The 288,358-nt window shown below is 40.5% G+C and overlaps 4 protein-coding genes, 1 non-coding gene and 1 pseudogene across 6 annotated transcripts in view; 2 read left to right on the top strand and 4 right to left on the bottom strand.

Moving 5' to 3' along the window:
- Window positions 1-30,246: 30,246 nt before the first annotated feature.
- LOC127184476 (U6 spliceosomal RNA) lies at window positions 30,247-30,354 on the bottom strand. The gene has a single exon (XR_007830121.1). It is a non-coding gene; the product is annotated as a U6 spliceosomal RNA (small nuclear RNA).
- Window positions 30,355-54,142: 23,788 nt separating this feature from the next.
- On the bottom strand, window positions 54,143-179,124 carry Bmp5 (bone morphogenetic protein 5). Its single transcript, XM_051140299.1, has 7 exons — window positions 177,905-179,124; window positions 120,461-120,653; window positions 109,415-109,563; window positions 81,786-81,980; window positions 65,796-65,872; window positions 59,165-59,275; window positions 54,143-54,840 (listed from the first exon to the last, which is right to left on the bottom strand). Exons 1-7 carry the CDS (start codon window positions 178,395-178,397, stop codon window positions 54,691-54,693), a joined length of 1,368 nt encoding a protein of 455 aa, XP_050996256.1. The 5' UTR covers window positions 178,398-179,124; the 3' UTR covers window positions 54,143-54,690.
- Window positions 179,125-211,732: 32,608 nt separating this feature from the next.
- LOC127184449 (phosphatidylinositol N-acetylglucosaminyltransferase subunit P-like) lies at window positions 211,733-213,986 on the bottom strand. Its single transcript, XM_051140832.1, has 2 exons — window positions 213,941-213,986; window positions 211,733-212,316 (listed from the first exon to the last, which is right to left on the bottom strand). The coding sequence occupies exons 1-2, from the start codon at window positions 213,984-213,986 to the stop codon at window positions 211,733-211,735; spliced, it is 630 nt and encodes a 209-aa protein (XP_050996789.1).
- An 18,399-nt stretch (window positions 213,987-232,385) lies between these two features.
- On the top strand, window positions 232,386-232,507 carry LOC127184523 (uncharacterized; annotated as a pseudogene).
- A 5,098-nt stretch (window positions 232,508-237,605) lies between these two features.
- On the top strand, window positions 237,606-274,945 carry Scg3 (secretogranin III). Its single transcript, XM_051140516.1, has 12 exons — window positions 237,606-237,835; window positions 238,439-238,491; window positions 239,100-239,145; window positions 239,245-239,460; window positions 244,581-244,723; window positions 245,823-245,972; window positions 250,605-250,782; window positions 254,618-254,734; window positions 257,338-257,421; window positions 259,675-259,812; window positions 268,647-268,727; window positions 274,452-274,945. The coding sequence occupies exons 1-12, from the start codon at window positions 237,745-237,747 to the stop codon at window positions 274,568-274,570; spliced, it is 1,416 nt and encodes a 471-aa protein (XP_050996473.1). The 5' UTR covers window positions 237,606-237,744; the 3' UTR covers window positions 274,571-274,945.
- Window positions 274,946-280,129: 5,184 nt separating this feature from the next.
- Lysmd2 (LysM domain containing 2) overlaps window positions 280,130-288,358 on the bottom strand; it is a 13,343-nt gene continuing 5,114 nt past the window's right edge. For both annotated transcript variants that reach the window (XM_051140511.1, XM_051140512.1), the window contains exons 2-3: window positions 281,962-282,290; window positions 280,130-280,621 (exon numbers count right to left, since the gene is read on the bottom strand). In XM_051140511.1, the coding sequence (XP_050996468.1) occupies window positions 280,579-280,621; window positions 281,962-282,290 (372 nt within the window). In that variant the 3' untranslated portion in view covers window positions 280,130-280,578. The remainder of the gene's footprint in view (window positions 280,622-281,961; window positions 282,291-288,358) is intronic.

Raw genomic sequence — 288,358 nt, 5'->3', positions numbered from 1 at the left:
CTTCCAAGCATGGCATCTTCATTCACAGGAGCCATGACTACCTGAACAAGATCTTCATAAGACTGGACGTGTCAATATTCTGTCATGAATGGGGTGGGGGTGAGGGTTGGTGGGTGGTCTACTAGACCTCACCTGACCTGAGATTTACAGACAGTTAATTATTGTCAGGGTAGGGGAAACTTTTTTCAGTGATGTAGCCACTGATAATTTACCCATGCTCCCATAAGTAGCCCATTCCCCTCTCCCATGCTCACTTAAAGGACCCTCACTATATTCAATCTGTCACAGAAAAAAACACGGCAGTAAGAGGACTTGGCAGAAGATGTCCATCAGAAGTAGACTGTAGACAACAGAGGGAAGGAAAGGTTCATATTATCAAAATGCTTTACGTATGTATCTGAAAATGTCACAATGAACTCCATTATTATGTGGCTATTGAGGTCCCATAGAGCACTGAAATATTACAGGCTATTGTCAGTGCTCTGGCTAATCCTGCAGAACTCGAGGTTAACACCCTATCACTGAAAAGATGATATACTTAAGTCATAGAGCACAAAGAAACCAAGCTCTTGCAAGACGCCTCATTCCTTTCAGATAGTTCTCCAAGTGCTAGAAAATGCGATACATGCTACTGGAGGAGAAAATTAATCATCAGTGCTATCCAACTGTTAACTTTAGAGCTGCAGTGGGGACCTTGGCTCGCTGGTGCAGTACTAGTACAAATGCCATACCTGACTGGATGTAAGGCCTGTTCTGCAAGACAGAAATTCACATTTGGCAACATTTTTAGGGCCAAGCACTTATGGCGAGGCAGATCATAGGCTTTAGGGGAGAACTTACGACTGTTATTCAGCTAAATATCCACAGTGTTAAGTTGACTTCTAATGACTCATCTTTATACCCAGAGATTAGCACAGCTCCCAGTTTCATCAAAGAAGCATCAAACTACTAATTGTAAAGAACAAAGAAAGAAAATTAAAAGCAGGAAGAGGGGAAGACCAAGGCACATACATAATGGCCAGGCCATTGGAATAACAGCAAAATTTTCAGGGGGATATTGTTAAGCTACTGTTGGACCCCCTACTAAGGCAGTCCTTTATGACCTAAAAGCCCTGAGGAAAGGAAGGATTCCCTTTGTCAGCCGTCCCCCTCCCCCTTTCTCTGCCTGATCTTAGGGAAATCACAGGCTCAACTTCCTTTCTCCCAGTAGAACTTATTCAACCAGCACCTGATGTTTCTGGCATCCCTATGCCAATGAACTATCTTGGTTCCTTAGCCCTTTAGCCAATGACGTTCACCCACCCTGGAAAGCCCCACCCCCTCCCCCAAACTTCTATATATTCCCTTCATCCCTGTTGATCTGCCTCCCTGCAGCAGATCCCTGAAGGTCACTTCTGTCAACCTCACAGTCCTCCGAGGCCCTGCCCCTGCTTCTGCCCCCTTTGTCCTCGGGGACTGATGACCATGATCTCCTGGGGCCAGAGAGAGCCACAAAGTATGAAAGACCAAAAATGTCAGCTCAGACTGCTATATCTAGAAACATAATTAGTCATAACCAAGGGAGAATGGGATATTTTTTCCATGATAAAAACAGATTTAAGCCAGGTCTGTAGAGGATACTGGAAGGAATACAGAGGTCTAAAAAGAAAGTTAAGCACACTAAAGAAGACACAGGAACAAATAACTCCATAACAATGAGTCAAGAGTCCTAATAAAACACTAAAAAGCAACAAAATGACAGAAATTAATGTTTATTATTTCACAATAGCATTTAATATCAGTGATATCAACTCCTCAATAAAGAGGCACAAACTAACAGATTGGACCAGAATACAGAATCCATCTTTTTTGGTGTCCTCAAGAAACACATTTCATGTCTTAAAATGAAGTTGCTGTTATGAAATACCATGACCAAAAGCAACTTGGAGAAGAAAGGGTTTGTTCAAAGGTCTAATATCCAAAATATATAAAGAACTCAGGAAATTAAACACCACCAAATCAAGCAACCCAATTGAGAAATGGGGGCTTGGAACTAAACAGAGAATTCTCAACAGAGGAATATCAAATGGCTGAGAAACACTTAAAGAAATGCTCAACCTCCTTAGTCCTCAGGGAAATGCAAATCAAAACAACTCTGAAATTCCATCTTACACCCATCAGAATGGCTAAGATCAAAAATTCAAGCGACACCACGTGCTGACGAGGATGTGGGGAGAGAGGAACACTCCTTTGTTGCTGGTGGGAATGCAAACTAGTACAGCCACTTTGGAAATCTATCTGGTGCTATCTCAGAAAAATGGAAATAGGGTTTCCTCAAGACCCAGCTATTCCCCTCCTTGGAATATACCCAGAAGATGCTCCAGCACACAACAAGAAAATTTGCTCAACCATGTTCATAGCAGCCTTATTCATAATAGCCAGAACATGGAAACAGCCTAAGTGTCCCTCAGTAGAAGAATGGATAAAGAAACTGTGGTACATATACACTATGGAATACTACTCAACTATTAAAAACAAAGAATTCCCGAAATTTGTGGACATATGGATTGAGCTAGAAATGATCATAATGAGTGAGTTAGCTCAGAAGCAGAAAGACTCAAATGCTATATACATTTCCATATTATAGTCCACCACGGAAGGAAGCCAGAGCAGAAACCTGGAGGCAGAAGCAGATGCAGAGCCCATGGGCAAGTGCTGCTCATTGGCTTGCTCTCATGGCTTCCTCAGTCTGCTTTCCAAGGTTTTCCCTACTCTAATAGCCTGAGAACTTCCATGTTAGTCACTAATTAGAAACTGCCCAATGGGCTTGTCTACAGCCAGATCTTACTGTGGAATTTTCTCAATTGAGTTTGCCTCACCTCAAACGACGCTAGCATGTATCAAGTTGATGTAAAAACTAGCTGGCTCTCCTCACAACTTAAGATGGGATTTTTTTGTCATAGTGTAAAAAGAATAAAAGATATATTCAAAGTAAATGGAACAAATAATCAGGCATGTATAGCTAGTCTAATATTTGCATAATAGGTTTTAAACCAACTCCAATTAGAAGAGATAAGGAAGGATATGCCAGACTCATTAAAGGAAAAATTCAACAACAGGATATTGCAACCATAAACATTCTGTGCACCAAATACTCAGTTTTATAAAATAAACAATATTATACCTAAAATCGTAGATTAACCCCAGTATAGTGGCAGTGAGTTACTTCAAAACCCCACCCTCACCAATAGTGGGGGAAAACTGGGCAAAGAATCTCTGGAGCTAAGTGAAATCGTGTACCCAAAAGACATCAACAGAGCATTTGACCCAGGCATTAAATAATTCTCATTCTTCTACAAAATGGAGGTGAGGGACACAAAGCAAGCCTCAACAAATAGAAACTGAGGTCACATCTTGCACTGTATCTGATCACCATCAATTTAAGCTGGATATCAGCCATTAAGAAACAGTCAGAGAGCTCACAAACTCATGGAAGCTAAACAACACAGTACAGAGCCAAAAATCTGATGAAGGAGGAAGTCAAAGAAGAAATTTAATTCTTAGACTTGAATGAAACACAACACGGCAAAATAGATTGGACACAAGGAAAACAGTCATAAGAGGAAAATATACAGCAGTGTGTGTCTACATTTAAAAAAATAAATAGGTCTCAAACTGAGACTTTAGAAAAACAAGAACAGTAGACTCCAAATTAAGTAGATGGGAAGAGATGATCAACATTAGAGCTGAGATGAATGAACTAAATATGAAAACACTACCAAACGAATGAATGAAGCAAAAAGTCGGCACTTTGAACATATCAAAGAATTGATAAACTTTAGCTAAACTAGCCAAAAAAGAAAGAGGCGATCCAAATTTATAAAAATTAGAGATGAAAAGGGAAACATCACAACAGACACTGAAGAAATTCAGAGAACTGTAAGAACTTTAAATACCCATATTTCACCGAACCAGGAATATCTAAAGGAAATAGATGAGTTTCTAGATAAATGCATTCAACTAAATTCAAATCATGATGAAGTAACTAATTTAAGGAGACCCATAATACCCAGTAAGAAAGAAGACATCATTAAAAATCTCCCAAGTTTAAAAATAAATTAAAAACAGGCCCAAATGGATCCAGTGCAGAATTCTACCAGACTTCCAAAGAAGAGTTAACACTAACATTCCTCAAACTTTTCTTCAAAATCAAAAAGAAAGAAATATTTCCAAATTCCCTTCCTGTAGTCTGCACTGCCTAGATGCCAAAAATAGACAAAGAACCAATATTTTTTAAATGACAGAAGAAAATGATAGGCTAATATCTATGATAAATATACATGTCAAAAAAATCAGTATTTATGCTCAATGTGCATCATGAACACAGACAAAGATGCAGAGATGGCAGGTTGTTATCCAAGTCAGCCGCTGTATAGTCCTGACACTAGAGAGCTACAGCAAAGCTTCTTCAGCCCTCTTCCCACTTCTTCGTAAGAAACGGCACTGTGAAAAACAGTGTGGTGAATCAAATGCAGACCTCCAAGTTCTCAAGGCTCCTGCCAGCCTGTGAGTGGTCAGCTCATTAAACAGTGTTGTATTGTGGAAGTGCTGACAGCAACTGTGGTATCCAAATGTCTCCTCTTTCCTCACTCCTTCTCCATAGCTAATTGCCAGGCACTTCCTTCACATTAGGGAAACTCAGAGCTGTCAGTTCAGGGACAGCACAGGCTGTAATGTTGAACACAATCTTCGTGGTGCTTAAAAAATTAGCTTGCACAGGTTCTTTCAAAAATCCTTGAAATTCTGCTCACTGGATGTTTGGATATATGCAGTTTCCATATAAGAGCCAACAGCAAGAACTTGGATTTAGAATGAAAGAAATTACTTTCTTAACACAGGCAATCTAGACACAATTCAAACTGCTTACCTTTGAGGAATTTAAATATAACGAGATGGTTACCATATGTGGGGGAATACTCCTGCTTTGGGATTTAGTTGGCATTTAGGCTCTGTTTATTTCATAAAGTTAGACGAGAGAGTGGTTAGCTTATGATCATAGCGGCACAAGGCGGTGATATCAGACTCGGTATCCAAGTGAAATAAATTTCAAATCATTTCTGTTTCAAGGTTTTCTCAAGCCTCAGTGATTGGAAAGTTAAAAAAATATAACTTTATGAATATTTCTTATTTGATAATCTTTACATTCTGAGGACAATTAAAAAAGATAAACTTACTCTATAATTAGTGAACTCTAATAAAATGAGCCAGAAAAGTTCAACATCTTCTTGTCTGAAAGAGGTGTAGTAAGAATCAAGAATTCACAAGTTGAACAAAGAAGTGAATTTTCATTTTTCCCTTTTATTAAGCCTAGGTTCTTTTCTCATACAATATAATTTAAGCACATTTTCCCCTCCCTCTACTTCTCTGTTCTTCCCCACCATTTGAAGTTGAGAACTGCTCTTGCAAGACCTGTGAAGAGCTGTGTTAGAATTTTGATAGGGATTGTACTGAATCTGTAGATTGCTTTCAGTAGGATGGCTCTTTTTGTTTTCCTTATAATGGTAACAGCTGATCAAACCATATAGACTTCTGTTGTAGAAGATAGAAGAAACAAAAGATAAATTTAGATAAGTACTACTTTGCAATCATGAGGACCTAAGTTCAATCTCCTTCATCCCATATTTTTAAAAAATTAAAAGAAAGCTATACATTCCATCACATTCCTATAATCTTGGGACTGAGAAGGCAGAGACAAGAGGATCCCTGGGACTTGCTAACCAGTCTGGGTGAATCTGTGAGTTCCAGGAGTTCCAGGTTCAGGAAGACCCTATCTAACAAATAAGGTGATGAGTAATTGAGAAATGAAACTCATATACACATGTACACACACACACACACACACACACACACACACACACACACACACGAGAGAGAGAGAGACAGAGAGAGAAAGTCAGAGACAGAGACAAAGAGACAGAGAGACAGAGAGAGACAGAGAGAGAGAATGCTTTATATTTCTCATTGGGAATTCCACTAAAGTAATTCTTAAAGTTGTCCTTAAATATGTTACAAAATATGATAATGCCTGCTTTAAGCCTATGACTGTCATGAAATGCTCACATAAAGAGGTAATTATCTTGACAAATCACTTTCCAATCTACTTGCAGTTCAATTTTATAATCCACTGAGACGACTAATGGTTAGAGATTCCACTAAAGTAATCCTGCAATTAAAGCTGGCCTTAGGGGAATTGCAGAATATTAAAATTCCTGTCTTAGGCCTATTGCTGTCGTGAAATGATCAAATCAAAAGGTATTTATCTCTACAAATAACTTACTCAAATCTATCTGGGGTTTAATTTTGTAGCCCACTGAGGATAACTGTGAAATAAAACAACATATAAACAATAATATTGACATAGACATTTCTTTTCAAAGGCTACCACATTCATTTCACTTAACTTTGACATTTATCAATAAGGTAATTATAAAAAGACATCGCATTTTATATACTGTGGCTACTTCACCTCTTCCGTCTCTTAAATGGAAAGGTTTGACATTAGTCTCTGCATATGGCGGTGCCATTAATGTTATATAGTTATACAGTTGTACATGTTTGAGACTAGACTATTCCCACAGTATGATGGTGACGCCAGGCATGCAGCTACGGAATCTAATAACTAGGTAGCTACAATAGTGAAGGATTATTAATTCCTCCACACCAGGGCACTTGCTCTCGGATTGCCAGTACTTTAAGAAAGTCGAGCTACGTATGAGGTAATATGCAGTAAGGATATAAGTATTTATCACTACCCACATGTTTACTGTTGTGAGTTCATTACAAATCTATATTTGCTTCTATCACATTAATTAAAATAGAATATTGCTTGAAGGATTTTTATTAAGAGCACATAATTTAGACTTTCTGTGCAGCAAAACAAATAACAAGGAAATGGGGCAAAGGGAAATACGTAGATTCACTTTTTAAAGTTACTGGCAAATTGGTTTATGTTCTTAAAAATCCTATCAATAAATACTGACATAATATGACATAATGAATAATAAAAAATAAATATGTGTGATAATAAAACTACATGAAAGTTGACAGGTATGATGTCTGAGAAATACTATATGCTAGGTGGCAATGAGAAAGACAAAGAAAAGCCATGAAGAGACATGGGCTGTCTCTCTGTGTGTGATATTACCTATTTAGTAATGAGTTCAACAAAAATACAGTTTTATATCATTTACAAAAAGATTTTAACTACCAAGTTTCCTGCTGTCACTGGACTGAACATAAGCTGAGAAATAACACAAGGGTTCTATATTAATTTTAGCAGAATTATCTTTGTTAATCACTTAGAAAATACGTAGGAGTTGAGGATGAGGAGAAAAGAGTGGGAACAGACAAACTGTGTCAGTGACAGTTTTTACACTTTTGTGTGTAGTTACTCCCATTAACTTTACTGCGCTCCCCACTGCCACAAGCTTTACTGAATTCCAAGGCCAATGGTTTTCTCTTTTACTAGAACAAGCATGGGATTAAGATGGTGTCTTGTTAACAATCAGGTTTCAGTTTAGGAGGTGTGAACTCTGAGGAGATGCTGCTGTTGCTGCTGCTGCTGCTGCTGCTGCTGATTATCGTGGTGATGATGATGATGATGACGATGATGGTGGTGGTGGTGGTGGTCACAGTGATGACGATAATGATCAGAGACAACATTTTGAGTCCCACCAATCCATAAAGTCCACATTAGTTTAACTGAAAGTCTTAAAATACCATCTTTTTCTGTCCCACAAAAGACTGTAATGAAAAAGTGATATTTTTTGTCCTGTCTAAACTTCTCTAAGGAGCATGTACTGCCAAAGATTAAAGTGTCTATCCCAAGCATATGATATCATCACCATGACTTATGCCAGAATAGAATTATGTTGTAGCAAGCTGGAGTCACATGTTATCTTCAAGATGGACAGGGTGTTTTCTAACTTAAGGAAATACAGATTTTAAAGTACTCCCTTGCAAGTTTCTTAATTTCTTTAATATCATGTGGAACCTTTCCCTGCTCATCTACAATTTTCTTTAAATAGTTTCTTCTTCCGTTAACTGGGCTAAGGTTCTGTCAACCTTGCTCATCTTTTCAAAGAGCCAGCTCTTAGAGTTGTTGATTATTTTTTTTTTTTTTAGTTGTTGTTATTGTTTCTTTTTCATTAAATCCTGATCTAATTTTTGTTGTTTCATCTAATTTATTGGATTTGGATTTGGTTTGTTATTAGCTTTACAAATTCTTGAGTTTCATCCTTAAAACCATTTATTTGTGCTCAGTCTATTTAACTTAGGCACTTAGAATTAAGTGACAGGACTCATATTAATGTGTCCCAGCGTTTAATTTTAATTTTATTAGTTTATTCAGATTACAACTCCATTGTTATTCCATCACTTGTATCCTCCTGTTCCTCCCTCCCTCCTGCTTTTACCCTATTCCCCTTCCCTAGGTCTAAGACCGAGGGGGACCTCCTCCCTCACTATATGGTCATAGGCTATCAAGTCTCACCTTGGTAGCCTGCTATTTCTTTCTTTGAGTGCCGTCCGGCCTCCCCACCAAGGGGGGGTGGTCAAATATAGGGCACCAGAGTTCATGTCAGAGTCAGTTCCCACTCTCCACATAACTGTGGAGAATGTCCTGTCCATTGGCTAGATCAGAGTAGGGGTTTGATATTTACTACTTGTATTGTCCTTGGTTAGTGCAACAGTTTGAGCAGACCACCCTGGGCCCCGATGCATGTGTCAAGATGTTCTCCTTATAGGTTTCTAGGACCCTCTGGGTCCTTTTATTTCCCCCATCTCCTATATTTCTCTTACCTAGAGTCTCAGTAGGATGTTCTCACATCTATCCCAATCTCCTCATAAGTGAAGACTTTTGTGGGACATGTCTTTTGGGCTAGTGCCCAATTATAAGTAAGTATATAGCATGTGAGTCTTTCTGCTTCTGGGTTAACTCACTCAGTATGATCATTTCTAGTTCCATCCATTTGTCCACAAATTTTGGGATTTCCTTATTTTTAATAGCTGAGTAGTATTCCATAGTATAAATGTACCACAATTTCTTTATCCATTCTTCAACTGAGGGACACTTAAGTCATTTCCAGGTTCTGGCTATTATGAATAAGGTTGCTATGAACATGGTTGAGCATATGCCCTTGTTGTGTGGTGGAGCATTTTCTGAGTATATTCCAAGGAATGGAATAGCTGGGTCTTGAGGAAGCCCTATTCCCAGTTTTATGAGAAAATGCCAGATAGATTTCCAAAGTAGTTGTACAAGTTTTCATTCCCACCAGCAATGAAGGAGTGTTCCTCTTTCTCCACATCCTCGCCAGCATGTGATGTCACTTCAATTTTTGATCTTAGCCATTCTGATGGGTGTAAGATGGAATCTCAGAGTTGTTTTGATTTACATTTTTCTGATGACTAAAGATGTTGAGCATTTCTTTAAGTATTTCTCAGCAATTTGATATTCCTCTGTTGGGAATTTTCTTTTTAATTCTGAGCCCCATTTCTTAATTGAGTTATTGGGTTTGTTGGTATTTGCTTTCTTGAGTTCTTTATATATTTTGGATATTAGACCTTTGTCAAATATACGGTTGGTGAAGATCATTTCCCAGTCTGTGGGCTGTCACTGTGTTCTGTTGACAATGTCTCCTGCCTTACAGAAGCTTCTCAGCCTCATGAGGTCCCATTTATTAATTGTTGACTTTAAGGCCTGGGCTGTTGGTGTTCTGTTCAGGAAGTTGTCTCCTGTGCCAATGTGTTCCAGGCTCTTCCCCACTTTTTCTTCTAACTGATTTAGTGTCTCTGGTTTTATGTTGAGGTCTTTAATCCACTTGGACTTGAGTTTTATGCATGGTGACAAATATGGGTCTAATTACTTTTTCTACATGTAGACATCCAGTTAGATGAGCACCATTTGTTGAAGATGTTATCCTTTTCCACTGAATAGATTTGGCTTGCTTTGTCAAAAATCAAGTGACTATATGTGTGTGGATTGATTTCTGGGTCTTCGATTGGATTCCATTGATCAACCAGCCTATTGCTGTGCCAGTACCATGCTGTTTTAATTACTGTTGCTCTATAGTACAGCTTGAGATCAGGTATAGGGATTCCTCCTGAGGATCTTTTATTGTACAGGATTGTATTAGCTATCCTGGGTTTTTTGTTTTTCCATATGAAGTTGAGAATTGATCTTTCAATGTCTTTAAATTTTTGTGTAGGTATTTTGATAGGGATTGCATTGAATCTGTAAGTTGCTTTTGTTAAGATGGCCATTTTTACTGTGTTAATTCTCCTGATCCATGATCAAGGGAGATCTTTCCATCTTCTGATGTCATCTTCAATCTCTTTCTTGAGATTTGAAGTTTTTTTTCAAACAAGTCCTTTACTTGCTTGGTTAGAGTTACTCCTAGATATTTTATATTGCTTGTTTTTATCGTGAAGGGTGTAGTTTTCATAATTTCTTTCACTGCATGTTTGTCACTTGTATATAGGTAGGCTACTGGGTTTTTTTAGTTAATTTTGTATCCACTCAATTTTCTGAAAGTGTTTATCAGCTGTAGGAGTTCTCTATTGGAATTTTGGGGGTCACTATCATATTATCTGCAAATAGTGATCCTTTGACTACCTCCTTTCTGGTGTGGATCCCCTTGATCTCCTTTTGTTGTCTTATTGCTCTGACTAGAACTTCAAGAACTATATTGAAGAGACATGGAGAAAGTGGGCAGCCTTGCCTGGTCCCTGATTTTAGAGGAATTTCCTTAAGTAGCTCTCCACTTAATTTGATGTTGGCTATTGCTTGCTGTATATAAGCTTTATTGTGTTTAGGTATGTTCCCTGTATTCCCAGTCTCTCCAAAACTTTAAACATGAGTGGGTGTTGGATTTTGTCAAATGCTTTTTCTGCATCTAAGGGATAATCATATGTTTTTTTCTTTCAGTTTGTTTATATGGTGGATTACATTGATGGATTTCCGTATGTTAAACCATCCCTGCATGTCTGGAATGAAGCCTACTTGGTCATGATGAATGATATCTTTGATGTGTTCTTGTGTTCGTTTTGTGAGTATTTTATTGAGTATTTTTGCATCCATGTTCATAAGAGAAATTGGTCTAAATTTCTCTTTTTTTGTTCGGTCTTTGTGGGATTTAATTATCAATGTGACTGTGGCTTCATAGAATGAATTTGGTAATGTTCCATTCATTTCTATCTTTTGGAGTAGCTTAAAGAGTATTGGTATTAGCTCTTCTTTGAAGGTCTGGTAGAATTCTGCGCCGAAACCATCTGGCCCTGGACTTTTTTTGGTTGGGAGACTATCAATGATTGCTTCTATTTCTATAGGATTAATAGGACTATTTAATTTGTTTCTCTAATCTTGATTCAATTTTGGCAAGTGGAATCAATCAAGAAAATTGTCTATTTCCTTTATATTTTCAATTTTTGTGGCATATAAGCCCTTGAAGTAGGATCTTATGATTCTTTGTATTTCTTCAATGTCTGTTGTTATGTCTCCCTTTTCATTTCTGATTTTGTTGATTTGGATAGTGTCTCTCTGCCTTTTAGTTAGTTTGGCTAACTGGTTGTCTATCTTGTTAATTTTCTCAAAGAATCAGCTCCTGGTTTTGCTGATTCCTTGAATTGTTCTCTTTATTTCTAATTTATTGACTTCAGCCTTGAGTTTGATTTTTTTCCAGACATCTATTCCTCTTGGGTGTTTCTGCTTCTTTTTTTCTAGGGCTTCCAGATGTGTCATTAAGTTGCTTATGTGGGATGTTTTTAATTTCTTTATAAAGGCACTTAGTGCTATGAATTTTCCTCTTAGTGCTGCTTTCAGAGTGTGCCACAAATTTGGGTATGTTGTTCCTTCATTTTCACTAAATTTCAACAAGTCCTAAATTTCTTTCTTTATTTCTTCCCTGACCCAGGTATCATTTAGTAGAGAACTGTTTAGTTTCCATGTGTGTGTAGGCTTTTTGTTATTTCTGTTGTTGTTGAAGTCTAGCCTTAGACCATGGTGATCTGATAGGATACAAGATATTATTTCAATCTTCTTGTATCTGTTGAAGCTTGCTTTGTTACCTACTATGTGATCAAGTTTGGAGAAGGTTCCATGGGATGCTGAGAAAAAGGTATAATCCTTTGTGTTTGAGTGAAAAGTTCTGTAGATATCTGATAGATCCATTTGATTCGTGGTGTTGGTTAGTGTTGTTATTTCTTGGCTTAGTTATTGTTTCAATGACCTATCCTTCAGTGAACGTGGGTATGGAAGTCTCCCACTATTAATGTGTGGTGATCGATGTGTGGTTTAAGCTTTTTTAATAGTTATTTTACAAATGTGGGTGCCCTTATATTTGGAGCATAGATGTTCAGAATTGTGATGTCATCTTGGTTGATTTTTCCTTTGATGAGTATGAAATGTCCTTTCTCATCCCTTTTGATCAATTTTGGTTGAAAGTTTATTTTATTAGATTTTAAAATGGCTACACCAGCTTGCTTCTAGTGACCATTTGCTTGGAATATTTATCCAGCCTTTTACCTTGAGGTAACATCTGTCCCTGTGGGTGAGATATGTTTCTTGAATGCACAGGAATGTTGGATCTTGTTTATGCATCCATTCAGTTAGTCTGTATCTTTTTATTGGAGAGCTGAGACCATTGATGTTGAGAGATATTAACAAGTGACTGTTAAGTCCCTTAATTTTTGATGTTGGTTACAATATAGAGTTTGTGTGGTTGTGTTTTTGTGATGATGTAGTTATCTATTTCCTGTGTAGTTTTGGTTATGGCTTGTCCCTTTGGGGTAGAGTTTTCCATCTAGTAACTACTGTAAAGCCGGATTTGTGGAAAGGAACTGTTTGAATTTGTTTTTGTCATGGAATGTTTTGTTTTCTCAATAAATGGTTATTGATAGTTTCACTGGGTATAGTAATCTGGCCTGGCATCTGTGGTCTCTTAGGATTTGCAGGACCTGTGTCCAGGCCCTTTTGGCTTTTATGGTCTCTGCTGAGAATTCAGGTCTAATTCTGATAGGTTTGCCATTGTATGTTTCTTTGCCTTTTTCTCTTGCTCATTTTAATATTTTTCTTTGTTCTGTATATTTTTTGTTTTCATTATTATGTGTTGGGAAGATTTTCTTTTCTGGTCTATTCTATTTGGGGTTCTGTAGGCCTCTTGTATGTTTATATGCATCTCCTTCTTTAACGTGGGCTAAATAGAGAACCCCCCCCCTTTTTTTGAAAATTTCATACACAAGGACATTGTATTTACATAATTTCCAACTCTCTCCACATCCAGATCTTTCTGTATCCTTAACTCCCTCTTGGATTCATGGCTTCTTCTTCTTCTTTACTTAAGGTTATATATGCACTGCTGTGTCCATTTAGTGTTGCTCATATATGTGTGTACACTGACAGCTTGGGATTAGCTAATCCATCAGGGGGAGCATTTCTGGTAAAGACTGATTCTTTTTCTCTCAGCAGCCATTCTTGACGGTAAGACCTTGTGTGGCTTTCCACACAATGTTGATATCTATTGGCGTTGTCATTATGTCTGTTTTATGTAGAGGACCCTATTGATGAGATTTCATGGGTGTAGCTTTCCTGTCATAGATAGAAGATGCTATCTCACAGCAGATGTGTTGGTCCTCTGACTCTTAAAATCTTTCTGACCCTTCTTTTGTAATGTTCCCTTGGATAACAGAGTTGTATTGTCAATGTATGAATGGGGCTGGGTACCCAACAGTTAGATTTTTTTTTTTTTTTTTTTTTGCCTTTTGACTAGTTCTGAGTTTCTGTAATGGTCTCCATCAGCTACAAAAAGAAGCTCCTTTGATAAGAAGTGAGAGCTACACTGATCCATAGGTATAGAGATAAGTATCTACAATGCAGTTAGAAAAGTAGTAGCTGTAGGATCTTCTCCAGGGTCATTACTTTACCAGCTATGGGTAGTTGGCTAGATTTATAGTGCCAGGTATATATTGCTTCTTATTTAGCAGGTCTAAATTGAAATTAAACACATGCACCCCATTGCAACTAGACTACCTACCCCAAGGTATAAGTACTACTATTTTACTCTTGAGGATGTCTTTCCATGCTGGTCTTTACAGTAGTTTGTACATTACACCTGGGTAACTATTGATGATGGATTTACACCTAGGTAACTATCAATGGCTTTACACATGGGTAACTGTTGATGGATTTACACCTGGGTAACTATTGATGGATTTTCTCCCTCTGCAGTTTGTATTACACTTTCAGATACTATGATAGCCACTCCTCAGCGTGGAGGCTCCCAGGTCAGTTCTACCTCAATTCCATGTCCTGTGTCTGAAGTGAGCACTGTCTTCAGCAATAGAGTCTTATGTTCAAGTTCTGGGAGTCAGCTAATGGCCACAGTCACAGCCTGTATTACTTTGTGAATCTCTTAAACACCTCTGACCAATATTCAAAGAGGAGTTTCCCTTATGATACCTGATACTGAGTTTTGTTGTTTGTTTGTTTGTTGTTGTTGTTTTTAGAATGTCTCTGGCTCATGTGGGGAACATTGTCAAACCAACTATTGTAACTTTGCTCAAACTATTTGCATATGTAACAAATACAACAATACATCACTTACATAATTTAAGTAAACATAAAATAACATGTTTCTCTGTGGCTCCTTCAAAATAATAATACTAAAGGTGTTTGAAAACAATATTTATATTGAAAATAGATTTTTAATACAATATATTCTAATTATAGTTTCCTCTACTCCAACTCTTCCCAGATCCTTTCTGCTTCCCTACCTGCCCAAATCCTGTCTTTTTCTCTCATTCATTAGGGTACAAACAGGCATCTAAAGTAAATAGATAATGATGATGATGATGATGATGATGATGATGATGATGATGATGGCAAACAAAATGTGATAACAAATAAACAAAAACAGAGGAAAAAGAGCTAACAAACAAACAAAAAAAAGCTCAAGAAACATATATGGACACAGTCACACACACAGAAATCCCATAAAACACAGAACAGGAAACAACAATGTATATAGGACCTATAAAAGGAAAAAAGTAGAAAAGCCCTGACAAAGCATTTTGAGATAACTTCCAAAGTGCCACTAAATTTGTTTTGTTTTAGACTTCTACAACTAAGCATGAGACCGAGACCTGTCCTTTAATATAGGTTGCACTCCAGCTGAGACTCCATTGAAGAAAATTATTTTTCATTTGTGGGTGGTTATCAATTGAATACAGCTTGTGAGTCAGGCATGGGGCCCTGTGTCCACTTCCACTCTCAGCGCCAGGACCCCATCAGACTCAGACCTGTGCAGGCCCTGTGCATGCTGCCACAGTCTCTATGAGTTCGTATGAAAACAAGATATTTTTAAGGAGTGACACTAAGGACTGGATCCTTACTGTCGTGTGCTCATATTATCAGATAAAAGAGAGTCATAATTGGAAGGCATTGGTAACATTGAACAGGCCTTAAGGCTATGAAGTGTTGAGAGTGCTCATGGGGAGGAACAGGCCACAGGAATGCAAACCATCCACAAAGCCAAGAGCAGAGCTAGCAGGTGGCTTTACCCATTCATCTGATGTCAACACACTTATGCTCAGGTTCTTAACATCTGGAAAGACCCATTAATGCTTTTAATTAAGTAGACGACAGATCATGCAGTGTTCCTTCATATAAGCAAACCACAGTAACAGAAGAAAAAGTATTGCCTATATTCTAAGAGTCACTCTCATTTTACATAAATAAATACCATCATTTTAGTTACATTGTATGGAGGTTTCACTTTCAGATTTTCCATACATCATTTCAGTATTTTATGAAAAAATATTTCTTTGACTTTTTGATGATTGACCAAATTTTCATAAAGAGAAAAATGTTCTTAGCTCTCTTATGATTAAAATTTTATACTTTAAAAATATTTCTACTATAAAGAGTGTGTAGAAAAAAATCATTACATGTTATCTCAAAATAAGTTTTGAAAGATTAACCTATTAAAGTAGAAAGTCTGAGTGTAGAAAGGCTCTTCTCTATGTCTCAAACTTAAAAGCAAACCATATATATGTGAAATATATGTTAAGGCCACACATACACATAAACATCCACACATGTATTGAAATTTTCAGGTCATACCAGACAAGTCACTACCAGAAACAACTTTTGACTACAACTCTTTCAAAACCTTCCAAGTGTGAAATTATAAGACTCATAATGTGTAGTGATTCTTTACATTACATTCCCAGCTTAAGTGGGAAACACTTAGAAAGTTTATTAGAATTATACTACACTGCACTAGGTTTCCACACCACATTCCAAATGCTCCCCAATCCCTGCTGTCTCCCTCTCCACCCCCACCAGTTAATCCCCCCACTCCCACCCCTAGTCCATCCCTAAAATCTATTCTATTTCCCCATCCCAGGAAGACCTTCTTAAATCCCCCCTTGACCTCTACCTTACCTCTCTGGGTCTATGAATTATAGTTTGATTATCATTTATTCAATAGGTAATATCCACTTATACATGGATACATGCCATATTTATCTTTCTGGATCTTGGTTACCTCACTCAGGATTTTTTTTTCTAGTTCCATCCATTTGCCTATAAATTTCATGATATCATTTTTTAAAATAGCTGAGTGACACTCCACTGTATAAATGTACCACATTTCATTTATTTTTCCCTTGGGGGACATCTATGTTGTTTCCAATTTCTGGGTAGTATAAATAAAGCAGCAATGAACATTGTTGAGCAAGTGTTCCCATGGTAGGGGGGCATATGCCCCAGAGTGGAACAGCTTGATCTTGAGGGAAATGGATTCCCAACTCCCTGAATAGCTGCCATATTGATTTCCAAGGTGGCTGTAGAAGTTTGCGCTCCCACCAGCAGTGAAGGAGTGGTCCCATTTCTTCACATCCTCCCCAGCATGAGCTGTCACTTGTGTTATTCCTCTTAGCCGTTCTGACAGGTGTAGGATGGAGTCTCAAAAGTAATTTTGATTTGCATTTTCCTGGTGGCTAAGGATGCTGAACATTTCTTTAAGTGTTTTCCAGCCATTTGAGATTCCTCTGTTTTTTTTTAAAATTTTTTTTTATTAATTTATTCTTGTTACATCTCAATGGTTATCACATCCTGTGTATCCTCCCATTCTTCCCTCCCCCCCCCCCCCCCATTTTCCCCTTATTCCCCTCCCCTATGACTGTTCCTGAGGGGGACCTCCTCCCCCTGTATATTCTCATAGGGTATCAAGTCTCTTCTTGGCTACCTGCTGTCCTTCCTCTGAGTGCCACCAGGTCTCCCCCTCCAGGGGACATGGTCAGATGTGAGGCACCAGAGTACGTGAGAAAAGTCATAGGTGATATTCCTCTGTTTAGATTCTCTATTTATATATATATACCCCAATCCATTTAATTGGATTATTTGGTTTTTGCTATCTAGTTTCTTGAATTCTTTATATGGTTTGGATATTAGCCCTCTGCCAGATGTGTAGTTTGTAAAAATCTTTTCCTAGTCTGTAAGTTGCTGTTTTGTCTGAACGACAATGCCCTTTATTGTGCGGCAAATTTTCAGTTTCATGAGGCCCCATTTGTTAACTGTTAAACTTAGTGCCTGTGCTATTGATGCTCTGTTCAGAAAGTTGTCTCCTGTGCCAAATGTGTTCAGTGGTAACCCCTACATTTCCTTTGTCATAGTTACCATATCTGGTTTTCTATTGAGGTCTTTGATCCACTTGGACTTGAGTTTTGGGCTGGCTGGGAAGTATAGATCAGTTTGCATTCTTCTACATGCAGACATCCAGTTTGATCAGGACCACTTGTCAAAGAGGCTGTCTTTTTTTTTCCCCCAAGTGTGTATTTCTGGCTTCTATTGGTATTACTCATAGATCAGTGCCTTATGTGGCCATCACCAGAGAGGCTTCCTTTGGCAGCAGATGAGAACAGACACAGAGATCCACAGCCAAACATAATTACCCAGAACAGAATAAGACACACTGTACATTTCTATAACTGTATTCATGTGTGTTTCTGGGTATGTGCGGTGTGTGCACATGTATGTGTAGAGGTATGTGGAGGCCAGAGGAGAACATGAAGGCTCCTGCTCTACCATCCTTGCATGATTTCTTTCCACTGAAAGTGTAGTGAAACTGGTGACCATCAACTCTCCATTATCCTCTTATTTTTTTCTTCTTACTCCCGGGACTAAGGTTACACATGCGTGCATGACATAGCCTCCGGGGATTTAAACTCAGGCCCTTAGACTTACACAGGAAAAGCTCCTACTTTATTGCTCCACCTCCCCAACCCTGTACATTATTTTTTAAATTTTGTAATAGAGAATATCTGCATAAATGCTAGGTGATAAAAGAGTGAGCATACAATTCGTCTTTCAAAGCATAGTACATGCATGTGTCTGTGTGTGTTAATGTGTGGGGTGTTGTGCATGTACACAATGTCAAGGACAGCCTAGAAGGAAACATGGTCAGTGTGTATATCTCTAAATGTTTGGCTAACCTGATAATATTTAGAAGGAGTAGTTCTGCTTCCCCACCGGAAACTAGAATGTTTAGCTAGTATTAAGACACGCATGATATATACTCACTTATAAGTGGGTATTGGCCGAACATAGATGTCCTCTGAGAGTCCTCACTCAGCAGGAGATCAGGACAGATGATGGGACTCACTGATGGACTCCAGGTGAGAGTGGTATGAAAGAATGGGGAGATGGAAGGACCCCGAAGATTCAGGAATGCCACAAGGAGACCATCAAGGCTGGCGGATCAGGACCCAGGGGAGCCTGCACAAGCTGGTGCACCAACCAAGGACAATGCATACAGTAAACCTAGGCAGCTCATTTGCCACAGTTGTGTGGAGAGCGGGGACTGCCTCTGACACGAACTCTGGTGCCCCCTATTTGACCACTTCCCCTTGCTGGGGAGGCCCGAGGAGTACACAGAGGAAGAGGAAGCAAGCTATCCAGATAAGATCTGATAGGCTGTGGTCACATGGTGGGGGAGGAGGTCTGCTTCTGTCAGAGGTCTAGGGGAGGCAAATAGAGTGAAAGAGGGAGAAAGGGTGGGAACAGGAAGATACAAGTGAGAGGATAACAAGCAAGATGTAATCTGAATAAATTATAATAAAAAAGAAGAGAGAAAGAAGTTAGCATAGAAGAAACAGTGGTAGAAAATCAAAATTAGAAAAGGGAATATTGGCAACATGTAGAGATCTGGACTCAGAGAGGATAAATGTAGCTTCAAACTGTCCTCTCAGCACTCTGGCTGAGCATATAAAAACTGGCCTCACACTTTGATATTTGTTTGTCTTGTTCTCCTTTTCCCCACCTAGACTTAAACTAGGTTTTGCTCACTTAACTCAAAGAGTGGTGTAAACAGATTTAAATAACTCTCCTCTAGATTACATTGTCCTTAACACACACAATTTGTCTCAATTTTACCTCATCTTCTTATTGTAGATTTTTAAATCAGACTGAATGGGTAGAAGTCTTACTGGCTGCTATTACAGTTAAGGCGACCATACTATCAGACGTTGTCTATTAAGTCCAGCAGGTTAATTACCAAGAGTTCAAGGTATGGCAATGTGTGGTGTATCCATTCTTTCTGACCTCTAGTCCTGAGTTTTGGAAGTTAAGTTGCTGGATCTTAACATTCAGAAGTAATGATATCTATACTTTTTTTAAATCTATTTTTGGAGCCAGTATTATTTCCTTCACACTAAATAAACTATCAAATGTATTTGATATGTAAAAGTTTCTTTTCAAATCTACAAAATCTTCTCTATCTACCTCTGCTGTCCAGCTATGTCTCAAGATATTTTCTTGTTACTATGGCTAAAAAAAATAGCAGATGTTGTCTGTAGAGATCAGGCATTCTGCTCAACAGTCTATAAAACACAACACTCACGTGCCTCTCTTCTCCATGACAAGGAAAGATAAAACCGCCCAGCACCAACTGTCCATAGAGCGTGATGGAGAAACCTGCAAATGACACAAGCTTTCCCAGTCGTCACTGCCTGCAGCTGCTCATCCTTTATCCTGAGACAGAGTGGAGACATGAATTCTGAGTTTTGGTTCACGTGTTTCTTATGTGGATGCTCTGTTTATGATGTCTTAAAACACAGGCTCCACAGATGTGCTACAATACAGCTAATTAAACTGCAGCCTTCTTGATTCAAAGTGCATCTCACTGTTACCACCTCCAAAGCTGTAACAAAGTAAGCTTAATTGTTCTGTCCCATTAGTTTAAAAAAAAAAAAAGATAGGTTGTAGGATATGCATATCACAATTTTTCATAAATTAGCACATTGGCTATGTCCATTTGAACATAATTTTACTCTGTATCTTAAGTAGCATTGGACATTTCTAGTCTGTAACACCTATAAACCTGGGTATGAGGTTAACATTTCATTGTTATTTTCTAACTATTTTTACGGCTTATAGAATAATGGAAATTTATCAATATTTTACTATCATTCTGGTTCTTCTTTGACAGCTTGCCCTTTCAATGCTTCATCTATTTCTCTACTAATTCATTTTCTTACGTGTTTCTTTGCTGAGTTATGGGAAACTTCATAATTTTCTAGAACTTAGATATTTTTGCTTTGTGTATTATAGTATATGATAAAATTTATCATAAATACAATTATATTAATTGAAAACTATTTCTTAAAAGTTTCTTGACTTCATGGGAGCATAGTGATCAAGCATTACACTCGGTCATCTATTTCTCTTTAGTAAGTATTTTAATTATAATAGCCAACTTAAACAAGTGTACATTAAGGAAATGATCAATTATTTATTTTGCCTTTAAATTCCTATCAAAATGCTGTTCTGTGATAAATTGTAGTAGTCATTGATCATTTCTATGCCATTTTGAGTGATAGTATGTCAAGACAACTGCAACTGATACAGTTTGCTGATGTTTGCTAAAATTGTATTACATGCTGTGGCAACTCTCATTTATTGATTTATTCGGTAATTTTATTTTTTGCACTCCACCTGATTGACAACTAACAGTTTAAGTACATAGAATACACTAACATATAACATAAACTTATGCTCTGGTGTATAAAGCTAAGTGTACAGAAGGAAGCAAGCAATAAATAAGATAGATATAGACAATACCTGAGCTACCACAAGACCCTATAAAACTCACATAACCGTAGTGTTTCTAGTCTGAAAAAGCTCACTGCACAGAACTAACATATAATGGTGCTTAAAAGACTAGAACTTTCTCATCAAGCCAGACTTTGGAAAGTGATGAAAGCCTGAAACTTGAATCCAATCCTAGGTACAGTCGATATTTTGATCAACCATGCCTGCGTATGAAAACAAAATCAGTCTCTGGACTTGAACTCTAGTGGAGCATCTCGATCGAGTACCTCGATGTGCTGACAGGAAAAATGATCTCAAGAAGAGACATGATAACTCCTCCCCTAACACTCCGGAAAGCCCCAGAGTACCCTGTGTGCCCCTTCCGAGGGCTGTTTCTAATCTGCATCCTTTATGCTAGAACTCTAATGGTAAATATGAATTCTATGGGCAAATTATTAACCCTGAAAAAAAGAGTCAGAAGAATGTCTATCTATAAAGCTTGGCAAGAGTCCAGATGTGTTCAACATCTGAAGTGCGGACAATCTTCTTCTCAGAGCTGTTTGTCCTTAATATGCAGGTCTGTATTAACTCTGAGTCATTACTACATTTAAGGGCTTATAAGTTTTATTACTCGATCTTTCCGTGTGATATTCATGCATCACGTCAAGTCACTCTTGGTCATTTGTTTGGGTTTGTGTCTGTTTTTTATGAGACAAGTTTTCTCTGTGTAGCCTTGGCTGTCCTGGACTCACTTTGTAGACCAGGCTGGTCTTGAACTCACAGAGATCCACCTGCCTCTGCCTCCTGAGTGCTGGGACTAAAGGCGTGCGCCACCACACCCGGCCTGAAGTCAGTCTTAAATGAATAAGGTTACAAAACAAAACAATCTTTCTATCTGTTGATATCGAGAACTAGTTGTACTGAAACCATAGTAAATTTTACCGGAATAACTTTTCCAAAGGCCTTATTTTCATATTCACATAAATACTTAAAGGAGAAATTCGTGGGCAAGTTCTTCCCATAGCTAAGTAGAAGAGTGACAAGTGTCCAGAGGCCACGAATAGTATGAGCAGTTAATGTTGCTTCAGAACAAAACCTACCTCTCAAGTCATCTGATCTCATCGCTTACACATTCTCTGGCACTGGAGTATCTTCAGTTCAAATTTTTTTCCAGACATCTCCAAAATGAAAATGTGAGAGTTTAGAAAAAAAAATGGGAAAATAAATTCATATGTAAACAATGTGTCTGCAGGACTGTTACACAGCTCGACTTATATAATGCAAATAGGTATAATATAATTAGATATTCTTGTGTTCTGAAGATAATGCTTCTGGATTTCAGAAGCTAGGGCTTAGTTTAGAATGGTCATGGCGTTTCTGGGTCAAATCCTTAGTATGAGAACTAAAGTTTGAAAAGGGGTGCAGGCTAGGCTGAAATTATCATGCAGGTTGCTAGTGCAAATTTATCTTTCATTTCCCAAAGCATGATGATACTAGAAATGTGTAAAGCCAGGAAAACCAAATAAAAATAAAAATCACCAAGACCAAGAAAAAATTAAAATGAAACCCAAGCGTTTGACTGTATCCTTAGGCCTATTAACTCACACCTACAGAAAACAGCACTGGAACCCTTTGAAGTTGGCTTTACAACAGAGAATTAAGTAGGAGTTACCCCTCTCTCTGCTCTCTTGCAAGACACAATAGAGGCAACCTTTGCATTTAGAAGAGAAAAAAAAAGGAACTGTCTTATGCTTAAAGTTCTAGGTATAAAACAGAAAAAGTAGCATAATTATACCTGCTATATTTAAATCTCATACGGTGAAAACGAAAATTGGGTAGTAACATTAACTTCAAGAAATTCCAATCTTGTTATTCCATAAACTTGGTTTACACTAACAGTCTTTATACCCACCTAAGTCATAATGAGTATGGTGGATTTATTTATAAACGGTGTTAAACTATTCTTAAAAAACCAAACACCCAAACTCTGGAAGTTTAGTAATTTCTCCCTCTGTTTTTGTTTAGTACCAAATCATCATGATTTCCCATTTATTATAACCAAGGTTAAAAGCTATGAAGCTCTGGACATCTCCATTATAAAAACATATTACTTCATAGCTGTACTAAAAGTTTCCTCAGCCTAGATACTTCCAAAGTCTCTTCTCATCCAAGACTGAATTCTGAACCACTAATGCAGCCATTCTCAAATGCTTGCTTGTTTCCTCACTGTTTCCTCACTCTTTCCGGAATCAGATGCCTTCCTCCAAGCAGTCTCTACCATAAATTCACTAGTGAATGTGCAGAGATTCATTTGCAACTTGGAATTTTTCTTAATTAAAAATTGGGCATAATTTTTCACAGTCCCTATTATTTATGTAAAGAAGTATAATCCCCTGGTGTAGGTGAGTAATGATTCAAGAGGAAGTTTGAAATTAATTTAGTAGTGTAAAGTTTACAGATATTAGTGGCCTACATGTTTAAAAATGTTTACCAAAAGTTTGCCTGAAAATGCCAGTCTTGGCTAGATGTGTCATTTAAACACAGCCTGTGTTGTGGAGACTTTGAACTTTTATCTACCCTTACAGTAAGTCTGAATTTAAAAATCAGATGATGAAAAAAAAAACTATACCAATTAACTTTTTAACCACCTAGGTATCTGTTTGACCTATTTAAAAGTTAAATATAATAACATCTTTTCCCTTCCCTTTCACCACCCAATCATTCCCAGGCTCCCAACCTCATTCCTTAAATTATTCTTCTTTAATATGTATATATGTGTGTATAATGTATGTTTAACTATATGAATAATACTTGATGAGTCTTAGTGTTACTTATGTGTGTATGATTTCAGGGCTGGCCATTTGTTGTTGGAAAACTAACTAAAGAACTCATCCTGGAGAAGAGTAATTCCTCAGTGTCCTGTAATTCTTAGTGTAAAGTATTGCTTCCAGTTCTCTGTCTGTCTGTCTGTCTGTCTGTCTGTCTCTCTCTCTCTCTCTCTCTCTCTCAATCTATCTATCTGTCTGTCTCTCTGTCTCTGTCTCTTTCTCTCTCCCTATTTCTCTATCTCTCTATCTTATATCTCTCCCAACTATGGTTGATAGTTTTGCTGAATACTGCAGTCTAGGTTAGCAGTTATGGTCTGTTAGAATGTGGGCACATTGCTCCAGCGTTTGGATGTGATGTGGGCATATGGACTTCTTTCTTTGATTGTGCATCTTATGTGAGATTCTAACCTATACGAGCTTCATGCCCAGAGACAGACCAGGTAAAGCTCATGCATGAACTACTGGATTGGATCTAGGCTGGAGGCTGGGGGCTGGGAGTGCTCCCTAGCCAGATCTGGCTCAGGAGCTAGGTCAGGCAAATAATTTGGCTTGACTTTAAAAAAAACACTATATATACTATTTTAGGGTGTTTTCTTTTATTTGGAAGGTTGAACATAAACAAGATTTTGACATTTGTAGTGCTTTTAAAAGGAAAGATTAGGTAACAATGACAAGTAACAACATAAAATATGTTAGATTTAAAATAACCTACTATATAAGTTCCAACATGTGGCAGTAGCTTATAATGTTCTATGCTGTTAATGAGCTAGGCATTATCTGTCTGCTTTCTTGTATGCTATTCATACTTTGGCGAACATGTTGCTGTCATCACCACCATTTCATACAAGTAATTGAAACCCAGGAACATCAGACATGTTGTCTTTGACAAATAGAAGTTAAATGGCACATAGAAACTCAGGATTGTGACACATTTGAAGCCATCTCCATAAGGAGGTTCTTTGATGCTCATCATCCTCTTTGAGGTCCTCATTTCTACCACAGACAGAATTCTGCCTAAAGAGGGGCAAGCTTGGATGCAGGCAGAGCCAACAGCCAAACTCTGCCAAGACAGGGTAAGCAAGTCCTCAGTAGTTCCTGCCTCACAAATATGTCTGTCATATATATTGGGTCAGAAGGCTGAAGATGATGCTCCAATGTTATAGAGAGTTTTGGGTGACTGTTCAGGCAGCAAACTGTCTCTGCCATCTTCTCATTTTGGAAGCTGCTCACCTGCACTCCCCGTATACTCAGCTAATTAATTTTATTCTTTCTCAAGCCTCTGATGGGGTTGAAGACCAGATAGTTTAGTGTTATAACTAAGCTTAGTTGTTTAGTGTATAAAATGTTTTTAGGTCTAGATAGATGTTTTAAGTTGATAATGATGAGATATGATAGATATTGATTTACATTCAGAATTTTAGACTCACCAAGATAGGAAAGATGTTTTCTTCAAGGTTGCCAAATATAAATAGCCAAAAGACTAAGAATGTAACATTTATATAATTCCTGATTGTTTCATGGTTCCTTTTGCTGTAGGTAGTTTATTGTATATATGTGTAATAATGTAAATGTATATGTAAAAAATTAAATAAAATATTTAATAAAAAAAAAAGAAAGAAACTCAGAGTTTTGTTCCAGAGTCTGGTACTTCCAAACCATTGTTTCCATTTGTCTCTATTAAAAGTAATGATCCTGAAATATCAATGTAAGAAGAAATTGGCTGAAAAAAAATATGGAGAAAACTGAGGCATGCAATATAGATATATGCACCTTCCTTGTTTGATTTGCATTTTTGAAAAGTATTTCCTTTATGGTTTGAGATTATAATATAGTTATACCATTTTTTTTCCGTTCCCTTTCCTTCCTCAAAACTCTCCTAGATACCTCTCCCTGCTCTCTTTTAAATTCATGGCCTCTTTTTCATTATTTCCCTTTTACACACACACACATGCAAATATATTCCTAACCTTATAAATATGACCTGTTCAGTCTATATAACGTTACTTGTATGTATATTTTTCAGGCTGACCACTTGGTACTGAATAGCCAGTTGGTGTGGCCTTCCCCCTCCCAGCATTTCTTAGTTACTATAGTTCTCTGTGTCTGGTTGAGACTTCCTGGACCACGTGTAGGTGCGAATATAGTTCCTAAACTCATAAACGTGTCCTTGTTCAGTTCTTGCATAGGCAGTCTTGTTGGTGAGACTTTGAGCCTTAGAAATCACATCTTATAAACTCTTGGGTGTTTTTAACCCCGACTCTCCTATTTTATTACTTAAATCATTGCATCAACCTGAGATTTAATTCCCTATATACAAAATGACTTACTTTTCAAGCTTATTGGGAATATTGCATGGACAATGTCTGCCAGGGAATATGAACTCAGTATGGTCGTGTGTGGCAGTGATAGAGGTTGTAATACTCTTGCCAATTGCCCTCCATTCTTTGCCCCTAATTAAAGAACAGATGATCAGAAAGTTCCCAGAATGACCCAGTGACCTGAGATTTAAAAAAAAAAAGAAAACATATATAAAGTCTCTGTGGCCAAGAGAGTGATTAATACATTTTTTTCTGAGAGTATAGAATCTCAACAGTGGGAGGTTAGGGACCATTGTTCCAGATGGAGCTGGACTGGTAGAAAGTATCCAGGTTAAAGGGGCCTGTCCACCATCTGAAGGAGCTCTGTCCTTCTCTTAAGGACAACAGACATTATTGAAGTGTTTTTTAAGCAAAAGGCTATATGTCTGTACCCTCTATATTTTCACCTGGGAGCCATGAAAATGAACATGCATCTAGATTGGTTTTCTACCACTGATTTAGTAGGTTCTACAGTATCTAGGCAACAGCAATTTTTGTCTGGACATAAGAACATGCTGTGGAAGACAAAGAGATGCTTGGTGTAGCTCCTCCCTGTACTTAATAAATTATCATTCCAGGAAATGTGCCTGGCAAGCACTTTTGATTCTCCTGCAACCTCATATCTGTTTAAATCAGCTGTGTCTAGTTGCCATCATCCATGAGCCCTGTTCCCATGAAACACACTCGTGAATTTTTACAAGGTACCATATTGCGCTGGACTCAAGTCAAAGAACCCTTACAAAGGGTCTTTGAAAGAAAGGTTAAAACTAGATTACAGAATGAACAGTGAAGAGACTCTTGTGTGCAAATGTACTCACTACCATGTAAACAATTAGGAGCATTTAAAAAAGTGAAATGGCCTGCTAAATATTTGATATATTTAAATTTTCTTCTGGAAATTTTATTCATTGTATAACTATTTATTGAATTTGCTGAATGCCTGCTCTATGCAGATTTCTATGAGTGACACCAGAAGGGCTAACCTATATTTTTCTAACATAATGTATTGTAGACATTAGCACTAAAATCATCATTTTGTCTTGCTGTGGACCGTTCTGTGTATTTTATGAAGGATTCGTCGTGAGTTATAGCAGGTATATATTGTGAATCACAGCCTTTACACATCATTTAGGGAGCCTAGGTTTACCTATCTAGAAATGAGCGTTATCGTGCTTGCTTTGAGTTGTAGAGGCCGGAGTAGACAATATATAGGAAGCATTCAGGGTAGACTCTAACAATAGGAATCAGAAAACGAAATCCGTATTTGAAAGCAACACTTCCTCTGTCTCCGCTGTTGATCCTCTAGAGGGCTCAGCTCAACATGTCGTTGGACACAGGATTTAGAGGAGCTTTATTAGAAGTAGTGAGAAACATGGATGGAGTAAGCAGCACTTCTTAGAAGTGTGTCCCAAGTGAGAGTTCTCCCATGTGTGGGGAAAAATTGTATATATAGATGAATATCATTGAAAACTTACATACTTAAGATTTCCAGTTAATTTACAATTAGTATAATCCCTTCAAGCATTAGTCTAATCTCACAAGAGGCAGCTCTTAAGATTTTTCGTGTAAAATTATTGAATGGTAAGAGGGTCAACATTTTTTCAGTAATGATAAGGACTCATAGAATGACACACTCTTAAAAATATGATGCAGTTTCCCTAACATTTAGAGTCAGGGCTCGATGCTTGCAAAAAGGGCAAAGATGACTCAAAGGCAGTAGGCTCATTTACTTTTAGCCAATTATAATGACTCTCACATGGAGAATGTTTACACTGCTGCATGACCCACACGCATCAGCACCAAGCTAATGTGCAAGCCGTGACCTAAATGGTAGCTTTGATAAATCACCGCTGTTGTCAGATAGCAAAGTCCACTGCCTCAGCCTTACTTCCTGGAATAACCTCTGATCCTCTCTCGGCAACCGCGAAAATAATTACTGACTTTGGCCAAAGCTGGACGAGTCGTTTCTCCTGAGTAGCTGCGCAGCTGGAGCCAGACGCGCAGATCGCCCTGTACAGCTCCTCGCTGCCCACCCCTCACACCGTGTTTGTCATCCGTTTATCAGAGGCCAAATGTTTGTCTTTGTAAATGTGTGTAAAACGGTCTCAGAATTTCAAACAATAACAGAGCAGGGCCGAGCACACTGCGGTGCGCAGAAAGGAAATCCGCCATCTGTATAAATCAAACAGTGGCAATCACAAAACAAAACAAAACATAAAAGAGAAACGCAAGAGCTGCATGTGTACATACACGTTAGCATAAATTTTCAATATTTAGCCCAAGAGAAAAATAATATTTAAGGAAAATGCCCAACATTTCAGAAAGAAAAAAAAAAAAAAAAGGCAGGCTGCTATTACAAATGAAGATTTGGAGTAGTTTGTAAATGTGTTAATTCACATTTTTGTTAAGTTCTTTTGTTTTCATGTTGTAGCATGATTGTTATTTTTAGAGGAAACAATCCACAGCACAGATATTACATATGAAATGTCATGCCTTTAGTTCACATTTTAAATGTGTTTATTTAAGTAAGAACTTTGATTTGTTCAGTCAACATAATTTAGGAAATTGGGCCCTCAGCGTTGGCCTGGTATTGACGCCTGGGGATTGAGAATAGAAAATAGTCTATAAAACTACCAGCTCAAGTAGAGACTGCTGGATACTACTGAGGAACGGAAGACAGTAAGTTAACAAAGAAGTTCATTTTGGATGATGGTTGCTTCTAAAAAGATGACAAACAAAACAATATGATGATTGAGGGTAGCTGGAATGGACAGGCCACCGTTAAGGGCATTCCTTGACAGAGTCGAACTTGCCCACATCGGTGCTTCCGTTTGTAGCAGTTTATGCTGAGAGTCAGTCACTCCCAGGGAGGCTTAATTTGTCTACACAGACCAAACAGAGGCATGAGAGTTCTGGGTTACAACAGCCTCCTGCCCTCACAGAAGCCAGAGGACAACTAGCTGACAGAAGAACTGAACCCAGGGAAACTGGTCTAACTAAGGCTTCGTAGGCTGTACCAGCAGTTACATTTTCCTTAAGCATATTTCATGTTTCAAGGCATATTTTGAATTCTTTTCTAGAAGGAGTTGTAATCATGGAAATGCTTGAACTCTTTCAATAACTTAAGGAATATGAAAGGAAAATTGGGTAGCCAAGCTTATTTTTTCAATCTTTAACTGACTCCTCCTTAATATATTTATTATATATGGAATGTATATAATATATATATGGGCTGAACATATGTGAAATATTATATATATATATATATAGTGTGTGTATGTGTGTGTGTGTGTGTGTGTGTGTGTGTGTTTCCCAGGCAAGCAATTTTCTGTCTGTGCCCTTAGGCCATTGCTAAAATATAACAAAAGAGGGCTGAAGAGATGGCTCAGCCAATAAGAATACTAGCTGTTTTTGTAGAGGGCGAGAGTTCAGTTCCCAGCACCCACATGTGGCTCACAACCATCCATAACTCCATTTCCAGGGGGATCAAAACCCTTTTCTGACTTTTTCTGGTATCAGGCATTCACATGGTGTACCTACACACATACAGGCAAAACACTCATAAATAATAGCTTTTTCAAAAGAAAAGAAAATATGGATATGATTAAAATACATCATTTGGAATTCTCTAAGAATAAAATATATTTAAATATATAACAAGAGGGAAGTTTTCAGTTTAGAATTGAGAACTGTCAAGAGCCTTGTGAGGCTCACTTTTACATTTGGCTGAGTGGGTCCCTGGATGGGCTATTATGTTCTTTTATTAAATTATTTTATTTTTGTACATATACATTAATATTATTACACATATATACAATAGATTACCTATCGCAAGAAGAACCATGACACAATCAGGAATTATATAAATGTTACATACTTAGTGTTTTGGCTATTTGTATTTGACAACCTTGAAGAAGACATCTTTCCTATCTTGGTGAAAAATATGGAATTGCTTCACAAATTTGCATGTCGTCCTTGCTCAGGGGCCATGCTAATCTTCTCTGTATAGTTCCAATTTTAGTATATGTGCTGCCGAAGTGAGCACAATGGTCTGGTTTTATTCAGGCATCACATGAAAAGGTCCCTATTGCCCATGGTCCCGGTGCTATTAGAGCTTTGCCCAGCTCTTCTTGATGGATATATGACACTCAGGTGACTGGACTGGCTTAAGTTTCAAAACTATGCAGTAATCTCATTTTCTCCTTCAAATAAATAGTATCTTATTAAAGAATTCAATGACAGTGTTTTACCTTTCTTAAATTGAATTAAAATCTGTTGTGTGAGTTGTGAATATTAGAAAAATGAACTAATCCCCACCATACACACACACACACACACACACACACACACACATTATTCCCACTAACTAGGGAAAGGCAAACAAATATCTTGTTTGCTTTATAGATATTAAGAATTTAAAATTCAGACTATTTCCTCTTTTGTTATCTCTTACCATTATTTATTTTGATACAAAATTAAAACCTATGAATGAACCATACATAACCTAAACAAATACCCTATCCAGACCTTAAAACTGTTTTATATGGCACCAGCCAAGGACAATAGAGGCAATAAACTTCAAACCCCTACCCAGATCTAGCCAATGGACAGAACATTCTCCACAGTTGAGTGGAGAGTGGGGTATGACTTTCTCACGTACTCTGGTGCCTCACATTTGACCATGTCCCCTGGAGGGGGAGACCTGGTGGCACTCAGAGGAAAGATAGCAGGCTACTAAGAAGAGACTTGATACCCTATGAGCATATAACAGTCATAGGGGAAGGGAGTAAGGGGAAAATGGGAGGGAGGGAAGAATGGGAGGTTACAAGGGATGGGATAACCATTGAGATATAACAAGAATAAATTAATAAAAAATAAATAAAAATAAACTGTTTTAAATTTTTTCACCTTTTACAAAAGCAGAACACAAAAATCCATTTCACAAACCTCTTAGTGCATGGTGAGTCACTTTGGACACAAATTAGAGTTTCTAAGAAAACAATTGCCTAAGATACAGCAGCTAACGTTATCATCCAGAGTCTTGACCAAGTTCATGATTTCTGCCAGTTATAGAGTTGAAAGACAGCCAGATGGTAGTGACCCATGCCTTTAATCTCAGCATTTGAGAGGTAGAAGCAAAAAGATTTCTCATTTCCAGGACAGCCAGGGCCACACACAGAAACCCTGATATGGAAAACCAAGATAGATAGATAGATAGATAGATAGATAGATAGATAGATAGATAGACAGATGATAGATAGATAGATAGATAGATAGATAGATAGATAGATAGATAGATTCTCAAATAGACAACAGACAGACAGACAAGTAGGTAGATAATAAAAATTAAAAAGGAATTAAAAGTCAGGAAAAGATCTCAAGTGCAGCAGCATGGAGAATGTCAGACACAGTAGACAAAGTCACCCCGGGGAGGCATGCTTCTGTTTGGGCAAGGAAACACACATGCACAGTGAGACAAACACAGAGGACCAGCCATGGTAAAGCAGATGGCAGGAGCAGGCTGGTCTCGTTGGAGCTGGGGACTTGTCTCTTTACCTATGCCTGGACCATTTGAACACAGACAAGAGGCTGATGGTCCCACAGTTTGGAGGTAAATGTGCCCATTTTTGGCCTTGAACTTGTCAGGAAGGTGCACTGGACAGAGCATCAGGCCTTTTTCTTGGATGAAGGGTGTAAGGAAGAAGGCAGAGTTGACTGTCTTTATCATCTGTTTGTGGCTCCTCTCCCTATTTGTCTGCCATCAGGGATCTGAGTAACTCCCTATTCTGCCATAATACTTGTAGACATTTCCTTGCTTTGGTTTTAAAGCTGGGATAATTTAATTTGTCAATCATCATAATTGTTTTCCATTGGTTCCTTATTTTGACAAGGCCCTTGAATGTACCACCAATCAATTGAAATTGTGGATAAACCAAAGCAAAGGGCTACTGTTTTGAGCTTTTTTTTTTTTTTTTTTTTTTTTTTTTTCCAGCCATGTCAGCTTTTGGATTGTTTTGGTTTGGTTTTCCTGTTTTACAGGAAGGCATTTCGGGCAATGAGCTTCTCATATACACAAAACCTGGGTGATGTGGGCTGGGCCCTTCTCATCTTTTCCTCATCTCTGGCTGGGTTAAGTGTGTAAACACAACCTCCTCTCTGGCCGGGTTAAGTGTGTAAACACAAGAACTCTTCAGTTTATCAAGTGACTGAGTGAGTTTACAAGGAAAACCGTAGAGGCATCTTACCCTAAGGAATTCCTAGAGCTCCTAGGCAGAAGGAAGGCATTGTGTATTCAGTTTTCATTGGAAGAAACCATGAACTTGACTCTCACAGCTATGCAGAAGAGTCTAGCTTCTGGCCAACTGCTCCATAAGTTTTGAAAACGCAAAAGGAAACATGAGCTCAATGCACATGAGTTGTATCTGGCTGTAAGTGGGCTTAGATATATAATTTTTTCATTGTCTTATTAATGTCTTCTCAAAAATCAGACTAGTAACAAATACATATGATGCAAACATTTTAAATGCAAAAACATCAGGATAACTGGCTGCAAGTCTGCTTGAATCACATAACTACCTACAGGCCTGCCTGAGCTACATAGCTACTTACAGGCCAGCCTGAGCTACATAGCTACTTACAGACCAGCCTGAGCTACATAACTACCTACAGGCCAGCCTGAGCTACATAACTACCTACAGGCCAGCCTGAGCTACATAGCTACCTACAGGCCAGCCTGAGCTACATAACTACCTACAGACCAGCCTGAGCTACATAACTACCTACAGGCCATCCTGAGCTACATAACTACCTACAGGCCAGCCTGAGTTACATAACTACTTACAGGCCAGCCTGAGCTACATAGCTACTTACAGACCAGCCTGAGCTACATAACTACCTACAGGCCAGCCTGAGCTACATAACTACCTACAGGCCAGCCTGAGCTACATAGTTACTTACAGGCCAGCCTGAGCTACATAACTACTTACAGGCCAGCCTGAGCTACATAACTACTTACAGACCAGCCTGAGCTACATAACTACCTACAGGCCAGCCTGAGCTACATAACTACCTACAGGCCAGCCTGAGCTACATAACTACCTACAGGCCAGCCTGAGCTACATAACTACCTACAGGCCAGCCTGAGCTACATAACTACCTACAGGCCAGCCTGAGCTACATAACTACCTACAGGCCAGCCTGAGCTACATAGCTACCTACAGGCCAGCCTGAGCTACATAACTACTACCTACAGGCCATCCTGAGCTACATAACTACCTACAGGCCATCCTGAGCTACATAACTACCTACAGGCCAACCTGAGCTGCATAACTACTTACAGGCCAGCCTGAGCTACATAACTACTTACAGACCAGCCTGAGCTACATAGCTACCCACAGGCCAGCCTGAGCTACATAACTACTTACAGACCAGCCTGAGCTACACAGCTACCCACAGGCCAGCCTGAGCTACATAACTACTTACAGGCCAGCCTGAGCTATATAACTACTTACAGGCCTGCCTGAGCTACATAGCTACCCACAGGCCAGCCTGAGCTACTTAACTACTTACAGACCAGCCTGAGCTACACAGCTACCCACAGGCCAGCCTGAGCTACATAACTACTTACAGGCCAGCCTGAGCTACATAACTACCTACAGACCAGCCTGAGCTACATAACTACCCACAGGCCAGCCTGAGCTACTTAACTACTTACAGGCCTGCCTGAGCTACATAATTACTTACAGGTCAACTTCGGCTTTTAGTGAAAAGTCATTTCAAATAAATTAGCTATATTTTCTCAAACAAAAAGAAGTGAGAACTTTAAGAAAGCTCCTGTTCATTTCACGTTAAGCCCAGGTAGCATTTGTGATGTAAGAGAACAAACTAATTTGACATGGAAATTCTCAATCTTTTTCCAGTAGATCAATTAGGCAAGAACATTTCCATACTTGAAAGTATTCGTAACTCCTCTATCAGGAAGTTGTTTGGTTTCATTCCTATATTTCACAATGTGTTCCTCTTAACCCTAAGTAGAATACTGAAGTTCATTCTTCCAGCTGAAATGAAAAATAAGCATAGTCATAGGCAAGACTCTAAGGGAAAAAAGATTACAACTGAATGCAATACAAAACACAACCAAGAACACAAACCAGCAAAATATTGACTGTGATCTTCACACACCTTTCAATAATAACTCTAAATATGAATAGCTTCAATTCTCCAATGAAAAGGCACAGACTAGCTGAACGGAGTAAGAGACAAAACCCATCTGTCTTTATCTAAAGGCGAGCTGAACTAGGATGACACCAACAAACACGCCAAAGTGGACACAGAAAAGCTCAGGAGGCCTCAAGCCATGGACCTCCTTGTAAATTCACTCAGGCAACTAAAGTTCTTATGTTCACACACTTAACCCAGCCAGGGAGGAGCAAAAGATGAGAAGGGCCTAACCTGCATCACCCAGGTTAAATCATACCAATTAATCATCCAGTGCCAATCAGCTCTGAAAACACACATATAAATAACATGATATGAACTCAGCAGGTTATAGTTAGGCATATATATTACATATTACATATATTTCTATATAGGAATATATTTCTCTATTATATATATTCATATATATAGGAATATAATATGTTATATATTCCTATATATGAAATATATATATATATAATACTTATACACATTCAAGTAACAATGAAGAAAAAGAGGTCATAAATTTGAAAACGGCTTGAGAGGAAAAAATGGAAAAGAAAGGTGATGTAATCAAGTTAGATTCTCAAAAAAGAAAAAAAGAAAGGAAAGTAGGCAACACATTAAAGTGAAAGAATAGAAAACAGTATCCCATCCAAATGGGCTCAGGAAGCAAGCAAGTGCTGCCATCCTGCTATCTGACAAAATAGACCTTGAGACAGAAGCTAGAAAGAAGGGCACTTCTACTAAACATACGTGCACCTGGCTCTCACCTGCATACACACACAGAGAGGGGGGGAGGGGGGAGAGAGAGAGAGCAAATAAAGGAAAAATTTAGCCACAGGAACAAACTTTCCCACATTGTGCAATAGGAAGGAAAATAAATAGGAAAGGAAGACGAATATGAAAAATTGCGCTTAAAATAGACACACATTTTTAGAAAAGACAATAGAAGAAATTAAAATAAGGACGTAGATCGAAGCATATTCCTTTATTTTAGCCAGCTAACTAAATTGGCTGCGTCAATCCATACATATTCAGATAACCAGCAAATATTTGCATTGCAAAAGGAATCTGAGCAAAAAAATAAATAAAAAATAAAAATAAATCTGAACATTGGTGCTTGGAAACGTTGTTAAATCATGTGTTAGGGTTCGCTAAAGGAACTGATAAAATGAATAGATATCTAATTGTATGTAATCAACATATACTTTGACTATTATACATGTATATACATATAAATATTATTGCACACGTGCACATACACGCACGGTGTATCTCAGTCCACAGGGCTGGGTGTCCCAGAAGTTCCAGTCTGGCACTGGGGGCCTGTGGGACTCCTGGAGAGATGCTCCTCCTTAGTCTATGTCAGAATCCTTAAGTTGTCGCTAACATTGGTGGAGGAAACCGCTTGCGGCAACCGGATGGATGCACCAGCCTGTGGAAGTGAGGGCAAGCCGGTAAAAGCCAAGGTCCCTTCTTCCGTGTCCTTTCCTCTGGGCTGCAGACGGAAGGTGTCACCTTCATATTTAATTTTGCCTTTCTGCTTCAGACAACCCGAGTCAGAAAATCCCTCACAGAGGTAGCCAAAACTTTCATGTTTTAGTTGATTCCAGGTACAGTCAAGTTGACCACCAAGATTTAAGCACCACATGGCCTTCAAGCTAAGGGAAATATTTGTGAAGGAACATTAACAATTCTTATAGACTCTGCATGCCAATACCCTGTCTGATGTGTAGCTGCCAACGTTTTTCTCTCCTCTGTGCTGACCTCTTCACACTGCTGATTGTTCCTACTGCTGTAAACAGCTTTAAAATCTCCTGCAACCCTCTTTGCCAACGATATTATACAAAGAAATAAAAAAAATTTTTTTCAAGAACAAAACCAAATAATCTAAGCAATAGACACATGTAGTAGTTCCCTAAAGAAGAGGTACAAATGGCCAATCGATATTTTAAAAGGCAATGTTCAAAAATCCTTAGACATGTGGCAATTCAAGTAAGTCAGCTGCAGTATGAGTCTGTGAGCCTATGTCATTCATTTAAACTGGAAACCATCAAGAAATAAACCTCAGCAAGTGTTAGTGAGGATGTGTGGGGAAAGACAATGTGCACACTGTGGCTGGGAGTGTAAATTAGTGCTGCTGCTAAGGGAATCAGCAAAAATGTTCCCTCAGAAACTAACAATAGAAATACTGTGTGATCCAGCTCTTCAACTGCCTAGGTTTATTCTTGAATGAATCCAAGTCAGCATTCCAGACGTCCTCAGAAGCTCTTATTTATTTAACACTTTTCACAACAGCCCAAATATAGAACTTGTCCATGTGCCCACTAATGCATGAATGAATGAAGAAATTCGTCCCAACGGGTAAAAGCACTACTGTGCATGCCTGATGACCTGGGTTTGATCCCTGTAACCTGAGATGGAGGAAGATAAATGACTCTTGAGAGCTGCTCTCTGACCTCCACATGTGTGCCTTACACAATGCTACACTCATGTACCTATACAAACACACTGTACACACACTAATATTAAATAAAATTGAAAGTAAGGAAATAAAAGTGTATATACAGAGGCAATGGAGTTTATTCAACCGTAAAGAACATAGTTACATCATTTGCAGGAAAATAGAAAGAACTGAAAATTGTCATTTTATGCAAAAATAACCCAGTGGAATCAAGACTGTATAAAAATGACATGAAAGGTTAAAGGAGATCATTTTCAAAGAGGAGCAGAGGTTGGGGGAGAAAGAGGGAGCAAGGGGTGCTGGATATGACCACAGCACAGGATGCATAGGGTTGGAGAACGTCACAGTGAAACCTGCAAACTGAAAATACATTAATTATGAGAAAGACCACTAAAAACAAATGTGTAAAATTTACTTTAGAAAATGTTTTCATTGTTTAAAAACTTGTGGTAGTTTTAAAAATAAGGTATTTTAAACCTTTGCAGAAAAGGATTGTAAAGTGGATTTTTAACGGAAAACCTAGTAAAGTAGCTTAATATCAAGAGTGTGAGAAACTGTTGGAATTTAGGGAGCTGGGACTTTATGGCTAAATTTCAGTAAAAATATAAAACTCATTAAATACTATTTGTGTCAAGTATACTCATTCTTTTCTTTAAAATTCTTACCAGTTTACAAGTGTTTCAAGGTATATTACCCATTTAAACATATTTACATATTTTGTACACACACACACACACACACACACATATATGTAGTGATGCCTTGCACAATGCTTATGGTCTGCTGTTTACTTGGGTGTCTTATTTATATCATTTACATATAAGTAAAGGTACATATATTCTGCAATCATGATATAAAATAAAAGAACATGATTTTTTTTTAACATTTGGAGACCAATAGTCTAAAATGTATTTCTATCATCATATGAATTAACTTTCCTTCTTGACTTTTAATGATACCTGTGACAAGAGGACCCATCTTAGCCATCAGGTTTACTACACAGTTATTAAAAATCTACAATAATTGTCACAGAAATCTGTATCTGAATATCCCTATAGCTGAGTTAGTTTTTGGTTGGTTGGTTGGTTGGTGGGTTGGTTAGTTTGGTTGATTGAGTGTTTTGCTTGGTTGGTTAATTAGTTGGAATAATTGGTTGGGTTGGTTGGGCAGTTGGTTGATTAGTTGGTTTGGATGGTTGGGTGGGTGGGTAGGTGGGTGGTTTTATTGGTTGGTTGGTTTGATTTCTTGTTAGTGTACATGAATTATAAAATTATAAATTTCATTTTATGTTTCAATATGTGTGTGTGATTTCCTCTCCTATTTCCTGCCACCTTTCTAACATAATATATAATATAATAGTCCAATAATCACTCAGATTTGGTGGAAGTGGAGCAGTGCTTATTCATCCATACCCTTCCCAGGGAGCTACTGGCTGTTGCTTTATGTGTAGTAGCAACAGAGTCATTGTCTTCAGTAATGTATACACTGGTGAGCCCACCAGCCTCCATCGGGTAATTCCACATCCACGGTCAACATACAGCCATGGCTAAACTCAGTAGGACAAAGCTATGATGTGACACGATTGTGGGAAGGAAACTTCTGAAGGAAGGTGTTTGATGGCAAACAGAGTGAGTTGCATACAACATTTCATATAAACAAACCTATACCCATGTTTCCATCTGATTGGAATGGCAATTTCAGTTTATATAGTAATAATCCAGAAATTCTTTGTTTCAATTAAGCTGCTGGAGAATTTCAATAATACGAAAACAAACTCTCTGCTTTAAACTAAGTCAACAGAATTTTTTTTAAGTCAACAGAATTTATAAATCTAAGATAATATTATGTATTGTTTCCGATTGCCATCACAATGCCCACACTTGAACCTATGGATTACATACATCTGGAGAGACTCTTCAGTTCTGAAGAGATGTATTCTTAATACTTTTGGCTTCAAATCTTAGCACAAATTTTATTCTTTAACTTTAAATTTCAATTCTCTCAGTATATTTTCCTAAAGAAAAAAAATATATTCATAACGAGTATATTTTTTTACTTCTGAAGTTCCTCAAAAATAATTCATTGAGAATATAATTCTTAGTGGATAATATCAACATTGAACATAGTTTCACATTCAGAAATTAGCTTCATTCCTTTACATAGCAACTGTAGTGTTATTTCTAAATAATTGTACTAATACGCATTAAGTATTCTAAATAGTAACTATAAGAGACTATTTAAGATGGAGGCATTATGTCACATCTATAGCCCCTGTATTTGGGAGGTTTAGACGGAGATTTTGCCACAGATTGAGGGCAGCCTGGGCTACATACTCAGCCCTTGGTACAGAGTGAAAATCTGTCTCAAAAAGAAAGAAAGATGGTTCAGTTCCATCTTCCTGTCCTACAGGCATCTGGGTAGCCACCCAAATTCCATCTTCAAGATCCCTCAATGAGGCCACAAATAATCTTTGAATTATGACATAGAATCTGCCTACTGCTATTGTACTAACAAAAATGTGAACAGTGCTGGGCAAAACAATTGTCTGCTTTGACTTTCTTCTCTGACAGTTTCCCCTGTAGGCCAAACACATGCCAGCTTCCTCCTTTACCTCTCTATCTATACCCTCTGTCCCTAGCAGAGAGGCTACACAGTCAGGCAGAACTCTGAGAATAATTGTTTGTGATAAATTTTCATAACTGTTGAATATTTGACCTGTCACATTGTTTTTTGCTTTATTTTTAACTATTTTAATTTTTAAAAATCACACATTTTACTATTTACTCTCACATTAAAATGCAAGTTGATGTAGCGTCTTCAAAGAATACTCTTTAACCAGAAGATGCTCCAGCACACAACAAGAAAATTTGCTCAACCATGTTCATAGCAGCCTTATTCATAATAGCCAGAACATGGAAACAGCCTAAGTGTCCATCAGTAGAAGAATGGATAAAGAAACTGTGGTACATATACACTATGGAATACTACTCAGCTATTAAAAACAAGGAATTCCCGAAATTTGTGGATAAATGGATTGAGATAGAAATGATCATAATGAGTGAGTTAACCCAGAAGCAGAAAGACTCAAATGGTATATACTCACTTATATCTGCATACTAGCCCAAGGGGCATGTCCCACGAAAGCCTTCACTTACCAGGAAACTGGGACAGAGGGGAGGACATCCTATTGGGACTCTAGATGAGAGAAGCATGGGAGAATAGCAAAGTAGAAGGATCCAGAGGATCCTAGAAACCTACAAGTAGAACATTATGATAGGCAGATTTGGGCCCAGGGGTCCCGCTCAAACTAAGGCACCAGCCAAGGACAACACAGGCCGTAAACTTTAAACCCCTACCCAGATCTAGCCAATGGTCAGAACATTCTCCACAGTTGAGTGGAGAGTGGGATATGACTTTCTCACGTACTATGGTGCCTCACATTTGACCATGTCCCCTGGAGGGGGAGACCTGGTGGCACTCAGAGGAAGGACAGCAGGCTGCCAAGAAGAGACTTGATACCCTATGAGCATATACAGGGGGAGGTAATCTCCCTCAGGAACAGTCATAGGGGAGGGGAATAATGGGAAAATGGGAGGGAGGGAAGAATGGGAGGATACAAGGGATGGGATAACCATTGAGATGTAACAAGAATAAATTAATTAAAAACATTTTTTAAAAAGGAAATACAAAAAAAGAATACTGTTTAAAACACAAACTTTATTAGTTATTATTCACTTCCTTATCTTCAGATGCCCACATTTGACTGCTATATCCTGATTTTTCATCTTTACTTAAATAGTACACTTTCATACAGTTGTTCTGATGCAGAATGTATCTATTGCTTAACTACCTAAGAAGAGAAGAATTTACCAAAGCCACACTTCATCACCCTCTCCACTTCCGTGCCCTCCTAGTATGATGGTGACCTTGTCAGCTTGTATTTTTTTTTTTCAGGATAACTGCATTAAGCAATCCCATCCCTCATCAGACACAGAAAACCTTTCTTTCACATTGAGACATGGAATATTTGTTCCTCCCCTGATTCTCACAGGCGTTTGGAAACAGCAGAATTGACGCTACTTGACTTCTAAGGGTCGGCAATAAAAGACAAAACAGCTTTCTCAGGATTCTCTTGGGACGCTCATTCCTGGAACGCAGCCATCGTGCTCTGAGGAAACCCAGAGCACAAGGAGAGGTCATGTGTCGATGTTCCAGCCAGCAGATCCAGCTGAGGTCGGAGCTGACAGCCAGGATCGACTGCCAGACATCTGAGGAAGTCTCGGTGATGACTCTAGTGCCAGCCATTGTCTGTCTATAACCACAGGAGAGGCCCAGAGTGGATAGCTGGCTGAGCCCAGCCATTTCTCAGAAGCAGCAGACAGAAGGATGTGTTGTTTAAGGTTGCTAGGTTGAGGGCCAGCGGTAGGTGTATGAACATCTATAGCTGCATTTTGTCCGTATTGTTATATTTTTTTTTTCATTTCAGCGGCGTAACTTTAACTCATGTTTGTAAAATAAAATAAGAATTTATCTTGAACCTCTTTCGTCTTTTAACATCTCCAAGTTTCTAAATAAAGCATGTTTTACAAAGTAGTATTCAGAACTCCAAGAAAGAGTGTCAAAATTCTGCCTCCCTGTTTCATTGATGTCATGAGCAAGCAGTAAGAGTTTTATATATTTGCTGGTTTGATGAAATTTTACATTGCCTTGATGTTAATCATACTAACTCGGCTTTCCCCAGTTTTGATGGCTGGATGAGCTCACTGCTCCAAATTAATATAAGAAGAGGCAAAGGTGCTAGAAAAATACATCTTCTCCACAATTATCTTTTCAAAGCATATGCCAGATATGTGTAAAAAAACAACACAAAATAAGTCTAATTCCACGTTCTGTTACTCTCTATGCATTCATTTTGAATATCTTAGTATATTGAATATTTGATCATAAGAAGAATTTAGTGTGTCATGGGCCTATAAATGAGACTTCACAACAAATAAAGAAGACACGATTAAATCACTAGTATCTTGCACCCAAATCATGTTTCCCACTAAGGTCCTGTATACCCTCGCATCAGATGACTATAACAACAAATGTCTTTAGTCAGCTACCCTTGTTGTGACATCTAATGAATTTCTCTTTTTTATGTGCTTATTTATTTATTTGTATGTGTGTCTGTGTCTGTGTGTGTGTGTGTGTGTGTGTGTGTGTGTGTGTGTGTGTATACAAGTGCATGTGTGCATGTGCTACACGCCTGCTGTGGAGATCAAAAGCCAACTTGCAGGAACTGTTTTTCTCTCCCTTAGTGGATGCTGGGGATTGAACTCGGGTCATCAGCCTTGGTGGTAAGCGTCCAGCCCTCTGAGCCATCTGCTGGCCTGTGCCCTCTCCTCACAGTGCCGTTTCTCTTCATCTTTCTTAAGCTAACTTTTTTCGTTGAGGATGCTAAAAGGGAAAATATTCAGAGTAATGAAATGTAAAGGTTTTTACCTTTTGCTAACATTCTTAAAAGTAGTTCGGTGTGGAGTTATACATTTAAAATGTTTTTTAAAAGAAAATAAGATAATTTTCTATTGTCCTAGTATCCACTTTCATCATTGGTCTCAGTGACTCTCTGTTAGTACACAATAATTGTATGAAGCAGTGGGTTTCATGGTGACATTTATATATAAGGAAGCTTGCCACAACACATCTCTCTTCCCCCGGCCCCTGACCTCCTTTCTGTGGTTCTCCTGTCCTGTTCCCATGTCTGTGTATGCGTGGTGGTTTACTATACTTGTTTGTGGCTTGGGGCTTTTAGGGTTTGGGTTCGCTTTGCTTTGCTTTGTTTTGCTTTGCTTTGCTTTATGGCCACACATGAGGGGACATTCTTGGTAGTTGTTTTCTTGGCTCTGGCTAATTTTGCTTAGCCTGGAGATCTATAGTTCCATTCATTTTCCTGCAAGTGCTGTGGGTTTTTTTTTTTTTTTCCTCCTGATGGCTGCGTGATAATCCCTTGTCACATTTTCTTTATCCGTTCATTACTCGGGCTACCGGGCTGATTGCATGACCTAAGAACGGCTGTGACAAATGCCACTGACTCTAGCTGTACAGTGTCTGTACCGTGTGCTGCCTTCAACCCCTCCAGACAAACAACACCAAATGCTTTGCTGAGATCATGTGACAGTTCTAGTCATAGATTATCAAGTAGCTGTGGTACTTTACTTTGTCACTAGCAAGTCATAAAAACTGCTCCAAACACTTGCTGTCTTTTATTTTCATAATATTGTTCTGACTGGATGAGATAGAATACCAGCATAGTCATGGTTTGTGGTCCCCTGATGGCTAAGGATGTTTCTGTGTAAACAATTTCAGCATGCCTAAAGGACTTTGGAATTCTACTTTTTTTGTTTTGTTTTGTTTTGTTTTTGTTTTTACTAAAAAGAATTTGGGTTCATGTGATTCTTGACAAAAGTAGGACACCTCACACAAAAGAAGGACAGCCTCCAGGTCTGTGTTCTGAAGAACACGAGGAACTGTGTGCACCAGAGTTACTCAGGAGAGGGCACACTTGCTTCCCTGCATGTGTGGCAAAGGAAGTGGCTTTTAGAATGCAGATCCCACAAAGAACAACGCAGACCAATAATACTGGTGCGGATGTCATTTGGCATAAATCCCTTGCTTGGTCCTGACTGGGGATGGATTACTACAAGCTGGCACGTGCCGCTTATCCAGCCAGCTGCCACCAGACTTTCCCTATGTGCAAACAACCTGTCTTGCAAAACCATCTCTGAGTATTTTTCCTAATCTCTGCAACCGACTCCACTGCTTTGCTCCAGCTGTGCTGTGGACACTCGTGTCCTGCTGTCCATCTGTTTGGCAACTCACGGTATCTTGCAGCAGGGTTAGGGACATCTCCTTTTATTGCTTAGTTGGCTTCCATAACCTCTTCCCTTGTCTCTGCTGTCAGATGTCGTAGGTCACCACCAGGATCTGCTGAGTTTCTCCTGGGACTGCAGTGTTTGTCTTGAGTTCTGCATCAGGAGGAAGGTCTTTGCTCCCTTCACGAGTGTCATTAGCTACCTTTTCACCCTGATCCATGTACGCCTGGTCCATTGGCAGGATTTGTCTCGTCTTTTGGAGATAATATTTATTCCTTACTATTTGTGTATTTATAAGTAATTTGGGGGAGGGGCTTAGTCATGATTTGTTGTTTACTTATTGAGGTCAAATTTTCATCCTTCTTCTTGAATAAAGCCAGGATTTCTGATGAGAACCTCCCCATGGGGAGTGCATGGGAGGAGCTGGAGAGATTTTTAGCTGGCCACAGTTGTGAGAAATGCTCTAGGATCTCGTGGATAAGGGTGGCAAACGTTAACAAATATCCCGTCCTTCAGAGAACAGACACCTGCGAAAAGTAAGTTGGGCCAAGGTTTGAAGAGTCTCAGAAAAAAAAAAATATCAGAAATATGGAAATTTCCATTAATTCCACATATCACAGTTCAGTTAGTGGATATATTTTTCCACCATATTTTATATTATTTATTTCTACACAAATGTACCTCTGAGAGCATATTTACACAAAGTGTATGGGATTGACCCATAGATATTTCCCCCTAATTGTACATGTCTTGGCTAAATGAGTGGTTTGTTTTAGAGAAGGGAATCGCCAGCGGTCAGTGCCATAATAAGGTGTGGAGGCAAGCAATAACCAAATCAAAGTGAAGCGGTTTCCTGTGTTCCACTAACAAATAAACCTTACCATTTGAAATATTTCTCTTTCTTTTACTATCTTGCGTAAAGGTTTTAATTCACTTTACATCCTTGGCTACTCTCTTTCGAGCTCAAAGCTAATTCTAGAATAGTTCTCCAGACAAGCATTAGGTTGGAGATTAGAGAAATATAACTGCCGCCTTATGGAGAGGAAAAAAAGAGGGTGTGGGTCTCTTTAGACTCAGTTCTTATTAAAGCATCTGTTAATTAGTTAATTGGTTAATTTCTCTGATTATCCCATTTTCCTCTTTATAGTGGTATTACTGATTTTAGAGTTTCCTCCTGGGTTACATTAGAATTGGCTGATTTCATTCCTGCAATCTTTACAAAGATTCTTTGCTCTATTTTCTCCATTGTTCCTACAGCATCTGCTTTTTAGATTTGAAAGTTTGTTTACACTTCTGGTCCGCTGGAAGGTTCTATCTTCTGTTTGTCAATCTGCTGAGGGTTAGTTCCCGTTTTAAGTGGGATCACGATCATTTTAATGAAATTATTGGCAGGAGGCAAAATAAACTTGCAAGTCTCACAAGCTTCCCGGGGTTAATGACAGAACAGACGGTGGCTTTGATAACTATATGGCACACTTTTAGGGTTCACTTGATGAGCTTCGTCATGTTTCTTCATCAAGTTCTGAGACAATAAAAGTGCCCTGCACTTGACTTACTGAGAAGCATTGCTTATTGTGTAAGTTTATTACAATGGTGTGGGCTAGACATGATAGAACTGATTTGGGAAGGAGATGCCAGGACTGGCTGGTGAGATTCCTGAGGGACCAACATCCAACTCTGGAACCTGTGGCTATGTTACTTCATATGCCTGAAAGATCTTACAGCTGTAACTAAATATAAAGCCAGAGCAGAGAGAGGAGAGCGATTCTGGGTTAGTCACATGGGTAACAGACAAGGATAAGAAATCTTATAAAGCAAAGAGGCAGGTGGAAGCGTAAGGGACTATAGCTCTGCTTGTGAAGGTGAAGGGAGGAGGTCAAAGGTCAAAGAACACATACATGCCCAATAAGCTAGATATGCACAGAACAAGAACCACAGAAGTGCCAACATGGATGTTAGGTCAAAATAATTTATTTTTAGGTTGAACTTCCAGTACTGTATGCTAATAATCTTGAGTGGTTTGAAGTCACTGCGTTTATATCAAATGTTATAAAGCAAATAGTCAACTGACCCTATAAGCAAGGGTGCACACTCAAGCAAGGCCCATGAACAAGCTCTGACTAGATCCCACAGGAAAGTCTCAGGGAGCGAGTTCTTCCTCTAGGTTGCCTCTACCTATGGAGACAGACACCAACACACCTGCCAAATGGGTTGCTAGTTTGGTTACTTCTATCTCTTACCTGTGGTAGAGAATAGAACTGTGAAAAACAAATGAGATTGAAGGAATTCTGGGAAAAACACTAGCTTTTATCTGGGCTTCCTTCAGAACTCAGCTGTATGTTCAGAACTCTGGGGAAGTTGAGCCTCTCTAAGGCCCTTGACCTGAGCCTAGGTCTCCAACAACCAACTGAAACCAGCCTCTAGTTCTCTAATTCATTTCTCTTTCTTACAACTAGAGTTGGCTTCGATGGCTCTTATTTGGTGTTTTTTTGGAGGTAGTGACAAATGAGAAGGATCTCTAGGAACTAATTAAAAGGGTAGGCAGACTGTCAGGAAGGCATTTAATGAAAATTAAATAAAAAGTATTATCAAGGCTTGCAAGCTGTTTTCATGTACTAGGGTTGGGGAGTACAAAATTGTTTAAAAGGGCCTGGAGTGGTGGTGCATGCCTTTAATTTTAGCACTCAGTAGGTAGAGGCAGGGGGATCTCTGAGAGTTCTAGGCCAACTTGGTCTAATGAGGAAATTCCAGAATGGCCAGAGAAACACAAGAATCTCTGTCTCAGGAAACAAACAAATAGTTTAAAAGGATTTTATTTTAAAATAGAACTTGCGTGTACGATGCAGTTCGCAGGCCACACTGTGTTCAATAGCCAGGGCTTTTCCAACATTTCTTCCTTCCAACCCTGATTGATATCTTTGACCAAAACTTTGTCCTTTCACACAGACAACTTTATTTCCTAACCAGAACTTAGAAATACATATTGACACTGACTTATGTGTTTTTGACAAACTATGGTGTACATTGCCTTTAAAGCTAGTTGCTGTTGGGTAACTAGTGTAGCTCCTGCACTTGAGCTGGAGGTCCAATAACAGAGAGAAGCCAGTTTAGGTTATACCGAGAGTTCTCGAAATCTAAATAATAAATAGAGTGTCAGTAACATTAAAAACAGGATGATAAGCAATTGAGATGTAATATGAATAAATTAATCAAATATATTTTTAAAAACAGGATGATATGTGTCAAGATGACACTCTACCATTAACATCTTATTTGTTTGGGATTTGCCATGAAGACCAGTTGACCTCAAATTTATCAATCCTCAGGCCTCTGACTGCTACTTGATGGCCTATGGGTGTTTGGCCACACCCAGCTTATTGGTTTGGGGTGAATAAAGTCACTATAGACAATGCCTTATGATCTTGTATATAAAAAACCCATATATCTTAATATTTAAAAGGAATCACAGTATTTATAGGTTTAGTTTTTTTAAAGGACAAACTTTGTTCGGATTTTATTTGTACATGTCAGGGACAAAAAATAGTAATAAACTGCTCATATATAAATACACTCATATATTCTTGCAAAAAACGTTCTTTAATTTACTGAATTTATGTTTCAAGTTGGGTAACCATTTCCTTGAATGCAGTATATATCATGGTTGTTTTACACATGGCTACTAAATCACATTTTCTTTCTTTTTTTATTTAATTCATTACTCAGATTACATCTGAATCGTTCTCCCCTCACTTCTATCCTCCCTCCCTCCTTCCCTCCCTCCCTCCCTCCCTCCCTCCTTCTTTCTAACCAGGTACATCCGTCCTCTCCTAACTGGTCCTTTTTTCCTGTCAGTCTATCAATTCTTGTGAGAAATTGGCTACAAATATGACAGTGAAAAAATAAATTTGATCTTTTTTATGAATCTAACAACTTTTTATTTAAGGTTTTCACTTATAACTATGTTGCATTTTAGGGGTGTGGGTATGTGCGTGTGAGTGCAGACCCCAAAGAGGCCAGAAGGGAAAATCAGATCCTCCTGAAGCGAGGGTTACATGATGCTATAAGCAGCCAAATGGGGATGCTGGGTTTGCATCTTTTTAAAGAGCAAACAATGCTCTTAACCATTGAGCCGTCCCTCCAGCCCCAACTTCATAGTATTAGGCACATTAAAATTTTAAGAGGAGATGATGTGGAAAGCTGTGATGTGATGTCTCTCATTGCCTCAATAAAGAATTTTTAAATTGTAATGTCTTTTATTGCCACAATCAGCCCATATAATGTCCTTTAGTGGACACTGTGCTAACATCAGTGTGCTCCTTTGTGTTATCCTCGTCTTTCCTGTAATTTCGGATTTCAGGCATGTTTCTTTCTAATAGCATGTCGTGAGAATGCTTGTTGAAACAATTATCTAGAATCAAGCAGGGCAGCAATGCTCGCTTCAGTCTGTTTGCATTAAGTGTTACATGACTATCTAGACCCCTTTCCGTTCTGTTTCTGTACGTATTATTTCACCCTTTACACTCGGTTCTGATCTTCCTTTCTCGCTGCACTCGTGCATGCTGGTCGCATCTTATCACGCTGCAAGTGTCTTCCGCACAGGCATAAAATGGATGCCAGGATACTGTAGCCCGAGGCCGACTGTGCGCATTCCTGGTTTCTGCAAATGAAGCGCTCTGCCATGGCTGTACTTGTCCCTTTGTGTAATTTCTTTAACTACTTTGAAAATACAGAAGCAAGTTTAAATACTTACCTCAGAAATACAAAAGGCTAAAAAGTTGTTATCACGTTTTTTATAGAAGGAAAAACAGTCTAATTCTTGTTTATATGGTATATACTGTTTTTCAGGTCTGGTTTTCTGGAAAACTTCACCATGGATTCTGAGAAGACTGAAGATGTCCATTTAGTCATCATTAGATAAACATATACCCACCTTATTGTGGCAGTCTCACTCTGCAGCAAACAAAAAACAACCAAAATCCTTTTAAATTATCAGTATCTCAGCATGTGTGCTCTAAGACAATACTGCCATGAATTCTACCTCATCTCTATCTGAACATGATATAATCGTTCTTTCTTTGTGAGGTTCATCTTTCGGCCATATCCTTTTAGTAATAATTTTCCTTTTAGGTTCCTGCTTTATGTGCCTTGAAAGGTTTTTATACTGCCCAGAGTTCTGAAAGATAATTTTGGCTAAATCCGTAATTCTAAATAACATTTTTTCCCTTAGCAAAAAATCTCAAAGACAGAAATTACATGTTGACTGATTTCCAACGTGAGAATCAAGCTTTGAGTGATGCCCTAATCATTAGTCCAAAGCGCACCTTGAGTTCTCTGAAACAGACACATGGCAGGACTTCCTTTGATACATATGTTCACCCCCGCCCCCGACCCCCGTGAATGGCATTTATCTCCTGTTGTCTAGGAGAAATGTCTGCAGATCTAACTTCTAGTTCATCTAACTCAGCAGCCAGTACATCTAGTAAAATTTCCATTTTTCCCTTCCTGGATCTATCAGCCCATTTAAAATATTTTCATACTTGAGTTTTTGGTTTCCTCAAAGAGCATATAACACTACCCTGTAGCCTTGATAATCCGTCTGGGTTGTACTGCCTCTATTCTCTTGTTGAACCCTTACAGAGCCTCCTGCACTCTGTTCTAGCTGTGAACTTGGCCTGTTTTTAGTGGGTGTTCCTCAAGGCATGGGATGGCACAGCAGTCCTCAGACACAATTTCCATGTTCTTTCCCCCCAGTGACTTTTCAAATTTGCTAAACTTCACGGGTTTTATTTCTGGTCATTTGTTCACATGAGTATCCCAGAATGCTGTTTTCCTCTCACCATGCAGAGACAGGACAAATCTCCTTGCTGTCTGACTCCGCTTGATTTCCGGGTTTATGTAGCAGTCTCTGCTATGGTCCCTTACACTGCATCGGTAGAAGGATTTGTTCCTGCCTGTAAGGCTTGGTGCCTGAAACCAGAGCTCTCGGCCACAGCAGACACTCCATCCACTCTTACTCTGGATGTATTCCTTGCTTTCAACAAGCTATTTCATTTGTTTACAGCCTTAGAATGCATTTAGGAGTATGTTTTATAGATCAGTGCCTTGTTCAGCCATCATCAGAGAAATTTCCTCCTGCGGCAGATGACTCACAGTGAGACATTGTGCAGAGACTGAGAGACCCTGGAACACTCAGCCCTAAACAAGATGCTCTGTTAAATCTCTCCCCCTCGGAGCTCGGGGAATCCTGCGGAAGAGGGTGTGGATAGAGTTTTAAGAGCCAGAGGAGATGGACGACACCAAGACAAGAGGACCCTCTAAATCAACACGAACAGTGCTCACAGGGACTCACCGAGACCGAAGCGGCGTGCGCAGAGCCTGCATCAGGTCCTCTGTGTATATATATATATTATAACTTCCAGTTTCGCATTTTTATAATAGGATACCAGGTTGCAGTAATATAAGTCTCAGATTCTCGTGCTTTCTCTTGGGTTCTTTTCCTTCTCTTGGTTTGTCCTGTCCAACGTCAGTGTGATAGTTTTTGTTTGATCTTACTATATTTTAATTTGTTATATTTTAAATGAATGAATAAATAAATAATGGCTAGCCACTAGGGTAAAGGTTAACAATGAACTGTCGTTTATACCTACTGAGGGAAGAAAAATCAGTTTTCTCGAATAAAGTGAAACTGAGAGTAGCTACCATTCTGGGGCAGGCTTTATGCTCAGGAGCAGTTGACCAACATACAATGAACTATACAGATTTGGCGGAGAGGGTTGTTTTGTTTTATATTGTTTTTTGTTGTTGTTGGGCTGTGTGTGTGTGTGTGTGTGCACGCACACACACACACTTTTATTTCATTACAGTTTGGTGGGTTTTTTGTTATCTTTGAGGGGTGTTGTTTTGTTTTGTTTTTTTTCTTGGTTTGAGGAGTTTTGTGGTTGTATTGAATTTGATTTTGGTAACTTTTTTTTAGGGGGGAAAGAACTTGGAATATGATCAAAATGTATTTGAATTTAAAATTGTCTTAAATAAAAAAATATATGTATAAAAGAGTAGGATTTTATATATATATTTAAACATGTGTCTGGAAATGGGTGTTTCAGGATAAGGATCACACTGTAACTTAAGCTACCTTACTGATCTTGTGGCTCAAGTTTTTAAAATTGCTCTTTCACTTTGGGATTCTTGCAGGAAAATAAATACACTCTACAATTTAAATTCTCTATTACTTTATTGCACTCTTCATTAGTAGCCACCATGTGCTGCAAAGACAAAAAGGCAGTTCCCTAAAATACCCAGGCAGCTTCTACTTCAGCAGTGGCAGGGTTATGAGGCACTTAATGTGTTGTTCAACCATCTATCTATCTACCTATCTATTCTCTCTCTCTCCCTCCCTCCCTCCCTTCCTTCCTCTCTCATAAACATATAATTTCCAGATGTGAAGCTATAGTGCATCTATACAGTTGAGTATAAACATAGACTTTTTAGTAAAATTGAAAGTCAAGGAACAAAATTTGATATCGGGTTTTAGTTTTCTGAAATGTTGTGATTTGTGAAGGACTGTTTTAATTTTCCTCTATGAAATCATTGTCTTTCAGATGCCATCGATGAGTATTATGGCGGCCTAGTCTTCTGAGACCACTTGCTCCTTCTGTAACAACCACCTTAGGATAGCCTTGTTTTATCCCTCAGAGAAAAACACTGGCATTGCTTACAATTTTTCATACTTTCTCCTCCATTTTTATCTTCTTCAACTTGATAGAACTCAGATGTACACTTAGCATGTGTATTCTTTATCAGCGGAGGCATCTTCACTCTTAATTTGCAGATTTTTTAGCTTTCCTCCCCTCAGACAGAGTGAACGAGAGAGCGTAAGAGGCCACGTAACTCCAAGACGGAATTTGAATGATAGATTGAGCACGAGGGTGAATGGTTACGAGGTGATTGCCTGTGTTTGGGAATGAGGATTACGTCTGCCCTGAGCAGAACTACAGTGTAAGCTAATTATTCATTGTAAATGTCTTGAGAGTCTACAGTGGCCAGACTGTAGGATTGCCAGGAGGTTCTGGCTCAGATTTGATGATGAGGAGGATGATGATATAGGGAACAGAAGTGATGGCTCTTCAGCTGAAAAATAATTTTGTGTTTTCACTCTGCTTTCTTTAGTTAGATGTAGGATTTTTAGCTTTAGTTTCTTAAACACTTGAGTGTTTACACTTTATGTCTTCTTATTTCCAAACTGGATGAAACCCTTACACAAAGCTGAAGACAGGTAAAGTAGAAACATTTATGAAGTGCACAAAAAAATGCAAGCACACTAACTACTTATAAAGACTTAAATCTATTGAGCACCTAATTTTTGTTTCTTGTAATAAGTAGAATATTACTAAGGTAATATTAAGCACTTATGGCAATTATTTGAGACCATCATGAGTATACCCACATATACTTTTTGGAAGATGCAAAATCAATGCCAGTTAGAGTATTTCTATACATGTTGGCATGTATGTGCTCATGTGTTTTCATGTGCACATGAGTGCACATGTGAGTAAAGGCTAGAAATCAGCTTTGGGTGTCATTCCTGAGGAGATGCCCATGCTGTTGTTTCAGACTGGGTCTTTCCCTGGGTGGGCTGGTTGCCTGGCAACTCCCAGGGATGGTCCATTTCCCCAGCACTCAGGCTACATGTGAGCAGCATCTGGGTGATGCTGGGGACTGAATTCAGGTCCTCTCACTTTCATGGCACTCACTGAGCCATCTCCACCACCCCTCACATCTCCCTTCTTATTTCTCGTTCTATGCAAAGAAGAACAAAATTAGATTTTTTCCACTCTAGTTATTTTGCTATTTTAAATATTTCTTTGTTGTTTGGACAGATTTTTGGAAAGCTGTAAATTGTAGATCAGTGCTTTGTCTACTTAATAGTGAGTTAACTATGAGAAGTGCAAAAAGCTCTTTTCAATTGAAAGCAATTAGTGACCCATGCAATTAAAAAACATTTTAAATCCGATAAATGTTTTAATACAGGATGCACTTACATTTTATATTTTTTAAATAAAGAACTATGCCACACACACAAAAAGAACATCAGGGGCTGGCATCACGAGTTTAATATATTTTAAATGTAAACATACATTCAAGTAGCACATTTAAAAATAATATAATAGATTTCTATTTCTTAATCTCTAGTCGTATCCTCAATGGTACACTATTAACATATTAACTAAAAATATATTACTTAATGTATCCACCCAATATTGTCAATACTGCATTTTCTATACTGTAAACTGTGTTTTAAAACAACATTGTAAAATATCTGAATTACAAACAAGCCTCAATGTTTGGAAATTACTAAGGATACCCTTTTGCTTGAAACCTACAGATGGTGACTTAAAAATGGCACTGTATGAATATTCGACTGTTACAAGCCTCACCAGGGAGCTTACAGGAGCAGTAAGTACATGGTCAACCTAAGGACCCACTCCTCAAACTGTCAGTCAGTGTGTGCTGGAGAAAGACTTAGTAATCAATAACCCCTCCAACAGAGATAAAATAAATTAACATCAGAGAGAAAAGCACGTGCGTGCGCACACACAGACACACACACACACACATACACACACGCACACATACACCACTCCAGAACCTTCCATATCATACTTATTCATGCTTAAAGAAGGTTTTCAAAATCCCTTTGTAAAATCGGGTTTCCGCTGAGCTTATTCTCAAAAACATGAAAAAAAAAATAGCTTTTAGCTGTCTTAAAATTGGCGATTCTGTCAAAGGCATTCTGTGATTTTTTTTTTTTTTCCCCGTTCAGTTTACTGTCAGTGCTTTCACCCTAAGTAAAATTGCCTGCATCCTATCAACTGGCAATGGCCACTATAAAGGGGAGTGAAAGCGAAAAGACTGTGTTGCCATAATCAGTTCTAGCATAATTTATGCACGCAGTGACTCTTTTCTGTAGGGAAGGAAATGGAATACATACACATCTTCCTTTACTTTGGATTAAGTTTTAAACAAACAAACTAACTGAAACAGTGCCGTGGCAGTCATGTCGTAGACAATGGCCGCAGCTGATTATTTGAGGTAAGGTTGTACTGTATTTCTTAGTGTCGGTTTGGAGCCATGGGGACATAAACTCAAGCCTGTTCCTACAGAATTTCCCAGTCTTTCAGCTTCTTGCAAAAAGTACATCTGCAAATCAGAAGCAAGAAGCAACACGCTCCTAGAGTTCCACCAACTCCATTAAAGGGAACAGTTAAAACAATTCTGCAGTCTGTCAGCTTCTGTGTCCGGCCTACCATTTTTTTTTTAAGGTCCAGCTCAGCATTTTACTTTAGCCAAAGAAGAACAAATGGTAAAAGAAAATTTTCATTTAGCCAAGCATTTTTTTTCTAATTTCGGTTGTTAGTTTCTAAAACTTTGTATCTCAATATTCTATTTTAGTTGTCATTGGTATAATATAGGCAAATATACTCATTTCCTTTCAGCAACATTAAAGTTTCAAAGGATTTCTATTTACTATCAGAAAATCATTTATAATAGTATTGGGAAAAAACATTGCCATAGAATTAAACTGGACTCAGCACACCCCATCAAAAGTTAGAGTAGGAATCTATTTCTTTTAAGAGTAGGAATTTATTATGTAACATGGGTACCTTTAAAGTAGATTTTACTGGTAAGGCATCCAAAAGAGAATACATATTTTTAAATAAATAAAAAGCAGATATACATGATATCATACATAGAGAGATGAAATGACCCAGACTGGTTTTAGGAAATTCCCCATTTCCCTGCTTTTTATTGCAGTCATAAACATAATACAGATCTGTTTTGTTATTACCGCAAATACTGAGTGCTAGTGGCAGCCGCACGAACGCACTACCATATTTCTGTACTTTTTCAGAATGACATTGGAGCTATCATCAAAGTAGAGGACAGAGATGGCATTTAGTTTGGTTGGTGCACAGCAAGGCTTGGGAACATGGTCGGGAAACATCAGGTGTACCTGGCAAAGAAAGAAGAAAAGAAAAGAAAAAAAAGTAAACGTCTTCTGGAAAAAATGGAGTAGACATGTTGTTTACAGCTTATATTATGACTCTCTGGCAAGTGCACGTGTCCTTTGACTCTTCCATATCTCACAGATGGCGGGGGCGGGGGCTGGTCAACAGGAAGTGTTCTCAACCAACAGGCACTACGAATCAAACCAGTGGTTCTAAGTGCTGCAGTGCATCAAACAAGGCAAGCTCTGTATGGAATATTCAGAGGGATTTTTCTGATGGAAAAAGCATAAACTTCTCAGTGCCCTGCTTATAACGGACCCGGTATCATCTGTGCACACTTACAAAATTAACAGAGGCTGTGGGCTCAAGTCAGTGAGGACACACTTGGACCTAAATCTGCAGAATATTGTAATAGGGTATTAAATGATACTTCTCAAACGTTAGGCCAACTTTTATTCTTCCATGCTGAAGGGAAGCTAAAAACCACAATGAAACAAAATCTGTACTTGTTTTCCCTGCACTCTGGACCCTTTGCGTCCTATTTGGTTGCCACATGCAGCCATGACATGAGGGTTTGTGCCCAGTCTTATTTTATCTTGTTAGGCCATGTTCGGTGGAGATCCCTAGGAGGCCTGCTCTTTCCTTTCCTTTTCTTTCTTTCTTTTTTTTTTTTTCCCTGTCTTTCTTTTATTTGTAAGAAAAACAGAGGCCAGGTACAGTGGTGAACGTCTACAATCCCAGCTCTCGGGGAGGCAGAGGCAGGCAGATCACTGTGGGTTTGAGGCCACACTGGTCTACAATGCAAGTCCAGGACCGCCAAGGCTACACAGAAAAACTCTGTCTCAAAAAAACAAACCAAACAAACAAGGCAGGAGGAGTTGATCTGGGGGAGAGAAGGGGTGGGGAAGGGTCTGGGAGGAGAGACTGGGAAGAGTGAAGAGAAAAACCTTCAGTGGGGATGTAATATGTAAGGGAAGAATAAGTTGTTGTTTGTTGTTTTAATCTATTACTTGTTTTAGAACAATGATTTCAACTCTTTTTCATAGATTTTTTTTTTAACCAGAATGACTGGAGTTTAACATTATTTTCCTTTCCCTATACACTCCTTAGAAAACTGCCAAAAAGCAAGCTGAAACTGAAGCAAGGGGTCCAGAAAGTTTGCAAATTGAATATCCATTCCCTTAAAAGATTAAAAATGTAGCTATATGGAAAAGTGGAATGCTTAAGTAAAAGCTTGGTACTCATTTGATCGGACTGGAAGTTTGCCTGTAAGTTATAACAACTAAGCTAGAAGCCAGAATATGGTTCCACCGACTCCGGCCCTTCTCCCAAAGGAGTTTATGGGAAGTCCCCTTGATGAGCCTTAAGGGATCTACAAAAAAGCAAAACAGAGCCTTGTAGAGTTTGGCTTCACAGTGTCCTGGCTGAAATGACACAGGAGGCCTGCATGTGAGCTGAAACACAGGACAAATGAGTGATTCCACATAAACTTGAAATTTCCCAAGACCTCACAAAACTAAAAGTTGGAGTGCTTTTGCGGATTTCAGATGCAGTTTATATCCCTCGTCGGTTTTATCTCCCGGAGCCCTCACAGGCATGATTGATAACCCCCAGTTGTCAATGGCCTTGGCAGCCTCAATAAGCAGCCGCTCCAAACAAAATGGGTTGTTCTTGAGTGATTCTTCGAACGTATTAGTCACAAACATGCTCTTCTTTAACAAAAAAAAAAAAAAAAAAAAAAAAAAATCATGCCTGTCTTCTTGTTCCGCATCCTTCGCAGAACAAATGTAAGGACGTTCACAATTCCAGAAACTCTAAAGTCGAACTTGCCCTGCGAACTTGAGATGTGCAGTGGTGTGTCTACTACACCAGGGCAATACACAACACAGAGAACAGCCTTCCACGTTCACCTCAAGACTTCTTTCTGCTTCCTCTTGGACACCACTTCTAGACTGTAGCCATAAGAACTAAAACACTTATTTATATATTTATAAGAAAAAACTAAGTAAATAAGGAAAGGGGATTATTTGACAAAGGCTCTTCTTTCACGCTTAGACTGAAGGAACTCTGACATGCTGGATACAGATCTAAGAAAATAGAATTCATCTTTCTTAGTCACACACCATTATTTTACAAATGCAAACAAAGAAAAAAATCAATAATTTTTTGAGAAATCAAGTAGTGTTATTTTATAAGCCATCTTAGTTAGGGTTTCTATTGCTGTGATAATGCACTGTGACCCAAAGCAACTTGGAGAACACGGAGCAACATTGCTTCCTAACTTACCCCTTGCAGCTTGCTTAGCCTGATATCTGTTAGCACCCAGTACCACCAACCCAAAGGTGGCCCACCCACAAGAAGCTGAGGGCTCCCACATCAATCATCAATCAAGAAAATGCACCCCAGGCTTGGCCACGGGCCCATCTGGTGGGGTCATTTTTCTCATTGAAGGTCCCTCTTCCAAAAGGACTCTAGCTTGTGTCGAGGTGACATAAAACTATCCAACACATAAATTAATCGAAGCTGTTCCTCTCTGCCACTGCATATACAGTGATTATATTGTCCCTTCAAAAGATGAAACAGCAGCATGCCTCTCCATCTGCCAGCAGACGTCTGGGTAGTACCGCATCTCTGCAGAGTCTAGCTGCTCCCCGTTGCTCAAGGATACTAACCGATATTAAGAAGTATTTACGAGGTGAAGGCATATCTGGTTTTAATTCTCCCCAGGGATTTACTTTATGCCGTACATGCTGTCATTAAAGTGGGCTATCTCGCGAAAGGAACATTTTACACGTGGCTGACTAGTAAAATATGTGTCCGCCTCCTCTCTTTTCCTCTCCCTGATTTTATCTCTGAAACCTTGTATAGAATCCATGCTTAGCCACCACACCTGAGCACCTCAGGCCAGGCCGGTCTACAGTCAAAAGTGATCTTAGGTAAGCACCAAGGTATTCAAGTACTTAATGATATCTGTTTTATTTGTACGTTATGCTATTAACGTACGTAACGTAACGTATTTAAACACTGGCTACTCTGTGTCCATCGGCTTTTGAGTTTAACTGGATTAAGGACAAAGGAAAACATTCAAAGTCAAGTACAAATTTGGAGAGTTTGGAGCAGAGGCGCCTAAATAAGCATCCCGCACATGAGAGGGTCATTCTGCCACCAGCAAAACGACTCTACTTCTGTCATCGCTTCATGATTCTAACGCCGTGCCACCTTTTTTTTTTTTTTTTTCCCTCTTAGATACATAACCACGGTTTTCATATTAATCAAGACACTAGTTAGCAACTCTATCACATGATCCTAAGAGACTGCTGTCTTCCGTGGACTACCCCTCTGACCCACGCGTATGTCAGGAGAGGCTGGGCATGCTTGTTAGTTAGATGTAGTATAAATCACAGATCGCTGAGTCAGCATTTCACTATCATGCTGAGGTTACTCGAAATTCAATCATTTCCAAGTACCTGGAAGTATAGAAGAAGAAAGTGGAAAGGCGATTTCCTTTTAAAACAACAAGAGAAGAGGAACTAAGGATAAAGAAAAGATCAATAGAAATTATTCTATTATTTATATACCGTTTTGTTTTGTTTTGTTTTGTTTTTTTGAATTTTTGAGATAGGGTTTCTCTGTATAGTTATGGCTGTTCTGGAACTCGCTCTGTAGACCAGGCTGGCCTCAAACTCATAGTGATCCATCTGCCTCTGCCTTCCTGAATGCTGAGATTACAGGCGTGTGCCGCCGTGCCCCGCTTATATACTATTTTCAATGACTATAGTACCAAAGTATGTTAAGAACTTAAAATAAGTATATCAAAGGCTCCCATATGAAGTTCAGTGCTGCTGCTCTTCAGTGTTTCAGTGTGATGGCTAATGAGTTACCAGTTTAAAACCCCATCTGGCTAATCACTGTGCAGTGATGAAATCTCTGCAGAGTAGTGACTTCATTACTTCAGTTTTCCCGGAGGAATTTGTCCCAATTCTGAAACCAGGATTACTGATTTAAACAAATATGAATTTCTTACTATACCCACAACTGTTACCCCAGCTACAAGTTACCAAGGAATTTAAGAACTTGAGGTTGTAAAAATCAATTGACCCCATATGTACGAGGATATTTCTGGAGACTTGGTACTATACAGCTGGTCTATACATCTGTACGTACACATTGTAGTCATCATCATCATCGTCATTATTGTTGTAGCCTTTTAATACAGTTTGAAATTAGGGGGGAAAAGAACTTGAGGTTGATAATAAAATTTCCTTTAAAGCAACTCTATACTATATTTGTATTATAAACCGTTTTCTATCCCATAAACATAGAACATACCAGAGTCTGGACTATGGCGTGGTTGGTGGCATTCATGTGGGCATTAAGTGGAAAAGAACATTCTCCATCACAATAAAAAGCAGCATACCCTTCTGGTGCTATGATCCAGTCCTGAAATGTACAAAAGCAAGAGAAAGAATATCAGCTAAATGGCATTAAAGACATAATTCTTAAGGAGCACTCCAAGATGTTCTACCTGAGCAAGTTCCCCATCTTAGTCCAACAATTATCCTAAAATTATCCTAAAAGTCCTTTAATTTTTAGTTGAAATTTACAAGAAATTGCCATTTCTAATTTCTCCCAAGAGGTTACTACAAAACATAGCATACATTAATCATTCTGCATTTGAGAATAGAATTGTAATCACAAAATAGAATTCCAAACATTGTTTAAATTGGAAATAATTAATGCTGGGTCGTTCAAGTGAACCAGAAAATGTAGGGGACTTAAGTGCATCTGTGTAATTGACACGAGCAAGTCAAGGACCCAGGGACTCAGAGCCATGGGAACGGCACTAGATAGGATAGATAGGTTCAGAGGAACAGCAAGACCAGCCCTGGGTCAGGCTCAGAGTAAATACAAGGTGTTCCCTGGGATAGGCTACAGGAATGGCAAGGCCTTCTTCCCCTGGTTGAAGTAGGAATGCTGACAACACGTGTAGAAAGTACCATCCGCAGCTTCCCCCTCCAGCCTGAGGCTGCTCCCCTCCAGCCTGAGGCTGCTCCCCTCCAGCCTGAGGCTGCTCCCCTCCAGAGGCCCCTATCAGGCTTAGTCAGCTCTCCTTCACCTTGTTCATCTATATATAATAAGCTCTGGGTTTCCCAGCTGCTGCTGGGGCATCTCCATCTGAGCCCATGACCCACCTGATCCCAGCTTTTCTAGTTATACATCTGTCATTTCTTCATTCCCAGTCACCCTAGTCAGGTCAATACCAAAGCCCTGGAGGCCAAGGCAAGTGGTACCCAATGCGGGTCCTTGACTACAGGGAACTCACATTGGTCATTGGTCAGGCAAGGGAAAACTACAGTGGCATGTGTAAGTGTGCAAAGAAAAGAAAGGGTGAGAGCATTTCTACAAGTCAGGTGTAAGGGTTGGGCAGGATCTAGAGGCAGACAGGACAGTTATATGTTTGTGCCCTGAAGAACATTTTGAGAAACCGTGGAAATAAGGTAAGAACATTACAACTGCATCGATATTTAGACTATATTGAGGAGACATTGCCTAGATACTCACACTGAGGAAAGAGACTATGAGGATACAGTCTTCCAACCCATGGTGGAATTGCAGGGTCTGGGTTGCAACAAGGTTTACAGAGAGGTAAAGTCACTCATTGACAGCACACTTTGTTTAGGGTAAGAAAGAAATCGGGATGGAAAAGCTACAGAATCCAAACCAAATGTCAGAGAAGGAAACATGAGACCTGGCGTCAGGACATAATCTGGCAGTTATATTTCTGATATGCCTGATGACTGGGCCCATGCAGGGAAGTCCAGTCCAAAGAGGAGCCCACTGGTCTGTGTATCCATCCAACAGCTTCGTCACATCCTTCCATGCCTATTTATATTAATGAGTCCTTCTATTTGGGAGAGCACTCCTCTAACCACCTGAAGTCCCAGTGGGCTCCATCACACCATTCAAAATGGGCTATGACTTTACTCATTATCATCACCCTGGGACATTCCTCTTAAAGAGACCTGGAGATCCACCCTGCTGTGGACTGGTACCCACATTAAATATGAAAATAGAGAACTCCTAGAATTTGAGGCCTCCACAATATACAATGGCTCTCATCACCCACCCCACTGAAAAGCTATAGAGCACACAGCGTGATGGGTCCCTGGCTATGCTTTCTGAAGACATTGATTATTAGACACCACACATAAACACAATGTTAATGGTACTAATGTTGTTTAATGGTCCACTAATGGCTCCACAGAAGCAATGATACAGTGTTCGGGCATTCATCCAATCTCCAGCTAGGACCTTGTATAGAAGTGTGGAAATTGGCAGCTGCTGCCAACCGTTCTGATACTACCAGTCGGTCAATTGCTGAACCTCAGTGCACTCAGTGTGGATAAGGGAGGATTTCAGCCCCAAGGTCAGACAGGATTTGATATGTCACAGAGATTACCAACACATATGTGTGACAAAAGTTTTTATAATGAAAGCACATATAATTGGGAATTATAATGAACACACAATAGCACACACAACAGCAATATGATATGGGCCAATTATGTTGGCACAGCCTAGAAATCCAAAAGGCTATTGTCTCCGCTGCTAATATTACAGAAACAATCCTTGATGAGGGTCAAGGTTTCAAGCCTTTTAACTAGGCTCTCGCTTGTTTAAAAAACAACAACAACAACAACAACTTTGCTTGCTGTTTGCATTGGGTACAGTGGTTGTTTCTTCTTCCTCTTTGTCATTCTGATAGTCTGGTATTAAGCACTGCAACAAACCACCTTGGGACTAAAATTGAAGACGCTCTGAACATCTAAGTAATAATAAATGGGGAGATGTGAGGAGCCGATGAAGTCAGGACTGAGTGTGCATTCCTAACACAAGCATGGCCTCCTCAGGGCCCTCAGGGCCTCAGACTCATGGGAATGGCAAGGCCTCGTCCTGGTAGAAGTACAGATGCTGACAGTGTGGGTAGAAGGCGTTAACCGCAGCTCCTTCCTCAAGGCTGACTACAGCCAAGCCTGCTCCCCTACAGAGACTGCACACACATGGAGGTCAGCTAGCAGTCCCCTCCTTTATTCATGCTTCACATGCTAAACATGCAGCATCTCGGCTGTTGGTGCATCCCCATCAGAGCACACAGTCCGTCCAATCCCAGATGTTCTGTGCCCGAGTCTGCCACTTCTTCGTTCTCCTGTTGCCCTAGTCAGGTCAAACCCCAAAGCCATGCAGGCTTCATCAGGGGAAGACGTGGAGAACAGGATTGAGCTGACTGTCTTCGCTGTGTGGTAAGTCGTTCCCAGTGTTAAGAGTCTTGCAAGGTGATGCAGCTTTACTTCATCTGTTTTATCTCCTGTTTTTCTTTTTCATCATTACACTAATCTATAATCTTTTTAGACAAAATGAGTCAGAGCAAATTTTTGTATACTGTACATGAAAATTTCAGGAACTTAAAAGCCATCCCATGGAATAATCACTATGATTTTCCCATCACCAGAGAAACAAAAACAAAAATTATATATGCATATATATAATTAAGTTATTCATAATGAAAGTTTAATCATAAAAGTTGACTTTCTATGCAGCGGAGGACATCATCATCTCAGTGAAGGGTCAGTCTACATACTGGAGGAAAGTCTTTACCAGCTAACAGAGCATTAATATCTAGAATATATGAAGAACCAAAGCAATTAAACATTAAGAAAATAACCCAAAATTTAAAATATGAGAAAAGAATTTTAGTTCTCAAAACATGGCATACAAATACCTAAGAAAGTATTTTTAATATTCAACATTCTTAGCCACCATAATAATGAAAATTAAAACTTTTTTGAAATTTCATCTTATACTAGTCCTAATGCCTAAAGTAAGAACAAATGTAAAACGACAAATGCTGGCATGGATGTGGGGAAAGAGGAACATTTACTCACTGCTGGTGAGAAAGAAAACTGATAGAGTCACTATGGCTATCATCATTGAGGTGCCTCAAAGAGCTTAAAGTAGGATCTACCACATGATTCAGCATAGCACTCTTGGGCATGCACCCAGACAACTCTACATCCTACTACAGAGACGCCTCCTCATCCACACTCACAGAGGTCCTAGTTATGATAACTACAAAATCAAAACTAGATATCCTAGATGTCCAATAACTGAAGAATGGGTAATGAAAAATGTAGTACATTTATATTATTGAATATTATTCTGCTGTTAAGACAAATGAAGTTAACAGACAAATGGATGGGTCTAGAAGCAATCATTATGACTGAGGTAAAGCCAGACCCAGAAAGACATGTATCACAAGTTTTCTCTCATTTATGAATGTTATCTTTGAATCGTCAGGTATGTGTGCTTTATTTGAAATATCCATAGCAATCAGGAAATTACAAGGGGCTGTGGGGAGGAGACTTTAAGAAAAGTGAGATGCAATGCATTGGTATAAAGTGTTAAATGGTGCTAAGGGAACAGAAAAGGTTAAGTTTGAGTGGATGAGGGACTTACAGGGTTAGAGGATAGTATATATAACAATAAATATTTTTTTCTTAAATGTCATATAGGATCATGTCACTGTAGAAGCTCCCTATGAATATGTATATATGCATGCACATACACACAGAGAGAAAGTTTTAAAATGGAGTTACCCCAAACAGTACCCTTACTAAACAACACAGGCTAATAAATAAAAAACCCTAGTCCCATGGATGAGTTGCTTCCTTAAGAGTTGGTATCTAGTGAGATTCCAAGGACCTCCAAACATTACAAGCTCTTGGTTACCTTCCAGAACTTGACATTAAGACCCTACTGTGGATGGTATGTCACCCTTGAGTCACAAAACATGGAGAAGCCTAGTGGAATCACCGTGGATGCTTCATTTCTACTGGTTAGCTTCACAGTGCTAAAAGGTGCTATCCATATTATTGAAGGATAAAAGTAATCATAACCTTACCCACTGTGAACTATACCAGATACAGTGATGACTGGCCTGCCAGGACATGCCCACTGCTGCAATAGTGGTCCCTAATGTCATGGGAACAACCAACCACTTTCCAAGTTGGATATGTCATGCTCCGTAAGATGACACTTATCTGGCACCAATGTTGTGTCCAGAGCCTATGGCTAGAGAGGTCATGGGATAGAGGAGAATCTACTGTTGTTATGCTGCTAAACGGATATAATATTAGCAAACTCCTAATGAGCTGTTATTATATTCACAGACTGATGGACCTCTCTCAATGCTCATCAGAAAAGTCTGTGTCGCAGTAGATGGTGATTAACGCAGAGATCCATACTAGACAAGCTGCAGAGAAGGAAAGAGTATGGAATGATCAGCCCCACATGGGACATTTATACTACGCCCACCTCCTCCCAAAGCTCGGGGAGCATTGTGGAAGTAGGAGCAGAGTGATGTTAAAAGCCAGAGGCTATGGATGACTACAAGGAAACAGTGTCTCTGGACACAGCATGGCAAATACACAATTTGTAATAGTGGTGACAGCATGTACAAGACCCAAAGCCAGACCAAAGCCAGCATGGAGAAGAGAACTGTACATATAATCCCACCTCTAAAACAAGTTACTATTGGAAATTAATAGCTGCCGGGAGAGGAAGAGACAGTTTTCTCTAAGAGTGTAGTCCCCGTAAGCTGGCCATGCTCCACTGAAAGGCACACATAACAAGAATATTTGAGCAGCACAAGTCAGCCTTGGTTTCCTTTTTAAGACACTCAAAGGTGGATGGGTAAGGAAGTGGGATTACCTGGGAAGAGCTGAGGAAGGAGAGTGAATACAAGCAAAATATGTTAGATGAAGTTTTCAAAGAGCTAATAATAAAAACAAAAATCCATAAAAACAAATATGTAGTTCTATCTTGTATTATTTTATATCATTATTTTAATTTTGTGAAGATTATTCTATGAAGGTGGCTCATATACTGAGAATTTGTTGTAACACAATACCAAAAGAAATCTGAAAACTTCATTGTTCTCAGAGCCTTTAAAATTTTTTTTTTTCTAAGTTTCCTCTCTACCTCATTTGTGAAGCATATTAAAGGCAATAATAATATTACGGGTCTTAAGTGAAAAAAAAAATAGTATTCTGTGAAAAACAGCCTTATGATTTAAACTTTATAGTTGGAATTTCTACTTCCTAGACAGAACTATGATTCTGATGTAGCTAATGTAAGTGTTTATACTAATCCGAACAAATCTTTTCTCTTCATATAATTAAATTTTCTGGAGGTGCTGCGAGGGTGACTCAGTGTGTAAGAGTGCTGGCTGGGAAGCCAGTTCCCAGGTGAAACTCTGTGAAATGGGGGCATGTCTGGCATGCTTGCTTCTAACCCCAGGATCTTCTACACTGGGGTGAGAGAGACAGGATGATTATTGGTGTTTACTGGCAGCCAGCAGAGCCCCAAAGACAATGAGTTCCAGACTCAGTAAGAGATAATTATCTCAAAGAGTGCAGTGGGAAGTGATAGGTGAGGACACGTTATAGTCGCTTCTAGCCTGCACACATGCTCAGAGACACTCACGTGCATGTGTGCACAAAAATAAATAAATGCTCATTATATATGATGGCATACACCTATAGTCCCAGTGCATGGGACACACAGGCAGAAGAAGGACTCAAAGCCATCTTGGGCTGCACAGTGAGACTCTGACTCATGCAAAACAAAAGACTTGGGATATTTTAAAGGACGGTATTGTTTTTATCCACTCTTAAATGTGAAGTTGAAGAGTGTTATATTTCCCTAGGTAGTTGTTAAGCCCAGCTCATTATGTTCCGATGAGGAAGGAACAAGAAGGAAATGAAAATGATATGTGTGGGGACGCATTGCTGAATACTCTTTAAAAATGGCTGTTAGATTGACACAATTACTAACAATGACTATGACTTGCCAAGGATTTAAGATAAAACAGAAAAGAAGCCCCCAAGTTGAAGACTCTCACCTGCCATCCCAGGTCCCGGAAGCTTACATAGAGTTCATGCTTCTTGCAGGCTTGCTTTTGTTCGCTGGTATTATAATCTGCAGATTAAAGAAAGAAAAAAAAAATCTCGTGTTTTAAGCAAAGGACTGCCCATTAGGTATAGAAGTATACAATTTCCCTGATGATTTTAAGAATAAGGTTTCTGGAGGAGATTGTATTTGAAGATGTAAAACGTGAGTTTGACTCTTACCTGAGAGTTTTCTCTGTAGACTTTAGATAGCGTGGTTTGATTTATACAATTCTGAAAGGAATGTTATTGCCACCTGTATGTCAGGTGCTGCCATCCTGTGTACTGACTACTGACTATGTCGTAATTCACTAATTCAGGCACACTACTTGGGTACTTCACATAAATATATGGGACGTATTCACACAATATCATTCAAGCATGGATGCTTTCAGAATAGCCACTGACCCTGGAGATTTTATTTAAATAAGTACCAACAATGTAAGACACCCCATTTTGAGTTTCTGCTCGCCACTCAAAGGCACATCCACTTTTAGGCATCTTCATTCGTGGCTAATAGAAGCACCCAGGCAAAAAAAAATCAAACAAGGAGCTCAGGAAACCCACTCCCTTTCCCCCTCCCCCTTTTATTCACATGCCCAATATGCCAGGAAGTCTCCCCCATGACTTTTAAATAGATTTCAAACCCACTTGCTCACTATCTCCACCATTGCTCTGGAACCAAGCCACCATCACTAGCCAGGATTACTGCAGTATCAAAGAGAGGTGTTCTCCCCCTCCTCCCTTTGCACCCCAACAATAAAGTGTCAACTGGGCTTTTATTAGATAAGTTATGCACTTGTCCGAAAGAAGCCCTGCTGTAGTTATGATCTCACCAAAGGTGAAATGTCTGCACAAGAGTTACAGGCGTGGAGTGAGTTGGTCCCGTTACCTCTGTCACTCCTTTATTCCTCCTTAACCTTGTCCTAATCCGTGACAACTACTTCCTGTTACACACGGTTGAGTGTGTACATCATTTAAGGCCCTCACACTTGCTGTAACCATTTCCTGATATTCTCTTGCCTGGATATCAACACAGCTGACTGCTGTGTCCTTTGGTAATGTTTAAGCACCATCTTCTGAAGGGGTCTTCCCTAACTAGTACACTTAATATTTTAAATCTGACCTCAGTAGCCCTCATTTCTCTTAGCTAGTTTAGGTTTGATTTCATGTCTCACTTACACTTTGCGAGATCTTCTGCCATTATTTATACATTACATGCATTATTTATTTTCTATATTTCCCCCTAAAATAAATATTCACCAAGACAGGAAATCTGTTTCACTCTGGTTCATTGATGGATACCAAGTACTAGAAACAGTAATTGATACATGATATGCATTTAATAAATATTTAGAGAATTAATGAGCTTATTTCCTATAGTTTTCCATGAGTAATTTAAAACAGATACATTATTTCTATTATATACTTTGTACTCGTTCAAAATTATTAAAATTTTTACAATTGTTTTAGTAAGTTAAATATAAATGTAAAACTCTAATCTTGCATCTGAAATAAAGTAAAATACTTTAAAAATACAAAACTTTACAGAACATTTTTTTATGCTCTCTCTGGAATTCTCTCACACTTTTTACAAATAATACCCTAAAATATTGTTATTATTTCCAGTGTGAAAGAGGGTAAATGAAAGAGCAATATAATTTACTTCAAAGAAATTTTGTGTTAATATTTCACCTTCCAAGTTAATGATTCAAGTGCTTATGAAAGAGTCTCACACCAGAAACCAAATGGTGACTCTGCTGTCTTTGTAATTATTTCAAGCAACTGTTTATTTGATGTCAGTTAGAAATTGAGAGAGTAGTTAAATTTTGAACACAAGAAGATTTTCCTCTTATGCAATAATTTAATAAACATATGTTAATAATGAAAAATGAAAAAAATTGGTTCTCTTGTTTGCAAGGAAATGTCTACCTTAATCTCAGTAATATACAAAACAATTTTATTCAGACAGTAGACAAGTATATTCTAATAGTAAATATAAAATGAATACACACACACACACACACACACACACACACAAATTAGATTGCTAGATAAAAACTACATGTATGTTTATTAGAATTCCATGTTTGTGAAAAAGAAAATGAATAAAATTTAAATGCCCAAACATCTCATTTCATTAATGTTCCATAAAGACTAAATGATATATATGCATACATATAGCCACATAAAGGTAATGAGCAATTAAATTTATAATGAACTCTTGTTCCAAGAGTCTGATGTCATGGAGAATTGTGCCCAAAAGCTTATTCTGTCAGAAATAAAAATTAATGGGTACTGAGTGAAGTAAATATTTTACACAAATCAGCAATGTCTACAGTTAGGTTCGCTCTAATAGTTGGCAGACCAAGCTGTAGGAAGACAGGCTAAGAAATGTTTATAGCTTTAAAAATATCAAGCGGCAGCCCTTAGGAGAGTAAATAAAATGGACATAAATCTGCAGTTGATGAATATGTCTACAAATGAAGTCATGTGCTCAACCCCAGTCTGCTCACAGATTTCCAGAAACCTGGACCTTCTTCTGTCCTCCTCACCACTTGTATGACTCACCAGACCCTGGATACACTAGGCCAGACCACATGGTGGGAAGGTACATGTGAGCTATCTGTGCTCCCCTTCACAACTCCTCCTAATTCTGATCACCATGAGCTGTCTCTTCCAGATCCCTCTTTCAGACTCAGAAAGGCCCACATGTCCTGTGCAAATGACCAAGCCTGGTGAGGCTGCCTGACCCTATCCTGTCTGTACATTACCTGATTCCAAGACATACACCTACACTCACAAGCAGCCTGATAAGCCCAATCTACATCTTTCCTAACCTTCAGGTTCAGGCCGGCACACCCTAGGCCCCGGCCTATCCTGCTGTGTCCACATCAGATATACAACCAACAGAAGAGCACACGACCAGATCTCATATTAAAATAATACAAGGTGTCGAGATATCATGCCCCCCCAAATCCACCCATCCTATAAACATGTCTTGCAGTGAGGATTACAGAGATGAGCCCCAGGACACAGAACTTAAAAGAATAGTAATGAACTTTATCAAAGAATTTAAGGAAGACACAAGCAAATAGCTGAGTGAAATTATAAAGAATGAACTCAAAGTAAGTAAGGGCCCAAAGGATATACAAGAAAACGCAAGCATATGGCTGAACAAAATGACCAAATTCAATGAAAAGATGGAAGAGTTGACAAGAACCCCAGCTGAAATGAAGTTGTAACGGAAAAACTAAATAACTCTACTAGAAAAACCAAGAGATTATCTAAATAGAATAGATGCAGTAGAAGATAGAACATGGGAATTTGAAGATAAGTAGAGGAACTAGAGCGAACTAGCAGAGAAAGGAACATGTTGGAAATGTGGGATACCATCAAAAGACAAAATCTTCAAAGTATAGATTAGGGAAAATAATCACAGGTCAAAGGCAAAGACCAAGTCTTCGACAAGATCATAGAAGAAAACTTCCATAAAATAAGGAAAAGCATATTCAGAGAGATGTAAGAAACACACGGAACCCAAACTAGGCAAGTCAGAAAAGACACTATGGCAAACCATAGTTATGTCACTAAATACACAGAAAAAAGAAAGGTTCTTGAAAGTTGCAAAAGAAAAAACACAAGTCACACATGGAGAAAAATCCACTGGAATAACAGCTAATTCCTCAACAGAAACTTTGAAACCCAGAAGAACATGAAGCAACGCATTCCAAGCTTTAAAGATCACAACTGTCAACCAAAATTATTATACCTAGCAAAACTATGTGCTAGAGATGAGGGAAAAGAAAAAGCTTTCCATGATCCAAATGGGCTAAGACTTACATCCATCAGACAATTCTAAATAAAATATGGGAATAAGTATGTTGAACTAAAGAAAGAAATAAGCATAACCAAGAGACTTTAGGAACTCCTATGATTACTAAACACAAAGTATGACTAAAACCAGCAAAACAAACAAACAAAAATGACACAGTCAACACATACCTTTCAATAATAACTTTAAATATTAATGGCCTTAACTCTCCAATCAAAAGACAGATGCTATTTGGATGGATTTAAAAAGAAAATTCACCTTTCTCCAAGAAACTCAGCCTTAAAGATAGACATCACCTTAAAGTGAAAAGATGGAAACAAGGATTCCAATAAGATGAGACTAGGAAGCAGGATATTGATCTCCTAATACCCTGACAAAATAGACTTTAAAACTTATCAGAGTAGAGAAACAATGACACTTTATTCTACTTAAGGGCACTACTCAAAAAAACATTGCTATCCTAAATATATGTGCACCAAGCTCTGGTAAACACAAATTTCATTTTTAAAAACAAACTTACTACTAGAACTAAAGAACCAGATTAACATCAAACCATTAATAGTAGGTGACTTTAATATCTCACCATCTCCAATAGAAAGGTCATCTGGACAAAAAATAAAGAGAAACATCATAATTGAATGATATACATCAAATGGACTTAACATGTATGTGCAGAATGTTCCACACAAACACCAATGAATATATGTCTCTTCTGGGCAGGCCATAGAAGTTTCTATAATATAGATCACATTCTGAAACATAAAATAAATATTTAAAAATTCAATGAATTTTTTGAAATAACTCCCTCTATCTATATGACAATAATGTAATAAAACTTAAAATAGACAGCAAACTAGTTAGTCCACAAGCTCATGGAGATTAAAAGCTCGTTTTTGAATGATGAATGAGTCAAAAACAAAATAAAAATAAAAATTTTAAAATTCCTGGAACTAAATGAAATGAAAATACAACACAACAAAACCTCTGGGACACGTGAGATAACAATTAAGATGTAATATGAGTAAATTAATAAAATATATTTTTAAAAAAGAGTTCTAGCATCTATAACTATGAAAAATAAATTTTGGTTCAAAAGAAAAAAAATGGAGCCCAATGATGACATTTTATAGCTTTAAGTACCTACACTTTTTTTTTAAAAAAAATCAGAAAAAGCAAAAAATAAATGACTTAACAATGCAACTCAAGAATATGGAAAAGTAACAAGAGAAACCCAAATCTAGTACACAACAAGAAATAAAAATCAGAGCAGAAATTAAAGAAAGAAAATTAAAGAAACAAAAGAAAATAAGAAAATAATTCAAGAACTCAATGGTTTAAAGAACAGGTTCTTTCAGAAGGAAAAACAAGATGTTTGGTCCAACCCCCCAAAAGAAAGAAAGAGATGATCCAAATTAACACATTCAGAAATAAAAAAAAGTGAAACAACAGGCCCCAAAGAAATTCAGAATATTATACAGGAGTAGATTAAAAACCTGTGCCCCATTAAGTTAGAACCCAAAGACATGAAAAAGTACCTTGATTTACCCGAACCATCCCAGTTAAAACAAGAAGAGATGAACCACCTAAATATGACTTATGAGAAAGCTGAAGCTGTAATAATATTATGGCTTCTGACTTTAAAAGGCTCATATCCAGCAGATTTTCTTTGGATGTTCAGAGAAGATCTACAGGTAGTGCTTATTGAATAATTTTTAAAACAGGAATAGAAGAAGCATTTCCAAACATTCTACAAAGCCAGAACTACTTTAATATCAAACCCAGGCAGATACAATGAAAAAAAAGAAAACTTTAAGTCAATAATTCTGATTAGCATGGACTTAAAAATCTTTAGTAATATGCTTGAAAACCAAATACATCTATATATCCAAAACATAATTCAGTATTACCAAGTTTGCTTTATCCCAAAGATACACTATTGAATCAACATACACCAAAAAATTAAATGTGATAAATCATAAATGTGACTCAAAGACAAAAATTTACTCATGGGGAATTTCAATAGATGCAGTGCTCATGCACACACCCCAATTCACAATAGCCTCAAAGAAAATTAACTATCTAGGAAGAAGCCCAACGAATGAGATGAAAACCCTCTGCAGTGATAACTTTAAATCTCTAAAGAAAGAGATTGAGAAAGACATTAGAAAAGGCAAAGACCTTGCATACTCATAAACTGGTAGAATTAATATGAAAATAAATATGGTTTGGAAAACGAATTACAGATTTGGTGAAATGATGATCAAAATCCCCATCTCATTCGTCACAGATTTAAAAAAAAAAAAAAAAAAAAACTTTACCTAAATTTCTTTTGAAATCGCAAACAACCCCAGATAGCCAAAGCAATCCTGAGCAAAAAGAATAGTGCTGGAGGGGTTACCAAACCAGATTTCAAATCATATTACAGAGCCAGAATAATAAGAACAGCATGAAACTGACACAGAAATGGATGTGCAGAACAATGGAACAAAACAGTAGACCCAAACATAAGTGCACATGACTATAGCCATCTGATATTTGACCAAAAAATGCACACACACACACACACAAAAAAAAAAACCCACTAAAGAAATAAAAAAGACCATCCTCAACAAACGGTGTTGAAACTACTTGATGTTTATATAAAGAAAAGTAAAATTAGACCAGAGTCTATAACCTTGCACATTAACTACTTCCAAATAGATCAAAAACCTCAATGTGAAACCTGAAATGCTATAACCTCTACAAGAAACACAGAGAGTACACTCCAGAATATGGATGTGAGAAAAAAAAAAAAAAAAAAAAAAAAAACCTTCTGAATAAAATTCCATTCACCCAGGAATTAAGGCCAACAATTAACAAAGGGGACCTCGTCAAACTAATATATTTCCACACACCTAAAGAAATAATGACTTGCGGGAAGAGGAATCCTATATAACTTTTGCCAGCTACTCACTTGAAAGTTGGGGCTAATATCCAGAATATTTTTAAAAATCACTCAAAAATCAGAATCAAATAGTGGACTGTGAACAGTCTCAGAAAAATAAAATACAATCGGCTAAGAAATATCTAAAAAGTGCTCTCATCCTTAGCAATTAAAGAAATGCAAGTTAAATGACTTGAGATTTTACGGCACCTCAGTCAGAACGTCAAGTAACAGACAGAACTGGAAATCTTTTGTACTCAATGAGGCAACGCAGACTGAGAAAGACAAATGCTCCGCGTCTCTCTCTTATCTGTGGTTCCTGGCGCCATGGTGTCACGTGCCAGTTTTATAACCTGGAGAAACCAAAGAAAAGGGCACCATGGAGGAAGAGAGCAGGAGAGACTGGAATGGCAGGACACGCATGATGCCGAGGAAGGAAGGGAAGATGACAGGGGACTTATCTGGGGAGTGGTAAGGTGGTCAATACAGAAGGAGTAGGAGAGAGATGGGAAAAATATCACACTAAAGATATTTTAAAAAGCCACACAGAATCATACTATTTTTTAATTTATCCCAAATTACACATAAGGGAGGGGATAACAATCGGGATGTAATATGAATAAATTATAATAAATAAAATATACATTTTTTAAAAAGAAAAAAGAGTGGAGTGTTGGATATCTGTAGCTTTAATAATATTTTCCTGAAATGACCCTTATTTCTACACTATAATTAGTAAACATCCATTCATGTTAGAAAAAAAAAAGAGCCTTAATGTTTATTTTCTGGTTTTCATCTGGTGATGGGCAAAGGGAACAGAAAAATAACATCTGTCTTATATTTGATTTTTTTTCTGTAGCTCTAAATGGATAATTTTGTCACCCTAAACTTGACAGGATTATTTGATATTTGGGATACTATGACTAAATGTGAAGGAAAAGCAAATAAACACCAAATTACACATAATGCATATAATTGTATATGTACATATAGATGTGCAGTTCAAATGGAGTTAAGCCACTTGGACTGCCAATGCTCCTCAATAGCTTTAGACTATCTAATAAGAACTCCAAGAGCCGGGTGTGGTGGCGCACGCCTTTAATCCCAGCACTCGGGAGGCAGAGGCAGGAGGATCGCTGTGAGTTCGAGGCCAGCCTGGTCTACAAAGTGAGTCCAGGATGGCCAAGGCTACACAGAGAAACCCTGTCTCGAAAAACAAAAACAAAAACAAAAACAAACAAAAAAAGAGCCCCAACACCACCCATAAGAAGCCCTCTTTTGACTTGATACCCTATGAGCACATACAAGGGGAGGAGGTCTTCCTCAGTCACAGTCACAGGGGAGGGGAGTTAAGGGGAAAATGGGAGGGAGGGAGGAATGGGAGGATACATGGGATGGGATAACAATTGAGATGTAATATGAATAAATTAATAAAATATATTTTAAAAAAAGAAAGAACCCCTCTTTTGAGTTGTTGGTCAATCCATTTTTGCCTCCCAGAGATGGAAGAAAGTCCTTGCTTCTGATGACACTGCACACACAGGACACGGGACTTGGAGGACCAAGCTGGATATGACCAGAAAGCCACCTCCCTGGAGACTAACTTTCATAGTCCAGGATAGTGCTAAGTAAGCTGCTAATGGCAGAAAGCATCAACAGTCCTCCATAGCTGTGACACTTACAAACCACACAACCAGCAGGACAAGTTATTCTCAAAGGTGCAATAGTGGCACTCATATTGGCAGTGGCCAATAGCTGTCTGATTTGATGAAGGCCCATCCAACAGGAGGAAACCATGCCTGGTACTGAAAACCTAGTCAACTACCGAGGGTTAGTGAGGCCACTGTTATTAAGAGGATACCCTGTGACCACCGGTTTACTAAACTACCTAACTGCGTTCTGAACACTTTCATTATTCATACAGACATGAGTAGTCCCCAAGCTTCACCAAAAAAAAAAAAAAAGTTTCCCTTTGCAGAAGACAAAGACCATTGCAGAAAGTCACAACCTGTCATGATGCAGAGAACAAGCGATCTTGGGAACCCAGTCCAACTGGATAACTCTCCAACACAACTCTTACACTAAAGGCTCAGGAAACATTGCAAAGAAAAAAAAAAAAAAAAAAAAAAAAAAAGAGGGTCACAAAGATTGTAGGACCAGGAAAAAAAAAGATGGACAGGGAATCTACCACGAGATTGTCTCCTAGAAATGACAGGAAATCTCCACCCAGGATACTTCACCTTATTTAGCTGCCTAAGTCAGGCTTGAACAAGGACAACAGCAGGCTAACGTAAAGCAGGAAATCTCTCACAGGCCCTCCACCCTAGACAAACTATTCCAGGTTCTTAAGAGATGCTGAAAGCAGCCATATCTTCCCCCTCAGGATAAGCATTCTTATTGCTTATCCAATACCAAGTGAGCATCCTGAAATCACATACCAGGAGATGTTTGTGTGTGTGTGTAATAACAATTAAAGAACAGGAATACAGAAACTTGAAAGGGAAAGGGAAGGAGATATGGTAGGAGCGGGAGGAAGGAAAGAGAACTAAAAGAAATGATAAACTTACACTTTAATAGGTAAAATATATTGCATTTTTAAATGAAGTAATGATTGAAATTATTAATAAGTTTTGGTGCCACAGTCAACACTACAAAAAGTATTCTAACTTACTTCACACATAATGTAGGTATTATAATAATTTTCTCTAGTTTATTTTTTAATGGGAGTTGCATTGGAAAAATAATGTCAAATGTTGAAAATATTAAGCATTTACGCAAATTTTATGGCCAATGTGAGTTTAATTTAATTTTTTATTTAAAATATCATTCTATTTTAGACTTAAAAAATAATGAAAACACAATAAAACAGGAGGTGGCAAATTTGGGAGAATAAAAACCCTGACATCGATATAAACTTTCAATATTCTGGACACTAACTTTTGAAAAGGCAAACGAAGGGCTGCTATCTGAAGCCATGTCGATGTCCGCGGCCTGTGCAGCTGACGGGGCGCCAGCTGATCTGGGTGGCCAGTGCCATGGTGACGTCATGGTGAGCTGCAGCCAAGAGCCATATGTGGGCCATTGGTCCTACCGCAGCCGGGGTCTGTGTTGATGCCCGTGGTCCCTGTTACCACCAAAGGCCATGTAAGTGTCTGGGGCATGTGCTGTCACTGACATCCGGATGCCTCCAAGGATGGTCTGGGTCAGTGGTCCTACTGCAACCAGGGCTGTGTGTGCCAGAAAATATGCGGAAGCCCTTGACCCGTGCTCCTGCTGACTATAAAGGGCAAGGACGCAACATCAGCTGTGATAACGATAAGCGTAGACACACACCAGAGAGGGAGGGACATGGAAGGCTTCTGTGACAACCCCCACCCCAAGCCCTCCTCAAAAAAGAATAGGAGCCTATGCAGGGACCGATTGAGAAGAACTCTTAGCGAGTGTGATAAGGATGCTGAGGTGTCTCCCTGAAGCAGACTGCTTCTGGCAGGGGAGCAGGAAGAAAATGACTTATTTTTACTTAAGGTGAAGCCCACTGAGAATTTGACCATGCTCCAGTGAGTGTATGGATAACACAAATTGGACTTGTTTTGCTTGTTTCTTTGTTTATTATTATTATCATTATTATTATTATTATTATTATTATTATTATTATTATTACTATGTTTTTTAATTGGGGAGAGGTCACTAGGGAGGGAGATGGACATGAAAGGACTAGGAAATGAGAGTTATTGGGGGTACATGATGTGAAATTTCCAAAGAATCAATAAAAATAAATATATTTTGAAGCTAGACCGGCCTGATTATAAACGGGATGATAACCTACTAAAGTAAGTTAAAAAAAAAAAAAAACTCCATGTATGCATCAACAATGTTTTTATTTAAGACGTTATCATAGGTAGATGATATATAGAAGGCAGATGCCAGGTATAGCTGATATAGCTGAGTGGTAGATAGATGCAGATATCTATATGTAGATGTGAGAGAGACAGACAGACAGACAGACAGACAGAGACAGAGAGACAGACAGGGAGGAGAGAGAGAGATCCAAATTAGAACTTAACATTTAAGTATGACGACAGTTTAAATAAACTAATATGCTGAATTTTTTTTTTCGAAGCAAAGGAGCTTTTTTTAGCTTTCTTTTTTTCTTACTTATTAAATAGAAAAAAAGGGAGTAAGCAATTAGAGTTAGGACCAAAAAAAAAAAAAAAAAAAAATGATTTATTCACAGGAAATGATGAGTGCAGCCTAAGGAGGGTCAAAATAGATTATTCAACAAAGCGAGTTTGATGTATTCTTGAGGGTAATTTTTAAACAACCTGAAAAAGAGAGACAGGCCACTCTAAGTGAATTATCAACTTGAATATATGCAACCCAACCTAGGATTGCTGCTTTCTGTGTGTATAGAGATATTTTCACTTTTATGGGTATAAATTTAAGACACAAAAGAGTAGCCAATAAATTAACAGATACCAGAATGTTTCCTTAATTCTATTTGGCCAAGCATGCCTGTAACCATACGTATGGCATCCACACGATAGAGCAGCTATGCTCGGCCTGCGGGTCACGACCCGTTTCGGGGTCGAACAACCCTTTCACAGTAGTCACTTATCAGACATCCTGCATATCAGGTATTTGCATTGTGATTCATAACAGTGGAAAAATTACAGTTATGAAGTAGCAACAAAATAATATTATGATGGGGGGGGGGCGTCACCAAAACATGAGGAACTGTATGAAAGGGTCCCAGCATTAGGAAGGTTGAGAACCACTGCCTTCGAGGCTATTGACATAAAATTTTATCTAAGAACTTTAGAATCCAACGATGTGATCGACTTCTCTAAACAAAATCTTCCCAAACGTCCCCCATTCACTATTTCTACTTCTGGTCTGACTTTGTTTTCATGCTCACAGACTGAGTAAAATAAGATCAACAATCAGCTAGTGGTCACGTTCAAAACTGCACAACTAGTAAGTAATGGAGTCGGTACTACATAACAGACAAGAAAAAACAAAATGCGCCAATAAAGAAATGGGTCCAGGCCGGCCTTTGCACTGGCAGAGAGCTGTGAGATGAATTTTCTCCCCCTCTCCCAACTGTGTGTATTTTATTCATAGACAACCCTTGTATTCTAGACAAAAATAACAAATGTAAATGCTGTTGTTTTTCAGTTGTGAATTTAAAAGAGCTTTAGTTCAGATCCAGTCTTGTATTTGGACTAATCTTGTTGGTATCCCATGACAACAAGAAAGATGCGAAGGCAAAGAGCGCAGGACTTGAATTCTTGAAAAAAGTCAGCCCCTTCTGTGTGCTCCTACAGCATTCATGCCAGCTTCCTGGGCCTTAGGAAGGAGGTCCTTCCACAGTCAGGTGGGGCAGTTTCTCATGTTCTCTGGTGCCTCACATTTGACCATGTCCCCTGGATGGGGAGACCTGGTGTCACTCAGAGGAAGGACAGCAGGTTACCGAGAAGAGACTTGATACCCTATGAGCATATACAGGGGGAGGTAATCCCCCTCAGTCACAGTCATAGGGGAGTGGAATAAGGGGAAAAGGGGAGGGAGGGAAGAATGGGAGGACACAAGGGATGGGATAACCATTGAGATGTAACAAGAATAAATTAATAATAAAAAATTTTAAAAAAAAGAGAAAGAAATGGGTCCAGGCAATAACATATTGGATGTGCCAGAGTAATAGCTTGGGTAAGGTTTCAAAAACCTTTCACGACTCACAGAATAATCTATTTTAATGTTAACTTCTATACAAATCATATGTTAGAAACATTTTTATGTTGGTAGCATTGCAGGGTTTCCAGTACAGTATTTATTTTAGAGATCTCATCTGGAAATAAGCAGAATATTCATTAAAAAAAATGATGTGATTAGCTACACTAATTCCAGTTTTATTAAAAATGCTGCAACAACATAAAAGAATTGGGCTATTTTTCTAGAAATGTGACTAAGTCACCTTTGAAATACATAAAACATATTGTTTATGGAGTCTTACTGATGACCTATTAATTATATGTTATAAAGCACTCTGGATAGTTTAATTGATTCTAGTCTCTTGTATGGATTGATAGGTTTCGAGAGGCATAGGTTTCCATTGTATACATTACAACGAGGTAATGTTTATTTGGTGTGAGAGTAAGTGCAGAATGTTTGAGTTAGGATTAACTATGTGAGCGAACCACCCTGAGAAGCTACCAAGGCTTTAGGCAGGACCACCGCATGCCCAGAGCCACTTTCAGGGATCCTTAGTACTAAGCATGTGCTAAACGGTTTCCCAGCAGTTCTGGCATGAGCTGGGACTTGGCATTTTTCCTGTTAGCTTTCACAGGCTCTGGATCCTCTGCTGTTTTGAGCACGTCTTGAAACAACATCAAGTTCATGGGTTCTTTGAAAACCTTATCGACCTAAAGCCTTTGTATCCCCAAGAGTGGCTGGCTTAAAACATAGCAAGTGCCTTTTTTCTTTCCTCTATCAGTCAAATTTCAAAAAAAAAAAAAATTCACTGTGTATGGTCAATGAGACACTGTCACTATCTTCCACGGGAGACCTGCTCAACCTCCTTGCCAAAGGAACTGGATGCTTCTACAAGTATTTACTTGAATGAGGACGTTGGTTTTCCAGAAGTAATCAACATGATCATTTGTTTGGTAAGAGTTTGCCGAGCTCCAACTTTGTGTTGGATGCTCTTCTGGCTCTCCCATAGGACTATGAGCAGGACAGGGAACACGGACAAGTCCTAAGCATGAAATCTGATTTTTTTTTCTCCTCCCTCCTTCCCTTTTCTCCCTCCCTCCATTTCTTTTTATCCTCCCTCTTTCCTTCTCTATTCCCTTCCTCCCTCCCCTCTGTTTTTATGTTTCCACAGAGTCTCTGGATGACTCAGGTTGGCTTGGAATTCTGGATTTTCTAGCCTCGGCCTCCTGAGTATTGGGATTATACGAGTGCATCGCCGTGTCCAGTGTAGGAGTCTTCGAATCAGGACAAGTGGGGTAAAATAAAGTGACCCGACCTGGATTTTAATTCTCCTATGCCTTACGCTTTTTCAGACTGCTAATATTTTATGAGATGTATTTTTTAAAACGCTGCAGTTTGTCTATCCTTACTGCCTCAAACCTACCTTCCCTGTGCCTTGGTCAGGGAGCCTTTGCTCCATCAGTTACTATAAAAGCCTGGTTCTATTATGGCATCTACTATTTATATTTGGATAATTTTACATTTTCCCTGGCATTTCAAGTCTCCCAGGTATCAAGTGTTCCGTTTATGTTACCGTTCCCTTTCTTTCATCCCTGCCTTTTAACTCAAATCCTATGAGGCTTTTCCAGTCTCCTTGATTATTACCTATTGAAAGGTTAAGTCTCACAGAAAACCAGCTACTTTCTTATTATCAAAATATGAATGAGCCTCAAAACCATCTACCACATATTTCACAGAGATGCCTGCCAAGGACAAACTTTGCAAAAGGAAACATTGGCCTATATTATAATAATCCTATGCACTAAATGTGTTGGGAAGCTGGGGAAAGGGCTCTTGATTTTTGCTCCATGTGTTTTATTCATCTATGGTTATAGAAGTACATTTGTTACTATGTGGTCAAGAAGAGAAGATAAATGGAGTCAGCCCACCGGGAAAAGGACTTTGATGATTCTGGTTGCTGGAACCTTCTGCCAGAGTAATTACAAGCTTGAATAATAAGGGCATGGCTATCCTTTGTGCTTTCAAGCTTCTGCAAAAAAAAAATTGTTTACTATTCTACTCAATTTTAAAGAACCTCTTTCTTGATGCACAGTGCTACATTGAGATAAAAACATTTTAATCAAACTCAGAAACTTTCTACCTGACTATGTATACTTTTGACAAGCTAGTATTTGCAAAGAAAAAGGAGCCTTAGATTGTATTTCTCCATTTTCATACTCAGAGACTATAGCTTTTGCCAAACTAAATATTTTGTGAGTGTCTTTAACAAAGTAGCATAAAACTACCATTATTCTCCAATAGAACTCTATTTGAAAGCTTCGCTTTATATGTAACATTTAATTCAGTATAATGTAGTACCACATATAATTTTCTCCTGTTGCTTCTGTTTCTAGACATACGAAGCAAACTTCTGTCTGGCATGATTATTAATTTGGCAGCTACACTTCAGGAAAGCGAATGAATCCCACCTTTTGAGAATCCCAAGCTCTAGGAGACTTGTTACTTTGAAGTAACCTTAAAATAAATGAAGATTTAAAAAATAATAGCAAAGGCTATCTGAAAGTATATTCCTAATTTACTGAAATACTGCATGTGAGAATCATGGATGTTCTATGCACCTCCTCATCCCTTGCGCCCAGCAAAGTACTGTACATATGGTGGCTTTAAAGATAGAGCCATAGAAGTCGTATCAATAAGCAATTTTTTTTGTAGGATCAGTAAACCTCCAAATTTATTTTTCATGGATGGAAATAGATTCTTGTAATAATGTAGACACCAATTTTGCCTCATATAAAACGTGCTAGGCTAAGCAAGGTCCTTCTCAGCATACAGTATGCTGTTAAGTCACCGGCAACTGCCTTCTTCCTAATCTGTGATGCCTTCTCTTCTTTCCCAGCCAAAAGGAGATTAAGTTAAAATCAAAGTAGATCTGTGTCAGCTGTACACTTGTAATATTTTGCTGAAAAGTTTTATGTATGCGTGTAACCAGATAGTTCAGCTATCAACCCACCTGATAATTAAGGGAAATACAAGCACACCTGGCTTCTCTGACAGTCTGCCCTGTTCCTATTTTCTAGAAGGAATCTGAGATACACGATGCACACCTAAATAGGAAAGAAAGAACTGTATGCTGAATTCACCTTGCTGACCATCCCTCGGGGAAGTTAGCCTGCAAGCTGTGTCATTTCGTTTGGGCTAGACTTTGTTGACTTAGCCGTTTCATAACTTTATTGCTGCCAGCTTGATTTTAATTTGAATGGAATCTTTCAGCACATGAAGGCCCATCATAGTTATTTTTAAATGAATTACTGAGTGATTCACTGGTGAAACATTCTGGAGATGCTAGAAACATCACTTAGATGATTTAATATACCAAATGAAGGTATATGCAGCTGGCAAATTTATTATGGCAACTTGGCTTGCAACATATGACCCAGTAATTCTCGGAGCACAACCATCACTCTCACTTTCTCTTACCTCCAGCACTGGACACCCGGGAAGGGTCCTGAGGAGAACCGGATTTGTTGCGGTTCTGATTTTTCCGTTTGCCAGCTGCTCTCACGGATCGAAGAAGTACCTCACTTGCTTTGAAGAAGGCCACCATGAACGGCTGTTTTGACTGAGGCCCCTGTCTTCCCACAAGACCAGCAGATTTTACATTGATGCTGCGTCCTAGGACATAATATATAAACATTTACTTTATGAGAAAAGAGATAAAAAATCATGAGGATGAGTTCTGTAGTGCTTTGAAAAGGAGAAAATAATTTAAGCATTATCAGAATGTTTTCTTTGTAGACCAAGATTCTTATAAACCTTGATATTTATGATTAGATAAGTGCTTAGGCGTACTTGTTTAATTGTCTTGTTCTGCCACAGCATAGAACACATAGAGGGACACCAGGCAACATCCCATGCCTGCTCTCATCCACTGACACTTTCTCAGACAGCAAGGAAGGTCATAAACTTGCTTATCCATCAGCCTGGAAATTTCCACATCAAATATAAGTTCCAAAGTCAACTCTGAGCTTTCTGCACTAAAGGCCCCACAAGGTGTCTCTAAGGGATAAAGATTGAACGCATGAAGGGTATTTCTACTTTTTCAGCTAGTTTCAGCCTTTCTCGTGTAAGTCAGTACTGAGAGCCTTTCCCCATTCACTCCTCGCCACACCAGCCACCTTCACAAAGTCGTTTTCTCTACCACTGTAGAGTGCTTCAGGTAATTCCGCGAGACTTTTCCTGAGATTGCAGGTTTGTTGTAAACGCCATTCTCACTATATAATATTTTGAAACAAACATGAAATATTTTAAAACTTTGTATTGATTCTTTGTGAATTTCATTTCACGCACCCCAGTTTCACTCATCTCTCCATCGCTCCATACCTGCCCTCCACCCTCAAAAGAAAACAAAAATAAATAAACAAAAATTAATTAATTAATTAAATTGAACATCTCGAAGTGGGAGCTGCGGTGTGTCACAGTGTGTTACACAGTGTGCCCTTCTGTCCACGCATCTTTACTTGCAAGTGTTCATTGCGATGAATCATTGGTGTAGCTTGAGGCCTCTGGCTTCTGCTACACCGTCAATACTGGATCCTCATCAGGACTCCTCTCAGATATACTGTTGTTGCCCTGTGTCAGAGATGCTGCAGCTTTGGTCCTGCAGGACCAGCCCCTTCACAAGCTCCAGCAGTTCATAAATGACGTAGATGTTGGGATGTGCCAACTCAAAGTCCTGGGTCTGGGCCTGGGTAGTAGCTAAGTTGGGCAGCCTGTCAGCTCTTCCACACCCACACCATCAAGGCCAGCTCTCCCACTTTGCCCAGGTGAGGGACAACAGGCTCTCCTGAGTGACATCAGAGAGCTGGCCCAAAGGCATGAGAGCCACTGAGTTGGCCCTACCCCTGGTCAGCTGTAGCATAAGTTGTGAATGATGTGGGTGCGGAAGAGTTGGTTCTGCTACACACACACACACACACACACACACACACACACACCGAGGCAGCATGGGAGAGACAGCCCTGTCCCTTGCCAGATACAGCACTCAGGAGAGTGCTGGGCAGTGCTGGAGAGCTAGTCCTGGTAACATGGAAATTTCTAAATTCTTCTCCCAGTGAGTTTCCACGAACTGAAAGTTGACTGAGACTTCAGAAGACTCAGATGAAGTCTGGCAACTCTCAATAAACAGAAGAAAGTTCTAAGTGGGTTTATCAACTCTTGCTTCTTTGTACTTTACATCTTAGACCCTTTGTTATTCTGTAGATGTGGCTGCACATCAAAGAAAGAAGGAAAACCCTGTTACAATTGAGGGTGTCCTAGGCTCTAGAAACTGATGTGTTGTAAACTGCCTGTCCCATGGAATAGCAATAATATTTATAATTGTACCAATATGTTGGGAGTACTTCCTGTGAGTATATTGTGTAGGTTTCTAGGTGCTTCCTATGCATTGTTTAATATGATTCCACAAACACTGTAGGAGTTAGTTACTGCTATGTACCTGATTTAATGTAACTGCCACTTTAAATTATATGTTTGTATAATATGTAACTAAATAATGTATGTAATATATGTATGCTTATTATATATTCTATACCTATAGACACAAGAAAACCATTGATTGGTTTCCAGTTCCATGGAAATCACCCAAAAGGGGTGAATTATTTAGTCTTATGCTGTAGCTCTATTTGGAAATGGCTCAGACTTATTGCAGTTACTCGTCTAGAGATGAAGTTACTGATCCTCTAAGAGTAATAAATAACATGGCTTGAAATATGTGCATGATTGACTCTGGCTTACCCCTTGAGAAATGTACATGTTTTCTTAAAATATTTATTCAGCAAAGACTATGAAGCAACCTCCACTACAAGGTCCACTACAAGACCTAACCAGCCATAGAAGAAAGAAAAGGGAAATAAGTCCCTAAAATGGCATCAAAGGCATCCAACAAATAAGCTCCTTCTCTTCGCACAGTGTATTTTGGCAGCATAAACAGTTTGGTGTGCACGTGAATTGTACAGGGAGAGGCTTTCTACCATCAGACAAGAAGAGTGTGTTTCAAGAGTTCACACAGCTGTTGTGAGGGACACAGGGGGTCCTGCACATGTTGCGATGCTAGTTTTCAAAAGAAAGTTTGCGCCGATCCAGGCAACGTGGGTATCCTCAACAAGTGTCCTATAGCAGAGAAAAGTTGTCTACAAGAAGGAAAATGGGCATCTGCGTCACCAGGCCCTGTGCACTCAGTCCTACCAGGAAAAGAACTTACAAATAACCCAAGCAGTAAACCTTAAACAAATAAGCACACAAGTTTCCCTTTCAAATGCAAACTTATGGTGGCCCTGTGCCAAAGTGTATATACTTCTGAGGAAAACTTTGTCATTGGCATGAATGGAAGAGGCAGTTTGATTTGTGGTTAGAGTAGTTTCCATTTTGCTCCCACTGTAACAAATGTATTAATTCAGCTCAGGCTTCCTCCTTCTGGCAGCCCCTGTGCTGTAAAAAGAGAAATTAGAAGTCCCAGCCAAACGCCATGCCTTGAACTGACCCACTTCAATACATAAACACTTTTACAACGTGTTTATTCAGGTGTAGCCCTTGAAATCGGTTTAAGAGTTTCCAGCGACAGAGAGCTCAGCAAAAGAAAAGAAAATGCAAACTGAGAAACTAAACTGCTGTGGGATAGAAAAACTGGCAATCTGTTCTTCATTTTTTTTTCTGCCCTGTTTTGAAATATAACATAAAAAAGTATTTGTTGAAACTTTTACTTTGATATTTTAACGAAGTGTTAATTTAACAGTAGCTAGACCTTACTTGTATACGTTGATGACTGCAGGGACCATTTTTAATATATGATCTTTCTGATTCTGAAACAAGTTACTGTAAAAGCTTCAGTGGAAAAATGGGTTTTCTGTTCATTACAATACACATTTACTTTTATAGATAAATAGACACTTAACTCCAAGTTTCCTTCAGCTTGCAATGTTTCTTTTTTAATTCCAAAGATTCTCCATATTTTTATTTTTAGCTATAGAGAAGTAATATTGCTTTAAAGATTTATATTCAGAAAACTGTAAAGATGTGTGTTACAAATAACAGTTTTCTTGGGATTTGCAAAGGAAGATATTGTAAATGAAGCAAACTATCCCTTCAAATCAATGTGAATTCCCTTTAAAATACCTTTGGTATTACTACATTTCCTTTTGGTATCCTTTTTACTTCAGCAATGAAGTAAAAATTAAGATTTTGTAAATTCACGCTTACTCTATTGCCCTTGGTCTTGGCCTACACTCTAAAAACATTATCTATTTGATCTGCTCCTCTAGACAAAATATACTTACATTGGTTATATTTGGTCAAACCTTTTGAGTTTTGACCAGCTTTTTTCATTCAATTAGAATATATTTCATATAATAAAGATGGTGACACTTTTTAGAAATATGTTTAATCATGTTTCATTGTATGATTAAATGTATAGTATGTGTCAGTTACTGGAAATATGAAATAGATGAAGCCTAAATCATTTTCATTTAGAAAACCTGTGTTTATATATTATCAATGTTCTTCAAAGCTGACTTTGTTTTTTAGCTATTTCCAAGTTAGAAAAATAAATACAGTGACAGAAAAACAGGTTGAATGTATAATGGAAATTACAATGGGATGTGAAATTAGACCATCATTAATATAGGAATGGTAAAGATATTACCCTGAGTCCATAATTAGGCACTTTAGGACTGATATATATCACGACATAGCCAGACCTGAACAGGTTCACTCCCACAGGGACACATTTGAAGGAAGAGGCAGCCTACAGAACAGGAAAAGATCTTACCAATGTCCAAAATATATAAAGAACTCACAAAAGTAGATATCAAGAAAACAAATAACCCAATTTAAAAATGGGATTAAAAAATCTAAACAGAAAATTCTAAAATAGTAAATTAAAATGGCTGAGAAACACTTAAAGAAATGTTTAATATCCTTAGCCATCAAGGAAATGCAAATCAAAACTATTTGAGATTCCATCTTATACCAGACAGAATGACTAAGATTAACAACACAAATGGCAGCTGGTGAGGATGTGGAGTAAGGAAAAAGCCCATCCAATGCTGGTGAGAGTACAAACTGTACAGTGGTGATCACTCAAGAATATGAGAATTGATCTACCTCAAGATTTGGCTATGTTACTCTTGGGAATATACCCAAAGGACGCTTCATCCTACCACAAAGACACTTGCTCAACTGTGTTCATTGCTATTTATAATAGCCAGATATTGGAAGCAAGCTATATGTCCCTCAGCAGATACATGTATAAAGAAAACATGAGCAAGGCATAGTGGCACACACCTTTAATCCCAGCATGCAGGAAGGCAGAGGCAGGCAGATGATTGTGAGTTCAAGGCTAGCCTGGTCTACAAAGTGAGTCCAGGACAGCAAAGGCTACACAGAGAAACCCTGTCTTGAAAGAATTTTTAAAAAGAAAAATGAAAGAAAGAAAATGTAGTACATTTACACAATGGTGTATTACTCAGCCATTTTTTAAATGAAATAATAAAATTTGTAAAATGGATGGAACTAGAAAATATCACCCTGAGTGAGGTAACCCAGAACCAAGACAATTGTGGTATGTATTTGCTTATATGTGAAAATAGCTGCCAAATCAGTGATAACCAAGGTATAAAGTAAGGGACTAAGGGAGACAGATAAATCTCCCTAGGAAAAAAAAATAGAGTAGATAAGCTGTGAATGGATGGGGCAGGGGCTGGAATGGGAGGCTCAAGTGGAGAAGGAAAAGGCAGGTGATGAAGGGAACACAGGGGGAAACAGCTAAAAGTGTGAGGGTGGCACAGAAATCTAATACTGAAGAAGCTTCCTAAAATATACACATATATGAAAGCAATCTAAGTGAAATTACAAAACAATGGGGAGACAGGGCCTTAGCGGAACACCTCTTGCTAGCAAATAACACTCCCAGGACCGAGACTGGGTTCTATCTCGGTTAATTGTTGGCCAATGGGTCCCCCAAACAAGCTTGGCTTTTGCCAGTACTACAGGTTGCTCTCCACAAACTGACAGCAAGGTCCAATTGGTGAAGACAACATACACACAACTCATTGAACATGGAGGATTTGACCTGGTGCCTACATAGAGTCTTTTCACCCCTGTGTTCTAGCTTTTGGGTCCAGAAAGGTACTCTGTACACTGCCAAGGGTGACCCATACACACCAGCCCAGCTACCGATCCTTTGCTCTACAGTGGTGTCCTGACCACAGGAATATGTTAGTGACATGATGGCACAAAGTTGTGGGAGTAGCCAGCCAACATGTGATGTAATTTAAGGCCCTCCCACTACAAGATGGAGCCCATACTCGACACCATTTGGGTGACCAAGAACCTAAGACCAGATAGCTCAGAGACCTAGGGTAAAACCAAAGACTGCCGTTTTAAAAAAGGAGAGGAGAGGACTCCTGATGACTTTCTGCTATGCTCATAGATCAGTGCCTTGCTCAGCCATCATCACAGAAGCTTCCTCCTGTAGCAGGCGGGAACAAACACAGAGACCCACAGCCACACAGGAGAGAGAGAGAGACAGACAGACAGACAGACAGACAGACAGACCGACCGACCAACCTTGGAACACTCAGCCCTAAACAGGATGTCTTCATCGTACCTCTCCCCTCAGGGCTCAGAGATCCCTGCAGAAGAGGGAGCGGAAAGAGTGTAAGAGCCAGAGGGGATGGAGCACACCAAGAAAACAAGGCACTCTGAATCAACATGATCAATTCACAGATGAGCTCACAGAGTCAGAGGCAGCATGCCCAGGGCCTGCACAAGTTGGGGGTCCTAGAGCTGAAAGAAGAAGTGGACACATGCCCCCATCTTTAACCCAGAAGCAATGTTCAATTGATAACCACTGGCAAATAAAAATTTAGTTTCCTCCCAAGGGAGACTCAGTGGGAAAACAAACTACTCTGAAGGGCAGGCCACATGCCCAGCAGTCGATGCCAATGGAAAACAGACTCAATGGCGTCTTTGGAGGCTCCTTGTCTCATAATGTTAAGTCAGAGCTTTTCCTTTTTAATAAAAGAATTTATCTTATTATTTTATTCATATTTTCTCACCTCTCTTTTACACTATAGTATATATTTGCATACACGGTATGGCTTCCAGTTTTTAATGGGATTCCTGGGTGTACAAATGAGTGGGTCTCTACTTCTTATGCCTTCTCTTGGGCTCTCTCCCTTCTGCATGTTGGTTTTGTCACATTCCAATGTGTTAGTTTTTTTTGTCTTATCTTATTTTAGTTTGTTTTATTATTATCCCTTAGATGCCTGTTTGTTTTCTAATGAGAGACAGAAAGGGTGTGGCTCCGGATAGGTGGAAAGACATTGGGAGGAGCAGAGGGAGGGAGCCCATGATCAGCGTGTATTATGTAAGGAGAAGCAGAAGGTGGGGATGGAATGAGCTACTCAGAGCGAGGTACCAAAGACGCTAAGGAAATGACTTTGAGTCTGTAAGTCAGACTGGCTTCTACCTCCACTACTATCATTGCCCCTCTAATCCTAGAAACAAAAGGGAACTACAGCAAGCCTTTTAAACCCAAGTTTGTGTAAAACACTGGAGCTGGTACCATCTTGGAACTTGGTTAACAAGAGTGCCCACAGCAAAATGAGGCCCAGAAGAGTCTTCTGTGTTGGAATCAGCAGAGACTTCGGAGAATGGGCGGGGCTCTCTGGAAGGTTGGCAGGCCAGCAATCAGAAGACCAATGCAAGAGATAATGCTAAACAAGAGGAAAATACCCATGCAAATAGCCATGTCTTCAAGCAACAGACTGGGAAGGGGCAGGGATGCAGAGGGAGGATGCAAACAGAAGGCAAAGAACTTGGTTGCGAGTTGTTCAAGTTCAGCTACACATGTGCTCTCCCACAGGAGTGAGGAGGACTGGGAAAGAAGTGGAGAGGCTTGAGGGCTCTTAGAAGGATGTGGCCGCCTTCCAGGGACCTCTAGGAACCAAGGAATGCTATTTGTGAAGAGTACATTCAGTTGATGTTTAACATAGAAGTACAGCAATTAAATTCTTAAAAGTATAGGAGGCTAGAATCTGGTCCTGGCATTGGTATGGTCTTTTTTTTTTTTTTTTTTTTTTCCTATAGAATTAGAAAATCCACGTCAATCTTTGTGTGCAAAAAGCCATCCTTTTTTCACCTTATATTTGTTGTGGGGGTACAAGGTAAGAAAAAAGAAATTCTTAGTATTTACATGCCCTTTTTTCATTGCTTTATTAATTACAATGTGAGCAAAAATAAAATAAAGGTGTCTTCTAAAAAATAAACAAAACAAAAACAAAAACAAAAACAAAACTATTGCCTTCAAATAAGAATCACCAGAAAAATAAAGGAGACTGAATTCCACTCTACTAAATTTTGTGATAACAGAATGGAGGTTTAAGATTTCAGTTTCTACCATTCTGGCCTCACTGATTTGAATAAGTAATGATGATTTGAATAAATAACGAGTAAAGATCATTATGGCAAATTCACCAAGAATACAACTGAGGCTGTTTCAGATTGACAGTAGCAGAGAAGGTAGAATACTGTGGCAGAAACCTATCCTAAACTTACTGGCTTGTATTTCTAGATGATTCCTCTTTAAAAAAAAAAAAATGAGAAGTCTAAAATCTTTAATTCTTTAAAAACAGGGTTATTAAAGATATTCTTATGAATTGTGCCTGTGTACTGCTGCACGCTTCTAATTCAGGGCTCTCCCTCTCCCTGTCAGGTACGTGATCTCAATTCATTTATTCAAGAATTTATCAGAGTGGGAGTGTTGATATCACTCAAAGATGTTAGCATAAATCCCAAAGTGCTTTCACCCTGCAAACCTGTTGCTGCTGGCCGATCAACCCAGAACACCTGTGATGGAATGTGACCAAAGTAACTTCCCTTTGAAGGAATTCATACAGTGCCCTTTACAGCCGACTCCACAGAAAGCAAACCAATGCCCTGTTTTTTCACAGACGTGTCTACTTGACCTCACACATGTTGAGCCTGTGGTTAAGTTTGATTCTAGTATGCATAAGTCTTGGATTCAGTAACTCTAATATATACATGGATTTTGCCCTTCTTGGAAACATTATTTTAAATGTGTATAGAATTTTCTGCCTAACATATATACTAAATTATGCTCGTATTACATTTTAAGGAATGTAGTCAAGATATAATTCTATCTACTTGAATTCCATACATATTTCAAGTCAGCATAGCCTTAAATTATGAATCTTCTAATCTAGCTATAGATTTCAACTTTGATGAAACTATGCATCGCTTTAGCTATATAGTAGAAATGCAAACTTATTTCCAGAAATAAGCATGCAACCTTCTACTATTCCAAACATAATTTTACATGGCTGCTCAAATTAAGGTGTTTTACACTGACTCATAAAAATCAAACACAAGCAAAGAAAGCTTAGATTTTTTTTAACGGTTGAAAGATAAGTGGTATTTTGAAATTTTTTGAACTTTAGAACACAAGATAAGATTTTATTTTAATAATTCTTCATATGAATTCTCAATTATGGTCAATGTTTAAAGATTGAAGGTAATGGTTTTTCCTGGGACCCAGGGTTGTCATCTTTACAGTGACATTTAAAGGAGCAATGTTAAACTAACCATTTGCTTTATATTTTATACCTTTATAATTTATATTTTTAAATATGTTGAAAACAAAAGATGGAATGAGTAGACCAATATGCCTAAACAACTGTAGAGCTCTGACTGACAAATTAACGTAAAGTGACACTTTAGAGGGGCTGGTGAAACAAGTTTGTAAAGATTCCTTCCTGTGTTACCGTGAAGACCAGAGTTAGGATGCTCTCCGCACCTCTTTAACAAGCAGGACACCTGACAAATGCTTGTAACTCCACACCTGAGGAAGCTGGTACCCTCTTTTGCCCTCTTTGCACACACCTATGCGGGTGCGCATGCGCGCCACACACACACACACACACACACACATTCTCTCTCTCTCTCTCTCTCTCTCTCTCTCTCTCTCTCTCTCTCTCTCTCTCTCTCTTCCTCTCTCTCTCTCTCTCTCTCTCTCTCTCTCTCTCTCTCTCTCTCTCTCTCTCTCTCTCTCTCTCTCTCTCTCTCTCTCTCTCTCTCTCTCTCTCGGAAAAAGTGCTCGTGAATTTGAAAAGAAGAAAATGGCATGGGAAAGTTTGCAGGGAGGGATGACCAAGACCCGCACATCTTTGGGATTGACCTGGCAAAGAGGAAACGACAGATGAGCCTACAAAAGAGCTGGAGGTGGGTGGACGTACACTCCGATGAAGATGCACCAGCTTCCGGTAACCCCTGCATTCCTTATATACAGCTAGACAAGGAGGCAGGTTTACCCCACACAGCTGAAGGTGGTGAGCTCGCTAACCTTCGTAGGGGGTCTCTGTGAAGGAGTGGTTTAAGGGAGTCATTTTCCTACACGTACATGGGACATGGAAGCTTCTGGTAGTACTCTTTGTGTGAGCAGTGCTCTTCGCACGTGCTGCTTTTAGCCAATCGTCAGTACGTGTACGTGGACTGGTGAAGGCCCTGCCTCCCCCATGAGTCCAGAGCGTTGGTGGGCTTAACGTGGCTTTCCTCATGTCAACAATACTGTCTCACACAGGGAAGGGCATACTCAAGCCTCATGGTCGGAGGGGAAGTTACGTAACTATATTCTAATTCCATTTTTTAACTGAACAATAAATACTTAGAACTCCAGGTAACATAAAGCTTTTAAAGAGGCTTGTTCTCCTCTTCGACCGGGGCATGCTCAGGGGAGAGAAGCCTACAAGGGAAAGAGGCTTCTCAAAGTTTGCTACAGTCTCTCAACACTTCGCAGGGAAGTATCTGGTGCCTTCATTTTGAGATGTGATGGAGGGATGGAGAAAGAAGTTAGTGGGGGGTGGGGGAGCGACACTGGCAAAGCAACTGGGGCGTGGCGAGAACTCTTGAGAACTAAAGCTCAGGAGACCCCAGGAAAGGAAAGGAAGAAAGGCTGAGTGAGACCCACTCCGGAGCGTGCCAGCAGTCTGTGTCCAGTGTGGAAGGTTTTCAGCAAATTCAAATATTTTATAGTCTGGAGGGCAGGACTGAGGTGGTAGAAAAACAAGTCCCCTCCTTCAGCAGGCATCAGCTGGAGTGAAGGGTGGACTACCTCCGGCATGGTAAAACACCCCCCAAAGGCTTTGTGCTTAGCCCCTAGTTTCATCTGATGGAAATATGAATCGCAGACCAAAAATCGCAGCTTATCTTCACGAAAGCTCTTGGTTTTTAATAGCTCTTGTCTTTATATAGCCCCTTTCCCCTGGGGCCCTATGAGCTCTGCAGACATCATTCGTCACATACCCCAGAAAGACTGGCTAGCATTTTGTCTTATAGCCCTCATTTATTTTAAGAAAGCAGAAACAGTCTTCTCACAAAACCATAAGAAGAATGAATTATTTTTCGTCTTCTTTCCAGTTATGTGACTTTTCGTACTAGAAAAGTATTACACTGAGAAAATTCTTTCGGTCAAAAGAATAGGAGATGTAAATAAAGCCATGGTAAACCACAGGCTGGCAGGAATCTATCAAACGCTTTTAAAACCTCTGCAAGCTGGGGTTATCCATACGGAAACGCTCTGAAAATTGAAACTTACTTTCACATGTATCAGCCATGAGATTTGCTTAATACTTGGTGTTGGGTTATGTGGTGACAATGGTCTCAGAAATGCACTCAGAGCAACGATGGTAGAGTTGTGAGTGTCTAAAGAATTAGCATTCCTTTGTATTCACTTATTCAAAACTCTTTATCATAGAGAAAAGCATAGTTCATTAAAGACTGGCCCTGATTTGACCTTAAGTTTACATTCTATGAATGGTCATAAGCTGCTTCTACTACCATGAAAATGGATCAATAAAACATTTTACCACTGGGGAAAGAAAAATAAATGAGGTAATAATAAGTGTCAACCTTTAACTCCCTCACCAGATACTGATTTGAGACATTTCGGGCCAGGTGTAACGGTGCATCCCTGTAATCTAGCATTCACGGTGAGCTGTTCTCAGTTTGAGGCCATCCTGGACTATATATATAGCAGGTGCTTTCTCCAGTGCAAATAAGTAAACGAACAGGAATTTATTTAAAAGCTGTTTCTTTAGTTCCTTATACGTATAAAGTAATGAGATAACAAGCACTTTTCTTAGAAAAAAAGATGCAAACTTCCACTGACAGTTTTCCTGTGCTCAGCCAACCTAGCACTTCCGATACTAAAACAAGAGCAACAGCTGTCCAGTGTTGAAGCCAGGGGTTTTAGCTGTTTCTTTTCAAGCGTGACCATATCTACTCCTCACAAAACAAATAGTCACATCTGTTTTAAAAAATTATTAAAATGGCACTCAAAGAATGGTCATATCTTAAAATAATATTTAAACAATTTATTCTTTGAAATGTCCATACATGTACACAAGGTACCTTGACTACATCTCCCTGCTTCTCCAGAGCCCTCCAACCACCCTTCAGATCCTCTCATCACATCTCCCTTCGAACACCATGCCCTCCTTTTAAACCTGATTATTGGTAATTAATTGTTATATTTTACCCACTGAATTCAATTGGTGGTAACCACATGCACGTGGCTGTATGTCATCCATTTGGGCGTGGGCATCCAACCAGCATCCATACTCCTAAAGTAAAGTGACTCTCCCTGCCCCAGCAGGCACCAACTGTCAATAGCTCCTCAGCTATGGATGAGGAGAAGGGTTAGATTTTAGGACCATTTTCAAGCCTAAAGTAGTATCCTTTCTCATCTTGGTGCTAGGAATTTACTATGGCTGATGTTTTTCTCCCAGGTATCTCTATATAAACACGGGAAGTTTTCTGTGAGATATCATAAAGTCTTACCAACATGTGCACCCAAACGTGAGCTGAACAAGGATGACACTAATGGACATACCTAAGTGAACAGGGAAAGTCGCAGCGGTCTTCTACACAAAGAGCTATAGGCAACAGAGGAAAGCTGGGAATCGGGAAGGTGGGCCTCCCTAGGGAAGAGCACACTAATTTGTTGTCCAGTGCCAATTGGTCAGGCCTGAAAACATACCTACATGTCACAGGGTATTAACTGAGTGGGTTAAATTTACAAATATACATGAATATGCATATAAAGTTATGCATTCAATAACAATTAATGAAAGAAGGGGCCTTGAAGGGGAGTGGAGAAGAGTATATAGAAAGTTTTGGAGGGAAGAAACAAAAGGGTAAGACGTTGTAATTATATATAATATTAAAAGCTTTTGATATTATAAGTTCTTTCCTACTTAGAAATAATTATGCATGAATAGAACAGACTACAATACAGCATAGTTACAAGTATTGGCTAACAAAATGTATCTATAAACAAAAAAACAAAGTTTTTAAAAATCAGAATCATTACTCTATATATGTAATGGTGTTCCTCAGAATACAAGGTTTTCAGATAAGCAGTTCTGCAAGCATGCTGACAAGTAAAAACAGGCTTAGTGACAGAATTTTCTTTTCAACATTTTTGGGTGGGAAAAAAGTTTTGATATGTTGCTTTCCCAAACATAATTTGGCAGTCAAGATCCCAAGATCAGTGACATCATTTTTTCCCTCTCAGCTTGGCTGCTAGGAGGAGGGAAGGTGGGAGCAGGGAAATGTTAGGTTTCAGGTCAACTTTTTGTAAAGAGATAATGAATTTTAGAATCCGCATGTTGGACTACCTTCAGAGTGAATTTGCTTTTCCTGGCTAAGCCACATATTTAGTGATATTTTACAATAACGTGAGGTGGAATTTCCCAAAGACTTGATTCATAAAAGGAAAGAATTGATAAGCAGGACTTCATTGGGATTAAATGATAGATAACTCACAAGTGTGGAGGGAACACTGGCTAGAGGACTACTGTCCGGAATGCATAAAGAACTCTTAAAACTCAACAAGGAAAGAATCTAAGCTAGGAGTGGAGTTGTATACCTTCAGCCCCGCGCTCTGGAGGCCGAAGCAGAGGGATTACAAGTTGGAGAACACCATGAGGTACAACTGAGCTCTCTGTCTCAAAAAGAATGTGAGTGTAGTGTCTCCGCAGACCCTACACCAAAGAGGACATTCAGGCAGCATACGAAGAGGTGCTGACATCCCGTGCCATCAAGATAGGCACACTTTATGAGAACAGCCAATGTCAGAAGAACACTTCCTACTCCACATTTGTGGGAATGAAGAAATGTACAACCACTCTGGGGAAAGTTTGGTAAATCCCTACAAAACACTTTTTTTTTAGTTAATAGGAAGTGAACATAAGCCCTCAGCTAATGCACACACACTCTCACCAAGCTATATCCCTAGCCGATTATTTGTGTTTATTTTATGACAAGGCTTATCTAAGTTATACTAGCCAGTCTTGAGTTTTCCTTAGAGCCCAGGAACACCTTGAACTTACCATCCTAGTCCCTCAGCAGCCTAGATGGCTGTGATCACAGGTCTGTGCCACCAAGTCCATCTCAAAGCTAAACATGCTTTTACATGATGCCACAAACCTTAGCATGGAGTTTAAAACCTATGTCTCCATAAAAACTATTTATGGGTGCCTTATTAAATGTGCCAAGTTGAAGTTGAAAGCAACCATAATGTGTTTCATTAAATGAACAGATAAACAGGTTAAAGTAAATCTGATGATGGAACTATAGTCGGTGACTAAAAAGAAATGAGACGTCAGGCAAAGAGACTACATGGAGAAAACTGAAATACATGGCCCTCAGTGAAATAAGCTAGACCAAAAAGACTATTGACTGCATAATTCTAATTGCATTACATGCTTGAGAAGGCAAACTATGGTGAAATTTAAACGTCAGCAACTGTCCAAAGGCTGAGGAATGAGACATGTATGGGCAAACCACACCCTCTGGGGGCAGAGTAAAATACTCTCTGACAGTAGAATGGCAGGTTCATGCCATTATAAGAAGTCTCAAAAAAAATATTGACAAGCATATTAGGATACTGACATGTCCTGCAAGTTGGGAGTTGTCTGTGATTAAGAAACGTGGCAGCTAGATCCCAAGTGTGGTGGTACATGCCTTTAATCTCAGCACTCTCAGAGACAGAGGCGAGTTCAAGGCCAGCCTGGTCTACATAGTTCCAGGACAGCCAGGGCTATGTAGTGAGACTATCTCAAAAAGGAAAGAAAAGAAACAAACAAACAAACAGGATGTCTATTTGACAAGACAATGGCAGATTGATGACATTATAAAATTTTCTTAAATCCACAGATTACAAACTTAAAAGTGAACCTTAACATGGACTATGGGTAACTATGAATCACTGAATAAACCTAAAAAGTAATAAATGAGCCACAGGGGAAGGGATGCCCAAAAAAAAAAACAAAAAAAACAACAACAAAAAAAACCAACAAAGTCGTGCTGTTTTAGGGGAATGGTAGTAGTAAATTATCTTCTACACTATCTCTTCTCCAGCAGCTGGCACTAGTCTGGGTGTCCAATGCTGGCCATAAATTCTCTTTTATTGAACAGGACTTAAATCTGAAAAGACTGTCATTGGTTACCCCCGAGGCAAAAGTGCCACTACTGCACCATCGTGGATATCTTGCCGGTCCACTCACTCACTTTTGCGGTTCCTAGGCTTTAGAGGCGGGTAGGGCTGTTGGCTTATCTGCTCTGGAAGCTTGCGTAACCTTACTTCTGATACTAGATATTCTGAGACCTAATTCTCAGGAAGCAAGTGTCCACATCGGTTCCAGCTCGGTTTGTCTAAGCTGTTTCTGAAGGATGTGGTGTCTTCAGCAATATAGCTGCCCAAACAAGACCTACACAACAACACCACCAGAAAATATGGCAGCAAAGAGAGGGGAGACTTCACAAGGCCACACTCCTAGATGAGGTCCAGGCATTCAATGGCTACTGAGAAAGAGAAAATCCATTTTCTTCAAGTATGCACCCTGGCAAGTTACCCCATCCCAAGCAGTCAGCCCTATACAAATGTGTGTGTGTGTGTGTGTGTGTGTGTGTGTGTGTAATAATTAATAATTTGGGAGAGGATGAAGGAGGAGTTGTCGTAGGAAAAGGGAGGAGTGGAATGATGTAAAAATAGCACTCATGCATGAAACTCTCTTTTAAAAAATCTTTAAATAAAAAGGAAAATAAGTCAATTAAAAATTATTATTCAACAGCATGAAAATGAGAGAAAGAGGGGCTCATTATCAAATTCATAACAAGTTAAATTTAGCTATATTTAATGTTGGAGTGAATGACTGACAGAAGAAAAATATTTTCTTCTAATTTATAAATTTATTAAATCATGATGTTATAAGAAGCTGAAAGAAATATTGAAGTAGTTTAATTCTGAAAAAGAAAACATGGCAGGAATGCTGTCACTTTGCCGGGGACAAATCATAATTGAACTTTAGGGGAAAAGGTATAAAAACCCAGAGGAAGTTCCCTATAGAGCTTGTATAAAATTTATTACTCTCCTGTCATGGTTATTTTAATGCCATTGTTTCATTAGAAAATTATAAATTGTACATTTTTTTCAGGTTGGACCTTATACAAGACCACCCTAAAGTACAAGACTAGAGATGAAAGGGCCTGGCTCTGAAAATGTTTCAGTCAATGGGCAAGCTTCTTATTGTCCTAGGAGTAAGTATCTTCATTACAGAGTGAAAAAACAAAGATTTTTAAAAGACCTGATTTCAAAAGCTCACCATGATGCTTGCATTAGCGAGCCCCCAGCTCGTGTTAACTTTTCATTCATATCAAACACCCCAAAATATGATTTGAATATTTATTTTAGAGGAATTAAGGGGCTGGAAAGATGCTCCGTGGCTAGCAGTCCTTGCTGACAGACCTGAGGGCCCACACAGTGGACGAGAAAACGGATTCCTGAGAGTTGTCCTCTGACTTCTCTGCTCATGCTGCCCCGACACCTCCCACACAGACAAACTAAAGAAGTAAGTTAACGTAGTAATTTGTAAATGAGCTAAAGGTGCTCCTAGAAGGTAAAATCCTTACTTACTACAAGGATGTGGAATATTAACACAGAAGAACAATTGATGCCAGTAGAAGCTTTGCCCAGAAGGAGAACATATGGAAACATAGATTTATAAAGGAAAAGACATATTTTGATAGAGTGAGCTCAAGAATAAAACATGTATAGTTTATGAAAATCATACTGTATTATTTGGTTGAACAATACATAAATTTAACACTAATCTTCACGTTTATTTACTTTAGTCATGAGAGGTGAGAGGCATACTGAGGCTCTTTTCTTTTGCAGTGGATAGAGGACAGTTGAAGCAAAAACAAGAACTCTGTGTTCCGTGATGCACTCTAAAATGTTACCCCACTTACAAAACCCTTGGAACACAACTCTCCTGGCTTTGAAACGCTGACAAATACTGACTTGAAACCACAGAGGAAATCTCATTTATATTTAGTTTTGAGCGAGGAATCTTGTCATTTTTAACCATGAACATGGGCTTTTCTCAATGAATACTTTTACAAACATTAATACTGAAATTACCAATGCATTTGTGTTCTTTAACTGCCTTTTAAATACCTAAGGCCTTTACTCATACAAAAAAGTGATTGATTGTCAAAAATTAATACGCTGTGAGTAGGCTGTGCTTTAATGCCTTTCGAATGACATAAAAATATGATAGAAACAGAAACCGCTCAAAAATATGGAGCATCTTAGACCGAATTTTGTGGTTTGCTGTGTTAAGGAAAGCTTTCTGAAGATCCTAAGGAGAAAGGGAATATTAAGCTGGTGGGCGTGGTAATGGTTGCCTGGAAACGTTCACGATCACAGATTGTCAATTACAAAATGTCTATGTGGTTTCTTACATGACTACTCGTGTACACTTGGCATTTCTCCTTTACACATGAAAACAAAGCTGTCTGGCCTTTCTTCCTTCCTTTGTCCCCACCAATGTCTCCATCTCAATTTTATGCAAGAAAATGTTTTTGAGTCGTGGGCATGGCGTGGCTTGTGTAAGATGACGGCTGACCACGCGTTGCGTTCTTTCTGTCTACAGCACTTAGGCATGCGTGGTGCTTAAAATGTAAGCATGTGCTCAGGGTGCAGCGGGCTTATTGTTGTCTGGCATGATCTTAGAAAGTTCCTGAGCAGCGGTCTTCTGCAGTGCATCACCTTACGTTGCAACTAAAGATCAAGTAAATGGAAAATACTTACAGTAATACATAGCTCATTCCATTACACAACAATCCCGTGGCTATTCGCTGTCATTTTAAGGCATTCTTTTTTTTTTCTTCTGTTTGGACACTAAAAAAATCACTCATTCATTTCTGGTCTATAAAGAAAACATCCACTTTTTTTTTTTTTACACATTCTACCTCCTTAAGTATTTAAAGATAAACCTTCTTCAACTAATCTCTTCATTTATTCTTGCATGTGCATCCAAAACTCATGCTGTACTTCCCTCCGTGTTAACTGCACAGAGGGCATGTTCATCTAGAACAAAGCATGGCACTGTGCGTTCCTTTTCCACCTGGAATAGTGAGCAAGATGTGTGATTCATGTCAGTTTGGGGATTAAGAGACTCGCTCTTTATTTATATGAAACTAGCAGTCATTTTCATCACCATAAATTTACCAAAAGAGGGTGGCTATAGGGCCTATAAAAAAATGACTTAATTGCTTTCTAAGATAAGATTCAGATAATAGAAAGAAATGCTATTAAATCTTAAAATGTTTTCTAAAATCTTTAAGTGGACATAATTCAATATTTTGAACTTAGATAAAGGATAGTGAGATACTGCATTCAAAACAATGAGGCCAAAAAAGAAAACATCACCCTTGATCTATAATTTCTTCTGCTACTTACTAGCACTGTCAGCTGATATTAGCCAGCTACGCAGATCATCTGACCCTCAAAGCAGATCAATAGTAATTTGGTGACACATTGGATATCTTTGCCTGAAACTTAAATGACAGTCCCAAGAATGCTAAGGAAAATGCAATAGATTTTTCTTAACCGGGCAGTTCCATTTCAAAAGAACAAATTAAGAAGAGGGAGAAAAAAAAAAAAAAAAACAGGTTCGGGGTGTTCAGTTTAGATATATGGTGCATAAGAATCAATGTTTGCAGACTTGCTTATACTTTAGAATGTAAATTTGATAACTTGCACATTGGTTTAAGGTACATGAAACATTAGAAGTCATCGTATATGTTTCTGATTATAAATGTGATACATACCAAAAGTCATCATGAAATTTTTGGAAATTCTGATGTTAACAGATGTTAGGAGATGCAGGACAATGCAATATTAGAGAAATAATTTATTGTTGAGTTAAAATGTCCTGCATATAGTAAGGAAAATATAATATCTTAAATCCCTTAAGGTAATAAAAAGGGCAAATACTAGCCCTTATTAGCATCATTATAATAGTTGTAAAAATCCATAAATTAAAAAATAAAATTCAAAAGGTAAGGAATAGAGAACTGGAGAAGAAAAAAAAAAGCCTGGGGAAATAAAAGTTTTAAAATATTATCTTCAACTTCACTGTCTGAAAAGCAAAAGACTGTTAATTTTAAGTTTTCACAATAATCTTGGTGAAAAGGTGGGGGACAAATTATTTTTACTATTAAAATAGAATAATGAAAACTTCTGTGAGGCAATAAAGACAAAAAAAATAACATCTGGGAAGAAGACAAATGAGCTAGCCTGGGCTACCATCTAAACAGAACCCCCGGTAGTAGCTGCCTTGACTATTGGAGACCCTCTGATGTTTTTCCAACTACTTCGTCATGAATTCTCTTCATTTTATGAAGAGAAAATGTATCCCTGGCTGGGCCTGGAACTTTCTATGTAGGCCAGACTGTCCTCAACCTCTCAGAGGCAAACCAAGAAAACGGACAAAGCAAAGCACCACCTACAGCCACACTCCTAACCTAACTTCATCATGACACTGGTGCTACTTTTCCTCTAGGAACTGGCAATCTCATTGTGAGTTTACCTAAAGACACCTTTAGATAATCTTTTCTACCTCCTTAATGGCAGCTCCTTTCCAATGATAAAGTTATCTCCACCCAATGCAGAACAACAGGCTCTTATCCTGTATGCCCGCTTGTTTCCATCTTACGCGGCTCCACACTTCATTTCACTGTCGTTAGGACCAAAATTGAAAACCTTTCACCGGAGTTAATATTTTAATCTAGAGTGCTGGCTAGTGGGTTTTTTTGTTTTTGTTTTTGGTTTTTTTTTTTTTCAACTTTACACAAGCTAGAGGCCCTTGGGGAAGAGGGAACCTCAAATGAGAGAATCCCCCACCGGAATGGCACGTGGGCAAGCCTATTGGATGACTGATGGCAGGAGGGCCCAGCTCACTGCGGATGGGGCAAGCCCTGGGCCGGTGAGCTTGGATGTAAAATTCATCAGGCTGAGCAAGCTACAAGGAGCAAGTCAGTGAGCAGCACCCCTCCGTGGGCTCTGACCCCTCCTCCGCTGGCCTCCCCTCTGTGATGGACTGTCCTCTGGAACTGTAAACTGAAATAAACCCTTTTCTTGCCCCCCCCCAAGTCGCTTTTGGTCCTGAGGTTTTATCAGAGCAATAGAAATTGGTACCCGGAATGTGGTGTTCCTGTGACAGACCTGACCGGCTGTCGTCGGGGAGGATTATGGAGCGACTTTGGAATTTGGGGCTTGAAAAGCCATTCAGTGCTGTTGATTAATGAGCTGTGGTGGGAACTTAGATAGTTCTGAGAGCCGTGCAGCCGATGGAGGACTAGCTGGTGAAGTTTCAGAGGGGACTTTAACTTCCCTTAAAGATTCGCAGGGCCATTTATATAATATTTTAAATTAAATATCTTATAAAAGTCTCAAAAAAAAAAAAAAAAAAAAAAACTAAAGGTTTCACCACTAAAGTGAAACCTTCGTTTTCCTGGAAATCTTGATACTGGACAGCTGGTGCTGAGAATCATCTGTGGTTAAGAAAAGACCAACATAATTGAGGGCAAATCTTCTGGCAGGTGTTTTCTTGGGGTTAGCTCACCGCACAGAAGCTGTGGTCCGAAGAGTACAGGGCTACAGGATTGAAAGGGTCAGGAGAAGTTGAAGATGGGCACCATGTGGCACGGTCAGTGATGAGAACCCATGAAAGGCTATCTGCGAAGTGCAGTCCAGTCGCATCAAATACTCCAACGTATTGGAGATGCCCGTACCCTGGGATGACCGCCAAAGACAGCAGCAGCCATGGAGTGAGGCCACCCTGTGCCTGTCAGACAAGGTCCGTGTGCTGCAAAATGCAGAGCTGAGAAATGGAGCCCTTTAGGGCCCAGAGGACTATGGGTGGGTCCCGACCTCAACACAGTATTTACACTTGAAAGTGTGGGTTTGCTTTTATTTACTTGCGACTGAACCCTGGTCCTTCCCTCTTGAAAAAAGAAAGTATTTAACTTCTTACTTTATTTTTACAGTAGCCCACAGTTGAGAGATTTTGAGTTTTTCAGAGACTTTGCAATTTTAGAGGGACTTTGGCATTTTAGAGAGAATGACCTTTGAAACTGTTTTGAATCTTTAAATGCTGTGTGACTTTTAAATGTTGGGATAATGTTTTATATAGTAACATTGCTATTAACATACCATCTGGAGGACAAGTGAAAAGGGGAAGGTGGTAGCGGAACAGTTACGTTCTGTGTGAAGTTAACAAGGGTCAGGTGTGCTGGCTAGAGTCATTTAGGAAGCAGGGCCTCGATTGAGAAAACTTCCCCACCACACTGGCCTGCAGGCAAGCCTATGGGGTATCTTCTTGATTGCCGATAGACGTGGGAGGTCCAGTCCATTAGGAGAGGTGCCACTTCCTGGGCAGGTGAACCTGGACCGTATGAGAAAGCAAACTGGAGGAGCCATGAGGAGAAAGCCAGGAAGCAATATCCTCTGTGACCTCTGGCATCAGCTCCTACATACAGGCTCCTGCCCCAATGTCCCTCACTGGTAGACTGTAGTGTGGAATTATAAGCTGAAATAAACCCTTTCCTCCCCAAGTTGTTTTCGGTCACGGCAACAGAAGCCCAAATTAAGACAACCATCTTCTCAATTTCTTCTGATGGGCCCTACATATCTAGGGTCTCTACACTATTCAGTTTTTATCTCCTTTAAATTAATTCATCTATGAGCTGTAGCTAAGTTTCTGTCTTTGACATGAATCAACCACGATGGAATTTAATTTTGATTAACACTCCAGTAGTCTTGTCGTGATTAGGATACAAAATTTAGAGGTGTTGGTGAATCTCCTACTGTAAACCCCAAGTTTCACCTTGACATGATGGATAATAAACCATGACTTTCTTCCAAGACAAATGGACTTTATAGGCTTATTTTTAAAAGAACTTTATATTGTTTGGGAACATTAAACAGTACACTAACTAAGCGACATTTTGATGACTTGAATACAAATGAATCAGAAACACATGGGTTGGATTTGCCTTGACACACAAGCAGGTTTAAATAAAAGAGAAAAAGTCATTGGCAAAATTCAACCTGGGTATTGCCAAATATAAAATGTCTAAAAACAGGGCTTTGAAACCAATTTTATAATGAACCCCAAAATATTATCTTTGTTTTTCCATCCTTAAATTATTCTATAAATTTGTGTTTTTAAAAGAAGGAATTAATTTTCTTGGAAGGTTTAAACACATAAAGTACTAAACAATGGAAAATTACTATGCTGAAGCGTTGGAGGGAGATCCAAGTCTTAAAAATGAGATTAAATTACTATCTAATAAACTATGTACATGTGCGTGTAAAAATTACATATATGTATTAGAAGTGTTCATGCATACATAGTATACCAGAGAATTGTATTTAGAAGACTGAATATCTTAAGTAATAGCTTATCTGATATTTTTAAAAACTGCCTTTTTTTTTTTTACCATAGAGACTATTAGCCATCATGAAAGAATGCTGACAACTTTAAAAATGATTTTGTACAATGCATAAAATAACTTGTCTGGAGTCTCTGGAATTTTCAAGAATAAAAAAAGGAGATATGTTTGAAATGTCTGCCTTGTTTTGTAAAAACAAAAAACAAAAAAACAAAAAAAAAACAAGTAGAGCTCAGAAAATCATCTGTTAAGTATAAAAAAAAAAATCAACAAAATATCCTTAAACTCTCAGGACAGTTCATCTGTCAAACTTCTCAGAAGATAATTTCAGAAACAGACATATTTTCCACAGGTTCTCTGAGTCACAGTGCTGCTCCTCATTTCAATAGCATTTTGATTTCCAAAATATATTTAGACATGTTTTCCAGTTTTCTTTACAGGGAAGGATAAATAAAATTTAATCGTATATCTCGCTGACTTCCTCCTCACTGTGTGACGGAAGCTATTTAAGCCCTTGGCTGTGCTTTGCTCTTGTTGACATGTGGGCTATACAAAGGCTTTATTTGATTTCCAAGATAGTTTTTAAAAGTGTAGTTTATTACATTTTATTCATTTATTTTTGTGTGCACACATACACATATATGGAGGCAGGACTACGCCTACCATGGCACACTCCCAGACACTAGAGGACAGCTTGCAGGCATGACTTCACTCCTTCTACTGTAGCTGCCATGGGGGTTGACGTCAGGTCATCAGGTTTGACATAAGGAGAATTACCCACTAAGCCACTTCACCCTCCCTCAAGACAGTTTTTATTTTTAATGTGCTGTCCTGCATTGGACCAGGCATAGTAGATACAACTGTAAATGAGAGGTACACAATTCCTGACCCATGAAGCTGATATTCATCCAAACACACAATCTCAGATTGTCCCTATGGTTGATTAGAGCAACGACTATAGTTTCCTCTGATCTAGTTGCAAGAGTGTACTGCACTTAACTTAGATTCTGTGTCCTTCCACTGCTCACCCCCTTCTGTTCTCTCTCTTTCCTTCTTTCTTTCCTTCTTTCTTGCTTTCTTTCTTTTTCTGAGACAGGGTTTCTCCATGTAGCTTTGGCTGTCCCAGACTCACTCTGTAGACCAGGCTGGCCTCAAACTCACAGAGATCCTCCTGCCTCTGCCTCAGGAGTGCTGGGATGCCCAGCTTCTGCTCACTTCCTTAATAGCACCTACAGCCATTTTTATGAATGAAAGTTGTTCTACCCAGTTCTAGGCGATCACCTTTCCCCTGAGCGGATCACGCCATTGCCGTTCTGTTCATTTACTAACGTTCTTTCCTCATGCAGGAATAAACTGCCCCGCCAGTTTCCACTGCCTTTCCTCACACCCCCAAACTCTTTCTCCCCCAAAGCTTGGTGTGTAGTGTAAGCCAATCACAGAGTGACTGTTGAGTATGCACAAGCCTAGGACAGTGGCACATTTCTATAATCCCAGCATCCCGGAAGTGCAGCAGGAGGATAAGATGATGAGCATCTCCATGGCCACCTCATATACTTGAGGGCAGCCTGGGATACAAAACAAAGGGTTTTACTTTAAAAGTACCGTCCCAATGCAATATTGCAAGTAAAAGATGGTCTGCTGGCTCTGTTTGAAATAATGTCCTATTTGTCATTTTTTTCTTTACCGGAAAGAACAAATAAAACTTATTTGAGAACACACAGTATCATAGGGAATGAATGAAACCGCAAAGAGCTGAAACATCTGGTTGTTTCTGTTTATAAGAAAATAATGCCATGTGTATATTTGCTATGAGGCTGCATTTAATAAAACTAAAGTATCAGAAAGGTGCTCAATCTCCCAAGGCCATGCCTGTCCCACTTCTGATGGGACCCTAGAAAAGGAGCTACCACATAGATAAGTCTTTGTGACTATTGATCAGAGACAAGAAAGGAAGTTATTATAACTGAAATGAAGTCTTGTCGGGCATGGCAGCGCCTACCTGCAATTTCAGCACTGGAATGTTGAAGCAGGATCGCATGTTTGAAACCAACCTAAACTTCTTTGTGAGACCGTGAGTCAAGCAAGATGGATCTGCTGAGGGCTTGTGCAAAATGCTTCTTAACTGAATATGTCCTGCCATACTTATATTCTGTTTGGAATATTTGCTTCAGACAGAGGCATGTTTCTTTTAAAGACTTGCTTATTTTTATTTTTTGTGTATATGAGTGGTTTGCTTGCATGTAGGTCCATGCACCATATGAATAAAGTGCACATAAGGACCGGAAGAGAGCATCAGATCCCACAAAACTGGAGACACAGACTGTTGTGAGCTGTCATGTGTGTGCTAGCACACTGCTGAGACAGCTCTCCAGGCACCAGGCACAGGCAAAGTTCACCTCAAAGCTGACAAAACATATCTAGTCTGTAAGAGGGGAATTAATATATGATCTAAATCTAGAGAGATCTTTGTTCCCCTCTTTGGCTGGTGTACTATTAAAGGAGAGGACCCAAAGAAATGAGAATCTCAAAAAAACAAAAGCAAAAATCTCTTACTGAAAGAAGAAAGGGCTAAAGCCAGAGAAGGAACCTGTCAGACTACCTTGAAGTGGAGAAGAATGTCATGGAAGGAATTTGCACTGAGACAGTGCTGACAGGTGACCACGCCTAGCGGTCCTGCCTTGTCAAATAGACTTCTTGCCTCTTATTTAATCCTTATCCTCATCTTAAGACCCTGAAGATAGGCGTGAATGGTCAGGGGTTACAGGATATCTTTTGTCCCTTTCTTGTTTTTATTAACTTAAATTTTTTGTTTTAAAGATTATTTGTGCACAAAACACCAGAGAGCCTGGCACATTTGACTATGCTAATATGTCTCACACTTGACTATCCTAATATTCTCCACATTTGACTACTATAGAAACAAAGAAAGCACAAAAAGGTGAAATCCAAACCTAAACTAAATTCTAAAAATTTGAACCATTTGAAAAAGAATTTAGTGCTAATTTATTTTAGGCTCAAAAACGATAAATAATATAACAGTTTTAAAGGCAGAATTACTCATAAAATAGAAGAGAAATAAATTGAGGCTAATTAGAAACCCAATATGTAAAGTTCTTAGGGAGAAAAGAAATCGTCAGTAAAAGAGAAATTAAATTGCATAGCGAAAGAAATAGAAAAGCAATATCAGGGGACCTGGGGGACGGAAGAAGAGCAAAATGTCAGAGAGTGACTGTGCAGGAAGAGGAGGGTGGAAATAGAGGGGGAGCAAACAGGCTGATCGTGTTTCATGGATTTCTTGATTTGTTTAGTTAGACATTTCAGGCGTTTCCCCTGGGAGAACACTGGGATAAGTACACACCACTAATTTAATTTTCCTCCTTTGGGCCACATACCAAGGAAGAAACAATCGACTCCAGCTCCACAATGCTGATTTCCAAGTCCCATTTCTGACCATAAGTGTACAGTAGTCTAAGATTAATCAGGAGGATTATTGGAAACTCATTTAAGTATGTTTCCCCCAGTTTATGTTTATAACGTTTAAATGTGATGATATTCAACAATTTCAAACCCATAAATAGAAAACATTCTGCAATGCAACATAATTAAGTTGCTTACCAAATTTTCAAATTCAGCTTTACAAATGAAGATCTGTGGAAAAGCTTTTTACTTAGGGGCAGAAGAGTCCAAGACTTTATCCAATAACACTTTCAATGAGAACTTGTTTTTTAAGATCAGGATGTGGGGGCACATGAAACATTCACTTGGTTAGCCTTGTGATGTGTCAAACCCATGCCGTAAATACAACCCTTGGCGTCACAGCATTGCTTATGATGTCGCAGACAGGCTGCACACCTGGTTACAGGTGAAACAGGATCACCAGGAAATCTTAGTGCCTTCAGCTCTTACTTCCCTTGAAAGTGATGCCTGACAGACCCTCATTGGGTTGAAGTGTGGAGTCTATTACGGCAGTAGTATAAAACACCAAGGAGAACTGAATGAGTCATGTCCCAGGTGCCGTGTCCCATCCCTGATTCCGGGGAAAAATAAGGGCAGTGAAGCTTCTGACCAATAAGCACTTTAACCAGCCTGCTCTGTGAACCTAGGCATAACTCTAGAAGGATGTAGGGCATGAGATAATAGATACCCACATAGGGTATTTTGAAATATTTTTAAAAATTACAAAACAAACTTACATACTGTTGAATAATTATGGTCTGCACTCCTATCGTGACAAATGTAATTTTGAGCAACCTAAAAGTACAGGTTTGAATCACTGTGTTTGGACTCTGTGATCAAGGGCTGGCAAGGCTCTGACGAAAAAAAAAAATGGCTTAAGCTTCTCTGCTCTGATCTGACTGTGCCAATGTTCTTTCTCTGTAGTCCACAGAGCCTGTTCCATTGGTCTGAAATGTCTGTCCCTACAACTTCTACCACTAATCGTGCCTTCCTTGTCTTCTGGAGCATAGCTCAGTTCCACTCACTCTATTCCTCCCCGACCATAGCAAGCTCAGTCACATCACCATGTGATCATCACTTTGAGCCTCACTCATGGTAAACTTCTAGAAACCATTTCTGCATTTTCTTACTGCCCTTCTGTCTCTGGCACCAAAGTACACAGCACTTAGTAGGTCCTCGGTGAATACCTGTGTGCAGAAGAATAAGAATTTTGTCCCAAAATGAACCCTTCCACAGCTGACATTAGAGTGATTATCTTTGACCAAATATCACAGCGTGTTAACAAATCCCTGATGATGCTTTGTGTGATTTTTCTCATGACCTTCACCCCATCAGTACCTTCTCTCCTTCCTTGTATTACTTACTGTCAGTTCTTTTGTTTCCCTGCCATGTTCAATATACTTTTTTTTAGTCATGTTCAGATAAAAATGTGTGTGTGTGTGTGTGTGTGTCCCCACAACCACAACCAAGCCATAGGTCCCTGGCATTTTTTTTTCATCTTGTTACATTGCAGTAGTGTTGCTAATTTCCACAAGGGACTTAACACCAGGCTGAAAAGCCTCCTGAGAACAGAAGAGGTACCCATGCTTCCCACCCCTACCCAAGTCCAGTCAATTCGTGTAAATATGACTCTGTGAATTGATTTATCAGTGTTTTGTATTATCCTATGTAAGTTGCTGCCTTGTGCATAAGTAATAAAGCTTTTATTAAATAATACAAAAAGCCAGGCATCGAAGCAAAGCCCCACTAGAAACATTCAGGTCAGGACTTACCATCTCCCGTCTCTGCACAGAGCTGTAATCCCAAATTGTTCTGTGGATTAATCACCCAATGGTTGCTGGTCACAGTGATGTCAAAGACTAGCCAACCGACATCCACAGCTTGCGCCTTCCTTGTGTCCAGCAGGAAAAGATCCGCATCCCTGAGGAGGAAGGATTGAAGAATAAGTTGAAGGTTTGAATGAGGACCGTGATTTCTCATATGAAAGTGAAAACATTTTAAAAGCACTTTGAAAGTAACAGGAGTTAATCCAAGAACAAGGAAACGGCTGACTACAACGATGAACAGTGAGACACTTACAGCTCACCTCCCAACCCAAGCCTGGAGCCTGTTAAGACTAACTGAAAGCAATTTCTGTTTTTCTGTTTCTCATTGTCATTTCATGCTAACTTAATGGTCTTAATTTGGTCCCTGGTCATCAGGGTTTCCTTCAACCATCCTCTGTAAGTATATACCCTTAAACAGAAAAAAAAGAAAAAGAATTAAAATGAATTGAGACAGAAACGAAAGTAGCTGTTCCAATTTGGACGAATGCAGACTCTCGGAGGAGCACAGGCAGGGGGTGTGACAGCATCTGTTTTAGGGATAATTGTTTTATACTTTACATTTTTAAAATAATAGTTTATGGGTGGTGACGTCGAGAAGAAGTCAGGAAGTGTACCGTCCATGAAGAGGTAGCTCTCTGAGTGGAGAGACACAGCCCATAGTGGCACGCCTTTGCTTCTCCTGGGTTGAGTGTACAACCCCCTTGGAACAACCATGGCAGCGAGCAGGAATGCCTGTGCACCAGAACAGCCTGAGCAATGTTTTTGTGAATATACTGCAATCTTAATTGTGCTGTTAAGTTTATGAGCATATGTTTGTCAAATTGTAGAGGATGGTTTCACACAGTCTCCCTGCTACCATCAGATTTTGAGGTAAATGTTGCTTGGTCCTGGCATTTCATATTTAAGGTGTCATTTTTCATTGAATTGGGGAATCAGATTGATCAGCTGTAAAACACCGGAATTCCGCCAACATCAAGTTAAAACAAAAGAACAACAACAACAAAAATCCACTAGTATCATTTTTAAAATCAACTTTTCTACTGTTCTGAGTCTTATATAAAAACAAAAGTACAGCTGTACCATATTTGTACTGCGTAGTATCAATTTGTAGGTATCTCAAAAACAGGAAAAATGAATAATTTATACATAGAAATTAATGTTTTAAAAATCAAATATTAAGGAATTTTTAACAAAAATGAAAGTGAAACCTTGTCGATATTTTATGCACTGCTCATTTCTTCTATTGGTCTATACGATTCACTCAATAAACAGAAATGAAAATAAGTGAATATGACAAATCATCTAATTACCATGTATTTTGCTATAAATATTCAAAGTACTGAGCAGAGAAAGGCTGCAGACCCTTTGAAGTTCCATGCAGGGCGTAGTGTGACACGTCACAGGTTTATGATAAGCAGGAAGTCCAACTCAGGGAAGGCTCACACAGTACCACTGGAGTTTTCAACAATGTCATCCAAATCTTTTTCCTTTCCTACCTTGGGAAGGCTATCAGATATATAGAATAAGTAAAAATCTGAGACAATTAGGCATATCCTTAGTTTTGAGCTATTTGATAATGATCTCAACTACTAATCTCTTTAACCAACCTCACTGCTCACTTCTCAAGCAGGAGACACTGTGTCTTGGTAAAGACTCAAGGACTACATAGCTTTCACGATGGCTCTCATTTGAAATATGACATAGTGTCCCAATCGTCTCTTCAAAGCCAATCCATCTAAGCTCTTAAAAAACAATAGATTAAAAAGAGGTAGCATTTTTGTGTGTAGTGTATGTATGTGGGGTGCACACATGTATATACACATGTCCATGTATGTGCGTGTGCATGCATTTTGGAAACTAAAGCTTGACATCACGTACTTCCCTGAGTCACTCTCCACTTTATTTTCTGAGATGGAGTCTACTACTGGGCCTAAAGATCGCCAATTCTAAGAGACCAAACCAGGGTGATCCGGGGATGGCCCTGGCTTTGCCGCCTCAGCACTGAGACTGCAGCTATGCATCCCAGTCCCAGCTTTTTGCTTTTATTTTTAACATGGGTGTGCAGATCTTTAAGCTTATGTGGTAAACACTCTTGTAGGCATACCGTTATCGTGCAGTGTGTAAAGATTCAAACGCTGGCTCTAGGACTTCTGGCCGAGGCGGAATTCCCACTTCCTCTCTCTCCAGTCTCCTCCCCTGGCTGGCAGGAAGTCCAGCCCTATTTTCTCCTCTGTTCAGTGATTGGCTGTTAAGCTGCTTTATTGACACATCAGGGGACTACTGAGAAGCAATGTTTACACGAGAGCGTCTCAGAACCAGGATTGCAACCAGATATGGCATGGGGAGGCACAGAAATCAGCATTTGAATCTTTAAACAAAACACAATATGCCCTCACACTCTTCCGAAAGAAATGTCTCCTCAGAGACCTAAAAAGGGGGAATTTTGGTAGGTTAAATTAACCTACTATCGAAGTAACCATCGAAGCAATATTTCTATTATTTTAAAACTGTAATGCATCACCATTTTATTAAAAAAAAAAAAAAAAAAAAAAACACGTCAAGTTACAAACCTTTCTAACATGCCCGTTAATTGTAATAGCAGATTTTACAGTTTGGGGGAGGTCATACGACAAGACTTGTGCATACCCTAAATGTCTGCATTTCGTGATAAAATTGCAATGCACTAGAAGACAAATCTACAAAGAAGTTTGGTTCCAAAAATCCATATATTCTAGCTCACCTCTGAAGAGTTATAGATATTCAGCTGGTTTCATAGGTACCACCATGCTTCCGTATTCTTGACCAAAACTATCTTATTCTGGTCATTTCTTTTGTTTCTCCTCTCACTTCTTATACAAAAGCCTCCACATTAGCTTCACACAATGGAATTTACTTTAGGATAATTGAATTTATTATCAGTGAACACAGTGGCAGCCGTCCTGTGAATTCACTAGTGCAATTCTATTCATGATCATAACTTAAAATAAACCGTCTATACAAAACTAGGTGTGAACTCCTTCGAAGTATAAAACTTCTCTACCAAAAACTCTTATCACCATGAACAGTAGAAAAGCCTCATCATTTCCTCTGGGCAGTATAAAATGAACCTGTTACCCTACCTCACGGTTATCATTTGACATGTCTTCCTGTACTGGAGACTGAACTTAGGACCTCATGCATGCTAGTCAAGAGCTCTGCCACTATGCCAGTAATTTGACTGAAAGAGAATAAATTCTTGCATTTTTTAAGGTACTGACACTTTTAGTAGTTTGCTATAGCAACTTCAGAAAACCAATACACTAACTTACTTGGAAGATTTCACATGTGAAACAGAGAGTTCGCTCATACAAAATACTGAGAAAAACAGGAAGAAAGAAAGCATGTCTATGAGATCCTTGGACAATGAATCTATCAATAAATGATAGAAAAAATAAATGGAGTCTTAGAAACCTGATTGCAGCTGGTTGAGGAGTGAATGAGAAAGTGAAAATATTGGAAAGAAGAAATAGTGTGTAATTTGGAAAACTAAGTGACAATAGAATCAAGTAGGAGAGGTTTCTGCTAAATAACTACATAATGTTGTCCGTAGAGTGCATTTAAACACATATTCAGAAGACAAAGCATCTACCACGTTAACACAAGACAAACTTGAAAGGACAATAGCCTTTAAATCCAGCATGCACTGTTATCTCTCCATAGAACTATGCTTGGAGTTCAAATACAAAACTTCTTTACGAATCAAATTACTTAACAAGAGATGGGGTAAGCTAATATGCTTACTTTTGATAATAAACTAACAGTTACAGTTACATTTATACAGATTTTATTTGTGTATTCTTTTACCCTTGCAATAAACAGCATCTCCATTTACATTTTTGCTGCATTGTTATATGAAAGATACCGTATGACTGACTTGTGGAGAATATATTTTCTTGCTTACTTTTCAATACAATTGACACACAATTCACATTGATATTTTCCTAAGCAGGGGTGTGAGAATTTTGGGTCATCTGTGTCTTAGTTAGAGTTTCCATTGCAGTGATAAAACACTGTGACCAAAAGAAACTTAGAGAACAAAGTCTATCCTAGCAAAACAACCCTACCAGCAGGAGGCCAAATATTCAAACACAGGATCCTATAAGGGACAACTTATAGTGAAATAGAGCGTGGCCAAGAAAAGCTTGGAGAAACTGACAGGACATTTGCCATTCTACCTCATCTCTACAATGTACAGTGACATCCCCGCATCTCTCAGGCTCTCTAGAATTAAAACTATTTCATCTTCTTTCATGACTTTTTTCCTTTGAATAACATATCATCTAGGAAAATCATAATTCACATACATGCCCATACCATAGTCCATAATGGAAGGAAATCAGGCCAGGAACTCATGATTGGTAACATAATGAGTTACTAAACAAAAAAAAACAACAAAAAAAAAGCTCATATATCTTTTCACAAAAATATCACCATCATAGGATTAAGGAATTAATCTAGCATTGAGCTCATTTACTAAGGATGTCACGATAATAAAGTTTATTTCTGAATTTTGTCTTAAAGTTAAAAGTTTGCTCAGTCCCAAAGGACACATCTACAAAACACTCCCACACCTAAGACCCAGGGAGTATGGAAGAAGTGAGCCTAGAAGGAGTGTAAGAGCCAGAGGAACGCAGAGTTTGCTGTGAGATGGTGTCTCCCTGTGATGCCGGAAGCTACACCCACAGAGTCTCACCAGTGTGACTGCCTAGACATGAGCTAAACAAGAATGACACCAATGGACATGCCAAAGAGGATGGGGCAAAGCCCTCGAGGCCGCAACTCTGCACAGAGAACAGGCAGCTAAGAGATGCGGACAGTGAGAGAAATAGTTTTTCTCAGGAAGAACTCAACAGTTGGTTATCCAATACCAAATAGTCAGTCCTGAAAGCATACATACAAGTAACGTTAGACAGACTGAGTAAATTATATTTAGGAATACATATACACATATACACATGCATACATATGTACATACATGTGCCATGCATACACATATGCATGTAACAACAATGAAAATGCCATGAATTTGAAAAACAGCAGGAGGAGTATATGAGATTGCTTGAAGGGATGAAAGAGAAGGGAAAAATCATATAATCTCATAAAAATGGACAAATTAAAGTTTGGATTGTTTACCGATTGATATGTCTTTAGATGGTCCTTACTATTTCATACAAAAAAAAAACACAGACTCTAAAAATCCTGCCATTGTTCCAAAACATCTGATTCTATTATTTTTCAAATGTTTAGATAAAAAAAATTGTGAGACACAAGACCCAGCTACACCACGCCCAGGCATATACCTGAAACATGTTCTACCACACAAGGACATTTGCTCAACTATGTTCATAGCAGCCATATTCATAATAAAAATAAGGAATCTGGAAACAAACTAGATGTCCCTCAAGCAAAGAATAAAGAAGTTGTGGTGCTTTTACACAATAAAATACAATTCAGCTATTAAAAACTAGGAAATCTTGAAATTTGCTGGCAAATGGATGGAACTTGAAATGATCATGAGGTAACCCAGGCCCAGAAAGACACGCATGGTATATACTCACTTATAAGCCGATATTAGCTACACAACACAGGAGAACCACACTACAATCCACAGACTTAAAGAAGCTGAATAACAAGGACGACCCTAGGGAGAGTGCTTAATTCTCAGTCAGAAGGAAAACCAGAAATGATTAAAGAGAAGGAACAGGAAGGGAGCCTACCATAGACGTCCTCTGAAAGACTCCACCCAGCAGGGCATCAAAAGCAGATGCTGAGACTCACAGCCAAACTCTGGGGTGGAGCACAGGGAGTCTGATGGAAGAGTTTGGGTGATAGAAGGACCTGGAGGGGTCAGGAGCTCCACAAGGAGACCAAGAGAGCCTACAAATCCGGGTGGAAGATGGGGAGCTGTAGAGATTGATGCAGCAACCAAGGACCATGCAGGGTGAGGACCTAGATAGACACTCTGCTCAGATGTAGTAGATAGACACTATGGTCTCCTTGTGGGCCCCATAATATGGAGAGTAGGGGCTACTTATAACATGGACTCTGGTGCCAACTCATGCAATCACTTCCCTCTGATGGGACAGCCTTACCAGGCCACAGAGGCAGAGGATACAGGCAGTCCAGATGAAACCTGATAGGCCGAGGTCAGATGATAGAGGAGGAGGGCTCCCCCTTTTTGAGGACAAGTGAGGGGGTGATGAAGGAGGGAGGATGGGATCAGAAGGCAATGAAGAAGGGGCTACAATCGGGATGTAAGTTGAAGTAATTTTTTTTAAATTAAATCAAAATAAATCATTTTTTTAAATTGTGAGACAGCCAGGCATGGTAGGACATACATTTAATCCCAGCACTCAGGAAGATCTCTACAAAGCAAGTTCCAGGACATCCTAGGCCACATAGACCCTGTCTTTAAAAAAAAAAAAAAAGAAAGAAAAGAAAAATGTAAAATAATAGTATTAACTGAAATTAATGGAAATCACTGTTGAAATAATTTTTGAAGTTAGATTTCTATTAAGAAACTCGATAATTTTGCTTTTAGGAGAGTTTTTAAGTTATGAACAAATTTTTAATATTTGGTAAAGTTTCAAGTGTCAGTGTACTCTATCTTACCCTGCAAAAGAATCATGTTTATGTGACATCCAGTAAGCATACAAAAGTTCTTCCAATTCAATGAGTGAAAAAAGGAAATAAAATTACTTCACAAACAGGCCAATCATTTCCCAAAGACCAGTAAATGAACACTGTGCCCAAAGTGACTTCTCATGAAAATGTGGTGTGTCTTATGGTCCACCTGAGACATACTCAAGGAACATCCAACAGACTTGCTGTTTTCTGAAATAAATCACTCCCACGTTCGGGTTTATAGCTTAACTCTTCTAATGCAGCAGAGCTTCCTAACCTGGGAAATAGGAGCACTTGGCATCAGTCCGTTCTTTGTTGGCTGACGGAGATGCCCTGGCTTTTTAGGTGTAGCAGCATCCACTCTGCAAACTCAGCACAGTCACACACGCGAGGCCGGTGGTATACACACAGATCCCACCAGCATCCCCATCATCTCGACAACCAAAACTACTACCCTCCGACGTTGACAAATGTTCCCTAGGGAGCCCCGTAGCCCGGAATGAGAACCGCTGACATATAATACAGCTTGATCCCTGTCTACCGAGAGCGATGTGAGCTGTGCTTGAGCGCTGTCCTACACTGGCAGAGTCGACTTAGCCTCGTCGGAGCGCCCTTCTCTGTTCTGCTCTTCTCACGAGGCCCAGAAATCTTCCAGTGGAGAGACTGCCAACATACATTTATTTGGGGGAAAATGTCAGAAGAATCCCAGCTCTTAAGGGAGCAGGAATGGGGGAGAGGTGGTGTAAAGGGGAAGTTGACTGTGAACTGAAATGATTATAGCTGAACTAAATACGCCAAGGAGCGGAGGCCGCTAATGACAGCAGGAAGATTAGCCTAAAATGTGTTTTACAGCGGAGTACAGAAACGCATGGCCATAGCAGAGCTTTAGAAAAGGTTGACTCCTAAAAAGGTCATTTTCTCTCTCTCTCTCCCCACCCCCTCTCCCTCTCCCTCTGTTATTTGTGTATGTATGTTTGTGTATGTGTGTAGGTATGTGGGTCTGTAATTTTTAATTCAAATGTAGCACTTCAGTACAGCACGAGGCACACAGTGTCTATGCGCCATCGCTACTTATGTTGGTGTTGATCACTTTGTTTGTATAATATTTTTTTAATTAATGAGATATGTGGGCATTTTAACATTTTAATGTATACTGCAATAAGTTAAAAAGCCACCCCTTCCTCCGCCTATAGGAAGTTCCTCTCCACCCTGAAAGGTAAGCCCCTGCAGCCCTCCCCTGAGGCCTCTCACCCACCCACGTGAAGAACTCATTTCCCTCCGTTCCCGTTTCCACATCACTTAATGCAGACTTACATCATAGCACATTGTATTACCGTTATTAAAGTCTGTGTGAGGCGGGCTCTCTACATCCCATGTCCCCCAGGCTATGAGCTTGTGAGATCTTATTTACTCTGCCTGAGGTCCCCTGTGCTTGCTCAACAAAAGCGTGCGTGTGGCGCTCAGCTGCATGATCTGGAAAGTTTAATAGTGTGGAAACCTCACTTCTCAATAATGTCAATACATGAGGTGTGGATGAAGAGCAAATGCGTTCTATATGGAATTTGGAGTTGTTGGTTTTACATAAAGCGATTAAAATAAATGAAATGATAGAAAAAAGTGTTACCTCCTTAGCAGGAAAAGTAAAGATTTGGGTAGGGACTCAGAATTAAATTGCACACATTTAAATGTGTATAAGCACGAATTGGGGATGTAAGAGATGGTAGGAATAAAATATGTAATGAAAAGGGTTGTAAGTTCCATAGAAGAAACAAGTGCGAACGCAGATGGCATAATGGTTCTGCCCACTTTCCACTGTGATTGTGTAACACTGACAGAGGATTCGTGGACTATCTGATTAATAGATCAGCTGGGGTTTCAAATGTGAAACATGTCCAAACATCAGTCTAAGTTATAGCAAGGATACACACACACACACACACACATGAAGGCAGTACTTAAGGGACAGTGAGGCCCCAAATGAGATAATGCTTACACACTAGTAAATGCACTGAACTAAAGCGTGCAATCTTATAAGGATTTCAATTGCCTCTGAGTTTTACTGCAAATGCTACATTAATACAATTTTGGTGATGAAAGCTTTGAGAGGTGACGTATATTTTGAAAATATAGAGGATACTATTTTCTTTTTCTGCCTCTATTTTAGTTCTTTAAGGAACAGAATGTGGGGGGGGGTAGGGTTGGGGGTTAGATGAGTGTGTTTGTTTGTATATGAGAAACTACAGTAAGTGATTTTAAAGATTTATTTGAATTCTAAAATTATCTTTTGTATTGCAACTCTAACTCTTTTACATGTGATCATACAATATAGAAATGAGGATTTTTAACTTGGTTCTTCTTGGCTTTTCTCTCACAGGATTAAGGTATGGAAAATTCAACAGAATAAATAAAGAAAACATTAATTCTTAATTTTCACTGGAAAAATCCTTCCTAACTTAAGAAATACAAGAGAAACTTATTTTTAAATTCTAATATTTTGATATTAGTCCTTCTAACTGAGGAGCAGTTGGGAATTCAACTTAGCATATGTTTAGCATAAAATTAGTTCCCTCTATCATTCTCTCTCTCTCTTCATATGTGAGGACAAAAAATATCCTGAGCACAAAAAACAATGGATTTGTACTGGTCAGCTTTGCATTATTACAGTGAAATATCTAACATATAAATAGAATAGAGTTTTTCAGACTCGTGATTTTATCAATTCCAGTTCTGATCAAGCGGCCCAATAAATACCTTTGGAGTCTTGGAAGAAGGAACACATCGTGGTAGATTTTTGTGGCTAAACAAACTACCCCTCAGTCATTAGGCACTGCATGAACAAACATGGGGGAAAGGTCCCACATTCTTCTTCAAGGCCATACTCCCAGTTGAATAAGCAGCTCAGGTAAAGCCCCCATCGCCTCTTCAAGCCCTAAAGCATCTAGGGAGCCTCAACAGTTGCCTCCTGAAGATCTCATCTTTAACATAGGGAACTTTAATGGGCATTAAACTTTAAAATCACAACAGAATCTGAGTGAAAGTTGTCTTTTTATTTTGCTCAATATAAAAATTCTATATTTAGATTCAATCAAAATATTCCCAATGAGTAAGGCCAGGCATTATGAGCCTTCCATGGGTTGTCCAACGGCTAATGAAGATATTTGATCTTAATGCTTTTGAGGGTTTTTTTTTTTTAACCTTCACTGAGTATTGTGAGAGACTTTGGGAAACTATTACATTGGAACATCAAGAAAACCTAAACATTAGGGGACTATAAAGAGTTATCAAGGTAAAAAGGGACAGGACACTGAACCTTAAGCATTTACCTCACCAAAGAACTTAGCTTTTCACCCTAAGAAAGGTGTGCTCTTCAATGGAAGCACCTGGCAGATGCAGAGCATCTTGCTATCAGATGTCGCTTGTCCAACCAAGGGAGCTAATCATTGATTAGCGGTGTTGTCCAAATGATGATTTCTGTGTTAGATTAAAGGTCAGAAAACACGTCTAAGGCCCCTCTATAGTTCATACTTGATAGTTCATTTGCATCAATCCATTATCAGTGACATTTTCATACTTTTAATCTTTTGATCTATCATGTATCTTCATAAAGTTCTCAAATACCTTTAGACAGGATATATATTGGTTGTCTGTCAGATTCTAATATAAGTAGAACCACCTTCATTCAAAATATGCACAATTAACTGTATAATACCCCACCCCTTACCTAGCTAACCAGTCTTTCTTTCACTTACAGAATACTATGTTAATTTAAAATTTTTCATACCAAATTTTATGTAGGTAGAATAAAATGTAGAGTTTTCTGGACTGAAAGACAAAATGAGACAAAAGACTAAATGGTGCCGTTTGGCACAGAGATTGATCAATAATAGAAGAATCTGTGAAATATAGGAGGAATTTTCAATTTTTAATAGTTACTCATTCCATTTCATTTTAGACTTATGTTTAAATGTTATTTACGTATATTTGTGTGCTTGCATGCATATGCGTATCAGGCACTAAAGGAAATTCTTCTGAAAAGAGACACAGCTTCCCCGGAGCTGGAGTTAGCAGTGGCTGTAGGCTGCCTGACAGGGGTGCAAGGAACCAAATTACGGTCCTCTACAATATGAAGAGCTCTCAACTACCAAACCATTTCACCAGCTCTTTTTTCTTACATTTCAAGGTTCACTACCTGGTTCAGACTATCCCTTCACCCAAGAAAATATGTTGTAAATTACATAGGCCATCAATGGTTTGTTTTTTGTTTTTTTTTTTTTTAACTAAAATTCAGTCTTTGTTTGCTAGAATAAATAGTTACTATAAAGCTGATACCTATTTGTGTATTCCTTGATGATCTGATATATGCTAATCTTAATTGTTTCATTTTCAAATCGATGGTTGCTCTTGTCCTTATATATCCGGAACTCGGCGGCTGTCACTGCTTCTCCATGGGGAATTTGAGTCAGATCAAACCGGAATTCTTTGTAATGCCTTCTCTGATGAGAAAAGTCCTTGTCTCTTTCAACTGAAAAAAAAAATTAAAGAAGTGAAGAAAGGAAAATGTTAGCTCTTTATAAAATATGGAAGTTAATGTTATAAATTCTCCACCTTTAAAAATGAAAACAAGCAGGATAGTATAAAACTGTGAAAACACTAAAACCACAGACTCATATGTGTTTCCAGCTAAAGGAAATTCCACAAACCAACAGCCTTTCGGTTCAAATGCAGTATAACCGTCTGGTTTTATACAAATTCCTGGATCCTAAATGGAAAGACTATCCAAAAAATGTTTTTAGAAATGGACGTTGTAAAGCGGTTGCCAGTATGAATCAAGTAGCACAGCGTAGGTTCCACACAGGAATTAAAATGGTGCTGCAGAAACCTCCAGAGTTCCAAGCAAAGTCAGCGGTGACTTTTAACCTAGCCACAGAGGAGAGAGAGGAAAAGGACCAAGGGTCTCTAACACAGAGCCTTTACCTGTGGCATTTCTGTAAGCAAATAAGCAGGGTGAGTTTCTTTTTCTGATTTAAAACAAAATTATTTTTCACCCTGATCCATAAAAACAAAATTCACACTTATCATGTGATGCTTCCATTGTGTAATTCTGGGGTGCACACTGGCCTGGTGTTTCAATCAGGCTAAATACACGTACTGAAATGGTGAACCTTCCTTTACAGCAAAAGTGCTCAGAATTTCCTCTTCCAGCTTTATGGAGCATCCAGTAAACAACCTTCATTCTTCTGTGGGGGCAGGGTACCAGAACAGCTCCCTCCACCTGACTGCAATGTATACAAGAAAGATCACATCTGAGGTGACTTCCTCAGATGAGAGTTGCTTGCTTGCTTGCTTGCTTATGTGAATGGAATAGCTTTTCCTCTCTGCTCAGGCACTTTCGTGGATGATCGCTCTGGTGAAGACTAACGTTGGAGGCTTCACTCTCAGCCTCTGTCCTCAGAGAGATGTGGGAAGCCAAGTTCTTCCCTTTAGCTACCTTTCTACCAAATGAAATAAAAGATATCGATCTCCTGAGAACAGTAAAAAAAAATGCTGAAGGATTTAGAACAGTGTATTTCAAATATACTGAAACATGATACGACTTACAGTACTGTCTGACAGGGTCTTTTCCTAGGGGCTCCACAGCATTCCTAATGAGCTGGCTACATAAATAATTTATTTGGGGGCATTTGCTGTTATTCAATGGGCTTAACATGCTCTGTTGATTTTTTTTTTTCAAAAATCTTAATTACTAAGGATAATATGGGATATTGTTGTAAAAAAACAAATCAAAAACTGCTATAATATACAATATCCAAGGCATTTTATAATTACTGTCAACAATAATTTAAAATTTTTCCAATGACTTGTTTCATTGCTAAAATTTTAGTGCAAATGGTTTTTCTTTTTTTAACATACATACAAGTGCTAGACTTATAAACTTAAAATTTTTTGTTAGGGTACAAAAACCTCTTTAGATTAGTTGCCATGATTCCGATGCCACTGTAAGCATTCAGAACTTGGGATCTAAGCTAGAGGGGGTTTACAACTGAAGGAGAGCACAGCCATCCAGGTAGGACACTGAAGGACTGAGGCATCAAGATTCGTGTGTCCCAAAGCCAGATGGGAGACACTTCCGAGGCAATCGTGACATGAGCACACATCATTCCTTGCCTCGATTTCCCAAAAGAGTCTCGTGTTTATTTTCCACCAAGGGGCCGCTGCCCACCTGTACCCCAGCACTGTGATTGGCACCCGTACACTAGAGAAGGAGACTCAGAGCCCTTCCTGTGCTCCGTTCCCGAATGCGGAATTTTGGCTATCACTAACGCCACTTAATGTGACTTAGTGAAGTTTATTCTCTTAAATTTTCATTATCTTACTCCTAACAAAGGCCTATGACCAGAGGAAGGGAGAAGACCATTCTCTAAATGAAGCAAATGAGTCCATTTTAGAATGTGGTTTGAATTCAGAATTTAACCTTCTTCTGTCTAACTTCCCGCCAGCAACCATACAGACGGCTGAGGGTGTTTCCTCGCCTTCTTCTCGTCCACGCTCCTGCCTGAGAGCACGGCAAGTGTAATGACAGAAAACACCAGTTAACTGGGCGGCTAATCACCGAAAGTGCATTTCTGGTTGTTAAACTCGTCACAGTTCTTTTTTTGGGAGAACAAAATTAAGTCATATAATTTTAAATAGCTTAATTTAAATCAATATGTAATCTAAATCAATGGAAGTTAATACCACGCCTTGACAATACTTGAACCCCACCTATATAACACAAATTAATACATTCTGCTGTGTGAAGCCTATAACTTAGAGGTGCTTTTCCTCACTTTTGAACATGAAGGAAGCTAAGAGTGATGAGAAACTGAAAATTTGCCCGTGGTTGCTAGATGCCAGGACCAGACCTGTTGCTTTGAATTATGCACTATTATTTTTTTTCCTATTAGTACAACAATAAAATCTTAAAATAAAATCTTACATTAACAACTCTCATGTCTAAAGAGTTCTTTAAAATGAAGATTGATTTCAGCTTCTTTTGGTGATAAAACTGGAAGTTAAATGAAATAAAGTGTCCTTAAGTCTCTCTGTGTCCTAGTTTCTCTAAATATACTGCTTTTCTGTAGAAAGTCTCCACACTTACCTAAGTAACCCTCTCCCAGGCCTTATGTTAAGTAGTTCCCTACATGATGACATATGCGCACTGGACATTCACAAACATGCTTACTCCATTCTGCAAGGCAATATCCAGTATTCTAAATTATGAGAGCCATTAATCACATTTTATTTAGCAACAATTTGGTAAGCGAAACATAAGTCAAGACTCATACCATAATCCAGAGCTGAGACATGAGCTTTGTAGAATCCAACCTAAAGTTTTCGTCTTCAGACTGCAGATAATTTGTATTTGTGTTATTTAAGCCATGTGCTGTTCTGGAGTCTGGGCAGTTTACCCCTCAAGAAGACAGACTTCCAGCATCTAGTTGGCCTTGTGTTAAGTGTGCCACCGAAAACAAAGCGGAAACTGTGCCTGGTGCCTCATCCTACCTTCTGATCAGAGCAGGGGTGGAAATTCCACGCAACACTGAAGCTGAGGGAAGGAGAAGACTTACCCACGTGGACTTCAGTTCTAAATGACGCCCACAAATGTCCAACATGGTAATTTGGATTTCTGCAAAGAGTAATTCTAGAAAGGTGTCAAATATTAATACCACTAAATTAAAAGTAAGAAGTTGGATACGAACAAGGTGGTAACAGGCATCTGTCTGCCACACGTCACTCTAAATCTTGCAGAAATGGTTAAGACACCAGATGCTACACTTGTACTGTAATTATATTTTGAAATGTAACCGTAGCTTTCAATTTTGCAATAATTGTTACTCTCCAGCTGGATTGCTCTATACCCTTAATTTCTTCATGAGATCCCTTTGAAAGAGAAATTCCAAAAGTAGTTCCTTAATGTGCTGATCGCATGAGCTAAATACAAGGTGTTTCCTCAACCTTTTTCCTTATCATTTTTAATAAAATCTGTTTCCCTGGGTCAAAATGTTTAAACCACTATAGAAATCTATAATCCTATTTTTCTGAAGAAAAAGAGTTCTTTCATGTATATACTCCCCTCCAAAGTTCAGGAAATATTTTTAAAAGGTGTGGACAGAATGTAAGGTCACAACAAAGGGCTAGAACGCTGACTTCTGGGTTGGTGGCTGGTTATAGCAGAAGCAGAGGCAATTGACTAAGTAAGAACACACTTCCAAAAAAAACCAAAGAAGAAGGAGGAGGAGGTGGTGGTGGAGGAGGAGGAGGAGAAGGGGAAGAAGAAGAAGGAGGAGGAGGAGAAGGGGAAGAAGAAGAAGGAGGAGGAGGAGGAGAAGGAGGAGAAGAAGAAGGAGAAGGAGGAGAAGGAGAAGAAGAAGGAGAAGAATGAGAAGGAGAAGAAGAAGAGGAGGAGGAGGAGGAGGAAGAAGAAGAACAACAACAACAACAACACAACTCCCAAGGAGACGTTAAGTTGGAGCTGGGAGGAACTTTGGAAGCTCAATGGTCTACGGCACACGATACTGGGATTTTATAGGCCATTTGCATTGCTGTCTTACGCAGGTTCTGTCTGTTACATCTTGGCTCCTTGGCTGGAATTTAAAGCCTTCTTCTTTGCCAATAGGTGTCTGTCATATGCCAGTTTTGAAGCCTTAACCCAAGGCCTTTCTGGACCTCGCTCTCTGTGCCACTCTTCTGCCTCAATTCTACTTTCTTGGACTTTACTGTATTGACAGTATCCACACTAAGAAGTGTAGACATTTTTCTAGCACCTCGAGGGCACTAATGCATTGCAAAGACTCAATCACTTTGTGCCTTTTCCTCTTCAGGTGACTACCTAATAAATCCATGGATGCCTTGAGAATGTTTCACCCTGGAAGTCACAGAAGCACAAGATCTACACAAAACAGGGTTCTCCATGTCCTGTCACGGTATCTGTAGGGTTTATAGGACCCCTACCACTCCCCAATGCAGCAAATGATGGTTGATGAGAGGAGAAACATTGCTTAATTGGTGAAGCTACTGGTGAGATACCCATGTTCCTGTAAACAAACTCTTACCCATGCTTCTATATGCAACCCCAGCACCCTGATTTGGGGTGAGGGGTGACATGAAAGATGGCTGGAAAGATAGCAGAGTGGTTTAGAGTGTTTGGTGGTTTTGCAGAGTTCAATTCCTACAACCATGTTGAATAGTCACAATTGTCTATATAACTTCAGCTACAAAGCATCCAGCAACATCTTCTGGCCTCTGCAGACACGGCTTCCATCACAAGCTCTCACACAGACACATACATATACATATAAGTAAAAATAAAATAAAGCTTTTGTAAAAAGACATAAAAGTAAGAGAGACGTGAGTGTCAGAGGGTGGATGGAGAGCAGTCAGAGTTGGACAAGGACTAAGGGACGGAATGGGGTAAACAGGCCATGTACATGTATGGAAATGGTGTGTGTATAACATATGTATAACTAACATATAATAATAAAAACATATGGGAATCTCTTAATTAATGGCAATATACATAAAACTAAACTATCAGCATCAAGGGATTTAACCCACTAAAATCAAACTCAGATTTGTCAAAGGGAATTGTAGAACGCACAGCACAGCACTGTGCTTAGTGGAGACCATTTCACTCCCCAAACTTATACACATTATTTCTTTTGTATAAAGCACGGATAAAACAGTAGGGGAAAATGTAACTACTTTTGAAGGTCATTGCATCAGTATATTGAAATATAGCTACAGTTAAAGCACACTGTATCAGTCAGCTTCCCTATGATCACTGTATTGAAAAAGAGAGCACTGCAGCCTTTGTAAATGTCCGTATCTGATGACATATGTCAAAAGCTGGGCAGGGAGCATTTGTCTAAGGACAACATAGTGACTCAACTTTGTAACCCATCCTTTTCCTGTTACCTTACCATTTATGTCACAGGAATGTTCCAAATTTTTTTTTAAAAAAATAGCCAACTCATAGAACAATTGCAGTACACACCTTGTGGCTTCCAATGGATGAGATTATGTAGACATTTCCACACGATAGCCTGAAGGGTTACCGATAAATCCATCAACATAGAATTGCTTATTTGAGCTAATAATTGTTAGTTGTGCTCTTTTAAGAAAAATGCAAAGACTTGTTTTGCTGAGCACACATACACAGACACACACGCACACACTCACACACAATCTGTCAAAAATGTAACAATACATACACAGTCAAGTCTTGGTTTATATATGCACCAAACTCACAAATCTGGGGTAGAGGAACAGAAAGCTTACCTAGCACACCAACACAAAAAAAATGTATTATGTCTAGCTTTAAAGCCAAACATTTAAATGTGGTAATATAAAAGTATATGAGGTAAAAATATGAATCAGGAGCCTCATGTTTCATGATAAAATAAGCTTATAGTACAAGATTGCTTTAAATTATTTTTACATTGTTTTATTTTATTCTATGTCTATGAGTGTTTTATGTGCATGCATTCATATGCATCGTGTGCATGCCTGGGGCTAGTACAGGACAGAAGAGGGAGCTGGATCTCCTAGAACTAAAGTGATGAATGATTGTAAGCCACCTTGTATGTGGGAACAAAACCCAGGCCTGCAGGAGCAACTAGTGCTCTTAACTACTGAGCCATTCTCTGCATACCCCACCAGCACCAGCATCAGTACCAGCATCAGCATCAGCACCAGCATCAGCACCAGCATCAGCCCCAGCACCAACATCAGCATCAACACCAGCATCAGCATTAGCACCAGCATCAGCACCAGCACCAGCATCAGCATCAGCATCAGCATCAGCATCAACATCAACATCAACACCAGCATCAGCATTAGCATCAGCATCAACACCAGCATCAGCATCAGCATCAGCATCAGCACCAGCATCAGCATCAGCACCAGCATCACTCTTTTGAGTCAGGGCTTGCTATGTAGACAAGGTTGGCCTCAATTCACTGAGCTTTGCTTGCCTCTACCTCTTCAGTGCCAAGATTAAGCTACAGACCAAATGGTAGCTCAAAAGTTGTAAGTTGTCAGAATTCTTAACTAAGTTGGAAGCTGTTTTCTGCTAAAGATCCACATGCCAAAGGCATTTGCTGTTGAGATAAATGTATTCTCAAAACGGATACCTTGTTTAATGGTTTCAGCACTGCTGGAAACTGGAAATGCATGCCCCGGTCTAAATATTTTCATGTCTGTAGTAACTGATACTGAATTTAATTGACAGGAGATACTAGTTTATTGATTTATCTGCAGTTTTAGAAAGATACATCCTTGGACAGTCTGTCTTAATCTCCTACTCATGAGCTACACCTGAGAAGACACAACACTATCCAAGAGGACGGCCAGCTGTTGAAAGTGTGGAAGAGAATGTGAGTGCTACCTTCCCTGACTTTCTTAGAAACTCTTCCTTGGTCCACTGAGAAGCATAAACTGAGCCCAGTAAAGACCTACGTACTGGTCAATGGACACATATGTACAGGTTTTTTTCTATGAAGGGACAATCATTCCAAAAGTGTAGCAAACTCTAGGTTCCTGGAGCCCCTGGAGCCTCTTAGCACCACTGTGGTTTGTGACTTCAAGAATTAGCTGTCTCCTGTCAACAGAATGAAGCAACAGCCTACAGACTGCGAAAAGATCTTCACCAACCCTACATCTGACAAAGGTCTACTATCCAAAATATATAAAGAACTCAAGAAATTAAACACCACCAAACCAAATAACCCAATTGCGAAATGGGGCTCAGAACTAAACAGAGAATTCTCAACAGAGGAATATCAAATGGCTGAGAAACACTTAAAGACATGCTCAACCTCCTTAGTCATCAGGGAAATGCAAATCAAAACAACTCTGAGATTCCATCTTACACCCATCAGAATGGCTAAGATCAAAAATTCAAGCAACACCTCAAGCGAGGATGTGGGGGAAAAGGAACACTCCATCATTGCTGGTGGGAATGCAAACTAGTACAGCCACTTTGGAAATCTATCTGGTGCTATATCAGAAAATTGGGAATAGGGCTTCCTCAAGACCCAGCTATTCCACTCCTTGGATTATAGCCAGAAGATGCTCCAGCACACAAGAACATTTGCTCAACCATGTTCATAGGAGCCTTATTCATAATAGCCAGAACACAGAAACAGCCTAAGTGTCCCTCAGTAGAAGAATGGATAAAGAAACTGTGGTACATCTACACTATGGAATACTACTTAGCTATTAAAAACAAGGAATTCCCGAAATTTGTGGACAAATGGATTGAACTAGAAATGATCATAATGAGTGAGTTAACCCAGAAGCAGAAAGAGTCAAATGGTATATACTCACTTATATCTGGACGCTAGCCCAAGTGGCATGTCCCATGAATGTCTTCACTTATCAGGAAAGTGGGACAGAGGAGAGGACATCCTATTGAGACTCTGGGTGAGAGAAGCATGGGAGAATGGAGAAATAGAAGGATCCAGAGGGTCCTAGAAATCTACAAGAAGAACATTATGATGGACGGATCTGGGACCAGGAGTCCTGCTCAACCTATGGCACTAGCCAAGGACAATACATGCAGTAAACTTCGAACCCCTACCCAGATCTACCTGATGGACAGGGCATTCTTCACAGTTGAGTGGAGAGTGGGGTCTGACTTTCACACGAACTCTGGTGCCCCATATTTGACCACATCCCCTGCATGGGGAGGCCTGGTGGCACTCAGAGGAAGGATAGCAGGCTACCAAGAAGAGACTTGATACCCTATGAGCATACACAGGGGGAAGAGGTCCCCCTCAGTCACAGTCATAGGAGAAGGGAGTAAGGAGAAAATGGGAGGGAGAGAGAAATGGGAGGATAGAAGGGATGGGATAACAATTGAGATGTAATATGAATAAATTAATAAAATATATTTTAAAAAAAGAATTAGCTGTCTCCTTAAATACTGCAAGGCACACGATCAGTTAGCATTCATTTATCCTAATTGCTGTACTCTGGCTCATACTACTAAACGTTCATGAATACAAATCAAAATAAATGTAATTATGAAACTGAATGCAAATTAAAATAAATGTAATTTTGAAACTCAAGACATTCAATTAATGATCCAATGTTTTTATGATTTTTTAAAATTAGTAACAGTTTAGAAGCACAAATGATTAATTCTTAAGGAAGGAAATGCTTAACAGTGTCTGGGTTCTAGGGTTATTTAAAATACAATGATGATAGCTATAAACATCTATCATTGTCTCAATGATTAATCATAAACAATAAAAGCAATAAATAAATTAGTAATTGGTTTAATAACAATATTTTTCAGAGTTTTCTTCTTCTCTTATTTGATCCAAAAGAGTAGCAGCTTCATTTTTTTTCCTATAATATAGGCAAAATATAACTTCCTTAACTAAAATTTTAGTTAACTACAAAGCGAAGAGTAGTCTCTGGATTTTATAATTCTTAATTTGGTATTCTTCGCACCAGAGCTCCTAAATTTGTTGTGTTATTGTTGGTTTGGTTTTTGTGTTTTTGACAAGACTGGCCTGAAACTTGTGATCTTCCTGCCTAAGCCTCCTGTGTACACAGCATGTGTACACACACACACACACACACACACACACACACACATGTATGTATGTATGTATGTATGTATGTATCCTGATCACATCAGTTTTACCTAATACAATCTACCTATTCTGAGTCAGGAATTTTCCAAGGCCAACATGCTCAAGCCGTCACTCTCCTCACACTTCCCCCTCCTCTGCATTTAGCCTCTCTCTCCTCTTTGTATCAATTCCCAGAACACAACAGAACCCTGGAAGCACATTTGTCTGTGAACAAAGTTGGTTTGATTTACTCTTTTCAATATATGTAATAGATGAATGACACAGAGACCGGGATATGAGAAAGGACTCATGGTTGTATGGCAGGTGATTTGTGAGAAGGTACCAAGAGGCTGTGTTTTGTTTTGTTTTGTTTTGTTTTGTCTTGTTACAGTGTCTGGCAATGGAACCCAGGTTGGCCTCAAACTTGTGATGATCCTGGCTTAGCCTCCAGACATACATACACATGTGGGCTTCTTCCCTCAACTCAGGACTACTTCCCTTCTGGAAGAAGCGATAATTTTACCACTTACTGTAGTAATTAGAGACATACACTAGAGCTACAGTTGGTAAAGAAATAGTAGCTAACTAACCTGCACTCCCAGCATACTCAAATAATCAAGTTTACTCCTTCTCAAGTCTCTGAGGGAGTTGAAGACCAGGTAGCTTAGTTTTACAATGAATTTTAATTGTTTAGGGGTTAAGATGTTTTTAGATAGGTGTTCTAAGTTGATAATGACAATATGTGATGGAGATTTATTTACATTCAGAAATTTAGATGCACCAAGATAGGAAAGACATTTTCTTCAAGGTTGTCAAATACTAAGAACGTAACATTTATATAATTCCTTCTTGCCATTGGTAATCTACTGTGTGTGTGTGTGTGTATATATATATATATATATATATATATATATATATATATATATATATATATATATATATATATATATATATATATGTACAAAATAATATAATATAAATGTATATGTACAAAAATAAAATAATTAAAAAATGAAATAAAATAAGAAAAAAAGAAACAGTAGCTAAAAATACAATCTACAATGGGATATGATGCATGGTCATTCTTGAGATATGATCAGAGATCTGATTATTAGTCTGTGCTTGAATATGACCATGAGGTGGTCTTTTTTTTTTTTTTTGTTCTTCTCCCTCACTGCTACAGAGAAGTTTTGTCCGTTGCTGTTCTGTGGTTCTGTGTCCACTCACTGGAACCATGCCGGTTCCTCCTAGCAGCTCTAATCCTGAGCTGATAGATCCAAGCTAAGTCCTGAATCTGTGCTACTACCTTCCTCTTTCCCACTCTCCACTCTCATCCTGCTTGTCCTAAAAATAGCCACTGTGTGCAATTCATTTATTCAGTCCTAAAATAATTACTCCTTGTATGTCCTAAAACAAAAGTTTAATAGCTAAGTGTTAGAGTAAACCAGAAAAGAGGCCAGGATGATCAAGAAGAAAGGGCTTTTTTCAAAGTGTTTTTATAATGACAACATGCTGTTTTTCATACCAAGTAGGAGGAAATGGAGACAGAAGAGGAAGAGATGGAGGGTAGGAGGGTAGGAGGGAGGGAGGGCAGGAGGGAGGGAAGGAGAGAGGGAGGAAAGGAAGGAGGGAGGGAGTGAGGGCAGAAGGGAGGGAGGGAAGGAGGGAGGGAGGAAGGGCAGGAAGGAGGGATGGAGGGGGAGAGTTCTTAAAAAAAAGTTCTCTTTCCTCTTATAACTATGTTGCCTCTACCTAGAGCTTAAGAGAATTCTCTGTGATTTCTACATTTGTGCTGTCTTGATATGTTTATTGATTTATAACAATAGTAAATAGTCAATAAAAGTTACTTATTAGAATATTGCTCTTTATGTAGAATAAAGTTTTGTTTAAAAAAACAATGTGGCTGTGGTTTTTAAACTTTGTTATTGCAGAGTGAAAGAAAACTCAGGCTAGAATTCTACCCTAGTAGACACACGGCAATAATATCTACCTAACATCATCTCTAGATACTTCCTGCCTACAAGGTGGACTACTGAGTGGTATGTGTTTTAGTTGCTCTCATGTTGCCCAGAAATATCCAATAAAAGTGCAGTGAAACTTGCTTGCTCCCTAAAGAATAGTCATTGCATTATTTTTAAATGTAGTACAGAATATGGAAAATGCATTTCTTCATGTATTATGAACATTTTCTAAAGGTAATTATTAATTAGAGATTAAAGACATGTATCCACATTCATAGGTTAAATACTTATGTCAATACTAATATTAAAATTAATATAGAATAATACAATAGATAGTACTTTATTAATAACTTTTATATAACTAAAAATGGTTTCATAATAATGAGTGACTATACTTACGCTAAGTAATGGACTGGGATATCAATGTGCAAAAAATTTTGAGAACAACAGGAAGACAAATTTCTTACAGACACCTTTTAATAAATGTTTAGCATTTAGTTCTCATAGTCTCTCTGATGAAAAGACTGTATCCTCTTATAAATTGCCTGTATTTAGAGGTCACCAATATGATCTCATCAAATGCCACAATATTCTAAAATATAAACCAGTCTGTTTTTAACCTACTGAAAGTGATATAATTTGTAGTAAGTCCGTGCAGGAGAAACATCTTCTCTTTAAATCTTGATATCAGTGAGATGATGGTTTAATCCGTATTTAATAGTTGTGATTATCTGACAAACACAGGTCAAGAGATTAGGGAGTTTTCCTCTAAAATTGCTCTGTTAGCTTATCTAATTGGTGATATTGTAATGAGAGGATGGGAACATCGTATGAGTGGATGACAAGAAACCACTGACTTTTCTTGGTAGCCTGCTATCCTTCCTCTGAGTGCCACCAGGTCTCCCCATCCAGGGGACATGGTTTCTTGATACCCTATGAGCATATAAAGGGGGAGGAAGTCCCCCTCAGACACAGTCATAGGGGAAGGGAGTAAGGGGAAAATGGGAGGGAGGGAGGAATGGGAGGATACAAGGGATGGGATAACCATTGAGATGTAATATGAATAAATTAATAAAAAAAGAAAAAAGAAGAAGAAAGTAAATTGAAAAAAAAAGAAAGAAACTGCTGACGTAATGTCGGTGTTTCACTACAAGTTACTACAAAGTCATGAGTCATAAGGCCTCGTCAACATGCTGCTGTAAAAAGTGTGTGTGTGTGTGTGTGTGTGTGTGTGTGTGTGTGTGTGTGTGTGTGTGTGTGAATTCATCCCCCCAACAGCTCTTTCTCAAGTCTGAAATCTACTCTCTTGCCTCCTTTGGTTAAAACTCAGAGATGATCTGCTGGTCATCTTGTGCATGGTGCCCAAGTGAAGTCACACACTATTAACTCGTCAGTAATTATGGTTTGTACACTTTTATTTCTATTATAATAAAGATCTACTACATGACACTTTTACTCTTTGCAGTGCTTATTTGGGGAAAAAAATAAAAACATTCTACTCATGAAAAGAATCCTTGAAAAATAGAAAGTTAACAACTCTATTAAGTGTGTTCAGAAAGCAAGTGTAAGGCAGAGTTTCTACAGCTAAAAGATATCATTTTCTTTAAGATGGGCAAATAAACAACTGCCATTCTCAACTTAGCTGCTTAAATTGTTAAATCTTTCTGATAACATTCCCGGAGTTTACTCAAGCTCCACTTACAATTCAATCTGATATTTCCTTAAAGCACAGTATCCCTTTTCAGTAAAGTTTGCCACATAGAAGAAAGCCACAGACAAGGGTGACCACATCTAAAGTTCACAGGGTAGCAGCCCTGGGGGGCGGGGGAGATTCTAAAGAGATTTCTAGGCACCCTACTTTTAGATAGTGTATTAGCTTAATCAAAGATCCCAGAGAATCAAAATGTCCCTCAGTATACCATGATGGAGGAAGGAAGGTATGAATCCCTGGTGGGAGCCAGAGGAGAAGCTTGTGTCTTGCAGGAAGAGACATTTACATATTTGTCTTGTGTTTCATCTTTTCTATAAAATTCTTAGACTTCTACAGCAGTGCTTCTCAACCTGTGAGTCGCAGCCCCTCTGGGGGTCACATATCACATATCCTGCATATCAGATAGTTACATTATGATTCATAAGGGTAGCAAAATTACAGTTCCAAGGTAGCAACAAAATAAGTTTATGGTTGGGGGGTCACCACAGCACGAGGAACTGTGTTAAAGGGTCCCAGCATCAGGAAGGCTGAGAGCCACTGGGGTACAGAAAAGGCAGGGAGAGATCAGTTTTCACTCTTCGAGCCTTGGCCAAACTGTAGATGGAATCCTGTTTCCTTATCAATTTATTTCCAAAATTATTTTAGGAAGCTGTAGGATTATCAACTTCAGTGCCTTATGGAACCAGAGTGAAAATATAGACCCAATGACTTAGTTTTTATACTTTGTAAAATAAGGAATAAAACTGCATGAATGTGGACTGGGAAGGTGGCTCACCAGTTAAGATGACTCACAACTATCTGTAATAACTCCAGGTCTAGGGGGTCTGACACCCTCTTTAGGCCTCTGTGGGCACCAGCCACATAATACTTATACATATAAAATTGACATAAACAAATCCCTAAGGTATACTCAATAAGGTCATATCACAAATGTACAAATTAGGAGTACCTACATAGGACTTCTGTTCCAGCAAACACGACAAACACTTCAGACAGGAGTAGTCACCTACCCTAGCTCCCACCCCAGAGACTTCCGCCTGGCCTCCTCCTGTACCTTCTGCCTCTACTTCCATCGCCAATCCACAGCGGCCGTTCTACAGATCTATGTGGGCTGTATTAGGGCTCCTTTTTCACGTGTGTGCAGGGGGGAATCCAGACACTGTTAGAGCTCTTCAGTCACCTTGGCTTGAAGTCAGCTGTGTGCATGCCTCAGGAAATAGCATTAGTGCTATTACCTCCCTTCCCTTCAATTTTTGGGGAAATTTCAAATAAACAATGATAGCTTAGGCAGAATTCTTAGGCCATATATTTATTTTCACCTTCCTGCTATGTTGTTACTTAAAATATATGCTAGCCTACTGGTAGGATATTTTGCATTTGGAGAGAAGAAAAGGTTAGTTGAAAGGATGTTTCTTTTATGTTGGAGTAATTAATAAAATTATAAATAATTTATAGATTCATCTGTTATAATCTGTGTTATATGTATTTATAAAGTAGTATATTCTAATAGTGTAAATAGTCTGCCTTACATTCTCATTAGCTGTCCTTTGTACATACAGAAAATACTTAATTCTTCCATGACATATGTATAATATATCCGAATATTTCATAAGATAATTATAACTTTTAAATTATTGAGCACAGTTTATTTAAAATATGTTTTTTTCCACACAGCTCTGAATAGGGCATTTCTATCAAACCCTTCCTGCCTCAGCTCAGGATGATCTCTAAAGATGAATCTCACTAAAGATGAAGTAGCAAGACTGTAAGAGCCAGAGGGGATGAAGAGGACCAGAAAAGGCGAAAGATTTATACGACCTGAAGAGAAGCTGGTCGGTAGTGGCGTACGCCTTTAATCCCAGCACTCAGGAGGCAGAGGCAGATGGATCGCTGTGAGTTCGAGGCCAGCCTGGTCTACAAAGTGACTCCAGGACCAGGACAGCCAAGGACACACAGAGAAACCCTGTCTCGAAGGGAAAAAAAAAAAAGGAAGACCAGAAAAACAAGGCCTTCAAACAAGCGGGCAAAGTGCACGGGCGCTCACAGAGAACGCAGCTGGAACCACGAGCCCTCAGGTTGCTATTTTTATGGAATTCCTGAGTGTAGGAGCAAGTAGGTCTCTGATCTTTTTTGCCTACTCTTGGGGTCGTTATCCTGTCGGGTTGTCTAGCCCAGTCTTGATGTGACGGGTTCTGGGGGGAGGGTTGTTTTGTTTTGCTTTGCTTTGCTTTGCTTTTCAAGACAGGGTTTCTCTGCGTAGCCTTGGCTGTCCTGGAGTCACTTTGTAGACCAGGCTGGCCTCGAACTCACAACGATCCACCAGCCTCTGCCTCCCGAATGCTAGAATTAAAGGCGTGTGCCACCACACCCAGCTGATGTAATGGTTTTTGTTCTATCTTATTATATTTTATTTTGCCATATTTGGTTGTTGTCTCTTAGAGGCCTGTTGTTTTAGCAACAGAGAGGGAATGGATCCAGACGGTGGGGAGGAACTGGTAGGAGTGTGGGAAAGGGCTGTAATAATGATGTAGTATATAAGAAAATAATCTATTCTCAGTAAAGGGGGGGAAGAAAATTAAAATACCAAAAAGCATGGTTTGGTGACATATTCATTTGCTATAACTATTTGCACTTGTAAGTTGGGAGTGGATGTTTACTGTTTCAGTTCTGACATTTAGAAATGAACACTAGGTCAGGTTATGACATGTTTAACACCTCTGATGGCACATTTTTAAAAATTGTGAGTCAAATGAATCACTGCGCCAATATTAAGAGATATTTTCTATAATTGGAGGCAAACTTTAGAACTGTCTAATAAAAATACACCAGTTGTCAGAATCAATAAAACTCCACATGATTGTCTTACAACTTATCAACTGAGACTGCATGCAATATGACCACAGGGGTCCTCACTGCTAACAGGTCACTTTGTTCCATAGACTGGCTCAGGTGGTTTTGGGTTTTTGTTTTTGTTTTCATTTTTGTTTTTGCTGTTGGTGGTGGTGGTGGTAGTGGGGTTTTGTTTTCTTTTGTTTTGTTTTTTGTTGTTGTTGTTTGTGTTGTTGTTGTTGACCTGGTTTCACATTCCAGGCCTTTTTTATGTTGGGATTTAAGGTCAACCAGAAAATACAGAATAAAGTTTGTCTATGAATGATCTCCTTATATATTTAAACTCAATAACCTCAATACGTTCTTGATTCTCACGCCCAACTCCATATTATCAGAAAATACTTTTTCACACTATTATTGTTGAAGTTACATATATTATTCATTATTTAATATTAATCCAAATAATGCATATGTATTGTAACATAAACACTTGAGTCCTCAATAGAACTGATGAGTTTCTTCTGAGCGTTAAGAGAACCTGCTGTCCCTCAGTCACAGTCATAGGGGAGGGAAGTAAAGGAAAATGGGAGGGAGGGAGGAATGGGAGGATACAAGAGATGGGATAACAATTTAGATGTAATATGAATAAATTAATAAAATATATTTTTTTAAAAAGAGAGAGCCTGCTGTATCCATACCACAAATGAGGGAAAGGGAGAAGGGAAGGAAGACAAGGGAGGGAGGGACGGAGTGGGGAAGAACTACAAAACTATTATCTTAGAAGTAAAGAGTGGGGTTTGTTTTTTGGGTTTGTTTGTTTGTTTGTTTTTGAGGTTTTTGGGGGGGTTCTTTTTTTTTTTTTTTTGTTTTTTTTTTTTTTTTTTTTAATTTGTTCACATTACATTCTGACTGTAGTCCCCTCTCTCATCACCTCCGATCCCATCCACCCTTTCCCTCCCTCCCCTAGTCCTCAGAATGGGGAGCCCTCCTCCCCCACCATCTGACCTCAGCCTATCAAGTCTCATCTGTACTACCTGTACCCTCTGCCTCTGTGGCCTGGCAAGGCCAACCTGCCAGAGGAAGTAATCAATGTCGTGGGAGGGGGGCCCCAGAGTCCATGTCCGAAGTAGTCCCTGCTCCCCTCCCTGGCCCCCAAAAAAGAAGTAAAGAATGTTATGACTATCAAGCTCAGTTTTAAAGACTGAAATTTTTTCAGTAAAATGAGATCATGGATCTGGGTGAGAGAAGAGGTGGGGATGAGCTGCAAGGAATAGAGGGGAAGGATTCTGTATTCAGATTATATTGTATGAGAAAAGAAACTATTCTTAATAAAAAGGGGGAAAGAAATAAAATAATCACAAAAGAAGACAATGGGAAATGGCGATTAAAAGACAGGGGGGAATGGTGTTCCAAATTCACAGTTAATAGTGTCTCTGCAGTGAATAATGAGAAAGGAAAATAAAATCACTTGAATCATTGATTTGAAATAATGAATTTCACGAGTAAAAATGTCTGCTGTATGCTTAGCCTATAGGGCACACAGTTCTGAATATTTAGTAATCTGGAGGCAAACAGAAGATCCCACAAGCAGCTAGAAATCAAAACGAAAAACAAACGTATTGGCAGGGGGAAAAAAAATCAAGATAGTTTTAACTATAATCAGATATTCAACCACATTGCCAAATATGAAATAAACTAAAAGTGCTTCTACACATGGATATATAAAAATCATAAAACAATTGTCAATAACTTCCTGGAAATTTAGCGTCACAGGAACAGGAAAGCAAACAGTGACAGAGGCTGTAGTGTTCTCTCTCACTGGAAGCCCAGGGTTAGCTTGCATACGGAGACAACATATGACATTTGGAGAATTATAAAGATAATGAAAACAGTTATTATAAAAATCATGAGTTACGTTCATGAGATATGACGTGAATCACTCATAATCTCATCTCCCATACCACGTTTACTGAGTGAGAGAGCACCTCATTTTTAGAGAGACGTTCCACAACTGATTTTATGGAATCTAAGACCCTATATCAAACTTCTATCAGATTTAGGACAAAGCAAAGCTAATGCCTGTAAGGTGTTTTTTTTTGTTTGTTTGTTTGTTTTTTTTTAAGCTAAAAGACAATTGAATATTGTGGATGGAACAGGGTAAGTGAAAGGACAGAATCTCTTTGATTTTTGGAAAAGCTTAGCTGGGCAAAGCTGACGCATCTTCTGCTCTGCACAGCAATGTGCAAATGGATCGAATGGCAAATACTTAAGTAACTAAATGCATGTTTCTGACCACCTATTGCGTGGGAAGTGTTCACACTGACGTCATTCGAGGAGAGCAGCATTGTCAAGAATACATTCTATGGACACTATTTTTGGGCTACATACTAAGCCACATTGTTTAGGGCTCATGGGAGACTCGGTTCTATTTTTCCATCTCTCTGTGGCTGAGGCTTGGATTCTCTCCAGTTTCCACCAACCCATTTTCTCCCTTCTAGAATGCCATTATAGTTCTTCTTTTTTTTTTTTTTTTTTTTTTTTTTTTTTTCAGGGGGGAAAGCAACAGATAAAGGAAATTTGCAACACTTGAGAATCACATCCATGGCAAGGGACTAAGAAAGAAATTTTCTGTCAGAAACAATTTAGAGGAAGGAGTTACAAACACTTTTCAATTTAAATATAAAACTAGAGTGGGAGATGAACTTGAAGTTAAACAGCCCTAGTTTAGAGCTTTGAAAAAACAGGCATATAATCAATACCACAACGGGTATGTTTTCAATATGTTTTGATTTGGCATAACGAAGTATTGACTTTCTTCTTTCTTAAATATCAAATGAAATTATGACCACATAGATACATACCTAAGCATGAGCTGCATGACTTAATTTCTCCAAGCAAAGCAATGTAATTAACAAGTTGGTGAAATGAAAATACATAAAGGATTAAAACATCCGAAAAATGAACAAATAATTTAATTGTAGGTAGTATTCACCAAGAGTTTTTTGTAAATGCCATACCATAAGTTAAAGACTGCAAATGCATTATTTTAAAAAGTACTATACAGAAAAAAATCAGTTGGCACAGTTTAAATTAATCTCAACAGCTGCCATTACCTTATTTCTAAAATAGCAGTTTGCCTTAAGTATTAAGCAAGTCCTGTAGTATCTATTTGAAACATTTATTGTTTATTTATGTGTGTATGAATATTTTTAAGAAAAAAGTCTGTTCTAAAAGTAAAATTCCTAAAGAAAAGCTTTCCTCCATCACGCTACAGAAGTTTACCCTTGGAAGTAAGCAGCGTCTATCAGCCAACAGCATTATGGAACTTGATAAAGTCTGCTTGAGCTATGGGACAGTAGTAAGAACATCTTTGATTACTGACTTTGTAAATTTCCGGTTGGCAGTTTCTAGGCTGTGGAATGCTTAACGCCTGACCCCTGTCACATAAACATTAATGAAAACAAATGTAAAGGAGATTTCATTGACAAACTGGTATAGTGAAAGCTCTCCAAGACACCACATAAAGGCTTAGGCTTTTTGAAATTTAAAAATAAGCATTTGTGCCTTTATAAAATGCAACCAATTGAGCAAAGAAGACAGAGGCACAGACAGGCTTGGTGCTGCTCAAACTCATCTCTCTTTGGATGCTGTTTCATTAAATGTTGCTTCAAACACCTCTGGGGGATTTTTCAGATCCAGACACTTTCCAAGTCATTTATGGCTTTTGAAACATCCTTTTTGGACCTAGTATTACCCTAGAGAAACGTCTCTAAAATCACAGTGTTGTCGGATGTCTAAGCCACACCTATGCAGCTCATTAAAGCAAGTAAGAAAGAACATAATCCATATTTCTTCCCATTGTGGTTTTGTTTTATAATTTCACCTAATCTCAAGAAAAATGCCATGGCAAAAAGTACGTAAATAAACATAAAATATATTATCAAAATATATTTTAAATCTTCTTCACCTCAGACTGTGGTTGTATTTGGGCTATTTGGGCAGAGAGTAGGAAAACAACACAACAGAAACTGTTGCTCATGTAACTCACAACAAACAGAACAAATGAACACTCCAAACTTCAACCACCTACATGCACACAGACACACAGGCAGGCTCCTTTGGATAGGCAAACTGCACGCTCACTTTGCATGCTGTGGGCACACTAAGGGACACCCACACTTAAGGAACACCCACATAAGTACATGCTGGCACATTTATCTATGCAAAAGCACGTTGCTTCCAGGATTATAAAGAGAACTGAAGAACATATTGTTCAAGTTCATACACTGAAGCTTTTAAATAGAGCTTTTTTTCTTAATGAGACAATTCACTTGGAGATATACCTGAGTTGGAGAACGTCCAGATCTGAAAAATAGCCCAGGAAGTGTTCAAAGCAATATTCAACGAACTGGCATTAAAAGACAGGTGGTTTCAGGTGAAATCAAGCCAGTCCCTGCCCCTGTCTTCCTCAGTGAAGCAAAATAAGCAGTTATTAAGCATACAGTTTGCTTAATTTGATTAATATAAAATGAATACAATCACAGTAGGGAAGTGCCAGTGAAGACAGGGCCTGCCTCTCCTCAGCAGTGTACTGAAAACTCAATCCTGTTCGTACACGTGAGCCCATTCACTCTTCCTTGCTGCTCTAATCCCATTTTGTGACTAGACCAAACACAGCCAAGCTGTATAAACCTATGAGGAGACCTGTACTCTTATCAAACTGGAAGCTGGAATGAACTGATCTTCGATACACATTCTAGTTGAAATCTTTTTCTAAGCATAGGCTTTTTGTATCTCTTGAACGATGCCTGAGACAAAAGAATTTCTAGACAGATATTTAATGTTGGGGTAACACTCCAACAGTGTTCTGAACAGCAAAACCATGCTAGCAATCAGCGAGAGTCCCAGTCTTGGGACTAACACTGGTATTGTCATTCAGGTTAGAGTTTACTATTCTGATCTATGTAATTATAATTTGCACCCCCCACACTGAATATTGGATACTTTTAATATTTTTTTGTCAATCGTATGGTTTTCGAAGCAACAGTTCAATTTTTACTTCTTTATTTTTGGACATCTCATAGAATTAACATACTTTTACTTTTATTTCTTTGTGCATGTGGCATATTGTGTGTGTATTCATATTCACGTGTGTGTGAATGTGTTATGTGTACATGTATGTAGAGGACAGAGGTCAACATCTACTGTGTCCTCAGTTGCTCTCCGCTTTCCATTTTTTGAGAAAGGATCTCTTTATGAACCTGGAGTTCACCTATTCTGCTATGCTGTCTGGCCAGCTAGATCCTGCATCCTCTTGTGTCTGCATCCCTAGTGTAAGATTTCAAGTGGATTCTGATGCTCCTGGCTTGTTACACAGGTCCCTGAGATCAAATTCAGTGCCCCACGCATGTGCAGCAAACATTTTACCAATGAAGTCAACCGCCTACATTTGATTTTCTTTTCTATTTTTTGGCGGGGGGAAGAGGGGGAGCGCAGGAGTTGGTTTGGTTTTTGTTTTGGTTTGTTTGTTTGAGACAGGGTTTCACTGAACAGCCTTGACTATCCTGAAGCTCGATCTGCAGACCAGGCTGGCCTTGAACTCAGAGAGATCTGCCTGCCTCTGTCTCCAAAGTGCTGGGATTAAAGGCGTGTGCCACCACCATTTGATCTATAGTTTATTTTCTTAATGACAATTTATATCCAGAAGTTTTTCACTTTTATAAAGTCCAAGTATTTAACTTTACAATGGTTATTTCATTCTGAGTCACAAGGACAACTTTATGGTTTATTTTAATAGCATGACAGTCTAAGCCTTTCATTTAAGTACAATAATTTGCCTTTAAGTAACATATGCATGCAGTAGAGAGTAGTGGTTCAATTGCATTTCTTTCTCTGTGTGTTTGTCCAGACCTTTCAGAATCATCCGTTGAGAAGAGCTTCTTTGACACATGTACATTTTTTTTTCCTCCTTGAGCCAGTACACGTCTATCAGGTTATTTCAGGACTCTGCTGCTTCATCGCTGTCTTTGTCTATTTCTTATTTTTGTTTCTAACTCTTTCAAGGCTATTTTGGATATTCCAGATCTTACCAAGTAAGATCAGTTCACCAATTTATATATCCTTAAAGCCTTTTAATATTTGTATTTTGATATTGGATCTATAAGTCAACTCAAGGAAGATTACTATCTTAAGGGCTTTGGGCTCTCTAAGTACTAAAGCTGATACACACATTCAATTGGTCAAATCGTTGTTTTTACTATTCTTTATAATTTTTAAAACTTTTATTCTTCCTCTTATTGATTTTATGGACCTTCTTTGAAGACTTTATACATTACTTGTATTATCCAAAACATAAGAGTATTTTACTTCCTTTTTAATCTTTATGCCTTTTATATCTTTTGTGTTGTTTTCGGGCTTGGATAACCAATACAATATTGAGTTGTGTTGTGTTTTTAATAGACTCATATGTTTGACCGCCTGGCCCACAGAGAAGAGCACAATTAGGAGGTGTGGCCTTGTTGGAGTAGGTATCGAGTAGGTGGAGGAAGTATGTCACTGTGAGGAACCACTTTGAGGTTTCCTATGCTCACGCTACACCTAGAGTGGCACACAGTCTCTTTCTGATACCTGTTGGTCAAGGTGTACAACTCTCAGCTCCTTCTCCATCGCCGTGTCTGCTCACATGTCACAATGCTTCTCACCATGATGGTAATGCACTAAACCTCTGGGGCTGTGTGACAGCCCCATCTAAATGTTTTCTCTTATAAGAGTTGTCATGGTCATGGTGTCTCCTCACAGCAATGAAACCCTAACACAGAAGTTGGTATCAGGAACTGAGGTATTGCTGGGGTAGGTATAACCATGCTATTGTTTTGAGAAGCGTGTATTTGAGACTTCAGATTAGGAGAGCAATGGAATGCTTTAAGCTCAACGGGCCATCCTAGTAGTAATGTGAAAGACAGTGGTACTAAGGGTAATCTGAACTGTAGGGGCCTGTCTAAAGAGGTTTCAGAGAAGAATTTTAGTGTGTTGTCTAGAGATCATTCTTGTGGTATTGTGGTGAAGAATGAGGCTGCTCTTTGCCCTTGTCCAGAGTCTGCCTGAGACTAAGGTAAAGAAATTTATATTAATTGTCAAAAGAAATCTCAAAACAGCCAAGTATAGATTCTGTCTGGTGGTTCACTTTTATAAAAAGAGTTTTGATGAGCTGGAGCAAGCTGAGCAAGGAAAAACACAAAATGTATGAATCAAGAAATGAAGGGGCACTAGGAAGTGGAACTGAGCTAAACCCTGTGTTCAAGGAGATAAATACATTTAAGATATTAAATGGAATTCAAGGGGTGGTGATCTCGGGGCAAGATCTCACCCAACTAAGCTTCTATCTTGTGAAAAGGAATTTTTTAAAAGTTTAGGTCCAGACCTGGGTACTTATCTTTACTCCCAGCAATCAGGAAACAGAGGCAAGCAGATCTCTGAGTTCAAGGCCAGCCTGGTCTATAGAGCAAGTTTCAAAACAGCCAAGCTTGGGCAGTGAAGGAAGCCATTGAAAACAGAAAGCAGATAAAAATGTAATTGAACAAGGGGCCCATGTTCCAGCCTCAGCAGCAAGCAACAGAACTTGGCAGCTTTGGCCACATGGTTCTGGCTTTAGAGTCAAGGATAGAAGAAATGGGTTATGAAATCACCCTCCATGACTATGAAATGCTGTGACCATACATGTGACAGGGGTGTTCCTGCATGGAGACCCAGAGAGGCCAATGTGTGAAGCTGTGAAGCCTGGATTGCCTTGGAGACCCCAAGAGGTTTGAAATGCCGGAGCCATGGGATACAAGGAGCTGCTAACAGGGAGTTGAGGCAGACCAAGAGAAAGAAGTGTGTTGCGGTCAACAAAGCTGAAAGGGGCTGGAAATCTGAGGAGCATTTTGATAACAAGACATAGAGACGCAGAGTTGGGAGTTTGCCCAGCTGATTTTTTGGTCTTGCTCTGGTCCTGTATTTCCTCTCTATGATCTCTTCCCTACATTTTGGAATGGTGACATATATCCTGTGCCACTGTATGTTGGATCACAATCTTTTCTTGATTTTGGTTTTATAGGAGAGTCCAGTTAAGATAGTGCATGAATCTCTAAAGAGACTTTGAACTTTGGACTTTTAAACATTGCTGAGACTGTGATAGACTATGGGGACTTTTGAAGCTGGGCTAAATGTATTTTGCACTATGTTTTGGCTACAAGCCTATGGGGGCCAAGGAGTGAGATGTGATGGTTTAAATAGGTATGGCACCCATACACTTATGTGTTTCGATGCTTGACCCATGGGGGGGGGCACTATTAGGAGTGTGACGTTGGTTGGAGTAGGGAGTATTTCCCTGGGGGGGGGGCCACTATAAGATCTATGCTCCAGCTACACCCAATTTGGAACACAGTTTCCTTCTGCTGCCTGTGAATCAAGATGTAGAGCTCTCAGCTCCTTCCCCAGCACCATGCATGTCTGCATGGTGCCGTGCTTCCTGCCATGATGATAATGGACCAAACCTCTGAAACTGTAAGCCAGCCCCAATTCAATGGTGTGTGTGTGTGTGTGTGTGTGTGTGTGTGTGTGTGTGTGTGTGTGTGTGTGTGTACAGTCATGGTGTCTCTTCATAGCAATGGAACCCTAAGGCAAGTAGGCAGTATTCACAGTTAGCCTCATTTTATTTCTCATCTCATATGGAAAATCCCTCAATATAGCATCTGCTTGCTTAATCTTTAGGTATACTATATCTATGGATTATCTGTAAACATTCTTGTGATACTGGTATATTTACTTAACATATTAAAGTTTTAAATTTATTGCTTTTAATTCTGTGTGTGTGTGTGTGTGTGTGTGTGTGTGTGTGTGTGTGTGTGTGTCATGAATAAAGTTGTCATGGAGGCCATAGCATTGTATTCCCCTGGAACTGGAATTACGAGATGTTATGAGCAGCCTGACAGAGGTGCTGGAACTGTATTCTCTGCAAGAGCGATATGCTCTCTTAACCACTGAGCCTTCTCTCCGCCCCCAAAGTCCTCAAGTTTTTATCCATGCCTATGTTACAGTTCATATTTTCTTACTTTGGAGAATCTCCAGTTTCACTCATATAGAATAAATGTGTATTCTGACCATGTTTTGATACTGAAATGCTGGATTGACTTAATTCATTATTTTAAAGAGTCTGTTCACTTCTCGTCTGTTTTTCATCATGTGAGATGAGAAGTCAGCTATCTTTTCAAATCATTGTTTTACTGACTGTAGTGTATCTGTTTTCCTCTGGCTGCTTTCAATAATTTTCTTTATCTATGGTTTTTAACAGCTTAAACTTGATGTGACGAGATATGCCATCTTAGAGTCAATTTCTATTGCTTTGGTTATGACTATGCCACATTTTCTTTCATTTAGTTCGACATTATGAGACTGTCTGTATGTTTGCATTCTTTAAAGGCTGTCAAACTTTGTTCTAGTTGAGAATAAAATGCCTTGTGATTCCTCTCAACTCCCTTATATTTTTTATAATTACAATTTCTTAGGACGAACCTACTTCAGTTCATTGTTAATTCCAGTTAACTAGTTAACTAGACTAACTATCTGGTTGGTCATCTGAAGACACTGCCTTTCTGTGCTCCTGACTGAACATGGAGGAGTCATTAAGATCCCTCCGCAGCTATGGAGGGAGCACACCAGAGCTTCTGGCACATCAGCACCTCAGGTGAGCCCACACAGGCTCATCTTGCACATGAAAAGCCCGTGCTTCCACGTGTTCTTGAGGCATGATCAGTAACCTCTCACCTCAAGTCCTGTTGCTTGACTCTCTGAACCCTTCCGGTACCCACAGTCTAACTGCATCCTCACTTTAGATCCGGTCTCCTTTCATCACGAGGAACCCCTAGCATCCCTCCACATACAAAGGCTAGGGAATGCGCCTCGGCTACGGTGAGTCCTTCCCAGTAAAGATTATAATCCTTAACTAGCTGCCGTAAGATGCTTAAGACAGCTGCCCTCAGTGATGGTTTTGTTGTGTCTGTTACTATTATTTAACACAGGCTCCCACTGTATAGCCCAAGGTGTCAGGAAGCACCAGACTCCTCCATCCTCTGCCTCCTGAGCGCTCGCTCAGTGTGCCATCCTAACACTGAACGCGCAAGTCTAAAAATTAGTTCATCACAGCTGGAAGAGCAGCTCACCCATTTGTATAAATGTTAAACACAAAAGATAAAATACTTTATGCTAACTAGAAGTACTGTTTTTCCACACTCATTCTTTGCTGTAAAACTATAAGGATTGAATTCCTTGCCTATGCCAGGTACAGACTCTTAGCAATAAACACCACTAAATCTAGTCCTGTGCTATGGATAAAAGATTCTTAGGAAAATTTTAAAGCAAAATTTAAAGTACAATGGTGAAAGTGTAGTTAGACCTCCTAATTTGTTTTCCCCAAAGACAAATCAAACAATTTTCAAAGACTTGAGATTAAGCCTATAGTGTAGTGTACTTACTTGCCTGGCATGTGGGAAGCCCGGATTTTGAAGACTAACATCATAAATATAAAAATAAATAAACTAAAAAGAAAAGACAACTTTGCATGCTTCATTATACTGTGTAAGATAGCTGTTTATTTCTTTCCAATGCTGCTAGCTAAAATATTTCATTGAAAGTTTTCATGCATGCATGTGCATTTGTGTGCTTGTGCATGCGTGTGTGTGTGTGTGCGTGTGTGCGTGCGTGTGTGTGTGTGTGTGTGTGTACAGGGAGAGGCCAGAGAACAATCCGTGGTAGGCAATTCTCTTCTTCTCCCCTGCGGGTTCCAGAACTCAAACCCAGGCCGTCATCAGTCCTGAAGGCAGGTGACGTTACTCACATCTTGTTTGCAGCTGAAGATCTGTAGCAAGTGCGTTTCTTTGTTTGTTTACGAGACGATGCCTCATGTGTCGCACGCTCTCTTTGAACTTGAAATGCCGCTGAGAACGACCTCGACCTGCTGATCCTCCTCCCTCCACCAGCTGTGCACCACCACACCAGTTTCCGTGTTGCCGAGGATCAAAGTCAGGACTTCACGCGGGCTGTATAAGCATGCCAACAATTGCTCTGCACCCTCGGCCCCACATAAATGTAGGCTGCTTGGAAGAAGCTTAAATGTTTTTCAGAGTTTCTTTTAAATATTTAAACTTTATAAAACTAAACTAACTACTGGGTAAGTTAGTGAACTTAACCAACTAAACATAACAGTTTCTCTATACTGTCAACCAGACATGAGTCTTCAAATGCTTATGTCAATGTCAATCGTTTGATTGCGCTTGTAATTTTCTTTCTTTTTTTTTTTTTTTTTTTTTTTTTTTTTTTTTTTTTTTTTTTTTGATTAACTTAATTCTCAGAAGCTGATTTCACAAGAATTGGGCTGTCTTCGTTTCTAAAGAGCTAAATGATCAGTAAACACAAGCATTCAGGAAAAAATTAAATTAAGCTAAGGACTATCGTAAGTCCAGTTGCTGTCTAAAGATGATTTGAAAAAACTGATGGATTTGCTATGTAGTATTTGTGTTTTGGTATTTAGCATTTCAACATTAATAACTAAAAGTCAGAATAAACTGTAGCCTAATTTCAACTTTGGAGATGTTTAATCTTGGAATAACTTAACAATTAGGCAATTTATAAAGTGAGATTTTGTGTGATTATTTCATTGAATATTATGGAAGAGCTCTCACTCCCTCTGTACAGTTGAGTCTGACCTTGACTAGGAACACTAGTCTGGAGTAACAGAAACATTTTATCTGGTACGTTATCCTGTCAGATACAACCTTTGACACCCAATGTTTCCTTAATAAACATACAGTGAATAAATTAAAAAGGCTTTTCCCAAGTTATTGAACCGAGAGTGAAATGCAGGGCTGCCTGGCTCCAAACTCTTGCTATACTTTCTTGCAAAACAAAACAAGGTGATGAATTCTCTAAGTAATTTTAAGTTTTAAATAGTTAGGTTCTGTTTTATTTAAAAGGTTTCTTTTTCTTTTTAGAATTTTTTACATATACATTTATATTTTCCACATATATACAATAAACTACTTACAGCAAGAAGAACAATGGCACCATCAGGATTTATATAATTGTTACATCCTTAGTGTTTTGGCTATTTGTATTTAACAGCCTTGAAGAAAACATCTTTCCTATCTTAGTGAGTCTAAAATTCTGAGTGTAAATCAATCTCTATCACATCTTGTCATTATCAACTTAAAACATCTTTCTAGACCGAAAAACATCTTAATCCCTAAGCGACTAAGCTCTATTGTAAAACTAAGCTACCTGGTTTTCAACTCCATCAGAGACTTGAGAAGGAATAATTTGTTATCCATCACTGTTTCTCATGAGAAGGCAGGCTTGGCTGCACGCGCGTCTGTAAACAGCGCATGCACTGAGGGAACAGCTGCCTGTGACTAATTTTATGGATCTACTTTTACGTTTTGGAGGCGTTGCTTCAGATTTAATGTCCTTTTTGCCCACCTTCTAGATAAAATGTCAGATTATTTGTCTTAACACAGAATGGTCATAAAATGGAATTATTCTGTCTTCTGGATTAAGTCATTTCTTCCAGTAAAAAGATTTTAGACTCATAAGAAGGAATCTGAGCTTGGAGACGGCCTACCTGTTGTTACTGGTTGTCCCCTCCACTAACTGTGCAGCTACCATCAGACTCCGTCAATCTCTAGCTCAGTTGGTTAATCAGACGGAAACATTGCCAGCACTAATTTCCTGAGACGTCAGGAAAATATTTTTTAAAAATCCAACACTATTATTATAGGAAAGATGTCATATCATGAAAGTACATGGCTTTATAATTAGACTATGGATCTTTGACACATTTTGATGGCATGTATATGAGCTAGAAGTAATTGCCATTTTAAATTGACTTTTCAGGACCTCATGAGTTTCATAAATCAGAGTATACCAATATTATCCAATGTTGAGATTCCAAAACAGATCTTAGAGAATCATTAAAATTCAACATGTCCTTAGGAAATAAAAAGCCAGTACTTTTGCTTTTATTTCAGTATACATTCTGAAAGCTTCCTTTCCTGGTCTTTTACTCTGATCTCTGTAACTTTCACCATGGTTCTCTTGAATGCTCACAGCAAATGCCCTCAAGACTTTATATAAATGAAACAAAACAACTTAGGTAGACAAAAAGTATTAATGGTGATCAACACCAACCAACAATTTTTCTAAAAGACTTAGATGTTTATCTAAAATATACCCTCTGAAATATTTACCACACTTAATTCAAGTTTATTCCAAAGGCAAAAATGACACCTTGTGTATATATATATATATACACACATAGCTTCAGTTTAATTCTCCTCGTACATGACTGCCAGTTGTATTTATTATTTCCTATACACATGAAACCCCCATAAACAAATTCTATTCTGAAAGTTATTTGCAGCATAGTAAAATTTTAAATCCCCCAGAGGACATTCACCAAATTTTATGGCTAATATCTTTACACTGCACATGCACATAATAAGAAACAGAGCTGTCATATTTAGTTCAACGGACTTTTATAATGAGATTTATACTTTTGCCAAGAAGTCGGAGTTTCACAACAGATACAGCGAAACAATGGAAGACAAACATGAGACGTCATGCATAGTCTAAGGTAGTGTTTGACCATACAATTTACTTGCTATCTCCAAGTAAATGAAACACTCTATAGAAAAACTCATCTAAGTTTAAAATGAGTTTATGGAGCAAATCTTAAAACATTAAAATATGCTATGAACGGTTTGATGGGATAGTCTCATCAGAAAGGAGCTTGTATTGATGGATTGTATCGTGTCAGGTAATTTGCATCAGTCCACTTACTGTGAAATGTCTACTGCTGCTTTCTCGTGGGTTTTATTACGATGCAAAATCTTGAGTAATAGCAGCTGCTGATCTTAATAGTCCTTACAAAGCCATGTGTGTTCATCCCAGTTAATACGAGGTTGGCCTACTGAGAAAATATTGCAGCAGTTCTTTCTAGGGAGCATAGAACAGCAAGAACTGATCCCTTTCCTGCGAGCAACACAACTGTGGTGCTCTGGCCCCCTGCGACATGGAAGTCATGCTCTGCCCCTGTGGACTCGATTTAACAAACTGGCCTGGTTATTCTTCCAGGGAAGCACACTAAATCATTAGGCGGCTATCTCTACTCTTCCCTTGTCAGCTGACACAGAACAAGGCGCCTGGGACAAGGACACCAAGTCCAGTGTCCCCCTGACACTCACCCCCTACCCATCATCTCCTGCTAAGAAAACCAGAAACAGTAGTGCTGTCCCATAAAACAATCTCAAAATTCACAGAGCGTTGGGATTTTATGGGAAAAGCAAGGGATATTTTGAAATACAAGTCTCTCTCAGTGAAGAATTGTCTTGGGCCCCCACACAGCCTTTGAATGTCTAGGCAGATTAAACCTCATAAATATAAATTGCTCATACTTTAGCATTCAATAGCAATGAAGAGGTTTTATGAGAGCTGGCCTGGACGGGCAACAGGAAAAGAAACACCAAAGTGAAGCAAAAGTCTTGTCTCGTGATTTTTACTTACTTTTTCCTCCCTATTTTCAATGAACAATTTAAATTCTGTGTGCTGACGATAACTTAGAAAAGGACATTCAACTATTGGTTTGGTGACTCTTACTTGTGGGTGGTTTATTTTTTATAGACACATGATCCTCACTGTTGCAGATGGCCCTAATTACATCATTAGGAAGAAAATGCCACTCAAAGCAGTTTGGACAAGACAGCAGCCCGGGAGCTTGTGATGGCATTATTTACATCCTCATTTCAGAGACTGCAGTAGCCGCCCATCTCTTCCCACTAGTAGCGGATCACTTCTCTTTTCCCTTATCTCTCTTTCCACTAACTTGCACTCTACACACCAACTGCCAGCCTCTTTCTGTGTCCACGTGCTGATCCAGTGTCTGGGTTACTTGTTTTCATCTCAATTTATAGATTCACATATTTGTGACTACTGGCTCTTTTTTACCATTTTCTTAAACACATGGTAATTGTGCATATTTATGGACATAGCGTGGTGATGTAATACATGGTGTTAACAATAAGCATGATTTTCCCTTTGTGATGAAAACAGGAGATAAGAGCTTATCAAGTGCATTCACACACACACACATGCGCACGCATGCACGCACAATGTCCTTGGTAGAGGTCAGGAATGCTAGGACAGTTTTTCCTGACTCTTTGTTATCTGACTGAGAACTTCTGCCTAGAAGCCACATGTGGCGACAGGGCTGGAACCGCGAGGAGGCACCTAGACGCCTGGTTAGTTCAGTGGCCTCACACATTCATTCCACGCCAAATATCTCACCTCAGCTTCTGCCCTGAATTCTTGAAAAATCTCCCAAAGTTGCAGCACCACAATTTGGTTGTGTGGAGCCCTTGTCTGCAGGAGCTCTGCTTTCATTGTCCCTCCCACCTAAGGTTCCACCTGTGAATCTATGATCAGCTTCTCCCTAACCCTCTACCTGCTGTGGTCTGAGAATTTAACCCTTCAAAGCTGTGAGACAAGAACCCAACACCAGTACCACGCTGTTTCAACTATTGCTCTGTAGTGCAGCTGCGATCGGCTATGGAGATTCCTCTGGAGGATCTTTCATTGTATAGGATTGTTTTTGCTATTCTGGGTTTTTTTTGTTTCTCCATATGAAGTTGAGAATTGAACTTTCAATGTCTTTAAAATATTTTGTAGGTATTTTGATAGGGATTGCATTGAATCTGTAGATTGCTTTTGGTAAGATGGCCATTTTTACTATGTTAATTCTCCCGATCCACGAACAAGGGAGATGCCTCCATCTTCTGATGTCATCTTCAAGCTCTTTCTTCAGAGATTTAAAGTTCTTCCCAAACAAGTCCTTCACTTGCTTAGTTAGAGTTACTCCTGAATAGTTTATATTGCTTGTGGCTATCGTGAAGGGTGTAGTTCTCCTAATTTCTTCCTCTGCGTGTTTGTCATGTGTATATAGGAAAGCTACTGACTTTTTTGAGTTAATTTTGTATCCAGGCAATTTGCTGAAGGTGTTCATCAGCTGTAGGAGTTCTCTGGTGGAATTTTGGGGTATCGAACCCCCTACCCAGATCTAGCCAATGTACAGGACATTCTCCACAGATGAGTGAAGAGTGAGGACTGATTTTCACATGAACTCGGGTGCCCCATATTTGACCATGTCCCCTTGATGAGGAGGCCCAGTGGCACTCAGGGGAAAGACAGCAGGCTACCAAAAAGAGACTTTATACCCTATGATCATATACAGGGACAGAAGGACCCCCTCAGTCACAGTCATAGGGGAGAGAAATAGGGTGAAAGTGGGAGGGAGGGAGGAATGGGAGGATAGAAGGGATGGAATAACAATTGAGATATAATATGAATGAATTAATAAATTAATTAATTAATTTTTTAAAAAAAGAACCCCAACACCATTGCCTAGGGTTGGCTTTGGTGGCCCTTGTGTTTTCTAGGACCTAGTTCCCTACAGTGAGAAAGGCTCCGTCTTTCTCAATTATGTCCCAATATTTCCATGCCACTCCAACATTTGGATGCTTATGTTAGGCAAAATAAAGTCCTTGTATTGACTGTCCATTTTTATATGGCTTCCATTTTTTTTTTTTTACTTTTTTACTTTTGTAAATTAAATTAGTGTGTATGCAAGCATGTGTGTGAGAGAGTGTCTGTGTGCATTTATGCACATGCATGTGGATATGTGTGCCAAGGTACTCACGTGGAGGTCAGAGGGCAACTGTGTGGAATCTGTTCTCTCCTTCCACCATGGGGGTCCCGGGAATGGAACATGGGTTATAAGAGCTTAGCAGAAAGCACCCTTAAGTGCTGAGCCACCTCACCAGCACTATGGTGGGTTTCTAGGGAAATAAATATTGATATTACATCTTAATATCCTAAAAGTGAAACATCACTTCAAAATTCCCCAAGGGATTCCCTGGAAAAATCACAGGTCTCTGTGTTTTTCATCTGGACCACAGCAAGCTCAGAGAGGGCACTGTTACTTACAATCCAGATAATTTGGGTAAGAATATAAATGTTTCTAATGCAGACAGTTAGGATTTTATGAAACTATTTTTTTTAACTTTTTAAGAACTTTTATTTACTTTGTCAAAACGGCTGGTGTATTTACGCTTCCTTGCATGAGGTCAAAGTTTTTCCTTAATCCAGAACCTTCTTTGTGTATACTTCCGCAGCGTTGCCTGTAAAATGCTGTTTGTGGCCCTGTTTCCTGGAAGACCACCCGAATGCAAGAATAAACACCTTGCAAACATCTGGCTGACTCCTAGTTTCTGGTTGACCAATTGCTGTGGCTTTGTTATAATCACTCAATCACCAAAAGAATGCAAATTTGTAAACAAAGCAAAAACACCACAGCCCAGCTACTGCAGCCTATCTCGTGTTTTCACTTAGCAGCAGCACACACAGTTTAGGTGGCTGGCAGACCACTCATAACTCAATACATCCATACAGCTCATGAATCAAATCCCACTCAGCTACCAGAGAGGAAACGGCATCACAAGGAGAAAAGTAGCACTTGTTAATTTGGTTTGCTTCTAAGACATCACTATTGAAAACTGATGCTCTCTGGGGCACTCATGGTTAAGACTCAGAAGCTGGAGCTGGATTCTTCTTAGGGACGATAGGCCATATGACCAATGTTCAGCCATCTTGTCCAAGTCTGCACCTTTAAGTCTCTGTCTTTCCCAGAGCTTACCTTTCACCAGAAACTAGCTGACCCTGTTGTGAGTCAGCAGCTAAAGACAGACAGGGATGGAGCGACCCTGTTGTGAGTCAGCAGCTAAAGACAGATAGGGATGGAACAACCCTGTTGTGAGTCAACAGTTAGACTAAAGCTAGATGAAGACAAAGCAAGATACCCTGTGTGGCAGGACACTATGACCCTGCCTGGAATTCCCTATGTTTTGAGAAAAACCCGCAACTGCGTTGCTATAGCAATATGCTTCCCTGCCTTCTGAATTATAAAAGCTGCTGCCTGACTAATAAAGTTGAGAGCTTGATCAATCAGACTTGCTCTCCTTCCTTGTGTCTTGCAATTCTCAACAGGTGACCTCCCTCCCGAGTTTTAGTCAAACCCCACAGGCCGGGGCAGATTCTCAACCAGGTAGCCTTTTCTCCGTCCTCGACTGATGGTGCACCCCTTTAATCCGAGCACTCTGAAGGCAGAAGAAAGCAAGTCGCTTGAATTTGAGGCCATCAGGTCTACATAGCAAGCTCCAGGACAGCTAGTGCTATACTGACACTCACACATGGCACCATTAGCAGGCCAAAAAATCTGTGGCTAGACAGATCATACGCCTCACGGAGGAAACTGTTACTATTATCTGGCAAATGGACATACTATTAGACTGACTGTTGATGAGGTTAATACCTCTCTCAAACCTCACATTTTCAGGAGATAGTGATTAAAAAATTGACTCCCGACCGGTCAACAAATAGAGAATAAGAGATTGCAGAAGGCTCAGGCCTAAGTGCGACGTCTATAGCGTAACCTCTACTCTAAGGCTCGGGGATTACTGAAGAAACAGGAAAGGAAAGACTGCAGAAGCCGGAGACAGTAGATAACAAAGGAAACAGTGTCTTCAGGACACAGCAGGACATGTGAACCCCTAACCTCTGTAACAGCACGCACAAGCACCTTGCACACTGAAGTCAGACCAACTCTCTCAGTGTGTGACGGAAGTCAGGCCCCAACTCCCACGCGTAATAGAAGAACTATTGGAATCCCACCACCAGCCAAGGAGCTATGGGCAGCTAGCGGGAGAAGGAAGATCAGTTTTCCCTAAGAATGTAGCCACTGGTATGGTTACTTCTTCAATGGTTACTTCTGCCATGGTCCCGTAGACGGCCAAGCATTCAAGAATATATGAATGGCACAAATTAGATTTGATGTGAGAGGGGGAAAAAAACCACAAAGTTATATGGGTAGGAGAGGAGGCATGGATCTGGGAAGGGTTGGGGGAGGGGTAAATATGACTAAAATACATTGTAAAAAATTATCAAAGAGCTAATTGAGAGAGAGAGAGACAGAGAGAGAGAGAGAGAGAGAGAAGAGAAGAGAAGAGAAGAGAAGAGAAGAGAAGAGAAGAGAAGAGAAGAGAGAGAAGAGAGAGAGGGGGCGTTGTATTCTGCTTTCCAATCATTAAACAAAAGATACGTGATTACACCATCTTTTAAGTCCATGTAGACCAGCTGTGAGTCCATTTAAACTGTACCCAAATAGGCAGTAACTGGCAGTAACCGCTTAAACATTTTAGTAGCAAAGTCAATATCACCTGTACATCTATTTCACATCAAACCCAACCATGATCATCAGTGACCTGACTGTATTCTAGATGGTGCCCAGCTGCACGCCCATGCAATAACAACTCATATATTTTAATATACTGATTATCACCACTGTATTTTTCCTCTTCTAGGTTAGATGGTAAACTATTTATCCAGTCAATCTGTATGTATCATGAGCCTACTGAGTGTCAGGCACATGTCTGAGGATTGGGATGACAACAATTATCCTAACGGTATTCACATTCCAGTGTAGAAAACTGCAATCACAGCAGTTAATAGTTGATGAATATACATATTGTGCACTGGTTAGTACCACCCTCTGTATATATGTACATACACACACACACACACACATACAGGGCTATATAAATAGCGGGCACTGCAAGTGAGAGTTCAGATAAAGTGATGAAGAGCTCTCTGAGGTAACGGTAATCTAATCAACTGAGAGTGAGCAACACACGTGGATCTCAGAACACTGCTCAGGTAATGTGAATTGGCAGGCGCACGGGCCCCGCGGAAGGGGAGTGGTTGGCCTTTTGAAGACTCTCTCCATGAGCACACTTGGAGCTGTGATCCGTCAGTGAGTGGAGAGAAAAGATAAGAACATGACCCAGAATCTAGATTACATGCACAACACAGGAAGGAGTTTGGATTTTACGATTTTAATGAAAGGCTTCCATCAAGTGTTCCTAAACCAATTAAATGGTCCAGGACAGGCTTACAGTCTGTATCCACTCCCTGTTGACTTACTGTACCTTCTCTACACACATTTTAAATCATGGGGACAGAAAGTAAGTGAGACTAATCTCCTATCTTTCTTTGAAACCAGAACAGAACTATTGCCATCTACTCTTGACAGCCTCCTGTCAAGAGTATTCAAATTGCATTTCTGGTGAAATATGTCCCCTCTTGAATGTGCAGTTAAACTTTCAGACCTTTCTCTTATGTTATTTTTCAAGGCCTGTTAGGGTTATATGTTTATTTTGAACTGGAGCAAAAGTATGGATTTGTCTTTAAGAGGCATTTCTTCTTTCTGAATGGGTAGGGTTTAAATGCCAGGTGTCACCTAACAGCCTGGATCAAGCGAAGAATCTTTTCATCAAATATGTATTTTTCATTCTTTCTCTAAGAAAGATTATTTCATAGAATCTAATCATATGGTCAGGAGTGGTGGCCCTCCCAGCACTCAGGGAGGCAGAAGCTGGCATATTGCTGTAAATTCCAGGCCAGCCTGATCTACAAAGCAAGTCCAGGACAGCCAGGGCTACACAGAGAAACCCTGCCTTGAAAAATAATAATAATCTAATCATATATATTATTACAAATCACATATGAGTATATTATATAGCACATGATATACTAATATTTAATATAACAAACATAATACTAAAAGAATATGTCTCCATCCCATTTCCTCAATGGTTATATAATACTGGCTTGTCCAAACTACAGGTCCTCAAGGTCAATTTACATTACAGGATTTCCAAAGGTCTAAATGAAAAGATATATGCACAGCCATTATGAATATACAGATTGCATCAGATATCTGAAAAATCATAGTTATTTAAAAAGTTGTTTTAATTTTGTGATAAAAGATACCCTTCCTAGAAGAAACTTCCTGTCTCTTCTTTCTGTATGATCCCAACAGCCAGAGCACCACGTCATGGAATTTTCCCACTGTTTTCCTTACTTTGATATTTCAATGGAATAAGTAAAAGGAAAGCTATTTATCAGCTGTCATTTTGTTTGATTTTCTTTCTTTCTTTCTTTCTTTAGTTTTCCTTTCCCCATCTTAAATAAGTAAACAGGTCTCTGTGCTGTTTCTTTTAGGGGATGGTTGTATTTTATGACAGAAAACAGAAATTACTTATAAGAACAAAACAAACAAAAATCAAACAAACAAAAAAACCCTCTGGCCTGTCTTAGGACAGATTGTACCGTAGACACACAGCAAGAGAGGGAGAGGGAGGAGAGTTACTAATGGTTTTAAGAGAGGCTGGAAGGAGCAGCAAGCTGGGTGCCCACCAGAGGGTCAACTTCTCCATGAAGGTGGGAGGCAGCCCTGGAAGTGCTGTGGAGAGGGGATGTCAACACAGTTGCCACTGGGGCGCCACTGGAGAAAAATGTAGCAGGGCCACTCGGCTTGAGAGGACTCTGCGGGCCTGGGAAACCCAGAGCACCATTATGTGTCCTAGAAAGTTCAGAGGAACAATTAGCCTTCTAAAATGCATTACATCACAACAGTATCTTGAATGCATGACTCTATAGTGGAGTTGAAGAATCCATAATACTCTCAGTAATCTCAAAGAGTGGCTGTAACTCAACCTTCCATGCCTGTCACCAATAACACAAACAAACCAAAAAGCCATGCATTTTTATGTACCAATTACTTAACATTTTAACAATTTAGAATCTTTTTCCATTTATATTTCTTTTTTTGTTTTGTTTTGTTTTGTTTAATTTTTTATTAATTTATTCTTGTTACATCTTAATGGTTATCCCATCCCTTGTATCCTACCATTCTTCCCTCCCTCCCATTTTCCCCTTATTCCCCTCCCCTATGACTGTGACTGAGGGGGATTACCTCCCCCTGTATATGCTCATAGGGTATCAAGTCTCTTCTTGGTAACCTGCTGCCCTTCCTCTGAGTGCCACCAGGTCTCCCCCTCCAGGGGACATGGTCAAATATGAGGCACCAGAGTTCATGTGAAAGTCATACCCCATTCTCTACTCAACTGTGGAGAATGTTCTGTCCATTGGCTAGATCTGGGTAGGGGTTTGAAGTTTACCGCCTGTATTGTCCTTGGCTGGTGCCTTAGTTTGAGCGGGACCCCTGTACCCAAATCTGCCTATCATAATGTTCTACTTGTAGGTTTCTAGGACCCTCTGGATCCTTCTACTTTGCTATTCTCCCTTGCTTCTCTCATCTAGAGTCCCAATAGGATGTCCTCCCCTCTGTCCCAGTTTCCTGGTAAGTGAAGACTTTCATGGGACATGCCCCTTGGGCTAGTGTGCAGATATAAGTGAGTATATATCATTTGACTCTTTCTGTTTCTGGGTTAACTCACTCATTATGATCATTTCTAGCTCAATCCATTTGTCCACAAATTTCGGGAATTCCTTGTTTTTAATAGCTGAGTAGTATTCCATAGTGTATATGTACCACAGTTTCTTTATCTAGTCTTCTACTTTTGGAGTAGCTTGAAGAGTATCGGTATTAGCTCACCCTTGAAGGTCTAGTAGAATTCTGCACTGAAACCATCTGGCCCTGGGCTTTTTTTGGTTGGGAGACTATCGATGATTGCTTCTATTTCTGTAGGGGAAATGGGACTATTTAGCTTGTTTATCTGTTCTTCACTCAACTTTGGCAAGTGAAATTGATCAAGAAAATCGTCCCTTTCCCTTAGATTTTCAAATTTTGTGGCATATATGTCTTCAAAGTAGGATCTTATGATTCTTTGTATTTCTTCAGTGTCTGTTGTTATGTCTCCCTTTTCATTTCTGATTTTGTTGATTTCAATACTGTCTCTCTGCCTTTTAGTTAGTTTGGCTAATGGTCTGTCTATCTTGTTGATTTTCTCAAAGAACCAGCTCTTGGTTTTGTTGATTCTTTGGACTGTTTTCTTAGTTTCTAATTTGTTAATTTCAGCCCTGAGTTTGATTATTTCCAGACGTCCACTCCTTTTGGGTGTTTCTGCTTCTTTTTTTTCCCTAGGGCTTCCAGTTGTGTCGTTAAGATACTTATGTGCAATGTTTCCAATTTCTTTTTAAAGGTCCATTTGTATTTCTAGCTACCTTCACTACATAGAAATGAATCCAACTCAGAAACCATAATATATAAAATCTTGCTGTGTGAATACTAAGTGCTCAGAAAAAAGAAAATGAAATTATAAAAAGAAAGCTTTGCAAAAAATGTGTAGAACTTATATAATACCAAACATAAAGGAACCAATACAGATATTTTAATAACATTCATTTAGTATGGTACAGATGCATCTATATGCCATTTGGAAAAACACTCTGAAAACTGAATAAACAAAATAGAAGGCATTGCATCCCATGGCTAAACTGAAAAGGATGTTGGTTTACTATTCCAAAATCCTACCCTACAATGACATTGTAAGATTTTATAATGCCGGTTAGAATTTACAACAGTTTATTTTAAGATCTGTATAGAGTTTAGTAAATTCCCTGTTCTTATAGTTATGAAATATTCTAATTTCAAAATGAATGTTTTATCAAACACTCTTGTTGTTAAAATGCTTGTTGTTGTTATAGTTCAGAATATGTGCGTGTGTGTCACATGTGCATGAAATAACAATTAGCACCACCAGAAGTAAAAAAGCCACGAATTTGAAGGAAAGGAGGAAGGATTACATGGGAGGGTTGGGAGGAAGGAAAGAGAAGGAAGACAGGTTGCAAACAAATTATATTCTCAAAGGTAAAAAAGAATCTCCTTCCCCCCCACCCCCTCTCTGGCAGTTTTGAGTTTTCTGTATGCCATTACTTTCCTACTAAGATCATAGTAAGTAGAAGGTTAGCCTGTGAGCCTCTCTGCATTGGGCAAGGAGGTCTGTTTTCTCTTGGCAATTTTTAAAAAAAAAATAACATGCGTAATTATATTTACTCTGCTTTTATCGTTATCATGTCAGAAACTCTGGACAATGTCAGTGATGAAACATCCTTTCCAGTAAAAATGAATGTGTGGATACCAGTTCAAAAATTGCCAATTGGAACATTGTTATCATTTTTCTTTTAATAAGCACTGAGTTCTGTGGCAGCTTACTGCACAGCACAGTGACATAACAGATGGTGAAGAATTTAAGTGCAGTTACATCTTTTCATGACAATCATTATGTTGGTCACTGTTTATATCAAATCAGCCAGTAATATAAAGAAGCTTCACACAATTCCAAATAATTATGAAATTATTATCAAATTCTTATTATGAATTTTCTAGTGAAGTTATCTTAGTGGAAGATTTTCAAACGTGAAAACTTGAAAGTCTCTAGAAGCAACTTAAAGAAATAAAACCAGGGACTGGAGAGAGACGATATCACTGTTAAAAGTGCATGCTGCTCCTGCAGACACCCTGAGTTTGGTTCCCAGCACCCACAACATGTAAAAATGGCCATCTTACCAAAACCAATCTGCAGATTCAGTCCAATTCCCATCGAAATTCCAATACAATTTTTCACAGATTGTAAAAGGACAGTTTTCAGCTTCATATGGGGACACTGAAACCCCAGGGTAACTAAAATAACTCTCAATAATGAAACATCTGTTGGAAGTCTCATCATCCCCAATTTCCAGTTGTACTGTGGAGCTACAGTAATAATAACAGCATGGTATTGACACAGAAACAGATACATTGATCAATCAAATCAAATTGAAAATGCAGAGGTAAATCCTATATAGACAATTCTATTTTTTTTTTTTTTATATACAAGCCTGAAATTACACTGGGAAAAAAAAAAGACACCACCTTCATCAAATGGTTAATATCATACTGGATGGCTTCGTGTAGAGAAATGCAAAGAGATCCATACTTATAACCCTGTACAAAACTCAAGTCCAAGAAGATCAAAGACCTCAACATAAAGCCAGATACACTGGACCTGATAGAAAAGACTGTGGGGAATAGCCTTGAACTCATTGGCACAGGAAGACTTTCTGAAAAGAACACCTTTAGCACAGGCACTAAGATCAACAATTAATAAATGGGGCCTCAGGGGACTGAAAATCTACTGCACAGCAAAGGGCACTGTCATTCAGACAAAGCAGCAACCTACTGAATAAGAAAGATTTTACCAACTACACAGCGGATAGAGGTCTGCTACCCAAAATATGTAAAGAATTCAAAGAACTAAATCAATAAAACAAATAACCCAATTAAATAATGGGGTATAAGTATAAACAGAGACTTCCAAAAGAGGAAAACTCAAATGGCTAATAAACACTTAAAGAAATGTTCAAAATCCTGAGTCATCTGGAAAATGCAAATCAAACCTACTTTGAGATTTTCATCCTACACCTGACAGAATGGCTAAGATCAATAAAGCAAATGACAGAGGGCACATGCCGGTAAGGATGTGAAATAAAGGCAACACTCGCCCATTGCTGGTGAGAATGTGACACCGTGGTGACAGCCACCATGACAATGAATGTGATGGTTCCTCAGAAAGATAGGACTAGCTCTACTCCATATCCAGCCATGCCACTCTTGGTCCTGTATGCAAAGGATGCTCCCTCCTACCACAGAGACACTGCTTCTCTATTCATAACAGCCACAAACTGGAAACAACCTAGATATCCCCCAACAGAAGAATGGATGAAGAAAATACAGTATATTTACACAGTGGAGTATTACTCAGCCATTTTGAAAACATGAAATCCACAGGTAAATGGATGGAACTAGAAAAAAAAGTCATCCTGAGTGAGGCAACCCAGAAAGACAAATATGGTATGTGTTCACTTATATGTGGATATTAGCTGTTAAGTCACTAATAAACAAGCTACAATCCATAGAACTACAAAAGTTAGGTATAGAATAGGGGGCTGGTGGGGAGTGGTGGGCAGATAGATTCCCCTAGGAGAGAGAAATAGAATAGATAGTTATGGATAAATGGCAGGAATGGGACCAGGGGGCGGGGGACTGAGATGGAAGGTCAAGTGGACAGGTGGAGAGGGAGATGGGAGCCAAAGAGGGAATACAGGAGGAAACAGCTATAGCTAAGGGCCATTTGAGGACAGTACAAAATCTAATACAGTAGAAGCTTCCTAAAATATACATAAATGTAGGTGACCTAGATGAAGTTGCCAAATAATGGGTGGGGGGGAAGAGGTCAAATTGGACATTTCTTGTCACCAAATCAAACTTCCAGTACTGGGATTGGGTTAGATCTAATTGAATTGTTGGCTAAAAGGATCCCATGGGAACCCCTACGCAACCCAGGCTGTTGCCAAGACTATAGGTTGCTCTCTACAAACAGACAGCAAGACTCCATTGCTGAAGACAACACCTGCACAATTCATTCAACAAAGAGAAGCTGGCCTGGTGCCTATATAGAGTCTTCACCTCTATGTGCTACCATCTTTTGGCACAGGTACATACTCTGCATGCTACCAAAGGTGAAATGTAAACATCAACCCAGCTAAAATCCCTTTGATCTACAAATGACATCTTGCTTAAAGATATGCAAGTACAATGGTGGTACAAAGCTTGAGTGAGTAACCAAGCAATATCTAGTTTGACTTAAGGTCTGTTCCAAGAGATCAAGCCAATACCCAAGAAGGCTTGGGTGACCAAGAAACTGAGACCAGATAGTTCAGGGCCCAAGGACCAAATACCATAGTTCTAAAAAATGAAGTAAACCAGCACAGCAATAAAATGACTCCTAGTGACTTTCTGCTATACTTACACATCAGTGCCTTGCTGAGCCGTCACCACAGAAGCGTCCTCCTGCAGCAGACTGGGAACAAATAAAGAGACCCATGGCAGACACTTCACAATAAGTGAGAGACTTCGGCACACTCAGCCCTAAACAGGATGTCTTCATCAAATCTCTCACCTCAGGGCCCAGAGACCCCTGCAGAAGAGGAAGCAGAAAATAGTGAAAGATCCAGAGGGGACAGAGGACACTAAGAAAACAAGACCCTCTAGATCAACATGATCCCTGCACAGGGCTACAGATGGGATCCTAGACATGAAAGAAGTAGACACACGCCCCCATCCCTAACCCAGAGCTATCTCCAATTGATAATCACTTGCAGAAAAATATTTAGTTTCCCCCAAGGGAGTCTCCGTGAGGAGATGACTACTCTTAAGGGTAGGCTGTATACCCAGCAATAAATGACCAGCAGAAACTAACTCAACAGCATCTAATACTTCCCTCCCTCCCTTTTTTTTTTTAATTTATCTAATTATCTTTCATTTTTATTTATATAAACTTTTCTTCACTCTCTTTACCCTAACTAGTCTTTTGTTTATATATAATGGCTTCCGGTTTGCTGTTTTTATGGGACTCCAGAGTGTGTGAGGGAACGAATCTGTTTCTTGTACCTTCTCTTGGGCTCCTTTTCCTTCTGTTTTCTTGATGTTTTTTTCCTATTCCAATGTTATATATTGCTTTATCTTACTACATTTTATTTAGTTACTTTTATAAAATAATTTTCTTTAAGAAAAATACAAGTTTCCTTGATGGGGGTGAGAACTACACTCATCAGTTGGTCCAAGGATAATGTTCAGGATGTAGCTATGGATGGCACCATTTACTCATCAGTTGGTCCAAGGATAATGTTCAGGATGTAGCTATGGATGGCGCCGTTTAGTAGAGTGATTTGCTTACTAATCAGAATTAAGGGTAATTGGGTAAATTACCTTTATGTATTTCATTCAGCACTTTGTTTTGGAAAATATTTGTATTCCAGAAATATTTTCCTTAGAATATAATTGATTACCCTAAACTTCAGCCTTTACTTAGCAAACTACGTGGGGGACAGAAAAAACAAAACCAGTGTACTCAGCACTTGTACAGCACAGATAATAAGCTAAGTAACCCCAATGTGCGTACTTGTGACATACACTCTACAACTACTGCAAATCAAGAGATCAGCACCAAGTGTATGTACAGTTGTCAGGTTCCGGCCATAATTAGCAGGCGAGACCATGCCTGTCTCTTTCTATCTGAAAAAAGAATTCCCTTGTTTACGGACAGCCATTATCTCATAGCCCTCGGCTTCCACTCCAGCAAGTGTCTCGTGAGAGTCACCAGTCAGTCTGGGTCAGGGAAGCTCAAACACGACTGGGACCTTTAGCTGCAGACCAACTCCTCCTGTGTGGCCCTACAGTGCGGCCCTTCCTGCCTCTAGCTGATTTATTCTGTCCTCTCAATCTCCAGCCAGCCCTCCAAGGCCAGTTCTGACTTCCTAGCTGTTTCCTGCTCTGTCAAATTTACTCCTTGTTCATGCCATGCTTATCTACTACTAAGTAGCGGAATCAACAGCACAGATCAATCATAGTTCTAGCCCCTTTGTAATTGACAAGTTGTATAGCTTGGCACACAGACTGGTACCCTTGGTGGCTACAGAGCAATTGTTTTCTTCTGCCTCATGACCACCTGTTTCCTTCAGGAAGCTACAGCCACATAATCCCTTACTCAAGATTCTAGTTTCTAGGTCCCACTTGAGGAAAAAAAAGAGTACACACACACACACACACACACACACACACACACACACACACACACACGGGTAGATGATAGATAGAAGATAGATAGATAGATAGATAGATAGATAGATAAACAGATGAAATAATTAAAATATTTAAATCTATAATCTGCTGCTATCTTCTTCCACAGTAAGAGTCAACTGTTGGTAAAGAGTAAGACAGTCAGAGAATACTAGTCAATTTTTCTTAACTATAAACTAGTCATTACTATCCAATGTCCAGTAGCGTGGGCAGATCCAGGAAGGTACAAGGAAGATGGCCTTAGGCCAATTCTTAGAACTCTCTTCCATTTCACAAGTTGTGAAATGCATTTCCATTGACTCATTACAAACTGAAACTGTATCAAATTGATGGTATAAAGCAACAAAACAAACACTGAACATAGTTTAGATAACAACAGAAAGCTGGGAAAAGGCTTAATCAAATACAGCTAAACAAGAAACACAGACCCAAAGGCCAAGACACAGACAGATCAAACAACTAACTTTTGAAAATTTAGATGACCTTTGCCCTTCCTTCCTGAGGACAACTCAGATAACTTCTGAGCATTTGAGCTGTGCCTGCCTGGAATGTACAGTTAGCACCCACTGTGAAGTAAATGTAAGCCTGCTAAGATATTTCCCTTAACATGGCTGGAACCTCCCCAGTGCATTCCTGTAGCTCCACAGCTTTCTGATGGAGCCATAGGCTTGCTGCTCCATGGCTCCCCCACTGCTTCTTGTCCCTTTGTGCTAAAAGGCTTCCTTGGGGTCTGTTCAAGGTGACACACTACATAAAAGGGGCTGAGATTTTAAAACTATTTTCCTTATGTACAAGAGGTTAATTCAAGATAGATATTTGAATAACAATACATGTTTTTACAGGTTTGCTACTATCTTTAGTTTCACTTGATTCTGGAATTAAGTTAAATATATGGTCTTAGTCTGTGTTTTAAAAAGTGAATTAAAAGCCAGGAATGGTTATTTTTAATTACTTTGAGGATTCTTATTAAGTATATATTTTCCCACTGAATATATTATAAAATATCAAGAGTCGATATAAATATTATGATCTGAGTTATATATACTTCATGGATAGCCTTTTGGGTAATTTGGAATCAAACTCATATGCTCTCAACCTGTTTTAAATATTACAATCATTTTTGCAACTTAAACAAAATAACAACAAGGTAGCCATTATCTGGGGAAAAAATTAGTACAAACAAATAATGTAACAAAGCCACAGAATTTAAGGCTGAATTCTAAACAGAACAAATTTGCATTAAGGATACAATTGACAATGAGAACTCTCTGAATGAAAACTCATCAACTCAAACTTAATCTGAATTACAGGCAACACTAAAGCCTCCAGGACTCCATGATTATTGGAGAACAGTGACTTTCCTTGTTGAAAGTCAGGAGTTTGTTCACCTAAATTTTCATCATGTGCCTGCCATAAAAATTAAGGATCAAAGAACAAACTGACTTATGAAAATATATGTTAAAAACTGCCTATTGTTTTTCGTTCTTCAAAGGGTCATTAGGAGAAGGTCTGGTTTTTGTTTTGTTTTGGTTTGGTTTTTGGTTTTTGGTTTTTGGTTTTGGTTTTTTTTTTTTTTCAACCAAGCATCTTTCAATTCTGTAACTTCGGCTTGTATTCTCTTTCCCCTTCGTTATAATCTCTCAGCTACACTAAAAAAAAAAAAAAAAAAAAAAAAAAAAAAAAATCACACAGTAGTTCCACGAATCTGAAGACGGTAATGTGAAAAGCGCCTATCAGAGGCTCATCACAGAATCCATGGCTGTGGGGCCTCACCGGGGAGTGCCACAGTAGGTCTCCTGAAAGAGCTTCCATAGCTGACTTCACCAGTGTTGCCTATGGAGCACAGGAGTCCTACTGGCTCCTTTTGTAGTACTGTGCCCAAGCACCTGGCAGCAACAGTGTGTGAGAGGTAGGCTGCTGTAGACTCATGACTTGAGAAGACGCAGTCACAGACGGCTTGAGAGCAGATGGCTTCCTGGTCGCATAGTGTGTGGTAACTCCTTCTGTAGCCCCAACTAGCAAGCAGAGGGACTTTGCTGACTGAGTATCGAGATAATCTTCCTTGGTGTTTGCCCTCAGCAGGATTCTTCCTCCAGTCAAACCTCGGGTCTAAACTATCTACACCCCCAAAACAGCACCAGCCGCAAGGAAGAGAGTACTCAAACACATGAGCGCATGCTCACTCTCCACGTCAAACCATAACAGTTCCACATGAAAGCAGTCGATGAAGCTTGACGCTTCGTTTGGTTTTTATCTGGATAGAGGAAAAGGAACGCGCGTCTTGCAATTTTTTTCCTGATGCATCCACACACCAAAGCCTGGCGGACTGTGAATCTCTGCTAGCCTTAGACTCCTTGGTGTCTGTTCTAGTAGCAGTAACGGGGGGGGGGGGGGGGGGCCATATTCATTGACTGTGTGCTACACAGGCCTGCGGCAACACTTTCTACCAGATCCAAATTACAGTGTTCTCCTGTGATCCTTACTTGAAAGGGTTAAAAACAGTTCCAGTCAAGTGAAATCCTTTGCTCACAGATATGCAGCTTTCCAAATCAAAGCTGGTATATTAGCAGTCTCACAAAGCCCTCACACTTAAACCCTATTGGCAACCAAGGAGAGAATGAAACAGCCCCCCATCCCCTCAACCTCCCCACCCCTGCCCCCCATCAGCTTAGAGTACAGCTAATGAGCTCTAGCTGGCCATTTGATGAGCAATTTTCCCTTCCTCCAGTTTGTTAACATAATTATTTGCACGAAATCAAGTTAAACTGTCTTTTATTGCACATTTAATAATGAAAGAAAATATGAAATTTGGGGCCTGGGCAAATGGCTCAGCATTTAAAAGCATTTGTTGCTCCTGCCTAAGTCTCAGGTTTAGTTCCCAGCACCCACATGGCAGGTAAGAACCCTCCGGAACCCTAGTTGCAGAGGATCTGACCCTCTCCGGTGCTTTCCGGGGGCACCACACGTGCATAGGACACAGACATACGTGCAGGCAGAGCACCTATAAGATAAGATAAAAGTAAAAATTATCTTTTTTAAGAAGGAAAATTTAAGACGTAAAATAATAACACCTTATAAATTTGAAGAAGAACCTGAAAGATGCCAGGAACGAGCACTCTAGCCAGTGTTTCTCGTGATTAAAGGAGAGAGAGGAAGGTGGGTTCAGCCTCAAGCCTCAGGGGTTGGGTTATTTATGAGAAGCAAATGGCTGAAACGCCTGCTGTTCTACTAAATTCTGCTTCTGTGACTCAGAAACTTCTACCTGGGGAGGAGAGTGGAGGTAGCGAGCAAGAAAGGCAGTAACCCCAATTTACCTTACGTTATGTTTTCTTGCAGCATTAATCGTGGAATGTGAGTGCTAGGATATTGTATGACTGCGCTCAGAACCCAAATGCTAACGTACAGACATGAATCACTGTAAAAGAACAGCTTAGGGTAAAGCTTTAGAAGGAAAGTGCGATGCTCTCTGCACTCACCCGTGACTGTTGGCTCTCTAGCATGTCCCATGCTAAATCTGCTGCCTGGGTACCAAAGTCTCTTTTTAATGTCGCTATTTCTCTTTCTTTAGCAGGTTTTTTGTTGTTGTTGTTTTGTTTTGTTTTGTTTTGTTTGGTGGGGAGGGCGGAATTTTACATGTTTGCTTTATCATTTTTAAAAACTCAATTTGTTCTAAAGAAGCTCTCCTGTTGAAAATCAACAATGTATAGACAACTTACAGATCTTCCGCCCCTCACCCGCCCGCGCCCCCAGAATGGGGTGGTTTATTTTCACCAGTTTATTTTCAACTCCTGAAATAATTCTCTCAAGAGAAAATATGATTCCCCCATTTAAAATTCATAAGTTAATTTTTCTTAAATTTCAACATGTATATGAGTAATTTATATTGAAAGTAGAGTAATTCTATAACTCAAAGGACCAAGCATCCAATTATTTGTTTATTCATTTGTGTCCAACATCTTTAGCTTGTACCTCAAGGCTGGCTCTTTTCCACATTTTGCTGCCCTGCCCTCAGCATCACAAGGTTTTCAAGGGCTGTCAATAGGCTCTCTGGCAATCAGCAAGGAGCATGAAAGGAAAACACGGCCAAGAACACAGTCTAGGAATGTGTTGCTTGCTTTCCTTCCCTGCCGGACATCTAAGGACTGCCGAGGTAGCACCTTTGTTCCCAAGGCTACGGTTCCTCTCGAGGTACCTTTGCCATATATCTGTCCTTGAGATTCTGGCAATAATATTTTTAAGATTTCTTTTATTTTTTATGTATGCAGTGTTCTGCCTGCATGCACACCTGCACATCTGAAGAGGGCACCAGATCTCATTGTAGATGGCTGTGAGCCACTATGTGGTTCCTGGGAATTGAACTCAGGACCTTTGGAAGAGCATGCAGTGCTCTTAACCTCTGAGCCATCTCTCCAGCCCTGTGGTAATAATTTTTACCGTGTGCCTAAGAGTGACGAAAAGCCTCAGTTGTGCTGAGCAACTGAACTATCACCTCCATTTTGTTGAGAAGATCTGACTACAACAATGTCAATATTAATCAAATTTTCCTCAAATGATTCAGCTTACAAGTGTTTCCCCTTTCCTTCTGGGACTCTAAACAGACATTGGGGTAAGACAGGGATAAATAGGGTGTGGCTCTCGGTGCTAACCCTGGTAAGCAAACGCCACACTCAGGGCCAGGGCCGTGAGCGTAGACAAGAGGAACCCAAGCCTAGTAGGGCCTTTTCTTTAGTCTCATATTCCTCTGGCACCATCTTTGAATTGCTGGCCATTTTTTAGACAAGGGCTCACAGTCGTTTTGTTTTGTTTTAACTCTTTATTGATTCCTTGTGAGTTTCACATCATGCACACCAGTCCCAACCATCTCTCAGTCCCCTCATATCCGCCCTCCGCCTTTGCAACCTCCCCCTCATAGAAAATAAAAAATAAACAACAAAAAATAAACAAGCAAAACAAAGCATAGGAACATCTCGTCGTGGAAGCTGTAGTGTGTCAGAGTGTGCCCCCACAGTTACACCTTTTGTCCACACATCTTCACTTGCAAACGTTCACTGCATTAAGTCATTGGTCTGGTTGGAGACCTCTGGCTTCTTGCGACACCGTCAATCTCGGAACCTCCGGGTTATCCTGCTGTTGCCCTGTGTCATGGCGATCCAACGGTTCACAGATGTAGATGTTGAGGTGGGCCAACTCAAAGCCCAGGATCTGGGTCTCGGTGGTAGCTGAGCTGAGCAATCTGCTTTCTCTCCTGCATCCGCCATACTGGGGCGAGCTCCCCAGCATTGCTCTGGGTAGGGCCACCCAATGCGGCCATGAGCAGGAAGCAGGATCAGCTCTCCAGCTCTCATGCCCTAGGGCGGCTCACCCGCACCACCTGAGCCAACTCCACCGTGTTCCTTCCCCATCGGGGTCAGCTCCACTGTGTTGCCCAGGCAAGGTATGTGGCCTATTCTTCCAAGTGCTATAGCCAATGACCGGCAGGTATAGCTTTCCTACTCTCATGACCTATGAGGCCGGCAGGTGGAAAGGGGTGAAGTCGGGGGAGGGCATCACCCCCTGGGACGCGCTCAGTTTTGTCTCACACTGGGATTCACAGATTTTTGTGGCCGCTTTTATAAATATGCTACAAATGCTAAACACCAATGCAACCCAAATAACAATCCCAGATGCTTGTCCATGCTTAATGTCTTTTAAACACTGTTCTCAGTAATTTATTTCATTCTTTGACAGCCAGTGACAGAGACAACGCCATGGAGAACCCAACCAGCTTGCTCAAGGCTACACTGCCTGCCAGCTTATACGCCGGATTCCAAACAAGGCATGTACCTCCTCCGTACCATGCACCTCCATGACGGAATCATAGAAAAGACAACACTTAAATTTAATTTACAAATGAATCGGTTAAGAACAGTAACCTGCTATTGACTGATATTCTGGAAGGACTGTTTCCTACACTTCTGTGTAGGCTAAGGACAGTAATAACTGCCAAAGAAACCTGTGCACAGGAAATAACAGCCGCTGGGATTGCCCAGTGATCACGATTAAAGGATTGTGTAAAAGTTACAAACTTTAATGTTTTTCTTGTTCTGAGACATCCAACAGCACCAAATAAAATGCAAATAGACTTTTACAGAGCTTGATCATGAATTTCTTAAGTCATGCACTCACTTGGGTACATATAACATTTACTGGTGTGTGTGTGTGTGTGTGTGTGTGTGTGTGTGTGTGTGTGTGTGTGTGTGTGTGTGTGTGTGCGCGCGCGCGTGCGCGCGCACCACAGTATATGGAGGTCAGGGAACAGTTTAAAAGGGTCACTTCTCTCTTTCTACCACGTGGGTTTCAGGGGTGCAACTCAGCTTCTCAGGCTTGGTGGCAACTGCCAAAGCTTGCATACAATTCTAGAAAGCCTATTCAACATTAACAAGTTAACACTCGGTTTTAGCAACTGATTAAATAAACACAATATCTAAAATATACTTTATTATATTCATTTGTTTCTAAAACACAGAATTGTTTCTTGTATTAAGAGGGCCTTAAGAGGTGGGGAAATAGAAGGATCCAGAGGGTCCTAGAAACCTACAAGAAGAACATCATGATGGGTGGATCGGGGCCCAGGGAGTTCTGCTTAAACTATTGCACTAACCAAGGACAATACAACAGTAAACATTCAACCCCTACACTGATCTAGCCAATGGTTATGTGGAGAGCGGGGGACTGACTTTGACATGCACTCTGGTGCCCCATGTTTGACCACCTCCCCTTGGTGGGGAGGCCTGATGGCACTCTAAGAAAGAATAAGCAGGCTACCAAGATGAGACTTGATAGCCTATGACCATATAGTGGGGGAGGAGGTCACCCTCGGTCATAGACCTAGGGGAGGGAAATAGGGTGAAAGCAGGAGGGAGGGAGGAATGGGAGGATACAAGTGATGGGATGGCAATTGAGTTGTAATCTGAATAAATTACTAATAAAAAAAAGACAGACACATACAAAAAAAGAGGGCCTTTAATACCCCACTGCTTATGAAAAGGAAGATAAAGGATATATTCTGAAGACAAGGACACTCGTTATCTTAGAAATTATAGAATTGTGGGTCCTTACTTTAACTGCCATGATACCTATTTTGAATCCCTCATGGCTTTGGTATCTAAGTATCACATAATATTTATTTAGCTATTTACCTGCTGAGCAAAGAATATAGTATCATTGTTACATTTTTTCAAAAGCACTAAATATTACTCTTAGTAATTTATAAATATCTTTCCCAACATTTTAAATACTTTTCACATTAACAAAGTTTTTCTTTTTTTCTTTTTTTTTTTTTTTCAATGTATCCACAGCTGTTTGAACAACTCTTATACAAATTACAAAGATGACTGCTTGGTTATGTAGATTCCTTTAAGCATTTCTGGGGGTTGGGTGGGGAGGGGCAGATAAACACACCCATCATTATTTTTATCTTACTGTCAAGCCTTGTGAGCTGAACCTTAAACTTCCCAACCAACGTCACAGCGAAATGAAAACAAGACCCTTTCCCCTCCAAATGAACGAGCTGGCTGACCAGGCTAGCTGCTGTGCTTAAAGGATATCTTAGTCACGGGTATTATTTTAAGAGATGAGCAAAAGGGGGGGAAACCCCCACCCCCGCAGCCCGGCTCGTAAAATATGAACTGAAGGTGCAAAGAGGACCTCATAAATACTACTTAGAAGAAGGGATTCATTGTTCCCCTCCAGTGCTGTGAGTGGCTCTTGTGATCTCAGCCCTTGTCTGTTAGGAAAACCTCTTCCTTTGACCTGTGGCTTCTTTTTTTCTCTTTTCTTTTCTTTTCTTCTCTTTTCTTTCCTAAGCCAAGCTACTACATTATTTACTACACATGGTAGCTGGTCTGTGTGTTCTTTCTGCACATATACTGAGACATATACTTTTCTTTTCCCCAAGTCAGTATTTTAACTCAGAAGGATGGTAGGGCTTTTTGTTAGAGTTAATGCGCTTGGGGGTGTTAGATCAGCTGCTGGGGCCAGCATGAGGTAGGATTTCCTAACACGTTTTCCACCTGCACACCTCCAGCACCAGCTTTGAATAACTACCTCACTTAATGCCTTTTTAAAAAGGACTTCTAAAACGGCATTTTATTTCTCCGTCAGCCTTACCTACATCATCTCAATCTAGCCCATTGAGAATTTAATAAGGAAAATGATGTCTTAATGTTGGTGGCATTAGTCTTAAATAAAGGTAAATATAAAGAAAAGACGTAGGGGAATTGAATGCTGGATTCGTTTTATTCAGTGTTGTAGTCTTCCCAGTCTTTTGCTTTGCTTTGAATTCTGTTTCCTTGTAAATTTTAGTCATCTTTAAGAATAGTTAAGTCAAAAACATCAATTAAGTTTTGTCAAAGGGAGCCTCAAATGGAGTAGAAAAGAATGCAGGGAGGGGTGGGGCGTGAGAGAAAGCACTGCAGGGACAGCAGAAGTCCATGGGTTCTAATGCCCTGGGGCGCTCTCCTCCCTGTGGGTGGAGGCTGCAACTGGCACCTCATTGCATTTTCCTTCTCAGCCACTGAGAAAACAGGAGGCTGTACCTGACTTCTCAAACTGGAACTAATTGATTTTCAACTAATATAAGCCGTTAGTTACAAAGAAAGTAAGACCAAAGGCAAAACCCAGGAAGGGTGGGAGCGGTAAAGACAGCATGCCAAGATAGCCTGGGGGCTCCAGAAACCACAAAACTAAAAAGGAGAGAATTAAGTGCTGGAGTCAGGACAGGGGGAGAGGAAAGAGTGGGGAGGTGTAGACGGTGAGGGAGTCAGGAGCTGGAGGCAGTGCTTGGGGCCTTTCCAGCTCCTTCCGCCTATAGGTCCACTCCTTCCTAATCCCCCAGGTACTTGTCTTTAGACTTTTGAAACTAGCTATTTTGTAAGTGACCTTTAAGATATAAAATTTTTTATTAAACTATGTTTATAGTACTCTCCCTCCGGGAGCTGCACCAGCCATTTGGCAATAAAATAGCTTTAACAACCACAATCTAGTTGTCCTGATTATAAATGAGGATGATCACTGGTGACAAAAGAAAAGATTCTCATCCTTAACAATAAGTTCTTTTCCTTCAAACAGAATAATAATAATAATAATAACAATAATAACAACAATAATAATAATAACAACAACAACAACAGCGATTGTTGTATTGCCCAGTATCGGGATTTCTTATTTCAAAGATAATGCAGGGCTATGTGCTACAGTGGTTTCAAGTCATCTGTTCTCTCAACCTATCATTTATACTTTTAAATTTTCTTTCGAATGTGTTTACAGATGTGTTTCTATTACACCTGTTACTAAGCCTGCTGCAGAGACTCCGTGCCACGGTGCCGTCCCTGCACATGTGCATGTACGAGTCCCTCCCCACTGAGCACTTGAATCAGCCAAAAGCAGAAACAACGTCAATGAGAACATAAACATTATATTGTTCCCAATATCAGGAGAGCTTATTGATTTTTAAGAAAAAAGCCTTAATTTAATGTTCCCTGCACTGCTTCCTTTTCATATAACATGTTAAACATGTTATCAATCATGAAAATCTTAAAAGTTACGTCTATATACTTTTATACTTTCACATCAATACATGTTATTAAAATATATCTGAAAAGATTTACAATCAACATATCAATGAGCCAAAAATGACTAATAAACACAAATGTCAATTTTCACTTTCAGAAAAATATATGTAAACAATAAACAACACATATTTCCCATTTTTATGATCTGCTCTAAAATATTTAGTACTGAATAATTTAATTATCATTAAATAATTAGATAAAATTCTTATCCAATTTCAAAATAATTTTAGAAATATGCCCACAGGCATATATTTATGTGACAGGAATTGTACTTAAGTATTAAAGGTATATAATTTAATTGTTCACTTGCATAAACCAAGTAAGCATTTAAGAAAAAGATATAAAAAAACAAAAATTGTCATAAAGATAATTTTCCCCACAAAATTAAGCAGCATCAATTCAGCAAAAAATTTACATGTTATGCAATAATGTGAGAGTAGGAGGTTGGCTTGTAAGTCTCTTACTATAACAAAAACTATATTTGATCAAGTTATTTAGATTTGTTTCTTTAAAGTGAACAAGTTGCTAAAAATAATTTAAAGGTAAAAATAATGAGTCTGTTTCGGTTTAGATGCCTACACAGCATAAGTCCTATCACTTACATTTTATCTTTTACTAAATTTACTCTTTTTCACTTATGAGAACAATACTAATTCACATGAATGTTTAAAAATAAATATTCTATTGGATATGGTTCTGAATCTGGATTAAGTTAAATTAACAATTAGAAGTGTTACAGATGTCACCCACACGTTTACACACCCAGGTGGCTTCCTCCAAACACACCCCCTACTGCTACTAACTGGACTCACTGGAACTTGATCTCCATGACGTGGACATATTTTGAGATGCTGAAGAAGCAAATTCATCTTTAGCTTCGTAACAGTGTAAAACACAGTGCAGGTAATACATCGTGATGAATGTTACATTAAAAGCACTGGATTTTGGTTTTTTTGTTTGGTTTATAATGGCATTATACATCTACCTTTCCACGTATGCTTTGATTTGTTTTATGCTCGGAGGAAACACAGAAGTGAGTTCTACACTAAGTAGTGATTGGCTGTAAAGTTTGGTTATATGAGTTGGCATGTTTTAAGAGTAATAAAATTGTAGCTCAATTTTACTTCAGGACAGCTACAAGAAACTCCTCTGGGGTCAGAATCCACTTTCTAATCATTTCTTATGAGACATTTATTTGGGGGTTATTAATAAAGAAGAGACCATATGGTTTATTATTGAGGAAAACGTCACCAATCACCTGTTTAGCCCTGATCAAAATAAGTTTCTGAAGCTTAAAGCTAATATTATTTCCCTAGAATAAAATAAATAATTGTATGTTGATATGAGTGATGAGCTTATAAAAACAGTTACGTTGTCATACTATGACCAACACCAAAAAATTCTTTAATTTAAAAGAAAAATTATTAGTTAATGGTAAAACAGGGTTCTAGAGATCATTGAATAAATTGTTTTCTGTTTGTTTCTTATTTTATCTGTACTTATAAGAAGAGACATACAATTTCAAAAATCTAATATTTTTTTAAAATAACAAATGCATATTATAAATTGTCAAAAGATTCAGTTTAATGAAATATATTATTAAGGCAGATAAATGACTTCACTATTATTGCATAATCACAAATTCTCTTTTGTCACATTTTAGGTGACCTAAACAAATAACTAACATTGGTCTAATCATTTAGATTTGTTTCTCTAAAGTGAAAAAAACCACTAAAATAATTTAAAAGTTAAAAGTGATGGGTTTTGCTTTATATTTAGACATTTACATGGTATACGTCCATGTAAGATGACTACATCTGAATATAGTGACTTTCGTGGTTTACATTTAGTTATACTGAATGAAAGTTTTCTATGGATATTAATGCACTTGAACGAAAAAGCTGCAAATTAAACGCACTATGAGGACTATTCCCATGACCCTTATCCTAAGAAGAAACAGCCAAACCAATCTGGAATTAAGTTCTATTGGAAAGCTCTCACTGAAACCTGCTAATTATATGCACAAAAGAAAGTGCCAGGAGGATGACCTGCGGAGCACCTGGTGTGCTGTAGACAATGGCTTCTCTAAAGCTCAGAACTAAGAGCTTTGTCCTGGTAACACAAAACCTATGATTTAGCACGCCCCTAACCCTTCATGCCAGGACCACAGCATATTAACAAACATACATTACAAACCTGGCCACGTGTCACCAAGACTGGTTGCTATCTGACTTTTCAAAAAGTATTTCCTTTGAGACAGTATACAAGGATATTTATAAGTAGGTTTAGAGTAAAATATCTTGAAGTCAACCCAGACTGCATTGTAAACTAAAATGTTAAAAGGTTTTTACTTTATAAAGTTCTTGATTCTATAAAGTTTATTAAATTTGTTAGTGAAATTTTAAGTCTTAAAACTAAATTATGTTTAATGTTACTTTCCTTTAAACATCTAAAGATAGCTAATTCATCTTTAGTTTACACTAAATTATTTTTAGTTAAAACAGCCTTTGCAAAGTCATTTTAAGTAGGTAAACTTTTTAATATTCTGGAAATACTGGGTGGTGATCTGCCATTTGAGACTGTCAATATTTAAAACCTACCATGAATCACCAGCACTGAATGAAATATAATTTTAAAAGCTGTTCCCTAATATATTTGCTGATATTCACAGAAATAAATGAAAAAGTTTTTATCTCAAAGAAGAATTTGGTCTAAATATCACAAAAGCAAGTTTTACATGTATCTTGCCTATGTCAAAAATCAACTAGCTATGAGTACATTTTAGTCATTACACGAATGTTAGATTGAAACTTTTTTTCTAAACTATTTTTTCACTGAACTCCCTTGACTGTTATTATTTTCCAGTTTCATTTGATCTTGGTTAATTTTATTTAAAGACCTTTGATTGATTTCTTCCTCTAGATGAGAATTTTGAGTAGATATGAATATGTATTCACATGCTCATTAAATCACTAACCAAAAAAAATTATCTGGAAAGTTACTCCTATTTTCCCACACATGCACACTGTGTTCTTCCTTTCTTCCTTCCTTCCTTTCTTTTTTCCTTTTGCCCAATGCATTGCTATCCTTATCCGTTCCCCCTTTTATAGTGTTGCCTTTTATGCACATCTTTAAATTAAATTTTAATAAGCTCCCAAAGGACCAAATTCTACCCAAACTGTGACTGTTTGACTTTAGCTTTCCGTGTTAAATACATGTGACTCTGTAGCCTAAAGCAAAATCTTGTATCTGTGTAAAAAAAAAAAAGAAAGAAAGAAAGAAAGAAAAGAAACAGGAGCTATGGAGAGGAATTTTATAAAATGAATATATACACATGGCCACCTACCAAGAAGCTACTTCACCACTTAGAAAAACTTCCACTTTATAGTAGCACGGATGAACAAATAAACGAACAACATACCTAAGTTGACAAAGCTCATGACCATGTCAGCGTCATTCAGAAAGTTGGTATCGTGTAGGCTGGCAAGTGGTGGGCTCCGGGTGGTCTGAGGACCCCTGGGGGATAAGTGCATGCGCTGAGCATACCCATTGGGAGAAGCCACAGTGGATGCCTTTCTTGCCTCTTTGGCCTCTCCTGCCAGGGATACCCTCACCAAGTAATCTGACTCCTCAGGGTTTTCTTCACTGGCCATGGCGTTGTAGAGATCCAGCATAAAAAGGGGTGCGGATGATGCTTGCTTTCCAGGTGAAAAGGGCCTGGGTCTGTGAGGCAAACCCAAAATAGAGAGAATTTCCCTCTGGATTTCCCGTCGTTCATGGTTCCGGAGTCTTCTATAAATAAAGCTGGAGTGGACATGGTTGTCTCCCAAGGCTCCCTTTACGTAGCCCACTTGAACCCAGCCGCTCCACAGGAAGCTCGCAAGACCCCTAAGTAAAAACACAGTCCAATGCATTTTTGTACAAAGGCACAAAGTCGGTATTTTTAATCCTTGTCCACTTAAAAAGTAATAATAATCCAGGTTCCTTGGAGGTCCACTTTGGCAGTAGCTGTGAAAACAGATTTACCTATTCTTCATGACAGAGCTATTTCTGAACACAGCACCCTCAGTCCTTTCTTCTCCCGCTTCCAATGTTGGAGAACAAGTCAAGAGTACTTATCACTAAGCAAGCTGCAAGTCAGATCGCTAATTATCCACAGTTGCTGAGAGCGTTTGCCGTGTTGATGTAGCAAAAGCTGGCTAAAATTATTTGATCAAATAGCCTATGCATTCCTATGTGAATTTATGATAATCAGGCCTGTGGTATTTGAACTGACGAAAGCTGGTCTTCTGATAGGACTGCAGCTCCCAATTTCTCTTCTTGCTCTGACTTCTTCCCAATGCTTGAACTCTCTCCAAAACAAATCCTGAGGTCTGAATCACACAGATCTACGCTGATCTGCACCTTGGGGTTGGAATTATGTTTGTCCCGGCAGCCTAGTGATAACTTGAATATCTTTTGTATGGTCTTAGTGTAAACCAAGACCCAAGGTTAGACTGTTCAAGCAAATGTGCTTCCCAGAATTTACTTGAAATCCTCCCTGTAAATCCATTCAATCTCTTCCTCCTTCTTAGAGTTAATTCCACCTCCAGCAGGCACAAATATACCAGCCCTCTTCAAGAGAGATCTAAAGAGAAATGTAAGCACAACCCTGCTGGGAAAGAAGAGGCTTCTCATTGTAATTTGAAACTGGTAAAGCAAAAAGAAGTTAACCCTTTTGCTACCAGAAAAGCCTCCATTTTCGCAATTTTAGAACCATGCGTGTAACAGTCGAGGGTGGTATATGGGGTGCATACGTTCCAGGGAGGAGGAAAGCCAGTTTCTAAGTAGCAGGCTGGAAATTCTGCCACCCTTCCATACAGAAATGTTTTAGGTCTTTTTAGTGGAATGCATTTAATACATTTCTATATTAAGTCTCAGGTTGTAGCAAGTTAACTTGCTAGGTCTGAGTCCCATATTTTGGGTTATTTCTAGCTTTTGAAAGTCATTAAAATTTACCTCTTTTTAAAAAATGAAAGGACAAACTTAAAATTAGAATAAATTTATTGATTCTTAATGACAACCAAGCTATTTTAAGGCAAAAAAAAGTAGACAATGAATCATTAGCAAGTATATTCTACTCTCCCCTCCCAAAAAAAAAGAATTAGATAGCTCCAACTTAATTGTCTATAGAAAAGATTTAAGCAGAAATATATATTTACTCTGATTAAATCAGTAGTTGAAATAAAAATATCTTATATCTAGTACTGTCGGTCTTAACTTTCACATTACAACTGAAATGCAGGCATACTTACAATGAGATGTTTATTACAAAGTGTACTTAGTACTTTGATTGGTTTTAAGTTGTGCAAATAAAGGGCAGTTGTGCTAAAGATGAAATACCTTCCGTAACTACACAAAGGTTGGAAGTGGAATTCCTGACGGTTGATGGGTACAAAGGAGAAGGCGTGCACCTAAGATGCCATACCTAATCTGAGGAAATGAGCGAAGTACGTGTTTATCCTTAATGGTTAATGCCTTTAAAATTTGGAAGTCTGCACTGTTTCTCTGCATGCTATAATTTTCCTCTCAGGCACGCATTTAACCTTAGCGTTTACAGAGCTTTCATTGTCTCGGACAGCATTCCGATAGCTAGGTAAATTGTATCGAGTGAATTCTAGAACTGTGGTGAAATTCTAATGTTTTTTTCCCCCTTTGCCTAGAGGTGTCTAGTTTCTTGTTTAATTTCTTTTAGCATATTTCCTCTGAGTGAATAAAACAGTCATATTTCTTTCTCATGCTCTTCAGTTTGTTGGTGAATGCAAGACACTGAAGGGGCTTCTGACCCTGAGCGCATGCGTCATTTCTCTTGCTCAGATCCACTAGGAAAACTTTACAGTGCAATTGAGTGTTCTCCTCAGTGAACACTCTGCATCATTACTGGATGCCACTGCAGTCAGAGCAGCAGCCCAGATGCTGCTTACAGGGCATCGCTAGAAAACAGACATCTCAAGGAAGGGCAGCCATGCAGACTTGCAGAGACCAGATACCATTACAATAAGCAACAGTTCGAACAGCTAAAATTCCTGAGATTATTTGCTTAGACTTCAAATCAGACAGCAACCTTTGGTCATCAGTACAGATTGAGATCAATTACTCTTGTGGGTTTATAAAAACGTATGAAGCAGGCTATGGAAACCCTCTGTATTTTAAAATATATTTTCAAAGCTGTGAATTTGCTTTATGTCTCAAGAGCATAATGGAATCATACAGTAAAATTTGCTGCACTAAAGGAAGAAACAACTCCTATTATATATTTATTGTTCCCTAAGATACTTGAAAACTAAAGATAAGAATGAGAATGGATATCACAAGTCTCAGAACTGTTTTCCTGAACCATAATTTATAATACCAATCAGTATAATTTTAATGTAATTGCTTACTCGGGCATATATAGCCTTCCATTGTATTGGCAATAAGTTGCTAACAGACTTGGTCAGATTTTAGTATCTGCTCTAACCTACACTTTCCTACTAATAGTCTAGATTTTGCCCACTTTCATTTATTAAAAGATCAATGAGGAGAAAAAAATAAGAAAATAAAATCCTAAGACTAAACAGGAAATGCTAGCTAATGTAGGAAGAGTTAGAATGGTCTTCAATTAAAAGTAAATTGTCCTACCACATCTCAATTCCTGGGTAAATGTGTATCTCATTGTCTGAGCGCAACTTGAAAGATAAAGTGGATTTTGTACCTACAAATTAGAAAGTTTCTGAGTATGTCTTATACAAGGGGTTGAACACACCAGAAAGAAAAAGCAAGGCTAGGGGAAAGACCTGGCTCTTCACAGAATTATTCCTAAAGATCACCAAGAGGTACTTCCACAAAAACCCACTCCTTTTCTTGTTGCTTTGGAACAAAAATAGAGTCCAATGAAGCCTTCTCCATGGGCAACTCTTTTTTTTTTTTTTTTTTTTTTTTTAGTTTCTTTTCTCATTGAAATTTGATGCCTTCCTCTCTGGGTCTTTAGAGCAATCTCACCCAATTTGCCAATTTCGGTTTTCCCAGATTTTCTAAAGAACCCCATTCAGTGGATACTTGAAGCATCTGTAAATCCTTTTTGTTCGAGAACTTTCTTCTTATCTCTCTTAAGCTTTGGTTGCTGCTGTCTTTGATGTAGAAACAAAGCATCTGGAAGAGGTAAAGTTAGTAGGTATCTAGAAGATCATTTAGGCGGCTAGACGCGCAAAGAAGATTCTGGGAAGGCATCTACAGAGTCCACTGTGTCTAGAGGAAGACAGAGCAACTCTGCCAGGTTTTTTAGGGGGCATGAAGAAGGTGTTTGTTTGTTACAGTAACCTGAAAGGGACTGTAGTCATGGGCAGTCTACACTTTATCAAACATCAGCTATTAAGTGAAATCTAGGAAACTGATAATAAAGATAATAAGAAGAAACTGTTGAGATGTTTATTATTGTTGAATAACCAGAGTTATATAAATAGGATTATTCTATATGATGTGCTTCTACAATTGTTTCATATGAGTTCAAAAGAAAACTTGACAGTTATTAATTACAACAGTTACGCCTGGAGAAAATAAAGCAACAGTTAGTCATTTAAAAGTGGACACTCTTAGTGGAACATTAGTTTCACAATTCCTTAACTACTCCATGCCAATTCTGTCAGACAGTGGCCATGACTCAGAGGAAAAGGGCTGTATGAGGAGTTACATCCACATTCAATGAACCCTCTGCTACATTGTTACAGAGAAATTCTATTGAATTAAAGCTGATAACCCTGATAGATGCAGTTAATACCTGTTCCTGTCAACAAATACCTCATTGTTTTGAATAAAAATGGCTTGTTATGGTTAATCTAGGTTGTCAACTTGACAGAATCTGGGATCAGCTGAGAGATGGGCTTTTCTGTGAGTCGGCCAGATATCTTCTGGATCGTTAACTAAGGGGGAAGGCATTTCCCCAGAGTGAGCAGTACCTTCAATGGGCACTCTAGCTATAATGTCCTGTTGCCTATGGTTGGCTTGTTTTCCTTTTTGGTCCATGCATCTACTGCACAGCTGCTGCTACTGCTGCTGCCAGTCTTTCTGGCAACCAAATTCCGGCTTCTTTGGTCTTCCAATGTGCACTGAAGACCAGCAGCTCCCCCAGGAATCAAACCTTCCGTGTCATACGGAAACTGCCGAACAATCCATATGATGGACTGAGTACTGAGTAGGTACTAGGTTGTCCATCTCACCAAAGCGCAGGCTGTCATTGCTGGATAGCCCACCCATATCACATAATCCCATCTAATACCTTGTTGCAATATATGTCCATCCTCTCAGTACCGTTGCTCTAGAGAATTCTGATTAATACAAAGTTTGCCCTGGTGCTGATATTATGGCCCATGTTGCAATGCAAGAAACTCAGGAAATGACCAATTTGTTAACTAGATTTTAGCAATAATGAAAATTGTCTGCAAAATCTCAGCAGAGAGGAGTTCTATAGAATACACCGGGGGGATGGGGGGGTGGAACATAGAGAAAAGCAACAAGCAAGGCATGTAAGTGAGAGCCAAAGTCAAAGCTCTTAAGCTCACACTTTATACTCCTACAGATGGTTGACTCTAACCAATATATTGGACAATTCCAAATTTGTAGGAGTGTGACAGTGGTATGGCTGGCAATCTACCCAATAATTCCAGTTAACAGCAAGATAACCGCCTGAAAAAAAGTAAAATTTATAAATGTCATTATTGATGGCCAAAATGATCCAGTTAGAAGGAAATTTTAAAATTGCATAATGCAAAAGTGCTTTAAATAGATGGCTATAGTTTTTCATAGTATTTTTTGTTATAGTGAATACAAAATGTTTTGTTGTGGGCTGGAGAGATGGCTCAGGGGTTAAAAGTGCATGGTGCTCTTGCAAAGAACCAGGTTTATTTGGTTCCCAATGTTCATGTGGCAGCTGTATCCAACCAGGGCACCCAGCTTCTTCTACTGGCCTCTGTGTGCACCAGGAACACACATGGCACACCTACATACATGCAGGCAAAACACTCCTATACATAAAAATAAATAAATCCTATAAGAACTTCATAGGATTTTCCTCGGAAGCTTTAGGATAAATTTAGAGTCTAAGAAAGTACCCTCAAATATGTCACAGAAAGTGTCCAGTGACAATTTCTAAAATTATATATGTGTCTATAAACATCCACATACATGTACATAAATCACCCACTTTACTTTATTATGTGCTGTATCCTTAGGAAATATAATGAGTAATATGCCTAATATCTAATATTTGAGCTGATAAGACTGAATATAAGAATTACCTTTTGGAGACAAGGAGATACAGTAAGAAATACTAATAATGAGTGATGCAAAGACCAAGGAAGTCACATTTCTTAATAGGGACTCCAACATTAAAGCTTTTAAATGATTAACATGTAATCAAAGTTGAAAACCCCCAATAAATATTCTGGGACAAATAAAAATGACTGTGCATTAACAGAACTATGTGTCAGGGTTATGATAAAGGTTTCTAAATAAGAGTAAGATTCTTTTAATTGTTCATTGATTGTTAATAAGGTTTCATGATATTTAATAAATGTTTATTTTAAGTAAATTTACAATGGTTTTTTTCCAGAAAACTGTTTACACCATCCATATACTGAAGGCTAGCTTATTCTAGACCTGTGACAGAAATAAATATTCTATGCTTTTCCTACATGTCAGTTGCTTCTAAAAAGATTTGTTCCGCTCAAACTATGGCACCAGACAAGGACAATACAGGCCATAAACTTCAAACCCCTACCCAGATCTAGCCAATGGACAGGACATTCTCCACTGTTGAGTACAGAGTGGGGACTGACTTTCACACGTACTCTGGTGCCTCATATTTGACCATGTCCCCTGGATGGGGAGGCCTGGTGGCACTCAGAGGAAGGATAGCAGGCTACCAAGAAGAGACTTGATACCCTATGAGCATATACAGGGGGAGGAGGTCCCCCTCAGTCACAGTCATAGGGGAGGGGTGTAAGGGGAAAATGGGAAGGAGGGAGGAATGGGAGGATACAAGGGATGGGATAACCACTGAGATGTAATATGAATAAATTAATAAAATAAAATTTTAAAAAAGATTTGTTCCGGTACGGAAACTTAAGTTCACAGTCAAAATGCACTTTCCTATTTTAGAAAGCAGGTCTGCACTATGTCGTGACACGGATGTGTATCTATTTTTAATGGCATCAATTTACAACACAATATTCTTTTCTTGATTTGCAGTTCTTCCTTGAGCCATCACGTACATCATAAGGACTCCTCCGCTATATCGCACAAGTCCTTTGGACATCCAGTCATCTGAACTCACAAAAGTAACCCTCGTGCCCGTACTGGAGATGTTCCAGTTTGGAGTGATCAGACTCCCAGTGTTTAGAGAGCCATGTGTGAGCACATTCCTGACACCGTGTGCAAGGCTTCCTCTCAATTTTTCTCTTCACGTTGGATCTCTTCCCCATCTTCACTTTCAAGTTACTTTCTATGTTCCAATCCTATTGTTTCTGTTTTTTACACTTTTCATTTTCTCTCTTTTTGATCTGTTCCTCCATTTACAATAACCTTTATCTCTTTGCCCCTAATTCTGAAAGTCTTATCAGCGCCCCCTCATCTTCTTATCTAGAACTCTCTCTCGAGTGTCACTGGTTTCTTTATCTCTCACCTTTCACCAGCCCTCTTCCCAGGCTGCACCCTGCCCTCCACCGACTTTCTTCTTCCTTCCAGAAATGGTGAATCATCTTATCTACCGCAGTCACACATTCCACAGCACAGCAGGGATGACATTAAGTTGCAATCTGATAGTATATGCCCCAAACTATACTTTTAAGCCGCTTCTCTAGAAATGGAGAGAGATACCGGTGACGGTTTTCAGGTACAAACACAATTCTTTAGAAAAATCACTTTCAAAACACTTTGGACAAAAATTATAATTATCATGAAAGTAATAGCATCATAACAATAAAAATAGTAAAAACCAAAGGAAATAACTCAAATTATTTTATTATAACTGAGGTTTTAGCCAGTGTCACTCTACACTTGGAATAAAGAATAATTATCACCAGGCTGAAGTATAGCATCTTACTTTCAATATGTTTAGTCTTAATTTGTGGTGTATTTGTGTTAATACAGGACTCTGATTTAATACACATTATAATTTCATATGATGTCACATCAATGTCTTTTTAAGTCTTTTTAATATCTTTCCAGAAAGCTTCTCTAGGCATAATGTTTATTAATAGTATGTTTCCTTCCAACCATTTTTAGGGAAACAAAGTTAGCTAAATTGTTTATAATTTCTATTGTCATTCTGGAATTCCTCGTATGGAGATACACTACTTATTTGAATATAATTTTTGGCTGTTGATATTTACCGTTATATGCTGGATATCAAACAGAAAGTTGTATTAACATCAGTAAATTTTACATATTAATTGATAAGATTAAATCAACTGAGACCAAGTCTATGGTTTCATAATTACCTAAAGGCAAATTTGCATGAAAGAAACTTTGTGATCCACGTTCATAAGCTTAACCAACAAGCTCACAAGTATCTTTTAATATGCTTTCTAAATCAAAGAGAACAACTTACTCTAACAAAGATTAGTATGGAAATCTTCAGTAAGCAGAGCATTAACAGAGCAGCCTGAGCTTTGAGGAGCCTTCTGGGTAGCAGTTTCTTTGGTTAGAACCTTAGGTGTCAGTGGGCACTTGGTTCCACAGTTGTGAGGACAAAAATAAATAAATAAATAAATAAATGTTATCATTAACCCTCTCTCCAAATCAATGACCGTTCACATACATGGATCCCAGAATCACTTAGATGCGTCAACCAATAACTACAGAGCCCAGTCTGAAAGTTGATGGTCTATAATGCAGATGCTGTTATCTCTACAGTTATCCAACTGCTGCCAGCGTCTTTCCGCCAAGAAACTATCATTTTTAACATGTGCTTGAAGAGAGCCATAGCATTGTCTGGTTCTTTTACTTATTTTTCCACACCCACGAGACCCCGAGGGACTTGTAAAGGGCATATTGTTTAACAAAGAATCTGCCTGATGTTTACAACCAGGAAATTAGACTGACATCTTTCTGTACAAATGACTTTGGAACCACACAACCAGAGACAGGATAACTACAAACAGTGGTTTAACTGAACTGGTTTCTTCAAGCATGAAATGAGAGAAAAATCCCTAACTGTGAAGTCCTGAGTGCACTATATAAGAAGATAGTATGGGAATAAATTTCACACGTGTCAGGATTTCATAGCTTATTACCATGGCCCAGTGAAACTGAAACTCTTTTTCACTTTGTTGATCTACACTGACAAACTAAGACACGGTGTTCACATCCTTCAGTCAGTTAATCAGAGAAAGACAAGTACCACTCTCCGAAGCAACATCGTCACATCTGCAGATATACAAAAACGAGAATTTTACTGTGTTATCGTTCCGGCACAATCTGCTCACGTTTGGAACAATATAAAGCCTCTTCCCCCTCTGTGAGATTCTTTCACAGTTTTATCCGAGCACCTCAAATCTGTTCCACCCGAACCCTAGGCCAGTGGCAAAGCCAAAAAGAGAAAATGATTTTGTTTTTAAGCTTAGTTATCTAATTGCCCTGTCACTCACAAACAGTTAAATTAAGTGCACATTTGTTCTGAAGTTCTCGGTTGTTGTTGATGGATGTAGTCAGCTCAGGAGCAAGGAATTTCCTTGGCTTTGGGCCAAACAAATGTTATACCACCAACCCTGGGCTGGACAGGGGGGTGGGGGGGTGAGGGGGTGGGAGGGTGGGGGGGCACCTAAAGCAGACAGGTAACGCGCAGGAGGGTGTGATAGCTGCTGGTACAGGTAAGTATTTATTTGCACATAGATTTTTTTGTTGTTGTTGATATTTACCATTATGTGCTGGATATAAAATAGAAAAATTGTATTAACATTAATTAATGCATTAATTAACTGATTTAATTACTCTGCTTACTTTGAGCCACAGGAGTGATTCAAATGCTAGATTTGCTATCATCGATTTTGCTGCATGTGCTAAAAAAAAAAAAAACATTTAACACCTCTGACTGACTGTCCTCTTGTTTGAAAACATTGGTTATTAATAATATATTTAGAAGATTATTGTGATTCTCAATAACACAGTATGAGGATATTCATTTATAACTATAAAGCAATCACAACAGCACCTGTAATGTGTTATTCAGAACACTCCCACGGCAGGTGTTTAATTTTCGTGCCTTCACTGAAATTATAACAAAACACTTAGCATGATACTGTGCATTTAGAATAAACAAAACTACTAGTGGCGTGGAAACACAGTATGCAACATTTTCCGAGAAAATCTTACCACGAAGTCATTTGCTTTAAATAGCTGTTTGCTGTTATGCAAAACAGACTCTAAGACTAATCCTCCGCGAGAATTTTTAAGAGAGAATCAATCCGTCTTAAAATAATTGGAGAGACAAAATGAAGTGGCAATCAAGAGGCATAGTCTCAGAAAAGAGAGAATTTAAGTGATGGTACTGTGTTTCTAGCTTTGTAATCACATACTGCCTGAGGTTCCCGATCTTTAGATAAAGATAACAATATCTGATATCTCCTATCATCTAGGATTTTATAAAGATTACGTGAGATTATAAGCATGAAAAGGCTTTTAGATGGAAGCATAGGAAAAAGGAAACGAAAGTTTAGCCTGGGAGTTGGCACTCACTAAAGAATAACGCCAGGCTGCATCAGATGCCACTGCCTCCTGTGGGGTCCTTTGAAGCATTATTACACAGTGATATCTAGACGCCGTGTGTTGAAAAGGAAGGGTCCTCTTGCTAAATGACCAGCCGCGGCATTTATCCCCCCACGCGCATGTTCTGCGGCCATGACCACGGCAACCCTATCTAGTGTGTACCAAGTGTACCAAAGGAGCATCTCCTCCTCTACTGAAAAGATCGGCTCACTTGTTTAAACCCAAGGAAATCTTTAAGAAATACTACATAGAGGGAAGCAGTTCTCGTGTGGGTCCATGCACAGAATCCATTCCTGACTTTGAGTGGTGATGGTCAGTAGGCGGCTCTTTCCTCTGAGAGGCAAAGAAGAAGAAGAAAGATATAATTAAAGCCAGTCTGCCCTGTGCTGTCTTGAAATGCTGGTTATGTTATGTGCTTAAAGAAATCTTAACAAAAATGTCAGTTAAAAAATCTTTGTCACCAACACATATAACTTAAAAAGTAATGCGTTGTATTCTTTTTCACAAAACCAAATATTAAAAATTATTTTGATCCACCACCTAAAAATAACTCTCATTCTAACACGTAGTAGCCTTGTTTAAGGTTTATTTAAAATTGAAAATACTGTGTAGAGTTCACTGATTACACTGTCTAGTATTTCCAAATACAATGATTTCATACCGTTTAGATAATAGATAGAAGTAGATAAAATTCCCAAGTTCAAAATAGGAATCACAATACATGGGGTCCTTTACTTTTTCTCATGTATCTGAGAATAGAAATGAAAGCCCTTGGGTGTTCAGACAAATTCAGAACTAAACTCCTTGTGCTGTTTTAGGGCCGCGATACCAAGCTTCAGTGAAGATGCTGACCATCCACAGCACTACTGCGAGGCTCTGAAAAACAAAGAGCATTGTAATCCAAACACTGACAGGCTCTGACTAGTAACACTTGCAAACTAAGTCTTGCCTTGGGTAAATTTTGCCTCAGCATTTGTTTAAGATTTTGGAACAAATTTAGAAACTGGGAAAGAAATTTTTTTTTCAGTTATTTCCTTCAGTTGCTTTCATTATAACACTGAGATTTTTTTTTTTTTTTAATATATGTACTACAAAGGCAGTAGCCCATTCCTGGCACCAAGGTCTTTGTTTGTTGGCCTCTCGTGTCTAGTAAGGTCACAGTTACAATGTCGTAGGATAATTTCATTTTAATTCTTTTAATGTACGTGTGTGTGTGCATGTGTATGTGTGTGCATGTGTGTGTGTACATGTGTGTGTGCACGCGTGTGTGTGTGTTCCTTGGCCAGTGGGGTTTCATAGACCCCCAAACATCACAGGCGATTGGCATCGTTTTTTGTTATCCTCCGGACGTGGATAGTAAGAACCTATTGCTAAAGGTACCACAAACTTGAGTCATAGAATGTAAAGAGATCAAGCTGTAACTATCCAAACGGCTTCATCCGAACTAACCATCTTTCATAGTGCTGGAAGACACTGCAGGCTACGGGGGGGAGAAAAGTAAGCATCAGTCACACCCAGCCGTCAGCTCTACTTGGCTACAGTAATGTCTGGCCTGACTTGACATGCCCACTGATGTAACGGTAGTGCCAGTGTCATAAGAGTAACCAACCACTTTCTCATGGGATATCTCTCCTCATCCCCATACCAGGCACCGTTACTGACCAAAGCCCACGGCTAGACAGGTCATGGGCCCTGGGAAAGAACATGCAACTATTATGTTGCTAAGTGAACACGGTACTAAACTGACTTCTGATGACTCGTTGCTCTAGCCAGGGATCAGGGCATCGCAACCCTCGCCTGACCAGCTTCTGTTTGCATTAGATGGCAATTACCACAGAGATCCACACCGTACCAAGCGCAGATTCTACAGACGCTCAGCCCTAATGGAACAGACACGCCATACGCCTTCTTCCCAAAACCTGAAGCACGGCTGCAGAAAAGGGGACAGAAAGAGTGTGGGAGACAGAAACAGGAGATGACTAGAGAGGAAACAATGTCTTCAGAACACAGCACGTATGACATCACCACATTGACTATGGCAGCGTGCACAAGACCAGTGGAAGTCCAAGCCAGACCAATCCCAGCACGGAAAGAAGAGTGAACACAGAGTCCTACCCCTACCTGGGCCACTGGTAGTTGTTGGGAGAAAGGGGTATCCGTTTTCTCAAAGAATATAGCCACTGGTAAGTCAACCAAGCATCCAAGAACACTCGGTCAGCACAGATTTGTATTGATGAGGAGTGTGGAGGAGAACACAGAGTTGGGTGGGGATGGAGCGAAGGCAGACTTGGGAAGAGTTGTTGTGGAAAGGGAGTGAATATGACCAAAACACTTATGAAACTTTCAAAGAATTAATAAAGATATTTTCTAAAGCAGAATGTTTGCAGATGCTTTCACTCTGCTCTCTGTTCCTTATGAATGTTTACTATTTATTTGCTTCTTTGGGGAAAAAAAAGACTTCTAAAGTGAGCATAATAGTGAAAATGCATTGTCTGACAGAAACACAAACTATGTATTGCCCCCTTCATTAACTAACCCTACATGAAAACAATCACTGCCAGCATGCTCTTACGACGAACTGCTTTATATCTTAGACTGAGTAGAACCCCAAAGAGATTAAGAAGGGCAAAATGTATAGAATGTGTAAACCCTGTATGTTGACTGGATGATGGTTTTTTTAATCTATTATCTGTCATCTATCTATATCTATCATATATATACCTATATATATACCTATCATCTCTCTTTATCACCTATATCTATCGATCTATCTATACCTATCATCACTCTGTATCTATTTATCATCTGTCTATCTCTATCTCAATCTCTCTTAGGTGTGTGTTTCTGTCTTTTTGCTGTACAGATTAAATCATTCTATGTAAAAATTCTATAAAAACTGTTACTGTGAAAACATTTCCCTTAAATTATAGTTATTGTTTGGTATGTGTGATAGTAATGATATCTGGTATCATTTACTATTTCTTTTAAAAGCCCATTACAACAGAACACTTGAAAATTTCACCTTTAGAGAAAAGAACTTAAAACAGAAACCCAGTAGGATACTGCCACCTTTTGGCTGTGTGGATTTTTAAACTGTTGAGAGTCACCATTGCGTTTTTCAATGGAAATGTTTAGAAAGTCAACTTTTTACAAATAATAATCTTATCATTGATAGTTTGGAAATATATACCTTGAAGTTCTGTTTCTCTATTATAGTACTTTTTTAATTAGTAGAGGGCTTATTTTGTTAGGTTCATTCAAAACCTTTTTAAATTTAATGCATGAGAACTGTTATTCTTGTTTACTCTGTAAAGAATGTTTATGGCCTAGTAATAAAAAAAAATCATAAAGAAACTCTCACGTGCCATAATTCAGGCAGGAACCCTCTGTGCTGTTTCTCATAGCACACATGCCCATCCTTGCGGGGGAAACTGCAGCACCACACTCAAGCTAACAAAGTACTGACTGCATTTCTTACCGCTTTTTTACCCCATAGACATTGTATGTATGTGGCTACAGACTGTAGAATAAAAATGGCACAGCGGGTGTGTAAGCACATCTGGAGGCTAAGGGGTGAGGGAAGAAGAAAAGAAAGTTAATACACTGACATAAGTTTTCACTTATGGCAAAACCCAAAATTAGTAAGTTATTTCAAATGATGACAAAGCATCTCGTCTATATTTATCCCTTGCTCTTCATCCAAAAGACCCTACAGTCTTCAACGTTTTTTCCTTCTTTCCAGTGTCACAATATAAAATGTCATCCATAAGTTAATGACTTTAATTAATAACCTGTTGAAATTTATTTGCAAATAATTAGTTTTAGTTGTAGTTTATTTTGCAACTTTGTGTTCTCAGGATCTCATTATTTATTGGATGTTTACATTGATACCAGCCAACAGCATCTTCATCTCAATATGTATGAAAAGAAACGCATTAGCCTCCTGGCTTTCTATAGTAACGCACACAGTGTACTTTATAGTCATCACTAAATATTCTGTGTTTATGGTATTATTTTGGTTTTAGTGCTATAACATGCTGTCTACTCTTAGAAAATGATGTCATATAACCTTTAGACCAGTGGAGAAGACATAACTATGTATTTTTGTATATTTAGTGGGCTCAAGCTCAAATGCCTATTGCTCTTCATAAGAAACTTCAAATCATCAGAGAAAAACTTGTGAAAGAATCATAGCTAAGCAACACTCTTGCTCCAGTTTTGTTTTCTCTTGATTTGAGTCCATGAAGCAACATAATGCAAACTTGTGTGTACATTATAACCAGTAAGCACTTCTTTTTTTTTTTTTTTTTTTTTTCAGGACAGGGTCTCTTTGTGTAGCCTTGGCTGTCCTGGACTCACTTTGTAGACCAGGCTGGCCTCGAACTCACAGTGATCCGCCTGCCTCTGCCTCCCAAGTGCTGGGATTAAAGGTGTGCCCCGCCACATCCAGCTTATCAAAACTTATGTGCCTAGATACATAGGAAAGAAAAAAGATAGCCTGTCACAGAAAGCAAGATGAAAGCAAGTGCAAAGGTGTGGATTAAGGACCACTATCAAGCAGATCAGAAAGCTCACAGCTGGACTTTAAATGAAGGTAACATTTTAGATGATCTAGATAAAGCCAATTGTATTTTCTAATGTTTCCCCCATTTGAACTTTGACATTGATTCGGAATTTATCTAACTCATTTCTCAGGTGAAGGAATCAAAAATTAACAATAGGGTGTAAAATTGCTTGCGAACATGGGCAAGTACTTTCTCTCCAGCAAGTCTTGGGAAAAGTAATGAGTTTCTTCTTTTATTTTCAAGACAAGGTTTCTCTTTGTAGCCTTGGCTGTTCTGGACTCACTTTGTAGACCAGGCTGGCCTTGAACTCACAGAGATCCACCTGTCTCTGCCTCCCAAGTGCTGGGATTAAAGGCATGTGCCACCGGGCCAGGCTGAGCTATTCTTATATGTTCACGCCTTTCAAGGTCTTTTCATGATTCCAGGGGCAGAAACTGCGGTGTTTCTTTCAGTGCTGAAGCTCCCCTGTATTTCTTACATCTGCCTCTTACAATCAGTAAGTTCTTTCAGGTCAGGGAATTTTGCTTTCCTATCACTGATAATGCCAAACATTATCTACATGATGCCATAGAAAGACAGCTAGCTATTCTATAAATAGTTGTGAATTGGTTAATTAACGAGAGTCATTCAAATGAATGTTAGCTGTGTAATATCCCAGAGAAATGCCTTGAAGGCTATAAAAGCTTCTGAAGTTATAAATATGTTGTAATTTCTAAAACTTAGGTCATATTTTTTAAGATTTACACTCAAGTAGATAAAAATATAACATTCTTCTAAAAATTTGCACTTCATTCTCAATCTCCATTACCAAATTTCAGCCAACTCTACTGAAAATAACAAGTTTTTTTTTCTTTTCCTATTTCTTCCCACAGAACATTTAATTCTACATCACAAGAGGATGACTTCTATTTGTCTGCCCTGCTTAGTGTGCCCCCAAAATGCAAAATCAAATGTGTTTTCTGAGATTCTGATGGTTATCTGCTTGAGCAGCATTCCAGTTCATAGGGGGAAAAGATGATAAGAAGAGGAAGAGCAATTCTGAGCAGAGTCAGTTTGAGACTGTTATCATTAAAGGGCCGGAGCGTAGAGTTGACTCAAGTAAGCTAACGACCATCTGGGAATTAGAGATCAGGAAAAGACTGAAAAGCGGTCCTGAGGCTCATCAACACAATGCCTGGCAAAGATTTTTTTTGTTTGTTTTTGTTTTTGTTTTTTAAGATTGTATTTGGATGCAGAGATGGCTCCGTGATTTAAAATCTTGTTCTCTAAACTGGAGGCGAACAGTTCAGATCTCAGCCCCCTTGTGGCAAGCTATGGGTATTGCAGCATAAGCCTGCCACTTGCCCAGAGCAAGCACTGGACTTTGGTGGCTGCCAGCCTGGCACAGGCACAATAGACACACATGCACGCGCGCGCGCACACACACACACACACACACACACACACACACACACACACACACACACACACACACACACACACACACACGATTAGAAATGATGAATGGAACAAAGAGGATACAAGTATAGAATAGGGTATCCGACTAAACAGCTATAAACAGAAAGAAAACATCAGTCCATATGAAAGCACTTTTTTTTAACAGCTGGAACGATAGGAAAGAAATGGATAGTCCCGCTCAGATAGTACTCATCCTGAAGATAGAAACAAAGAGTGGGTTCAAAGTGATGGAAAAATTACCATTATAAAACATATCAAAGAGGCCACCCAACATACATAATAAAAATCATCTACGCTATTATGCCACCGAGAAATCGCAAAAGACCTTTGTCCAAAAATGTCTGATGAGGTTACTTAAATAGAAACCAGACTTTTAAAGTGTATTGAAAGCAAAACCCATTTTTATATAACGACTGCTATCTTATGAAATATCTTGTGACTTGAAGGACAGAGAGAGATTAGTTTGTGACCAAAAGGACAATTAGACCAGTAGTTCCAGTAAGAACAGGAGAACATAGGTTTCACTAGTCAACTCGTTGGTGTTGGGTTGACCTGGGTCGCACACTTCTCTTCAGTTAATGTACAGCTATATAAAATCAGTGGCTCCTCTGTGACTCGCTTCCCTCTAGCAGGTTCACACTCGTCCCGTTACTTACTTAATTCTCCTGTCAGGACTTCTTTCTTCATCTCCCTGAAGCCATCTGTAAGAAGCACTAAGGCACCTTGCTAGGGTGCTGCATCGCCTCACACGTCTTCAGGGTTTCAATTATTTCCTGTTCTCTTTCCGTAAAATGGACAATTCGCAGACAATGAGTAGGAACCTCAAAGCTGACACTCCCCTCAAACAGTTCAACTTCCTTCTCCCGGGACTTATCATGGCTCTGATATTCCCTTTAGATGTCTGCAGATAATGTCCTGTCTATTTTCACCCAGATCCTGCTCACCATCTAAGACTCAGTCCAGATGTCATCTCAACAGGTATATTTGCTTTGATCTCCTTGGGTAGAAAACGTCCGATCCCTTTCTGCTGAGAGATCTGACAGCCTGGAATTTTCATAGTTTCTCCCACATTTTTCACATGCTATAGGTGTTGAAGTTATTTGGTGAGTTTAAAAGTTTCCTATGAGACGGTAAATAGCCTGAAGATGGAAAACACACCTCCTGCAATCTTGCGATATATATCACAAAGCTTTACTCGGTGGATGGTTAATAATACCAGAAATCTATGAATCTATTTTTTTTAACCTAGGTAAAGGAAAGGAAAATGAAGAGAAAATCAGGTCCAAGAGGATGACACAGGATTATGGTTCTGTCTGTTCAGTAAGGGAGCCATTCAAATCTCTCCACAATTATTATTTTGAATTTTTATAGATTCTATTCCAAAAGACTGCTTAATACAGATTCTGTGGTAGTAAAGGTGCTCGCAGTAGAACACATTGAAAAATGCATGAATCTGGGTGAGGGAGGGGGTCTTATATTAGACACTGTTAAGATGGGGGAGGGGGTCTTATATTAGACAAGGTTAAGATGGGGGAGGGGGCCTATATTAGACACAGTTAAGATGGGGGAGGGGGCCCTATATCAAACACAGTTAAGATGGGGGAGGGGGCCCTATATTAGATACAATTAAGATGGGGGAGGGGTCCTATATTAGACACAATTAAGATGGGGGAGGGGGCCCTATATTAAACACAGTTAAGATGGGGGAGGGGGCCCTATATTAGACACAGTTAAGATGGGGAGGGGTCCTATATTAGACACAGTTAAGATGGGAGAGGGGGTCCTATATTAGACACAGTTAAGATGGGGGAGGGGGTCCTATATTAGACACAGTTAAGATGGAGGAGGGGTCCTATATTAGACACAGTTAAGATGGGAGAGGGAGTCCTATATTAGACACAGTTAAGAAGCTAAAGGGCCCTGGTTTCCTATTATCCCATAAGAAGGCTAAATAAAGATTAGACTATTGGGTCCATGGAAATTTGCTTGTACAAATAACTCTCGTTTAATTCAGAAAGTGAATCTGGAGTGTATTTCACACACAAAACATTTTGTGGTGCTGAGCACAGTGTAATAATAACGCCCTACAGTACGTCCTTGAAAACCTTAGAGTCTGGTGGGAGAAACAGTAAAGTTGATAATAACATGAGATCACCACGTGCCTGTAGACTCACCATGCCTAGGGCATCTTACCCATTGCCCTACCATAGTCTGAACTGGCTGCCATCTGACGTGCCCAAACTGCAGAGGCTCACAGATGACAACCAGGAGCCCTCCTGTGGACAGTTCCCTACACTTCAGCTTTAGCTCCCCAAGCCTGCACACCTGAGGTCTGGGGGCTCTGGTGGCTGCCGACAGGTTCTGATGATTACAGATCAGTGCAGAAGAGAGCCCAGGTTGTCTGTCCTTTCTCCTCCTCCCTGGGAACACTCACATGGCCTCCAGGCCTTCCATGCTGGACCCAAGCTCCTCGAGTCAGAGTTTTCTATTAGAAACAATAACGCCACTCCTGTGGTGGAATACAAATGCAATTCAATGCGTTTCTACTAGTAGAATCGATGTGATTAATAAGGTCTTCTTTTAATCTTATATATCCAACATATTAGCATTTCGACATGCTTTCAAAAGTTAGTGAACTATATTTTTTATGCTGTCTTTGAAATCCAGTGCTACGTTTCACGCTCAACGCACATTCAGACCATTCTAGGCACCCGTCAAGTGCTGAGTAGTGGGTTCCGTAACGTAACTACGTAAGTATGCATGGAATGTGCACATAGGGATGCTACAGTGTGCACTCAGCTCTACTTATATGTCATGCGTGGGGAGACTGAGGTGCTTGGTACTCACGGGGGTAGATAGTCAACGCACTGTAGTTAGGCTTTAGTGCCCCTTGGCTATCCTACTCTCTGTCACCAAGTTCGGTGGAGGGGACCTGTGTGTTTCTTTGGATCTTGTCAGCAGAAATAAGCATGTACACTTAGTTCTATATTTGTCTTTGTCTTTACGTTTTTGAGAAATGGTCTCACTGGGTAATCTTAGCTGGCCTGGAATTTACTGTGTAGAGCAGCCTAGAACTTGTGGCAATGCCCCTGCATGTGTCCCCTGAGCTATATTACAGGCATATGCGACCATTACCTACTACGCTTACTTTTAGATGCCAGAGAGCCAAAGGAGTATTAACTAGTGATATCTAGTAATCTTCTTATCCCTGATATTAAAAGGGAGTGTATCCAGCATTACAGCATTAAGCATATTGTTTGTCTAGAATGTCGCCTGCATGGTTTATAGTCATCATTCTTAAGGCTATTTTAAATTCTTAAATAACTTACATGCTTTTGTTGCATAAAGAGTCTAGATTTTTTTTCCTTTTTTTAATCTTCTAGCAAACTCATATATTTTCTGGCAGCAAACCCAACTTAAATATGGAATATGAGAATTCAAATTATGGTTCTTGAATTCATTTTAAAAATATTTGCTTAGATTTTTGGCATTTATTTCTGTAAACAGATCTTTCTACAGTTGTTAGCTTTGTCTACTTTCAATGTCAATTTTTTAAGTATCATAAAAGGAAGGAGTGGGTTCCCTGGTTTTCCTTCTCTTTGGAGAGTTCCATATAACAGAAACAATCCGTTTCTTTAAAGGTATGTAGAATTTATCTCTTTAATTGCTTGCTTTGTGGAAGATTAGCCAATGATTCAATTTTAAAATGTATTTGAACTACTTGTGTTAAAATTTTTTTTAAAAGATAGCAATGAAGAAAACTAACCCAATGCAGGAATGACTTTTATATAAAAGGGTATTAAAGTAAAAGCTGACAGAGGGAAATGGATAAGAAGTTCAGTGGCCTGAGCAAAGGTTAGAAAGATCAGGCAACATTTTAAATACATTTTTTAAATTAAAATATAGTTACATAATTTCCCCCTCACTTTTTCTCCCTCCAATCTTCCCCATGTAACTCCCACTCCTGGCTCCTCAAACTCATGTCTCTATTTTTAATTCTTTTTACTATAATTTTAATAGAGACTTGGGAATAGGGTCCGACAGGCATTAAAATTTTCCAGCAAAATTCCAAAAGCATTAACTTGCATAACACGGCTGTGAAAGAGCAGGCTGTCTTAGTCTTCTGTGCCACATAGAAAATAAGGAAGGTGAACTCAAATTTAGCACTCAGGTATTTAGGCTGATCACGAAGACTGTCAAAAATGATGGAGCCATTTCCTTAGAGCTGGTTTTTACCAGGATAGAGCTGGCTAATTCATTATAGTTTAGGGTGAGTTGTGTTTTTCTTGCCTACTTTTCTCAAAATAGTCTAAGCTCTGAGCTGCTACGGTCATAAGAATGGTAACATACTCAAGAAGATAGCCAAATCCTAGCGAATGCCTTGAGTAGCTTTGCATCTAAATTATTTAAAATGCAAGAATCTGACTTGCAATTTTGTACTTATTTCCTAAATGAACTAATGATTTTTTTTAGCCTGTGTAAAATACAAAGTGGGAGAAAAAAATAAGAAAATAAAGAGGAGTTGCTTTAAAATCAAATATAAAATTTTAATTTTTTTATTTTATCATGACTTGATTTTCATCACGGCAAGTTTATACGTGACAATATTATAAAACATTATGATACTCCAGGAGCAAGACATTGGTTCTGGCCTAAGAATTCTGCAATTTTACAATTTCTGCAAGATGGCCAAGGTATATTTTTGACTACTAGTCTGCTTTAGGCACTAAGCTAAGTGCTTTACATAGAATGTAATTTCTCTGCTTGGTAACTCAGTGAGTTAAATATTATAATCTCTCATTAATAATGTAACTTAGCTCATGAAATTCATATGAAATCCATAATTTTATATATACATATTTTATACATATAATAGCTATTATATGAAACAATGTTTAATATCTTATAAAGCTAATGCATATATTACTTGGCAGTTGCATAACTGAGTGCAGGTCTCTAATCTGTCAATGAGAATTCTTGGAAAGAACCTGCATCTGCAAAGACTGATTGACCGATAGAACTGCAATGGCGTGGAGAGGTTGGAATGACGCAGATCTAAAGACTTGTAAAACTAATTATTTTTTCTGTATACGTTAATTAAAAACAGGAAAATAGTACAGCAGCAGTTTTCTTTGACCAGCTAGTTCCCCAATGCTTGACACAGAGAGACTATGACTTATTATTAAGCTGTAGGCACTATGCTGGGCAGATTCTGAGCTATTCTAATCCTACTACCCTTAAAACACACATAAAAACCAGTCACCTGCCAATCTGATGACTCCACCAGCATGGCTTCTGCTCCGTCAGTCTGTCCTCATGGTGCACCTCCCTTGACCTCGTGCTCCTAGTTCATCCTGTGCAGTCGCCCAGCCTCTTCCTCCTTCTCTTCTCTCTCCTCTCCTCTCTCCTGCTATATCTTCTTCTCCCCTTTCTCCCCATCTCATGGCCTTCCGGCTCCAAGCCTGGTACCTACACTCTGCAGCTTCAGCATCCTTATTATCCAATCAGGGATAATTGAGGGACATTCCTTACGCCGCATGGATACAGGAGATGGTTCAACATTCATAACAATGTCATGGCAATGCTGGAACCAGATCCCAGGGCACTGAAACCAGCATTTGAAAACACAGTGCACAAGGCCTTCCTCCAACAGACACTAATGACTCTAGCTGGACTAGTGTTAGCCCCGCCCCCTTAGTAGCCATTTCTTGTCCACTTCTGGGTCAAAACTAACGTCCTGTGACTAATAGGAAAACGCCTTCTGAAATCTATTTTTATCAAACAACTAGCTTTACCAAGCCAAAAGCTAAGAATGTGTCAGACAGCATATAAAGCCTGTTACAGAAAAGCTTTCCAGTCTTCCTGTAGACACCTCTCTGATGTCCCCATCAATGTATTTTAAACTTGCCCTTGACTTATGTCTTTCTGTGTTCTGTTAAAACATAAAACGTCTTAAAACTGTTTCCATGTTAGGTTTTAGGGTGACCTAAACCTGTGTTCTTAGGCCATGGTCGCTCAAATTTTGGATCTAAAATAAACTGTCTCTTATTCCCTTTAAGATGAGAGTTGTGGTTCTGTTTTGGGGCGGGGGGGGGGGCATTTGTTTGGATGTTTGCTTTTGTGTTTGCTGTGTTTTTTGCATTGACAAGTCTGAGGGCCATTCTCAAAACATGCTTTCTCGACTGCAACTCGGGTTCACGAATGCAACACTGACTAAAACAAAAGGGTGATGGCTTCTTAGTTAATCTCACTTTCTTCTGCCTTATCTACGTAAATGACTCAGTTCAGCACTAGGCACATAAAAAGCCAATGTGACCACAATCCCTAATACAATAAATGTTCATTAGTAACACAAGCCTAGACAAAATACTAAACAGTAAGATTACCATTATAGGAAATTACTGTGTTGGAATCATTGAATCACCACAAACTCATTCCTCTACTTTGGGATAAAAACTCTGAGAGGAGATGTCTCCCTGTGAGATGGGAATGGGGCTTTGTGTCTTCTGCAGAGACAGAGGAAGAGTGGAGAGTGAAGTCATTCTTAGAAGAAGAAAAAAAAGAGGTGTGTAGAATATGTGCTCTCCTTTTCCTAGGCTCAGCTTTCCAGAGACCTACAACATGAGCAAAAGAATAAATAAATAAGGAGCTGGAAGGTGGGGGGAAGTGTGATTCATCTGTTCAGAGAACGGGGCCCAGCTGCAGACAGATAACGGAATAGGAGCCTGTGGAGGTCCTGCAAGGCTCAGTTTCCTTTTGTTCTATGAAAGTGCTTCTCCTTCAGGAAAGAGAAATCTGATAGGAATTTTGATGGCAAAAAAAAAAAAAGAACTTGTAAATACAAATAAATTTCAGTTATCAAGAAATAACTGAAAACTGGTCAGGAAACCTGTGTGGATGACACAAGCAATGGGCGGCGTCATTTCCTAAGAAACTAATATCGAAACATGAGTACTCCTTGCTCTAGCAAATACTGCCACACTCCGAGGCAAGCAGCACTTAAGATAAACGTCACTGTGGTTTTATTGACTGATATTTAAAAAGCAAAGACTTGGAAAGGGCAAAAGCAAAGGTCTATGCTGGAGTGCTCTGGGTCTGCCTCCAGAGGAGCAGACACGTAAGAAGCGTTGTTTCTCACTCAGCCGGAAGGAAGGAGACCCTGGTGCTGTGTGCAGGAATTCAGGGGCAGTGGGAAATTATCAAACCAAGTGACTTGCGTCATACTAATGAGGGTAAGCAACACACATGCTCTCGCTTGTGGTTCCTAGATTTCACACTGATGTAAAGAATCATGCACATGTGTATATACGTATGACTGAAGAGGTTGTCTATGAGGAGAGGGCTGGTGGGAAGGGACATGGTAGACAACAAAAAGACATTTAAGGTGTGGATCCACTCAAAACACATCACCTACCTGCATGGAAAGTCCTTTGTAACCCAGAACTACATACCATGAATGTACACCAAAAAATCACGGCCAAAAAAAATCATGGCAGGGATTGTGTAGGCATCTGGAATGTTTGCGTGTCTTAATTTTAATGTTAACTGTGAAGAAAAATATTTTATGATCTAATTGATCAATGAATTCATATTCTGGGATGTTATGTATATATGGAATAACTTACCAATTTTAAGAAAAAAAAACATGAAAAGCAGAAACAAAGTGACACATTATGATCTGGAGTATATAACTAAAGAAATTGCTTACAGCAATTGCTGGTCTACATGAGTGATACATCCTAGAACTAGGAGGATGGCATGACTTTGAATCCAGCTGTGTAGTAAGACTTCATAAGAGAGAGAGAGAGAGAGAGAGAGAGAGAGAGAGAGAGAGAGATTGCTTAGCAGAAAAAAATAAGAAAGCAGTTGAACAAGACCTGGAAAATGGAGTAAAATTTTTTACCAATTGCAGTTCCAGGAAGACACAAATAAAAAGAAGAAGAAACAGGAAATAAAGCATGTTAGTCAGGACTGTGTGTGTGCATAGAAATCACTATTCAACGTATTGTATATTACATACATAAAATTACAAGTAGGTATTTGTTGGAGTAGTAGCTCTACTCTTGCAAACCAGAGAGACTGGCAGTACACCTGTGTCTACACTCCAGTTAGTGAAAGAACGTCACGTCTGCTCAAGTCAAAGAAAATAGAAGCCTCCAAAACAAAACACGAGTACATCCCCAGCGAAAGGCTGGAGGTCCTGAAGTTCCCTGGGGAGCCAACCTGTCACTCTGCATTGGGAGGCTGCTTAGGGACTGGAGTTTGACGTCTATAGGTGATGGCAGCAGCTGTAGATACGCTCCATCAAGAATTCAGCTAGCACACTCTGGGGGCCTTCTTGTTTTCTTTGCTCTTGCTCCTGCCAGGCCCTCAGCTGGACCCATCCTTCCAGATTCAGTGTCTGTCTGTCTGTCTTAGTTACTGTTCTACTGCTATAAAGAGATACCATGACCAGGGCAACTAGAGAAGAAAGAACTCAGTTGGAGGCTTGCTTATAGTTGCAAAGGGTAAATCCATTATCATCATGGTGGGTGATGCAGCAGGCGGCAGGCAGGCATGGCACTGAAGAAGTAACAGAGAGCTCAAGTTGCAGGCTAAGAGAGAGACTGAGTCTCTGATTGAAAGTTAATCTAATAAATATTCTCTTGTAATTTTATCTATATAATGTACAATACACTGAATCATGATTTACGTCCGCACACATAGCTCTGACTAATACATTTCCTTTCTTGTTTCTTCTACTCTTCCTTGAGATCTTCCTGGAACCTTCCTATTGAAACCTCAATGCCCACCTCCATAACACATCTCCTCCAACAAGACCACACCTTCTAATCCTTCCAAAATAGTTCCGCTAACTGGGAACCGAACATTGAAATATATGAGTCTATGAGAGACCATTATCGCTCGCACCACCACACTGTCTCTTCTCAGTTGCTGGTCTACACATCACTCATATCTGAAATGTCGGTGTGGGAACTCCTAGATGTGTGTTTTATTTATCTACTAGAGTCCTCAAATCCAATCAGATTGACCATCAGAATTAACCGTCACAGGAAATAATACTGGGGGGAACATTCCAGAAGAGTGAAGGTAAAGAAATTTTAAAATTGGGAAGCCAAATAAATCATAAAGAAAATTAAATGTGAGGAAAGAGTATGGACTGTTATAAACATCATGATCAAAAATAAAATAACTTAAAATTGATAAAAGAGGAAATACATGATCACCTCCAAAGAAATGATAACCAAGGACAGAGAGATGGCCCAAGTCTAAAGTGCTTGCTACACAGGTCTGACCACCTGTTCTTGACCCTCAGAACCCACATAAAAGTGGAAGGAAAGAACTGACTGCACAACATTGCTCTCTAACACACACACACACACCTTTAAAATTATAACCAAATTATCAACTAAAATGTTAAATAACAACAACATTTAAATAATAAGATAATGGATTTTGTTTCTTTCAAACAGGGTGGGAGTATTTGTGTCTTAGAAATTTCAGTGGGGGAAAATGTGTTTCCTTCAGAACTATCCCCCAAGCGTAATGAGAGAATTCTGCACGTGGGAATGGCGTCATGAAAAGAAATTCTTAAAGATGTGACACAAAATAAAGAAGATAACATCAAAAGAGTGGTCTGAGATGCAGGAAGGAGAAAAATGACAGTCACGAGAATATGTGTAATTGCACCCAGTATCCAAAGATTAAAAACACAAGGAACAGTTGCATTGACACTACATAATTATAGTGTTTTGGCCAAAAATATGCTGAAGACAATGAAGACAGTAAGCGGAGGACAATATACTGATTTATTTAAGAACTAATCAGGGTTAGGTTCCGTGTGTTGAGTGCCATACCAGGTTAAATGAATAGCACTAAGTTAGGGAAACTTTAAAAATAAACTGGGGTGAAAAGGGAATAGCACTAAGTTAGGGAAACTTTAAAAATAAACTGGGGTGAAAAGGGAATATACTCATCTAGAGCCTGCTAATCAACCTTCCTGTGCTGTGACCCTTTACTGCAGCCCCTCATATTGTGGTGACCCCCAACCATAAAGTCATTTTTGTTGCTACTCTGTAACTATCATTTTCTACTGTTAGGAATTGTAATGAAAATATCTGTGTTTTCTGGTGGTCTGGTCGTCCATCCCCGCAAAGGGGCCGCAACCCACAGGTTGAGAAGCACAGATCTAAAGGTGCCCAAGAAAAAGCCAAACACGAGAAGAACAGTACCAAGAACAAGGCCAATCCAAAGCTTTCTCAGAGCCCTGATGGAAGGACAAAAACATAGCTCTCTCTGTGTCCTTCCCCAGGGCCCAACTTGGCAAGGTCTCAGCTAGGGCTGAGGCCAGGGCCTTTACAGGGCTACGATTACATTCCTTCCTGAGAATTTGGCTTTTCCCCCCTGAAGAGACTGTAGCTATCAGTCCCAAGGACACTGTATGCTTGGCCTGTGACACATTTGAGATATCTTGTAATTCCCTTGTGTGCATTGCTTAATTAGCTTCCTGCTGGCTTCATCCCATTATATGATAGTTTTTTTTTTTTTTCATTGACTCTGTCCTATTTTTCTTCCTGCAAATAGTATACAAGATGCTGTGTTTCTTAATAGATTCGCTTGGCATAAGATACAGCTCCTCCTGAGCTCCTGAGCAAGATTTTCAATCTTCTTTATGTTCTTATCCCTGATAATCCCCACTCAGGACCCTGTCCTAAGTGAAAGACGACCTGCTGGTGCCAGTCAAGCACAAATTACACAGTAGAAAGAAATTCAAATACATGAATAATTACATTTAAATGGACATGCTCACCAGTGGGAAAAGCCTACTATATTGACTATATATAAAGCTATATATCATTCAAGAAATATAATAAATTTCAATGAGCCAGAAGATAAATAGTAAGGAATTAGGAGAGAAATCATATAAATATGTGACACCTTCCCAAAGATATTAAGACTCTGATAAAACTCAAAACCTGGAAGCACGATTTGGCATGGAGGAATTTGCCATAAAATATATGTTTTACATAACAAGAAAGATCAATAGCGCTATAGCTTCCTGTACTTAAGAAACTAGCCACAAGATAGAGAAGACAAAACTGAAATGGCATAAAGAAATGGAAATACTAACCACAACCAACACGCTGGAAGCTGTTACATAGTCATAGATAAATTAATCAAATTCAAAATCACATGGAACATTTAACAAGCTTCATCTAATGAGAGCGTGTATAATTTGAGCTGGCAATTAAGGAGTACACACCCTACTAAATTAAACACAGATGATTAATCACACAATAGTCCATAGACTACGCTCAGAAAATCTCAACAAATTAACCTAATTTTTTTTTTTTTTTTTTTTTTGAGACAGGGTTTCTCTGTGTTATCTTGGCTGCCCTGGACTCTTTTGTAGCCCAGGCTGGCCTTAAACTCACAGAGATCCACCTGCCTCTGCCTCTGCCTCCCAAGTGCTGGGATTAAAGGCGTGCACCACCATGCCCAGCTAAATTAACCTAATTTTTAAAAGTTCCTACACCAGAATGTCACAGATCAGAATTCCTTATCAATACAATAAACTGTCTTTTACTAGGTTATAAATGTGTGTGTCTGTGTGTGTCTGTGTGTGTGTGTGTGTGTGTGTGTGTGTGTCTGTGTGTGTAGTCTTGGGACGGGGAGATGGTTCAGTGGGTAAAACACTTGGTTCACAAGTGTGATGAGTGCAGATTGATCTCTAAAATTCACATGAGTGCTTGGTGGGCATAGCAGCCAGAGGAGGAGACATAGGGTCCCCCAGAGCAAGCTGGTGAGCTCCAAATTAACGTGAGAGGCCCTGTCTCAATAATATAATGTGGAAGGTGACCAGATAAGAAAGCAGGTGTCAACCTCAGGTCTCCACAGGCAGACACACGCATCCATCCACACTCATGTGGACATGCACACATATTTCACACACACATACACATTTAAAAATAAAAACAACTCTTGTTAATAAAGGAACTATACTGAGGGCTACAGAGATGGCTCCGCAGTTAAGAGCACGGATTTCTCTTCCAGAGGACCCAGGTTCAATTGGTGGCATCCACTTGGTAGCTCCCAGCCATCTGGAACTCCAGTTCCAGGGAGTCAGACACCCTCCCTCTTCTGACCTCCATGGCAGCCAGATATGCATGTGGCACACAGGCAGACAAAACACCCAGCTACACAGAAGCAAATGTAAATTTCTCATTGTAATAAAAATAACTATGTATCTAAACCTGACCCATACTACAAATATTATGTATGAAACAATACAAACTCAAATAGAATTAAGAGGTGTGTGACATAAACGTTTATACTATAAAGAGGCTGTTAACTAAAACACTAATTATACAATTTCAGAAATTAGATAAATTATAAGAGTCAAACTGAAAGACTTAATAAATAAACTGCAGATTTAATACAACCAAAATGTTATTTATAAGACTTTTTGTTCTTTGTATCCAGTGTTAGGTAGCAGTAGCTTGGGGGCCACTGAGAATATAACACACCCTTAGGATGAGAGAGAAAGAGAGAGAGAGAGAGAGAGAGAGAGAGAGAGAGAGAGAGAGAGAGAGAGAGAGAGAGAGAGAGATACACCAGGGCTTTGCCTGGGTTCACTAAAGGAAAGCTATTTCCTTCTCACCCAAATAGCAGAATCTGATTTCTGCCCTGGCCCTGGATAGTGAAATGACATTCTAAGTGCCCCTAAATACTACATGCTATTATCTCTTTCCTTAAGAGTTAATCCAACTAGGTTTGTCACCTGTACACCTGAGACCACCTATCAGGAAGGCTAGCTAATTCGCCTAGAGCCATGCTAAGGAGATAGCAGGCTTCATAAGCCCTTAACTGAGCGGCCTCCTTGTATCCTCCAGACTCCCTCCCCGATGTGATTGCACACACATTTCCACAACTAAACTTGCCTGCTTTCCTAGGATGTAAACTCAAAGCGTATTACTTGTCCTTCCCCGCCCCTTTCCTGGCAGTATGTGTGTGCGCATGCGCTCTTGTATGTGGCGGTTTGCCTTCCTGCACTGCTGAGCCTGCTTTCTTAGAGCCTGTCTCTACCATTCTCCCTCATTTTCTTTCCCGCCATCCAGAATTCCCAGGAGAGAGCTGTCCGGCTAGCTTACCCTATTGTTTTCCTGTCAAATGCTAATAAAACAGTGCGGGACTTTCTTCTGAGCCTGTGTTCAAATCCTTCCAGCAATAGAGCTAAGAACTCATACACAAGAAGCCTGATTCTCAAGTAACAAGAGCAACTAGACTTTATTGTTGATTTAATGTTAGTAAGGTAGGAAAATGAACAACTTCACAAGATAAAATTTTATTGGTTTTAAAATCTTCTCTTAATTTTGTTCTCTTCCTTAACACCATCAAGTCTTGTTGCTAATATTTATTACTGAAAAAAATCAAATCAGATCACTGTCATACTTTCTCATGTTATAATATTTAAAAGCATCTCCCTGGGGAGGGAAAGGGAGTGTGTGTGTGTGTGTGTGTGTGTGTGTGTGTGTGTGTGTGTGTATGAAGGTGGGAGAGCATTCACCATTAGAGTATTAAAAAATGACATCATTACAATTCTGTTCATGCTAAAATCTTTTAAATGACCACTTTGTAGGAATCTATTTTCAAATCATTTATTACATTTAATGCCCTATTTATTTATGACTAGAAATGTTGTGGCTGTGTACCTGGATTTCATATATCATTTTAAAAAACCGTTTGCCACATTGAAGGCACAGAAGCCTAAGATACACAAAGTGATCATTACATTTTATGCAGGCTGTCATGGCTGGACTGTTAACATATAAAATATGCAATAAAAATTTTTGGCATTTATTGTGTTTTTTTACTAGAGATCTTCAGATTTTAAAAACCTTACCTCTGGGTAACCCTACCACTTGAAATCCTGGAGTATACTTATTTTTATTATAGTTATGAGATACATATTGGAAAGTATGTTCATTTGTGTCATGAGCACTGCTCCCTAAATTTACTAGAAGCAGTGTGTGTGTGTGTGTGTGTGTGTGTGTGTGTGTTATAGACCAGTTTAACATACTGAATCAATGATTCCAATTGTTGCTGCAAAAATAGACTCTAAAATAATACACAAAGGCCTTATGTATAGCTCTGTGTATCAACACCAACTGCCTTGACTCCTTTATATGGAGGCTTCCAGAACATTTTACAAAGTTGGTGTCCTCCACACTAGAATGGGTGGAGCTAACATTTCCAGGTCTGTGTGTTCCCAGTGGGATTGTGGCTCTCCTCTTAAGCACAGGTAGCTAGACATGCTGAAACACCATGTACGTCAAGCCGCGCTCCTAACCGGGAAAAGATATTACACGCTGGTCACCTGGGAAGTACATCTGTACACAAGTGTGTGACCTTCAACAGGTTTTCCTGAGTATTTGATCCTGTTGACTATGCCTCTGTAAAACTTTATAGCTGCTGTGGCTCTTTGCTCAGTCCTACGTGGAGTCCATCCTGCAATTTAATTTGCTTGCCTTGTTGGTAACCCACAAATACTGCAAACATACTGTTTACTTGATTCTTGGCCACTCCTTCTACTGGTATAAACTGGCCATAAAGCTTTGACTGGGACTCGCTCCTTTACATCTGCAGCATAGTCTACCCACATGCAGTCGGATCAGGCCAAGGCAGATACCAGCCTGGCGCCAAGGGACAGGAAGGAGAAGATGACAGGATGCTTGATCGGTGATGTTTTCAGAGAATTCTCAGAGACAAGAAGAGAAGCTGTCAGAATCCAAAGGAAGTCCCACTGGGGCATGGTAGCACTGGTCTATAAGTCCGTCCCATAATTAGGAGGCTGGAACAGGGTAATCAGAAGTTTGATGCTAGCCCAAGCTTCCTAGCCAGACCTTACCCCAACGTTATCAACACAAATAGAGCCATGTGTAGCAACCCTTTATAAAGTACCTAAAGCCAAGAAGCTATAGATAAGTGCTTCTTATACAAGGTTATCTGACACTAATTGAATGTGTTTATAACCTGGGCTCCTACTTGTACTGTTCATGATATTTACTTCAAACATTTCAGATATTTCACCTCAAGACTGAGGGGTAAAACTAAAGAGGAGGGAAATATAATCTTCCTTGAAGGAATGAAGATGTGTGAAAAAGAGCTTTGTGCCCCCACCTTTGACTATCAGACTATCTAAAAGTGGAATCCAAATATTGGGATTTCCTCATGAATCTTATGTGGGGCGTGGCGGGGGTGGGGGGGGCGGAGATCGCTGGATGCCTGCTAGGAAGAAAAACTTCTCTCCCAGAAAGGGGTTTATAGCTGTCAGACCATCTTGAGAAAGGGAGTAGAGACAGATGAAGTTTAAGATCACTCTTTAACTGGACTCTATAGTTATGCACATCTCTGACACTCTATTAAAATCTAAACTCCATGGCACCAGCTAAGGACAGTATGTGCAGTAAACTTCGAACCCCTACCCAGATCTACCCAATGGACAGGACATTCTCCACAGTTGAGTGGAGAGTGGGGTCTGACTTTCACATGAACTCTGGTGCCGCATATTTGACCATGTCCCCGGGATGGGGAAGCCTGGTGGCACTCAGAGGAAGGATAGCAGGCTACCAAGAAGAGACTTGATACCCTATGAGCATATGCAGGGGAAGGAAGTCCCCCTCAGTCACAGTCATAGGGGAGGGGAGTAAGGAGAAAATGGGAGGAAGGGAGGAATGGGAGGATACAAGGGATGGGCTAACAATTGAGATGTAATATGAATAAATTAATAAAATATATTTTAAAAAATTAAATCTAAACTCCATGTCAGAGCCTCTAGATGGGCTTAGTGGCAGAGGCTGACTAAATGTTACTGAGCTTCCGTCTTGCTTTTAGCAAAGTGATAGTTACATTGACTAAATCTTTTCTGGCTTCATTTGTTTAATCATTCTGCTGTATACTGGTGGCCAAGGCTAACCTGTTATGGCTACCAGAGCCCAGTCTCTCACTCTAACAATTCCAGTAACACTCATAACTATAACAACATCAAAAAGGCAGTGTCACCAGGAACTAATCACTGTGGGGGTGCCATACACCCTCTCCTGGCTTATCTTCTCACCTTGATCAAACAAAAAATAATCAAACCATTTTGATATTTCTTCAGTTTAAAATCTATCTTGGTTACTTTTCTATTGCTATAACAGAACACCATGACCAAAGCAACTTATGAAAGGAAACATTTAATTGAGCTTAGCCTTTTATAATGTTAGAGCCATGAATGTGGGCAAAGGCACAGCATCATGAACGCCTGAGGACTCACATCTCAAAAAAGCAAGCAGAAAACAGGACGCACACTGGGATGACACAAATATTTTGAGACCTCAGTGCCCACCTCCATGACACACCTCCTCCAATAAGGCCACAGCCTAATCCTTCCCAAACTGTTCCACCATGCAGGAACCAAGTATTCAAACATAGGAGCCTATAGAAACCATTCTCGCTCAAACCACTGCAGTTCACTACCCAGTTCCAATAGGTTCATGGCCATATGGTAATGCAAACCGAATTTAGTTCAACTTCAGAAGTCCCCCATAGTATTTCAGTCCCAGTGTGGCTTAAAGGCCCAAAGTTCAAAGTCTCTTCTGAGTCTTGCGGCACTGTCTTAATCATAGGTCCCTGTGAACGGGGAGCAATGACACAGTTCCCACTTACAATGGCATATTGTACATTTCCATTCCAAAAGGGGAGAACTCACAACGTAGTGAGGCATTACCAGACCAAAGCAAGACGAAAACCCACAGCCGGGCATGGTGGCGCACACCTTTAATCCCAACACTCCAGAGGCAGAGGCAGGCGGATCTCTGTGAGTTCGAGGACAGGCTGGTCTACAAAGCGAGTCCAGGACAGCCAAGGCTACACAGAGAGACCCTGTCTCCAAAACCAAAAAAAACAAAAAAAAACAAAATCCACAAGGCAAACTCCAAATTCTGTAGTTCCATGTCTATGTTAGACTAAGGTGGCAAAGGCTAAGAGGACCTTGTGGCCCTCCAGTTAAATTAGGCATTTATGGAAGTTAAAAGATTAATAAAGTCTGGGCTGACGTCCACAGTCTGTAAGCCACTCTAACAAATCCCCTTTTAACCCGTAGATATTCTACATGTTCTATTAGCTCCTTCTCTTTTGAGAATCCTGACTAGCAGACATTTGTTGTAGTTGCTTTTACAAAACTATTTTGATTCTCTTAGCTTTTTTTTTTTTTTAGTATAGTGTGATTTTTATTTGTTGTAAATTAAAAACTCAATTGAAAATATTTACAATATTAAACTCAATCTAAGAAATCGGCTTTCATGTTTTTACATGTCAAATTGGGTACTAAAAGCACAGTCAATGTTCAAAATTATTCAGCCCACAACTTATAAATGCTTGGTCTCAGGATGTTTACACACAGCTCAGGTTTGGGTGTTAAGTTGTTTAGCTTTGAGGAAGAACATTTTGTTCACTTCACTAATGGGAATAGCTCTTAATGCTGGGATGGCGTCTTCCTGGTGGTTCTTCCACTGTTGGTTTTTAGCATAGTTATCTGTGATCAGGTGAACGGAGTCCAGTGGACAGGTACTCATCATGTTAATTCCAAACAGGAGCGCGTACGCAGTCACAACAGCGATGAGGAGGTAGACGGGCAATGCCACTGCCCAGTACTTTTGAGGCCAGTATGTCAAGCCCAAGGAGTTTAACCAAGATTCAGGAACAAACGCCCACACAAGATAAAGTATGCAGCCAAACTGAGAACTTAGGAAAAGAACAAAGCCATAAATCGCTCTTTCTGGCAAAGGCGACGGTGACTTTTCCACCACCTTCCCTGTGGCTTTAGGCAAATCTGAGGGAAGAGCAGGGGCTCGCGGGGGGGGGGGGGGGGGGGGGGGGGGGGAACCTGCCCGGTTGGCGCAGGCGCACCGCGACGGTAGCGCGGGGAGCTGGAGCGGGCTCTGCACCCACCCCGCGGGGCCGAGGGGGCGGGGCAGCGGCGTCTTAGCTTATTTCTTAAGCTATCATGCAAATAGTTGAGACTCCTTAATAATACAAGGTTTCACAATACAATCTTGAGCAGTTTAAGTCTGTTCTTAACACTCTATGCTATTTTGTCTTACTCCCAGCAAACATCCCCGCGATACTTGCACTTTGTAGCTTTCCTCAGCTCCAGTGCTTTCTCCTGATCTTCCTTGGACCTCTACCCTTGGCTGAATCTCCTACTTCCTTTTCTAGCTCCTCCTCCCCTGGCTGGCAGGAAGTCCAGCCCTATTCTCTCCCCTGCTCGTTGACTGGCTGTAAGCTACTTTATTGACATATCAAGGGAGCAGAATTTACACAACATTTAGGCAGGGAATCAGAATGTAAGCTACACAGTAACCTTATGCCTTCTTACATTCATCCACTCGTAGCATTTTCATACTTAAAAGTTTGCATAAATTTGAACAAAAACTATACTATCATTAGGTATGAAAAAAACATCAAAAATTGTAGAGTTTTCTCCCAAAGTATGCACGTGTCTTCTAAAAGACTAATATTATAACAATTTTTATAGTAATTTAAACCGGAAAAGTCTACCTCATGAGCATAAATTGTTTCAACAAACTTTTCTTTTTTAGTTCCACTTGCAAATAATACTATTCATTTTTTGGTTGGTTGGTTGGTTTGGTTTGGTTTTAGTTTGTTTGGGGAGTGGTTTTGGTTTTTATTATTGTTGTTGTTTTTGGTTTGGTTTGATTTGATTTTTGGTTTTTCCTGACAGGGTTTCTCTGTGTAGCCTGGGCTGTCCGGGACTCACTTTGTAGATGAAGCTATAGATCCACCTGCCCCTGCCTCCTCTGGGATTACAGGTGTGCACCACCATGCCTGGCATAATACTATTCATTGTTAATGATTATTTTAATCCGAACTGAAATGATATTCTGAGATATGTAGCTGGTAAAGCAAATAATTAGTTATGGACTCACATTACATGTGAAAAGTTATGGAATCGCATTACACTCAGAACTGTAAAGCTCTCTATCTTTGTTTCTTAAACTCTTTATTGCACAGTTGGTTCTGCCGGAACCTGTTTCCTGCCTGAAGGACTGCATTTGTCTGTCCTGTCCTCCCCTTGCCTCTCCAGGTGCCTGTCGACACAATCACTTTTGTTGTGAAACCCTCTTTGCCAAGTGTTCCTTTTCCTTTCTGTTTGGAAAGTTCTTTAACTTCTCATCTATGCCTCCTATGTTATGGAGATCCCAGCAGCGTATTGATCATTCTCACTTAAGGATTTAGACAAATTCAGACAGATTGGCAAGACATGACTTACGGGCAGGTACCAACACCAAGAAGACTCTAATCAGCAAAAGGGTAGGGAAACAAGGCTGGTACAATGTCAGTGACAGTGCTGAAGGGCACAAGTGACTGATTTTTATATGCTTCTTTTCCTATTTCAGATAATTTGTATATAAGCCTCACATGAAGAGAGCTGTTAACAAGCAGGAATAAATGATCTCACTAAAATTCTGAATATTAGTGGTGCGCACATCATAAAGATAGAAAGAAAAGGCTTTCCATATGTGAGACTGTGTTCCACAATTATAGCACCTAGACACGATGAGCTCTCTCGGCTTATGAAGGGTCTTTACAGCTCATAAGAGCAGCTGCAGTTGAAACATCTCCTTGGCGGGACATTTTCCGTCAACAGCTGTGTAGCATGTCTGGCTACATAAAATCCCACGTGGTTACCAATGGCTTTGCTGTGTGGGAGTTTGGAGGAGGAGAAAGCAATGCAGTATAGAAAATATCTGCTGCCTTTAATGTGAAAAGAGATAGTAAAAGTCACATACAAAACACACACACACACATGCCATGAAAAGCTTTTGATGACATCTCATAGCCCAGGCAAGTTACCTACCATCTTCCTTGAACATGTGTAACCAAAATAGTTACAGAACAAAATGAGAAATGTTATGTGGCTGCTATAGCTAAAACGCCTTATATAATCACAGGAGCAACTCTTAGAAATACCTGAGAGGGGCGTGGTGGCACACATGTTTAATCCCAGCACTCGGGAGGCAGATCTCTGGGAGTTCAAGGCCAGCCTGGTCTACAGAGCAAGTCCAAACCCAACATTGCATTGTCCTGTACATAAGTAAACGTCAGGCTGCATGAGGGTCTTCTAGTAAGGAGAGTGGGGACTGTCTCTGATACGGACTTTTGATCACTCCCCGCTGGCAGGACTGCTTTGCCAGGCCTCAGAGAACACGCACAATCCTGATGTGACTTGATGAGCTGGGCTGGATAGGAAGGGGAAGTCCTTTTCCTGAGGAATAGGGGAGGGGAAGGGGGAGATGATTGGAGGGAGGGAAGGTGGGACTGGGAGGAGAGGAAGGATGGGGCTATGAGCAGGATGTATAGTGAAATAAAAAATAAATTTAAGAAAATATACTAAATGTCTTTTTCTTTTCCTTTCTTCCTTTTTATTTTTTGTATAAATGTCTTTTTAACATATACTTCTTTTTACTAACAAAATACATGTGCACACACAAGTCCTGGCAATGCTATAGTCATAACATTTCAGATTCTACTAATGTTAAAGTTGCAACCATAAGCCAATGCCTTCAGCATCAGATAGGGAACTATAGGATTTTGTGTTTGCACTGTTGGTTTTCAGTCTTGCTTTGAGCCATATTTTCCTCACTGTGTGCTAATTGTTCCCTTTTGGGATGTTAATGTATATTCCATGCCATTCTATGTTGGAAGTATATGGTCTGCTTTTTTTATGTCTGGGGGATTACAGTTAAGAAAAGATTCCCTTGAGTCTCGGGAGAAAACATGGACTTTGAGCCTTTCAACAGCGTTGAGGCTGAAAGCCTATGGGAACTTTTAAAACTGAACTAAATGTACTCTGCATTATGATATGGCCACAAGTCTATGGCCATCGGGGAGAGAAATGGTTATCTGAGTGAACACAGCTCCCACGGGTATTCATTCCCGTCCTCCACGGAACTCACTCTACCTGTAAGGCTTTCCCCTCATTTCTCAAATTGGTTTGTTTTATTTTTTCAATTCCAACTTTATCTCAGCTCGAGTTCTTTCCAGTATTTCTGTTTAATTAAGTTTTCAAATCTGCCTTTGTCTCCTCCATTTTGTTGTCTGGGGCATCCTGTGGGTGTTTGTTTTCTTTTTAAGTTCACTGAGCTGTCTGTGCCTCCTTATACTTTCCAGATTCTGTAATGGAGTTTATGATTGTCCTTTACATTCTGTGTCCTGGGGTAACCTAAGTAATCCCCGCAGAGAACATTGCGTCAAGACTAGTGGATTTTTGTTGCAGGTGGAGGGGGGGCGAGGGGGCGGCGTGGCAGGGGGTGGGAACAGACATACTCTCCTGAAATTTCATATTGCTTTTTTTTTTTTTTTTTTTTATTAACACTAGACATGTTAGCTGGATATGGTGGCCCATGTCTTTAATGCCGGCACTCAGGAGGTAAAGGCAGGTGGATCTCTGAGTTCGAGGTTAGCCTGGTCTAAAACAGAGTGAGTTCCAGGACAGCCAAGGCAACACAAAGAAACCTTGCCTTGAAAAGGCAAAACAAAACAAAAGACTAGGTATGTAGAACTATTTTCTTGGTTTTTATGTCTTATTTGGCCCAGGTTAAGTCTGTCGACTGGGGAGAGTGCAGATAGAGTAGGGTCAGACAGAATCTGGGAGACTTGGCCTGAGCACAGGATGTGCAAGTAGCAATGAGTCTGAAGGATGGCTCTGGCGCCCTCTTCTGACCTCTGTGGGTACTGCATACATGTGGTACGGGACGCACATGCAAACCAAACACCGATACATATAAAAATAAATCAATCCTAAAATTTTGAAAAAGGCAAAAAAAAAAGTATTTATTTGAGAGGTGTGTGTGTGCGTGTGTGTGTGTGTGTGTTCATACAGTGTCAGAGAACATCTTGAATGAATAAGTTCTTCCTTTCATCATGTGGGTTCTGGGCATCAATCTCAGCCCAAGGGCGGTGGTGCCTTTTCCTGGTGGCCATCACTCTTCTGCCCTGGATCTGCAATGTCCAACGCGAAGTGTAGCAGAGACGAGGCCTAAGGCAGCCCGTTAGATGAAGGATACTTTAAGCCGCATTGAAAACCCTAATCCTGACCTCATCTTCATGTCTGCTTTTTTTGTTTGTTTGTTTGTTTGTTTGTTTGCAGACCATAGCTGTTAGATAATGTCAGGCAATGAACACAAATACAAATGTCTCCTCCGAGTCAGACCCTAACAAACTTTTCAAAATACTATCATCCAAAGAGGGGGTTTTTAATGAGGTTTGACTCAGGGAGAGAGAAATCTGCTCACCTTCTATCAGGCAGAGAGTCAAATAGCAATATTTTTGTTTGGGCTTTTTAGAGATTTTTTTTTTATGATTTTGGAGACCAGTTCAATAATGATATAAGTCAAATGTTAAATTAGTCCTCTGAGGAAACTTACTTCATTTGGGAGAAAAACAGTTTCACCAGTAACCATAGTGAGCTGTCATTGTTGCTATTGTTTAGTAAAACGTTGGCAGGACTTTTCTGACTTCTGGCTCGATTTTACTAAAATACAACAGATGGCAACGATTACACTTTTATAACCTTTTCTTTAAAAAAAAAATAACTAAACAGAGCACAGTAAAATAAACAAGCTTACACCCCAGAAGGTTTTGTTTCACATTTTATTAAAACTAAAAGTAAACAAAGCAAAAAAAAAAAAATTTAAGTATGATCACTACATTTTCTCAAGTTCTGCTTAAATATTAAAATTTTCCACTTTTAAGGAGATATTGGGAGCACCACAAGGGGTACAGTGGGGACGAGGGACAGGGAGACGGGGAAGGGCTAAGAAAGCATGGATCAAGAAAAACTAAACATATATGCAAATGGCACAGGAAAACTCCTACGCTGCCTAATGTGCATTAAAAGGAAGAAAATAATATATTGCTTTTAGCCGCGTGTGGCTTCAACAGGACTAAAAAAAAAAAAAAAAAAAAAAAAAACGCAACAAAAACAAGCGAGCCGCAGGGTTGATTGCTCAGATCAGAACCAAATGTGTGGCCTGACTCACACCCCTCGCACACTTCAAATCCTGAGGCGCAGGCTGAGACACAATTGAGAACGACAGTGATAAAACTTTATAACGACTTTTCATCACAACCTTTTGCCTTCTTCTTAGTATTATGTAGAGCTCTGGGTTTCAATTTTATGTTCTTACTCATTTGCAATTACTCATAGGCAATAATTATGTAAATATGTAAACAAATATGTATGTGTAGATTATATCATAAAAGAGGAGAACAAGAAAAGCTAAGTATAAAGGAATGAGCAAGAACTGAACACAGGTAGTGGACATCAGTTATGAAAGAGGATATAAATCTAGAATAGTGAAATGTCAGACATGTGTGTTCATGTATGTGCAATTCCAAGTACAATCACAGGTCAGCCACATGCATATGCTGACACACATAAACATTAGTTCATATGTGCATGTCACCTGTATGTACTTCTAAGCATGACCAAGTATCTGCACGTTTGCATGTGTTCACACATTTCCTAAGGGCAGTACATATGTTGTACGTGTGCCCATGTCACAGGTGCACATGCTCTAATCTTAGTCATACATGAGTGCACATGCATGCATTCACACATTTTCAGCTCCCAAGTACAGTCACATGTCAGCATAAAAACATATTCACACAGATGCTGTTCCCTAGAATGATCAGATGTTGGCACACATGTGTTGGTTACTACTCTGTCTCCCAGCACGAACATGGGAGAGTGAGGCCTAAAAATGAGACAGACTAAAGTCTCATAGAATAGCCAACTTTATTCAGAGCATCAGACAATTTATACTCTGAGAGTTAAAAAGAGTCACCCGAGTAAACTATGCAATCACAAGGACAAGTCACACATGGGAAGAAGGAAAAAAAAAAAAAAACAAGTTTTTCCATACCAGCATATAAACAAGTAATAGCCAGCTGTAATGAGTGAATCTGAAGCGAACTGAGTCCTCTACACCTGGGAGGGCCATGAAAAGCACATTTGAAGAATAATCCCATGTTTTTGAAGAAATTGAGATCACAAGATTCCTGTTTTCTTGGAGTTTTCTCACAATCAGCCAGAAATCCTTTCCTATCCATTCCTGAACTATGTTCCAGCAGTGTGTGTTATTGCAGGACATTTGATCACACTGTGAACCCTGATAGTGTGTGTGTGTGTGTGTGTGTGTGTGTGTGTGTGTGTGTGTGTGTGTGTGTGTGTGTTTTACTAGGAAAACTTGTCTCTGGTTGTGGTATGTCTCAGTCTTAGCGCACACCTTTAGTCCAAAACAGGATTAAATAAAATCAACTGTAGGTTAAGAGGCAGAGCAAGCAATCAGTTGACAGGGGGTAAACACAGGTAAAAACCACCACAGAGAGTAAGAAGGAAGTCAATAAAATGGATAGAGAGATGAGCAGGGAGTAGAAGAAAGGAGCATTCAGTTTGAGGGTTCAGCATGAGGAAGGAGGTTTCTTTTTCCTTCTGGGACATCAGCTGAGCAGGAAGGTCAGCTGGGCGCTTTCTCTGCCTCTCTGAGCTAGCAGGCTTTCACCCCAGCACCTGGCTCCTCCGTCTTTATTGGTAAAAGTAAACATTTGAGGTTTTGTTGAAAACAACAACAGCATGTGCCAGGAGTATGCAAGTTCTGAGCCTGGTTATTTATTGCCACATACAAGCATGTTTGCACATGCTCAGATCTTAAGCATGACCACAGGTCATCCCAAAAACACATGTTTGTACTGTGTACAGTTTCTAAGCATGGTCAAAAGTCTTCCCAAACACACATGTTCACACATATGCAGTCTGTAGTGAGAATTTTTGGTTTCTTTAAAAACAAAGAAATGTTTTGCAAATATGTCTTTGTTTTAAACCAAGGTGTTAGATTATGGGGCTGTTTCAGTTTGACCACAGCAGCTGATCGTGATTTTTTTGCCTCATGTTCTAGCAGGGTCGTGACTTTGCCAGCTGAAGATGGTTTACATTTGGAATTCTGGGAACTCTTGAAAGGGCATAAATGGTCAATCCCCTAGAGAGCCTGTAGCGGCTGCTGCTCCCCCTCCCCCACCTCCCCGTTGCTGCTGTTGATGTTGGCTCCTGTAGCTGTTTGCAGGGTTGCTGGCTGCTGGTTGGACATATCCTGACAATGAAGATCAAACTTGCCTCAAGGAACTCGATGCCCCTAATCAGCAGGAAGTTGTCTAAGAAGCTTGATGCCCCCCTTTCCCCTCTGTCCCTCCTTCTTTCCTACCTAGTGTTGAGGGGTCGGAAGGGATATGGGGTGGTATAGGAAAGCAGAAAAAAAGAACCCAATATGGTAGCCAAAAGTCTGGCTACAAGTAGCACTCAAAATGAAGTGAGAAAGAGTAGAAAATCCGATTACAAATGCTGTAGAAGAAACAGCAGGAGATGAAGGTTCACTGTGGCTGCTGCTCTATACTTTCCCCTGATTTGCCACCAGGGGGGAATCTCTCTCTCTCTCTCTCTCTCTCTCTCTCGCCATCTTCTCCTCTCTTCCTCTCTCCTCTCCTCTCCTCTCCTCTCCTCTCTCTCTCTCTCAAAAAAAAAAAAAAAAAAAAAAAAAGTTAGCTGAGTAGTTTGAAAAATTGTAAAAAAAAAAAAAAAAAGTAAACAAATAAATAATTGTGAGTGGAAATGAAAAAATCTGAGAAACAAAAAAATGGATGAAATGAGAAAACCAAAAGGGTCACTCTATTCTCTTGGTTTTGAAAGGATTGCAGAGTTGGCTATGCAAATGGAAAATTTTCAGGTAGATGTGAAAGCACTTGGGAAATGAGTAGCTCTGGGAAAGGAAGAATAAAAGGGTTCAGACCCAGTGACTGAGCAAGAAAATGGGAGCTTTCTAAAGGATAAAAGAGGGAAGAAAACCAGGCTAGAGGGCAGGTCATGGCCCCACCCAGTGCCTGGCACTTTTGGTTTTAAGTTCCTGAAGTCTCTGGGCAGGGCAGGGAGCCAAGTGTGTGTGTGTGTGTGTGTGTGTGTGTGTGTGTGTGTGTGTGTGTGTGTGTGTGAAGTGAGGGTTGGGGGAGAAAGCTGCCACCAGAGAAGGGACAGACCTGGATTCATGGGTTTTCCAAGTAGTTGTACAGCACACGTCTGCTAATGGTGTGGATCAGGGTTATGATGGGATGGCTTCCCTATGGAACACATTCACCTTATGTAATTCTATCCAGAATAGAATTATTCCCAAAGATTGGCAGAGCCTGGTAACAACTGTCCCAGAAGCTGGTCAGCTAAAACGGTTAACATGGTAGATGAAGGAAGCCACAAATATTGAACATCGAAATAGAGAATAGGGGATGAATATTGTTAGATGTCAGGTGTTCGGTGAAGGGCACTACTCTGACTTGCAAGAACAGACTGGATTTCATGGTGCAGTGGTAGAACAATGTGGCGTAGCAGCTTTAAGACCTCGGGATAAAGTTGAGGAGCCTGCGGCCAGGTCCACCTCGGTTACTAAGATCGTGCAAGGCTCTAGGAAGGTCTTTGCAGATTTCATGAAAATATTGGTTTCAACTGTGAACAAAGCCCTATGAGACCCTGAAGTAATGCTGGTGTTGATAGAAACTGTTGCATTTGATAATGCAAATACTGAATAAAAAGAGTCTAGACCATTAAAGGAAGGAACCGTGCCAATGGGTGAGTAATAAGGGGGCACAACCGATATTAGTTCTCACAAATACCATGCTAATGTTATATAGTACAGTCTCTTGCTACGGGTCAATCAAAACGCCCAGTGTTTCAATTGCAGAAAATTCAGTCATTTACAAATAAATTGTGACCAAGCTACTAAAAGCCTCAGATCTCAAAATGCTTAGTGTGTTAACTGTGAGAAATATGGTACCTTCTGCCAGAGAAGTGAGTAAGGTGTTTCTCATGACAATGGCTGTTTGTTTGTTTGTTTGTTTGTTTAAGAATGACTAGACTTCCCAGGGTTTACAGATGGTGTGGCAAGGGATAACACTGGACAAATGAGTGCGGGTCCAAGGAGTACAGGTTCAAGAGGAATGTCCAAAGCAATTTCTTTCCGTGGGGAAATGAAATTGGAGGGAGCCCCACTGGTAACTCAGGGCCCCATGGCAAAAAAAAAAAAAAAATACAAGTTGTTTCCCTCTTGTCAGTCAGGAAATAATAAGCAGGCAGAAAAACCACAACTAAGTACTGCTGATCTCATGCACACTACTGGAGACAATGCTGCTCTAGACTTGGCCACAGACGAACCTCTTACCCTCCTCCCCAAAAATTCAACTTTACAAAATAACCACTGGGGTTTTTTGATCTTTTGCCTTCAGAGACAGCAGTGATGGCGTTGGGGAGGAGTGGCTTCATTTCCCAGGGACTTATTGTGAATCCAGGAATTATAGAGGAGATTATAGACAGGAATTTCAAAGGAGAAATTAAAATGATGGCCTATGTAAAAGAGAGAAAGATGCAAATTGAGGCAGGTGATGTGGCTGTTGAAAAAAATTAGTGGGGGCCTTTTCTGCTACCTGCTGCAACCCCTAAGTAATGACACGGAGGCCTGTTAGATTTATTCAACAAGCTTTAAGATCTATATTAAGATCTGTACCTGGGGCATCATCCATTCTAACCCAGTTATGCTAGTCTGAGTAGCCACATGCTCTTTTACTTGCTGTCTCAGTCTTGCCTTAGCCTTCTGCTATAACTCTCTGTCCTCATGGAGAACTCCTCCAGGTGTCTACTCCTGAGATACCAGAAGAACTAAAATTGGACCTTAAGGTTACTGGGGCAAAGGTTAAGAAATAGGCCTACAGGAAATAATCTGGGCAGCTGCAAAGAGCAGCCCAGCCCCCACTAGAGATAGCATTGCCTAGTGAGTGGCCCGAAGGGTCTCACCGGAGAAAGCGTTGATAAGAGACCCAATTTAATGGCCACATTTCCTTCCTGTCCACAGGAGGTAGGGTTAATAAGAAACCCGACACTCCCCTGGACAAGGCAGTGAACAAAGAGAACAAAGAAAGCTAAGGCATGAGCGGTGTGGGAGCCTTTTTCTGTAGCCTGTCACTTTAGACGTTAGACCTCTTAATGTTACTCAGCCAGTAGATGCTTGCCAGGTTGCAACTCCCCTGCTTTGGGGTGCTAGGAGGGATAGGAACCTATAAATTTACCCTCAGTCTAGAGAACGAGGTTCTTTCTGGATATCACTGTGTTGGTGACCAGTCAGAGCCCGACTCGAGTCAGCATCCTGGTAAATTCATCCTCATCCTCTTCTCCTCCTTCTTCTCTTCTTCTTCCTTTTCCTCTTCTTCTTTTTCCTTTTTCCTCCTCCTCCTCCTTCTCCTCCTCCTCAGCCTCTTCTTCTTCTTCCTCCTCCTCCTCCTCCTTCTCCTCCTCCTCAGCCTCTTCTTCTTCCTCCTCCTCCTCCCCCTCCTCCTCCTCCTCCTCTTCTTCTTCTTTCTCTCTCTCTCTCTCTCTCTCTCTCTCTCTCTCTCTCTCTCTCTCTCTCTCTCTCTCTCTCTCCCCCAGAGACCCTCAGACTGGGAATGGAAACCCCGCCTTCTGTCTCCTCTGCCCATTGATCAGTTTCTTTATTAACCAGTCAGACTGGAGACTCTTCAGAGAAATGGCAATGCCCACGTCTGTACTGCAGCAAGAGTTTGAGGCACAGAAATCAGCATCTGAATACACAGTGCACAAGACCATCTCACAACAAGGGATTACTCAGCTGCTATTTCCTTACATTAAAGACAAAGCCACTCCAGTAGAAAGAGCAGGAGGGCTTGGGAGTCCTGGAAAGCATATGTTCTGGCAAACAGTGGTTAATAACCTCAGTCGTCAGGACCCAGCAGCAGCAAAAGGCAAACTCAACAGCAGCTTCTTCCTCCTCCATCCTCTCCTCAAAGCCCTCGCTGCTTCTCTCTCCAGGCTACTGTATTTACACTCTCCGCAAGTGCTCAGAGTTAAACTATCTCTAGCTGGTAAAGACCAGACCCCTCTCTGAGGCACATGAGACAATTATCAGCTGTGGATAAACTAAGGCAATCCCACATCCCACAGTTAGATAACATAACTAAGTTGTTAAAGAAACCAAAACTTTCACTACACATGTCAGCTATTATGCACATGTTTACATACATGCATTTTCCAAACATAGCTCTATGTCAGAGTATGGTGTGTGTGTGTGTGTGTGTGTGTGTGTGTACACATTTCACATAATACAATTTTCAAGCATGCTCATATTTTGGCATATACACATATGATCACATGCAACTTCCAAGAATGGCCATATTTGGCATGTACTCACATGTTCATGCACATGTAGTTTCAAATTACGGTCATATGTTGGCATGTTCACACATGTTCAAACCAATGTTGTTTCTGAGCATTTTCACCTTCTAGTGTATATATACATGCATGCAATTTTAGTGTGGTAACTTGTTGGCATGGGCACGTTCAGGTGAACAAATGTTCTGAGTGCAGTCACATGTTGATACATACATACAAGCATACTAACATGGAGTTCCCAAGCATGTTCCCATTTCTCACCCTTGAAATTGTCCAGCCAATCCTATATTAGTATACATGTGCGTCCTCATGTGTGTGCAACTTCCAATTGCTGTGAATTGCAGACATGTGCATATGTAGTGTGTACACATGTGTACACACTACATATGACTGGGCTCAAAAGTGGTGTGTGGGCCAGCACATCCATACATCCCCTGTGGTAATTTGAATGCTATTGGCCCCCATAGGCCCCCGGGGAGCGGCACTATTACAGAATATGACCTTGTTGGAGAAAGGGTTTCACTGTAGAGTGGGCTTTGGGGTTTCATATTTGCTCAAGCCATAGCCAGTGTGGCATACAGTCTCCTTCTGCTGCCTTCATGCCAAGACGTAGAGCTCTCGGCTCCTCCAGCACCATGTCTGCCTGCACGCTGCCATGTTTCCTGCCATGATGATAATGGACTAAACTGCTAAGAGTGAGTGAGAAAGACCCAACGAAATGTTTTCTTTTATAAGAGTTGTCTTGGGGGGAAAAAAAAGAGTTGTCTTGGCCATGCTGTCTTTTTACAGAAATAAAACCCCCTAAGACACACCCACATGACCTGCTCAGAAATTACATGTAGGCAAAATTGCACAATCGTGCCACAATATGGCCAGTTTCAGAAACAGCACATACGTGAACATGCCCATGTGAGCAAGGTCAAAATAGGCATGTGGTCCAACAAACCCATATACCCCACTCTACGATTAGGTTTGGAAATGGCATGAAGGAAAACATGCCAATACATTCCTACATTTGACCAGACTCAGATAATGGCTTGTGAGCCAAAATGCCCATACACTCCTGTATACAGATGACTCAGAAACGGCACATGGACCAAATTTCCCACATTCCCATTAGAAATGGCACATGGATACAAATGCCCATACATCCACGAGCAGGATAGGTCTCAGAAACGACTTGTGGGCCAACATGCTTCTACAACTCCCATGGGACTGGTCACAGAAATGGCAATGTAGTTCAACATGACTGTACACCCTTTCCCATGTGACCAGGTTCAGAAGTAGCATGTGGTCCAATGTGCCCATACAACCACTGACACCCCATAACACCAGTCTCAGAAAGTTCTTGTAGGACAACATGTACATTCACACTCCCATCTGACAAATGTCAGAAATGGCATGTGCTCCAAAATATCCACAAATCTCCATATGACTTGCTCGGTAATTGCATGTGGGAGAAATTGCATAAATGTTCCACAGTGTGGACTAGTTCCAGAAATGGCATGCGAGCCAAAATATTCATATGACCAGCTTACAAATGACATGTGACCCAAATGGCCCATACACAACACCAAGTGATAGAGACAGGTGTGACATGTGAGCTGATAGGCCCACACAGTCCCACATATCACAGGGCTCAAAGTTGGCACGCAAAACCAACATGTCCATATATCCCCCCATGTGACCAGACTGGTAAGTGGCATGTGGGCCAACAAGCCCACACACATTCCCATAAGACTGGCCTTGGAACTGGCATGTGGGTCAACCTATGTATACATTGCCCCCACATGACCAGCCTCAGAAAAGGTATGTGCACCCACATACCTTTTCATCCCACATACTACAGGCTTGGAATTGGCATGTGGTCCAACATACCATGCATCCACCAAACATGATAGCCCTCGAAATTGGCATGTGATCAAACAGGCAAACTCACCCTTGCATATAGCCATTCAGGAAAATTAGATGTGAATCAAAATTCCCATATGACCTGCTTGGTGACGGCATATGAGCAAAATTGCCCATACATGCCACAATGTGGCCACTTTCAGAAGCGGTATGTGAGCCAGGCCATTATATGACTAGTCTCGGAATTGATATGTGGTTTAAAATGCCTATATATATCACTCCATGTGGGCCAACATGCACACATACCCTCCCCTAATATGACCAGTCTCAGAAATGGCAAGTAAACTAATATGTGCATACACTCTATATGCGATCAGGCTCATAAATAGCATGTGGCCAACAGACCCACACGCCCCGCCATAAGAATGGTCTCAGAAATGACTCATCGGCCAAAATACCCATTGTACACCCACTGTATATAAAAGCCTTGGAAATGGCATTTGAGCCAAAAGGCCCACATCTGCCGCCATATTACTGGGCTTAAGGCCTTAATGTCAACCATTAATAAATGGGACCTCATGAGGCTGAGAAGCTTCTGTAAGGCAGGAGACACTGTCAAGAGAACAAAGCGACAGCCTACAGACTGGGAAAAAATCTTCACCAACCCTACATCTGACAAAGGTCTAATATCCAAAATATATAAAGAACTCAAGAAATTAAACACCTCCAAACCGAATAACCCAATTGAGAAATGGGGCTTGGAACTAAATAGAGAATTCTCAACAGAGGAGTATCAAATGGCTGAGAAACACTTAAAGAAATGCTCAACCTCCTTAGTCATCAGGGAAATGCAAATCAAAACAACTCTGAGATTCCATCTTACACCCATCAGAATGGCTAAGATCAAAAATTCAAGCGACACCACATGCTGGCGAGGATGTGGGGAGAGAGGAACACTCCTTCATTGCTGGTGGGAATGCAAACTAGTACAGCCACTTTGGAAATCTATCTGGTGCTATCTCAGAAAAATGGGAATAGGGCTTCCTCAAGACCCAGCTATTCCACTCCTTGGAATATACCCAGAAGATGCTCCAGCACACAACAAGAAAATTTGCTCAACCATGTTCATAGCAGCCTTATTCATAATAGCCAGAACATGGAAACAGCCTAAGTGTCCCGCAGTAGAAGAGTGGATAAAGAAACTGTGGTACATTTACACTATGGAATACTACTCAGCTATTAAAAACAAGGAATTCCCGAAATTTGTGGATAAATGGATTGAGCTAGAAATGATCATAATGAGTGAGTTAACCCAGAAGCAGAAAGAATCAAATGGTATATACTCACTTATATCTGCATACTAGCCCAAGGGGCATGTCCCACGAAAGCCTTCACTTACCAGGAAACTGGGACAGAGGGGAAGGATCCTATTGGGACTCTAAATGAGAGACGCATGGGAGAACAGCAAAATAAAAGGATCCAGAGGGTCCTAGAAATCTACAAGTAGAACAATATGATAGGCAGATTTGGGCCCAGGGGTCCCGAAATGCCATGTAGGTCAAATACACGTACACCCACCCACAGGATAAGACTCAGAAATAGCTTACAGTCCACATGTTCATTCAACTACCATAGGATCAAATTCAGAAATGGCATGTGGGTCAACATGACGGTACATCACCCACGTGACCAGGCTGGGCCGACATGCCCACACATGCGCATAGCACAGCAATATGAACAGGCTAATATGTTCATTCGTCCAACCAATATGACAGTTTTCAGAAATGGTATGTGGTCCAATGTGTTTATCCTCTCCTCCATGTGATCTGATGCCCTCTTCTGACTTCCACAGGCACCTGCACACATGTGCACACTCACATACATAGAATGAGTCTGAGGCTAGCCTGGGATACATAAGACCTAGTCTTAAAGACAAAATCCTGGGGCAGAGAGATGACTTAGCAGTTAGGAGTACTGGCAGCTTTTCAAAAAATGCCCACCATCCACATGGCAGGTCACCATCTTCTGGCCTGGGGGGAGCTAGGCAGGCACATGGTCCACAGATATACAGACATGCAGGCAAAACAGACAATCGCATACACATAATATACACCTTTTTTTTTAAGTAGAAACTGCAAAAACTCTAAAGGAATGTTAACTACCTGCATCTGACTTTCCTAGGAATAACTCCACTTTGCAAGGTCATTTTAATATATGCTGGATACAGAAATATGCAAGCATATGTTAAGTACATTTTAGGATACTATGCAATAATGTATTATATTTTCAGTGTCACTAATGCTAGGCAGAAAATAAAAGTCAGTCTTATGTTCAGCCTGATTCCAGGGATGAAGCATGCTCAGATACCAGGCATGGTGGCACACACCTTTCGTGCCAGCCCCCAGCGGAGGTGGAGGCAGCTGGCGCTCTTAGCCACTGAGCCTTTCCCCAGTCCCTTCCTGATATTTTCTATCTGAAATGTTTACAGTAACATTTCTCTTCTCAAGGTTACTAAAGTGCTCACACATTTTTCATGTTTCCCCATTTAAGCCTCCAATCTGTAATACAACTTATTTCAGAGAAAGTGTGAAGGGCGCACTTGCTGGGTTTTGGGGGGTTTGTTTGTTTGTTTGTTTCTTTGTTTGTTTTAATGCTGGCTAATCAGACTGGCGTCATTTATGAATTAAGTATATTTTTCCCTTCAGATTTTAAATACAATTTGAATCAGATGCTAATTTACCGTATCTCAGGGAAGCAAGCTTGGAAGCTGCTGTAACAGTTCTATTTCTGGGCTGCTTTTTCTGGGCAGGGGCTACAGCTATAAGGATTCTTTAATGCAGAGTCAGAGAGAAAGAGTCCTGAGAGCATGGATATGGCTTCTCTAAGAGAGAGTCGCACGTTCTTTTATTGTAGTACCAGGGTCAAAATATTTTCACCCTGCCATTTAACATCTAACAAGATACTTTATCACCATTATGTTCTTATAGTCTTCTTAATTATGACACTTATTATCCACTACTCAAAATATTATTCACAGGGCGCCCTCTGCTACTGCACGAGAGGCTCACCCAAGGGCTGGAGTATCATAAACAAGGCTCATTCTGACAGAGAACAGGAAGACCCTGCAGGAGGAGGTGCAGCATGAAACGCCTTTAACGAAGGCTGAGATGAGTGTGAAGACAGAAAGAGACCTGATGACGTCATCGAAGGCAAGCCTGTAGGATGCTAATCAAGGAGGAAGCATCTTCTGAGGAGGGGACATTTGCCAGGATGAAAAGGAGGTAGCCGTGCAGAGGAGCATATGTAATAGAAGAAAGAAGAAGACAGGTGTGGTGACACAATCCCATAGCCGCGTGCTCAGGAGATTGGGGTAGAGTAACAGGAGTCAACGTCATTTTCAGCTATGCAGCAAATGGAAGGGGCAGCCTATGATACATCTCACACACACACACACACACACACACACACACACACACACACACGAAGAACAAGATTGGCCAGCCCCAAGAAGTTTGAGCAGTGAGCATGAAGGCAGTGAGCATCTTCCATCTCCTCCCTGCCCATACTCCCTGTCCATCTCCCTTGTGCCGTGAAGGTTTACCACTGGGACTGCATGGCCAGCCTCGGGTTTGAGGGGTGGACCAGCAGCAGAAGCTGAGAGGACAAGTGGAGAGTGGAAACAGAGTTCTTTCTTCGACTCCTAAGGGGTGCATCGTCTACTGAAGGCTGTTCCTGTCTGCTGATCCTGCTGCGTGGCTCCCTCACTGTGCTCGGGCCTCAGCTGGTAATGTCTCCCAGCTGGGTGGCTGTAAACTCTCACATTTCTTGACCTGAAATCCACTCTTATCTCTAACCAGACTTCTAACTTGGAAACACATATTCTTTGAAATCTTTGAATTTTCTTTTCTTTTTTTTTTTTTTTCTGTGTGTGTGTGTGTGTGTGTGTGTGTGTGTGTGTGTGTGTTGCTGAGATAGAGACTGAGGCCCTGAGCAGGGTAGGCAGCCTTTACCACTGAGCTATATCCCACAGGCCCCTGGGCTTTTGCTTCAAAGGTCATACTGGTTGCCTTAAACTACAAATTGAAGGTCTCAAGGAAAACAGAGCTTGAGAGCAATGAGCTTAAATCCAGGACTGGCTTGAAGAAAATGCTTCATGCATTTGTTCATTCGGTGTTTTCAGCAAGTATTCGTGTGGCCTGTACTATTACAGGAACTCTGGAATTAAAGATGGGTAAATCATATAGGCTACTCAAAAGAGACAAATGGCAAAGGAAAAAAAGAGATAGAGTTAAAGTGCACAGGTAGGAAAGAGGATGACATTTTAACCAAGCCATCACTGAGGTGACATTTGACTTCCTGTTTGGAGGAAGTAAGAACATGAGCCATTGGAGACTTTCCCAAGCAGAAAAGGCAATCTCTGTGACAGCTCACATCAGAGGCGGGTGGGGCTGGAGCTCTGGGACCTGGGGAGAATGGGAGAGAAGGAGGCCAAAGAGACTGCAGGAGCACTCACCTAAGCTCCTCTCAGCCACTGCTTTGTGTGGCAGGGAAGGGAAGAGCTAACAGTCACTGCCTCTCAGAAGGCATTAGTTCTACCTAATTGCACCTAGGCACTGTCTAGAAAGAAATGATGGCCTAATCCCCAGGGCTTTGGAAATTGCAGGGAGTTGGCAGCTAAAACACTTTAGGTCATCGGAGGAATGGCTGGAGGAAGGGCACCAAAGCAAAGCCATTGACTTCCGCTTCCACTAAGGTGTGTGGAAAGAGGAGTTGGGGGTTCCTGAGGGAGCTGGGGCTGTATATAATCAAGACGCATTCTTTACATGTATGAAATTGTCTGGGGGTATCTAAAATATATTCTCTCAAAAACCGATATAGAAGAAAAGCAGGTGAAGGTCTGCTGGACACGGTGGTAAATGTCTGTAGTCCTACTCCTTGGGAAACTGAGGCAGGAAGAGCCTGAGTTTAAGGTTAGCTTGGGCTACACATCAAAAGTGGAGAATAAAAGGATGAGGAAGCCCCTTTTCTGACCATGTCCCGTGGATGGGGAGACCTGGTGGCATTCTGAGGAAGGATAGCAAGTTACCAAGAAGAGACTTGATATTCTGAGAGCATATATAGGGGGAGGAGGTCTCCCTCAGTCACAGACATAGGGGAGGGGAAAAGGGGAGAAGTGGGAGGGAGGGAAGAATGGGAGGAAACAGGGGAAGGGCTAACAATCAAGATGTAATATGAATAAATTAATAAATTAATAATGGAAAAAAAGGATGAAGAAGAAGGACACGGGAGGAGAGAGGCAGAGGGTAAGCAGCTAAGTTCTGCCATGAGTTTTGTGAGCATTTCAAGACCCATGCTTGCTTCTACGCATCCCTGGCTACTCCATTTCAGTTCCTTTGACTAGACCAGGCACAGCCTGGCAAGTTAGGAAAACTGTGTAAAGAGCCATATTGTAGATGTCTGCATAACATATCAGAAGTTCTTCTACCCTGGCCTCCCTCCTTGTTCTTAGATTTCCCCTTCCTTTCAACTCTGAACACTGATTCTTAGTTTTAGGCCCCCTGACATGGCGGCCCACTCTCTATTATGTAACATAAGTCGTGCTCTCCTTTGGGATTTGCTGCTTGGTAACTGCCCATGATCCTCACTCACGGTAACCACGAGTTAGAAGCGACTCATGCTCCAAGCCTGTGTCATCTGGCTCATATCACATGAGGCCCAGAGAACAATGTTTTCTTTGGGCTCTTATATTCATTTACTTATGGGGAGGGGTGGTGGTGGTGAGTGAGTGTGTGTGTATGTGTGTGTGTGTGTGCATGTGTGTGCATGTGTGTGCATGTGTGTGCGTGTGTGTAAGTGTATGTGTGAGTGTATGTGAGTGTATGTGTATGTGCGTGTGTGTGTGAGTGTGTGTGACTATGTGTGTGTGAGAGTGTGTGTGTGTGCATGCGTGCATGCATGTGTGTGTTTGATGAACACTCACATGGAATCACCTCTCTCCCCACCATGTGAATCCCAGGAATTGAACTCAGGTTATCAGGCTTGGTGGCCTTAAGTGGCTTAACCCACTGAGCCTTTTTGATGGCTCTCTAAGGCTCTTATTTGGGGTACTCTGTTACCATTACCACACTCTAGGGTTGCTAACCCGAATTCTCCTGGACATGAATGAGTTATGTGTGTACCCACGTCTACCGTGTCCTCTCTTGACCTCAGATGGGGAAATCAAATGAGGAAAAATGACCTCGATGTAGCGGCTACTCTTCCAGTTTTGCACAAACCTGAGCGTGGTGCTTTCCAACATGGAGAGGTCAAGCTCTGATGCATTCTCTCAAATCAGAAAACCATTGGACCCTGGCGGACAGTCCTAATGGTTTGTAATGACATTCTCGGTGCTAACCTGGTCACAACGCACTAGCTAAGAAATCAAGAATGGCCTGAACTTATGAGCTGAATGCACTTTGCTGGGCCGATGTCTTGTGCAGACCCACAAGAGAGCACTGCCCTTAGTAGTCACAGGCTGCATTAAAAACCCCTGGGTCAAAGGAGGATTCCAGGAGACAGTGGTCCCATAAGATTGTATAGCACAGTAACAGCATAGCCTCCTCAGTTTGTAGACGTATATTCAATGATGATCACCCTGTAACACAGTTCTCAGGACTTTTTCTTGTCATTAAGCAACACATAGCAGTGTTTTACCAGATCCTCTGAGGCTAGACTCTAAGGGTTCTCTAGAGGAACAGAATTTATAGAATAAATATAAATAGATGATAGATGTGAAGGGGAGGAGGAAGAGGGGGAGGAGGGAGAGGGGGAGGAGGAAGAGGGTGAGGAGGAAGGGGGGAGGGATGGAGGGAGGAAAGGAAAAAAGTGGGTCTTCTCACTTCAAATGATTAAATTAGAAAATTCCCCCTGCCCCTAGATGGCGTTGCAGGTGTGGCTCCTGTGTCACATGTAGGTGGCAGAGAGGAGAGAGGCTATGTCTACACAGGTTCTGACCCATGAGCACCTGAATAATTAGCAGCCTAACACTCCCTGAAAAACGTGAGCCTGAGACAGTCACCAGTCCGGTGCCAGGGAGCCCAGACAGGAAGCTAGCCTGGTCCCCATGGAATGGCTCCAGGACTGTGGAGCGAGCCATAGATTAAAAGAACCCCACCTAGGACCATGGGCCCCAGGCAGGGGACCCTTGCATAGGGTCACTCAGGCAGCCCGGTCGACAGGGACCACCAGAGAGGCACCATTAGGCCTGGGCAGGGAGCTAGCCTGAGATGTACACCAGTCTAGTGCCAGGCAAGCCTAGGGGTGGCCCAAGATGTCCCCTGCCCAGTGCCATAACACAGGAGCGGGGCATAACATTCCTGAGACAACCCCAAACGCCCAGAGACCCTGGACGCCACTAAGAGGAGCAAGTGAGTGGTGGAGACATGGAAGAGAAACAGAGACAGAAGGATGTGGGCACAATGAACAGGCAGAATTGGCAACTCGAGGGTAGTGAGGAACAGCCTGATGAGAGTAACCGATGACGCCACCTGGGACCATGGTGGGGTCCTGGCCTGTGCTGCCACCGGGGGCCACATCTGAGTTTGTAGCCCTGAAGCAGCAGGGGTCTGTTACCACCAAAGGTAAGGCAGGTATCTTTGGTCTGGGCTGCCACCCTGGGACACGGTGATGTCTGAGGGCTGTGCCCTTGTCTAGGAAGCAGGCTAGAGCTGGCCTGGCTGTGGGAGGGTGGGGTTGGTGCCAGCCAGTGAACCAGCCTTGAGGGCATGAGAACAGGGCAGCCAGCAGGCTCACCAGCCCAGATATCTCTCAGGCCTAGATCCAGTGCTTTGAATTGACCCACTCCAACATCTGCCTCATTGATGAACTTGTGGAGTACGTGAAGGGGCCGTCCCTACAGATCCAAAACTGCAGGATCTCCATGACACAGGGGCAACAAGATATCCAAGAGGAGTCCCAGTGAGATTCCAGTATTGATTGATTAGCAGAAGCCAGAAGCCTTGTGCCAAGCCAATGACTCATTGCAATGAACATTTGCAAGCAAAGAAGTGTGAACAAAAGGGTGTACTGTAGGACACACCGTGACACACTACAGCTATTCTCTGTGGAGGTTGACAGGGTGTAGGGTGGTTATGAGGGGAGGAGGAGATGAGTGGGATTGGGGCGCATGATGTGAAATTCACAAAGAACCAAAAAAAGTTTAAAAAAAAAAAGCACAGTGGTAGCGACCAAATACTTTTTCTGCTAGAAGGAAGGAAGGAAGGAAGAAAGGAAGGAAGGAAGGAATGAAGGAAGGAAGGAAGGAATGAAGGAAGGACTAAATATCCCTCACAGGTACACCCAGCCACTTGGGTTCTAGTTAATTCTGGTTGTAGTCAAGTTGACAACCAGGGACAGCCATCACACTCACTCTGTCCCCTTCTCTTCTCATTCACGCAGCACCCATGTCTGCACCATTGTACTGGAACTATTCCCTAATTCCAGTTCCTGGTGCCACAGAGGCAGCTGCAGCACACAGGACGGCTTTAACCTGGGCGCATTTGAGAAGCTTTAGCCTACTTCAAGGATGCCAGTAACACTTAGCAGCTCTGTCCTGGAGAAAAGTGAGAAGATAGACAGGGCTGATGGGGAGCTGGGCAGTTTGGCCACTTAACATGTCTAAATGACTTAACAAAAAGGTGTCACATCCTTTTGGCTGCTGTGAGAGGATTTATAAGGTGGTAAGATTCCACTCAGCAAGCACATTTCAGCCTCTCTAGCATATGATAGGCCTCAAGATAAGTAAATGAGTCCTAATTCACTCCTTCCATCAAGAATGTCACAAAAAAAGAAATGTTAAGTAAAAACAACATACTTTGGAAAGAGTTTCGAACACCATTCACATAGTAGCTGCAGGTCAGAGAAGATCAAAGCACCCATCACTGAGGTTTCATTTCTCTTCTACTGATCTGATCACAATGTATCTTCACATCTCAAAAGAAAATAGTTTACAGTTGTCTGAAATATAACAATATGAAACATTGTGGTATATGAAAATATTTACAAAGACCATACTGCCTTACTTTGTTGTAATAAAGCCAGTGCATGTTTCTGTTAAAAATTCAAGGTAAACAGACCAGCAAAAGAAATAAAACCCCAACCTGGTACCTACCAGAAGTATGATGGAAAATGGGCTTTATGATAAATCTCTATACATAACTGTGCATGCATGTAAATACAGAGCAAAAGGCACACCTTGTAATAGGAATCAGTGCTAATAGGCAACCCGATTATGTCTCTCAGCTGTGTTTTAATATCGTTCTCTATATGTGTTTTAAAAATCCGAAGATGGAAGGCACCTGATGTTTTGCTTGCCTTCTCGCTCCCTAGGCTCGTTCTGGGAAACCGTTCTTCCTGTGGTTCTACGGGGAGCATCCAGTGCCTCCCATCTTCCTCCTACAGTCCCTGAGCTGGCCCATTAACTTAACCTCATTCAACCACAGTACAAGATAAGTGAAGCAGGAAAGTTTTCTGTGCAACCACCTTCTCTGGCCACCCACTCTCAGATTCAGTTCTGGAATTTTCCATGTAAGGGTGGCCTATGATGTTTGGCCATTTGAGCTAGTTTATTTGCTCATATTCCTTTTTTCGTTTTCTTTTCTGTGGCTGCATTAGTCATGCTATTTGCTGAATTATGTTTGGTTATTACGTCTCTCCTCTGATGGTACACTGCCAGACTCCACATTTACTTCTCCTTTGTGCTGGACCATTAGCCATCTCAAGCATGAGCACCCCAAGTCATTTCCTCTCAGAGCAATAGATCCAGTCCAGCACTCTGCAGACCTGAGTGTCACAACAGCTCAGACTCTATTCCTGGGCCTTTTGTGAATACCTCCTGGACAAGGATACTGGTTCTTAATGAAAATGCTTAGCAGGGAACCATACTGACAATGTCATGGTCCTCTGAGCTGGGACAGCCAGTAAAGTTTCAGCATTTAGAGACCAGCGAAAAGTAGGTAACCCTCTGCCACTTCATTCATTTATTTAAGCAAGTGGATTTCCAGGTACTGTGTAAAAGGCTGGGAAATCACTGATAATGTCAGCAAGATCTTTTCCCTTTATAAATTCTTAGTTTTCTTGTATAGGTATGACAGGTACATGAGTATATATTTACAGCAAGAAGCATGTTTTATAAATATTCACACTATCAGATGAATGGAAGATCACATGATTTTTATTGTCCCTCACTTTTGTTTATTTGTATTTTTATAAATTTCCCCCTATCACAAGCAGTCAAGTGCGGTAAACAGTCTTCTTTGGATACTGGTGCAAGCAAACCAACTGTAAAAATATTTATAAGGAAACTTAAACTCTGAATATTTTGTATGCTAAAACAGAATTATTCTTGCGAAGTTTGTTTAAAATGCTACAGTATCATTAGAAAAAAATATTTTTACCTTTTAGACAAATGCCTTGATATGTGAAGTCTGTGGCTTTTGTGGGTAATTAATTCATTATGAGTAATAAGTGGCTGGGAATTTTAATATCAAGAAGTCATGGATTTATAACTATTGAAATTGGACAATGGGTTTATGATGCTCATTTCCATATATTATTTAGTTTTATATTTGACATCTTCTGTAATAAAGCATGTACTAATGGTCAGTGTAACAATTACTTTTGATATCATTTTTTTTTTCAATAATAAGTTGGCAAATCTTCCAATTGTCTCTACCTATTTTCATGCCGTTTGTTTACTTTTTGAGGAGAGGTAACTGCAAGTAACTCTGTAACTGTTTTTTATGTATTGATTTTAAAAACAGATTCACATGGAAAATACATGGAAACAAAAAGACTTTTAGATTCTCAACACTCTTGCATGACTACTGAATCCAAAACCTCCAAAAAGAGGGAAATTTGTCACTGTGCTTGATTGTTTGTTTGTTTGTTTGTTTTCAGGCATAAGTAACTCAGCCCTTGAAAGGGAGAATGCGGAAATCAAAGGCCTGATTGTTCCGGGCCCTTCTTTGTGGCCGTTGTTCGACTGGGCTCTCAGCAGGCTGCAGCTGAAAGGAAAAGATCCAAGTTCTGCTTAAAAATCAGGCTGAAGAGCTTGCTCAGCACCCTGCTCACATTATGCTGTTTGTATTCACCACTTAAAAGGCTTTGGATGGTACTGTTGTAAGCGATGACCTCGGGCTTCTGGGATAGTCTCAGATTGTAGGAAGTGCCCTCTGACTTGCTGATGAAAGTAGGGGTGTTTTTCATGGCTTTTCCTTTTCTCAAAAGACTCCCAGAACATCAAAATCCTCAGATATAAGTGAGACCCAGGGAAGAATGTCACAAAAGTGTACTAATGTTTTGTTCTACTTAGTTGAGAGGAAAACAAAACTGAATATTTTTGCTCATCTCCCTGACGGGTAAGGACTCTCACTCCTAGAGAGACAAAATGTGGGTTTTTTTTCCCTACTATCCCACTACCTGAAAAGTGAAACTACATACACAATCCATTTGAAATAATATTCGTACAACTTCCCAACCAAAAGACTCATGTTGAAGATGGGATGCAAAAGCATCAAAAAGAAATAAAAGCAGGGTTGACTAAGGTTTAATAGAATTATATCATTTGACTATATAATAAAACTATATAGGTATAATAGAGTATAGCTGGAAATGATTTTGGAGCAGATACTGCACTCACAAGTCAAAATTAGACAAGATTGTCCATTTCTCCTTGACAACCCTGGGTAGAGAGGGCATTTAGTCCTTGAGGTACTAGAACCATGCCTGGCACCCTGCAATCCTGCAATCCCCGCAATCCCGCAATCCGGCTGGACGTAGCGACGTGCCCAAGACTGCGGCATGAAAATACACGAGCTTGCCTGTCTCCCCTCCCCCGCTCGGTTCCCGCGGGACTGGAGTAGCTCTGAGTCGCTGACGCCATCCTCACGCCTCCGGTTTGCATGGAGCATGCGCCTCCTCCTCACTTCCTCTCCAGGAGCTAGTGGAGTAAAGCTACGCCCAAACCGGCGCCTGCCCGCCGCGCAGGAACTTCAGCACCCCGGAGCGGACAGCGCCCGCTGCACCTGCTCACCTGCTCCTGGGTCCTGCGGAGCCGCATCCTCCCTCAGGCCCCGCACAACCGCAAGCCGAGGCCATCCAGCCGCTCTCCCTCCCTGTGCCCAGGCTCCTGTTCCTTCTTACTCCCCGTCTCATTCATAACAAAAGCCACAGCTCAGGGGCCCAGCGCCAGGCTCTTTCCAGCAGAGAGCAGAGGAGCAAGGAAGAATGGGGTTCCTTTGGACCAGCTCTTGGATAATGGTGTTGGTGCTCAACAGCGGCCAAATTCAAGCTTTCCCCAAACCCGAAGGCAGCCAAGGTATGTGGACATTTCTCTCTTTCAGAGCTTGCTGTGACCTGTGAGCTCTAAATCGCCTTGCCTAGGTTTTCTGACCAGATCTCATCCGTGCATATTGACAGAGTCGTTTTGACTTGAGAGAACGAAAATGGGTTTTCTCCTTCACTTTTTAAATAACAGAGCAATAATATGAGCTGTTTATAGGGATCTTATTTTTAAACGGGGAAAGGGTACCTGTTCTCAAAGTAGATTGGACTTTTATGCCTAAAAGTCCAGGCAGGATATGATGGATTCTTAGTGTGCCAGCAAAGGTAATCCAAATTGTATATTTCTAATTGAAAAGAGCTTATAAGCAAAAAAAATTGGAACTATATGTTAAATGTCTGATCAGAAAACAAAAGTGTGATTGCATTTAACTCAGGAAATGCAGTAACATAATAAGACCAACCCTGATGCTCATCAGATATTATATTTGATAATTTTTGCTAATGTAAATTTTATTTCATACCCATCGAGAGTTATTTCTCCAAGAAATTTTTTCACTGTGTTTTTTGTTTTAATGAGAAGCATATTTTACCACCCAGATGCACAATTAAATTTTTTGTTTATGTATATTTATTCTAGACAAATCTCTGCATAATAGAGAATTAAGTGCAGAAAGACCTTTGAATGAACAGGTAGGTTGAATGTAAAATTATTATCACTATCATCTACTATAATTATGTTGTGATATTTTGGCGATTTTACATCAACAAACTCCAGGAGATTAATGCTAAACTAATGAAATTAAGATGAGAATTCCAGTTCAAATAATTATATGTTCTCACCGTTATGTACATTGATTCTGTATAATTTATAGAGTGACTGACCACATGATGATAAGCCAGTGAGATCAATACTGTGTCCACTCTTGTAAGACTGCTTACTTTGCCAGAGTGTGTGCATGTTTTGTTTTACTTTGTTCGAGAAAGTCTTTGAGGGTAGCCTTGATTGCCCTACAACCCTTGATCTTCCTGCCTCATCCTCTTGAGTGCTGGGATTATAGGCACATGTTACTATGCTCAGATGAAAATTTATCTTATGTCAATATTATAGGAGAAGGGAATTAATACTTCAGGCACATCAGCCCTTTGTTTTATCTCATTTAATCCTTACAACGGTGCTTTTTGCCTGCGTTTTTACAGACAAAACTAAGTCTCCTAGGGAGTAAGTCATTTGGCTAACGCACTTGGTAAGCAGTGAAGCTATTGTTTAAAAGCAGGTCTGTCTGCTGTTTGTTTCACAGATTGCTGAGGCGGAGGCCGACAAGATGAAAAAGACATACCCTCCAGGTAAAAGGAAATCACACTGCTGTTCAGTTAAGTAATGTAGGTCACAGGACTCCAAACTAAAATGGGTGTATTGGGCTTGGAACTTTTTTTTTTTTCCAGAAAGCAAGCCAGGTGAAAGCAATCACTCTTCTGTTGATAACTTGAATCTACTAAAGGCAATAACAGAGAAGGAAAAAGTGGAGAAAGAGAAGCAATCCATAAGAAGCTCCCCACTTGATAACAAGCTGAGCCTAGAGGATGCTGATTCAACCAAAAACCGGAAGCTGACTGATGACTATGATTCCACTAAGAGTGGACTGGACCATAAATTTCAAGGTAAATGACTTAAAAGATACTTTGCTGCCTGTTTTCCTCATTTTGGGGTTTTTTATTGTTATTATTACATTTTGAGAAAAGGTCACATACTTTCAAAATATATCTAATACACTCATAAACTCGTACTTGTCGAGGCCAAAGCTGAGGTGAGGCTAAAATTTACTGATAATGTACAAAAACCTAGTCTCACTTTTTTCCTTTAAAGTTTCCCTTACTAAAACAAGTGCAGTGGCTCACGCATGCAATCCCAACACTCAGGAGGCCAAAGCAAGAGAGTTGTCATGGCGTTAAGTCCAGCCTAGGCTACAAAAAGTACCAGGCCAGCCAGACTCTGTCTCAGAAAAGGGATAAAGGTGATGATGGTGATTAGTTTCTCTTACTGATGCTTTAAAAAATAAATAAATAAAACCTGATATCTGTGCTTTATATCATCAAATCCATTTATTGTCGCTATCAGGTTAATAACCAGCACAAATTAAAATATTGGGTCCTCAAATAATTAGACTAATAAGATACCTGCCAATGGTGAAATATTCACTATTTTCTTGTTGATGGTTTTCTTCTCCCCTTTGGTCATCGACCCATTCTACATCTTCGTTTTAAACCGAACCTCTCAGGGCTATGGACCTACTTCCTCCCTACTTGCCTTGGAAGTGTCAGGTGCTGAAACTGAAAACAACATGTCCCAGAGTCAACTCATGATCTCTGTCCTCCTCACAAGTCCTCTTCAAGAGAGCTTTCCTTAGGAACTGAGTTGCTATCTATCCTTCCTTCCTTTCTTTCTTCTTTTCATGACAGAAATCTAGGACTGAACTATTTCTTTTTTTTTTTTTCTTACCTTTTCAATTCTAATCTTCCAAAGCTTATCCATATCGCTCCCCATGTTATCTCCAAACTTTGTCTTTACAAACAAACAAACAAGCAAACAAACAAACAAAAACCCTACCTTTTCAATCGCCACCAGCCTTACCCAATACCCGATCACACCTCTCTTGAACTACAGTAAAATATTTTACAGATCTCCCAGCAACCACTCCAGATTTATTTCAGTCTATTCATGACGTGACAGCTGGAATGGACCTTTAATTTACAACTAGGAATTGAAACATTGCAATATGGGCACGCTTTTTATATCAAACCCAGGCCCCTGTGTGTGCTAAACAATCGCTCTACCACTGAGCTACAACCGCTGAGCACCTGAGACTTTTTGAGACAATATTTCCTATATAGTCTAAGCTGGCCTTAAGCTCATCATCCTCCTGCCTCAGTTTTCTGACTGTTGGAATTGCAAACATGTGCCACCATGACCAACATGCGCAGTTAGGTTTTGTTGTGGTTGTTCATTTGTTTGTGTTGAGTGAAGGGCTTGCATGTCTCTCAGGCTGGCCTTGAGGTTCCTGAGCCTCCACCTCCTAGATGCCAAGATTGTAAGTATACAGTGAGCATGAGGTTATTTCCCATACATTTCTTTAGTAGAGTCTTACTTCCCTTGGGACAAAAACCAAAACCAATCACACAGTTCCTGTCTTCAGGGTTAGTCAGACACCTCTGGGTTTGTCCTAGCACACATAATCTGATAAGCACCTTGGCCTCCGTTGCCCTTCTTGCAGTTTGAACTTTTATATTTGTAGCTGTAACTATTTACGGTCGTCTTTTCCCAAAAACTACATTGAAAGCCTCACAAGAATAGAGACATTAATTCATTGTATGACTGTATAAGTGAGTGAAGAAACAAAAGAACGTGTGAGGGAATAAGTGAACGGACATAATCAGCCTTGGAAAAGAGCATATTTTCCATTCTGCAGCCCAGTGCTTAGAAGTGAGTAAGGCTTTCTTCTCTGTCCTTACTTTGTTTCCTGGCAACGAGGGAATTATGCTGATTATCTTGGGGGTGGTGGGGGAGGGGTCAATTTAATGGGACTTTCACAGAACACCGTAGACTGAGGAGAGTTTAGAGGTGCATTATATGTGTTGGGTGGACAAAGGCAATGATTTGTGTTTTGCTAAGGTATGTGGGCCAGAAGCAGACAGACACTGGGCATGCCTGGGTCAAAAACAAATTTAATCACTCGAGTTGAACACAACATTTGGTTTAATAAAGTATAAAAAAGAATGTAGTGTTTGATTGACTTGATTGGTCACAGTGGTTGCAGGCTCCAGCAGAGACACAGATTTGTTTGGGACTTGACCACTAACTTGAGCGGCTACTTATTAAATTATTCACTTTTACTTCCAGCCCATGTTTAAAACTATAGGGCTAGTCCTTGCGACTTTAGGCTTATCCTAGGACTTACTTTAACCTACTTGAGACCCTAGAGAAACTGAGTCAAGGGTCATAGAGAGAATGTTTTGTGGGTGAAGGTCTAGTTTCCTTTTGTAGGCCAACAGCCAGAGGGTTTGAGCCCACCGAAGCATTGGAGTAGAACATTAAGGAAGTACAGACTTCATCCCAGAAGGCAAAGTAAGGGAGATTATCTTTGGCAGGCTATGTCCTCAGACCTAAGACCATCTTTAAGGAAGTTCCAGATTCAAGATTCGTGCCAGTTTCTTTTTACGTGTTTATGCTTTAGGCTCCTTTGTGTGCTCGCCAGCAAAAACTCATCGCGTAGTTCCTACGTGGCAAGCTATGAACCAGATAATACAGCTCAGTGCACCCAGGGACCGTGCTGAACCCAGTCATCACTCGTACCAGTGTTTGGCAGATATTCAGATTAGAATTCAATTTGACTGAAGAAATAAATTCCGGGTATTGAGTGAAATCCTAGATACAGCCATCATTCTACCTCCAGTGTCTGGCACATATTAAGACTTTAATTTAATTTTACTGGAGAAATGAACTCCAGGTATTAAATGAGATATTGGGGGTTACAAGATGGACCCGGGGCGATGACGGCATGGCACAGTCCTTTGATGTCCGTATGGGACACTGTAGCTGCCTAGGGGTTTTAAATACGAATCCGTACTGGCTTCTCCCTGAGGCTTCACACAGGGAGAAGAAAATACTCCTGCGTGCACAAATCGCCGTGAAATATTCCGATCACTTTCAAAGAGCTAGGGAGAAACTGGTGGAAGGCAAGGCCAGTGGCCCCTAACCCTGAGTGCTTTGCTTTTGACTGCATCTAGCAAAGCTCCGCTGTGGAAGACCCGAGTTCCTGGCTAAGCAGCCCACAATGGCTCAGCAGAGGAGGAAGATATTTCTTCTGAGTTACCAGCATTCTCCCTGCTGGGAAGTGAATGAGCTGAGAAAAACAGTCATCTGGGTTATCTTCCAGCTTCAGCAGGCAGCCAACATTCTTTCTTTCTCAGATCCTGAGGGATAAGTGGGGAGGGGAGTAAATTCTTCCACCTCTGCACAGACAGAGGACTATTCCCCAGTGCCCGACTTGCAACCCGCAAATGGAAAATTCAGACTGAAGTGATAGAAAGGCCATGCTCCTGAGAAATAGATGACGAACTCAGCTTCCAACTAGCCAAGAGAGGAACTAATTTTATGGCTCTTGTCATTCTGGCACTTGGGTCTCAGAGGCCTCACAGCTGAACAAGAACTCAGCCTTTGTGTATAATCACCACTCGCCTTAATAGGCTTGTTTCCAAAAGAGGGCAAAGGCGTCTGCCCGAGGCTACAGATGCCACCATCCCCACAGTCCAGAAGAAAGGCCAGGAATTCTCTGGCCAAATCCCCGAGGGCCTTGGAAAAAAAGGGGCAGAATGGAGATGGAAATAAGGTATTCTTTCTTTGAGTGAAAGTCATAAAGATTATTCATGGTGTTGGGCATAGCAATGTGTGCATTTAATCTCAGCAGTCTGGAGGCAGAAGCAGGCAGATCTCTGTGGGTTCAAAGCCAACCTACACACAGACACATACAAAGAGAGAGAGAGAGAGAGAGAGAGAGAGAGAGAGAGAGAGAGAGAGAGAGAGGCATTATTATAGCATCGTAGCATATCTGGCCAGGAAATCAGTTTTCACTTTCTCCAGAAGATAATCCCTTTAATTAAAAATCTAAATCCACTACGCAGAGTTATAATAGTATACTCTTCCATACACCACAATATGACTCAAAGGACACATCTTCTTTCATCTGCCCCTTACAACTCCATTAAAATCACATTAAATCGATAGCATTATTATTCATATTCGCTTATTTTATTGTTTTGGGGGGAGATTTCAGTACTGGGACTCTAAGCCAAGACTTTACAAACGCTAGGCCACTGAGCTAAACACACAGCCCCATACCCTTATTATTTTGTACGTGGATCTAAGGTTGTACAGCTAACAAGAAATATCACTGGGCTAAACTGCTGGTCTTTTCCATCTGCCTTTATGTGATGGGAGGAGATGAGAGGTGTGATGGGCCTCCTTGATGTGGTACTGGCTTCTGGAATTCTCGCGCAGGCGGTACAAAGTTTCGCTGCCCTCATCCCTTCCTCTCTTACCTTGCTTGTGGCTTAGAGTTTGGGTTTGGTTTGGTTTGTTTGAGACAGGCTCCCACTCTGTAGCCCAGGCTAGCCTCAAACTCATGGTAGTCCTCTTGCCTCAGGCTCCCAAGTTCTAGGCCTGCAGGAGTGATCCATCCCACCGAGCCCCTTTCCCTCGCTCTGAATGACCCCTTGCTTTGGTCTGAAGCTACGCCGCCAAATGTATACCCAGGAACTCTAAGGACGTGTACTCACAGGCTTTTCTATAAAGAGTCACATCTTGGTTGTGCAGATATCTTGCTTTACTTTAAAGTGTTGATTCCAAGCTCATAAAATAAGTTCCCTGTCTTTTGGAGATTGTGGCTTATCACATTAAGCTTTTGCTCCACAGAGGTACTCTAGCAGGCTGGTGTGGTGGTCCATGCCCTCAAGAGGCAGAGGTTGGAGGATTGCTGCAAGCTCCAAGCAGGCCAGAGTAACATAGTAGGATACTATCTCTAAATAGATGGAAGATAGATAGATGATAGATAGATAGATAAATAGATAGATAGATAGATAGATAGATAGAAAGAAGATAGATAGATAGATAGATAGATAGATATAATTAAGTTAATTTTCAGTATTTCAAAAAGTATGGGTTACAATACGGTGCATGGAATAGGTCTGTACTCATCATGATGTGCAGCCATGCTTGCTCTGTCTAGATGACCCAGATGGCCTTCATCAACTGGACGGAACGCCCTTAACTGCTGAAGACATCGTCCATAAAATTGCTACCAGGATTTACGAGGAGAACGACAGAGGAGTGTTTGACAAGATTGTTTCTAAACTGCTGAATCTCGGCCTAGTAAGTTGTATGCAGGAGAGTGAACTCGGTTCTTGGTACAGTCTTAGGCAGTGTCCTAAGTCAAACCTCATAATTCAAGTCACTGAATGTTTACAGTGCACCTACTTTGTACTGGGCTCCAAAGAATTCCCTTGAAATTTTCAGAGGAGCCAGATCAGCACATACACCCATCCCACAAGCTGTTGGAGCATCAGACAGGCTGTGTAGCGTGCCAGGGAATGGGTTGTGCCCAGCTGGAAGTCAGGAAAGACTTCAGAGGAAGAGGTGTTTGAAATGAGCTTAGAAGGGAAGTCAGGATGTCGCCAGCAGAGGCAGAGGATGTGTGTATGACAAAACCAGAAATAACATGAGCAGAGACTTACAGTGTTTGTTTGCAGAAACCTGAATCTTCCCTGGTTCCAGCTTGACAGCTCAAACCAGACACAACCCCAGCAGGTCTTACTTTAAAGTTACAAGGGTCATGTAAGTGGCCATGTGACCTGGAGTTGTACAGCAGCATTCCTCCTGGTGTCTCGCTAAGGAGGCATCTATAGGGTTTCAGCAAGTAGCACTGACACCTGGCGTGAATAGTCTAAGGACACTTCTCAGAGTGCTGGGCAGTGACTGTCACAGCCTGCATTAGAAAGGATTACCTGTTGCAAAGAGAAGTTTCCTTTATCAGGGATGAAGGCTTCTCTTATGAGGACAAATGTTTAGATTGTTGTTAGGGATTATTGTGGTTTCATAAAGTACTGCCTGTAGATTTTCTTCCAATTTCCATGGCTTCACTAGCACTGAGTAGCTACGTTTCAAGCACCAGGCATGTTCTCGCTTTTGTTGAGTAGGCCTTAAGTCTGAGTAGAGAGCTGTTGGTTACTGCAAAGGCATGCCTTAGGGTAATCTGCAATGCTGGTCCGTGATGGGGCTCATAGGAGGCATAGCTGAGTAGGACTTGGATTTCGGTTGCTTGCATAATGCCTATATGTTCAACTGGGGTTACATTTGGTCTTCGCCAAAAGGCCAAAAAATGACTCAGCCAGAGTTCAGATGTTTACTTGTGCGTTTGTTTAAGCCCAGGAGTAGGACTAGCACTTACATATGCTCTGTCTCTTTATAACAGATCACTGAAAGCCAGGCACATACTCTGGAAGATGAAGTAGCAGAGGCTTTACAGAAATTAATTTCAAAAGAAGCCAACAATTATGAGGAAGCCCTGGACAAACCCACAAGCAGGACCGAGAATCAGGATGGAAAAATACCTGAGAAAGTAGTATGTACATGTGTTTTAGGAATGTCTGCATGACATGGGCATGTATGTGCATATGCCTTTGTATCTCTGCACAATTAGTGCCTCACTGGATGACAAGGAATATTTGGAGACAGTAGCATTTTTAGCATACTGGAAAATTATATAGCACAACTATTTATACCATCCCAGTGTGCTGGAACCAGCACTCCAAAGCTTTTTGAGTATCAATTTCCATTTAGAATGAATGTTTTCATCTACTCTCAGTGCACATTTAGGCATGTACATGTACACACACACACACACACACACACACACACACACACATACACACACAGGAGAGTGGATAGGCCGATCAGCCCTCTGCACAGTGGCCTCATACTCCCAGTCTTGTGCTGTTCCTCTGTTCTAGGCTGTGTTCTTCCACTGGCCCCTGTCCATCACCATTTATCTGGCCTTGCCATTTGTCTTAGTTAGGATTTCGTTGCTGTGAGGAGACACCATGACGACAGGAACTCTTATAAAGGAAAGCATTTAATTGGGGCTGGTTTACAGTTTCAGAGGTTTAGTCCATTATCATCATGGCAGGAAGCATGGCAGGCAGACACGGTGCTGGAGAGGTAGCTGAGGCTTCTGCATCTAGATTGGCAGGCAGCAGGAAGGACAAGGGGGACTGAGCCTGGCTTGAGCATTTGAAACCTCAAAGCCCATGCCCACCTCAAAGACCACACCTAAACCAACCAGGACACACCTCCTAATAGCACCGGTGATGACCAAGCATTGGAGTCTGTGAGCCTGTGAGGGCCATTCTCATTCAAATGATGACATTTTGCATATTCATAAGGGGACAAATGTACAGGTCTGCACTGAAACAGCTGCGGTGATCTTCAAGATGCTCTGCTTGTTACATTCATTCATTTTTAAACTGTCCACACGCTTGGCTCATCGCGTCATCTAATTGGTGCATTTTATTCTTTCAGCATACCAAATGTCATGCTCATGTAAAAAGACCTAATGTCTGCTCCCACAAAGGCTAAGTTCCAATGGGAGACGCAGACAGTCTTCAAACAAACAGTGGTCATTGCAATGGCAACTGTATCAAGTGCTCTGGGGAAAGCCCCACCCCCACCCCCTTCTGCACTTAGACAGAAAGAAGGCTTCCTTCACTAAGGAAGTAATTTGAGCTGAGAACTCAAAGTCAAATAGGATTAGCTTGTAAGCAGGAGAGGCCACATGTGTGGTGTATCCAGGCAACTAAAACAAGGATTTGTGGCTGACCCAGAAAGAGAAAGTGGTACTACTAGACTGGGAAGTAGACCCCACCCAGGCCATGCAGAGCCTCCAGAGCCAGAGTCTGAGGCCTACTGTAAAAGCCGAGGGGAAATACTGAAGGATTTTTGCCTACATCCATTTCCTGTTGCTACAGAAGTATAGCCGGGACTAGATAATTTATAAAGAAAAGAAACAGGGCCTAGAGGGACAGCCCAGCAGTGAAGAATATTGACTTCTCTTCCTGAAGATGCAGATTTGATTCCCAGTATCCAAAAAGTGGCTCCCAGCCTTCTGTAACTCCAGTCTCAGGGGATCCAAGGGCCTCTTGTGACCTCTACCTTCACCAGGCATAGACGTGGCACACAGATATGCATTCAAGCAAAACACTCATATACACAAAAAATAAATAAATCTTTTTTTTTTTTTATAAAGGAAATGTATTTAGCTCACAGCTTTGGAGGATGGAAAGATGAAGGTGAGACAGTCCCCGACCATCTTCTGGTGAGGTCATATGATGACAAGGGGAAAGGGAAGGACAGTAGGTGCGTGGGTAAAGAGAAACAGGGGTGCCAGCTGCCTTTTTAACAGTTCACTCTCTCACGCATTGGCTAGGCTGCTGCAGCTAGTCCAGTCTTGTCAACAGCGGAAAGACACAGACTAGCAGAGCCACCAGCACCCCAAGGAGCACCTCTTTATCTAGGGATTCCACTCAGGTAAAACCAGATACTTGACACAGTTCAGAAAAGAATAACCAAGACAAGTCAACAAATGTATTAACTGTTAGACCGAAAGTCATAGGAAAAAAGACAGGACGCGCCTAAGGTGTAGATGCAGGATCCCTGAGAGTCACGCTTATGTGTCCTTATAATGTCTGTGCCTATGGCCCTGTGCCTTTTTAAGTTAGATTGCACAAAGGATGCGATTTTCATGTTGAAAATGCTAGGCAAGCTGAAGCTATAACATGGCTCAGCAGCTGAGCATGGTGGCCCACACCTTTAATCCCAGCACTCAGGAGGCAGAGGCAAGCAGATCTCTGTGAGTTTGAGGTCTACAGAGAGAGTTACAGGACACAGACGAAACTCTGTCTCAGAAAAAAAGATGGCTCAGCAGACACCTACTGCCAAGCCTGTGACCTAAGTGGCCCATGTGGTAGGAGAACCAAGTGTCTAAAGTTGTCCTCTGACCTCCACCCACATGACTGGACACCCACATGGATGCACATGTACACACACACACACACACACACACACACACACACACACATACACACACAAACACTAAATAATTAAATAAGTAAAATTTAATTTTAAAAAGAGTTAGGTACAGTTTAAAAATAAAGTAAAATATCTAAGTTGGTTTTCTTTTGTAAATGAAATCACAAGGTGGTTTTATGAGGTGCATTGTTTAGATCTAGGGATGAGAAAGGGGAGCTAATTTGACAAAATTCTAGCTCCAAGAGCATTTGTTGTTTTTAACCCCTTGATTGAGCATCCATTAACATGTCATTACCTCTGTAGGCAACTTGGGCTTTGTGTGCTCAAGTTTCTTGACTCTGTCAGCCAGAAAAGCAAAGCAGATGCCAGAGTGAGGGTTTCCTTCCCTTCTTGTGTTCTCTCAACTGTCCCTACTTCTGTTCTGCCTAAGTCTCTCACAAAGGCATTGTCTATCACTGTGAGAAAACACTTTGACCAAGGCTACTTACAAAAGAGGCATTTACCTGGGCTTATGATGATGAGTCCATCACCATCACCGTAAGGAAGTATGGCAGAAAGTCAACATGAAGGCTGGAACAGCAAGCAGGAAGTTCATATCTCAAACCTTAACAGGGAAGTAGAGAGCAAATAGGAGTGGTGTGTAGCTTTGCAACCTCAAACCTGGCCCCCAGTGACACACTTCCTCCACCAAGGCCATGCCTCCTAAGCCTCCCTGGAAGGCACCATCACCTGGGGAACCAGGCATTCAAATGGGAACGTCTTTTCACACCAGCACAGACAATAATCCATTCCTGAGGCTGGAGCCTACCTATACTCACCACATCTCAAAGCCCTACCTTCAATACCTTTTATTGACAATTTAAATCTCAATGTTAGTTTTGATGGGTATAAACCACATTCAAACCATAGCATGTGTGTGTGTGTGTGTATAAGTGCATGTGTGAGTGCAGTGTTTACATGTAGGCATGTGTACATATCAGCATGCATGCATGGGCATGTGAAGGCCAGAGGACAACCTCAAGGTGCTGTTCCTCCGGTACAATCCATCTTGTGCTTTGAAACAGGATCCACCAACCTGGATCAAAATAAGTTATCTGGTCAGCAAGTCAAAGCAATCTGCCTATTTCCGCCTTGCATGCTCCACTGAGCTCAACTTTTATTTTTAATGTGGGTTCAGGGATCAAACTTGAGCACTTGTGCTCCTGAAGCAAGCACTTTACCAACCCGGATATGTCTCTGGCCTCCTTGTATAATTTAAGCAAAGGAGTTGTTAAGTCAGATTGCTAGAGAGATACCTCAGTCCATAGGGTAGAAGATACTGAGTGATGGAGACATTTGAGATGGTGATATTACCATTTGAAAAGTGGGAGGTGAAGAGTTGCTTGGACTAACATGGGTTTCTAGAGAAAGAGATGTACATGTTGCCAGAAGACTTGACAGTAGACACCGGGCGTGGTGGTGCACGAATCCCAGCACTTGTGGAGGCAGAGGCAGGTAGATCATTTAAGGCCAACCTGGTCTAGAACAGCCAAGACTACAAAGAGAAACCCTGTCTCAACACACACACACACACACACACACACACACACACACACACACAGAGGGAGAGAGAGAGAGAGAGAGAGAGATTTGAAAGTAGAGCCAACGAGGATATTGATGGATCAGATGTGGGGAAATAAAGATAAAAATGGTAAGAAACGCTCTTAGATTTTTGTCTAGTCTACTGAATGGCAAATTTCACCAAAATAGGAACATAGATCACGTCTGGGAGAATAAAAAATATGCATCATCCAGACACAAATACCTCCTGAAGTTCCAAGGCGTGGGTGCTCTGTTCCTGATGGACAGTCTAAAAAGCTTTCCCATAATGGCCCAGTCTACCCCACGTCACCCTTACACACTGTGTGAATCAAAAGTCTCTCTTCCTCAATGAAATACTCATGGACGGGAGCTTGGCCACAGCCGAACCACAGAACTCCCCTGTCCGGTCTCTCCTGCGCCATGCCAAGATCCTCTCAAGGTAGCTCATACCCAGAACCTGCAAGATCTTGTGAGGAAGGGGCATCTCTTGAGAGTTCACATTCACTATACCAGAAAGGAGAGAAGTGAGCTGGAGTTGCGTCAGTTCTAAACCATGTTTATTTTCATCGTTATTTCCTCTTCCCCGAAGACTCCGGTGGCAACAATTCAAGATGGCGTTACTAACAGAGAAAATGATGAGACCGTGTCTAACACCCTGACCTTGTCCAACGGCTTGGAAAGGAGAACGAACCCCCACATGGAGGAGGACTTTGAGGAGCTCCAGTATTTCCCCAACTTCTACGCACTGCTGACAAGCATCGATTCAGGTAACCGCGCTGTATGGCCGCGTTGAAGGGAAATGAGACGGCAATTCTTGGAAGTGTGTGGGTGGCTTCCTTCCTGTCCCTGGTTCCCAAGCGACATTTTCTATGACATTCTCTGTTGGCTGGGAAAAACATTTCACATTCTTTTTTCAAAAGCAGTGCTCTAAATCATGGAAAAAAATAACCAGGAAATGTGGAGTTTCTGGATAATTTAATCCTGTTAACAGACAGTTTATTTAATTGTTCGATTAACAGTTGTGGCGGAACATCTGCTGTGTACAGGTAACCCAAATCTGTCACATGCTGAGATGAATCGCCATCCTGCCCTGACTCAGCTCAGCTTTCACTCCTAGGATAGCTGCTTCGTTATCAGCCTTTTTATGTTATTTATTCACTCGTTCATTTTATGCGTGTGTGCGTGTGTGCCACAGTGCACATGTGAAGACTGAAGGATGAATTGCAGGATCAGTTTCTTCTGTCTACTGCAAGGGTTCTAGGGATGGGACTTGGGTCATCAGGCTCAGCAGCAAGTGCCCCTAGCACCTGTTTCACCTCTCTGGCCCTTCAGCTTTTTAAAAATGTCTTATTCTCAGCTTTATTGAGGTGTGATTGATATGTAAATCGCTATAATCCCAGCTCCTGGGAGGCTGGGGGAGAAGGGTTACCATGAGCATGGATCCAGCCTGGTCTATACTGTGGTCTTGAGGCCAGCCTCAGCTACATAGAAAGATCCTATCTCACACAGACAGACAGACAGACAGACAGACAGACAGACAGACACACACACACACACACACACACACACACATACACATTTGCATACAATAACCATATAGCTTGGTGGTTTGGCATTCATTCATCTACAATGTGATGTGAAATGATCATGGTCAAGCCCATGACTGTATGTCGGTTGCCCATGCTTTAATCCCAGCAGTAGGGAAGCAGAGGCAGGTGGATCTCTGTGAGTTTGAGGCCAGCCTGGTCTACAAAGTGAGTTCCAGAAGAGCCAGGACTACACAGAGAAACCTTGTCTTAAAACAAAACAAACAAACAAAAAAAAAAAAAATGCAGTCAACTTTTTTCTTAGTATTTTTGATCCTCGGTTGAATCCACGAAAAGTGAAGCCTCTGATTCAGAACTGAGAGAACACAGCATGGTCCCTGCGCTTGGCTTGTTTTACCTAGTGTGTTTTCTAGGCACATTGTCAAAAGCAAAACAGCACATCAAGAGGAAATCCTGCCAGCTGTGTTAGGTCTTTTTTTTTTTTTTTAATTTACTCTTGTTACATCTCAATGGTTATCCCATCCCTTGTATCCTCCCATTCCTCCCTCCCTCCCATTTTCCCCTTACTCCCCTCCCCTATGACTGTGACTGAGGGGAACCTCCTCCCCCTGTATATGCTCATAGGGTATCAAGTCTCTTCTTGGTAGTCTGCTATTCTTCCTCTGAGTGCCACCAGGTCTCCCCCTCCAGGGGATGTGGTCAAATACGAGACACCTTTGCAGAGCTCTCTTCATCTCCCTCTCTTAGTGGGAACCTTATTTGTTCTTCTCTAAATTGTTGCTTACTAGGCATTTTCAGTTTTGATTTTTTTTTCCCCAGTGAGTTCAAATCAGCATTGGATGACAGGAAGTCAGGAACCCAAACACATATGGGAAATTGTTCTTTCTTAAACAAGTCCTACCCCAGTCTCGTTAGTCACATGTGTACTGAGCTGCCTGTAGGATTTGGCTCCGGTTTGTTTCTGTTTAATCTACAAAAGATGGTAGTCTCCGGCTCTTCGGTTACTGTTCAGGCAGGCGCCTTGCACGGCCCCAACGGCTTTCCCTGTCCCTGTTGCAGCCATCAAGTGAACGATTCTGTAAAATTTTCTGGAACTGTAATCCATAAAGTGATCATGGAACGAGCTTCTGTTCCCAGAGAATTCTGTCAGTCCTTCAGGCCCAGACACTGGCCAGATGGCACAGGCCTCTCTGCTTGAATCTGCAAGGCTATGTGTCTGGAAGACCTGGTCTGAGCCAGCCCATTGGTTGGCAAATGACCAGCACAGAGCCTCTGTCCTTCTAATGAGTCAGTTCTCATCCGTGAAGAGCATCACAGAATGCTAAATATACATGCACGCCCTTGGTCAAGTGCCATGACGGCTAAAGTCACTTGTCACGTCCTATTCAAGAGCTCCCTAGCTCATCTTCCTCCCAACCTGTGAGTTCTACAGTATTTTGGTGGTGCGCGCCTTTAATCCAAGCACTCAGGGAGGCAGAGGCAGGCGGACCACAGTCACAGTGAGTTCGAGGACAGTCAAGGCTACACAGAGAAACCCTGTCTCAGAATATCAAAAACAAAAATTCTCCCTGTATGAAATGTTCTTTATTTGTGTTATCTTTTGGGTCTGTATGTTTGTTTTAAAGACAGTGTCATGTATCCCAGCTGACCTCAAACTCCACATCCAAGGATGACATTAAAGTTCTAATCCTCCTGCTTCCGGTTCCCAGATGCTTGGATTGCAGGCACGCTTCAGCACATCAGGTTTATTCAGTGCTAGGGCCTTGTACACACTAGGCAGGCGCTGTACCAGCTGAGCCCCAGAAGCTCTCTCTTTGCTGTCCACTTTATTACTACAATGTTTCAGGTATAATTAAAGCCCCATGTGGTAGGGTCAGGGCTGCCAAGAAAACTCACTTCAGAGACAGAAACTTAAAATGCAAGCTGTGTTTTCTGCAAGTGCAGGGAGGTGGCCATTTTGGGATCTGAGCCCCATCCCCAAAGGGAGATTGTACAACCTTTTTAAAGAATGGCAACGGGATCAGGGGTGGGCTGTTGCATTGGCCAAACATATTTTGACACAAGGGGTTGAGCAAGGAAGGAAACGTGCCTTCCCAGGTCACCTGGCCTTCAGGACCCTTGACTCAACTTTTTGCAGTCACATCATCTCTTGGACTTTGGCCTGGTATTTAGAATGACAGGCGAACAAAGGGATGGGCAGCTTTAAATCACTACAGGCAACACATTTACAACCTTATGTGCCTTATGTGCCTTAGTTCAGATAACAGACAATGGCAACTGTCCTCTTTACATCCTTTACTGGCTAACAGACAAACATGGGACACCTGAAGAAGCAGGAGAGAAGTTGGTTCCGGGGCCTGGGAGCACAAACTCAGTTTTGACCCTGCCAGCAAGATGGCAGTTGTTCCTGAGATGGCTGGAAACGGGCAACATGTGGAAAGTTAAATTGTGCTCACTTCTAAAAGTATTTTTGTGTCGAGTGTGGTGGCGCACTCCTTTAATCCCAGCATTGGATTTGCTGTGAGTTCGAGGCCAGCCTGGTCTACAAAGCAAGTCCAGGACAGCCAAGGATACACAGAGAAATCCTGTCTCAAAAAACCAAAAAAGAAAAACTTAAAAAAAAAAAAAAGGAGTTTTGTATAGCTATATACTGCCCTATTGTCCCAATCATGCCTGAGGTTTGTTTGTTTGTTTGTTTAAGATAAGTGTATTTATATTTCAATACTTATGACACTATACTTCATAAATTGGCAGTAAAAGATAAAACTATTTTCTATTTAGTTGTCTTTAAATTATTTTTGTTCTCATGGAGGTTGGAGAGATGGCTTAACAGTTAAGAGCACTGGCTGCTATTTCAGAAGACCCAAGTTCGATTCCCAGTACCCACACTGTCACAGCCCTCTGTGACTCCAGTTACAGGGGATCTGTCACCCTTTTCTGCCCTCCGCAGGCACTGCTTGCCTATGACACACAGACATGTGTGCAGACAAAGACATACGGGTGTGCACATTAAGTGAGTAAAATTTTTAATTGATTATTTTGTTTTGTTACATAGAAAAAGAAGCAAAGGAGAAAGAAACCCTGATCACCATCATGAAGACACTGATTGATTTTGTGAAAATGATGGTCAAATATGGCACAATATCCCCAGAAGAAGGGGTCTCCTACCTTGGTGAGAATTGTGCTTTATTTATTTATATATATATATATATTTTTTTTTACCATGGCCGTTTTCATTGCTCAAAGCAAATTAAGGACCTGGCAATAGCCACCTCGCTAATTTGATGATTTATGCTAGAGCAGCCCAGATCTCCAGGGTAACAGAACTGCTCGGCTTGATGATGCATACAAATAAAATTAATTAGACGCTTTCTACTTTTCATCTTAATAAATACCACTTGAGGGGAAAATAATCTTCCACATTTTACATCAAATCTTATTAGTGTTTTATAATAATTTCCAGGGAGCAATTTTACTACAATTTAACTCTTTTTTTTTGTTTTTGTTTTTACTTGTGTTTAGAAGTCTGGATTAAATCTCAGTTTTCCCCCTCTGAGTACTGTATGTGGTAAGCGGGCAGAGAGCTGGCTCGGCCTCAGGAGCCTCCTTGTGCTCTGCTGGCGAGGTCCTGCACTTGCAAAGCTTCACTTCTCACTTCTCGTATCTGTAGAATGAAGGGTGAAACAACTCTCAGGTCACACTCCATCATTAAGGGAACTTGAGGCAGGAACCTGGAGGAGCTGGTGTGGAGGTCACAGAGGAACACTGCTTGCTGACTTACTCAGTCTGCTTTATTACAGCACCCAGTACCACTAATGCATGTGGCTCCATTCACAGTGATCTGGGCACTTCCATGCCAACCATCAGTCACGATAATGCATTCAAGGCTTGCCTACTGGCTTGCGTTTTTGCAATTGAGGGTCCCTCTTCCTAAATGACTCCAGCTTGTGACAAGTTGACATAAAACTAGCCAACACACAGATGGTGCACATGCATGCATACAGATAAAATGTTCATACACGTAAAGTAAATCAATAAATCTAAAAATTAGAATACGGTTTCTCAGTTATATACTTCAAGTGCTCGATTATTTTATTTTCTTAAGGACTTTTGTTTCTCTGAATGCTTTTTTCCACCCACATGCTTTGGGCAAAGTGGCCTCATGGTCTCTTACTCTGCTGGGGCAAAAAAAAAAAAAAAAAAAAAAAAAACAAATAGATGAGGAAATGCCATTGATCTTCATGATCCAGAATTATTCAAAAGGAACCCAGGGTTTTCTACATAAAAACAGTTTTACTGTTTTTGTTATTTAAAAAAAAAAATAGCATACTCTTTGTAAAAAACCATTCAAGGCAAAAAAGAAATATAAAAGAAAGTGAAAATCACTCCTGATACCAATCCCCTCATAACATTTTGATTTACTATCTTGCAGGTGTCTTGTCTGGGTGGGTACATGTACGTACCTTAAGAAGTGTGTTCATTTTCCAGTTGGTATTGTCTAGCTAATTCTAGTCTTCTAACACAATGGTTCTCAAGCTTCCTAGTGCTGCAAGCCTTTAATACACCTCCTCAGGTTGTGGTGGGTCCTCAACCAGAAAATTATTTTTTTTTAAAGATTTATTTATTATTATGTATACAGTGTTGTCTGCTTATACACCCGCAGGCCAGAAGAGGACATCAGGTTACATTATAGATGGTTGTGAGCCACCATGTGGTTGCTGGGAATTGAACTCAGGACCTTTGGAAGAGCAGGCGGTGCTCTTAACCACTGAGCCATCTCTCCAGCCCCAGAAAATTATTTTTGTTGCTACTTCATAACTGTAATTTGCTACTCTTATGAATCATAATATTTTCCAATGGTCTCAGGCAACCCGTGTGAAAGGGTCGTTTGAGCCCCAAAGGGGTTACAACTCACAGGTTGAGACCCACTACTGCTATGAATCTGAATGCTAATATCTGATAGTCAAGATAACTGACATTCAACCCCCCAAAGAGGTCAAGACCCACAGGTTGAGGACCGCTGCTCCAACAGCAGAGCAGATGGTGTTCAGGACAATGTCAACAGTGTGACTCGGGTATTCTGTGCTCTGACATTTCTCCCGTGGAACTATGGCAGCAATACTGCAATGACTCAGTGTAAACAATTGTTCCTGCCACTACCTGAAGCCAAGTGCCTAACATGGTAACCACGAACCACAAGTTGTTACTTGAGTGAAAAGTCACTAAAATTAAGTGCTTACAGGAAAAAGAAAAAAGAAAAAAATTTAAAAGGGGGCTGGAGAGATGGCTCAGTGGTTAAGAGCACTGCCTGCTCTTCTAAAGGTCCTGAGTTCAACTCCCAGCAACCACATAGTGGCCCACAACCATCTATAATGTGATCTGATGCCCTCTTCTGACCTGTGGACAGAACACTGTATACATAATAATAAATAAATCTTTAAAGAAAAAAAATGATAAAATTAAGTGCTTACTAGCTAAGCCAGGTGGACGGGCAGGCGTGGTGGCTCAAGCCAGTAATCCCAGCACTAGGGAAGCTGGGCTAGGAGGTCTAAAAAAAGGGTTGGAAGCCAGCCTTGGCTGCAGTGAAAGTTTCAGATCAGCCTAGGGTAGATTGAGATCCTCCTTTAAAGGAAATTAAAAATAAAAATGAAGAAAGAAATAAATAAAACCTAAGACAGAGCTGTGGCGCACACCTGTAATCACAGCATGTGGGAGTACACATTTAATGCCATTTCTTGGGAAATTAAAGAGTATTTTTTCTCCTTGCCTCTCTAGAAAACTTGGATGAAACAATTGCTCTGCAGACCAAAAACAAGCTAGAAAACAATACTACTGACAGTAAAAGCAAGCTTTTCCCAGGTAGGACTTACTTAACTGTGGTGGGGGTATTTCTCCCCTTAGCTGTTACAAGAATAACTGTTTCAGCGGTAAATGATCGGCTTCAGTAAATATTAATAAAGCATTACAGATCTCAAAACGTTTCAAGATCTCAAATCCAACCATAGGAATAACCATACGTAACCTTGGCCATTTTGTAGCCTGTCGTGGCAAAGGATTCTTAGCAGCAAAAGCACAGAGAAGTTCTTTCGTTTGGGAGCTCCTTCATTGTTTTTGCTGGGCAGGGGATTGAACACAGAGCCTCTGTGTGGGAGGCTCGCCCATAATAAAGTCTACCATGAAGCCACACCTTTACCCCTGCATTAAAAAGTAGTGTCGGTATTTAACAAAGGAGGTGGCTGGTGACAAAACAGGGATCCTAGAGGAAAGCTTCCAATCACATCTTTTTCCTAACACCTCTTGAGACCACCGTCCCAGGTCATCTTTCTCCCTCAGCCCCCACAGCTCCTCTGGAATGCTCTGTGCCCCTCTCCAATATGCTCCTTTTCTGTGTTTCTCTTCCATCCACAGAAAACACCGCAGAACTGAGCTGTGTGTAGAATCCTCCCAACAGGGGAGGAGGAACAAAAAGAGGAAAGATTGCAAGCGGTAGATTCTTGTACTTTAACTATTTTGCCCCCATCACAGAAATTCCATACATGTTAGTAATGCCATAGTGTGCCCCTTAAAGCAATATTTTCTTTCTTTCTTTTAAGATTTATTTATTTATTATTTATACAGTGGTCTACATGTTACACTTGCATGCCAGAAGAGGGCATCGGGTTATATTATAGATGGCTGTGAGCCACCATGTGGTTGCTGGGAATTGAACTCAGGACCTCTGGAAGAGCAGTCAGTGTTCTTAACCTCTGAGCCATCTCTCCAAACCTAAAGCGATATTTTTATGCAAGGTTTTCCATTTTATTTCGATGCTAGGGTCAAAGGCAGTCCCTCATGCTTACTAGGCAGGTACTCTACCACTTAGACTGTGTGTGTGTGTGTGTGTGTGTGTGTGTGTGTGTGTGTGTGTGTGTGTATAAAACACATATATATCTGGTGTCCATGGAAGTCAGAAGAGAGCATCAGATTATCAGATTCCCAAAACTGATTGTGAACCACCGTGTGGGTGCTGGAAACTGAACCCAGGTGGCCCATAAGAGTAACAAGTGCTCTTGATTGCTGAGCCATCTCTTCAGCCCCGTCCCTACCCTGGCCCAGCACATGCTGCTGTCGCAAGCAGTTTTGAATAACTTTCAATAATGACAAAAATCAAGAAACAAAATTATAACACAGGTATAAAAAAATATGTCCATCTATAAATATGACAATCCAGTAGAGGATTTTTTAGGTGAGTCAATGACATTTTTTTTTCTTTTCAATGTGTGCATGTTCCTGTGAGAGTGTGTGTGTGTGTATGTGTGTGTGTGTGTGTGTGTGTGTGTGTGTGTGTGTGTATGTTTAGAAAACAGAAGTCAACATCAAGTGGCATCCTCCTCACTTTCCACCTTATTTATTGAGACACGATCTCTCACTGAAGCTGGAACTCGCGGATTTGACTACATTAATTGTCCAACAAAGCCAGCAATCCTCCTGCCTTTGCCTCTCCAGCGCTGGGAGCTCAAGAGGTCAAAAGGTAGCAGCAAGAGGAATGGTTGTTCAAGGCTACATTAGGCCTTGTCTCAGAAATAACAAAATCCTTCTTATTTGTAACCAGGACCTTCGTGGTACACCCCCCTCCCAGTTGCCTGGCAACACTGACTAAATTAAGATAAACAGGGCTGAGGCTGTGACTTGGTGGTAGAGCATTTGCCTAGCATGCACGACACTCTGGGTTTGGTGCCCAGCTGAAGTCCTTCCTTAGAGAAGGAGGGAGGGAAGGAAAACAAATAGCCAGGCTGAGGCAGGAGGATTGCTTGACCCAGAAATACAGGGATAGCATAGTGAAAGCCAATCTCTGGTTATATTAAAATTATAAAGCAAGGCAAGCAGTCGCTCTCTGATGACAGCGTGGCTGAAGAGTGCCCGTGCTGAGTGGCTGGGCCCAGCTTCTTAGCAACCCAGTGGGTGACCCTGAGCACCGCTTCCTTCTTCTGTGAGATGAGGGTAGAGGGTAAGATAACTACTGACCTGCCTTGCAGTTCCAACTGCATCTTCTCAATAAAGTTTGTTCTGCATTAGTGACCAAGGAGCGTAGGAAATGGTGTTTTAACCACAGTGCACACTATCTGATCACAGTGCCATCAGAGAAGAGTCATGAAGAAACAGACAGTACCAAGGAAGAAGCCGCCAAGATGGAAAAGGAATATGGAACCCTAAAGGACTCAACAAAAGATGATAACTCCAACGTAGGAGGAAAGACAGATGAAGCCAAAGGTCTGGATCTAACGGCTTTGGGGTTGGCAATGAAGCTGGGGATGTTTTCAACACGCAAGGAGGGCAGTCCAAAGTGAAGCTTCCCACAGCACGATCTGATTGGCGTAGTTATTATTAGCAGTGTGGGGAGATCCAACATCAAGTCCCCCACAGCGCAATCTGTGTAGTTAAGATTAGCAGGGTGGGGAGATCCAACATCAAGTCCCCCAAGGCATTTGGATCTGTGTAGTTAAGATTAGCAGAGTGGGGGAGATCCAACATGGAGTCCCCCACAGCAGGATCTGTGTAGTTAAGATTAGCAGTGTAGGGTGATCCAACATCAAGTCCCCCACAGCACAATCTGGGTAGTTAAGATTAGCAGGGTGGGGAGATCCGACATCAAGCCCACCTAGTACACAACACCTTCACTTGACTAAGAGTGTGCATTATGGTCTTGAGTCTTCTGGGATGGCAGGTTGCTCTCATTCTTTAGTGCGCAGTGGCTGTTGTGCTTGGGAAGAGATATTCTTGGTTCAGGGAATATTCACAGTCCTTTATGTTTTTATGTCTTTAATGTTTGGTTTATAATCCTAACTTATTGAGCAATATTTATGTATGTATTCATTTGTTCATTTGCTTGTTTATAGGAGAAAGGATTTATTGACTTTACAGTTCTACTTTTTGATCCATAATAATATTTACTGCTTTAGACTACAGTTTGTGTTGGTGTTTTGAGACATAGTAGTCCGGGCTGATCTAGAACGCTCTATGTAGCCCAGGCTGGCCTCAGACTCATGGCACCCCTCTTGCGTAGGCCCCTGGTGTACTCAAATTACAGGTATGGGCAATATTTCTTTAATTGCTTAATAGTTCTCCAGGTAACCACAGGTCACTCAAGTGTATGTGCTTAAAGCAAAGCCCTCCCTCACGCAGGGGTACAGTGGGAATGCCTTTAAGAACTTGGTAAAAATCACAAGTTCAGCACATCAATTTGCCTTTAAAAAATGCATCTATGGTTTGATGTTAATTTAAAGGTACGGTCTAATAACGTTTGTTATTAGCCCTATAATTATTATGGTGGTATTTTCTTTTCCTTTCCCCCCCCCCCCTCCAGAGACAAGGTTTCTCTGTGTAACAGTTCTGGCTGTCCTGGACTCTCTTTGTAGACCAGGCTGGCCTCAAACTCAAAGAGATCCGCCGACCTCTGCCTCCCAAGTACTGGGATTAAAGGCATGCACCATCATGCACAGACTTATGGTGATATTTTCTTTCTTTCTTTCTTTCTTTCTTTCTTTCTTTCTTTTTTTTTTTTTGCTTTCTTTTTTTAATATTTTATTAATTTATTCATATTACATCTCAATTGTTATCCCATCCCTTGTATCCTCCCATTCCTGCCTCCCTCCTGCTTTCTCACTACTCCCCTCCCCTATGACTGTGACTGAGGGAGACCTCCTCCCCCTGTATATGCTCATAGGGTATCAAGTCTTTTTTTGGTAGCCTGCTATCCTTCCTCTGAGCACCACCAGGTCTCCTCATCCAGGGGACGCAGTCAAATATGGGGCATTATGGTGATATTTTCTAACCCACTATCAATCAATAAAAACACAGACACCTGTTACATTTCAAAATAGCCTTGCTTCACCTGGGGCAGGGCAGACATTAATCCTCCTTCCATACCTCCCTGCCCCTGCCCCCATCCCATGCCACCTGCTTCTAGTTATTTCTATCAAGTCACCTCCCATCCAAGGCTGACTGGGTTTCTATCTCTTTTTCTTTTTTCTTTTTTCCTCTTTCTTTCCTTATTTAGAGACAGGATCTTTAACCCTAGTTGGCTTGGAACACACTGTGTAGCCCAGTCTGGCCTTGAACTTGTGGCAATCTTCTTGACTGAGCCTTCTGAGTCTTGAGACTAAAGACATGAGCCTCTGTGTCTGGCAGAGCTCAGTCTCGCCCTCTACATAGGTAAGCACAAGCCTTGCACACTCACATGCTTCCTACCTATTGGTGAGCAGGCACATGGGGCACAGACCTTTTGGGTTTGGTTTTGTTGTTTCTTTGTTTCTTTGTTTTGGTTTGGGTTTTTTTTTTCAAGGCAATGTTTCTCTGTGTAATAGCCCTGGCTGGCCTGGACTTACTTTGTAGACCAGGCTGGCATCAAACTCACAGAGATCCACCTGCCTCTGCCTCCAGATGCACCACCGCCACCGAGGCACTGCTAAATAGAACATAGAATAAGGTAATGGCCTGGCTAAAAAGCAGTTAAGAGAGTAATTGTAAGTAGGACACAGGGCAGAAGTATTCTCAGGGGGGTCTCCTTGGGTCTTGGAGTATGAGGTGATGGTCCTGTGTAACCACAGTAAATATATTCTGACTGTGCCAAGCAGATGCTGGACCTGTGCACAGTGTGTGTAGAAATACTAGCAACATCAATAATGCCTTGGGCTTGTGTCACTCCGCTTTCCACTTTGCAAAATATGTCTACATGCATTTCCTTTCATGAAAATCTAGTAAAGGGGCTGGAAGGTTGGCTCAGTGGCTAAGAGCATCTGAGTCTGATTCCCAGCACCCACATCGGTGGCTCCCCACCACCTGTAACTATAACCCCAGAGACCTCTCTTGTGACCTCCTCAGGCACCACCACACACGAGGCACACCTTCCTGCAGACGCACATAAACAAAAGCTAAACTTTTAAATCAAATTTAATTTTTACAACAAAAGATAACACATTTTTATGTATCAATGAAAGAAGAAATAATTCATTTTACTTTTGAATGTAATTTAGATGATTTAAACTATTGCTCTCCACTGGAACCGTTTTTTTTTTTTTTTTTTTTACTTATTTGTATTTATTTATTTTGGCTTTTTAAGGTAGGGTCTCAGGAGCGCAGACTGAACTTGAATTCATTATGTAGCTGAAGCTGGCCTCAAGCTCCTGAGCTGATCCTCTTGCCTCTCCCTCCCAAATGCTGAGACTACAGATCTGAGCCACAACACCTGGCACAGATTAATGGTATTTTTTTTTACATAATGATTTTTTATTATTTGAATTATTCAATAGTTATTTCTAAATTTAAGAATTTACCAATAATGAAAAACTTATTTTAATTCAAACCATATCCAGAAGCTTGCTTAGTTTTTCTTTAGAGACCAACAGAATGTACTCGAAGCATTCCCTAAGTGCTGCTCCTCCTGCCAACTGACTGTTTAATTATGCACTTTTGATGTGTGAGTCACTGAAAATATTTTTTAATTAACTGATTATGTTGTTGTTGTTGTTAAAGATAAGGTTTCTCTGTGTAGCCTTGGCTGTCCTGGACTTGCTTTGTAGACCAGGCTGGCCTCGAACTCACAGAGATCCACCCGCCTCTTCCTCCCAAGTGCTGGGATTAAAGGCGTGCGCCACCACCACCTGGCTAATTGATTTATTTTTAAATGTGTGTTGTGGGAAAGGATACTTCTCTGAGGACATGGGGAGGGGGAGACAGAGACAGACAGACAGAGACAGAGACAGAGGCAGAGAAACAGAGAGAGAGAGAGAGAGAGAGAGGAAGGAGGTGGGGCAGAAGAGGGCATCTGATACTCAGAAATGGAGTTAGTTCTAGATGGTTGTAAACTATCATCTGGGTGCTGGCAACATAACCAGAGTCCTCAGGAAGAGCAACCATTGCTCTTAACCACTGAGCAGCCTCTCCAGGCCCTGAAAATCTTTTGAAAACTCACCCAAGGCATGAGATAGGCACTGAAGCACCATGGGCTCCTTGCAGTGCCATCATTTGTCATGTTGCTAGCTAGATAATGGAATTAAGGTAGAAAAGGTGACCTCTACGGTGACTTTCACCTGAATAACGTCTCAGTCACTTCCCTTTTCTTAATAGAAGCTAGAAAAGTCAGCCTATTGGATTCATAAACTGACAGCTCATGTGGATTCTTTCTTAAGCAGCATAAGAACAGACCTCTACACGCCTGCATTCAGGTCCCCAGGGACTCTGTTGACATGTCCAAAGACAGCATCTGGTCCTCTCCACTGAGCCAGAAAGTGAGACTGAAGCCCAAACAAACTTGGGAGGTTTTGTCTCAACCCACGTTTCTGACTGGACGTCAAAAGAAGTGTCTCCGCCTATGTAAAGCCATAAATTGCCTTTCCAGAATTCACCCCTGAACAAACCAGAAAGCAACATACAAGAAGTGAATTGACCAGCATAAGAGCTCATGGCCGGAGAGTCATAGCTAGACTTTAAAGCCACAACCCCTGACTCCTAATCCAGGCTCTGCTTATGTGGGCGTGTGAAATATTATCACTGTGGAGAAATGATATTCCTCCTACCCCTCCCCCTCCCATCCCCTCCCTCCCTCCTTTTGTTTTTTATTCCTCCTCCTTTTCTCAACTCTGACATATCCCTAGCTGGCCTCAAACTCCCTAAGTAACTGAGGATGACCTTGAACTCCCGAGTTCTGGGATTACAGTCATACATTACCATTTCAGTGTACGTGGTGCTAGGGATCAAAGCCGGGTTTCATGCATCCTCGGCATGAACTCTACCAACTGTGTTACATTCTCAGTGAGTGGCTCCAGGGCCCTTCTCGGAGTCCGTGCCGGTTGTTATGATATATGCAATTCAAAATGTAGCCATGTAATGTTGACATGGCTTTAAGCATTACATAAAACAAGTCTTTATAAATACTTGGGGTTTTTTTTTAAAAATCATTTATTGACTTATCTGACAGAGGAGACACACACCACAACAGGCACGTAGAGGTCAAAGGACCACTTTCAGGAATCAGTTGTCTCCTTCCACCATGTGGCTTGAACTCAAGTCATTAGACTTGTCAGCAAACACCCATGTTTGCTGGCATGTTTTGTGTGTTGGGGATGTGGGGGGGGGGGCTCTTTGTGTTGCTGTCTGTGTTGTTTTAAATGTTCTTGAAGCTCTAATGTGTTTAGGGCCTGCTGTACTCGGCAGATTAATTGTATGGATTTCTACTTTTGTTTGGAACAGGAGGAGGTCAGGCTGGCTGTGTGTAAGGAGTATTTCTCTCACAGCACCGAAGCCCAGAACAGCCAGAGAAGCAGGCCTAAGTCTTGACCCTGGCTCTCTTCCATCTATTTCCGCATGTGTTCTAAGGCTTGTGCCATATTACCTCAGCCATGAGCTATTCTTTTTTTCCCAAAGACTGCAGAAATAAAATGGAAAAAAAAATAGACCAGTGTTCCAAAGCGTACTCTCATGGGCTTTCAGTGAATACTGCATAAATAAAAGATTTACTTTACAGCTCAGAGAAGAGAAAATGTAAATAAAGGCCAGCTGCCCCTCTCTGAAAGCAGAGGACACCTGACTTCGTTGCTGCTTTAACCCATCTTCCCAGTAATTGTGTGGAGGGCTCGGTACTGGTGGCGCTGACTGCCAGACTTTGCCACACATTAGAATCATATCAGGGTTATTTATTAAAAGGCTGGTGCTTGATTCCTTACCCCTAGGTTTGTGTTAATTATCTGGATGTGTCAGTGGGCAGCAAAGACTTACTACCACTGAGGGGGCTGTGTGAATATGCCTCAGGGACAAGGCAGCGGAAGTCTTGATCTGTCGGTTTATTTTCTATCTATCCTGTTATCATGTGTGAATAAAGGGAGGCGTGAGGCTCAGTACTTATGAGTCCTCGGTGCTCTTTCAGAATACCCAGGTCCTAGTCCCAGCACCCACATGACAGTTCATAGCCCTCACATAACTCCAGTTCTATCAAATCCCACACACTCTCCTGGCCTCCTTGCATGCACTTGCGTACATGCAGGAAACACTCATACACGTAAAATAAAAATTAATGAATCTTTAAAAGGAGGCACAAAGGTAAAGAGAGTGTGTGTGTGTGTGTGTCTGTGTGTGTGTGTCTGTGTGTGTGTGTGTGTCTGTGTGTGTGTGTCTGTGTGTGTGTGTGTGTCTGTGTGTGTGTGTCTGTGTGTGTGTGTGTGTGTGTGTGTGTGTGTGTGTGTGTTCTTTTGTTTGCTTGTTTGTTTTTTAAGGTGGGGTCTTACTATGTATCTTTGGCAGTCCTAGAATTCAATGTGTAGACCAGTCTGGCCTCAAATTCACAGAGACCCTCCGCCTCCCTCTGCATGCTGGGATTAAAGTTGTGGGCCACTATGCCCATCTCTCCATTCCCCCTCCAGGACCTTATATATTCCAGGCTGGCTTTGAACTCACTAGGTACCTGAAGATGACACTGAATTCTAGATCTTCCTGCCTTTGCTTCCCAAGTGCTAAGATTACAGGTACGAACTACCAAACCTGGTTTGAGTGATGCTGGGGTTAGAGCCTAGGGCTTTCTACGTGCTAGGCAAACACTCTATGAACTGAGCTATTTTAACCCTCCTAATTCAGCACTTTTAATGTATTTGAATAGTGAGTAAGCACTGATTTTCTTTTTCTCACATAAGCTTTCCACATATAATACGGTATCAAAGATTAGGTTTTCAAAAGAATGCTTTAAGTTACTTAAATAGTTAGATGAATAGATTAAGATACACTCAAAGGTTTCAGAAGCTCTAGTTATCTAATATGCTAGTAATAAATTGTTGTCTATTTATTAAAATGCACCATATGAGGATCCTTAGCTTGATTTAAATTCTTTACAAGAAAAATTAAGTGTGAGCTAATACTTCTTCCCTTGTTCAAAATACCTCATCTAATTATTTTGAAATAGAAATCACTGTTTCTAAATCCAGAAATGGGCATGGAATTATGGTGGCTCACACCATAATCCCAATACACAGAAGGCAGAGGCAGGAGGATAGCCACAAGTTGGAGATCAGTCTGGTCTATGTAGAAAGTTCCAAGCCAATCAGGAAACATGGAGAGACCTTGTCTCAAATGAACCAATAATCAAATTTACTGGATCCTGTTGGCCTACTCACCAACAAGTAACAGAAGTGGCAGTGTCCGTGCAGCTTGTACTAAGCGGTTAGTGCAAACCAGGGGATATTGTTTTGTACATGTTCTGAGTCCTTTTTTTAAAAGAATTATTGTTATATTTATGAGAGAGAGATAGGGTGTGGGCATGTGGGTAGAGGTCAGTGAACAACTTTCAAGCATTAGTTCTCTCCTTCCCACGTCACATGAGTTCTGGGGATCGAACTTGAGACATGAGGGTTTTTGAAGCAAGTGTTTACAACCCACTGAGCCATCTTGCCAGCCCCATTACCCAAGGCATTCATGAAAACAAGCCAATGCCACTCCCACATAGGTGAAGACAGTGAATAGTGCTGCCCGAAAATCATGGCGAAGCTCTTCTATTGTCCGTTTATCCCTTTTCCATAGAAGAGTCTCAGCACTTCATTGGGAACTTGATAGCCTGAGGTCATAGTAGCGAGGTCGGCCATGGGCTTTGGTCCAGGAAGAAAACAGTTCTGAGAGTCCTCTTAAAGGCTATTGTGGAAACTAGAACCCTGGCAGATCCCCGGGCAGTGATACACTAACTAGCCGTGTGTGTGTGTGTGTGTGTGTGTGTGTGTGTGTGTGTTATTGCTTTAACTCTCTCTGTGCCTCAGCTTCTTCATCTGTGAAATAAAGGATGACGATAGGCCTGCCTGAAAAGGCTGTTGTGACAGAAGAGTAGATGCGAATACATTTTGGAGCAGAAAGACCAGCCTGTAGCACATGGTGAGCACATGGCCCAGTCCTGATCAGACTGAGCTCTGTGTAGACACTAGCGGCCTCAGGCCTCCAAGTGGCCTCAGACTGAATGGTCATCGCCACCCTGCAGCTGAGCAGCCAGTGCTTGTTCAGAGGCCCTGGACCTTAAAGGCCTCTCTACTCCTGTTAGCTGTAAATGAGAGAGGGACGCTACCTGGTATCTTGGTACATATACTTTGAACATGGAGAATTCATGAAGAATGAGCTATATTCATGTATGTACATGTATTATATATACCTGTATATTCATCTGTAGGATGAGCCATATCAGCATCTGTGCCTGGAGGTGGGATCCGGTCTTTCAGATAGATGATGCATGGATGAGAAACTAAGAAGATTACAGCTCAGGTTCCAATGCTATCATTTCTTAGCCTTATCCAAAATGAGCCCTCACTCCTAAGGAAATGATACCCACTTCCAGACAACAATGTCAATGGTATTCCAGAGCATATGCTCAGTGGTTCTGGGAAACTCCACCAAGAACACATATACCTGAAGGATTTTTACTAGAGCTGACCAAACCAAAGGCCTGGTTCCACATCTCCAGGCCAGTGCTGACTTGGCTTAGGTACACTACAGGCAGTGATGAATTTATCCTACAGGCAGTGATGCTGAACCTTCAACCCTTGACTAGAGACTGCTACCTCAGCATCATCCCTAACCAGAAATCACCCTATCTAAAACCCATGGGGACCCATCTGTCCGCTAAATGGAATCAATGTCTAAGCTAGGGCTAGAGAGATGGCCCTGTGGTTACGAGCACACAGTGCTCTCTGAGTTCAACTCCCAGCACCCATGACAGACAGCCGACTCAGAGCTGCCTGCCACTCCAGCCTCAGGGGATCTAATGCTTTGTTCTAGATTCCGTGAGGCAGCTGAACTCACACATGCACATACCCACACAGGCACACATACACATGCACACAGTTAAAAAGAAAATAGATCTTTTTTTTTTTTTTTTTAAAGAGCCTAAGTAGACATCAAACTAAGTTTGTGTGGCGTGACACTAACTGTCCTTGAGACTTACCAAGTTGGTCTGTGTCTCGCATCTTGTCTGCAAGTGTTCTCACTGAAAACCCCCTACACATGAGCACGTGTGTGCACACGTGTATAGAAAAAGGCGTGGTGAAATCGTATGTGTGTCTCATCTGACTTTCTTGCCTTTTCAGGGAAAACAGAAGCCTACTTGGAAGCCATTAGAAAAAACATCGAATGGTTGAAGAAACACAACAAAAAAGGCAACAAAGAAGGTAAGGGCTGGCTGTGGCCGTACATCACAGACTTTACCTATTTCCCAGGATTCCCGTTACCTACAATCCTTGCAGTCAAACTGACCGAGTTAAAGTCTCCTCCCAAGCTCAAAGACTCTCAGTTGTCAAGGGGGATACACCCCACTTCTCTTTCAATTTTTCTTTACATTATAGAGGAAAAAAATGGTTTCATTTGCATGTTTGTTTTGTTTTTGAGACAAGGTCTCATTGTGCAGCCTTAGCTAGCCTGGAACTTTCTATGTAGCCCAGGCTGGCCTCAAAATTACAGAATTTCGCCTGCCTCTGCATCCCTAGTTCTAGGATTAAGAGCATTTGACACGGCCCAAGTAATGTGTTTCCTCATGGTATTTTCATAATTCTTTGTCCCTGGTGGTCTCCCTCCCTGCCTCCTCCATTGCTTTGCCCCTCCCACCTCCTGCTGGTCTTCCCCTTCAGGAGCTCTACTCTCCTGTCACACGTATTTCATTACCCTTGTCTCCTGTAAGAGCTCTTCTTTCCCTTTCATGGACCTCTTTCCTGTTTCATATCCTATGTTCTTACACACACACACACACACACACACACACACACACACACACACACACCCCTCCTTCACAAGACATATGTAAGAGTTCAAGTCAGGAATCTGCATCTAAGAGAAAAACATGCTACTTATATTTCTGGGGCTGGTGTGTTTCACTTAACATGATCTCCAGTTCCATTCACTTTCCTGCAATCCTCATAATTCCATGTTTCTTTACAGGTGAATAAAATGTCATCCATTGTTTGGATCTCTATGAGTTAGAGGCTATTCTGGTCTAACTAGTGTCTTTCAGGATAGGGAGATCCTGTCTCAAAAACAAATGAATAAACAAACAAAGAATAACTGCCTATTCAGTCCGTTTCCCATGTCTTCATTGGATGAATTCGATTTGTGTGGGTGCATTTACACATGTGTCTATGTGGGAGGTGAGAGATTGCATCAGGTGTCTCCCTTAATTGCCTTTTACATCATCATCATCATCATCATCATCACATTTGGGGAGATGGTACATGCCTGCCATGGCAGGTCACTAGAGATCAGAGGACAGCTTGCAGGAGTCAGTTCTCTCCTTCCATTGTGTAGTCCTGGGTACCAAACTCAAGTTGCCAAGCTTGTCCTCAAGCACCTTTACCTGCTGAGCCATCTCAATGGCCCTTGAGATAGAATCTCTCACTGAACCTGAAAAGCTAGCCAATTGGCAAGACTGGCTGGCCAATGAGCTTCAAGAATCTACCTATCTCAGCCAGGTCTGGTGGCACACACTCTTAATCTCAGCACTCGGGAGGCAGAGGCTGGTGGGTCTCTGTGAATCTGAGGCCAGCCTGGTCTACAGAGCGAGTTCCAGGACAGCCAAAGCCACTGTAATTGCAGCTGTGCTCCCTCACACCCACCATGTCCCCCTGGTGCTCAGAACTCAGATCCTCACGCTTGCACAGCAAGCTCTTTACCAATTGATCCATGCCCCCAGCTGCCACAATTTAGCTTTTTGATGTTTAACTTTTGCCACTTTTTTCCACAGTTTAGGTGTTAACTTCCTGACCAATGTACAGCTGACAAAGATTTCCTCCCATTCTGTCCACCTCTTCACCCCAGTGATCACTTTATGGATGCATTTTAATGCCATGTGATCCCACTTGTCATGCCCCGGAGGTATTTCCTGTAGTGCTGGAATCCTTTCCAGAACGTTCTTGTGTATGCCTGTATCTGGAAATGCTTTAGCTGTTTTTCTCTAGCAGTTGCAATGTTTTATATTAAGTTGCAAGGTGTTATATTAAGATCTTCAGTCTGGAGCTAGAGACTCAGTAGTTAAGAGATACAGCATCCACTCACCATCCCACCCACGCCTCCAACTTCATCCCCCCTACTCCCACCCCCCCCACACACATACACAAAGGAAGCATCCCAAATCTTGGGGCCCTGGTTGTACCCTTAGACATAGGAGCACTGAGGTGCTAAGAGGGTAGGGTGGGTCGTCTTGGCAACACGGACAGTTAGGCACAGGGCTGCAGGAAGGAAGAATCTCCTGAGGAGAGAGAGGTGATGGGTTCAGTAGATAAGTGGGCAAGAGGCTATTGTGGTCCAGGAACCGGAGCTGTTTATTTTCCCAGGAACCTGCATGTCTTTGGGAAGGGATTGCAGACAGATGCAGGAAGTGATGGCAGCCAGACCAGGAAGAGGTTTGCATACCCCACAGGGAAGGACAATTTTAGCCACTTAGCCACTTTAGCCTAAATTAGAAGCTAATTTGCTTTTCTAAAAAGAAGAGAAAGAAAGAAAAGAAAAGAAAAGCATCCAGCAGTAATGTGGTTACAGATTGAAAAATAAGGCAGGAGGCGCCCATGATCTGGACCAGAAATGGTGAGGCTGAAGCATGGCAAACAGAGGGCATGAGCAGGGAAGAGAAGCTAATGAACTCTGAGGAAAGGACACAGGCCAGAGTAATTCCCAGGGGATTCTCAGACAGTGCAGCTGTGTGGGGGTGCCCAGCCAGTGCAGCTGTGCATGGGGTGCCCAGCCAGTGCAGCTGCGCAGGGGGTGCCCAGCCAGTGCAGCTGTGCAAGGGGTGCCCAGCCAGTGCAGCTGTGCAGGGGTGCCCAGCAGTGCAACTGTGCAGGGGTGCCCAGCCAGTGCAGCTGTGGAGCGATGTCTCTGTGAAACTTTGGGGTCCTGTAGATGACAGGGAGCTTCCCGGGGCCTGTGTGCCAGTGTGGCTATGTTCCGAGAAGTGTGCTATTAGGGATTGTGCCATTGTGCAACATCATAGATTGAACAAACGCAAACCTAGTACATGTGTGTCACTCCATGTGACCCCTTGATGCAGTCAGGCGGTGCACTGAGTCTGGTATGGGAGCTCACAACCTGTCATCCCAGCCATCACTCGAGAGCCCAAGGCAGGAGCATCATCACGAATCCAATGCAGATAAGGCTACAAAGTGAGTTCAAGACCAGTCCTGGCAACTGTGTCTGACCCTGTCTCAAAACAAAAACAAAACAAAATAGTTGGGCATATAGCTTCTTGGTAAATAGGAGGCCCTGACTTTAATCCTTTGTACTACAAAATAGATAAATAGATAAATAAACAAATGAAGGAATAGGCCAAAGGAAATGCTCATTCAAAAGACAAACAGGAAGAACAAAAAAGGAAGGCAGCCACTCACACAGGTGTTTACACACACACACACACACACACACACACACACACACACACACACATACTTATATAAATATGGACACATACAAACAAATTTTATACAGACTATAGTTCATCAACTTTGTCACTGTTTAAAAATGTATCTTTTTGTGTACCACTAAAGCTACCAAGCACTAATCTCAAATTACAATGTTCCCTCTTAGTATCAAAGAAATTCACCATGTACCATACTGCATTCCAAAGAAGGTACAAACTGCAGCCGCACCAACCCTTCTGACTCACATGTGCATCAGCCCTCTGGTCATAGCCAGCACTGTGCTGCTCCCATCCTGTCCCCTTCCAGAGAGACCCATCATTGGATAGGAGCCTGACACCCTGGTGCTTGCAGAGGGAAGGGCCTGAGAGAAACCTTCACAATGAGGGCCTTGTCTCTGGTGCTTTCTTTTGCCTCCAAGAAGCAAGGACACCATGTGGAAAATGGTGTGCTCTGCCTCCTCCCCTTCCCTGTGAGTTCTGCTGGGTGTACATGAGGTGTGTCCCGGGGCTTGTGGAGGTCTGGGTGCTAGGGTCATGCCATGGATGTGGCTGTGTAGACAGGAAAGCTTTGGGAAGAAAAGTTCTGATCTTTATTCCCTGTTTGTTAGGAGCCTGGGTGACCTGACTCTCATTATAAAACCCAGGAAAGGGAGAGAAAGAGAGAGAGAGAGAGAGAGAGAGAGAGAGAGAGAGAGAGAGAGAGAGAGAATTACGTGATGTGGTAAGGAGGATGACCAAGTCTTATATAATTTTGTATTGTTTCCTTTTCTGTGTTAAAATGCCAAAAGCAACTTATAGAAGGAAAGGTTAGTTTGGACTTGCAGCTCCAGAGGAAGGGTCCACAGTGGCGAGAGATGCAAGGCAGCAGACAGCTACAGCACCTTCCAGCCACTCACAGGCAGCAGAGAATGAAGAGCCACACGTAGGGCAAGGCAGTAAGCACTCAGAGCCTGTCCACAGTGACGTACCCCCTTTAGCAAGAGTTTAGTAATCTAAGCGCCACCAACTCAAGGCCCAGTGAGGGATACACAAGCTTCTGGTGGACATTTCTCATGCAGTACACAGGCCCCTTGATTCTTGTTTTTCAAACCAGGGCCTTGCTAAATAGTAGAAGGTGACCTTGAAATTCTCATTCGGCCTCCTCCTCCTCCCAGGTGCTGGCCTGTATAAAGCCCTAAAGACAAAAAGGTGTGCTTTTTTTTTTTTTTTTAAGGTAAATCACAAAATAGGCATAGTGTCATAATGCTTATTATTCCAAGACTCAGAAGGCTGAGGCAGGAGAATTGCCTCAAATTCAAATCCTTGGTCTTCAGAGTGAGTTGTAAACCAGTTTGAATCACAGAGCACAACCCTGTTTCAAGCAAAGAAATAAAAATTAATACTTGAAGAGCCAAGGAGATATGGGGAAGAGTGTGGGAGTCTTTAAAAAGATGGTGTGGTCTTACTTGGGGGAACCTTTTTATTTTGGGTGCATCATTTGATGGTTTGCCTAAATTTTTAAGAACATAGGACACAGGAAACATGAAAGGCTTGACCCTTTGCTCCATGTATGCAATTCAAACAGCCACAAAATGATCATGGAAATTCTTAACTTGGAAAAAACAAAGGAAAACAAACAAAAACAACTGTGTGTTACCCCACCAATGAGGCCTTAGGCTGAGACTACAAGCTCAAGTTGGAAAAGCTCCTTCTAACCCTAGTGTTGCTACCGGTTTGGGTTGCTGAGGGTTTGGGTCTTGATCATTCTTGTCAGCATCAGCAGCTTCTGGGCATTTGTTAAAAGTGCAAAGCCTGAGTCCTCTCCCCAGACCTAAATGTGAATCCGCAACTCTCCAAGAGCCTTGGGTACTGCATAAACATTAAAATTTGAGGGCCTTAGAGAGATGGCTCAGAGGTTAAGAGCACTGACTGCTCTTCTAGAGGTCCTGAGTTCAATTCCCAACACCCACATGGCAGCTCCCAACTGTCTGTAACTCCAAGATATGACACCCACAAACATACATGCAAGCAAAACACCAATGCACATAAAATAAAAATAATTAATAAACACACACACAAAACAACGTTAAAATTTGCAAAGCCCTGGACTACGGGCCTATTTCTTTGTTGGTCAAATTCAAGGGTATATGCCCAAGGATTGTGGTGGAGAGATATGGTAACTAGAAATACTTTATTTTGTTTTGGGGTTTTTTGTTTGTTTGGTTGGTTGTTGGTTGGTTTGGTTTGGTTTGGGTTTTTTGTTTGTTTGTTTGTTTGTTTCGTTGGTTGGTTGGTTTTTTGAGACAGAGTCTCTCTGTGTTAGCTTTGGCTGTCCTGGACTCACATTGTAGACCAGGCTGGCCTCGAATTCACAACAATCTGCCTGCCTCTGCTGGGATTAAAGGTGTGTGCCACCATGCCAGCCATAAAAACGTCTCTTGATGATAAACAAACACTGTGGTGGGAATTATTTTTTCCTGATCTTTTCTCACAATATTCTAATAATGTTTTCTAGATTATGACCTTTCAAAGATGAGGGACTTCATCAACCAGCAAGCTGATGCTTATGTGGAAAAAGGCATCCTTGATAAGGAAGAAGCCAATGCCATCAAACGCATCTACAGCAGCCTGTGAAAATGGCAGGCAACCGAGCCTTCCTGTTGTTCCAGCAAAAACAACATAGCTTAAAAACTAACTCAGCGGTGACAGACTTACCAGCCCTGGAGTATTAGAATGTGCTGAATTTAAAGTAGTTACTCCCTTAGAAGTGGGTCAAATAGAGCTCTCTTGCCATAAATACTTTATGAAAAGTAACGTATGTAAGCTAAGGTTTTGTATGTAGAACCCTATTTCCCCTTGGATTTACACTTTATAATCAGAGATGTGCTGCTCTGGAAAAGCCTCTAATGGGTTGAACATAAATCTGAATCTTCTTCCTGCCGTCTTAAGCCCCCTGGATATCTGAGAGGTCCCGTTTCAAGGCATGCTAGACACCTGAGCACCTTGTTGGATGTTGGTTACATGATGTTATTTCCACTAGCAGGTCTCTGCTGGGCACCGAAATAAACCCACATTTCTTCCTAGCCTTGATGCTCTGAGAAACAGCTGCTTCTTTTCTTTTAAAGGTTTTAATTGAAATAGAATTATATCACTGTCCTCGCTCTAGTCCAGGGGTTCTCAACCCTCCTGATGCTGCCAACCCCCCCCCAACACAGTTCCTCACGTTGTGGGGACCCTTAACCATGAGATTATTTTCATTGCTTCTTCGTAACTGTAATTTTGCTACATTATGAGTCATAATGTAAATGTCTGTGTTTTCCAGTGCTCTTGGCAAGCCCTTGTGAACGGGTCATTTGAACCAAAGGGGTCGTGACCCGCAGGTTGAAAACTGCTCACTCTTTCCACTTCTTCCATGTTCCCCAAACACACAAACAACAAACACCTCGGTTTGGACTGCCCTTTAATCGGCTCTCTGTTGGACCCAATGACGCAAAAAGGAGGTTGAAAATGAGCGCAAGAATGACTGAATTTAGCCTGGGAATACAGCAGTGGCAGAATGCTTACATAAAGGAAGGCCTGGATTTAATCCTCAGAACCAGACACACACACACACACACACACACACACACACACACACACACACACACACACTGAATTTATCAACAATTTACTCTATAGCTGTGTTTTCCTTTTTAATTTTTTTATTTATTTTCAGACATTTCCTGCTCACTCAATACAGAGAAATATTTGTATAGTTAAGAAGCCAAGGAAATCCCCCTCAGGCACAGTCATAGGGGAGGGGAGTAAGGGGAAAATGGGGGGGGAGGGAAGAATGGGAGCATACAAGGGATGGGATAACCATTGAGATGTAATAAGAATAAATTAATTTAAAAAAAGGAAAAAGAAAAGAAAAAGAAATATTTGCTTACATAAGTAAAAAAAGAAGAAGAAGAAGCCAAATGATTTGAATAGGCATGGCCCCCATGGACTCCTGGGTTTGAATGCTTGGCCCATAGGGAGGGGCACTATTGGAGGGCGTGACCTTACTGGAGCAGGTGTGGCTTTGTGGGAGGAAGTGTGTCACTGTCGGCTTACATATGAGGTCTCCCATGCTCTAGCTAAGGCCCGTGTCTTCTTCTGCTGCCTGTGGATCAAGATGTAGCACTCTCAGCTCCTTCTCAGTACCATGTCTGCCTGCAGGCCACCATCTTCCCCACAGGCAATTTATGGACTAAATCTCTGAAACTGTAAGCCAATCCCAATTAAACACTTTCCTTTATAAGGGGAAAAAAAAGTCGAATGAAGTCTCACAGCATTCAAAAGCAAAGTCAAAATCCACACTACATTCTAGCTGTCTACACTGGATTGGACCTAAGCCATATTATCTTACTAGAGACCAAAGGACCAAGCAACGTGGCAGAAATAGATTTAAAAAAAAAAAACAGAAGAAGAAAGAAGGTTATGGACTTTAAGTTCCTGCCACTTGTTTGTTGGCCACCACCACAAACACGAGCCTGAAAACAAACTACATGGCTCAGTGGTCCTCTTAGGATGTCGGTGCTCCCAAATCAAATGTGGCATTGGAATGCACCACTCAGTGTAAAGTAATTGCACAAAAAAATAGTATATTTGCTTGCCTGGAACCATAACCCTAACAAGCCTTGTGAATGGGTTGTTCTTACTTCTGGTGGCCTGGCGATTGTCTGTTCATACTTCCAGTGGCCTGGTGAGTGTCTGTTCATACTTCCGGTGGCCTGGTGAGTGTCTGTTCATACTTCCGGTGGCCTGGTGAATGTCTGTTCACACTTCCGGTAGCCTGGTGATTGTCTGTTTATACTTCCGGTGGCTTGATGGTGCCTGTGCTGCTGTTCAGAAGCCCCTCCCATCCTCAAGCTAACACTGGGCTTTCACAGTTGGAAGATAATTCTTCCCAGAGAGCTACAGAGGCAAGCAAAACACAAAGCAGTGCTCACAAACTAATCTCTCCGCCTGTTCTAGAGAAGCCAGCACCCATTCACAGAGAGTGTGGAGAGTTCAAAACGTCTTTGCCCAAACTATAGTTGACAAAGCACAGTGACTCAAACTGTTTAATGACTCACCTGTGCTAACTCCACCAACTCCTCTTGAACCGCCTCACACAGACTGCATCGACCTCAGATAGGAAACTGGTTTGGGCTGGATCGTCTTTTCCTCTCGCACTTTTTTAAAGCATACCTAAGTATCTATGCAAGATTTTATTTATTTTTTTATATTTTATTTTCTTGGGATTTTGGCTTTTGGTTTTTCAAGACAAAGTTTTTCTGTGTAATAGGTCTGGCTGTCCTGGAACTCTCTTTGTGGACCAGGCTGGCCTTGAACTCACAGAGATCCGCCTGCCTCTGCCTCTATGCAGGATTTTTTTAAGTAAGAAATTTTTTTTATTTTATTGTAGTTTTCATCAGTGCCTCTTAGTAACCAAGACTGAAGAGGTGCACTTGATCCTATTTTATAAACAAGAACATCGTTCCACAGAGGGATCAGGGACACTGGGTAGGCTCAAGTTCATGAAGTCAAGAGGAGGTGACACTGGGGCAGGAGCCAGGTTTGAGGATCTAGGTCCCCTACAGTGGTTCTATGCCGAGGTCATAAGGAGACAGAGAGCAGGGGATAAGAGACAAAGGCAGGAGATAGAGGATGAGGGAGAGGGGGCAGGGAAACAAGGGAGAGGGGAAGGACACACACACTCACACACACATACACACACTCACACACACATACACACACTCACACACACACATACACACACGCACACACACATATGCACACTCACACACATATAGACACACATACTCACTCACTCACACACATACACACACACTCACACACACACACACACACTCACACACACACATGCACACATATAGACACACATACACACTCACACACATACACACACACACACCTGCCTCTGAATAGAGAGGAGACAGATGTTGCCCATAGGTAAAAGGGGAGAAGCCCCATGATAGGATGAGCTGTTTAATTTTAATTGGGCATGTTAATTAAGGTAGCCAAAGGGGGTGTTTTCACTGTTGGGCCTCAATACTTTGATAACTAGACCTTGGTACTCAACGTCAGGAGGTGTTAGACATTGGTGGCTAGCTTTAGGACTGTAATAGCAAGGCGGGCGGAATGGGAGAAAGAAGCAAGGCCTGCCAGAGCCATGTTGGTCACACCCAGGCTGGCTAGAGTCTCTTCAATCCTAGGATATAACAAAATCCTGTCAAATGAATCCCTCCACTCCCGTACAGCTAAACTGTGACTATGAAATTACTGAATATTTGAAGATAAGAGACATTTTAGCTAGAATTTGCTGACAGGAAAAAAATGAAACACTCGAGAAATATATTTGAGCCTCTGGTTATAATTTGAAATTTGAGCTCTTGTGTCAAATTAAACAATTTTCTGCTGAACATAACTATATATTTTTTTTATTATTCGTATATCCCACAGTAGTTTGCTTGGGCCTCTTCTGTCTTCCTTGTTTTCTCCTTTCCCAATGAAATCTCCACAGCTTGAGAAACAACACCAAAAAACCAATGAAGCACCACGAAGAAAATGACCAGTTCTGAGCTGGGGAGACGGCCCGTGTGCAAGCTTGGGCAACTGAGGTCAGACCTCTTGCACACACATAAAGAGCATGGGGGATGGGGGGTGGCTCAGTGGAAAAATCTCTGGCTGAGCAAGTATGAGGACCAAGTGTCCAGATCCCCAAAACCCACGGAGGCACGCTGGCCCCCTGCAAGCCCAGTACTCATGAGGCAGAGGCAGGGGATCCCTGGAGCAAGCTGGATAGCTAGACGAGCTGGAATTGGTGAGTTCCAGATTCAGGGAGAGGCCCTGAGTCAACCAATAACATGGAAAGACATAGAGGAAGATGTCAACTTCTGGAGTCCATGTGTGTACACGCAAGCACATACATGCATAGACACACACACACACACACACACACACACACACACACACACACACACACACACCACCCTATTTCAAGGGTGCTGTGAGAAACAAAGAAGACACAAAGGATCATGGTGAGAAACAGGCCAGCAAGGGAAGAACTTCCCTTCCCATCAGGCACCTGCTGGCCCTCCCAAGGCTGGGTCTGTGACTGCGGAGGTTTGGTCACCAGATGGTGGAACTGTTTGGGAAGGATTAGGAGGGTGTGGCCTTGACGGAGGAGGTGTGTCACTGAGGTTTCGGAAGCCCATGCCATTCCCAGTGTGTTCTCTCTGCCTAGAGTTTGTGGATCAACATATGAGCACTCAGCACTGGTCAGAACCACGCCTGCCTGCCTGCCTGCCTGCCAGCTGCCGCGTGTCACCATCGTAACGGTCATGGACTCGCACCTCAAACTGTAAGCCCCAAATCAGCTCTTTCTTCTTAAGTTGTCTTGGCCTTGGTGCCTCCGCCCAGCAACCGAACAGTAACGAAGACAATGATCTTCTGGCACTGCAGGCCGTGCGGCACTAGCGCCCGAGGCTTCTGCTCCTGGTCAGTGTAAGACAATGGGGCAAAACAGAGGGAAAGAAAAGAACAGAGGGGGACAAGTAGGAGAACAAAAGCAGGAAACCAAACTCCATTTTGCTCTGTGGGAGAAGCTGGGAAGGGGTAAGTATTGGGAAGTTTCTGTGGACACCCAGAGACTTGTGTAGCCTTGTCAAACTTACTGAACCTAGTAACTGAGTAGCTGTCGAGACTAAAAATATGTCAACTGTCCATGGTATAGTGCTTAAGGTTTGCTGCTGTCACCTACAGACATAATAAAAGGCAAGGTGAAATCAATGAACACAGCAACAATGCACTATAAAGTGGCCGAAGTGACGTGACCCAGAGATACAAGCTCTATGATGCAGTGTGTCTGGCGCCGTTGTGGTTTTATTTGTTCTTCTGTGATCCCAGCACTAGGAAGACAGAGACAAATAGATAAGAAGTTCAGGGTCATTCTCAGAGCTACTCAATGACCAACCAGGATTACCCGAATCCCTCTTCTGAACAAAAAAACAAAAAAACAAACAAAAAAAAAACAAAGTCAATTTTATTTCTCCCTTTTGAAAAAAAGAAATGAAGGCTCCTATGTGAAAACATAGTTTATTTTCTCATTCAGATGCTTGTAGTTTACTTTTACAAAATAGCAGACAAAATTTGTTTCTTTACATTAGTACAGAATATGTAATATTGAAATATATACTATAGCACTTGAGATATAAACACACAGCAAACGCATAATCACTTTACGGCCATCATCTTTTTCATACATTTAAGATCTCATCAGGAAATAGACATTGCTTTTTGGCTTAAATATAGAAATAGTCTTTAATGCTTTTTGTAGCTACAAAAGCCGGTCTAAAACTACCACCATCTACAAAAATGATAGGCTTTAGAATAAGTACAATTTTGCTACCATGCTATAATAAAACTTAACTACAGGAAGCCAGAGGAACTGGTCACTTCAGTGCAGCTGCATTTGGTCTACATAACTGTGGCTCGGAGATGCGCGCTATGGGAGTCCAGAAGTCAGCATTGCTTCTGGACCCTGAGCCAGTGGGTTCTTTAGGGTCCAGCCATCTCGTGATCTGGGTTAGAGTGATGACCCCGTCGGCCAGTCACTAACTATGATAAAGGGAAGTTGCATAGGGGCTCTCTTCATCCCTGAATAAAAGAAATGAAGCAGAAATCAGTGCTTACAACTATATTCAGAACACACACACACACACACACACACATACACACACACATCACTGACAATCCACTTGCTAGCTAAGAGTAGAAACAGAGCAACAGAACACTGTGTACACCTTGGACGGCAAGTGATTGGTCATAATTGTTCAGGGGTGGTTTCCTTCCTCTTGCTATGGGACTCTCAGCTATTAGATAAAGAGTAGCATTTGTTTATATGATGTTTAGATATATTAAAGATATATTAAATTATACTTGTTTTGTTGTCTATATTCCCAGCTCATGCCAGATGGGAGGCTGAGGGAGAGAAGTGGCAAGACTTTGAGAGCGGCTGAACCACCCTGAGACCCTGACTCAAAAAAAAATGAAGAAATAAAAACAGAAAGGATTTGAAATCCATTCAACAAATGGCATATAATATAAAATAGAAATTTTAAGATGAAGATTAAGAGATCAATATCAATATACTAACCATAAAAAAAAGGACATAGCAATTGAACCTTGGCATCAATTTTATTTACAAAAAAATAAGCAAACAAAGTAAAAACGAAACAGTAGTTTGTGTCCCTTTGTGAAATCATATAGGAAGAAGGACACCGATTATACATAGAGAGAAAGGTTTGCCTTAGTGTCAAGTTTTAAGCACTCGCAAAGAACCCCAACACAGGGGAACCCTGGGTAACAACCAGCAGCAGTCTTGACAAGTGTTGCAAGAATCAGTGTTTTATGTCTTCTCCAGGGCACTGCCTCCCTTGAAGGAGTCTTGAGATGTTCTCGTTTCCACCTGCTACCGCAAACCAGCAGCTGGACAGCGACACTAGACGAAGAAACAAACTGTTTTTGCTAACAGAGACACGCAAGGCAACAAAGCCTGGTGTTGTGGGTAGCAACTCTGCTTAGACTTCATGTACAAGAAAGATGCCTTTCCAAGGCTGAGGAGATGGCTGTCTATAAGCGCTTACTGCACACGCCCGAGGACCTGAGTTCAATGCCATAACCTACACAAAAGCCAGGCATCGGAGAAAAATCACAGTAATCCTAGTGCTAGCAAGGCCAGGGCCTGGAGGGATCCCTAGACATGGAACCTAGCCTGCTTAGCCAGTACCAAAAGACTCGGTCTCCAGAAAACAAGGCAGACCGGATCCTGAAGAATGGTATCCATGGCTGCCCTCTGGCTACCACACTCCTGTGCACACACATGCACCTGCACACACATGCACCTGCACACACATGCACACACACGTTCTATAATTAAGATAGGTTTTCAAACAAGAGCATTTTAAGACGCTGACACCTATATCAGGAATCTTCACCTGTTCTCTTCTTTGAGTTTCCTGGCTGCCTGTGTTGAGAGCTTAATCTGTAAGTCAAGTCTTTGCAGGAAGTCCCTAGCAGATACTTCCTCAGGCTGTGCAGGCTTGGGGTCCGGGTCCTGAGGACTTGAAGGGGGCATTTCTTCCTCAGCCACCACAGGCTCTTCATGACAAAAACTGCTGTCAACAGTTTCCTTTTCTGGAGAATCAATGGAGTTAAGTCCATTAAACACCAGCGGCTTCTCTGATAGAATTGGGATGCTCAAAGTCTTCTTCAGAAATATACAGTCATTGGTAAACAGCTTATTGGCCCTTTTAATCTGTTCCATCTAAAACACACACACACACAAAAAGAGAGACACAGAGTTATATACAACCAAATTCCAGAGTTGAAATGACCATAAACAGGGAACTGTACATACTCCTGAACAATTGTGTGCAATGCTGCGCTGGCCTGAGTTACAGCAACTTGACACAAAGCCAAGTCATTTGGGAAGAGGGGTTTGCCTGTGGACCGGTCGGCAGTGCATTTTCCGTATTAATGATTGATGTAGGTGGGCCCATCCCTCCAGGGTAGTGCCACCCCTGGGCAGATGGTCCTGAATGATAGGAAAAAGTAAGCTAAGGAAGCTGTGAGGAACAAGGCAGGAAGCAGTGTTCTTTCATGGCCTCTGCATCAGTTCCTGGCCTGAATCCTTTTGATGATGGACAAGAAACTGAAATAAATCCTTTCCTCCCCAAGTTCCTTTCCCTCCCTCAACATAGTATGTTTGTTAATTATTTGGGAATTTCATACAATGTACCCCCTCTTTCCATTCTTTGCTGGTCCACCCTCTCACCCTTATTCCCTCCAAAACAAAACAAAAACCACCAAGTTCAATGTGTGTTGTTCGTATACTCATTGGAACACAGTCAAACTCCCCGTGGCCAAACCCTTACAGCAAGCTGAGTCCATCCATCCTAGTGTGACATCATGTCCTGTCCCCTGCCCCTCGTTACCCGATCCCCACTCCCTCACCCCCACCAGAAGCCATCAGCTGTGAAGAGGCTACACTTCAGCATCTTTATCACAATTTTGAAGGACCCTATTCAACAGCTTCCTTTCTGGACTGTTCCTTTTTTCCGGGGTTGGGAGAGGTTGTCACCGAGGCCCTTAATGTCTCTCATTCTCAGTTATGAGTCTGCAGTCATCAATACCACTGCAGAAGAAGCGTGGCGGCTTTTGGCTGTTTGTTTGGGTTTTGCTTGGGTTTTTGTTTGTTTGTGCCAGGGTCTCACATGGCCCAGGTTGGCCTTGAACTCACTACGGAGCTGAGGATGGCTCTGAACTTCTGACTCTTGTCTCCACCTCCCTAGTGCTGACATTATGCGATACCTGGTGATACCTGGTTTATATGTTTCTGGAGATCAAATCTGGAGCTTCATGAATGCTAGGCAAGCACTCTACCGACTGTGTGTATGTGTGGTTTTTGTTGGTCTGTCTTTGGGTTTTGTTTCTTTGTTTTGTTTTAGTTTGGTTTTGTGTGTGTGTGTGTGTGTGTGTGTGTGTGTGTGTGTGGTGCTTTTGTTGTTGTTGTTGTTGTTGTTGTTGTTGTTGTTGTTTTTGCCTGTGTGCACGTCTGTGTACTGCATGTATGCAGTTCCCTTGGAGGCCAGAAGAGGGCATCAGATACTGGGCAACTACCTTATAGAGGTCATGAGTCACCAAAGTGGGCCCTGGGAATCAAACCCAGGTCCTCTGGGGAGCAGCCAGTGCTTTACCGTACACTGCTGAGCCACTCTCCAGCCCCTGTAGTACTTAATTCTTACTTATGCTGTCCAGCTTTTTAAAAGTCTTTCTACTGATACAGCTTTACTTGTAGAGGGTTCACTCTGTCTCTGGAATTCTGCCTGGTGAATTAACAGACCCTGGAGGCGGTAGAGGCATGTCCATGAGCAGGATGTCGCAGCCACTGAGAAAGGCCTCACAGAGAAGGTGGCTTCTGGCTCTGGTGCTTTTGACTTCAGATGGGCCTTAAAGAATCAGTAGCTGAGGGCCAGGCAAGAAAAGGAGATGGGGGGGGGGGGGCGGCGGGACTGGAGAGGTGGCTCAGAGGTTAAGAGCACTGACTACTCATACAGAGGTCCTGAGTTCAATTCCCAGCAACCACATGGTGGCTCATAACCATCTATGGTGAGATCTGGTGCCCTCTTCTGGCCTGCAGGTGTACATGTTTGTGTATGTGCATGTGTGTATATGTGTGTGTGTGTGTGTGTGTGTGTGTGAGAGAGAGAGAGAGAGAAAGCACCAACATGCACATGTATAGACAGAGATAAATGGGAAATCCTGTCACCCATTTCTAGGTACCTTGCTAACCTCTATGCATGTATATACTAAGGTATATACACATGTATATGTGCCTATCCATCTGTCTACCTACCTCCTTCCAAACCATGCATCCAAAATGAAGAAACCCAGGCACAAAAAGGCGCTTGGTTCAACAAGCACATACAGCTCTGTAAATGTCTGACCTGGCTCTGAAATCCACAACGTCTGATTAAGGTGCATGATTAATGGAACCAAATTTTGGGAGCCTTTAAACTCATTCTGAGTGGGGAAAATGCATTTCTACTCCAAAGAGTCTAAAGAAACAACAGTCAAATAAAGGGGCCCCATGTTTTGTTTTGTAAGGCGGGGGAAGGGGGTTGCTGTATAGCCCTAGCTCTCTTGGAACTGACTGCAATCCTCCTGCCTCCGTCTCCTGAGTGCTAAGTGTAAGTATGTGCCAATGCAACAGATGTTCCTGCTTCCTTGTAATAAAGAGAAGCCATGAAATAGTATCACTAAAGAAAGCGTTCTCCTGTTAAACACCATCATTATCATTTGTGGGAAAGACTGTAAGCTTTGTCACAGGTGGAAGCAGTCTTGGCGGGCTTTACCCTTGGACACCCCATAGATACCCTGAGACAGACTGGGTGGAGCCATCCTGGGCCGGGAATTCAAGAAGCAGACCTGGGGACTCCTCCCTCAATGGGAGAAAGAGACCACCCCTTGCACGAGGCACAGGCAGGCAGAGAGGAGAGAGCAGCAGCAAGTTCAGACCCGGCTTGAGCCCGGACCAGCACACAGGCCAGAGACACCTAGGGACCCGTCCCATGGAATGGATACCAGAAGGTTCACTCTTTTTTCCCTTTAACCTTTTATTCCTCTTGTGTAAGCTAGTTGGGGTGTATAATAAAGTTTAATTGTTAAAAAACAGAGCCTACAATCATTTATATGTGTGAGACCAGAGGTGTGATTGGGCCTTATTCTATAACCTTGGAAATTATTGGCCCAGAACTCACTATGTAGATTAGGCTGGTGCTAACGTCAGAGAGGTCCCCCTTAACTTTCCAAGTGCTGGGATTAAAAGTTTGTACCATCATACCCTTCATTCTCTTTCCTTTAATAATTAAAAAAAAAAAAAACTTGCAAAAAGGAAGAGAACTGGTATTCCGGTTTCTGGTTTCTGGGGAGATGACAGAGGTAAGAAAAGAGAGACCATGACAGGTAACATCGTTTTAGAGACAAAATTTAAAATCTAAATGCCCCAAGTACCCTAGTTAGCAGGGTCAGATTTTCAGATTTGAGAGAACTAAAAACTTGAAAATCTTGCCCGTGTAGATTGAGGTGTATTCCAATCTGCCCACTCTTGGGTCCCTAAGGTGCAGATCCTCCCATGCCCCGAGTGGACAAGCCTCCAAAGGCGGACTCCTTCAGAACTGCATGGGGCACATGATTCATTCCCACCCCTGCAGTATCACGGTGCCCCAGCTTTATGACATACCACTTCCATCCTAGAAGGATGGCATTTGCTGACTCTGTCAGGGGCAATGCTCTCTTTCCTGCAGGAGCCACTGCCAGTAGTGCTGCCACCAGGTGGAACCTGACACTGAGGCCACCTGGGGGATGGCGTGTGGATCACAGGCTGAAGACAGGGTAGCTCAGACCTTTCCTTTCCATGAGTGAAAGTAAACTCCACTTTTTATTTGGCTTGAAGTTTTGTTTTGTTGGTTTTTATTCATTAATTGCTTAAAAATGAATCTTTCTTTAATTTTTAAAGTTATTTGTGTGAAGAAAGGGAGAGACGTGATCTACTTACAGTTAAAGGTCACTCCCTTACAAACAGAGAACGAAAGAATCAAGTGCTCAGGAGCTTTGGGGGACCCTGGGGGTGACAGAAGCACAGCTACAGAGGAAGCAGAGACAGCAGACGCAGGACCGGACAACCCAGGACAGGGGACATTTTATCCTGCAAGGGACACTGTCTGTTTCCATCTGAGCACAGGTCTGGAAATTTTACCTCACAAGGAAGTGAGGCAGCTCACGAGGCATGCAAGGAAGAGCTGGAAAACTCATGTCCACAGGCCTTCCGTTCTCCCTGACAGCCATGCAGCCCAGAGAACAGAAAGAGTGGCCTTCCAAAGCCACACAGAATGACTTTCGTTTCTGGGAAAGGGGAGGTGCTGCAATCGAACACTTTCATCCTCTCCTAGCCATGGGTGAAGCATGACCCAGCGAAACCAGCCTGCTGCCTCCTCTCTAAGAAAGGGGAATTTACACCAGAGGGAATTCACAGAGAGAGATGTAACCCCGAGTTATCTCCTCACTGGCTGCTGGGCTTGGCTTGCAGAATAATCTCGTATAAATTAGCCGCCCCTGTGTCTGCTTCCCCGTTGGGGACCCAGGCCCGTTGTGCACCCAGCTGGAGGAAATGAAGCCGAGCAGGGAGGGTGGGCGCAATGAAGGATCGTGGAGGATGGCAAATACTCAAGAAAAGAAACTTCTCAGTAGACAGCCTCAGTGAGACGACAGCTCATTTAATTGGGGGGAACAACAGCTATTTAAACCTTTGGGAAGTGGGTAGAGGCTTTCAGGGTGAGTGTACATCACTGGCCAGGGCAAAGGTGCTGGGCTTATTTGCATGAAAAGGAATTCCAGGTGCTTGCTGGACATGACCTTATAAGGAAAAAGGAAATTTAACTTGTAACCTGGCTGCCAGGCTATGTGAACACCTCAGGGGTGGCGGAGGTGGGTGCTGTAAGGCTTCCTGTACCAGGACATGCAAACTCAGGGCAGGGAGGAAACGGTCCTACTCCTGCCAGGTCTCTAGACAAGATTTTGGGGGTTTGGATGCACTTTGACCTCACTCTTGCTGCAAGCCGGCTCCTCTGGCCATAAGACTCCCCTGCCCCACATACATACACAATTATCATTTTATCATTATTTTTGCAGAAAGCAGATGGAAATAACAAATGATTCTCTCTGATGTACCCTGTATCTGTGACCTGTTCCAGTCTGGGCGTTAGTGGTAATCAGACCTTTCCCATCACCATGTGCTCAAGGTAGCTTCTTGGAATATGGTGGAAGGGGGGGGGGAGCGGGAAGATACAAGTGAAGGGATAACAATTGAGATGTAATCTGAATAAATTATTTAAATAAAAACAAATTTTTAAAGGTAGCTTCTTTTTCCTTCCACAATCTTTTTGTTTGTTTGTTTGTTTGTTTGTTTTTTGAGACAGGGTTTCTCTGTGTAGCCTTGACCGTCCTAGACTCTCCTTATAGACCAGGCTGCTGGCCTCGAACTCACAGAGATCCACCTGCCTCTGATTCCCGAGTGCTGGGATTAAAGGTGTGCGCCACCACCGCCCAGCTCCTTCCACAATCTTAAAAGATTATGTGAAACCCACTACATATATATACACACATATATGTGTGTGTATGTATGTATGTGTGTGAGTGTATTCAGAAGGCACATTATCTGTCTCCTGGAACTGGACAGTGGTGAGTGAAATCGGTCTGGACATATCTTCAGAGTAATGAACTGTGGTAATTGTAAATCTATTAAACATCACTGAATTGTACACTTAAGCAGGGTAAATCCTGTGCTCTGTAATTATACCTCAGCAACAGGTGTCGGGGAGAGATCCAAGAAAAAGTATTAAAACCACAAATTATAGGTTACCTTGCCATAACTTTCACTCTAGTTGGCACTATGACAGCCAACAACTTCTACCAGTCCCACAGTAGCTACCCCTAAAAACAGCCCAGAAGTCCACAACTAAGCCTGAGGACTTTGGGAGAATGTAATAAATATCAGAGCCCAGAGAGAGAAAGGGGCTTCAAGGAGACAGACAGAGGAGGAAGAAGGCTGCTTGTTCACCCTGCTGCGATTGCTGTTTGCCGTTGCGGGACTGCCGATACTCTGATGTCTGAGATTGTTATTTTCCCAAAGAACCCGACAACCCTAACCAACCAGAACTAAGTCTAAAAGGCGTCTAGGACTCCTTTCCCCTCTGACCTTTCTCTCCTACCTAGATTTGGGGGGGTTTAAGCAGAGACTTAAGGAAGCCCAAATAAAGTAGGGTTAAAAACTAG

The sequence above is a fragment of the Acomys russatus genome, chromosome 32, assembly GCF_903995435.1.
Source record: "Acomys russatus chromosome 32, mAcoRus1.1, whole genome shotgun sequence".
NCBI classification, from domain to species: Eukaryota; Metazoa; Chordata; class Mammalia; order Rodentia; family Muridae; genus Acomys; species Acomys russatus.
Note: the sequence above shows the minus strand (reverse complement) of the source record. Positions and strands in the feature narration are given on the sequence as shown.

What these genes read in the sequence shown, in the direction of transcription:
- Bmp5 (XM_051140299.1), bottom strand. Translation starts at nt 178,397, where the DNA reads ATGCATTGGACTGTGTTTTTACTTAGGGGTCTTGCGAGCTTCCTGTGG. An exon ending in ATCAAGGAATACACAAATAG is followed by an intron (nt 109,564 to 120,460) that starts GTATCAGCTTTA and finishes CTTCCTCCTCAG; the next exon opens with GGATGCGGATCTTTTCCTGC. An exon ending in ACGCCATAGTCCAGACTCTG is followed by an intron (nt 54,841 to 59,164) that starts GTATGTTCTATG and finishes TTTCTTTGCCAG; the next exon opens with GTACACCTGATGTTTCCCGA.
- LOC127184449 (XM_051140832.1), bottom strand. Translation starts at nt 213,986, where the DNA reads ATGTCCCGCCAAGGAGATGTTTCAACTGCAGCTGCTCTTATGAGCT. An exon ending in TGCAGCTGCTCTTATGAGCT is followed by an intron (nt 212,317 to 213,940) that starts GTAAAGACCCTT and finishes TTAAGAAATAAG; the next exon opens with CTAAGACGCCGCTGCCCCGC.
- Scg3 (XM_051140516.1), top strand. Translation starts at nt 237,745, where the DNA reads ATGGGGTTCCTTTGGACCAGCTCTTGGATAATGGTGTTGGTGCTCAAC. An exon ending in AACTGCTGAATCTCGGCCTA is followed by an intron (nt 244,724 to 245,822) that starts GTAAGTTGTATG and finishes TCTTTATAACAG; the next exon opens with ATCACTGAAAGCCAGGCACA. An exon ending in CAAAAAAGGCAACAAAGAAG is followed by an intron (nt 268,728 to 274,451) that starts GTAAGGGCTGGC and finishes AATGTTTTCTAG; the next exon opens with ATTATGACCTTTCAAAGATG.